The 288,358-nt window shown below is 38.6% G+C and overlaps 3 protein-coding genes across 7 annotated transcripts; 2 read left to right on the top strand and 1 right to left on the bottom strand.

Annotated features, from left to right (window-relative positions):
- Positions 1 to 111,633: 111,633 nt before the first annotated feature.
- PELI1 (pellino E3 ubiquitin protein ligase 1) lies at positions 111,634 to 188,075 on the top strand. 3 transcript variants are annotated; one of them, XM_087886541.1, is made up of 8 exons: positions 111,661 to 112,130; positions 127,834 to 127,990; positions 168,541 to 168,682; positions 169,779 to 169,908; positions 177,400 to 177,501; positions 184,604 to 184,801; positions 184,919 to 185,107; positions 186,564 to 188,075. In XM_087886541.1, the coding sequence occupies exons 3-8, from the start codon at positions 168,612 to 168,614 to the stop codon at positions 187,128 to 187,130; spliced, it is 1,257 nt and encodes a 418-aa protein (XP_087742667.1). In that variant the 5' UTR covers positions 111,661 to 112,130; positions 127,834 to 127,990; positions 168,541 to 168,611; the 3' UTR covers positions 187,131 to 188,075. The 3 variants fall into 3 exon arrangements, with proteins under 3 accessions (XP_034288346.1, XP_087742667.1, XP_034288345.2); XM_034432455.3 differs by lacking the exon at positions 127,834 to 127,990 and having other exon boundaries at positions 111,634 to 112,130; XM_034432454.3 differs by lacking the exons at positions 111,661 to 112,130; positions 127,834 to 127,990 and adding an exon at positions 154,284 to 154,304.
- A 12,692-nt stretch (positions 188,076 to 200,767) lies between these two features.
- Positions 200,768 to 252,046, top strand: VPS54 (VPS54 subunit of GARP complex). The gene is made up of 24 exons (XM_034432456.2): positions 200,768 to 201,581; positions 203,734 to 203,843; positions 212,372 to 212,533; positions 214,586 to 214,827; positions 220,729 to 220,807; positions 221,076 to 221,110; positions 225,184 to 225,315; positions 226,008 to 226,393; positions 227,193 to 227,319; positions 228,625 to 228,732; positions 229,972 to 230,027; positions 231,506 to 231,602; positions 233,770 to 234,110; positions 235,725 to 235,854; positions 236,430 to 236,611; positions 237,541 to 237,653; positions 239,915 to 239,978; positions 242,718 to 242,823; positions 243,230 to 243,317; positions 244,131 to 244,252; positions 246,964 to 247,044; positions 247,727 to 247,834; positions 248,677 to 248,771; positions 250,926 to 252,046. Exons 3-24 carry the CDS (start codon positions 212,398 to 212,400, stop codon positions 251,029 to 251,031), a joined length of 2,934 nt encoding a protein of 977 aa, XP_034288347.1. The 5' UTR covers positions 200,768 to 201,581; positions 203,734 to 203,843; positions 212,372 to 212,397; the 3' UTR covers positions 251,032 to 252,046.
- A 55-nt stretch (positions 252,047 to 252,101) lies between these two features.
- UGP2 (UDP-glucose pyrophosphorylase 2) lies at positions 252,102 to 285,426 on the bottom strand. Of its 3 annotated transcripts, none has more exons than XM_034432459.3 (10): positions 285,145 to 285,426; positions 272,073 to 272,200; positions 270,253 to 270,360; positions 269,409 to 269,594; positions 264,496 to 264,629; positions 263,372 to 263,669; positions 262,275 to 262,472; positions 259,283 to 259,525; positions 257,425 to 257,529; positions 252,102 to 252,825 (listed from the first exon to the last, which is right to left on the bottom strand). In XM_034432459.3, the coding sequence occupies exons 2-10, from the start codon at positions 272,184 to 272,186 to the stop codon at positions 252,718 to 252,720; spliced, it is 1,494 nt and encodes a 497-aa protein (XP_034288350.1). In that variant the 5' UTR covers positions 272,187 to 272,200; positions 285,145 to 285,426; the 3' UTR covers positions 252,102 to 252,717. The 3 variants fall into 3 exon arrangements, with proteins under 3 accessions (XP_034288350.1, XP_087742664.1, XP_034288348.1); XM_087886538.1 differs by having other exon boundaries at positions 285,299 to 285,397; XM_034432457.2 differs by lacking the exon at positions 285,145 to 285,426 and adding an exon at positions 282,093 to 282,604.
- Positions 285,427 to 288,358: the final 2,932 nt, after the last annotated feature.

The raw sequence follows: 288,358 nt of genomic DNA, 5'->3' as shown, positions 1-288,358 counted from the left end.
TATGCTAAATGATTTTGCAAAGGTGAAGTATTTGATCATGAGTAGTTAATCTGCTTTGATATCCCAGAAGGTTTATAACCGTTGCCTTGTTTTTTTCCCCCTTTAGTAAAGAAGTCAAAATCCCAACGTACATAGTGGAATAAAAAAGAGCCAAACTCAGTTTATAAAATATGTGTCTTTATATCTTTTCTATGATAGAAATATCAATGTTTATAAAGGTTAACATGGATAAAACATATGCTATACATGCTATGACATTGTCTGCAGAGAACATAGGCATTTCTTCCATCTAAACAAATCTTGAAGGCAGATACTCAGTTTCACGCTCTACTTGATGTTCCTCTGACTGTGCTTAGATCAGCATTTTATGTAAAAGCAGTCCAAACCTTTGATGTGAAATATTTAATTTGATGTGAAATACTTAAAGGTGCAAATGCACATAAATGATCCATACGTTTTACTGCCTTAATCTTTGGTCATGTTGGATTCAAACACACAGAAAATACACTTGCTCTTGTCTTGATAATGCATGTACAGGTAGTCTTTGACCTACAACCGCAATTGGGACAAGAACATTCATCACTGTGCAATGCAGTAGTTAAGCAAAGCACCATGTGGCTTCAACCTTCCCTGATGGCTTTCCCATTGACTTTGCCTGTTGGAAGCCAGCTGGGAAAGTCACAAATGGTGATCCCATGAACCCCGGATGCTGCAGCCATTGTAAGTTCAAGGACCAATCAAAAATTACTTCCTTCAGAGCCATTGTAACTTCTAATAGTTGCTAAAGGAAAGGTTTTTAATCAAGGACTACCTGTATATTCTCACACTGCAGACATCTCTGTATTTGTGTTTCTCATCGAAGCAAGTCAAAGTCTCATTTGAAGAATCGAGTGCAGTTGTCAGTGGATCATAAATCTTTCATATGTGCTTTTTTTCTACAGGAATCAAAAAAAGCCAGGATTTGGGGCAAAAAGTATGCAATCCTTCATGGTGGATTTTAGTTAACACAATAAATTCAATAAATTCAAACATGGAGCAGCTTTATCAGATTGTCTGATTGAGGGAACAGTCCCAAGAATTCCAGTTATTTGCTCTTGCTTTTCTCCAGATTATTTCCTGTATTCCAGAAAATAGAAGATACTCACTGTTGCCATGAGAAACAAACAAAAAAAATGCTCTTTTTGCTATTAAATAGACCAAGGCATCTTCAAGAACCTAAACTCTATAGTCTACACTTGTAAATGAACTCATTCAAATCCCAGCCCAAGCAAAACATTCATCTGTTTCTCTAAAAGCCCTCAGATTAATTCATTGCAGATTTCAGATGCCAAGTTGTCTTTAGAGAATTAGTCCATGGAATTTCCTCTAAACATAACTGTAAACTAGGTCACTGATTTCTGAGCAAGTTAAAGGAATTGGGAGCACCAAGCTACAGCAGATGCTTTTGAACCCCAGATCTGTCTGCAATAAATGTAGCCTCATTCATGATTTAATCATGGACAAGAAGGCAGACTTTGTTTTACTAAAACTGGCTTGAATGAAGAAGAAGTTCCCTCACTGAAGTCTGTTCTGCTGCATTTCAGATACTATATCACCCTGATCCCCCAGGTAGTGGAGATGAAGCACTTGTGTCCAGGAGACCTTGGCTTTTGCAACAATCTCTGTTGGGCAGGAAGTCAAATCACAAGCCATCTTTGAATGGTTGAACCAGAATGTCAAACATGGGGCTGCTATTGTGCCATTCTTATGATGCATAGCAGCTTCAATCTCATTGTAGGCATTTGTCCAGATTTTTACCTGTTTTCTCTGAAGTCAGAGATGGCTCAAGAATTCATGTTTGCCATGATAACTGTGGACTGGTTCCAAGTCACTATCTAATGCACATGGCTGGCCACACATCAGATCTGTCCTTTATCTCAAAACAGGGGAGATTCTAACTGTATTGGAGAATTTTTCCATTAGTACCTTTTCATGTACAACTCACTATTTTGGTGTGATTGGGTAGTTTATTGCACTCATTAAACTCCACTGAAAAAAAGAGTATCATTAATATGATCAGCTCAGGTGTCTGGTGAATTCAAAAGGTTTTCAAATGACATGTGAAGACTTCCCCAGGGATCTGGAGGGAAGTCCTTTTAAGGAACTTTGTTAGCCTCTGTGGATAAAATACTCCATTTAAGAGACTTTCCCTGGGCATCAATCTCAGGCAGCTCTTTGAAAAACTTCAGAAATGAAAAGTGGTGAAATGATTAGAGTGATGGAAAATAAAAGCAAATATGACCAGATGTATGTAAGAGTTCAGATTCAAGTGCACAGGTAGTCCTCAATTTACAACCACAATTGAGCCCAAAATTTATGTTGCTAAGTAAGGCATTTGTTAAGTGAGTTTTCTCCCATTTTGCAACCTTTCTTGCCACAGTTGTTAAATATTGCATTTGTTAAGTTAGTAACACGGTTGTTAAGTGAGTCTGGGTTCCCATTGACCTTGCTTGTTAGAAGATCGCAAAAGATGATCACCTGATCCCAGGACAATGCAACCATCATAAACATGAGTCAGTTGCCAAGCATCTGAATTTTGATCACATGACCATGGGGATGCTGCAACGGTCATAAGTGTGAAAAATGGTCATAAGTAACTTTTTCCTGTGATGTTGTAACTTTGAATGGTCACTAAATGAAATGCTGTACTGAAGTACTGCCTGTACTTTGAGCAATAAAGCGACATCACTTCTCAGCTTTTATTCCATCTATGTTAACCACCAGTGTCACTTTGAATGTCACCCACCCTTTTAGAGAAGGACAGGTTGAAAATTAGATTTAATGAAGAACGTGATTGGCTAGAGTCAAGCAGTTTGCTTGCATTTGTTCCAAATTAGAAGCCAAATGAACAGATATGATAAAAGAGGTGACAATGTTACCTGGGATGTATTTTAGCCTGTAGATCTTGTGAAAGTGGACAGGATTCTCTGTGTAATGATATACTCCTCTGTATTAGAAGCTGAAAGGTCAGATCCAATTAGCTGTCAACTTATGGAGTCAGACACAATCAATCACCTAAAGTAGACCAGGCAGGCAATGAGCAGGAAAGAGGTAAGGGCAGACGCAGATGAGGGTCGAGATCCTGGCAGAGTGCCTAGACTCAAGGTGCACCACAGCTTTGGAAAATAGAGCAAAGGCAAGTTGCTTGGCTATTTGAAAATCAAAGACTACAATCTTCTAAATGAGCCAAATTTGCAGCCAAAGCTACTTAGAACAAGCTGCCAGGATCTTGTTTTCATTTGGAATTACCAATATACATCGTTATTGGATCTGCGTTTCTGTATACTTGTTCTGGCCTTAGCAGGCATTTCAACTTTGGCACAATTCTGGAACTCCCTGGCATTTTCCCATTTCTTGGGCTTCTAGAGGCATATAAAAACCCATATTTTCCCATGCAAAGCCATTGGCAGCACGAGTGCTTGTATATCCTTTGAATTAATTGTATGAATCATTATTATTGCATTATCATTCTTTATTCCATAATTGGGTTCTTGCATTGCCTTGAGGCTATAAATAAATCTAAGCACTAAATAAATTTGCCTAAATTGATATCAGCAGGATGTATCAAATTTATAATGATACTATGGTCAAATTAACTAAATTTAGAGTGTAATTCTAAATCTATGATGAGAATTATGATTCTAACCCTATGTGTGTTTAGTCAGCCTAAACCCCACAGAACACAATTCTTCCAAATAAACACATAATTATCCCAGAAACAGAAATAAGGAAACTCAAGAACTGCTATGTTCAAGAAATATGTAATTCTCCCTCCTAATGTGCTCATATTGCCATCCACTGCTAAGACCTTTCTATCTGATAGCCACCACACAAGGATGTGCGGTTTTAAAAAGGAAGCAGCTGGGGAGGGGGAGTTTAGGACCCCCTCCAATAGTTATCATATTTGCACAGGAAGCCTATTTGCTTCTTCTTTATTAACCCCATTAATGTGTTATGAAACCTGAATGCTTTTATATTTTTGTTTCTTCCTTCATTTCTAATTCTTTATTGCAGACATTTCCTAATTTTGCAGATGACAAGGACTGCCTAATCCATTTGGTCACACCAGGATGGCCTTCTTGTTATCTTCTTTTTTCAAGGTGCTCTCGCTCAAGAAATTATTGTAAAAGAAAACTGGTGACATTCTAGTTTGCGGTGAAATATAGCTGCATATAGATTAAGTAACAACAATGAAAGTGTTTTTCCTCCTTATCTTTGGGTCAGAGGTGAGTTTCAGCAGGTTCTGACCAGTTCTAGAGAACTGGTAGTGGAAACTTTGAGTAGTTTGAAGAACCGGTACTAAAAATTTTGACTGGCCCCACCCCCATCTATTCTCTGCCTCCCAAGTCCCAGCTGATCAGGAGGAAATGGGGATTTTGCAGTAATCTACCTCTGGATTGGGGAGGGAATGGAGATTTTACAGTATCCTTCCCCTGGAGTGGGTGGGAATGGAGATTTTATAGTATCCTTCCCCTGCCACGCCCACCAAGCCACAGAACCGGTAGTAAAAAATTTTGAAACCCACCACTGCTTTGGGTAGACTATTCTGTCTTCTTCATCTCCTAATCATCCTTCATCAATTTCAAAATACAGATAATCACAAGGGATAATTAGAAAAAATCAATAATAAAAATAAATACATGTGTCAACATTAAAATGGCAAAATAGTCAAGAACTGTTTTAAAAAAAAAATACTACAGGAGCAATGCAATTCTATTTAGTGTAATTTAAAGTCTAAAGTCTAAATTTAAAGTCTACTGTACATTTTTAGTAAAACTGTTTTCAAGCTGCACTCCCCACCCTACCCCCTACAAAAGAAATAAATGGCAAAACAAATATATTATCTGAAAAAGAGGGACCACTGCCAAACCTGCTTTATCTTTCATGTTCACCAATAGTTCAGCTCCTGCTTGGTAGCAATCAAGCTCATTTCAAGATTATATGAGGGTCACCCCCAAGGAGAGGGTTGATCTCTTGCCAAGGGAATCATAAAATTCATGGGGAAGAAGTGTGCGTTTGTGTATGTGTGCACATCAGGGGTGAAATCCAGCAGGTTCTGACAGGTTCTGGAGAACCGGTAGCGGAAATTTTGAGTAGTTTGGAGAACCGGCAAATACCACCTCTGGCTGGCCCCCGAGTGGGGTGGGAATGGGGATTTTGAAGTATCCTTCCCCTGCCAAGCCCACCAAGCCACCCCACCAAGCCACCCCATGCCCACCAAGCCACGCCCACAGAACCGGAAGTAAAGAAAATTGAATTTCACCACTGGTGCACTTATATATGTCTGCAACTCTATCTAGAAAATTGGATGTGTAATGTTGCTTCCAAGCAGAAATGTAGCGTTACATTGAGAAAAAGACAAACATGATGTTTAAAGACTAATATTTAATATTCTATAGAAAGATAGTATCTCCTTTGGTGAGAATCTAATATTGGTTAATTGGATCTCATTTATTTCCATAACAATAGATGCTTGTACTTACATGAGAACAAAAGAGAGGGTTAGGTGTTCCTCACCTAATATCTAACAAGAATTGACAAATAATCATTTAAACAAAATTTCTTAACTGTTGTTAGCTGCTCCAACCAACCAGATTTTAATAAATATAGCCAACTAAGCCTGATGCTTCAATAAGATACAAATTGTATTAATTCTTTCACTGTGTAATTCCATGAGACATAGTTCCTAGTTTCAAAGTGCAAAATTACTCTGGCAATAGTAATTGCCAGATACATATAAAAGGCAAAAAGATACATGTAGAGGAAACTAGTCTTAAAGAAATGCTGTGACTTCTTGGAAATAGCTTGCGTCAAAATACATATTAAAAGTCCTGGAAAATATTTGCAGGGTCAAATACAAATTAGTGTGGTATAGGGAGATGGTGTGTTTCCTCTGAGATGGAAATTCTATTTCCTTTCCAAATCTCATTGATTTGTTCAGTTGTTCAGCGCAATTGTTTTTTTTTTTCCTCAGAAAGCTTTTTGAAAATAATTCTTACCCTCAACTTCTCACTATAGATACAAAAATATTCCTTAGAATAACATGTAGACCCAAAGGTTATGATCCAAATAAAACGTACTTCCTGTTCAGTGACTGAAGTCTCCTCTGAGATAAGGGTCTTTGACAGGGACGGATTTAGATGAAAAGAGGCCCTAGGCTATTCCACTTATGAGGCCCTTTCACCTATAGTGAAAGTGTAATTTTAATTTTGCTAACAATTTGAATGTAGGCCCCTCTTGATCTTGAGGCCCTAGGCTGAAGCCTAGTTAGCCTGTAGGAAAATCCGGCCCTGGTCTTTGATTTCAGCTGAGCATAAAAGGTCTTTTTATATTAAGGAATAATTTGCAACAACATAACACTACTGTTCTTTGCACTGAAATGGAAGTGAACTTTCTCGTCTTGCTTGGGTTATGTTTGACCACAGCTCAAACTGTACAAAGCACAAAATGACCATTCATTAATGGAAAAGCAGCAGGAATTAATTCTATCAGGCCATTCACAATACAGATTCCAACAGCTTAATTCATCTGATCTGATGCAGATAAATCAAGAGCAATTTTCATTCTACTTAAAATTGTCTGGGAGTTTTGGTTTCATTTAAATATGCCATGATTCCATAATCACATGACATGGATTGAGTCTGTGCCTAGATGCATATTGAGCCAGATATATGACTGAAATAGAGTAATACTGATTCTATTTATATAGGAACCCAGAGGGCAGTCAAGGTATCTTTAACAATTGATTAAAATGTTTTAAATCAATTATAAATTAGCTGAAAGTGAAGAAAAATGTCTCAGCGCCTTTCACAATAAAGAAAGAAGAAGGACTGAGCACAGTTACAGAAGGGGCAGGTCCACAATTTGGGATTAAGTTCAAAGAAGGGCCTTTCTCATGTGCTTGACAAATTGACCTCAGCAGTGAGGACATTTTTAAATAGGCTGCCCTGCTGGCCATAAAACCTAGACAGATACGTTCATATTCAGAGATAGAGCTTCTCCAGACTTTTTGAACTTTACCACCAGAGGTGGGTTTCAGCAGGTTCTGACCAGTTCTGGAGAACCGGTAGCAGAAATTTTGAGTAGTTCGGAGAATCAGTAAATACCACCTCTGACTGGCCCCGCCCCCATCTATTCTCTGCCTCCCGAGTCCCAGCTGATCAGGAGTAAATGGGGATTTTGCAATAGCCTTCCCCTGGAGTGGGGAGGAAATGGAGATTTTACAGTATTCTTCTTCTGGAGTGGGGTGAGAATGGAGATTTTACAGTATCCTTCCGCTGCCACGCCCACCAAGCCACGCCCACCAAGCCATGCCACACTCACCAACCCACACCCACAGAACCAATAGTTAAAAAATTTGAAACCCACCACTATTTACCCTACTGAAAATTTTAAAAAATCTATCAAACAAGGTCAATTTCTAAATAATGTTTAAGATTATTTAAATTAAACAGGATGTTAATTTCACAATGTTGTTTTTTAAATATCATTTGTATGAAGAATTTTAATTGCAGTAGTAGAAACTAAAGCAAACCAAAGAGAAAGAGATAAAGACTTTATTTCCAACCTTCATTATAAGATGTATAGACAAATTTAGTAACTCCTTTAACCCTCTATAAGGTTACAATCAGATTCATCCTATATCCCATCCCTTATCTATAAGTAAATCCATAAAACTATAAATTTGGGAAGAGTGGTGCTCAGGGTGCCTTAAAAGAGTGTGCAGGCTCAGTCCCAGAGTTTAGTGTGATGCCCTTCAGAAACAACCTCCAAAAGCACACACACAAAAAGCTTGATAATACTTCTGGCACAACAGCTGATTAGCCCAGCCACCCTGAAATATAAACTCCAGGTTCATGGCTTGTATATTATACTATAAAACAGGGGTGGGCAAAGGCAAATGTGGCCCTTTTACAACCTGTGGACTTCAACTCCCAGAATTCCTGAGACAGTTTGGCTATCTCAGGAATTCTGGGAGTTGAAGTCCACAGGTTGTAAAAGGTCCACAGTTGCCCACTCCTGCTATAATAGATACACATACTCTACATAGGAGCTGCTTTGAAAATTTGCTTCAGAAAGTTCCACTATTAAAGAGTTTCAGCTGCTGGAATTTGGGCTGGATTATCAGGGTGGAGCTACATTACACTAATTCTAAACTGGCTGCAAAATGGTAATCCTTGCCTTTCAAGTCCTTAAATGGCTTGGGGCCTAAATGTCTGAAAGTATACTTTTTCCCACATGATCTTCCTTGTGCTCTGAGATAATCAGAAAAGGGTCTTGCCCAGCACAGAGCAAAGGGCAGACTGTACTTACAAACAAAAGCTTTTCTGAACCAGGAAAAAAAAAATTAACTGTGTATTATTTGTACCACTCAGATATTTTAAAATAACAATCCTTCTAATTTGAATGCTTTTTTCTTCCGCTCAAGTTTTGGGTACTGAAGGAAGAAGAAAGATATTATGCTCACTTCCAAGTTAGGCGTGAGCAATGAGCATCTTGTGGTTCTCAGATGCTATTCAGTTCTACAGTACATCCCATTAGCTTGTCAAGTATGGGAGGACAGAAGGACCAGACACGGTCAGTCTCTGTTTTAAGTCCTGCCAGGAGAACTGGAAGTTTTATCTATAAAGTTTGCTCTGTGGTGTGGCTTTACATGACTTAGTGTCTTTTGATTCTTTGATTTGTTAATCCATTCAAAAGCGAATAAGTAGATGAGGTGAGATGGAAGTGAGTCAACAACCCAGACAAGATTAGAAGGCTCACCCTTTTTTTTACCCCAAGGGAATTGACTGTAGAAGCAGGGGCAGATGTTTTCTATAGAAGGTGAGGCTCACCATCTTATGGAGAAAGGCACTGAACTATGAATGTGTATCTTGTGGAATTATAACTTCAAGTGAATCAGAAAGGGTGTGTATCTCAAATACCCAATAGTCCTTGTATGAGAAAATGCCTGTCTTCACTTACATTTACCCTCCTGGACATGATTGCTATGTTGCTATTACCATTTTTGCAGGTGTGGGCTATGTGGGGCTATTCATTTTAGTGGTGTACAATATCAAAATGCAATGCAGAATAACAATATGATTTTTTTTTAAATCACCACAATGTTGAGGATCATATCCTAGTTGCTTAATAATCAAGAGAGGCCTTACAGAAAAGCCACGTCTTAACTTTTCTTTGCAAGACCAAAAGACTCTGATCCATTTTTGCCTTGGGAAGTCAACTGTTAAGCTATTGTTAAGGCTATCAGCTAGTCAGGCTCATGAGTGGTTTCCATGGGGCCAGTCAAGATGGCAATCGTAACAGCACAATCAAAGCCCCATCACTTTCATTCATCCCTATAATGTTGACACACATACAAAAGTAGCAAAGTTTCTGTTGAGATGCCCTGGCTGCCATATGAGTATTTTTGACCTCTCCATTTGGACAGTACCAGGGCTAAACCAGATCTTTGAGTTGGCCGTTACTACTTTGGGTTTTGCACTGTTGCATTATTTGATTTGTTTATCATTTTCATTTTCTCTTACTTCTGGCAAGAACCAAACCCCCTAGAGACCACAGATATCCCGATAGATGTATAGAACAAAAAATTAAAATTATATATAATTGTGGCAGGCTCCATATATCTCAGCCTTCATAATCTTTAACCAACAACAAGACCCAATACTTTTTTTCTTTGATGATTTATTAGCATAATATTTTTAAAAAGCCATAATGCAAACACAAAGTCTGTACAGTGGCCTTTAAATCATGCTTTGAGGAATTTTGGAACTTTTCTAGGAATCCTATTAAAAACATACTTTTAAATGACTCAGGATCATCCATCCCTATCCTTCTTCTCCTGTGACAGTGATGTAGGAGAAGTATTTTAGGTAGAACAGTGGCTTTCAACCTATAGTCCACAGACTCTGGAAGGGCCACAATGTCATCAAAGAGAGTCCACAAAGGCTTGAAGAAATGTTATGATTTAAATGTTGAGTCTTGGTGGTCCATGGCCATGATCCAGGGTGAAGAAAAGGTTGAGAACCACTGTCCTAGAGCATATCCTCAATTTGGCATTGAGGATGACATTTGCCAGAACCTAATCCTTCCTTCACATCTTCCTTCTAGTTTCTGTGACTGGTTGTTCCTCAGGATTTCTAATGCCTTTGAAGTTTTTCAAAGCCACAAAATAGAAGAAAGGAAAAATGAACTAGACTGAAGAGGTAAGCTTCTCTTTGCCCATAATCTGAAAGAAGAAGAATGTGCTCAAATAACCATTTCATAGTCTAAAGAGAAGTAGGTATGGAGAGCTAATGTTTATGGCAAGATAAAAAAGATAGCCATATAAATTTTAAACTCAACATTTAAGAGCTGAATGAAATAGTGATATAATTTCACAAGAGCTAATTTATTCTCTTTTCTTTTCAGTGTTAGTTATTCTTACCCACAAGAGGCTGAAAATTATAATTATGCCACTGATACTGGTCAGGTACATAATTGTGATAATGGCAAATGCAAAAGTAGTTTCAATCATGTAATAGTGAGGCTTAAAAATGTGTATGTATGTATGTATGTATGTATGTATGTATGTGTATATATATATATATATATATGTGTGTGTGTGTGTGTGTGTGTGTGTGTGTGTCTTTTTCTTTTTTCGTAGGCTTTTATGTGCATATTCTTTCTAGCCAGGTTCAAAAGAATATAGAATAGGTCACGAGTAGGTCGCTGGGCTGTAAGTTTTGTTTCTTTATGATCTCTATGAACTGGAATTAGTTTTTTACGTGTGAGGTGATGGATTCTGCATAGGGCTGTAGTTGTTTGGCGAGAAATTTGGCTAGGTTTTGTAGAGGTGAGGCTATGGAGCTGACTATGGGTCTAAGTGGGGTTCCCTCTTTGTGTATCTTGGGGAGACCTTAGAGCTTAGGGCATCTGGATGATTTCTCTCTGGGAATGATTCTTTGCTGGATCTCTTCGCTGATGGGGGAGGCTTTTATTTTGGATCTAGTGGTTTTTTTCCAGGTAGGTGGTGGGATCTGTGTTTAGGGGTTTGTTCATAACCACCGTGGTGTTTCCCTTGTCTGTTGGTGCTCTCAATCAGAGCACAGCCAAGCCTCCACCCAATCAGAACACACCTCCACCCAATCAGAACACAGCCAAGCTCCCACCCAATCAGTTCACACCCCCATTGGCAATTAAAAGGAAGAAACAGCTGCGATCACACATTGCTCCTAGAAGCACGAAACCGAAAACACCAGCCTGAAGATGACGAATGAGACTTCGTCGAAACGTTGCCAAGACACTTCCAATTTTACGCGGGAGAAAACCCGAATAACCAAAGACCTACATACAAACACCCGTGAAAACCTCAGAAAACACACACACACACACACACATACACATACATACATACATACATACATACATACATACATACATATAAGTGTTTTTCTATTGAGACACCTGGTCTACCCCAGCATGTGATGTGGGAGGGAGCATACTGCATCCCTTTCGCCTTTCAGCTCCAATCCAGGAGCCCTTAAGCAGTCGCATTCATGACAAACCATTTTATACCTTTATTTCTTATCAGTGAAATATAAAGTTAGTGGTAAAAGGTAAATCTCATAGTTGGAAAAGAAATGTAAAAAGCCACAGAGATGACCTTGGAAAAACTAGGCAAAAATAGTTGCCAATTCTCCATTCCCTTCAAAAAAAAATTTGAATTTTTGTATTGCTTTGCCTACTGATATATACTCTTCTTTCAAAAAGAGACGGGACTGCCATCTGTCAGAAATGGTGTAGGGTCTGTTTGGGCAGGGGGTTGGACTAGATGACCTACAAGGTCCCTTCCAATTCTATTAATCTGTATCTGTATCAATTTGTATATAAAGAAAGTCTAAGTGAACAAATGACCCCAAAGTTTACTGCTTGTTTACCAGCTCAAGCCAGATGTTCCCATCACTAATTTAAGCATGCATTGGATGGGAGAGTTCACCAGTGCAGGCCCAAGCAGTCCCTCTACTGTCTCTTGTAGCAGATGTGAGGAGGCTTGGAATTCACTGCTGGCTCTAGGGACTCCTATTCAAGCAGCTCTATTGTCACATCTGCCAGGGTCAGTTCTGGAGGCAGGAAAAGACTGTACTGAAAAGGAGCAAAGAGGTATTTTTTGCCCATGTTTCTGAATCTCAAGCTTCAGTCGTACTCCATAATTTCTTGGTGGAACACAGGATTTTCTTTTTGTTGGCAAGACTGAAGCAACATAGCTTTGATAGCTTTCCTTTCTCTTTTCTGTATTAGTATGTTGTCTTTTTTTGCACCAAGCAGCAGGTTTGTTTGCCTGTTTGCTTGTTATTTTCATGTAGATGTTAACATGTAGAAGAAAGTAGTGGTCAGCAGTATTAAAGACCACCAGGAAGTCTAAAATTACTGTTCTTATTTAAGTCACAACAGAGCTCATCCATAAAGGGCCAAGTCATCTTCTTCTAGGCAGGGTTTAGGCCTAGGCATAGAACAAGATGACTTGGCCCTTTGAGGATGAGTTCTGTTGTGACTTAAATAAGAACAGTAATTTTAGAACCTTCTTTTTTGGAAAATGCCACAAAGAGGACATGGATGAATCTTTTGCTCCTCTTACACAGTGTAGTTTTTCTAAAGGTTTTCTAAATCATCTACCATGCTCACCTAATAAAGAATATCTGTTCCAGACCTTAATGTCTGGAACATGAAGTATCAGCTACTATACAATATTCCAGTGTCTCATCTTTATTAACATCTCTCTTCTATATCCTTCAAAAGGAACAGAGAGGAAGAAAATTCTTCAGCTGATGGTATAATACATACAAACTTCTGGAGCTATTTAAAAAGAAAAACCTCAGTGCATCTCTATTTTTTACACACATTTGAATCTGAGGGTTTAATTACTATTAACAGCTCTCTCCTAAACAATGAAACTCTCATCAAGGAAACTTTTCTGTTTAACCCATGCTAAAATAATTAGCAAGCTTCAACCTTGTTTTTTCTAATTAAATATCTTGATCCTTGACCTATCCAATATGGGGGGAAGTTATCCACTGAAGGAAATGGAAAATGGAAGCTGAACCATAGAGCTATTTCTGATGCTTTCTGTTTAAATGCACCACACACATAGCACAAAAAACACAAAGTCGTGTCTGAGTCAGCATGGGTAGCTCAGGAATTCTGGGAATTGAAGTCCATAGGTAGTTGCCCACCCCTGAGGTAAGATTATGTGGTGTATCACTACAAAAACATTCTACAATCAGGAGGCTAGAAAAAACAAAGTAGGCAAGAAGGAGAATGGTGCCAATCAACAGATGCCAATCAATCTTTATATGATAGCTGAGGGGATGGAAAGGAAGGGATCAATAAATCTTTTTAAAAAATAATCCCAAATACCACCAGAAATCTAGTTAAACTACAATCTATAATAAGCCATTACCTGGATGCTTATATGGATCAGGGTAGGAAGAGCTTTTTTGGGCTTCCCTAATAATTTCAGAATTAATACCTATCCATTATGTTTATCCAGATTGCTTGGATTTGCTCAATATATTATACTAGATGTAAACTAGACCATAAATTTATAGTTCAGCTTGTTATGGAAAACCACTCACTGGGTTAGTATATTGTACAAATCAGATCATTTACGTTAAGCCAGAGTAGCACACTGTAATGTGTAGGCCAGTGGTAGGTTGCTACCGGTTTGCCCCGGATCGGTATGTGCAGAAGTGTTGCGTGAGCGCACAACGCCCATGAGCAAACTGATAGCGACAGGTTTTGAAACCCACCCCTAGTTTAGGCCTTGTAGACTAAAGTTTCTGGTTTAGTACATTGTAGAAATCCAGCCTTATAATTCTGTATTGGAATTCTAGCACACTTGTGGGATTATTGCTTATTAAGTTATTAAGCTTTTTAAGCATTAAAACTGTAACTACATCAAACTGCTTATCTGTTTAACCTTGCCACCCACTTCATTTATCTTCCCTTCCTCTCTTTCAGTGTTATAAGTCATACCTTCTGCAACCCTACTCAACCCCCCCTCCATTCAAATTAAATATAATTATCTCTCCCTCTCTCCACCCACCCACCCCCACTCATCATCTATCATGCCGCCCTGAGTCTCTGGAGAGGGGCGGTATATAAATTTAATAAATCATCATCATCATCATCATCATCATCTATCTACTTCTTGAAATACACCCAATCAACCGACAAGTACATTACAATTTTTTTAGCACTTTGGTATTGCCCTTTTCACTGTTGTTGTCCAGAAAGGAATCATATACTAGAGTAGATTGTTTCTTGTACATAGCAGTGCTGAAATTCCATAGAAACTTTTAAAATGATAGTCACATAATGTTGAATGCCTAGGAAAAAACATCTCTACATTTAAGTTTTGTCTTCAAAAGCTATGTCAATTGGAAATCTCTTTTTCTTCATTAAGAAATTCTCATTAAATTCTCATTGTTTCAGTAACAGAACATAAAATGTCCTTGCCATGATGATACCTTGAGTCTGCTTTTTAGGCTATTTCCCAATGGAGAAATAATTAGTGCAGAAAAAGATGTGTAGAAACTTGTTTCTGCGTTGTTTGAACCTCCTTTTGCTTTCATTTCCACCCTGCAATAATTTTGAGCCAAAGCTGCTGTTTAACAGCAGTAAAAGTAGGCAAAAGTCCCCTTTCCACAAGAGGCCAAAGACTCAAAGGAAATCCGATATCAAGATTTATAAAAATAGGACCATGTCTGGCAGAAGTCCCAATAGGGATACAGTTGGAAGAGGAAACATAAATTCTAATCTTTTCATGCCAGAAAAAACAGTACCTATTCATCTATTTCTCTCAGTACAGTACACTATATAAAATAAGCCTTTTATAGTGGCGGTGTTAGTGGTGATGATGGAGGAGAAGGAGGAGGAATAATATAACAATGTATTGTATACATAATAGATTATAAAATAAGCTACTTCTAATGGCTATTTCTGCAATTGACCCACAGGAAATAGAAGCCTGGAAATATTATACTGCTGATGATTCTGTAATACATGAGTTTATGTTACTGACAGGGTCCCATTTATCCTTTTATATTTTAATTTTGTTGCAATATTTTCAGGATCAGACTCAATAATGATAATAGAAGTTAGAGGTTTAAATATATTTCTCTTTAATCATAACAGGCATTCTATATTCACTGAATATTCACAGATAGAAGCTAAGAAAATGGTGAGGGTGGCTCCTTATATATACAAAGGGCGGAGTCAAGAATGGGAGTGGTGAATTATGAATACATTAGGAACCAAAGAATAAATTAACCCCCGATATCCCATATATACATTATTTACACATTAGGGAATAAGGCATTTACATCTGACAAATCCCCCTCTAAATGCCGGTTCGCTATACAACACCAATTACATTCAGATTCAGGACAATATAAGACATATAATTTAGAAGTTAAATATTTGTGCTGTTTAGAAGGTAAAGGCTTCGTTAATATGTCAGCTAATTGTTCAGATGTATCACAATGCACTGCTTTGATAAATCCATCTTGAGACAATTGTCTCACATGCTTAAACTTTATATCTATATGCCTGGACCTTTGTCCAATGGCATCGGATCTGGATATTTCAATGGCTGCTTTATTATCTTCATGCATAACAAAAGGCAAAGCAGGTTTTTTCCAGACATCTGAAATCAAATCATTAAACCATACAAGGTTATTTGCAGCTTTGGACAAACAAACATATTCCGCTTCTGTGGTTGAAGTGGCTACCAGTTCTTGTTTACCAGTGTACCAGTAAACTGGACAGTCATTTAACAGAAAAATATAACCAGAAGTGCTCTTTCTGCATGATATATCTCCAGCCCAATCCGCATCTGCGTAACAAGTGAGTTTTGGTTCTTTGTCATTACTAGGTTCTAATACTAGGCAAAAGTCTAATGTACTTTTTAGATATCTTAGAATTCTTTTGACAGCTTCCCAATGATACATTGTTGGTTTGCTAACATGTCTTGACAATAAATTGAGAGGTAATGCAATATCTGGCCTGGTCCAATTAGATATATAAAGAAGTGAACCTATGACTGATCTATAAAATGTATTATCTTTGAATTCAGGGGAAGACTCATCAGTGTTTCTAAGGAAATCAGTTTGCATAGGAGTGTCACATGGTTTGGCATTGTTTAAATTGCATTTGTTCAGAAGTTCAATGATCTTATCTTTTTGAGTAAGTTTGAATCCCCTCCTAGTTTTGTTAATTTGTACACCAAGGTATTTGTTTACTTTACCTAGAGATTTCAACGAAAAATGTTCGTTTAGTTTATTTACAAAGGTCTCTCTTCTTTCCTTGTGTTTTCCTATATATAAAATATCATCTACATAAATTAATACGAATTCAATGTGATCATCACTCCTTTTTACAAAGAAACAGTTATCAGCGGTGGTGGCGTTAAAATCCATGGTCTTAAGTACTTTTACCAAGCAATCGTACCATCTTTTGCCAGATTGCTTTAATCCGTATAGACTCTTGTTCAATAGCCAGATTTCATTCTTATTAGTGTATTGACTGTGTGGTGCTCTTACATATATTTCCTTATCTAGTTTTGCGTGTAAATATGCAGTCTGTATGTCATATTGAAATACATCAAGATTGAGTGCAGATGCCACTACCAGAGCTGTTTTAACACTCTCTGTTCTCACTGTGGGGGAGTATGTGTCAGTATAGTCCTCCGGATACTTTTGTGCATAACCTTGTGCAACTAATCTGGCTTTGTATAGAGTATTGCCTCCTTCTAGATTCTTAATTTTATAAATCCACCTAGTACCTATAATTGTTTTATCTTTAGGTGCAGTTGCAGGTGTGAATACATTTAATCCTTGCAAACTTTCCATCTCTTTTTTCATAGCTAGTTCCCATTTTTCTTTTTCTTCACAAGGGAGTTTTAATACTTCCTCATATGTATTAGGTGTTATTTGTTCACCATCCATATGCATTATGTAATCTCTGTATTTATCTGGTATTTGATTTCTATTGTTTCTAATAGCTCTTTCAGGTTTGCTATGGTTGTCATGCAAATATCTTGCTTCCTTTTTTGTTAATGTGTCTGTCTTTATTTTGTGCTGACTATTTGTCCAAGTTTTGGTTTTGTTTTTATTTTTGTTGATATTTTGATTTTCTATTGTTCCTTCCTCACAAGATTTTGTATCTTTGCATTTATTTGGAAATATTTCATTAAGATGTAATTTAGACCAATTGGCCTGTTCATGGAACACAGCTGTTCTGGAGACTATAAATTTGTTACTATTATCAATGAATCTGTACCCTTTGGTGCCAGTTTCATATCCCATAAATCTTAATCTTCTGGATACGTTTTCTCCCTTTCTTCTCAACTGTTTAGGTATGTGTACGTCTGCGGTGACTCCAAATATGTGCATGTGTGCTAATTTGGGTTTCCTATTATACATCACCTCATATGGTGTTTTATTCACAATACTGGACCAGGTTCTATTTTGAGTGTAATTTGAATCATGTAAGGCTTCTGACCAAAATTGTTTGCCTAAACCAGCATCCTCTAATGTGCACCTAATCATGGTTTGTAGTGTGGAATTTTTTCTCTCTGCAATCCCGTTTTGAAATGCAGAAAATGGATTAGACGTGAAATGTAGCATTCCTCTATCCTTTAACCATTGGGAGAATTCTTTAGACATGAATTCACATCCCCTATCTGTCATAATTTGTTTTATTCTGATATTATGTTGTGTTTCTATGCGTTTGTAGAATTCCTTAAATTTCTGAAAGGTTTCATCCTTGTGTTTTAACGTGTAAACAAAACCATAGCGACTGTAATCGTCTACTATTGTTAGGAAGTAACGTTTTCTATAAGTGATTGATGGAGTTAATGGACCAACTAAGTCCATATGTACTAAGTCAAAAATTTTGTTGGTTGATCTGTTGGATTTTTTTGGCCTGGGACTAGTTTTTAGTTTAGTGGATTTACATACTGAGCATTCCAAATAATTTTCACAATTTTTTATTTTGACACCTTCTGCGTGTTCAGCCATTTTTTGTACTACAGGAAAACTTGCATGTCCTAACTTCCTATGTAGGATGTGAGCACACTCATCATGAATTGGTTTACCTATTCTTGGTTTCTTCTCTTTGTGTGTATTTGCGTGATCATGAGATATTTTACATTCATCATTGTCACTGTTACTAACATTTTCATCATCTGCCTCAATACAATCTTCCATATTTGAATCAATGTTATGTAACCATCTTTCTTTTGTTATTAGATAGGGTAGGCCTCCTTTAATCATCACAGTGCCTACATTTGTTTTGTCCTTCTCTAAAGTTGCTTTCCCCTTTGAGAAAACTATATTGATGTCAGAATCTCTGCTTAGTTTTATGACACTTAGTATGTTATGAGGTATTTCAGGAATTAATAATACCCCCTCTATTTTTCCTAGACCAGGCAATGTTATATTTCCTCTGCCTAATACTTGAACCTTTTCTTGATTAGCTACCTTTATTACAGACTTATCTTCTGTAAATGAAGACAATATATTTTTGTTATTAGTGGTGTGATTGGTTGCCCCAGAATCGATAAGCCAATTATTGTTCTCATTTTGTAGTGTTTTAGTGCTGTCTTGTTTATTTAGTCCATTCAGTGAACCAGATTTTCTCTCTTTTGAATTTTCTCTACCCCCTCTACTTTCTCTGTAATTTGGTGGGCTTCTATATTTATGTCTATCTGTGGAAGACTGTCTGTAATTGTATTTGTTTCTATATTCTGACCTATGTCTCTCCTTTGAGATTTTGGGACAGTCTCTTCTATTGTGTTCCCTGGACCCACAATTGTGGCATTTAAAAGCTTCATTGTATTTTTCTTGGAAAGCTACCTTCCTAAAAGATTTGTGTTCTGTGTGATTGCTAGAACGATTTTTTCTTGAATTGTCTTCTGCTATCAATTTGTTAGATAGACTCTCTATGGATAAATATCCTAGGTTGATGGTGTCTAAGTGTGACATGAAACTATCCCATGATGAATCAAGTGAATTGATAATAACACTTTTCATTGTTTGATCTGAAATCACTTCCCCCCTCAAATGCAGCTCAGCTCTTATTTTGTTTAGAGATATCAAATGCTCACTTATGGAAACCCCTGGTTTTACTCTAGAAGAAAAGAAATCCTTAGATATTCTTGTAGTGGTAGCTACACTATCGCTGTGAAACAGGTTAAACATGCATTGAATTATTTCTGAGACAGTTAGGTTTGGTTTGATACTATGATACATTGCAGGAGACACGCTAGATATTATTAAGAAAAACGCTCTATGATGTAAACAATCTATTTTTAAAGTCCAAGGTCTTCTTGGAGGATTAGTGATAAAGAATAGTAAATTTTCTTTCATAAAGACAACCTGGAGCTGTTGATACCACTCTTGCAAATTAATGCCATCAACTCTAAGTTTTGGGAAGTCACTGGGTAAGTTTCCCACATTATTTTGTCCATTACTTACAACCTGAGGTAGTCCGTGGTCTCGCAAGTGCAGGAAATTGCAGAACGGCATGGGGATGCTCGCAACGAGTCTGCGTGGTTCTCTGGCCAGTTCAAGTCTTCCCGGAGCGTCTACGTAGTTTCGCACATGCGCGTTGCTCATTTCTTCTTTGGCGTCGTCGTGGAAGGTTCTCTCCATTTCAGCTCGCTCGCTCTGCTCCTCTTCAGACGAGTCGGTCTCTGGCTCGGTTTTAGGAGTTTTGATGGCGGCGACTGCTCTTCTCTTTCTTTTGGGTGCGTTGGCACTTGCTCCGGTCTGCGGTGTAGGGCGGAATCGGCATGGCTCTCTGGGCTCGGGCGTTGTCGCTCTCGAAGTCAGGATGGGAGCGTGCAGGTCTTGAGGTATCGGCTTGTTTTCTTGCTTCTTCGTTGGCGCTTTGGAAATTTTTAATTTTGGCCCAAATGCAGCAAAAAGCGTCTTCATTGCTGATTTTATTTGGAATTTGGTTAAATCGTCTTCACTTTCTGATTCGGGTTCTTCTGAAGAATTCGAATCTTCCTTTTCACTTTCGTTGTCTGATAACGTTTTTCGCGCCAGAAATTTTGAACTGAGCATTTTGATTGGCTCTGCTTCGCTCCCTTTGGAGGCTTGTTGAAACCAAGATGGCTGCCATTCAAAATTTCGCGCGGGATCACATCTTTTCTTTTTCATAACGACTTTCTTTGCAGTCATATCACTCACAGTTTTTTGGTCTTTGGGTTTCTCTTTAGCGATGTTTTTCTCTCTCGCTGCTCCGCTGTTCTTTAGCATTTCTTGGAGATTCGCGATGAGACTTTCATCATTCTTCTGGCTTTTTAATAGCTTCAATATTTCTGACCTGAGTTCGTTATTTTCTATTTCAATTTCCTCCTGGTCATTGTTTTCATTTATTAGTTCTTCTTCTTCAGTGGTGTATTCTTCGGATTCTCTCGAAATCGCGTTTGTGGATTCGTTGATTATTTCTTGTTCAGTTTCTATTTCTTTGCTGTAGGCCCTGGTGTTAGGCCTATCTTTCTTAGACATTTTTAAGTATTTATTGAGTCAATTAACCATCCTCTGCTACCAGCTTGTTGCAATATTTTCAGGATCAGACTCAATAATGATAATAGAAGTTAGAGGTTTAAATATATTTCTCTTTAATCATAACAGGCATTCTATATTCACTGAATATTCACAGATAGAAGCTAAGAAAATGGTGAGGGTGGCTCCTTATATATACAAAGGGCGGAGTTAAGAATGGGAGTGGTGAATTATGAATACATTAGGAACCAAAGAATAAATTAACCCCCGATATCCCATATATACATTATTTACACATTAGGGAATAAGGCATTTACATCTGACAAATTTACATATATTAAAAATGTTTGAAACAGTCCTAGTTGAACATCCAACTTGGGGTTGCTGCATCAAGAGTGGGGCATCTTCATTTTTATATCAGATGATCAAGAAGTCATCTCCTTTTCTGTGATTGTTTGGCTGTCAAACTAAAAGAGGTTTCCTCCTTAGATAAACTCACGTGGTCACACATGATCAGAATGTACGTCTCCTTGCCTTCATAAACCAGTACAGGGACTTTCTAGGTTAGATTTCTCTGTGGGCCTGCTGTGCTACAGCTGCAGATTGAAAGTATAGCACATGGAAAAGAGTGATGGAAACAGCCATCATAAAACATACTATACAATGCTTCACTGATCGAGAAACCTTGAAATAATTATGGCTGGTTGCACAAGCAGCCAGATGTTTAGATTAGACTGGATTTGGCATTTATATCCATTTATCAAGTCCTTCCCCATGGCTTGGAATGTTGTTGTTTAATAATAATAAAGGTATCATTGCAGTATTTGAGCTGTTCTAATAAAGCTGTGTTTTGCAATGGATTGATGGTGATTTTCTCAATGCTGATGATATTTAAATACTACTCCACAGTGATGAAATTCAAAATTTTTTACTACCAGTTCTGTGGGCGTGCTGGGTGGGGGTGGTGTGGCTTGATGGGCATGGCAGGGAAAGGACATTGCAAAATCTCCATTCCCACCCCACTCCAGGGAAAGGATACTGCAAAATCCCCATTCCCTCCCCACTCCTGGGGGAAGGATATTGCAAAATCTCCATTCCCACCCCACTCTGGGGACAGCCAAAGGTGGTATTTGCCAGTTCTCCGAACTACTCAAAATTTCCGCTATCGGTTCTCTGAACTACTCAAAATTTCTGCTACCGGTTCTCCAGAACCTGTCAGAACCTGCTGAATTTTACCTCTGCTACTCCAGATGTTTTGGGATTATACCCAAGGGGCCTATTACTATTGGTACTATCTTAGTTTTTTTCCCCCATAGTCTTTCTATTTCTATTTGCAGGTCTTTCTATTTTGTGATTTTCACCAGTTCTTTCTCTTCTGTTCTGCTATCTCCAGGTCCTGCAATATCCAATATCCAGGTTTATTATTATTACTATTACTATTATTATTATTAATAATAATAAAATAAACACATTATGCTTTGTAATAAACAACATTGTATAAAGTGTAGTAATAGAGCAAAAAAGTAACCTAAAGAAATAAATAGATTAAAAAATTGAAAAGGAAATATAGCTAAATTTAGTTTACATTTCCATTCATGTATCTTTCTGTATCTTTCTGTCTACGGTAGGGAAAAATATATCTTTGCAAATCATCCTTGCTTGCACAAGTTCACACATTGTCTTTTGTTCCTTAAAGTTCTTACCATTTTGCTTTTGAGGAACTCATCAACTCCATTCAACTCTGACTTTCTCAGTCTTCCCCTTCCTCTTGTCCATTTCATTTTTCCTTCATAAATTTCTTTACTTTACTTATTCTTTTTTATTCTTTTTTCATGTGTGTGTGTGTGTGTGTGTGTGTGTGTATCAATAAAAATAATTTAATACATAATAAAATGAAAATGGGAGAAAAATTATCAATGGGACTGGCAAAATTGTGGCATATTCTTGAAAAGTGTTAAATAATTAAAAGAAAAGTTTGAGGGGTTTTTTTTTTTTTTGAATGTGGGAAAAATAAATGGAAAATCAAATGGCTACCTCGTCACCTCACTTAATGATATATTAGATTTTATTATATAACCAAGCTCCATTGTGTATATTTTAGGCAGTGAGGCAAAGTGCTTATGGATCAGCCTAGAGCTCCCAGTTTCTGGGCAAGGACATCAAGCAAGGACATGCAGGTAATAATCCATCCATCACAATGGCCAGTCAAAGGCTGCACACTTCTGCTCTAGGTGTCAAGGTAGTCATCTATCAGAACATCTAACACTGAGGCCTATAACTAAAAGCACATTTGCAAATTAAAATGTTGATGAATATATAAATAGGGCGGTAGAATCAAAGGACTAGGCTTACTAGAACATGGCAGAGTCTAGTGTCATGACGTTAATATTAATAACTTATATACAACAACCTATATAGCAAGAAGAATAAAAAAGAATCTTTGTAAACGACTGAACAAACACACCCTGTTTCCTTAGTTGATATGATGAATGCTCTGCAGAGGTTTAAATGAGATTGTATCTGATCTTCCTAAACAAGAATGTCTAGTTTAACAGCATGCTTTAAGCAAACTCTCCCAGATAAGTAAGTGTAGTTGACAGTGGTGAAATGTATGGGGCAGATACAGAAGAAGAAAATTTAATTGCAGGTTTTATAATGTATATGATTGCCAACATCTTGGAAATTTCCATTCTATGGATGCTATCCTGATGAAAAGCAAGATCATCTTAGTACACTGATGACAAAGCATTTCTTTTGTGAAATTTATTGTGATTTTTTTTTTTCACAGTAGACAGGACACTCTGAATTGTCTCTATAGTTAGTTCCTGAGAGAAGGAAAATCCACTGCTAAAGATGAAGTATTAGCTAGAACCTGACGGCAGGGTTGCGCCCAGGTTAAAATATCTCCTGGTTTCATGCCTGAGTTTCATCACAATATAACATACGTAGACTGGACTTCTGCCTCAAGATAGTCCTCAACCTATGAATGTATTTGGAATTATGGTTGTACGCAGTGGTGAAATCCAAATTTTTTTACTACTGGTTCTGTGGGCATGGCTTGGTGGGCGTGGTGTGGCGTGGTGGGCATGGTGTGGCGTGGTGGGTGTGGTGTGGCTTGGTGGGCATGGCAGGGGAAGGATACTGCAAAATCTCCATTCCCTCCCCACTCCTGGGTGAAGGATATTGCAAAATCTCCATTCCCACCCCACTCTGGGGCCAGCAAGAGGTAGTATTTGCTGGTTCTCTGAACTGCTCAAAATTTCTGCTACCGGTTCTCCAGAACCAGTCAGAACCTGCTGGATTTCACCCCTGGTTGTAAGTCAGTGCAGTCATAAATTGAGGAATCACCCGACTAGACCCAATTTTTCAACATTTTTTTAATGGTTGCTAAATGAATCTGATGGTCTTTAAATGAATCCATTTTCTCCAAAGGTTGTTTTTTGCTGTAAATTAGATGTAAATTCCAGAAATCAGCAAAAAAAGTCATAAAGCTTTTTTAGGAGATGTAAAACTGAGCTGTTTGCCAGGTGCCCAAAATGCAATTATATGACTGAATGGCGGGAGGTGGGGCAAGCATTATAATTTCAAAAGCAGATTGTAAGTAGGTTTTTTGGGGGGATTCATTGTAACTTCAAATGATCGCTAAGCAATGGGCCATAAGTTGAGAATTTACTTGTTCTGTGCCTCCCATGGATGAAGCAGGAAATAATGAGCATGGATTTCTTTTTGTGATGGCTTTGCTACACTTGCAATTATGATGAAGAGAGAAATAAGAAAGGTTTCCTGAGGCTGTTCATTCTAGACCTCCAGGGATTTCCCACGCACAAAGAATCTGCTTCTACTACTGCACTGGCAGATCCAGATTTTGTATGAATTTGTAAAACAAATTCAGTTTTCCTCCATTTTTCTCTATCATTACATTTTAAATCTACCTATTATTTTTTTCCTCATAGAGGAGTACATGTTTGGGAGTATTTTAACTGATTTTCCATGTATCAAAAGATATATCATCTGAATTAAGCATACAAAGAGTGGCTTTTCTCTCCTCTACTGTACTGCAGTAAAATTGAGGAAACTGGGTAGTTGTGGTTTCTTTTTCTCCACTTTTCCTGGAATAGACCTTTTTTTCTCTTAAAAAGGCAGCACATACACCTCTGAGTACAAGTAGAAACTTTCCCTCCTGTACATGATCTAGCTAAGTCAACATACTTAGGGTCAAAATAACAGGTCCTGAAATACTTGGGTGTTTTTATAAGAACATTAAACTTTCTGGAAAACTAGATCAATTAGATTATGTCTGAAATCTAAAACAAGATTATTTATTGGACTCTGTATTCCAAATCAACCTAACAAATAGCATCATTAGTATGTTAAGGTTTTAATACAGATACCAAGTACGATAGTAGGAGACAGAAAACTATTAATATTCTCAGACTTATATTGATATATTGAAACAAACAGATCTTTATTAATTAAAAAGCATGTTCTCCCACTATGTAACCAGAATGACCTAACATAAAACCAAAACTTTTTGATTTGCTGAATTCATTTTGTCCATAATTACATTAAGCTGATCTTTCTGATTTTTTTTTCTCCTAAGCCCGTGATGGTGAACCTATGGCACATGTGCCACAGGTGGCACGCGGAGCCATATTAGTGGGCACGCCAGCTCAGCTCTGGGGTGCATGGATATGCCGGCCAGCTGATTTTCGGGCCTTCTGGGCCCACCAGAAGTAGGGAAATGGGCTGCTTCCTGCCTCTGGAGGGCCTGGAGGGAGGTGGGGAAGGCCCATTTTTCTTTCTTACCTGGCTCCAGATCCTCTCTATGCCTCTGGGAAGGGCGAAAACAGCCTTTCCCACTCCCTTGGAGGCCCTACGGAGGCTGAAAGGGCCCATTTCCCGACTCCCGGTGGGACAGGAAGTGACTTTTTTCCGTCCCCAGCCTCCGGTGACTCTTAGAGAGGCTCCTAGAGACTCCTAGAGAGGCTCCTAGAGACTCCTAGAGAGGTTCTGGAGGCTGGGGACAGCAAAAAATGTCACTTCCTGTCCCACCGGGAGTTGGGAAATGGGCCCTTTCAGCCTCCATAGGACCTCCAAGGGAGTGGGAAAGGCTGTTTTCGCCCTTCCCAGAGGCATAGAGAGGATCTGGAACCAGGTAAGAAAGAAAAACGGGTCTACCAGGCCATCATGTGCCAGAAGCGGGGGTGGGTGGGGTTGCATGCGTGTGGGCATGTGCACGCATGACCCTCCCCCACCCCCCCTCCCCTGGCATGCGATGGCAAAAAGGTTAGCCATCACTGTCCTAAACTAAAAAAATCTCAAAAGTTTTGATCTTCTATTTTAGGAGAGTTACTCTACCTCCAGTTCAACACTTTCTCCTGTTGTACAATTTTCTTTTTAGATCCAATGAGATCATAATATTCCAAGCAATAGTGCCAAAAAATATTACCTCACTGGAAAGAAAAGTCAGTGCTCTATTGTTCCTTTTCTAATGATTCCAAACATGAATCGTTAGCATGTCATCGAACTACCATGTTTCCCCAAAAATAAGACCCTGTCTTATATTTTTTTGAATCCTGAAATAAGCGCTTGACCTTATTGCCATGTGCTCAAAAGCCCGATTGGGCTTATTATCAGGGGATGTCTTATTTGGGGGCAAACAGGGTAGCAACTTGGTGGACATCCATTATACATCTTTTTCAGCTCAAACTTCATTTAGATATGTGTCTACTTTCTACACTTGGTCATATTCAAGTTTTATGCTTTGAAGCTCTATAAAGAGAGACATCCTAGATTAGGATATACAATAGGACCACTTAAGCCAGCTTTCTCTATCACATTGTGATCAAATGCATGTGGGAAGTTCATAAGTACAAACAGGAGCCAACAACAGTCAACTTCCATGGTTGATCCTTAGTCATGGAATTTCTACAACAACAAAAAAAGATCAAGCTTTTTCTGCTTTAAAACTCTTGATCATTTATGGAACATTTAATGCAGACCCTTGAAACAACTTACTCTTTATAATTAGTTATGATAAGAAATTTCCATTTAGTCCTACTCTAGTAGAAAGAGAATGGTCTGTAATTGTGCAGAAAAATAGCATTCGTCCCCTCTTTGCATCTGATGCAATGAACTATGATCTGCACAAGGTTCTCCTACATAATACCCATTTGTTTAGTGTTTCGGGTGTCTCAAACACTGCTACTTCTTTGAACAAGATAGTTACTGAAAAAAGGTGTTTTTCTACTCTTGGGTCTTATGTCAAGAAAAATTGTGTAGGATCCCCTTCATAAAGGACTCCAATAGCCCGCTAGAACTATTAAAACAGGGAAATTGGATTGCTAATGCTCAGAGCTGCAGTGGAAGCTAGAAGCTGGAGTAGAAAACAACAACTAACATTCTTATTAATAGAAGTCTCTAAAAATATACCCTGAGCCTAAACGGTCTCTATAAAAATCATAGGAGGATTTCATTTAAAGGTTAAAAGCACAATATTGTTAAAAGTCACTGCAACTCAGGTTTGAATTGACGCACTTTCTGCACATTCCTAAACATCAATGAATCAAAGGCCAGTTAAAGCAAGCATGTTTCTCAAAGATGTTCAATCCCTTCATGGAAAATATTCTGCCTCCAGCTTCCCATTTATGGCATTTTCAAACAACTGGCACAAGCATGGGAGATATCAGAGAAAAGGTGCATGGAAGGGAGTGGTGCTTTGTGACATAAATCATCTCTTTCATCCCCGCCTCGAAACAAAGGGATACTGGCACACAAGTTAGTGATGTGATAGTATTGTTTGGCTACAGAATCAGTTTCATATCCTTGTGCTTTGTGCTACCTTCTGGATGGTTTTAAAACCACAAAATACTGTTAATTCATCCCTGCATGAAAACCTCTGATTTCTGAGAAAAACTATTACTTACAGACGAGAATATTTGTAACTCAGGATTGAACTGTGAAGTTTTTGGTGCTCTTTGAGATTGGTTGTTTTCTTGTAGACCAGTAGATACCATTAGTATATAAAATGAGAGCAAACCCCACCTTCCACTAGCACTGATGATGTTACTTAGTTTGATAATGAAATACCTGCAAGATAGCAACCAAGATCAGAGAGCACTAAGAACCCCACAAACTATTAATTCCTCAATATTGGGGTGGGGTAGGGTGTGAGTTTAAAAAGCGCCAAACAATTCCTTTTCCAGATAATGGCTATATTCATCATTATCTATATCAGTCTTCCTCATCCTCCAAATCAGTGGATTTCATCTGTCAAATTCTGAAACCAGCTGTCAGATCATCTCCTACACCAGCCTGATTATTGTTTAGAATTCTGGGAGCTGAGATTTACACATCTGGAGAATTTAGGAAGGCTAAGCTATGAATTTATTCACTCATTCAAACATTGTAAATGAAGTGGGAAGCTTAATTTTCAAAATTGGGTAGACTACTATCTATAAATTTGCTTTTGTCTCTGAGAGCATATTTATCTCCATAATTTGGTGGGTCCTATTAATTCTAATATACTCTTTTTCCTCTTAGTAGCAGCTTTTTCTTCAACTTTTCATCTTGTGGATACATTCGGCTGCTCATCAAAAAAAAAAAACCTTCTCTATCCATTGAAAATATTTGTATGGCTACTCATCTTGGCACATTAATAAATAACAACAACCAATCAATGCCATGTTCTTGAGATCAGACTCAGAACTCCAATACAAATGATCCTACGGATCAGATCCCTAAATCTTATAGCCCAAAACTTGGTGGAAATACTGGTCCAGATCTGTAAAGCTTTATGGAAGGCCAACAGGATGCAGGCCATCCACATCTCAGGGGAAATATTGTTCCATTGGGCAGATGCTTCACTACAGAGAGCCCATCTCCTGGTACCATTAGATGACACTGCTTCTTCATATAGGAGACCCAGAGCATGCTCATTCTGTCAGATCTGGTGGGATGCCCAGAAATCATTGGAACAGGCAGTCCAACATGCATCATGAAGGGATTTATAGGTGATTACCAGCACCTTGAATTGTACGTGGTAGCCTTCTGGAAGTAAATGCAACAGTGATTTACAGTGGGCGCCATTGCCTTTTGGGCCAGAATTTGCTCCTTTGATTATTTTTCATATCCATGGAAATATCCATGGTAGCTACTTCTTCTCCGCCCCCGCAAAGCATTGCACTTCTCAATTTAATTTAGTTTTTCATTAACAACACTTCATAATATTTTATATTTGCTGTCAGCAATTATTATAGTCATGTGTAGATAGCTCAACAAACAAGAAACGCCACAAAATATAAAGCATAACAATGGAGGGCCATCTTCAGCTACACATACATTCTGCAGATGAAGCCTTAATACTTCTCTTCAATTCTTCAACTTTACTTTAAATTTCACCTGATGTGGCTATTTATGCTTTATTATAAAAATAAGCTCTCCTATAACCCAATTTCCATCATTCTACTCTTGAACTTCCTCCAGTTTGGCTGGATGGCTGGATGGCTTGCTTGCTTGCTTGCTTGCTTGCTTGCTTGCTTGCTTGCTTGCTTGCTTGATTGATTGATCGATCGATCGATCGATCGATCGATCGATTGCTTCAAGTCAGTATTGACTCCTGGTGACTGTAGAGGTCTTTACAGTTCTCTGTGCAAGAATTTTTTGGAAGTGATTTGAGAGAGTGACTGGCCCAAGGTCATTCAGCTGGCTTTGTGCCTTCTGGCTTCATTCCTAAAGTGGGACTAGATGTCACAATCTCTTGGTTTCTGATCTACACTTCAACTATACTAGACTTACTCTCTTTTTGCTATTATTGTTTTATTCATTTTGTACAGCCTTTCACATTCTGCTTATATTATTTAGCACGATACTAAGAAAACCATATTTAAATCAAATGATACAAGAAACTCTCACTAAATGACCACAAGTGGGACCAGCACTAAGCAATGCTGTTGCTAAGCCAAACACCATATAGATGTATGGCCTCAATTCTGCCATAGTCATTAAGTGAATCACCCATCTATGTTAAGGTTTCATGTGAGCACAGCTTGCAATAATACTGCCAACTTCTCCATTGTCAGAATTGCATTACTGAGGGACACTGATGGCTGTAAATACCAGCCAGTTACAAGGTACCGAAACTTCAATCATGTGACCTTGGAGACACTACGATGATCATAAATGCAAACGGTTATGGTACATTTTCAGTGCTGTTATAACTTTGAATGGGCACTAAACAGGATAATCATTAAGGTGGCCTACTTGTACTGGGTTGTAATTAACAGTGTCTTTTTAAAATGGACTACATACAATCTTTACTATTAACAGGATAATTAAGAAAACCATAGCTGGAAAGGATGCCAGTGAGAGCAGATTAATACAAAGCTAATCTTGTATTAATTATTTCAGACAGTGGGGAGGAAAAAAATCTGCCTTTCTGCCCTCTAACATAAATGGCTAAAATTTGCAAGTGTGAGTTATCTAAAATTGTTTTACATTTAGAAATATGAATTCCCTTTTATATGAGAGAAACCAAATTAGCAAATGAACGCGCTACTTATGTGCCTGCCTCCATGGTGTTCATCAAGACTGTTCCCATGTGTACTGCCTGCTTAGGAACCCTAGAGAGAAGGCAAGTAGGATGTTGTGAAAGCAGCAATAAGAGCTGTACTAAGCCCAAAGGCTTAATTTTTCTGTATTTCTGGTAATTTTATAGAGTATTTTTACAAGGTTTTACAAACATTTATTCATAGTATCATTACTTCAACATACAAAGAATTAATATTCCCAAATAAATAAACAACATTCTTAAAATGAATGTTATGACACTCAAGTGGAGGTATATCTGATTAAGATATTTCAGCAGAGCTGTAATTAGTATGTTGCAGATTAAAATCTCATGCACAAGAGAGCAACTTCTGGGCACAATATGCAGCTCCTTTGAGCTACTAGAAACCCGCTAGATTTTCCCAAAGGAGAGCTGATCACCGCTAAGCAGTAATTGGATCACTGGCTTCCCAACTACATCAAAAATGATCTGGTTTTTGATTGCCCTTTGATCAGGCTGATCAGGTGGCCATTAGGAAAAATCTTTCAATGTAGTTTGTTCATTATGAATATTAGTGAATATTACTACATTCTTCTTGGGGAAAATATCTCCCAAATAGATACTGTATACAAAGATGATAAATTAAATTACAAAATTGCTCTCACTGCACTGAGTACTGGTGGTAAAAAGGGGTGCAAGTATTTTAATCCAAGTTGCTCTCTAAAAAATGTATTCAGTACAGGTCTTCTTTGTTGCTCCTATTTGCATGCCTACACAGGGAACCCTTCCTAAAAATTTGATCTGAAAAGTGGGGGAAAAAATCCTTTTAAAAATGATAGGTAAGTACAGTCAAGAAAGGCCCTCCAAAGGGGTTAACAGATTTGTTTTTTAAAATTTGGCTGAAGGAATAAATTTAGTCAACTGTTTAAATTTTTGTGGCTATGCTCCTTTGTAATCTGGCTATGGAACAGGTTGTAGTTGTACCTGTACTGAGCTGGGCAAAGTTGTAGGAGCCCCACCCCTGTTGAAATGAAATAAATTATAGGTTATGTTTTTACTAATCTTTTTTTTTCTACAATTACATAGTGATGCACTACCTCACCCTATGGCTAATTGTATCTACAATACATTAGATTAAACAAAAAATGATATGAGGAAACTTTTGCTTGATCCATTAAGAATCACCCTATAAGATATATTGAAATCTTTTGATGCAAATTTTGACAGTTTCCCATAGTTTGGACAAATTGGGAATCTCCAATTCCTTATTCCATTCAGTGTTTAAAATCTGCATATTGAATTGATGCATTAGTTATAATATTTATAAAGACTAAATGTGAGCTTTTTCATTTTGTTAGGTTCAGTTATCCCTCCCAATAAAATAGGGTGTTTCTGAACCTGATAATGTTACTAGTCCAAACCAATGGTGTAATTGTAAATCTTGCCAGTGGGTGGCAATGGCTAAATAGTATTTTATCTTTTAAACTAGAAAATGCTAAAGACTCATTCAATAAATTAATCTAAAGTAAACATTCCAGCATCCATACAGATCTTCCATATAACAGATTTTTAATCAATTTTAAGGTTTGGGTTGTCCTGTAGTATACATTTGGTGCAAAAGGATTAAAAGCAATATACCACAATTATCCTATTGATATAATAGTGGCAGAAGATATAACTAATCTATTATATTTTGAACTCAGAGCAAGCCAATTAAAGATAATCTATATGTGTATTCTAAAGGGTCCATTAAGGGATGGGATCAGTGGTGGGTTGCTCCTGGTTCTGTCTGGTTCTTTAGAACCGGTAGTAAAATTGGCGGGAGGCTCCACCCACCCACCTGGATGTCATAATTGACAATCTGCGCATGCGCAGAAGCGTATGTGTGTGCTCCCATTGCGAACCGGTAGAAAAGGTAAGTAGAACCCACTCTGGGATGGGATGGGATGGGATGGGATGGGATGGGATGGGATGGGATGGGATGGAATAGAATAGAATAGAATAGAATAGAATAGAATAGAATAGAATAGAATAGAATAGAATAGAATAGAATAGAATAGAATCTTTATTGATTAAGTCATTTGACCATATCAAATATATAAATCTGATACAAAAATATAAATGGATAAATAATAAATAAATAAATAAATAAATAAATTATTTTTAGTTTTTATTTTATTATATTTTTATACCGCCCTTCTCCTGCAGGACTCAGGGCGGTGTACAGCCAGGATAAAACATAGCATATAAAATTTAAAAACATTTAAAAAAACAATTAAATAATTTTGGCCCGAATTTAAAACAACCCAATTAAAACCGAATTCGATTAAAAAACTGAGAGGATGGGATCAAGCCAGCCCAGCTAGATGGAACAAGTGTGTCTTCAGGGCCCGACGAAAAATCCGGAGGTCTGATATCGTGCGTATCTCAGGGGGCAGGTCATTCCAGAGGGCAGGTGCTGCCACAGAGAAGGCTCTCCCCCTGGGGGTCACCAGCCAGCACTCCCTGGCCGACGGCACCCTGAGAAGGCCCTCTCTGTGCGAGCGAACTGGTCGGTGGGAGGCTATTGGCGGCAGAAGGCAGTCTCGCAAATATCCTGGCCCTAAGCCATGGAGCGCTTTAAAGGTGGTCACCAACACCTTGAAGCGCACCCGGAAGACCACAGGAAGCCAGTGCAGCTCGCACAGGAGAGGTGTTATATGTAAGCGCCCCGTCGCTCCCATAATCCCCCGCGTGGCCGCATTCTGGACGAACTGCAGCCTCTGGGTGCACCCCAAGGGGAGCCCCATGTAGAGAGCATTGCAGTAGTCCAGGCGGGAAATGACGAGTGCTTGAGTAATATATGACGAGTGCTTGAGTAAATAATTTTATTTCTATAGTGCCCTTCTCCTGAAGGACTCAGGGTGGTGTACAGGCTATTAAAAGCACAAAGACAGACATCAATTAAAAATAATTAAAATTATTAAATAATTTCGGCTCAGATTTAAAACCCCCAAAATTTAAAACACCCAATTTAAAATCATTACATTGATAGCCCGGCCTGGCAGAACAGCAGGGCCTTGAGGGCACAGCGAAATACACGGAGGTCGGAGATCTTATGCATTTCCGGGGGCAGTTCATTCCACAGGGCAGGGGCTCCCACAGAGAAGGCCCTCTCCCTGGGTGTCGCCAGCCGACATAACTTGGCCAATGGCACCCTGAAGAGACGCTCTCTGTGGGAGCGGACTGGCCGGTGGGAGGCTATTGGTGGCAGAAGTCGGTCTCAAAGGTACCCAGGTCCTATGCCATGGAGCGCTTTAAAGGTGGTGACCAGCACCTTTAAATAAAAAGATAAAAAGAAAGCAATGAACTTATGAAGTTGTCATCTCTATAGTTAACCCTGATCTGATCTAAATATTCTGTCCTCTCTGAAATTACTTTTGAAATAAAAAGTGCAGACTTACTAGTGATATGACAGTTCCTCCTCAATGCCCCCCACTGTTTTATTTTTAAAGAAGAGCCAAAGTTAGCAGCCTTTTCTGCACAGTACAGTTTACAGTAAAAAAAGAATGGTCCAACGTCTTCAATGACTGGTGCTCCACAAATGCAGTCTTTCTCCCAAATGAAATTACATGAAGCTTCCCAATGTCTTACCATGGAGTCCAGTTGTTCAAAATGAGCTCTAGAAAAAAAAATCATCTGAGATGTTGAGGCATGTAGGTTGTTAATTATTTTTCTAACTGGGAAACTGATTTGTGTTGAGCCAACTACTTCAAAGGAAGGAGTTTCTCCCAGGAAGCAGAAACTAAATGAAGCAAACATCAAAAATTTGGAACTAGTCAAAAGTGAGCAAACCTTCAAAAGTGCTGATCATACTCAGCTGTATTTCATTCCCCTCAGCTCAGGGTTGGACATCTCAAAGGTCTCTAAATATCTCTGGCCTGTAAGGGATGGAATGTGAGAGGAAAAAAAACTAAAATTCAACCCAGAGAAGATGGAGTCATTAATGATTTCAAGGATTTGGACTTTAGGATTCAAGAGGCAAGATTATTTTGGATGGGGTTGCATTCCCTCTCAAGGATCAGGCTTAAAGTCTGTGGAACCTCCTGAATCTAGCACTGATAATGGATAATTATGTAACACCAGTGAGAAGAAGGGCCTCAGCTTCAGCATCAGGGGTGCTATTCAGCAGATTCTGACAGGTTCTGGAGAACCGGTAACGGAAATTTTGAGTAGTTTGGAGAACAGGCAAATACCACCTCTGGCTGGCCCCAGAGTGGGGTGAGAATAGAGATTTAGCCATATCCTTCACCCAGGAGTGGGGCGGGAATGGGGATTTTGCAGTATACTTCCCCTGCCAAGCCCACCAAGCCACGCCCACAGAACCATAGTAAAAAACTTTGAATTCCACCACTGTTCACCATCCCTACTGGATAAAAACATTTGGCTTCTGTTACTTATGTACTGGTAACCTGAAGACTGGATCATTTTAATGCATTTTAAGAGGGCAGATCCTCAGGCTGATCCAACCTTAAATCAGTCAAAGACCATAAATCAAAGACAACTGATTTAAGGACCAGTGACAGGTGCTCTAAACACATCCACACAAATGCCAAGGCACGGTCTTCCTTTTAACTGACAGCACTGCACTTACTCATAGAGGGGTATAAAATTCAACACATGTCAGGACTGTCCATGCCCACTCAGTTTGTGCTGTGATCTTAGGACACTAGTGACAGGCCTTTATTATTCGTCCTCCCCATCTATTTGATTTCTGCAGTTAATTTTCTCCTCAGTACAGACTGCCATCAGGATTGAAGGTAACCCAGAAGATAATATACAAATGTTGAAGAATCTTTATGGGTCAAGCAGCACAAAATGTAATTGTTCCACCTATTCCAAAATTTAAATTATTTTCAAATGTATTGTCTAATGATGTTGTAGTCATTCTGTTTAATTTTATGTTTGTCATTTGTTTTTCTATGAGCTGTCCTGACCCTTGGATAGGCTGTGTACAAATACAGATAGTCTTTGCTTAATAATTGGTCACTTGTCAACCGTTCAAAGTTACAACAGACACACATACCCGCAAAAAAAACTCACAACCAGGTCCAGAGTTCCTGGCAGCACCCTCTTCCCACAGTCACATGACAGCATTAGGGGCTCTTGGCAATTGGCTCATCCTTATGGCCAGTTTCAGTGTTCTGTGATCACATGACTACAATTTACATTTTTTGTTGTTTCCACACTTTTTGACCAGTTTCTGGCAAAAAATATCCATAGGAATGACTGGATTTGCTTATGATTGTCATGATTTATGATAGAAATTCCGAGCTCCGTTACGGTCATAAATCAAGGACTATCTGTACAATAAATAACATACCTACAGATACTTGAGCCATGGTGATGCAGTGGTTAGAATGTAGTACTGCAGGCTACTTCTGCTGACTGCCGGCTGCCAGCAGTTTGGCAGTTTGAATCTCACCAGGCTCAAGGTTGACTCAGACTTCAACCTTTGAGGTTGGTAAAATGAGGATCAAAATTATTGGGGGCTATATGCTGACTCTGTAAACCATTTAGAGAGGGCTGTAAAGCACTGTGAAGCAGTATATAAGTCTAAGTGCTATTGCTACTTGTAATAGCTTCATGATTTTTGTTCTCTTTTCTGCCATTTCTTTTTCTCCTTAAGTTTTCCTGGTTCAGAAACTTCCAGAAGTTTTGAAGCTAAAACAGAAAGATTCATGTTAGTTTTATATGCCAAATAAAATGAAAAGATGTCTCAGTGCAGTGTCAGATGTGGCTTCTGATGCAAATGGAAAACAAAATAAAATAAAATCTTGCTGCAGATCACTCTACTTTGTCATAGGATACTTTCCATTGTGCTGGGTCCATTTCCTGCTGCTGCTTAAAATCTCATCACTGCAGGCAATCAGTGATATTTAATGTCCATGAACACTGCCTGTTATAAAACTGGTCTCTTCCCCACCCTCTAGCTTTCTAATTTCTAAGTCTGGCAACCACGGGGCAAAATTCTGTCTGGACCTGTAAAACTACAGTACAGCTACAGATACTACCTGGTTTCTGGCAAGTTACACTGCAGTTAACCTCAGGGGTGTTTGCACTGCAACCTCTTGTGGGGATCCATTGTGGACGGTAAAGCTTCAAGCTCTCTCGACAGCTGCTTGCTTCAGAAAACAACAAGTAGCCTCCTGGCACTGTTGTGTATACTTTTTGTGAAGCAAGTATGATTTATATGATCTGAAGAGAAACCAGAGTTTGTGTGAAGCAAATACAGGTAGTCCTCGATTTATGACTACAATTGAGCCCAAACTTTCAGTTGTTAAGTGAGTTTTGCCCTATTTCTTGCCACTGTTGTTAAGTGAATCACTGCAGTTGCTGAGTTAGTAACACAGCTCTTAAGTGAATCTGGCTTCACTATTGTCTTTACTTGTCAGAAGGTCGCAAAACTGGATCGCATGACCTGGGGACACTGCAACAGTCATAAATATGAATCCGATGCAAGTGTTTGAATTCTGATCACGTGACCACGGGGATGTTGCAACGGTCATAAGTATGAAAAGCGGTCATAAGTCACTTTTTTCAGTGCTGTGTAACTTTGAACAGTCCCTAAATGAACTGTTGTAAATCAAGGACTACCTGTAGCCATCAATTTTATACCTTAACTTTCAAACAAGCTTAGGCCTCCACACACATTAATTGCCAAAATCAAACATCAGAGGGCAGCTAGACTGAATGCATTTGATATACGTACTGTAGTTTAACCCTGACACGGAATACACTATTTTCATATGCGATACTTGTCTGGGGTTAGATTAAAAAAAACTTGGGTTAATATGTAGTGTCACATGTAATCTGAAAGTAAGCATAGTGGGATTCTGAACTGTTCTAGCATCAGCATGCATTAAAGAGCAAGTAGAAACCATCCTGTTGAGTCATATGCTGTCTGAAATTTCTCTCTTTCTCTCTAGGTTCCTATTGGCACCAGTGGAAATTCCTAGAAGAGGAAGGGGAAATGCTGAGAAGGCTCTTCTTATTACTCTGTAATTCTGGTCCAGATCAGGACTTTGTGCGCATAGAACAAAACATAATGAAGCTTAGAATGATTCTATTTGGAGTTTAGACTCAAGTATAGAATCTTAGAGTTAATAAACTGGTTTAGACTCAGATTGGCTGGTTGATTAATTAGGTACTACCGTGTCAGTGTTGACTCCTAGCAACCACATTGATAGATTTTTCTTTATGATGATCCTTCCCTAACCTGGTCCTTCAGCTCTTCCAGTGGTGCAATCATCAATACTATAACTGAATCCACCCACCTTGCTTCTTCTCTTCCCTTCCACTTTTGTCAGCATGAAAGCCTTCTCCAGAGAGCTATCCTAATAAGTAGGATAATTTGAATCTGGTCATTTGTGCCACAAGAAAAAGCTCTGTGTTGACCTGATCCATCCATCCTTCCTTCCTTCCTTCCTTCCTTCCTTCCTTCCTTCCTTCCTTCCTTCCTTCCTCCCTCCCTCCCTCCCTCCCTCCCTCCCTCCCTCCCCCCCTTTCTTTCTTTCTCCCATTGTACATTCAGGAGTCTTTTCCAACCCCAAAGTTCAAAGGCATCAATGCTCTCCCTATTCTGTTTCTTTGAAATCCACTTTTTACTTCCATCAAGTATCCCAGGGAATATCATTCCTTGCACAATTCTGATCTTTGAAAACCGAGAAGCAGAAATGAGCCCTTCTTACTGTTTAACTCTGTGATGACATAATGGAATGGAGGCTAATTTGTATTAAAACAATCTGACTCAATCCTCTTTATGCTCCAATTTCCCCAGTGGGATGAGAAAATGCCTGAATTGCTTTAGGTCTGCTGACAGCTTGTTGAAGTAAGCTATTTCTAGGTTTACTCACAAAGTGAAAAAGCCACATAAAGGCCAGGAAAGGCGGAGGCTACAGGCTTAGCAAACAAACACACATGGAATACCTGGCTTTTTTTTTTGACATAGGTTCCTCAGGGTAAAGCCCTGGCTTAGAGAACAGACTCTTTCCATTCCTAGGCTATTTTTCTCTGCCTGCTTTTCAGAGTAGGGAAATGTTTTTGGAAACACCTGTAGCACCACCTTGTGGGCAATGTGATATCTGTCACAAATAGTTTATACAAAGGATACTCTCTAGTGAAACATTAACCAAATGTGAAATAGAATATTCTTATTCACATCTGTAGTTCTTTTGAACAAACTAATTGGCACTGAAGAAGATCATTTTATGTGAATGTGTGGGGAAGGTATCTGATTGCTAAATACTAAAGTTATCTACATTGCTCCCACAGAGAGTAAACCACCCAACTTGAAACATTGTCACTTGGCCTTTTTGCCACCCCCTTTTTGCAAACTTTCTCTAACCCAGGGGTTCCCAATCTTGGCAACTTTAAGACATGTGGACTTCAACTCCCAGAATTTCCCAGCCAGCCAACTCTGGGGGTTGAAGCCCACACGTCTTAAAGTTGCCAAGATTGGGAACCCCTGCTCTAATCCAAGTCAACTATGTCTCCCTGTCTCCCAGCTTCCCCATGTCCCAAAGCACAGCACAAGAAACAATGACTAATATGCAATGCATCTCATATGCAATGGGTCTCATTGGTCTTTGAGATACTAGTCATTGAGAATTCAACTGAGGTTCAACTTGATAGCAGACAATTGTTTAATTATTATATTCTGTTTCCTTATTCTCCATTGTAAGACTGAAATCTATGAACTTTTGACAACTGTATCTTACATGGCATACTTTTATATCAAATTTTCTACACATTATGTTCCATCATAATCAGTTCCATGTTTTCTGTTCACACTCTCTAGTAGTTCTCATATATTAGTGCTTTTTCAGTCATCTGTGAAACGATTCTAATGCTTTATTCTACACTGCCCAACATTTCAAAATTTTAAAAAAGGAGTTGGATATTTCAATTGTGCACAAAAAGCAGAATTTTCTTCTGTCTCATCCCCATATAAGTATTCTGCCTCTCAAGGCACAAAGGGAGAATATTTATATACAGGTTGAGTTGAACCAAAGAAGAAATTTTTAAAAAATCATGATCGTCATGATGTTACCAGGAGTAGAAAAACTTTCACATCCAATTGCAGGACAGGTTTCGAAGACCACATTCCAGTTTGGATGGAACCAAAGTCAACGTGGATGAAGAAAAAAAATGTAAAATGTACACAGGCATCAACTGCATAAAAAAAATTTTCTGAAGATTTATTCAGAAGTAAGTTTGGACATCAGTTGAAAAATATGCTGCTCTCCATCCTTTCCAGAAGTGAGACTCGTCCAGTATGACATATTCCCAGGGAAGTATATTTGAGAGTGCAGTTTTCTTACGTGGATCATGCCTTCTCTACATTCCTTTGGCCAATGCAAAAGCATCTATTTTACATGTTTGTCCATCGAATGTTTCGGATAAATTACTATTTATAAAGTGCAATCTTATGCATACCTAGTTCAATTGAGTGCAGTGATCTTTTCGCCTTGAAATTGGATAGGGCTGTTGCAACCTTCTTATATTACTTTCTGTAAAAGAGGCAGCATCTGGGCATTTTTACTTTATATCCTTCATATCTCCACATTGGTAACTTGGTTGCTGTGCTCCATTCTCCTCTGTAGCAGGTCAATGCTTTCTCCAGCTGATCAACTGGGAGAGCATTTCAAAAGGTAGTTTACCCAACTTCCCAATCCTGCCTGCATTCTTTTCTCACAGTCTTTACTTTCTGTGGCAAGGTGAAAGAAGAGGTGTAGCAAAATCATCTGTTGTGACACCTGGGAGGGAAGGAAGATAGCATGGTGGGAAGGCAGCACAATATCTTGGCTCTGTGAGGGAGGGAAGCAGATGGGACAAAGCAGCCATCTGGGGAAAAATGCTGGTTGCACAGCTCCAATGAAACCCTACAAAATGGTCTTCACAGTGTTTATTTTTCCTGGAGTAGGAGCTGAGTCAAGGCTCACACCACCCTCACGGTGTCATGGGGTACAGGTGGGCAGTGGCAGCGATCCCCATTTGGCACAGTCTTGCATTGAATATATTTGCAACAAATACAAAACAACAACAAAAAAGAGTCAGACTTTTCTCCAACCCCCTCTCTTCTGCTTCTGCATCCATCATCCATCAGATTTCTATCCAGGAAGGCATACTCCCAAATCCCTCTATTCTGCTCGACTGTTGATGTAAATGATCCACTCCTGAGGTCCTGGATGCAGAGGGAATGGCCAGCTCTGAAGTGCTGATAAAGGGCAATTTCCCTCAGGGGTGATTAAATTCCATCATCCCTAATTGGCTTTTAAAAGTTCGCTCTTCATACAATGGGAATAAGAAAAGTAAATCCTCTGCTTATATTAGAAGCATCAAATATGCATTCCTGGAAAAAGCCCAAGAAGAGGGAAGAATAAAAATAAAAACAAAATCTAGGAGGAACAATATAAAAATACTCAAACGAGAAGCTTTTCTGGCTAAATCCATTCTGTTTACACACACACACTCAGTCTTTCACTAATATTTTAAAACCAACTTTGAAAACACTTCTATGGACTCAAATCACTGAAAGCAGATAAGAAACTCCAGAACCAATCAGTTCTCCTCCAATGGAGACCAAAAGGGGAATTCAAAACAAAACAAAACAAAACAAAACAAAACAAAACAAAACAAAACAAAACAAAACAAAACAAAACAAAACAAAACAAAACAAAACAAAACAAAACAAAACAAAACAGATTCAGGCCTCTTCCTTACTAATGACTTACAGTTTCTTCATACTATCTCCCCACCACCACTGAAGTGACATAAGTAACAATTGTTTTCATTACAGTTATTTTTTATTTTTACACTAGAAGGCACTACCATGTTTTCAGTATATGTTGTATTTAGCTATTGCAAAAAGAGAAACAGCACACATTATAGGGCAGTGATGGCTAACCTTTTTGACATTGCGTGCCAAAAGTGAGGGTCGTGCATGTGTGTGCCCACACCCATAATTCAATGTGTCCCACCACCCCCGCGCATGCGCGCGCGACCCCCCTGCGCTCTCCCCACTTTTGGCACACAATGGCACAGTGGGCCCAGTAGACCCGTTTTTTGCCCTCCCCAAGCTCCAGAGGCTTTCTAGGAACCTGGGGAGGGTGAAAATGGTCTTCCCCACACCCCTGGAGGCCCTCCTGAGGCCGGAAACTGCCCGTTTCCCAACTTCCAGTGGGCCTGGAATGCCTGAAAATCAGATGGCCAGCGCGCGCATGCGCACTGGAGCTGAGCTTGAGCAACGCTCACATGCCCACAGATATGGCTCCATGTGCCACCTATGGCACGCATGCCATAGGTTCGCCATCACGGTTTTAGGGGAAGCCAGAAAATACACTATTATTCCTCTTGCTACTCAAACATCTCAATTAAGGTGAGATGCCAGAAAAATAGCATGGTAGGAGAGACAGAATAACAGAGTTGGAAGAGACATTGGAGGTCTTCTAGTCTAACTCCCTGCTCAAGCAGAAGACCCTATACCACTGATGGCTAACTTTTTGCCATCACATGCCAAAAGCGGGCGGAGTGGGGGGGGTCACGGGTGCAGGTACCCACATCCATAATTCAATGCGCCTCACCCTCCTGCGCATGTGCATGTGACCCCCCCCACGCTCCCCCCCTGCTTTTGGCACATGATGGCCCGGTGGGCCCGGTAGGCCTGTTTTTCACCCTCCCCAGGCTCCAGAGCCTTTCTGGGAGCCTGGGGAGGGCAAAAATAACCTTCCCCAACCCCCCAGAGGCCCTCCAGAGGCCAGAAACAGCCAGTTTCCCGACTTCTGGTGGGACCAGAAGGTCTGAAAATCAGTTGGCCGGTGTGCACATGCGCACTGGAGCTGAGCTAGGGCAACACTCGCGTGCCCACCAATATGGCTCTGCACAGGTGGCACGCATGCCATAGGTTCGCCATCATGGCCCTATACTATTCTGGACCAATGGCTGTCCAGTCTTTTCTTAAAAACCTCCAAGTGATGGAGCAACTACAACTTCTGAGAGCAAACTGAAAGCATCCTGCTGGTTAATTGTTCTCACTGTCAGGAAATTTCTCCTTAGTTCTAGATTGCTTCTCTCCTTGATTAGTTTCCACCCATTGCTTTTTGTCCTGCCCTCAGGTGCTTTGGAGAATAGCTTGACTCCCTCTTCTTTGTGGCAGCCCCTGAGATATTGGAACACTGCTATCATGTCTCCCCAGCCCTTCTTTTCATTAAACTAGACATACCCAGTTCCTGCAACTGTTCTTCATATGTTTTAGCCTCCAGTCCCCTAATCATCTTTGTTGCTCTTCTCTGCACTCTTTCCTGAGTCTCAATGTCTTTTTTATATTGTAGCAACCAAAACTGGATGCAATATTTCAATTGTCGTCTTCCAAGACACTATAAAGCAGTACTAATACTTCATGATCTTGATTCTATCCCTCTGTTAATGCAGCCTAGATTGTATTGGGTTTTTTTGTTGGCTACAGCATACTGCTGGCTCATATTTAACTGGTTGTCTACTAGGTCTTCCTGATCCTTCTCACAGTGAAGGCTATTGAACCAGATTCCACCTACTCTATTTCTGCGGTTTTGTTTTTTCTTGCCTAAGTGTAGAACCTTACTTTTCCACTTAGGGAAGAAAAGACATCTGCAGTACTGGAGGTTTTAATCCAAATAACCAAAGCAGCATCACACAATGTAAATACAAGTTCCACTTCTTTTGTAAGTGCATGCTAAGTCATAACACACGTAGATAAGGGGCAAACCTTGTGTCACCATGATGCCATGCTACTTTTGTTATTTCCTCACCACCACCTCAATCCATCCTACAAATGACTCTGCTGACAGCATTTTTGCAATCAAGCACTTTTTTTTACAATAGCTCTGACTTGTTGCAGGTTGCATTATAGCGCAGAGTGTGAGGGAGGACAAAGAACTGATTCCCTGAGCCCAGGAGCTGAATGGAAGGATGAGCAGCCCATGTTGCTTATAAGAAGAGACAAGAAACAAACTCAGGCAGTTTTTCCTTCCACTACAGACACTGAGAAAGTGAGTAGAAAGCAGTGGTGGGATTCAGCCGGTTCTCTCCGAATCGCGCGAACCTGTACCGGCGACTGCAGGAGGCTCCGGTCACCCGCCCTGACGAAATGTGTGACTACTGTGCATGCGCAGAAGGCTGTGTGCATGCACAGAGGTGGCGCATGCGAGCTAAGTGCACACGCGTGCTCACATTTGCGAACTGGTAGGGAAGGTAATGTTTCCTTTGCTGACATGACTGCTCTCACTCCCTGATGTTGCATTGCATGATAAAGCAACAAAGCAAAGCCAATAGAAAACCTGCCCACAAACTCCTGTGTTTCAAGGAAAGGTCCAGGACAGGTGCACTTTCAAATAAACTGAGGTGGAGCTACGGTAGTTCCTCTCTCCAGAGGAGCAGTTAGAACTAACTGGGGGTGGCACAAAAGAGAATGTGAAAGGCCTTTGGGTCCAGCTCTTGGGGCATGGGACTCTTGGAGGGCCGAATTTGTTATGGTTCCAATTTGGAAAAAAAAGTGATAGTCCCAGGAAATTCAAGAAAATTGTAAGGTGTATTCTCTTCCTCCCCTTCCCCCCTCATATGTGTGTGTTGGTCATTATGTTTACTAAGCCATTTCTCCCTGAAAACTTCCTTGAAAGCAAAGCAGTGGATCCTTTTGAGTTTATTTAAAGAAAGAAGAAAAGTTGGAGAAGGAAAAGCCATACAGTGTTCTGATTACTGACTCCTTTTTGCTACAGAAATAAGACTGCATAGAGAGGAGTACAATGAAGGGCATAACGTGGGCAGTTTATAAAGACCTGCACAGAAAGCTGCCTTGGCAAGATTTGGAGCCGCATTCTCTGGATGAGTGTGGAGTGAGTAACAGTCACAAAGAGATAATTACAAGCCTCCAGTTATTAACACAGTGTATTAAAGTTAATTATATACTACTGAAATGGGGAAAATTCTTGTGATTGGTTGCAAACATCACAATCTCTGAAACCAAGAAATAGTTATGTCATCCTTCCTCAACCTGGCTTTCTAGATGTGTTGGTGCCTGACTCTTCGGCAATTATAAGATAGGATAATTGCACTGACTGCAGTGATAAGTCATGAAGCAACACATTTGGAGTACATTGGTTTTTTTAAAAGGTTGAATTAGAGTGTGGAACTCAGAGGTTAGTTTGCTTGTATAATACTCCCCTGGCTAGTAAAAAAAGACCCCAAAAGCTGAGAATCCAAAATCTGACACAAAGCAGTTTCCTAGTTCTGCAAGCATCTCGTCTGAGGACCCTAATAATGACAATCTCAAGCTTACAGTAGTAACATATGAATCTGCCCCAAATTTAGAATCTGCATATTTTTTTTTACTTTTAAATCTTGCTACTTTGCTTCAGCCAGAACAACTGAGAACTAGAGGGATCCATTTTGTCTTTTCATCCAGATGTTAATTTTGTTTCATCTCCCATTGAAAGCAAGCAGATCATCCATCTGATGAACTCTGCATCTCCATTTGAGGATATCTAGGGAAAATAAGATGGGGGGAGGGCTTTTCCGGAGATATTCTTAGAACATGCCATTAGCAAAGTTCCAAGATGATGGAAGCTATCTTGGGCCAACCTAGATCAGGTTTCTCAGCTGACCTGTTTAGAGAAGAGCTACCCTACCAGTGGGGCAACTCACCTATTCTGTCCAATGTCCCTTCAGCAGAATGTTGGATTAGTCTGTTAAAATTCTTATATATGAGTGGAGCTTTGATCTCTGGAAATATGAGCCCTTATCCAAGGAATTTAAAATTATTAAACCATAAAGGAAAGCAGTTACATCCAAGACTAGTGGAAATCAGATAAAGCCAACATCATCAGCCAACAAGAAATTATTCCTGAATCATAGCTCTAGAGTCCTATTACAACTTCTTCTGTCTAATGCCAGAGCTCATGAACCCCAAGTAGAGAGAATAAGCTATGCAGAAAACCCAGCATTTTATGGTGGAAAATTAGGTATCTATCTCCAATGCTTCTTCTCTATTCCATAATCAAGGAAGTAGAACTTGATGGGCAACCACCACCTCTATATTTGTTGTGGGAAAATAGCTCATTAGGTGTCCACAACACTCCACATTGCCTCTGGGAGGGATAGAACTTTGCTATAACATCATTGTATTGTGTGATATTCCACATATGGTGTACTGCCGTTCATAAAATAGTAGTTATGCCAACATTTTATTCTGGAAGTTAAAAAGAAAAAATAAGGACATAGAAGGTCATCAATTTGATCACTGAATAAATTTCCAGTGATTTTTTTATATGCCAACTCTACCTTGAAAAGATTCCAAAAGTGCAGCCCTAACTAATATTTAGACGAATGTTCATAGAATTTCCCCTTCAACATGGAAATATGTTTTGTTAGCTAAAGAGATAAAAGGGATCATTTAAAGGCTTGTGTTTTCTCAGGACTTCTCAACTGACCTCATTTGGATGAGCTGCCATTCCTCCCTTGCTTTGTAGTGTTTCTTTGGTGAGCTACAGTCAAGTCACTGAAGCGACATTGTTGACCTTGTGAGCCCTGGCTGGAATGTCTGTTTATTTATTTGATGGAAGTATGTCCCACCCTTTAATAAAAATATTTCTAGGATGTTTATAAAAGCAACTGTGCTAGAAGAATAAAATCCAATACAATAGCAAAAAAGTGTTTTAAGAAAGCAGTTTAGCAAGACTAAAACATTCCCACAAAAGGTCAAAGGTTTGATAGTGGTGTTGTTTTAATGTCTATGCTTGGCATTTCCTATTAGCTGGCCAGTGATTCAGGATTAAAGTCAGAGTTTAGCTTTGATGTGAAGTTGAATAAGGAAACCTATCTTTGTGCCTAAATCCCAAAATAAACTTCATTTGGTTAACCACTTTCTTAATACATTTAATATTATCAATATAACAATGTACATCAAAACAAGGGAAAGAAAATAATGTTGATGGTCATTGTGATTTTATTGTTATCAGTTTGGATGGTATACTACATCAATCTACCGTATTTTTTGGAGTATAAGACACTTCGTACTATAAGACGCACCTACCTTTTTTTAGGCAGGAAAACAAGAAAAAAAATCTGCCTCTGCCTCCCAGCAATTTGCCTCCTTGCAGCAAACAACCTGTTTCAGTTTCAGTTTTAGCACAGCCTGATTAGCACAAGAAAAAAAATCTGCCTCTGCCTCCTAGCAATTTGCCTCTTTGCAGCAAACAGCCTGTTTCAGTTTCAGTTTCATTTTCAGCACAACCTGATTAGAAAAAAAATCTGCCTCTGCCTCCCAGCAATTTGCCTCCTTGCAATAAACAGCAAACAGCCCATTTCAGTTACAGTTTCAGCTTCAGCACAGTCTGATGAGCACAAGCAGCTGATTGTTGGTTGGATCAGCCTCCCAAGGATCAGCTGTTTCAGGCTGCGGGATTGCCATTGCCTATTGCCGCCTCCGTTTTCAACCTCCACGCACCCCATTTTCCATTCGTTCCGGGCGGCGGGGATCAGAATGGGCAATAGGCAATGGCAATCCCTGCAGCCTGAAACAGCTGATAGTCGGGAGGCCATTAGGACATTGCTGGCATCCCAAGGACACACTGAGCAGATGCCCTGGCATTGCAGACTGTTTCCCATAACAAAATGAATATGTGTGATTGGTGGATGTTTTGGACTGTGGGTGGCCCATAGGGAAAAGAGGGAATTAACTACCCTTGCTTTTGCGTGGGAAACCCCAGAGCTGGTTTCGCTTCTTCTGTGGCAATGTGGTTTAATCAGTTAAGTTTATGCTCTTGGTAAAAATAATGTCCCAGGAGTTTCTTTTTCTGGATTTGCCAACTAGACAGTTGACACTGTCCATGATGATGATGATGATGATGATATTGGATTTCAAATCAGCAACCTTTGACTTACAAAGTAAAAGTTATATTGACTGTGCTGTTGCAACAATTTAGATGATGAAGATCTAAAATATACTAGAGCTAATGGTAGACATTGGCTACATTGAGGAGGCATTCTTTTGACTTTGAAGTAGCCAAAGGAAAGGGGTCTGGTCCAGTAGTGGTATTCAGCTGGTTCTATCTGGTTTGGGTGAATCCGTAGCGGTGGCTGCAGGAGGCTCCGCCCACCCGCTTGGACATCATGTCCTGTTTTTGACGCTCTGCGCATGCGCAGAAGGCCCTGCACATGTGCGGAGGTGGCACGTGCACTCGCATTTGCAAACTGATAGCAAAGGTAAGTGAATACCACCCCCGGTCTGGTCAAAATGGGCAAGAGTACTCAGGACAACTCAAGAGGAAACAATTCCTTTTAAACCACAGTAGAAAAAACATTCAGAAGGTTGAGTTTCCAGTGAGAGGGAGGTGAGTCAAGGCTGCTATTTCTGCCTTTAAAATGGTTGCCATCCCACTCTGGGGACAGGATATCCAGACAGTGTGGATAAGCCTTGTCTCTCTTCTGGCTTCTATAGGTAGTCCTTGACTTACGACCACAATTGAACCTAAAATTTCTGTTGTTAAGTGAGACATTTGTTAAGTGAATTTTGCACCGTTTTATAATCTTTCTTGCCATAGTTGTTAAGTGAATCACTGCAGTCGATCAGTTGGTAACATGGTTGTTAAATGAACCTGGCTTCCCCATTGATCTTGCTTGTCAAACGGTTGCAAAAGGTGATGACATGACCTTGAGAAACAGAAACCGTCTGAAGTCTGAATCAGTTGCCAAGCACCTGAATTTTGATCACATGATCATGGGGGTTCTACAAAGGTTGTAAGAGTGAAAAATGGACATAAGTCACTGTTTTCAGTGCCGCTGCAACTCTGAATGGTCACTAAATGAACTGTTGTAAGTCGAGGACTACCTGTCCTGTTCTGTATTGTTCTAAAATGTGTGCCCTTTTTATAACAAAACCAATGCAGCAAAATAAAAATACTGGTCATTCATGAAATCCTGCCACATTAAAGTATTTTAGAGCAGTGATTGTTTTTCATAGCCAGGGAGAACAGTTAAGAGGGTGGTTTCTAGGGCTTTGCACACTGGAAACATGATTAAGAAGAGCTTCAGATGTTTCTACAAAGCTAGCACACTCTGGCTCTTTGTTAAAGCAGCGTCTCCTTTTGTTGGTTTCCATGTGAGACTGAAAAAAAAGGGAGGGGGACTCACACAAAAGCCACAAAAAGGAGGGGTGCTTTAACAAATGGCAGAGTTGCTGTGCTCAAGCAGGAGCTGAAGCACTTCTTCGCCTTCATTTTCAAGTACGCATAACCACAATGGTTTCACATAAAACACAATATTGGAGAACTATATCTCAATCACTCGCTTCACGATTAAAATATTTCTACATTTACTCCAAATAATATCCTTTTCATTCAGAGATCCCCGGAGTATTAATGATTACCATTATTTGTATTGCCCGAGGAATGTATTGCTGAGCACATTGTAAGCCGCCCTGAGTCTTCGGAGAAGGGCGGCATATAAACCAAATTAAAAAAAAAAAAAGAAAGTTGATTGATTAAATGCCAAAGTATTGTTCCTCATGCAGTTGGACTGGAAGCACTAAAATGGATGAAAATTTCTGACCGGAGATTTTGTTGGAAGCATGGGATATTGGGATGATCATGCATTCAATCACGCTGCATTTAATAATGACCTCATAAGTACACATCAAATGTGTTGAGCCTGTGCCAGTCTGTGTTTGAAGTTTTATTTTTGAGTGCTATTTGATTTCTTAATTATTTCCAAGAAACATACTGATGTCTTTGAGTTTATGTCTTCTAACAACAGTTCAGCATCTCTCTCACAGCAACACATTATGTGAAGATGAATAAAGCGGTTTCTCTCCTCTCCTTTGAAGATTATTTTCTGTAAGCATCTCTGTGCCACAGAGGAGACAGAATCAGTCCAGTATAGTTTTGCTTTGATTTGCAATTTAAGAATCTGTTCCTAACTACACTGTCTGCTTTTTTTAAAGTAACTCTGAACATTTCCCACCATCTTCCCATGTGTCAACCATGTGTCACAGTGCTCCGCTTTCTTCCTTGCTTTGCCAAGCCAATAACGATTTTAACCACTTGGCCAACCATTTTAATTGGAATCCATCCTAATTGTGTCATCTCTGCAGAAAATTAAGACTAATTTATGAAGCACTGCATGCCAGCTTCCTTACTCCTACCTACACCTAAAATCATCAAACTGGTCTAACCTGTCCAAAAAGAGAATGGTCAGAATAATCATTTTGAGATGTTTGAACTTCCCTCCTTATTTGTAAAACAACCTAAGCTGTTACAACATTTGTTTGTTTGTTTGTTTTAGGCCAGGTCCACAAACAAGATTTCATTCATTGTCCTATCCCTCATCTGTTTGCTCTATCCAATGCATATTTATCAGATGCTACATCTTTTCTTTTCTGTCCTGCTCTACGGAGTGGAGAGTTGGTCTCTGACAGAAAGCCACTTGAAGAGTCTAGAAGCATTTGAAATGTGGATTTATAGGCAGCTGTTATATACTGTATAAGCTGGGTTAACAAAATCAGAAATGAGGAGGTGATAAGCTGCCTGGGAAAGCCAAGGGAAATCATCAAAACCATAAAAAAGTGGAAGTTAGAATATTTTGGACATGTGATGATATGACACCCAGAAAAATATGGCATACTTCACTTAATCCTCCAAGGAAAGATTGAAGGCTAATCAGGCCCAAGAACATCATGGCTTCAAAATCTAAGGGACTGGTTTGGACAAAACTCAACAGCACTTTTTCGTGTGGTTGATGATAAAAATAGGATGGCCAACATGATCACCAACATCCAATGACAGATATGGCACAAGAAGAAGAAGAAGAATGCACACAAATGTACTGTACAAGATCAGGGCCCCCAATACTGTTTATTCTTTTTGATGAGTGACATTTTGATAAAGTTGTATCCAGCTTCTGATAGCTAACCAGTCCTCTACTACTCCACAGTTACAATCCACATAGATGCAATTATCTTACAAATATCTTAAGATGCATTTATGTAATAAATTCCTATATTCTGATGCAGCTCAACAGTGCCTCCCAGAGCATCTCCTAGGTTAACCCAAAACTTAATATTCTATGTTTTATCTCTGGATGCACATTCAAAACAAGCTCCTTTGTGCAATGATCTGCCCACCAATTATTCCACAGAACTTGTTAATTTAACCTTCCTATAAAATAAAAATGCCCTTTACTTATTTAAAAAAAAAAAGAGCAGGGAGGGATACCAAAGAATTCTAGCCATTAAATAATTGTGTATCCTTTCTGTTAATTCTTACAGCAACTGAGCACCTGCCTAAAATATGCTCAGATGTAACACATCTAAGAATAATATTATTAATTTCAATTAACAATCCCAGGACTAGAGTTACAATTACTGAGGCCATGAAATTTAAGTGTGGGAGAAGATCATCTGTACACCGCCAACAATAAATTCTGTCAGCAATTACATATAACTCTAACATGTAAGAAAACATGAATGGCAAAGAGGCAATGACCGTGATGGCGAACCTACAGCATGCGTGCCATAGGTGGTATGCGGAACCATCTCTGTGGGCATGCGAGCCATCACCCTAAGTCAGCTCCATCACGCATGTGCACATGCCTCCCGACAGCCAGCTGATTTTTGGGTCTCTGCCATGCATATGGGAGATGTGCACGCATGAGCAGGGGGGCGGGGAACCACCTCCCTGCAGCCTGTTTTTGGTTCCAGGAGGCTTCAGGGAGGCCTGCTAGGCCCAAAACGGGCGCAGGGAATTGCGTGCACATGTGCAGGGGGCGGGGGAAGCACAGGGGTCTCGTGTGCATGCACAGGGGGTGGGGCACGGGGGGGGCATTGCAGTATGGATGTGTGCATGTTGTCGCTTGCGCATGTGTGCTTTCAGCACCCGAGGAAAAAAAGATTAGTCATCAATGTAAAATGATGTAACTAAAAGGGACTATATATGTAGCAAAAAAGAGAAAAGTAAGTGAAACATGTGCAGTCCAGAACTCTAGAGGAAAGTTCATAATATATTTGTATGGTGCATATCCCATTAGGAATGCAAAACACCTTGTTTAAAACTGGGAAGCTATAGCTTTTCAACTAGAAGGTCCTTTGCTCTCTCAGAAAAGAGCAAAAGAGGCACTCTGTATCACCCCCAGTGACTTAGAATGCCAGGTACCCGATTTTCATTTTAAAAGAAAATGTCAAAGATTTTACATATTTATTCATCAAATTTTGAAACCACCTATTTCCCTCACAGAGGGAGACAATGCAATAAGTGTGGCAATGATTTGATTTCTCCTTCCTTTCCTCCTGTTTTTATCTTTCAACATATTTTGTAAATAAACAAAGGCATACTTTGACTGATGCACACTCCAAGAAAATAAGGAACTTCCCAGGTTATTTTAGCTTTTTATTCCCTTGTTTGTTTTCTTGGTAGAAAGGAATTGCTATATCCCTCAAAAACAACAATATTTGTGTATTGTAATTGTAACTGTATTGTAAAAAGAAAAGGGTGAGAGAAAGGAGTTCACAATCCTTTTAAAAGAAAATAGGCAGAAGTCAGCATTTATTGATGGAATTCATCCACCACCTCTGTTTTTGTGAACTCAAGGCAGCTTACAGAAATAATAATAATAGTAGTAGTAATACACAACTTGACATGGGCATGGCTTAAGAGAGGAACCATCAAGAAAGAAACGGAAGGTTTAATATTTGCTGCTGAAGAAAAATCACTACAAACTAATGCCATGAAAATGAAGATACAAAAATCCACTAACAATCCAAACTGCCGACTTTGCAACGATAAAGTTGAAACTGTTTCACACTTAATAAGTGAGTGCAGCAAAATCGCACAAACTGATTACAAAGCTAGACATGATCGAGTTGTTAAATTAGTCCACTGATCATTATGTAAAAAATACGACATACCTGTATCCGAAAAGTCATGGCAGCACAAAGTGGAAAAAGTTATTGAAAATGAGACAGTGAAGATCTTGTGGGACTTTTGAATACAGACAAATTGTCATTTGGAACATAACACACCAGATATCATGGTTGTTGAGGGCCAATATTGATATCGCTGTACCAGGAGACGCCAGAGTCAAAGAAAAAGAACTGGAAAAAATCATGAAATATCGCGACCTGGCCATTGAAACAACAAGGCTATGGATGAAATATGTAACAGTGATACCCATTGTCATCGGGGCACTTGGTACCATGTCCAAGAATTTTACAAAACACATCAAGAAATTGCAGCAATAACACCAGCGGAACTGCAAAAAACTGTGCTACTCAGAACATCATATATTTTAAAAAGATACTTGGTTGATACCTAGGACGTTGGTAGCAACCTGTATCAACCATTAGAACCAGTCAGTCGTATTTGTGACACATTTTTAAATGTTCACTTGACTGATTTTCATGTTTAATGAATAAAAGAGATGATGATGATGATAATAATAATAATAATAGAAGAAGAAGAAGAAGAAGAAGAAGAAGAAGAAGAAGAAGAAGAAGAAGAAGAAGAAGAAGAGGAGGAGGAGGAGGAGGAGGAGGAGGAGGAGGAGGAGGAGGAGGAGGAGGAGGAGGAGGAGGAGGAGGAGGAGGAGGAGGAGGAAGAAAAAGAAAAAGAAAAAGAAAACGAAAAAGAAAAAGAAAAAGAAAAAGAAAAAGAAAAAGAAAAAGAAGAATATGATATTTGTATTAAATTATTAAAATGAATATAGCAAATACATAACTATGAATGGCTCTACACTTCGCCCCTGAGAGTCTTCAGGAAAAGCCAGCCTTTAACCATCTTCCAGAAGACCCTAGGAGTGGTAGCCACCCTTGCCTTAGGGTGCTACTGCAGATAACAGCTGACATTTGGATCCCCTTTGTGCCTCACTTGCTGGTGGATGGGGATGGGGATTCTTGGTGGGCCCTTTCTGGCAATCTGAATTTGACAGGCAGAATCTCTGGGAAAGGCAGTCTCTTTAGGCACCCAACTTCCAAGCTCTTTGAAATCTACCAGCTATCATCTTGAATTGCATTTGGAAACACATTGGCAACCAGTGCAGCTCCCACAACAGCAGTGTGAAGTGACATGGCAATATTGAGATTGCTCAATAGGCTTATCGTCCGTTGCACTCTGGATCTTCAAAGGTTGTCCTGTGTAGAGTTAATTGTAGTAATTTATGCAAGAGATGAGAAGGGCATGAGTAATTCTCTTTAGTTTATCCTGTTCACAGTAAGATCTCAAGTGGATGTACCAGCCAAAGATTGACAGGCTCTCCTGACCATGGCTTCCACCTGCATCTGGAGCTATGAGTCCAAGACAGGAGTGGGTTCTACTTACCTTTACTATCGGTTCACAACAGGAGCACGTGCACTTTTGCACATGCGCAGATCTTCAAATTATTACGTCCAGGTGGGTGGGCGGAGCCTCCCACCGCTTTTACTACTGGTTCTAAAGAACTGGACAGAACCGGGAGCAACCTACCACTGGTCCAGGAGTACTCATGATTGCAAGCCTGTTCTCTCTGGAGAGGCACAATCTTATCAAGACTCTGGAATGATACAATCCTAATAGATGTATGGTAGATTTCTGAAATAACAACCTTTCTATTTTGCCTAGTTTGAGTCTGAACTTGTTATCCTAATAGCGCATGAGATAAAGTATGTTTTAATTCTGTGGAATGGTTCAGCATTGTTATCCAAATTAGATTCATACATCACATTAAGACATCAGGTGATTTCTTTAGTTTGGGCATAATGTATTAATCCAGGCGATTTATATCTTGGTTTATCCCTTACCATGATATGTAAAGCCAGAACAGTCTTTACTATAGTAGTAAACTAGTAGTTTACTAGTTTACTTTAACTAGATGAATTAAGGCTTGGCAGGATGTTTAACTGAGATGAATTCTTTGAAATAGTGCTTTTATATATTTAAAAGAAATTAGGGATACCAGGGGATAAAATTATTAAGTGCTAGAGCACGGGTATAATATAGGGCCTATTTCGAAGTTGGGATGAAACATTTCTACCTAGACTGGAAAAATAATGCAACTGTATCTCACTGGAGGTTTTTAGGAAAAAAGAAAGAAAGTAAGTATAGGGAAACATAGAAAACTCAGAAGAAGAAGAAAGGAATTATCACAACTACAACACCTCCAGTTTTTACTTGGGTTTAAATCAGCTACTTATTTACAAGATAAGAATTACTACTATTGTGCTAGTTTAGAAGTTATAATCTAAAGGCATTGGAAACAAACAGGGAGTAAAACAGCTTGTTGTGCCTATATGTATTTGCATTTTGATGCTTTGTCTTGTATATGTTTGTAAGTGTGTCGGAATGTCTTGCATTCCATAAAGACATAAATATACAGGGTGTTCTCACTTATGTGAATTCACTATTATGTGACTGATTATTTTTATCCAAACAATGCTGGCTAGAGGATATATGGTCCCTGAGTCACATTGACTCAAGGTACCATCTCCTGCCAATGCAAATACTTGCATTTTTAGAATAGCAATAACAATAGCACTTGAACTTATATACCGCTTCACAGTGCTTTACAGCCCTAAGTGGTTTACTGATGTTTGCATATTTCCCTCAACAATCTGGGTCCTCATTTTACTGACTTCGGAAGGATGGAAGGCTGTGTTGACCTTGAGATGGTGAAAATCAAACTCCTGGAGTGAGCAGTGAGTTAGCCTGCAGTACTGCATTCTAACCACTGCGCCACCACAGCTTTTATGGAATGATTAATGGAAAGAAGAAGGACCCCTCTAATACCAGAAACAAAATTGGACACCAAAGCTGGTCTTTTGGTCCAAAATTCTTCAGACCAAATTTTCAACCTTGGCAAGTCTACTGTGTGCAACATAACAATAACATAATTTGTAGCGCCTTAATGCATTCTACATCTTGGTCCTGTACGAGAACCATGCAAGTTAGAAATCCAGCTATAGAAAAGATAGATAAAAAAACTTTCACTTCACACAGAATATGAGACATGGAAGAAAATATGTTTGAGTAACATAGCACAACTAGACTGCACAATTTTATGAACACATGGATTCAAATTTGACTCCATATCCCACAGCCTTCTTTTTTCCTCTGGTTCAAACATCTCACTTTATTCAATTAATTTTATGGAAGGTTACATACACATACACCAGTGGCGGGATTCAAATTTTTTTACTACCGATTCTGTGGCTTGGTGGGTGTGGCATGGCTTGGTGGGCGTGGCAGGGGAAAGATACTGTATTTTCATTTCCTCCCCACTCCAGGGGAAGGTTACTGCAAAATCTCCATTTCCTCCTGATCAGCTGGGACTTGGGAGGTAGAGAATAGAAGGGGGCAGGGTCAGTCAGAGGTGGTATTTACCAGTTCTCCGAACTACTCAAAATTTCCACTACTGGTTCTCTAGAACTGGTCAGAACCTGCTGAATACCACCTCTCTGACATACACACACACACACACACACACACACACCACACACACACACACACACCAGGAAACCAGCTAGTCTATACCTCTCTGGACAAAGTGGGAGGGCACAGCTTACAGGAAAGTTGTCTATTAGAAGCCAACTATTAATAATTTGAAAGCTGTAGCCAAAGTTTTTCAGTCCAGACTGGATTTTCTTACATTGGCTTGGAGTGAAACCAGCATGAGTATAGGACCAGAGCATTTTGAACAAAAAATGCCAATATGTCTTCAATTTTATGCAGCTGCTGAATTTCAGTCAAATGAAGGAAATTGCATGCAGGAAAACAAAGCACAGAACAGATTTCAAACCCTGAATATCTGAGCAAGGACAAAAGACCTTTCGGGGGGTGGGGGGGATGGCCATGTCATCCAAAGAAATGCATTAATGCAGTTTCCCAACGGTATTCCAAGCTACATGCTTCCATACATAAATCTGGAAGTCTTCTGCAAATGTATAATAATTAAAACTATAAAAGTTCAATATATAGTATGCGTGTTTAAATGAATGAGCTTCTTTTAACTAGAAGTTTCTATTCAAATTTTTACTGTACCATTATTAATTGCTAACTAGAGTACAAGTCAATATAACTATTGTCCTGAAACTTCTAATATGATTCTCTGAATCTCATTCACTTCTTTGAAGTATAGGAGAATAATTTCTGAAGGAGATTTAAGTATCTTGAAGAATAAAGAGCAAGTTTAAGTAAAATCCTATTCACTTCAATATTTTTTGTCAGTGAATTAGTTAACTTCCTCAACATCAAAGCCGGTGAGAAACAAGCGTGACTTCACAGGATGTTCAGATATTGTAGGCTGTTCATGCAAACACGGAAGCACAAATGGCTATTTACACAAACCAAAACATCTGGTTTCCAGAAAATGTACATCCATGTCATACAATGCATTCTCTGCAGAAAGGCACAAAGCCAGTGATGTCATTACTTGGATGGTTCAGAGAACGGAAAGGAAATGGCAAAAGAGCCACAGGGCATCTTTTGTCTGCTTTGGGTTTTTTTAAAAAAATTGCATCCTTCATTTACATTCTGACATTCCAAAATCTGTGATCCCAATATAGTTATTTAAATTCTGCATGGGACGTTATCTGATAGCATAGTTTATCAGAATCTAATTTTTTTTTATTCTGTTACCGTGTTTCCCCGAAAATAAGACCCTGTCTTATTTATTTATTTTTTTGAACTAAGCACTTGACCTTATTGCCATGCACTCAAAAGCCCGATTGGGCTTATTATTAGGGGATGTCTTATTTTGGGGAAACAGGGTACATTATTGTACAATTATAACTATACAATAGGTACTATGTTACTTATCTTCATTGGAGTGGTAATTCTGTAATGGTGTTCCATACTTAAAGACAATATTTATTTGGAGTTGCATGGCAGTAAACAAAGGCACTTCCTACATATTGGAACAAATACACTGACATTTGTTCAAACCTTTTCCAGAAAAGGATTATTTCTATACATTATGCCAGTTGTTAAGCCCCCTTCCCCCTCCCCACCCTTTGCTATTGGCTGAGGCTTCTATTCTGCCATGGTTTCAGACAATGTGGAACGTGTTTACTGCTGGCAAAATTTCATCATGAGAAAACAGACAATGAAAATATTCTGAGTTGTTTCCAATAAAGGGAATTATATGATTAGCATCTTAACAGATGCAGCTCTAAAACAAAACTTACCAGCTGGCCAATTCTGGGATGTTGAACTGATTTTTATCAGATTTGTAGTACTTTACCAAATTTAAAGCTGCACTAGATTTCAGAAGTTATTGGTGTATGCAAAATCCTATGTATTGTTACATTGGTTTCTGACTTTTGTGATGACCTTGGCACCTCCCTTGGCACCTACCAAACTCTCTCAAAAGAACAAATATGATTAAAGAGCAAGAAAATGGCATGCTATTCATACAAAGCACAAGTTTCCAGCTTTACTTTTATTTCCAGGAATGCTTCTGGACATCACTTGGGAACTAAGACATTCTTAGAAAATAAATTGGCGAAAGAGAGAGATTGGCATCCCCACTTTGTTTGGAAATGTGTCCACTTTCCAGGCAAGGAAGTGGTAGGCTATTCTGGCAACTTCAGGGATTAGTGGGGAACACACACACATATACCATACTCATCACAGCAATGATTTGAAGGCTACCCACAATAAGATTCCATGTGTCCATTAGTCTCTAAAAATTGGTACCCTGTCCTATAGAACTCAGCCATTTGTAACACAAGCTATACCTCTAGCTAAGGATCATTCTTCCCCAAAACAGAGAAAATAGATTGAGCTCAATTAAGAAGATCCTGATTTTAGGAGGTAGCCCTAAAAGAGTTCCTAAGGAAACACCCTTAATGAAGTAACAGCTGTAATCTACAAATAAAAGTTGAAGCTGGGGCAACCTTTCCATAAGCCTGAGGAAGAATCATAAATCCTATGTAACTAGATATCCTTTGTTTCCTTAAGTGGCTGAAATGAATGTGTAAGAGCTACACCTTACACAGACAATGAGTAAGATTCAAATTGCAGTTTTAATAGATTGTTGGAGAGGGAAGACACTTCCACCACTTTTTTCTTCCTACTAGTTAGCTTGCATTTGGAAATCAAGGTTAGTGTATGTGGCTGCTGGTATATCCTACCCAAAATTCATTTCAGCAGAGTATGCAGGTCCCAAAATATTGAAATGCCATTATCCAGGGTATATTATAACGCATTATATTATAATGCCTTTCTAATGCATGGTGCTGCATTAATCCCTTTTATTCAAAAAAAATGAAAGAATTTGGAATTATATGGTTTGATAATATGTAACAGTAAGACACAAGTGAGGCAGAATAGACCCTGAGAAGCGCAGAATAGTAATTTTAATTCATTTAAGGAACTCAAGATGCAGATATAGAGAAAAAATGCTTCAAAGGGGACAAAAACAATCAAAATAAAAATATATTAAAAATATTTCGGGTAGGAAATTAAATATGATTCCTACCATGTACACAGGCCCAATACACGCAGAGGTTTGGATTCCTGCCAAATTGGACATTATAGCTATGTATTCAAAAAAAATATCCACAAGGCATGAACTGAAATTTAAAGATGTACTGTGCAGGATTATTGGATACAAAATTTAAATAGCAACTCTTTTAACTCTAAGACAAAATCTTTTCTTTTTCCAGTAAGTGGGATTGGGGAGGGCAATGCCTGGCTTTTGTAGCAGACTCTCCAATAGCTTTGGCAAGCATGCCCAAGGTGGCAGGATGTCCTCGTGATTCTAATAGCTGGCAAAAAAGGGATGCCTTGGTTAGTGATGTAGTGGGGACATGGCTGGGCATTGTCCAAACTGGTAGCAACCACAGAGCTAGGGTTGCTAATAAAATATTCCGATAAAGAAGAATATCCCCCCAACCCCAACCACCCAATATATTCATTAATATTAATTCAATTCAATTAATTTCCCTTTTCCCGGTGTACGATATAAGAAAATTCAAAAATAAAACAGTATGTAGCAGGGGTGAAATGCTCCCGGTTCGGACCGGATTGCCCGATCCGGTAGTGATGGCGGCGGGTGGTTCGGAGAACTGGTAACAAAAATCCCTGCACCCTCCACCATGCCCAGCTGAACCGCACGATCATCAAAGGCTTTTTTTTACTTTTAAAAGCATTTTTTCTACAACCTCTTTAAATGCTTTTAAAAGTAAAAAAAAAAGCCTCTGAAGATCATGTGGCTCAGCTGGGATCATCAGAGGCTTTGAAAAGAGCCTCTGACGATTTACAACCGAAGAGGTTGTAGGGAAAAAAAATGCTTTTAAAAGTTTTTTTTTTAAAGTTGGCCATGTCCACCCACATTATCCCCCACCAAGCCACGCCCACAGAACCGGTAATAACAAATTTTACATTTCACCACTGGTATGTAGGTATATAGGTTAGAAAGGCATATAAGTAAAGATTCAATTTTTTTCAGGCAGGGGGTTGGACTGGATGACCTGCAGGATCCCTTCCAGCTCTGCTACTCTGTTAAATTTGTTAGACATTATTCTGCTTTAAGATAGTTGGAGAAAAGACATGCTTGAAAGCATACCAATATGTAACAATGTTGTGTTAGAATAGATCTTTTGTTTGAGGCTGTTAGAAAGAAGCCTACTCTTTAATGCCAAGGCAATAGAGATAAGAAAGAGCCATGCTTGCAAAATATTGTATGGGTAGTTATGGGGAGATGTTGATAAACATGTAATTAGAGAAAGAGATGATGTTGTCTCTGAAGGTGTCACGGATTAGTGGTGATCGGTCACTGGATGCGATGTAGGAGGGGCACGGGGGGCGTCGGGATAGGGAACTATAAAATGTAATGCTTTTGAAATTTCAGGTGTGGCTTCCTGGCTCAAACTCCTTGTTGAGATCTGCTGGAATACCACCCTATTTTGCAAAACTACTAAGAGTGCTCCAAGCCCATGCCTAACCTTTGATTTGGCAATGTCGTTTAGGCAATATGTCAAGACATTGGCTATAGATCAAGAGTCTTCTTTTGTTAACCTTTTGTTTAGAGATCAAAGTGATGATTTCAGGATTTGGGGACTAAAAATGCATGAAGAGGATGGGGAAAAGGTTATGATGACAATTATGCGATAGGGAAAGGGTGGAAGGCATAATTCTATATTTCCCCTTTTTTCATTTCTGCATTCTTTTTTTTACTTTCTATCCTTTTGCTTGTTCATTTTTACTGCATTGGGAAAATTATAATAAAATTATTTTTTAAACAAGAGTGCCCACATTACACTAAGTACTGTATAACTGGCTTGAAAATTGTCTTCTGACTTTATGCCTACCTGAAAGCAATGGTGTCTATTGAAGGTGTTGTGTGGCTCATGGAGACATGCCACCTATCTGGAACTTCCTTGAAGCCTCCAGTGGTTAGAGATATGGAAGATGTGGGAGATTGGACACGTGTCACAGGAAGACTTATATTATCAGTTATTGCAAGTAAATAAATGAATATTTTTGAGCTAGAGCTCGTAATTGGCTATGTTTATTGCAACTAATAATGTGGAGCATGGGAAGGCATGGACATAACATGATCATTTACAACAAAGGATAAATTTCCAACCCCTAGGTGAAAGCAGGCAATTTAAAGTGTCAAGATTATAATTTCAGGATGTCCCTATCCATTTAACCGTGATATCCATGGGGTGAGATGGCCCATAACCCACCTCACAGGGTTTGGATTTAGAGGACATTAGATTGAACTCTGGAAGATTAGCTCTAGTAGGAGTGCAGAAAAACTGTTCCAAACAACCCCTTTCACAAACTGAAAGATACAAACAGAAAAGGGCCTAGCACTTAATTAAGTTTTAGAATGGGGGACACAAATGACAAAGGTATTAATCAGCCAGGGCAGGGATTTGCTGACCTTTGAATCCTTAACTGTCATCTACTGTCTCTGCTGTATCTCCAGTTTTAAAAGATAATGTAATTATTAAGTACTGCCAGCTCCTACTAGGTGCCAGATTAATTTAGCTGGAGGAAGAAGAAAAAAGAACACCAAAGCTCTATGAAAAACCCTGCTGCTTTCTCTAGCATTTTAACAGCACTCAAGGATGACTCACTCACAAATATATACCCCATATTATGTTTAGCAGTTATAAATGACGAAGGAATCTGGGAAATTAGCACTTTGTTTCTTCAGATGGTTAACCGAATGGTGTCCTTGCATCTCAGCATCATCCACCTCCACGTTATGTGGGCTGCCTGAAGAGAAAGTCTTTGGCCTTGAAAATTAGGCACATGCTGATTTGTTCTCCCACTTAGTCTTACATGGGAATCCTATCCTGTCCTGTATGGTTACATATACCCTGTTTCCCCGAAAATAAGACATCCCCTGATAATAAGCCCAATCTGGTTTTTGAGCGCATGCACTAAAATACCCCCCCCCCGAAAATAAGCCCTCCCTGAAAATATTTAAATGCATGCGCAGCTGGTCCCCGCTATTTTCTCTGGTTTCCTCCATGAGCCCCAAAATAATAAACCTCCCTGAAAATAAGGCCAAGGGCTTATTTCAGGATTCAAAAAATATAAGACAGGGTCTTATTTTCAGGGAAACACGGTATTTAAGTAGCATCAGAGCCAAAAGAGGGTGAATGTCCTACCTTCCTGTCCTAGTGCTCTCTAGGTATGTTGCAACACAGTTTCACGTTCAGTCTTATTGGCTGAGAATGCTGGGAATTCCAGTTTCCTAGTGCATTTTGGAAAGTACCAGGTTAGAGGCGGATGCTCCAGTGGCCCAACCCTGCATTGCAAGGGAGAAAGGAGAAGCAAAAGCCCTTACAAAATACATTATAGACCCATGGGAGTAATTGTATTTAACGTCATAGCTTTTAAAAAGGCGAAAGATTTAAAGAATGATAGAGTTTGGTTACAATCTTCATTATTTTTGGTTTTTCAAGTCATTGTCGACTTCTGGTGAATACCTGGGCAAGTCCCAGCAGACTTTTGGCAAGCAAAAAAGAAAAAGAAACAGAGATGTCACTAGCCATTGCCTTCTTCATTCTAGGGCTGAGAAAGAGTGACTGGCCCAAAGTCACCCAGCTTGCTTTGTGCCTAAGGTAGGAGTAGAACTCACAGTTTCCTCATTTGTGAAAGCTTTGTGCCTTAATTATTACTCCAAACTGATTCTCATAGCTGCTCTGTAGGGCAACCCGGGGGTCAGTAACTGAGGCGAGACCAGGTAAAGTCAAACAGGAACGTTTATTGCTAACAGAACAGCTAGAGAGAAAACAGAGCAAAGAGCTAGGCGTTTGACAGCTATTTATACCATAGCTGTCAAACCAACAACCAATAAGGATTTAGTATTCTCCCACCGGCTGGATGGTGCGTCTTAGCCAATCAGGACCACGTGTCGTAAGAGTGAGGACTCAACAATAGTTAAAATCTGAGCAGATAGAAATATGTAAAAGTACCATAGAAACTGTGATAGAACCATATATTCTATGTCGATGTCACAATGGTCTGATTCATTTCCTCATATCCCAGATTCAGACACTTCCGTATTGTCAAAATTATTTCATTTCAGATGAAGCCCCAAATTGTGTCTGAGATGTTTTTCTGACTGTGGATTGGACCCTGCAGTACCCATATGCAATTGGACTGGTGCTTAATTTCTTCTCCTAGCATTGGCAAAGGGATGGACATGATGGCTGGCAATGGGATATTTAAGGGTTTTTTTTTTATTATTTTAATTATTTCCAATTATTTATATGAGTTTCTCATTAGTCTTTAATTTGTGAGGTGCCCAGAGTCACTTAAGTGAGATGGGCATCTATATAAATTGAAATTGAAATAAATAAATCACTATGGAATCTGCAGCATAGCAACCTAAAAAAAAAAAGAGCTGGGAACAAAGCGTTCGGGATTCTCTGTCTTGTTCTTGGCTGCTGATCACTTTGCCTAATGAAAGGACCTTTTGACTTCTCTTGCACATGGAACAGTCAGGCCAGAAAAATCTTCCAATAATCGTCATTTTCAATTTCATTTCATGGTCAAGAATATCTTTTCTACAGATAACTTTCTCATAGACTTGCTGACTTCTTCAAATTGGCTTCTGTTTCCACCACTTGCTTACTTTAAGAGAAGAGCAGAAAAATGGATGGATGAATCGTCAGACAACATAATTTGATAGTGGGCTGTGGAACAAGTTTAAGCCAGGCATACACAGCATTTTGGGAATAGACAGCATACAAATACAATTAATTAACTAACCTGTATGGTAGTCTCAAAGAGCATGTTCCCCCGCCCATGCAACCTTGAGTTATAATTCCCAACACGCTTCCAAAAGGAAGATTCAGTTTATTTTTTAATAACAGAAGTGGAAAACTATGAAGTATATGGGGAATAATAATCTTAACTCTACTCACTCTGTTTAATGTTTTAAGTTGCATTAGAAGTAAGTTAAATGCATTTACTTTCCTTATTGTTTTCATGGGTAAAATACAATGCAGTAAGTGGAGAAAAAGTACTTGAGAAATTAGGCTTTGTGTTGAAAACAACACGAGCTACACCTTGTAATACTTGGAGAAACATCCTAAGTGATCTGTAGTGAATTCTCATTTTAGAAAAGGGATCAGATGCCTGGCAATCCAGAAAATTTTGAAGTCCTCTGTGTGAGAAACTGATGGACATATTTTCAATTTCTTCTTTAAAGTATATGAAAGATTGGGTAACTCAGCCTTCTCTGCCACTTTGCTTTTTCTGCCATCACTTTGTGCCACCCTAAAGTTGTTATTACAGATCGAAATCCTCCCACACAGATCCTAAAAAAAACCTCTCCTTTATGATGCTGGGTTGTGAGATTCACTCTGCATTTATTAAGGGAAAGGCAAACTTGTCATCTTAAAATTTGAAGGAAAAATGTTCTAATTAATCAAACCATAAAAAATAAGTTGAATTTCTAAGGTAATCCCCTTTTTGACAAGAAATACTAGGAGCAGGAGCAAGAATATTTCAGCAGACTTAAGTTACATAATATATTGCACCGAAAATCAATAAATGTGGTTATTGGTTTTATGGGACCTACTATCCTTTCTCTACTCCATGCCACCCATGAAAACAACAGATGCATTAAGAATCAGTTTGAAAAAACTCTGCTTCACTATTTTTGCGCCTTAACGTCTGACCAAACAAATAATTTCTGGAACAGAGCATGATGGTCGTTGTGAACTGTTGTTGAAGAAATTCATGATTGCCCCCACTTAACCTCCAGAAATCTGGGAAATCTGTGAACCTCTAGCATCCCTTATCATTGCACATAATGGTTGAGTCTATCACAATAGTAATAAAAACACGAGCAATAGAAATGATGCAACAAAAATTCAAGAAAAGTCAGGTGCCCAGTCCATCAATTGCATCATACATCTATACAATCCCACCTTTACAATTCCAGGAGCCAGGATAGAGTTCGAAAACACTATGAGTTTGTTTCATGCTACCTAGTCACCAAACTCTGATCTGAACTTTAAGGGAGGCTGGACTTAGTCTCTTATGGGGACATAGCAACTCCAACCTGATGATCAGTGGTGGGTTGCCCCCGGTTCGCACAGGTTCTATAGAACCGGTAGTTAAACCGGCGGGAGGCTCCGCCCACTGACCCTGACATCATCAAAATGCTTCTGCGCATGCCCCGTTGCGAACCGGTAGTAAAGATAAGTAGAACCCATTCCTGCTGATGATATATTTGACCCAGCTCTCAGGCTCAGCCTGGTCATATCCTATGGGTGTGGAGGAAAGCCTGCTTTGGGATGTGTGTGCCACAATGTGGGCATCTGCAAAAATCTTTTAAATAAATCAATATTGCATTGCTTAAGTTAGGGATGTTAAATCAGTGGCCCTTCAGACAATATTGAATCACAGCTCTTTGAAGCCCCAACCATTCTGGGCAAAGATAAGGGATGCTGGAGGTTCACAGCATCACTTATCAGGCCAATAAAGCAGGGGTGAAATGCAGCAGGTTCTGAGAGGTTCTGAAGAACCAGTAGCGGAAATTTTGAGCAGTTTGGAGAACCGGTAGCGGAAATTTTGAGCAGTTCAGAGAACTGGCAAATGTCACCTCTGGCTTGCCCCAGAGTGGGGTGGGAATGGAGATTTTGCAATATCCTTCCCTCAGGAGTGGGGAGGGAATGGAGATTTTGCAGTATCCTTCCCCTGCCACGCCCACCAAGCCATGCCCACAGAACCGGTAGTTTAAAAATTTGGATTTCACCACTGCAATAAAGGTATATGTATCCAAGGAGGATCAGAATTTGTTTCATTTTTTTCATTGCGTTATTAAAATATTTTGATAATCAAACAAATATACATTGCTTTGGAATACCTATTTTTCTTGAAGAATGATCAAGACAATATCAAAGCATGCAACAACATTTAAAAAAAAGAAAATCCTAAGAGGGCAAAACCATTAACATAGAAACAAAATACCCCAGAATATTGCCATAGTTATGGGAGTGTTGAGTGTTAATGAAAAACCAAAATGGAAAAAAGAAGGAAGAAAGGCTGGAGAGGTAACAAATGTAGTAGAGGACTGTAGAGGAATTTTCAGGGACTCTGAAGAACAATCCTGTTAGAAAGTGATGATTCAGCTCAACATTTTGTTGATGGCCCATTTGGTAAGAATTGGATGGAGAGGGCTTGAAATAAAATGCCAAATATTCCAGTGCCATGATGTAATAGTGCTATAAAGCAGCAGTGTCATCTGGAATACTAATAAAGTATATACTAAGGTATATACACTGCTCAAAAAAATAAAGGCAACACAAGCAGAAGACATCCGAGATCTGAATGCATGAAATAGCCTTATTAAATACTTTGTTCGTTACATACAGTAGTTTTGTGTTCCCTTTAGTTGTTTGAGCAGTGTATAAACTACTGTATGTAAAGAACAAAGTATTTAATAAGGCTATTTCATTCATTCAGATGTCGGATGTCTTCTGCTTGTGTTCCCTTTATTTTTTTGAGCAGTACACTATAAAGTATACCTCTGGTCTTTCCATTTCTAGCAGAAGTAGAAAAAATGTAATCCAAAGGATCAAGAGCATCTTTAGCAGGAAATGGTAAATCATTTTACAGCTTTTTAAATAAGTTTATAAATGAGAATATTCTCAGAGGAGTTTGCTTGTGGTTTACAAAAGTATAAACAGTGGAGTACAGAAATGTTTCTCTTCACTTACAAATTTAGAACTTTGGAACAGCCAACAAAAATAATTTTTGCAGATTCAGAACAGACAAATTAAAGAATGTCATGCGATGTATAACTGATTCATAGAATTCACTGTCACAATTTATAATTATACAACGGCCTATCTACAGATTATCTACAGTGTAATTTTGGAAACACACCATACTGGCCATTATTTTATGATTTGTCATTAAGTGGTAGAAATTTCCATTTTAACCATTAGAATTCCCCCCCCCCATTTGAACACCACTTCATTGGAATCCTGTTGCTGAACCCCCACCAAAACTGGAAGGTTTTGTATGACTCACTCCGATAATGCTGCTGTCACTTAATAGCACAGGGAATGTTCACACACAAAACAAGATTTATGGATAAATTGCAACTGTGAATATTTTGAATAATCTTATAATAATGTAGGTAACTGTCAACAGCGTTCAACATACACAAGACAAATTGCAAAAAACTTTTCATGCCATATGTATGTTTCACAATATTTTAAGAGTCATTGTGACATGCAAAAATGTAAAATCCATAAAAGGAGCCCAGAATCATGCTATATCTTTTTAAGAAATTTGAAAAAGCAAGATTTGGGACCAGCATTAGGGTTGGTACTGAGAATAATAAGGCAAAATGTCAATGTCAACTTGCAATATTTTGAAATAATGTAGCTATAGACATTAACACTCAGGAGAGTGCAATGTACATATCTCACTGTGTTACTTATTATCTGTGCATACATTAAAAGCAAACATGAAGTCTATCACCTTCTTTTATTGCTTGTTATCAGACTAATGGTTTACATGACCCAGATCTACATGACGGTACCATCAACAGACAGATGTCAAAATAATCAGATGATCACTAAGGATGAAAAAGCCATAGAAAACCTGAAACAATATTTGATCTTTGTTGTATTTTATTTTATTTTAAAAAATCAAGGTTGATTTGTTCCTTTTTTCTACAATCCTGGGTATATGCTGAAGAAAAAAACCCACAATACTGTATCTGCAGCTGCCCCCTCACATTTGATCAATTGAACTGAATTGTTGCTATATCATATTAACCTTTTCCATTCTTCCCCTTCCACTTGCTTTTGTAACATCTCCAGAAGAGAACTGACTATCAAAATCATTTGTATGTATTCATGATCCTTCATTGATGGCCACTGCATTTGGGCTACAAAAACTCGAGTCACTCTGATCTAGTAGCTGTAATTCAGTTAGCTTAACAATACTTGTCAGATATTATCCTGGCAGAACAGGTAGGCAAAGATCCGGACACAAATATTTCATTACATTTATTGGAAGAACTAGAAAAGCTTAAAGAAGAAAGCCAAGCAATTGCCAAGTATGAAATGCAAGCCTAATCATAATAGAAACAATGTTTAGCTTATGCTCTTGGGAGGAGGATAATGGCGATCACTGCCTTGTTTTGGGAGAGTTGTCTTTGAAGGAAATATTGGACTCAAGGAAATTCTTTGCATCTGTTCATTGTGTCATTCTTATTGCAACCAGACCTTATTGCTTGAAGGGCAAAGGGAAGACTTTTCCTCATTAAATGAATCAGTCAAGCAGTGTGCGTGTTTTAAAGCAGTGTTTCTCAGCCTTAACAACTATAAGAAAAATGGACTTCAACGAGGCTAGCTGGGGAATTCTGGTAGCTGAAGTTCACATATTACCAAGATTGAGAAACATTGGTCTAAGGAAAATCAAGACACACATTGCCTTGGAACCACTCTAGCTACTGATACGAGATGATAGAGCATCTTTCTTCAAGGTGGCATCCAGCAAGCACGAATCCTGAGAGTTGCAATGGCATATAGCTAGAGGATGTTACATTGGGGAAGGCTCTGACAGATAATGGAGATAGTGAGGCAAGCGAGTGGAGGATAACCACAGCAGTTTGTCTACACTTGGCGCATATATTTTCACTTTTCTAAGTTTCTAGAAAAAGGCTTGGAGAATAATTTTTAAATCATATGCACAAAGTTTTGCTGAGAATAGAAGGTGCTCAAGATACTTGAAAACAAAGTAAGAAGGCTAGGTAATACTTGGAGTCTTTTTAAGCTACCAGATCTGTTACTGCAGGAAAGAGCTAATGAAAACTCTCTTTGCTGCTAATGACTTTGAAAGTTTTGCAGCCCAAATCTGGCATGCTTAGCTATATGCTAAGGAAAGAAGCCACATAGTCCGAATGTAACAAGGGCTCCCGTAGCTACTTCTAGTTTCAGATGAATATCTTTCCTATTGTGAGCCTATATGTTCTTCCCAGAACAAACAGTTTTTAAAAAGAGAATACCACACCAGATGACATATTACAGATTGTTCCTTTTAGCAGTGCAAATTACATCAGATGGCTGTACAAGTTTTTCTCTCATTAAATATTATCTCTATTAAATTTGAGTGAGAAAAATGAAACCTTGTGCCCGGTTCTTCAGAAGGCATATTTGAAGTAAGGTGCTTTTCACCTGAACTGTCTTAAGTTTGAAAATAAGTTCAAACTTACACCCACATTAAAAGTTTATTTGGGAATAAAACAAACAAATATCTTGCCTTAGCTCCAGGGAAATAGTGCTAGGATCACTAAATTGTATCAATCCACCAACTGGGCCAAAGATGGGGATTTAGACTTGAATGCCCCCTCACTGTCAGTATGACAATCCAATGACATAAAATAATAGAACACAGAACGTTGTGGGGAAACTCAAGGACAACTCATGCTTGATGCCTGTACTTGCGGTAAAATTAGCAAACTTCCTATGAAACATTAGCTCAGAGCACTTTATTTACTCACCCACATCAACACCAACTTTACATTATGGGAATCTGTGGATAGCAGTTGTGAACATAGTTTTCAACTTACATTGCAAATCTCTAATGGGAATGTTGTGTTTCAACAGAACTTGCTATGCCTCTACTAGTTAACATGATTGCTAAACAGACACACCTGCTAAAGAAAAGCCCATATATGAATGTATCAGTACGGTTTACCACTGCTGACAGTCAGTAGTCCTCTAAAGAACATACAACATGAATGTTCGCTGACTTCAACATTTACAGTACATGGAGCTCCTTATTCTTAGAGGGTTTGAAGAGAACAGCAAGTCAGAAAGCATGTTTCAAACAAAGAAAACCTGAAGTTCCTACCTCTTTCTCTATGAACAAATGCATGTACTGTACTGTACTCTAGGTAGATTTATCTTGCAGTCATAATTTAATTTTCTTAATTTAATTTTCTTAATTTAAGAGGGAGCTCTACTAAAGATTACTAGTCACCTGATAGCTGATGGCTGCCTACCTGCCTTCATTTCTCTCCACATGCAAGGAACAATTGCAAGAGGGGTGTTTATCTCCATTTTCTGCCTATAGTGCAGGTAGCAGACCACTGTGAGAAACAAAATGCTGGATTAAGATGCTTCCACAGGTCTACTTCCACAGGTCTGTTTTCAGGATCTTTGGCAGCTGCCTAAAACCAGAAAGAATCAAGCAGAAAGAATCCTGCTTGACTATTTTAAAGCAGGATTCTTTCTCCAACAGATTCCCACAGAATGTTTTTAGCAAGATTCGTTTAGATGAATTCTATCAGCTGAACTACTATCAATTTACAGCCAATGTATTACTGTGTGCTTTAGGAAGGAGACTTTCTGATTTTCTTTCTAAAAATCTTCCAGGTTTTTGCTTTGACAACAAAGAAGCTTGCTGTGGCTGTTTACATATTTCTTCTGAAACTTTGAACTCACTCAACTCAATTGAACCCACTTTCACAGCTATGACCTAGTCTTATATTTCTGTCTTCCTGAGTCTGTTTATTACAAGATCAAGGTAACTTCGCCAGGTATCTGAAGGTTAGTTACCTTCTCCAATAAATAATGCAGTATCTGCCTGAATAGTTGTTTGCAACATAATCTCATATGATGGTATCAGAAGCATGTGAGTAAACCAAAGCTGCTAAATTCTGCTAATAAACAGCTGGCAATTGAATTTGCATGCTGAAAATAAATTCTGGTCTTGTTTACCAAGTAGACCAAATATTGCAGTATAATCTACATTAGAGCCCCTTTTACAGCTTGATGGTTATATCTTAAAGAAGGCAAATACAGTATTTGCTGTGTTTATGAGATTCAATAAAACATACCCAGTGCAAAGTGTCCTATATAGTGTGAATAAAGTCACATTGGTAAACACATGCCATAAGTTACCTGTAGCATGTATAGCATTGTAACTGTAGGGATATCTTTTTGTTTGCTATTTATGGTCTTATCTTTTATATCAGGTAACTTCATGTAAGCTTCTGCTGATTAAAAATAAAGATTGTGTATTCACAGTTGTGGCTGTACCCCACAGGAAAAAGATTCTGACAAGTATAATTTTATTTTCTGATGTTAGAGGAAAAAGAGAAATGTAAGTAGAAACTTGGTCCCTCAGAAAATGGCCCTTCCAGTCCAGGATAAGGTAGTATTCAGTTACATTCATTCTGGAAGTTCACAAATTGAACAAAGCTCTTTTCTACTGTTGCTCATTATTAGCTCATATTTAAGGTATTCTATCTGTGATTCATATAGTGCTAAACATCCTATAAGACCATTAACTATTGATAGGTCTGGTCTCCATGCATTTGTATAGTTAAAAACTATCCAATTTATTCAAACTACATTAGATGTCTGTGAATTCCACCATTTATTTGTGTTATATAAAAAAGTGCTTGCTTTTATCAGCTTTGATACTCTCCTGCAATGGATGTTTCCAAGATGTCATCTGGGAAAGCAGGTGAAAAATGAATCTTTTGGACCTACAACCATCCTATGAACCCCTCAGAATTCAAATTTAAACTGCACAGTCAACCAACAACAGCACCTACCCTCAACCAATCCACACAACCCCCCCACCCCTTCCCCAACCAGCATTTCACCTCCCAATGACACTAATGTGCCCTCCCCATTTCAAGATCCAGCACAAGACCCTCACCTGACATGACCCACACTTGACCCATCACAAGACCCTCACCTGATGTGATCTTCCCATTACAAGACTTACTGACCACACAAAGCCCTTATAAACAGAAGAACATTGACACTGACATCCCCTAAACTCGGCTGAAGATGTTACCTAGCCTGGTAATGAAACGTTCAGAAGCCAACCCACAAACTTGGAGAATGAACCTCCACCCTCATCCTACATCCAAACTACCACCATTGCAAATGTATATTTTTCTCACACATTTTTTTCAGTAACTTGCATGAAATTTGTCTTCCTTTATTCCAGACACTGTAGTATTTCCTCATAGTGCAATGGTATTAACTAATATTCCAAAACAAGTTCTGTAGCTTTAAAAGAATGAAGAATGATCATAGTCCCCCTTCCATACTAAGGCTGTCCCTATCTTACATGGACACTGCCTCCCTGTGCTGCAATATCTGTAGAGTTTGGGAAGATAACTGATTAACTACCGGCTCCGCTCCTACCCAAGAAGAAATACTGTGGGTATAAGGTTTATAGCATTTCCTATTAGGATGTAAGGTGGGCAGTTTCCCCACTGTTGAGAAGCCTCATTGTATCCTGACTTCTGGTGTTTCCCCCTTCCCTCCTATATTCAAATCAGTAAGTTTATTGTTGCAACCACAGGTTGTAATAATGTGAAATGGAATGAAATTAATAACAAAAACAAGGAAAGCAGGGAAAGAGGGGGAAAAACAAAGAAAAAGCAATGGAGGGAATTAAGATGAAACCAATATTACAATTAAGAGCTTAAGCATTTTTAAGTTTAAATGCAAACTAGCAAAGATGGAAACCTAATTGTTAACATTTGGAATCACATCCATAAGAAGGTAGTCCAGTTGTTCAGCACTCAACCCCTTGTTTGTATATCAACAATGTTGGCCCCCTGATTTCATCATGGACAGAGCATAGAGGACATAATGAATAATGTCCATCATTTAGCTAGCACTACAGGGCCGGAGATGCTGTTTCACTGGATATTTACAAAATCTCCCTTCAAGGGTTGCTGAGATCATGGTTGGTAAGCAGAGAGATGGAAAAGTATTTGCCAGTGAATTGTTAGCATTGTTAATCAGATACAGGGAGACGCTTCTGTTTTTCTTACAGTGGTGATACCAAGATTAAAACTTTGAGGACTATACTGCAATAGCATCTCTATGGGAATCTTGTTTGGAAAGTTTATCACTGATGTTGTCACTGCTCCAAGAGTTTGATGGTTTTTTATTTATGTAATTTATTTATGTAATTTTTTGCTGGTCTTAGTTCCCCTTGAGGGGGTCCCTTTGTCCTATAGCCTTTTCATCATGAAATGTGACGGGCTGCTTTGTTCTTCACACAATGTCCAACAGGGATGGACATCTCCCCATCTTTCCTGTAATTGGTAAGGAAAGCAAACCACATTGTAAACAATGGTGGTGTATTATCATAGCAACATGAATGAGAGGGATGCTGTTAATTTGTTTTGTTTTCCTTTGGTTCAGAGTAAGCATTAATTAGTTTCCATTCTTTGCACTTTCTTATTGGTCAGTGGAGGAAGCACTGATTAGCTCAGAATCAGTATATATAGAATAGGAACATGTATTTTAAAAAAACAAACAAAAACAGATATTTACATCTTCTTCTTTTCAACATCTGCAAAGGGTGGATAAAAAGAGACCACCCAAATTAAAGAGAAAGGAAAGTATAACTTTAAGGCAAAACCAAATTCTAGGTTCAATCTTTGCTAATCTATTTTATTCAGTCTACCGTTTATTCATTTTATCTTCAAAATGTAGTGCTTTCTGCATCTATTTAGTTTTCATATTAAGGAGATACAGTATATGGCAAATTAAACACACAATGTTTACTTACAGTTAAAGTAATTATCCTCCATGTTAATTAGGAAGCTCACATTATAGACTGTCATTCAAGAATAGTTGAGCATGCTGAAGTGTCATTGAAATCCAGCCCAAATGGAAATGTGTTTGTATTTATTCCATACTCTGATACTGTTACTATTAATTTCAGTGGAGATTGCATTGAGTTTCCTATGTATCACTTCTAACAATCAGCACAACCTGAATGTTTTTCTTTCTCTCTTTTAAAACATACTGTTTCTGTTGACAGCACACAGCTTCCTCACTCCTACACAAAGTGCATCAATTCTAAATAGGTTTATTGAGGCCTATTGCTCTTATAGTTTAGTGTACATTGTAACATGAAAATATTTGCTTATGGCTAATTTTTGCTTGCTCGCGCTTCTTTACAAGTTAGTCACACATTTTAAAAATCATTAGAATGAATGAATCTATAAACATGCAATCAATTCCTATAGTTATACTAAGTGTGTAATTTCCTGGAGGTTTTGTTATTTAGAAAGCAGGTTTTGAACACAGATTTAGTATCTGGGTAAAGATACCATGTTATTGAAAACTTATTTAACCTGTGTACCTTCACTGCATTCTGGGGATGTAATTTCCACAAGAGAAACATAGTATGTGCACGATGTTATATAAATGTGAATGATATATTTATGTACGACATAAATACAGTGCATTCAGAAAGTATTCAGACCCCCTTCACTTTTGTCGATTTTGTTATGCTGCAGTCTGATTCTACATTTGTTGAAATTCATTTTGTTCTCATTAATCTACACTTAGTACCCCATAATGGCAAAATGAAAACAGAATTTTAGAAATGTCCAAATCTCTCATCCCTTGCTCAGTTGATCCTAAAGTGTTGGTGACACAGATTAAAGGTCACTAATACTGGAATTACTGACCTCAACTTTCCTATTATCATGCTACCTTGTTTTTTCAGGGAGAACTAAAGAATGTTAAGGGAGAACAAAGAATCTCCACATATTTGCATTTCCAAACTTAATTCAGCTACTTTGTTTATACAGGATGTTCCCTATTAGTCATTCATAGTCAATCTGTCTTTTAACAAAAATATCAGTTCATAATTAATGCACAGAACATTATACACTTTTTAATTTTGCATTTTAAAATACATACAAATGTTTTCTTGTACAATAAATTTAATGAAAATGTAATTTAACATAAAAGTAAGATGAATTTGCCTTCCTTTCCATCTTCCTAGCTCATTAGATCATTCTCTTGACAAGCACTAAATTTGTTTACAGTTTTAAAGCCATTCCCCCCCTCCCAATTTCACAATATCTCATTCCCCCCAGATTTCTTCATGGCCTCTGTTCAGGCCCACATACTCCAGTGTGAGAACCCTTGCTTTACAGAGAATCATAGCCCTATGGTGACCCTTCCCAGGAATTTAAAAAAAGCTGTTTAAACAAGTCCATTATGAATAACTTTTAAAAAGTGGGGTTTAATTTTGTAGTAGAAACTGACCTATTAATAACAATAGTGTTTGTGTATATACAATTTTTGCATATGTCTATGCAAGTTTATTCAAAAGTAAAACCTATGTTCAATGGAGTTCTGAGTTTTTAGGACCTGTAGCCTTGGCATTGTTCAGTTTATAAATGGTAATTCTATTTTAAATTAATTCTATTTTCCTTTTCTTTTGGTAAAGTTTATATTTCCTTTCTGAAAGTTTTTATACAGTTAAAAAGATAAAGACTAATGAAAAGAAAAGATAAAAAAGAAAAATAACAAGTACAGAAAAGAAAATATAAGAAAGGGAAAGTAAGAACATAATAAAGAAAAAGAAATGTGTAAAGAAACAACTTCCCTCTTCATCACAAAAAGTATGAACAGTTTTAGCAAAATATCAGCTTCTTTTAAAACGAAACAAATGAGTTTTTCTTCCCATATCCCATCTCTTATCTATAAACAAATATTTAAAGTTCTTAGTTTCAGTACTGATCAGCAAAACTTAATGGTTACAGAGATAACATGTCTAATTTAAATTTGATCCAATAAACCAACTTTATATTCCTTCCTGCTAACAATCTTGATATTTAGTCCCTTCAAACAATGCCCTAGAACTTGATTTCTTTTTATTTTTTCTTTGTCCCTTCTCAGAAAATTCTTCAAAGCTTTAACAAATCTCTTTTATAAATTCAATATAGGAAAGTTATTCAGGTCATTCTGTTTGTTTTTCATATATCCCTTTTAATAATTAAAAAAAACCCACATAAATCAGTTTATTTTGTATGTCCAGTATAGTCTCTTTTTCCATATCATTCTTGGAGCCTGCCAACCTTGTCTAGTAAAACTTGTTCCTCTTCTATAACATCTTTTCAACATAATATCTATAGAGATAGACACTGTTAAAATTAACTTCTGGGTCCATTGTTCAAAAATGTCCTTCAGTATGTCCAATCTTAAAATATTTTGCTCCACCCTGTGTTTGCACAACAAATTTAACTGTTCTACTTCTTTAATTGTAATCTTTAGTTCCTTCTAGTTTCCTCCAACCTTCAAAATCTGATCCTATCATTTTTTTAAAGAGAGATCAAATCAAAAATATTTCCCCATGAGAAATATTCTTTTAATTAATTCCAAAATCTTATTTCAAATCCATCTAGATTCCATTTGTAACTTTCCAAAATCCAAGTTCTAACCATCATTTTGTAAATATAACTTTTTTCACTAAGGATTGACAGAAACTGACCCAGAGATGTAAAATCACCCTTTCTTTCTTTCTTTCTTTCTTTCTTTCTTTCTTTCTTTATTTATTTATTTATTTATTTATTTATTTATTTATTTATTTGTCAACAAGTACAAGGAAACAAGTAACAGTATAGACACATGAAAAAAATTGGCACAAATAAAAGGATATAAATAGGCAAAACATAGCCATAAACACATAGAATGATTTCTTCCCCAGGAATCCTCCTTTTAAGAAATTTGAGCATTCCATATAAAGTTTTAAGTAGGGTATCTTCCTGACTAATGAAAACCATATAATATATTGCTGAAGATTGTGTAACAGTTGTGAATATACTTTGGGTTAACCAAGGTCCCTATTAGAATAGCAACAGAAAAGACACATCATGTTCTTTGTTCTTCCTTTTTTTGTGTTTTGCCACCACTCATAGCAAGAGAAAGAAGTAGGCTGGTTGCTAGGGAGAACTGGGAAAATGACCCACCGTGTATCATTCAGGGTGTCTAGTATCTAAATTTAGGATTCAGCAGTGCCTGAAAATCAAATCAGGCTCAAATATTGTTAAGTAACACAAAACAATTATGGAAGAAGCTATTGCTGGGTAAATCATTCAACGTTCGATCAAGTGCATGTTAATGGCAACGCATGTGAAGTTCTGTGGGTTTTGTGAATTGTTAAAGTAGTGAATTGAAAAAGCTTCCAAGTGACCAGTTTAATAGCTTGCCCTTGAAAAACTAAACTGGAAAGTGGATTTCCCATTTATTCCTTTATTCAACCATGCCTCAATATAGACTGTCAGATGTAAATGCCTTATTCTCCAATGTGTAAATAATGTATATATGGAACATCAGAGGTTAACTTATTCTTTGGACTTTAATGTATTCATAACTTACCACTCCCATTCCTAGCTCCACCCCTTGTATATATAAGGAGCCACCCTCACCATTCTCACTGCTTCTACTTTGAATATTCAGTGAATATAGAATGCCTATCATAATTAAAAAGAAATATATTTAAAGCTCTAACTCCTATTATCTTTATTGAGTCTGATCCTGAAAATATTGCAACAAGCTGGTAGCAGAGGATGGTTAATTGACTCAATAAGTAATTAAAAATGTTCAAGAAAGATAGGCCCAACACCAGGGCCTACAGCAAAGAAATAGAAACTGATCAAGAGATGATCAACGAATCCACCAATGCGATTTCGAGAGAATCCGAAGAATACACCACTGAAGAAGAAGAACTAATGAGTGAAAATAATGACCAAGAAGAAATCGAAATAGAAAATAACGAACTCAGGTCAGAGATATTAAAGATACTAAAAAACCAAAAGAATGATGAAAGTCTCATCGCGGATCTCCAGGAGATGCTGAAGAACAGCGGAGCAGCGAGAGAGAAAAACGTCATTAAAGAAAAACTCAAAGATCAAAAAACCGTAAGTGAGATGACTACTGAGAAAATAGTTGTTAAAAAGAAAAGATGTGATCCCGCGCGAAATTTTGAATGGCAGCCATCTTGGTTTCAACGAACTTCAAAAGAGAATGGAGCAGAGCCAATCAAAACGCTCAGTTCAAAATTTCTGGCGCGAAAAACACTATCAGACGAAGAAAGTGAGAAAGAAGTCTCAAACTCTTCAGATGATCCAAAATCAGAAAGTGAAGACGATTTAACAAAATCTCAAGTAAAATCAGCAATGAAAACGCTTTTTGCTGCTTTTGGGCCAAGACTGAAAATTACCAAGACATCTATGAAGAAGCAAGAAATCAAACCGGCGACTCAAGACCTGCACGCTCCCATCCTGACTTCGAAAACGACGACGCCCGAGCCCAGAGAGCCATGCCGATTTCGCCCTACACCACAGACAAGATCGAATGCCAACGCACACAAAAGGAAGAAAAGAACCGTCGCCACCACCAGAACACCAAAAACCGAACCAGAGACCGACTCATCTGAGGAGGAGCGGATCGAGAGAGCTGAAAGGGAGAGAACCTTCCACGACGCCACCAAAGAAGAAATGAGCAACGCGCATGTGCGAAACTACGTAGACGACCCAGAAGGACTTGAACTGGCCAGAGAACCGCGCAGACTCATTGCAAGCATCCCAATGCCGTTCTGTAATTTCCTGCACTTGAGAGATCACGGACTGCCCCAGGTTGTAAGTAATGGACAGAATAATGTAGGTAACTTACCCAGTGACTTCCCAAAACTTAGAATTGATGGCATTAATTTACAAGAGTGGTATCAACAGCTTCAGGTTATTTTCATGAAAGAAAATTTACTATTCTTTATAACTAGCCCTCCAAGAAGACCTTGGACTTTAAAAATAGATTGTTTACATCATAGAGCATTTTTCATAATAATATCTAGCGTGTCTCCTGCAATGTATCATAGCATCAAACCAAACCTAACTGTATCAGAAATAATTCAATGCATGTTTAATCTATTTCACAGCGATAGCGTAGCTACAACCACAAGAATGTCTAAGGATTTCTTTTCCTCTAGAGTAAAACCAGGGGTTTCTATAAGTGAGCATTTGATAAATCTAAACAAAATAAGAGCTGAGCTACAATTGAGGGGGGAAGTGATTTCAGATCAAACAATGAAAAGTGTTATTATCAATTCACTTGATCCATCATGGGATAGCTTTATGTCACACTTAGATACCATTAATTTGGGATATTTATCCATAGAAAGTCTATCTAACAAATTGATAGCAGAAGACAATTCAAGAAAAAATCGATCCAGTAACCAAACAGACCACAAACCTTTTAGGAAAGTAGTCTTTCAAGATAAACATAATGAGGCCTTTAGATGCTACAATTGTGGATCCAGGGAACATAGTAGAAGAGACTGCCCCAAAGTCTCAAGAGAGAGGCATAGGCCAGAATATAGGAGCAAATATAATTACAGACAATCTTCCACAGATAGACACAAATATAGAAGCCCACCAAATTACAAAGAAGGTAGAGGGGGTAGAGAAAATTCAAAAGAGAGGAAATCTGGGTCACTGAATGGGCTAAATAAACAAGACAGCACCAGAACACAGCAGGATGAGAATAACAATTGGCTTATTGACTCTGGTGCAACAAATCACACCACCAACAACAAAAGTATATTATCTTCATTTATAGAAGATAAGTTTGTAATAAAGGTAGCTAATCAAGAAAAGGTTCAAGTACTAGGCAAAGGAAATGTGACCTTGCCTGGTCTAGGGAAAATAGAGGGGGTATTATTAATCCCAGAAATACCTCACAACATACTAAGTGCCATAAAATTAAGCAGAGAATCTGATATCAATATAGTTTTCTCAAAGGGGAAAGCAACTATAGAAAAGAACAAAACAAATGTAGGTACTGTAATGATAAAAGGAGGTCTACCCTATCTGATAACTAAAGAAAGATGTTTACATAACATTGATTCAAATATGGAAGATTGTATTGAAGCAGATGATGAAAATGTCAGTAACAGTGACAATGATGAGTGTAGAATAACTCATGATCACAAAAATACATACAAAGAAAAGAAACCAAAAATAGGTAAACCAATTCATGATGAGTGTGCTCACATCTTACACAGGAAGTTAGGACATGCAAGCTTTCCTGTAGTACAAAAAATGACTGAACACGCAGAAGGTGTCAAAATAAAAAATTGTGAAAATTATTTGGAATGCTCAGTATGTAAATCCACCAAACTAAAAACCAGTCCCAGACCAAAAAAATCTAACAGATCAACTAACAATATTTTTGATTTGGTACATATGGACTTAGTTGGTCCATTAAGTCCCTCAATTACCTATAGAAAACGTTACTTCCTAACAATAGTGGATGACTACAGCCGCTATGGTTTTGTTTACACATTAAAGCACAAGGATGAAACATTTCAGAAATTTAAGGAATTCTACAAACGTATAGAAACACAACATAATATCAGAATAAAGCAAATTATGACAGATAGGGGATGTGAGTTCATGTCTAAAGAATTCTCCCAATGGTTAAAGGATAGAGGAATGTTACACTTCACGTCCAATCCTTTTTCTGCATTTCAAAATGGAGTTGCAGAGAGGAAAAATTCCACACTACAAACCATGATTAGATGCACATTAGAGGATGCTGGTTTAGGCAAACAATTTTGGTCAGAGGCATTACACTATTCAAATTACACTCAAAATAGAACCTGGTCCAGTATTGTGAATAAGACACCATATGAGGTGATGTACAATAGAAAACCCAAATTATCACACATGCACATATTTGGAGTCACTGCAGACGTACACATACCTAAACAATTGAGGAGAAAGGGAGAAAACGTATCCAGGAGATTAAGATTCATGGGATACGAAACTGGAACCAAAGGGTACAGATTTATTGATAGTAATAACAAATTTATAGTATCCAGAACAGCTGTGTTCCATGAACAGGCCAATTGGTCAAAATTGCACCTTAATGAAATATTTCCTAATAAATGTAAAGATACGATATCTTGCGAGGAAGGAACAACAGAAAATCAAAATATTAACAAAAGTAAGAACAAAACCAAAACTTGGACTAATAGTCAGCATAAAATAAAGACAGACACATTAACAAAAAAGGAAGCTAGATATTTGCATGATAATTATAGCAAGCCTGAAAGAACTATTAGAAACAACAGAAACCAAATACCAAATAAATACAAAGATTACATAATGCATATGAATGGAGAACAAATAACACCTAATACATATGAAGAAGTATTGAAACTTCCACATGAGGAAAGAGAAAAATGGGAACTAGCTATGGAAAAAGAGATGGAAAGTTTACAAGGATTAAATGTATTCACACCTGCGATCGCACCTAAGGATAAAACAATTATAGGTACCAGGTGGATTTATAAAATTAAGAACTTAGAAGGAGGCAATACCTTATACAAGGCTAGACTAGTTGCACAAGGCTATGCACAAAAATATCCAGAAGACTATACTGACACATATTCACCCACAGTGAGAACAGAGAGTGTCAAAACAGCCCTTGTAGTAGCATCTGCACTCAATCTGGACGTATTCCAATATGACATACAGACCGCATACTTACATGCAAAATTAGATAAGGAAATATATGTAAGAGCACCACACAGTCAATACACTAATAAGAACGAAATTTGGTTATTAAATAAGAGTCTGTACGGATTAAAGCAATCCGGCAAAAGATGGTACGATTGCTTGGTAAAAGTACTTAAGACCATGGATTTCAACGCCACCACTGCTGATAACTGTTTCTTTGTAAAAAAGAGTAATGATCATATTGAATTTGTATTAATTTACGTGGACGATATTTTGTACATTGGAAAGCATAAAGAGAGCAGGGAAATCTTTGTAAATAAGTTAAATGAACACTTCTCACTGAAATCTCTGGGTAAAGTGAATAAATACCTTGGTGTGCAAATTAACAAAACAAAAAGGGGATTCAAACTTACACAGAAAGATAAAATCATCGAACTCCTAAACAAATGTAACTTAAATAATGCCAAAACCTGTGACACCCCTATGCAGACTGATTTTCTTAGAAACACTGATGAATCTTCCCCTGAGTTTAAAGACAACACATTTTACAGATCAGTTATAGGTTCACTCCTTTATATATCTAATTGGACTAGGCCAGATATTGCATTACCTCTCAATCTATTGTCAAGATATGTTAGTAAACCAACCTTGTATCATTGGGAAGCTGTCAAAAGAATTCTAAGATATCTGAAGGGTACATTAGATTTTTGTTTAATGTTGGAACCCAATAATGACAGAGAACCAAAAATTACTTGTTATGCTGATGCAGATTGGGCTGGTGATACATCATGCAGAAAGAGTACTTCTGGTTATGTTTTTCTATTGAATGATTGTCCAGTTTACTGGTATACTGGTAAACAAGAACTAGTAGCCACTTCTACTACAGAAGCGGAATATGTTTGTTTGTCCAAGGCTGCAAATAACCTTGTATGGTTCAATGATCTGATCACTGATGTTTGGGAGAAACCCACTTTACCATTTATTATGCATGAAGACAATAAAGCGGCCATTGAAATATCCAGATCCGATGCAATTGGACAAAGGTCCAGGCATATTGATATAAAGTTTAAGCATGTGAGACAACTGTCTCAAGACGGATTCATTAAAGCAATACATTGCGATACTTCTGAACAATTAGCTGACATATTAACAAAACCCTTACCTTCTAAACAACACAAATATTTAACTTCTAAATTATATGTATTATATTGTCCTGAATCAGAATGTAATTGGTGTTGTGTAACGAACCGGCATTTAGAGGGGGATTTGTCAGATGTAAATGCCTTATTCTCCAATGTGTAAATAATGTATATATGGAACATCAGAGGTTAACTTATTCTTTGGACTTTAATGTATTCATAACTTACCACTCCCATTCCTAGCTCCACCCCTTGTATATATAAGGAGCCACCCTCACCATTCTCACTGCTTCTACTTTGAATATTCAGTGAATATAGAATGCCTATCATAATTAAAAAGAAATATATTTAAAGCTCTAACTCCTATTATCTTTATTGAGTCTGATCCTGAAAATATTGCAACATAGACAGTTGAATCTTCCTGCCTCTCCAGACATTCAGTTACCAGAAAGCAGAGCCTTCACATGCAAGTTCCCAAATCATTTGTGACCAGCTTAGAAAGGTCCTAAAGGGAGTAGAGTTGAAAATAATATTTTAAAAAACATCAGTAACATTAAAAGCTACGAGGCTGATTGCCTTTGCCCTTGGAAGTGTTTAAAACAAGTATAAACATGACAATTTACATGGATACAGTCACCATAGCAGCATGGTAACAGTAAAAGCTTGTTCTAAACATACCCAGAAGGAAACTAAAAATAGTTTGATAGTGTCAAAGTATCTCTGAGTGAGTGTGTGTGTGTACAAGTATGTATGTATATGTGTATGTATACACACACACACACACACACACAACCACATATGCTAGCTAAAAGAGAAATAAAGCAGGTTGAGGGTATTATTTTTTTAAAATGACAGTATGTTCGATTTAGCAATTAATGGGCTCTGTGATTTTTATCAGCATAAGCAGCAATGTAGATTATTCAGTTCTTAATCAACAAGCACTAGTACATTTGCTTAGGCCACCAGAGACACACTGCCTTTTTTCCAATATAGGTAACAGTCCAAAATAATGTCACTCTGGTATGAAGAATCCCATACTTCATTAGTCTCTTTGAAGAAGAAACTCTCGACTCCTACTTCATCAACATGCAGTTGGACTTTTTCATTATGGGATTAATTGGTTAAGAAGTAATCAATTAACTGTGCTTCTGGGTTCCATAATGTTCTATTTTTTTTAAAAAAATGTTGCAAGTTGCTCAGTTTATTTAATGCAGCATATCCTTTACATGGCTACGTTTTTGACATCTGTTAATATATATGACTTCAGGGCTTTATGTATTTTATAGCTTTTCTAAGATGCTCCAATATGTGCAGTAGATGCTGTGTGGCCTATAATAGAATAAGAAGTGTAAAAGTTCATAACTGCCCATAAAACACTTACCATTACATAATCAGTTCTGGTTAAAAGCATGGTAGTACAGAATGGTTTCACAAAACACCAGGGAGAAGGAAGCCCTGTACAACTTTGGAGGCAAGAATTTCAAAAGAGATGGGGATGGGGCAGTGGTGGGATTAAAAAATTTTTACTACCAGTTCTGTGAGGGTGGCTTGGTGGGCGTGGCATGGCTTGGTGGGTGTGGCAAGAGAATGATACTGTAAAATCTCCATTCCCATCCCACTCCAGGGGAAGGTTACTGCAAAATCCCCATTTCCTCCCGATCAGCTGGGACTCGGGAGGCAGAGAATAGATGGGGGCGGGGCCAGTCAGAATTTTTACTACCGGTTCTCCAAACTACTCAAAATTTCTGCTACCGGTTCTCCAGAACTGGTCACAACCTGCTGAATACTACCTCTGGGATGGGGTCGCAACAGAAGAGGCTAGTTGAGATTCCCTGGGATTCTTAGTAGGTCATCTCACTGCATCTTTCCTGGAATGGGAAACTTTCCTGACTTATTGAAGTGGTTCTGATGTAACCTGGTGCTACATCATACAGTGCTATAGATGATGATTAGCACATTACACTGGGCTCAGAAACCTATTGGTAACTAATGCAGTGACTTTAACAGTGGTGTTGTCCTGCATTGTTGGATGTCAAGTCCTATACCAGGGCTGTCAAACTTGCAGCCCACAGGCCAGATGCGTCACGCGCTGGCCACACATGGTTTAGCCAAAGGGGGGGGGAATTGTGATATGTCACATGACACCATAGGTTTGACACCCCTGTCCCAGGGGTGAAATTCAGCAGGTTCTGGAGAACTGGTAGCAGAAATTTTGAGTAGTTCGGAGAACAGGCAAATACCACCTTTGGCTGGCCTCAGAGTGGGGTGGGAATGGAAATTTTGCCGTATCCTTCCCCTAGTGTGGGAATGGAGATTTTGCAGTATCCTTCCCCTGCCATGGCCACCAAGCCACGCCCACCACACCACACCACGCCCACCAAGCCACGCCCACAGAACCAGTAGTAAAAAAGTTTGAATTTCACCACTGCCCTGCCCTATAGCATTGGGCATGATCAAAGAAACAAGAATTATACAGTCTTCAGTAATGCTAGTCTTGAAGTAAGTACAGAATCTTGGAAACTGCAAAAGGAATGTGCAGCCTAGTTTCTAGTTTATTTCACTTCTTTCTTCCATGTCCATATTTTTGAAGATCCACTCTTTGAGACTACCCACCCCAAAGATCTGTCCCATATTCAAAACTTTTTATCAAGCTTATATCCTTCACTAATTAATTGTTTGCCATAGATAATCAAACCAATTTTAGGTTTTAAAGTTAGATTATTTCTTTTGACATGTGTAGGTATGAGTGGACCTATGGTTACATCATATATGTAAACAATCAGATCTTCTTCTAAATTGGTAAAAGAACCCTAATCAAACTACTTGATCTCATTGAATGAGATTTGCTCAAGTTATTACTAAAACATCTTTTTTTAAGTTTACAGGAAATTTGATGAAGCAGGATAATCCTTGAGCCATTTTTACCCAATGATGCCCATAACAAAGCATAGGTAAAATGTACTAATTTCACCAAATCTAGCACAATTCATAATCTAGCAGTTCTATTAGACAGTGAAACACACAATTCCAGTATTCCTTAAAACTATTTTGTAAAACCAACTTCATTATGAGAAATTTAGCAAGCCAAAATCATAATCATAAGAGTTTATTTTTATTATATGCCAACTGGATGTGTGCCATTTTAAACTTCTCTTTCCTGACAGTAACAGGAGAATCAATTTCCTATGGAGAAAAGTTCGTATTTGTTCTGAGCATATTTCCTCTGTGCTTCTTTTGTTTCTATCTATTCAACTGTTGCTGTGGTGATTTTTTTTTTTTTTGCTACTAATATTATTTCAACTGATTTTTTTTCTGAGTCACATGTAAAGGTCTCCAATATTGCTGAGAAAAAAACAGAAGGGGCCAAAACGGAGTAATTGCCGAGTTCTGTTAGAGTGTAGCAATGATTGATGAAAGAATGTCAAATTAATTTAAAATATATTGGTTGAGTCTGTGAAAGTCACAGCCAAGTCCCTTGCTTAGCTTAAATCAGAATTCCTCCACTTGAGTGCCCTGCAGATGTATACATCAGTTCTCCAAATTCTCCAACCAGCATGGTCATTATTGAAAAATACAAAAGTAGAAGTCTTTTCAAATTTTGGATGGCAGGTCTAACCATCTTGTTTTAATATTTCCTTCTTATATATCTCTTTGTATCTCTTTCTAAAAGCTCTTTAAGGGAAGGGAAGGATTCAAATACAAGAAATGGACAAATATAATGTATTACACAATGGACTAGTAAGAGCCTCAATTACACCCAAGCAATTTATTGGAAGTTTCACAGTTATTTTGAAAATACTGTCTATGCATTCCCTTGTATAACATGTTGGAAGTTTTTTCTTTGGAAAACAGAACAAATATATCTGTCCCCCAGTAGATTTCCAGGAAGTCAAGCAGCGTGTTGAGCTAGGTGAGTTCACCCAATTCCTTTTGCAAAGTCAGTTGTGCTTTTGGTTGATTTCCTGTTACTCAGCATTATTACATTAGTTGAGATCCTGGCACTGCTAGAAGAGAGGAAATCTCTTTGGTATTTCCAGATACTGGATTCAGACAGATACTGACAAATGCTGTAGCTCCCTTTGCTATCAGTCAATGTGCCCTGTCTCTTTTGCTTCTTAATTGTTCTTTTACAATAAGAAGAAAGATAGAAAGAAAACAAAAGAAACTATGTTACAGAAAATAAAATCCTTAATTGGAGGCATAACATACATATAGTTTTATAAACTTTGATCCCATCTCCCATTATGTCCTGTCGAGAGCAAAGAACATAAAGCTCTTGCTGGCCTTTTGGCAATAATGAAGCTTGATTTGATTTGAAAGTAAAACTGCAAATGTCTACTCACTTTCCCCTTGTGAAATCAAGATGAAATTATGTAGCTTTTCTGCTTGGTATGGTTTTTATGAAGGACTAATGAATGGCTCTCAACTACTGTCTATTTGCTCAATTCACAAAAGCCTGAGGCAGTTCTCAAGTCTCTGCAAGAAGTCTTGAGACTTGCATGAATACCAAAACCATTCTGGAAGAGCAGATGATATCATATGGACCTTCTTAACCAATCATTGTCCTACTTCTGAAATGCTGTATTCTTAGTGGAAACCTATCAATATGCACAGTTCCTGGAATTCTATATATGGACATTGGAGGGTGAATGTTCTTCAAGCTAAAATACATTTCTTGGAAGGATTTAGGTTATGAATACTTACCAGTAATCTAGTACAATCACAGGTTTTCTTTTTTAAAATCTTTCTGTTGGTTTCTTGCTGTTTTGATCTGGTCTTTTTGTTCGTTTTCTTGCAGCAGAAATGTTCCTTCTAGGAAAAGTCATCACAACACATCTGAATAAAGTTTGCTATCATTGCTGCTGCTGCAGCAGAAAGTAATCATGAAAACAAATGAAGGAAGAAATTTTAAAAAGGAAAAATTTCCCCCAAATAAAAATGTCTTCTGTCATAAAAAAGGAGACACAGAAACAATGACAATCAAATGAGGTTTTTTTTCTCCCTTTATTCTATTTCTTGTTATTCACATTCCTTTTTAACTCAGAGAACTGCACTGAAAAATTTACCTTGATAATATTTAATACAACCTTTACCAGAGATACATTCTTCTTCATTTCTGTGTTAAACGATATTTATACCACTTAGTTTTAAATTTCCTGCATGCCATTTTGGTGCACACTGGCAGGGTGTAGAATGCAGCCAAATTAAAACACCAAAATACACTGTGTACTGATTAAGGTATACCATCTATGAGCCAGAGTGACTTAAAGCAATCCCGCTGAATACTTTCTACACCACAACTAATGTTCTACGAACATTAAATGACTTATAGCTAAACTTAGAGAACATCTACCGCATACTCTACCAACACATGAAAAATAAAGCTGTCATAAAACAAAGGATTTTTGAACAGGAGAGCAGGGATGTAAAAAGTGTGGTCTAAGGGCTTTACAGATCTCCCTTCTGAGGCCTCCAGAGCCTCTCCAACTAGAATGAGGGGTGTCAAATTGGGGGTGTTGCAATATTTTCAGGATCAGACTCAATAATAATAATAAGAGTTAGAGGTTTAAATATATTTCTCTTTAATTATAACAGGCATTCTATATTCACTGAATATTCACAGATAGAAGCAAAGAAAATGGTGAAGGTGGCTCCTTATATATACAAAGGGTGGAGCCAAGAGTGGGAGTGGTGAATTATGAATACATTAAGAGTCAAAGAATAAGTTAACCCCTGATATCCCATATATACATTATTTACACATTAGGGAATAAGGCATTTACATCTGACAAATCCCCCTCTAAATGCCGGTTCGCTATACAACACCAATTACATTCAGATTCAGGACAATATAAGACATACAATTTAGAAGTTAAATATTTGTGCTGTTTAGAAGGTAAAGGCTTCGTCAATATGTCAGCTAATTGTTCAGATGTATCACAATGTACTGCTTTGATAAATCCATCTTGAGACAATTGTCTCACATGCTTAAATTTTATATCTATATGCCTGGATCTTTGTCCAATGGCATCGGATCTAGATATTTCAATGGCTGCTTTATTGTCTTCATGCATAACAAAAGGCAAAGTAGGTTTTTTCCAAACATCTGAAATTAAATCATTAAACCATACAAGGTTATTTGCAGCTTTGGATAAACAAACATATTCCGCTTCTGTGGTTGAAGTGGCTACCAGTTCTTGTTTACCAGTGTACCAGTAAACTGGACAGTCATTTAATAGGAAAACATAACCAGAAGTACTTTTTCTGCATGATATATCTCCAGCCCAATCCGCATCTGCGTAACATGTAAGCTTTGGTTCTTTATTATCACTAGGTTCTAATACTAGGCAAAAGTCTAATGTACTTTTCAGATATCTTAAAATTCTTTTGACGGCTTCCCAGTGATACATTGTTGGTTTGCTAACGTGCCTTGATAATAAATTGAGTGGTAATGCAATATCTGGCCTAGTCCAATTAGATATATAAAGAAGTGAACCTATGACTGATCTATAAAATGTATTATCCTTGAATTCAGGGGAAGATTCATCAGTATTTCTAAGGAAATCAGTTTGCATAGGAGTGTCACAGGGTTTGGCATTGTTTAAATTGCATTTGTTTAGAAGTTCAATGATCTTATCTTTCTGAGTAAGTTTGAATCCCCTTCTAGTTTTGTTAATTTGTACACCAAGATATTTGTTTACTTTACCTAGAGATTTCAACGAGAAATGTTCATTTAGCTTGTTTACAAAGATTTCTCTTCTCTCTTTGTGTTTTCCTATATATAAAATATCATCTACATAAATCAATACAAATTCAATATAATCATCACTCTTTTTGACAAAGAAACAGTTATCAGCAGTGGTAGCGTTGAAATCCATGGTCTTAAGTACTTTTACCAAGCAATCGTACCATCTTTTGCCAGATTGCTTTAATCCGTATAAACTCTTGTTCAATAGCCAAATTTCATTTTTATTAGTGTATTGACTGTGAGGTGCTCTTACATATATTTCCTTATCTAGTTTTGCGTGTAGATACGCAGTCTGTATGTCATATTGAAATACATCAAGATTGAGTGCAGATGCTACTACTAGAGCTGTTTTAACACTCTCTGTTCTTACTGTGGGGGAGTACGTGTCAGTATAGTCCTCCGGATATTTTTGAGCATAACCTTGTGCAACCAATCTAGCTTTGTATAGAGTATTGCCTCCTTCTAGGTTCTTAATTTTATAAATCCACCTGGTACCAATAATTGTTTTATCTTTAGGTGCAATCGCAGGTGTGAATACATTTAATCCTTGCAAACTTTCCATCTCTTTTTTCATAGCTAGTTCCCATTTTTCCTTTTCTTCACGAGGGAGTTTTAATACTTCCTCATATGTATTAGGTGTTATTTGTTCACCATCCATATGCATTATGTAATCTCTGTATTTATTTGGTATTTGATTTCTGTTGTTCCTAATAGCTCTTTCAGGTTTGCTATGGTTGTCATGCAAATATCTTGCTTCCTTTTTTGTTAATGTGTCTGTCTTTATTTTGTGTTGACTATTTGTCCATGTTTTGGTTTTGTTTTTATTTTTGTTGATATTTTGATTTTCTATTGTCCCTTCCTCACGAGATTTTGTATCTTTGCATTTATTTGGAAATATTTCATTAAGATGTAATTTAGACCAGTTGGCCTGTTCATGGAACACAGCTGTTCTGGAAACTATAAATTTGTTATTATTATCAATGAATCTGTACCCTTTGGTGCCAGTTTCATATCCCATAAATCTTAGTCTTCTGGATACGTTTTCTCCCTTTCTTCTCAACTGTTTAGGTATGTGTACGTCTGCAGTGACCCCAAATATGTGCATGTGTGCTAATTTTGGTTTCCTATTATACATCACCTCATATGGTGTCTTATTCACAATACTGGACCAGGTTCTATTTTGAGTGTAATTTGAATAATGTAAGGCTTCTGACCAAAATTGTTTGCCTAAACCAGCATCCTCTAATGTGCACCTAATCATGGTTTGTAGTGTGGAATTTTTTCTCTCTACAATCCCGTTCTGGAACGCAGAAAATGGACTAGACGTGTAATGTAGCATTCCTCTATCCTTTAACCATTGGGAGAATTCTTTAGACATGAATTCACATCCCCTATCTGTCATAATTTGTTTTATTCTGATATTATGTTGTGTTTCTATGCGTTTGTAAAATTCCTTAAATTTCTGAAAGGTTTCATCCTTGTGTTTTAATGTGTAAACAAAACCATAGCGACTGTAATCGTCTACTATTGTTAGGAAGTAACGTTTTCTATAAGTGATTGATGGAGTTAATGGGCCAACTAAGTCCATGTGTACTAAGTCAAAAATTTTGTTAGTTGATCTGGTGGATTTTTTGGGCCTGGGACTAGTTTTTAGTTTAGTAGATTTACATACTGAGCATTCCAAATAATTTTCACAATTTTTTATTTTGACACCTTCTGCGTGTTCAGTCATTTTTTGTACTACAGGAAAACTTGCGTGTCCTAACTTCCTATGTAAGATGTGAGCACACTCATCATGAATTGGTTTACCTATTTTTGGTTTCTTCTCATTGTGTGTATCTGCGTGATCATGAGATATTTTACATTCATCATTGTCACTGTTACTAATATTTTCATCATCTGCCTCAATACAATCTTCCATATTTGAATCAATGTTATGTAACCATCTTTCTTTTGTTATCAGATAGGGTAGGCCTCCTTTAATCATCACAGTGCCTACATTTGTTTTATTCTTCTCTAAAGTTGCTTTTCCCTTTGAGAAAACTATATTGATGTCAGAATCTCTGCTTAGTTTTATGGCACTTAGTATGTTATGAGGTATTTCTGGTATTAACAATACCCCCTCTATTTTTCCTAGACCAGGCAAGGTCACATTCCCTCTGCCTAATACTTGAACCTTTTCTTGATTAGCTACCTTTATTACAAACTTATCTTCTGTAAATGAAGACAATATATTTTTGTTATTAGTGGTGTGATTAGTTGCCCCAGAATCAATAAGCCAATTATTGTTCTCATTTTGTTGCGTTTTAGTGCTGTCTTGTTTATTTAGTCCATTCAGTGAACCAGATTTTCTCTCTTTTGAATTTTCTCTGCCCCCTCTACTTTCTCTGTAATTTGGTGGGCTTCTATATTTATGTCTATCTGTGGAAGACTGTTTATAATTGTATTTATTCCTATATTCTGACCTATGTCTTTCCTTTGAAATTTTGGGACAATCTCTTCTATTGTGTTCCCTGGACCCACAATTGTGGCATTTAAAAGTTTCATTATATTTTTCTTGGAAAGCTACCTTCCTAAAAGATTTGTGTTCTGTGTGATTGCTAGAACGATTTTTTCTTGAATTGTCTTCTGCTATCAATTTGTTAGATAGACTTTCTATGGTTAAATATCCTAGATTGATGGTGTCTAAGTGTGACATAAAACTATCCCATGATGAATCAAGTGAATTGATAATAACACTTTTCATTGTTTGATCTGAAATCACTTCCCCCCTCAAATGCAGCTCAGCTCTTATTTTGTTTAAAGATATTAAATGCTCACTTATGGAAACCCCTGGTTTTACTCTGGAAGAAAAGAAGTCCTTAGACATTCTTGTGGTGGTAGCTACACTATCGCTGTGAAACAAATTAAACATGCATTGAATTATTTCTGAAACAGTTAGATTTGGTTTGATGCTATGATACATTGCAGGAGACACGCTAGATATTATTAAGAAAAATGCTCTATGGTGTAAACAATCTATTTTTAAAGTCCAAGGTCTTCTTGGGGGACTAGTGATAAAAAATAGTAAATTTTCTTTCATAAAGACAACCTGAAGCTGTTGATACCATTCTTGCAAATTAATGCCATCAACCCTAAGTTTTGGAAAGTCACTGGGTAAGTTTCCCACATTATTTTGTCCATTACTTACAACCTGAGGTAGTCCGTGGTCTCGCAAGTGTAGGAAATTGCAAAACGGCATGGGGATGCTCGCAACGAGTCTGCGCGGTTCTCTGGCCAGTTCAAGTCTTTCCGGACCGTCTACGTAGTTTCGCACATGCGCGTTGTTCATTTCTTCTTTGGCGTCGTCGTGGAAGGTTCTCTCCATTGTAGCTCGCTCGCTCCGCTCCTCTTCAGACGAGTCGGTCTCTGGCTCGGTCTTAGGAGTTCTGATGGCGGCGACTGCTCTTCTCTTTCTTTTGGGTGCGTTGGTACTTGCTTCGGTCTGCGGTGTAGGGCGGAATCGACATGGCTCTCTGGGCTCGGGCGTCGTCGCTCTCGAAGTCAGGATGGGAGCGTGCAGGTCTTGAGGTATCGGCTTGTTCGCTTGCTTCTTCGTTGGCGCTTTGGAAATTTTTAATTTTGGCCCAAATGCAGCAAAAAGTGTCTTCATTGCTGACTTTACTTGAGATTTTGTTAAGTCGTCTTCACTTTCTGATTCTGGCTCTTCCGAAGAGTTTGAATCCTCCTTTTCACTTTCGTTGTCTGATAACGTCTTTCGCGCCAGAAATTTTGAACTGAGCATTTTGATTGGCTCTGTTTCGTTCACTTTGGAGGCTTGTTGAAACCAAGATGGCTGCCATTCAAAATTTCGCGCGGGATCACATTTTTTCTTTTTCATAACGGCTTTCTCTGTAGTCATATCACTCACAGTTTTTTGGTCTTTGGGTTTCTCTTTAGCGATGTTTTTCTCTCTCGCTGCTCCGCTGTTCTTCAGCATTTCTTGGAGGTTCGCGATGAGGCTTTCATCATTCTTCTGGCTTTTTAATAGCTTCAATATCTCTGACCTGAGTTCGTTATTTTCTATTTCGATTTCCTCCTGGTCATCATTTTCATTTATTAATTCTCCTTCTTCAGTGGTGTATTCTTCGGATTCTCTCGAAATCGCGTTTGTGGATTCGTTGATTATTTCTTGTTCAGTTTCTATTTCTTTGCTGTAGGCCCTGGTGTTGGGCCTATCTTTCTTAGACATTTTTAGGTATTTATTGAGTCAATTAACCATCCTCTGCTACCAGCTTGTTGCAATATTTTCAGGATCAGACTCAATAATAATAATAAGAGTTAGAGGTTTAAATATATTTCTCTTTAATTATAACAGGCATTCTATATTCACTGAATATTCACAGATAGAAGCAAAGAAAATGGTGAAGGTGGCTCCTTATATATACAAAGGGTGGAGCCAAGAGTGGGAGTGGTGAATTATGAATACATTAAGAGTCAAAGAATAAGTTAACCCCTGATATCCCATATATACATTATTTACACATTAGGGAATAAGGCATTTACATCTGACAGGGGGCTTGTGGGCTTGATGCGTCATGCACAGGCCCCGCCCATCCCAGCTTCGGGAAGGGGAAAATGTTACGAAATGTCACATGATTACAATGTGACGCCATGAGTTTGACACCCATGAACTAGATGGAACAGAAACATTATATGTTGAGAGTTGGAAGGAGACTTTAAGGGGAAAAAGATTCCTAATCCTGCAGATATTTAAAACATTTCATTTTATCCTTAAAGCACCTAACCCGTTTTTTCCAAGTGGGCCCTGATCCCACTCACTCTGGGAGATCAGTCTTCAACATGTCATTGTTTTGCCTTTAAGTGGACAGAATTGCCCAATTTTCTGTAGAGCTTTCAAACATCAATGTCATAGAGATATTTTCAATGGATAATTCTTTTTACTAGCAAAGGTTTTTGTCTTTGACAAGTTTAGTTCTGTGTCTATGTCATCCAAGTCAAGTGATAGGCAAGATGGATTCAGATCAGACCCACAGTGGTAAGGAGAACTATTTCCCCTGCCCCATCAGTATCTTGGTTATTCTGGACATTTTTGCTCTTGACTTTTAGAATACCATTCATTAATTTAAGAATATAAGAATAGGAAGCTGCTGACCCAAATCATTGCCATTCCTCGGATAGCATTTTGGTAAACAATGGCAAACAGATGCTAATGTAAAACTCATCGATCAGGACATAAAGGAGTTTTTTTTTCCCCCATAGTTCACCATGAAACTTTTCTCCTTACCCCTTCTTACCCCTTCTTTTTTCTAATTTGGTTTTTGTTTAAAGAAGGATTTAATCATGTGAACCCAGCCAAAAAAATAATAATAATTCCTGTGTACCCTAGGTAATCAGTTTGTTTTCTTAGTAAGAACTGTGCCAAAATCCTAGACTGCATACCAAATACTCTTTTGGGGATTGGCTTTTTACAGCTGACTACTAAGAGAGGGAGTTGCATTTTCTATATTTAAATTATACATTTGAATTATATTATTCTGTTCTTCAACTAGCAACTTCTTTGAGCAGATACAGGGTGAGGAAGGAAGGACGAGACCAGAGGAACTGACTGCTATGTTTTCCCTCTTTCTTCTCATAAGTTGCTCTAATATTTTTTGTTTCTTATGGTGCCTGAGGATCATATTATTCCTGCTATGACTTCCCATGACTTGCCCATGGAGCTAGAAGGTTCACCTGGGAATGCTAGCTATGGCTCATGGCACATGTTTATTCCTAGATCTGTCTTGTGGTGACCAAGTGGTCAGAGAGCTGTGATTCTGAATCACTCTTCTGCACTAGAATAAGTCTGGCATGAGATAGATGTAAAGTATGTCTGACTATATGATGAGTCAAATAAGATTAAGATATGTCTCCTGAGAATGAACACTGCCCTTAAATAAGATCCACTTATCAGAAGAGCAAAGACAAGCATTCCTAAAAAGAAAAAACAGGGGATAAGTGAGCTGTTCTTTGATCTGCTCCCTTATACTTTGAATATTTCGTGTTTTGGTAGTCATGAAACATACGGTTGTTTAACTTTTTTTGTGTGTCAGTACAACCCTATAGCAGTGAAACTAATCTCCTTGATGATTGCTAAAGGGATGTAAAAGAAATCTGCCAAAAAATATTATGGGAACGGATCTGCCAAAATGGACTCTTCTCTGGTATAAATAGCAGCCCTGAATATGGTCTGCCAAGACCCATTAAAATCACTCTGCACTGGGAAAACATTCATAACATTTCTATTCAGTTGCATTCAGTATTGCCATCTGGGTAGATGGGAGGATTATAGATAATGTAGTTCTTGTGGTTTCATATGTTCTCCTATGTATTATCCCACCCTCCCCTTTTCACCCCTTTTCACCCCTATTTATCTCTTCTTGGCTCTTTTCTTTTTCTTCCTGGTACCCATTTCCATCATTGTGCATGCTCATATCTACTCACAATATACTCCCCCAAGATTCTCCCCCAAGATTCTTCTTGTAGCCTTTTCCTCTGTACCTTCAATAGCCCCTCCACAGTTGCCTGTTGACTTCATGCCTTGTGCTGATGCGGTCATCTCTATTTCCTTGTTACTTTGAACAGCAACAGCCTCTCCCTTTTATTGGTCTTGCTCTAAACCCTTTTGCTCTAAAGCTCCATAAGTAACAGAGGATAGAAAACAAACATCAATACAAATATTTTAATATTTTTGTTAAAATCCAAATTTAAAGTAATTGTTGAAATCCTAGTTACCGTTTTCCTGGACCAGGAATGAAGAACTCCCCCCCTCACTTGTTTTTTTTAAAAAATTCTGATTATGGCATACCACAGTAATTGCAACTTCACAGAATACCACAAAGTGTGGGCTTTTCATAATTAAAATTTGCTTGCCTTGACTACTGTACACATTTGTCAAGTGGAACATCTCATCATCAACAAAATTCCATTGGAGCTTTGGACACCATTAGACCCATTATGCCCAAATAGAACAATGTAATACTTTCTTCAATTCATCCTAATGGGCTATCATTTATAACGGGAAACTATTGGATGGTATCTCCATGATAGGAGCAATAAATGTTCTGAAGCTTTAAGAAGATATTTGTAGACATTTTATAATATTGTTAATTAAGAGATTGCTCTCTTAATTAAGAGATTTTCCATGGACCAATGAGTAATCTTTATTCTGCTGCATTGAAACATATATTTATTTGATTTTTTTAATCTCAAATAAATTTCTCATTCCTGAAGCAGCTAAGAACCTATAATAATAATAAGAAAGCAATTTAAAAAATCAGTAGAAAGAAAGGATTATTATTCTCAATTCTAATTCATTCCAAAAGTATTTCATCTTGAAGTTCTGTACCAATGAGGCATGAAGTAGATGAATATCCCAAGGGAGGGAGTTGCATTTTCAGGAACCCACATCAGAGAAAGCCCTTATTTTATTTAATTATTTTTTTACAAAATATTTTGATACTGCTTCCTATCCAAAGAAACATTTGCAAATTAAGCATGGCAATTATAATTAAAAAACAGCTAAAACAATAAAAACATACAAGGCATTTTACAAACTATGCCAATAAAAGTCAACATTATTCAACATTATTCAAACACACATTGTTCAAAAAAATGAACATTAACTTGGTTAGAGAAAATAAAAACAGAAATGAAGTTTTTAAAATATCACATCATTAATCCATGATAAGAAGCCCTGGAAGAGTAAAATAATAAGGACTGAGTGTGGTCCCCAAAAGACAATAAATTTGTGCTAAGACAATGGAGAGCATTCCAAAGTTTTTTTGGGGGGGTGGGGGCTACTATTGGAAAGGCCACCTCCCAGAAAGCCATTCTCCATATTTCAGTATACAAGAGTACTTGGATAATTAACTTCTTTTCACTGAAGAGCAGAGCAGATGAGTTCACATTCAAGTTTATTTGATAGGTGGCCTAATCAATATAATTTATTAAAGAGGAATTAGACAATGTTTCAACCAATCTTATTGTACTCTAGTCATATGACTACTGAATCACAGATTGCTATATCATTTGCAGCTGACACATGACTAGCAGTTTGATGAGCTCTGGGAAAAAGCTGGCATGCTGAGTACAGGAAGTGAACAGTCTCTTCCCCAGTGTGATCATGCTCCCCTGGAGCCCATCAAGCAGCTAATTGTCAACCTACTGGGAACAAAGGGCTGTGCAAAGGGTTAGAGCACTAGCAGTTGGATTTATACTACAGGTCGTCTACAGGTTGCTCATCTGTTCTTTGAAGAAAATACTAAAATATGAAACTGTCTTTGGAAACAGGCCTCAAACTGATTAACACTGGGTTATATGCAGGGGTGGGTTCTAAATTTTTTTACTACCGGTTCTGTGGGCGTGGCTCATTTTGTGGGCATGGCTTGATGGTCATGTGACAATTATTTAGGATTTAGCAGAGGTACTGATCTACCAGGCTTTTAACTGCTTGCAGAGCTGTACCGATCTACCCATTTATTTTTTGCAGGCACTGGTCTACCCATTTATTTTTGCAGGCACTGATCTACTCATGTATTTTTGCAGACTCTGGTCTACTCATGTATTTTTGCAGGCACTGATCTACTCATGTATTTTTGCAGGCACTGGTCCACTCATTTGTTTTCTTTTAATACTGATCAGCTGTAGGGCGGCCCTTTGAAGCCCTGTGGCAAGAGTTTAAACAGTTTTTTTCCCTCTAGCCATCAGCTGGGACTCAGGAGGCAGCAATAGATTGGGGATGGGGCCAAATAAAAGGTAAGAATAACACGGGAGGTGGGTGGGTGGGGCACAGGGGGTGGGGGGCACGGGAGGGCGGGGGGGCAGAACCGGTTCGATGGCGTCATATCGTCACTGCTAGCGGCTCAGGAGAACCGGGCCAAACCGGGAGGAACCCACCACTGGTTATATGAGAGTGTGTGTTCTAATGTATAAAACTAGGTACAATTTTAGGCTGTGATATTCTGTACAAGTTTCTATTTTTTTCCCCATGGCATATTCATCTCCAGCAAATTTCAAGAATCTAACCTGGATTTGAGCAAGCAACTTGTGATAAGAAACCATAAAAGATACTGTGGGTACCTCTGACTAAACTATACAAAACTTTTCCACCTGTACCATCACCCAAAAGCAGAACCAAACCTAGGAGCACTTCAGGGATGGGTTCTACTTACCTTTACTGCTGGTTTGCAACAGGAGTGCACACATGCACTCACTTTGCTCACGCGCGCTTCTGCACATGTGCAGATCGTCCATTATGACATCCAGGTGGGTGGGCGGAGCCTCCCGCCACTTTTACTACCAGTTCGCAAGAACCAGACAGAACTGGGAGCAACCCACCACTGGAGCACTTCTGGTTCTAAAAATACCACAGAGCAGCTTTTCTACACTTATTGTGTCATTTCTGCTTTTTGCACTACCTCTCAACTGATTAGCTTACTTTTAGCTTTTCATAGATATCAGATTATTTGTTTGTTTATCACATTTGGCTGCCTATTTCTCAAAAGTGACCCTGGACAAAATACAACAATAAAATAGCAATATATAAAAACAATCATTATAAAAATATAAAAGTCATTATTAAAAACTAAAAAACACTATTAAAAAAATATTCAAACCACATGGAAAGATCAACTACAATCGAGCCATCTAAAATATCTCCACTTTCAGATATTGATGGAAAACCTCTGCTGTTTTGACCTGAAAATTCTGTTAGATTTGAGCATCATATCAGTACTGAAATGTTCAAATTCTCCCAGTAGGTTCAGGGAAATGTTTAAATATCCTCAGAGTTGTTCTGAGAGTGAGATAGGCTGTTTCTAAATTTGATAAATATGTGAAAACTGAACCAACAAAAACATATAAATATAATTTATATGGGACCTTATCAATTAGTGATCATATGCTTAGCAATATTTGACCAGACTTCCTACTGAATCCTAGGATGGCAAACCAAAACAATGGCAGTTGACATTTTCAGCCTCGTTGCAGTTCTGTGATCCAAAGGATACCATTACTGATGGAAACAAACTGAAAGATCCAGCAGCCTCAGTGTTTACCTCTTCCCCTGTTTCTGATTTAGCTTCTCCATCAGATGAACTAAAGATCTTCATCTGCAAATCAGTTTAAAAACGTAAAATAAAAAGTCTGAATAATTGATGTTGTATGAATCTGAAATTTGATTAGTGATAGACTTATATTTCTTATCCCCACCAGAAGGACAATTGAATTAGGTTATAATGCCAGATGGCATCTAAATATGGTTTATTTGATAAGGTGTCAGCTCAGTTTTCTTCACAGGTTTTAGCATATTTGCACTACTTGCATCAGTTATGAAGAATGGAAAGGATTAGGAGGAAAAAGCTGATTTCATATCTTCAAGGATCCTTTCCACATTCTAAAAGAGCAAAGGTGGTCACTTGTTGAGGCAAAGGCATATCTGTACTTGCTATTTTCTGGCTTTTTAAAGAAGTGGCAGTGTTGCCATTGGCCATGCTTTGTAAATAAGGATGGTGTGCAAAGACATCCCTCATGTTGGAAGCATACCCTCACGCATGCAGAGAATCTGGTATACTCAAGACAGCTTCCAGCAGAACAATCCATGGCTATAACCTGCTTTCATGTAAAGACTATCCTTACTAAATCAAGGCAAATGTATACATATACATTTTAATTTTTGCTGAAATATAGTAGGTTTCCCTCTCCAGTCGTGTCTGACTCTAGGGTGCTTCTGTGGCCATGTGAGCCACAGAATATATGCTGAGTTGCACAGAACGCTGTTACCTTCCCACCATAGTGGTACCTGTTTATCTACTCCCATTTGCATGCTTTCCAACTGCTAGGACATGTAATGAGTGCTCACCCATTGCATGGCGTTTGAATCTCGAACCCAGGCTTTCAGCTTTCCAGCTGACAAGCTCAGCATGAGCTGAGCCATTGCACCAGTGATGGGTTGCTCCCGGTTCTGTCCGGTTCTTTAGAACCGGTAATAAAAGTGGTGGGAGGCTCCGCCCAGACATCATAATTGGCAATCTGCACATGCGTGCACTCCCGTTTTGAACCGGTAGTAAAGGTAAGTAGAACCCACCCCTGCATCGCACCAATATGAAATATGGGAATCAAACTATAATAATAATAGTTATTATTATATAATAATAATAATAATAGTAATGCTACCAACTTGCATAACTATATAAGAAAAACAATATTGCCAATTGTAGAACAAAGGAATGTGATGTCCTGCTATATAAATAATTAGATAGGAAGTGTGAGTCTGTCTCATAATAACTGTAATTAAAGAGCTTTTCATAGTCTTTGTTAATTAAAGATCATTATAATTTACATTTATCAACATGTCCACATTAAATATTGGTTGATATAACAGTGACAAAACTTTGATAGTTTTTTATCTTTAATTTACTGAATTATATTTTAACATGATATTCCATATCATTGTAAGCCTTGTATTTAGAATATGCACAGATTGTCAGCAAGGCGATCTCTAATCTTAAAGAAAGAATGTTAAAAAACCTAACTAAAATACAAAAGAAAAGAAAAGAAAGAAGGCAAATCTATGTTATGTTTTATATTTATAAATAGTTACTGGCTTAATAATGAATTTGCTACTATAACAGTGCAAAATACTGTTATATCACAAAATATCTGCCATTGTAACATCTTTTGATTAGTAGAAAATATATACAGGTAGTCCTCAACGTATAACTGCAATTCAGCCCAAAATTTCTGTTGCTAAGTGAGACAGTTGTTAAGTGAGTTTTGCCCCATTTTACAATGTTTCCTGCCACATTTGTTAATTAGTAACACCGTTGTAAAGTGAAACTGGATTCCCCATTGACTTTGCTTGTCAAAAGGTCAGAAAAGGTGATGACATGTCCCCAGACACTGCAATCATCATAAATATGAACCAGTTGCCAAGCAGCCAAATTTTGATCACATGACCATGTGGATGCTGCAATGGTTGTTAAGTGCAAAAAATGGTCTTAAGTCACTGTTTTCAGTGCAATTGTAACTCTGAATGGTCACTATAGTTACAACCTGAGGACTATCTGTAGTTCAACATTCATTAACAACTTTAATATTTAAAGATTTCCCCATAAATCTACTTATATACTGTATATTAATACATTCTCCCCAAAATATACCAAATGACCATATCAGATGGCTCACTGAATTCTCAAATATTTTCACCTCCAGTTTAACAAAATCTGATTCTTATCCTTTCAAATATATTATTTGAGGTGTCCAATATAAGGTTGGTTCATTTTTTATGAATCAACCTTAATTTCAGATGTATTGATACCATTTTAAGATTTTTAAGAACATGAGTGCATTGATGCAACCTTATTGGAAGTTCCAGTTCTTTAATACATGTTTGAAATATCCCAGGAATGTCCACTTTAAAAATATTTTTAAGCCTTTGATCAGGATGTCCTGTAGGTTTTAATTCTGTCATGGATTCCATTAAGAAAGTAGGATGTTGTTTAATCCTATTGTGAAAGGCAACATTATGGAACCGGTCTTGCATTCACATTATTATTATTTTTATTTCCCATGAAATAATGAGGAATCTATGTCATTCTTTATGATATGTAGCATTCTACTACCTCTGGTCATTGTGTGCACTTTCTGTGTGAAAACTCTGAAGATGTATCACTAAGCATAAGCATGTAAGAACTAATCAATAACCAAGAAGTAGAGAGGTGTCCAACATTTTGTTTGTGTGCCATTAATCAGACTCTAGTGTTTTTCTTGCGACTCAGGCAATCAAAGGAAGAGCTTGGAGCCCAAACACTGTTCAGTTAAAGACGATGAAATCATTAGATTGTTTACATGTTTGGATAACTAATGAACCTCAATGAATCTGTGCATTATATAAGGATGTGCTATGGCTCCTAGGCATGTGGATGTGACAGGTCATTGCTTATTTGCTTCTATGCAATTTCTGGAGCAATGTGTGTGAGGGGGAGAAATCCATAATCCTCACCCTCCTTAAAAACATGTTGAGAAAAAAAATACGTTATCTGTAAAAAACAGCATAGACTTCCAGTAACAGGGCATTCCCCACTGCTTTCCTGGGAAGCTTCTACCACCCCATGGAAGTCCGGCAAATCCATCCCTTCAGTGGTGGGTTGCTCCCAGTTCGCCCCGGTTCGGGCGAACTGGTAGTGGTGGCAGCAGGAGGCTCCGCCCACCTGCCCAGGTATCATCAAAAGTGCTCTGCACAAAGCGCGCCCGCTCACCCGCACACTACTGATAGCGAATTGGTAGCGCCGGGATTTGAAACCCACTACTGCATCCCTTGCTCTGTGAATTGGGGAAGAGTTAGCAGCTCCCACAGCAGAGCCTCCTCCCTCAGCTCCAGCCACAGGTTAGGAAGAGTAGTGAGTAGTTGCTTTTTCTACCAGCAGATTATGATTAGTGGACAGAGAAATTCAGCCAGGAGGAACTCCCAGTTGGTAACTTGCTGGCATTAAAACTGAAAGAATAGCACCCCTTGTTGGGCTGATTACTGAGGAAGAACAGAACTGTACATCATGGCAGCAACTTTTCCACCAGTTTTTTTTTTTTTCTTGGCTCTAGGACTGATGCATTGCATGTTAATGTGGTTGTCGACTTGTACCCTAAAGTAAAGATTGTTGTACCCTAAAGATTATACTGGACAAGAGTTTAGAATTTATTCTGGATATGCTTAAAGATTTGACCCATTATTTTCATCACTATTTTTCCATAAAATTCAGTCTCTGTTTTGGATAAGCTTCTCTATTCTTCTTTGGTTTAATCTTTGAGTCCAGTCATCTTTTTCTAAACTGAATACTTATCCATGTATCTCTGTGCTGTTGCCCAGAGGAATAAAAGAAATTCTATTTAAAACATATTTTTGATGACACTTTGTGTTCTGGAGAATGTGCTCTGGTAACATATCGCAGATCTCTACAATCTCATTACCAGTTGCTGGGCTTAGATTAGTTTTTCTTTAAAAAAACGGTAAAAGTCTTCAACTTTCTGACTGCCTTCCTCTTTGCTTTGGGGAGAGTGAAGAAGGAAGGTGGCAGCACAACCAAAAGAAGAAGCTCTGACCACATTCATCCCAGTCTGTCCTGGTTAGGTGGGCAGTTCTGGTGAGTGAAACATCTTACACACCCTCTAATCATTCTTTTTATATAAATATCATTTCTATTATATGAACTTTAAGAACATTTTTGATAAAAATCATGCAGGTTGTTATCATTTAGTGGCTGCCTCCTATTTGTTGTGGTCCGCCAGCAGCCTGCGGAGCTGGCAGCGGAGTCAGACAGCGATGAGGCTGAGGAAGAACATGAGGCTGGGGAAGGCTCGGATGAGGGCTCTGTGTCAGAGGCAGAGATGGGGCCAGAGCCATCAGGGAGTGAGGTGTGGACTCCAGAGCCTCCAGAGACTGATAGAAGTGAGGCAGAGGAACAGGAGGAGCCTGTTCCTAATACACGCATGAGAAGAGCTGCCAGAAGGCAAGAGCAGCTCAAGCAAAGAGGACAACTTGGGAGTAGGGCCAAGGGATGATTGGTCACTCCCATAAGGCTTAAAACAGACCAGCAATGGCGTTTGGGCTTTGCCGGAAAACAACATTGGTAGCTTTGTCTTCTTCTTTGTCTATGTCTTGTATTTATTTTTGTATCTTTGACTTCTGAACATTTGCCAAGAAAGGCCTTTGGCAGTTTGCCTAATTGGACCAAGGTTTGCGATAGGACTGAGGAATTTGTGTTGGGAGGAATTTGCTTTAATTTAATTGAACGATGCTGGGAATGAAGTAATTCTCAGCTGTTCGAATAAAGTTTGTTTGTTTTTTCACTGACTGATTTTCCTACTATTTACTTGGGCCTGGGTCATAACACCTATAGGGACCATTTGCAGTTACAAGGATGGAATATAACTTTGCGACCAGTCCATGCTTTTACAATCTTCACAGGTCTATAAAGCAAAAGAAAATGGCTGTAAAATAGTGATGTTTCACTTAGCAACAGCTTTGCCTAATGACCAAGTTGTTAATGCCAATTGTGGTTGTTAAACAAGGACTATCTATAATAACTCTTCTCTCTCCAAACATTAGATTGGCCCTGGCTCTGCTGGTCTTTTGTAAGGCACAAGGTCATTTTGTGCCCAGGACTTGAGCCCCATGTGTATGAAAAGACCAGGTGAGTTCTACTTACCTTTACTACCAGTTCGCAATGGGAGTGCGTGCAGTTAGTCAATTATGATGTCCGGGCGGGTGGGCGGAGCCTCCTGCCACTTTTACTACCGGTTCTAAAGAACCGGACAGAACCAGGAGCAACCCGCCACTGGAAGAGACCCATCTCCTGGTTGTGTTAGTGATTTTTGTATCTCTCTTGACTATTGTGTCTCTCTTGTGTTTTAAAGTTTGTAGATGTGATTTTAAATATTGTTTGCTACCTAGAGTTGCTTGCTAACAAGAGAGACTATATAAGTTGGCCCAATAAATAAATAAATATTAGTTAATATAACTGTGATAAATAGTTTCATTTCTACTTCTTGATTTGGTAAACTGATATAACAAATGCCAAATGTGTGCCTGAAGCTTCCTCCATGGCTGTATAGACAGCAACGCTTTAGCAAAATTGGCCAAATAATCATTTCCAGCACTTGCGGGCTTACTATGCAAAAGATTCCATGTCTGTAAAAGCAGACATTTTTAAAGATCTGAATCTGCCAAATAAAAAAGTAAGTTGGACTGTCAAATGACCTGAGTCAATTTTGCTTTGCTTTTTGCTTTTTTAATTTATATGCCACCCTTCTCTGGAGACTCAGGGCGGCTTACAATGCGTTAAGCAATAGCCTTCATACTTTTGTATATTTATACAAAGTCAGCTTATTGCCCCCACAATCTGGGTTCTCATTTCACCTACCTTTGAAAGGATGGAAGGCTGAGTCAACCTTGAGCCTGGTGAGATTTGAACTTGCAGTAATTGCAAGCAGCAGATGTTAATAACAGTGCTTAGTCCACTATACTACAGGCTCTTAATAATTTTACAAGAATAATAGATTAAGGGAGGTTGGTGGGCCAGAGTGGGGGGAGGGAAAGAGGGGATGGTTTTGTGGGACAGGCAGGCATGTGTACGTCTGCGCTCACAGGGTCATAAGTGCCTGGTGGAACCGCAAATACTGGCAATGCTCACGTGAGGCCGTGAGCCCAACACTTGCGTGAGTGGGGTTGTGTATACATGCACATGTGCATGCACCAGCCAGCCACTCATGCGGCCCGGTTGCGAATAAGCCACAGACTGGTAGTGTACCCTGGCCCACAAGTTGGGGACCCCTAGATTAAAGTTAAGTCACACCTGGTGTATTTTCCATATTGAATAATTGAATAGCTCATTGAACATTTTTGGTTGTGTAAATATTTTCTTCTTTTCCATGTGAATATATTTAAATAAGAGCTGAATATTGACTGTCTGGAATGGCAGTCTACATTCAGTCACTAAATTAGTGGCAATGAGTCCACTAATGCAAAAAATACAAAATACGTCGATACTTTTAAGAATCAACCTCTGTGATTGGGACATTCATTTATTCTCCCCCTTTTTTTCTCCCCCTATGTTACACCTGTACATATTTAGATAAAAGCACTTGGAGAATTAAAGCTTTCCTTTTTTTTATTGATATTATCTTGTAAAGCATCATATATAGGGATGATAAGATATAACATCATAATTTACAACAGATTGCCTTTTAGATTCCTTGCCTGTGCATCAGACTGCAAGCCTGCATTCATTCATCAGCTCATGATCATTTCGTTTACATTCTCTTCACATGTCCTGACATGATTAGCATGTGAAAGAAGTATCACTGGATGTTACTAGAACTTAATCATGCAGCTACCTAAGGCCATGCAAATTCAGTTCAGAGGAAATTAACACACAAGGAGAGACACCTTAAAGTTTATCCACCAGTCCTTGAGCCTCCAAATGGAATAGGCTAAAAGAAGATTCTACTTCCACCCTAGGTGTAACTTGTTCTCTTCCTCTCCAACTTTGTCAATGTTAAGGTTAATTTTTCTACTAGTATTTATTATTTAAATATTGTAATGTTTTATTTTTTTGCTTTTACTTGTTGTAAGCCCCATCCTTCCTGGCAGGGATGAGCTGCATATAAATTTCATAATAAAAAAATGCCAAAATTTGCTGCCACAATCACTGAATCTTATTGTCTCACTATAATGAAGTTGGCCACATGTGCTGTTCTTTACTTTTCATGGCATCACGACCACATAATTGATGAGGTGTGCTAGATTGAATCCACAGTATAAATGGCTCAAAAGAAAAGTTTTTACTTGAAAACTGGAACAACCAAATGAAGTTGCCTCTGCTATGGACTGGAGATGAGACGAAGGAAAAGGCACTTAAAAATGGTGATCAGGGCCAGTTTTCCCACAATTTGGGAGAAATGAGGATGAGTCTACAAAGTGTTTAAGACGTTTTTCCTCTGGTTTTTTTTTAAATCAAGGCCAAACATAAAACCAAAATAGATATGATTAAACCTGATGCACTTACATATGAGCCATAGTGGCGTAGTGGTTAAAATGCAGTATTGCAGGCTAATTCTGCCGATTGCCAGCAGTTCGACTGGCTCAAGGTTGACTCAGCCTTCCATCCTTCTGTGGTCAGTAAAATGAGGACCCAGATTGCTGGGGGCAATACGCTGATTCTCTACATTGCTTAGAGAGGGCTGTAAAGCACTATGAAGCGGTTTATAAGTCAAGTATTATTGCTATTTGTATATGTTCTTAAAAACACTTCCCAATAGACAAAGCTGTATAGAAAATGGAATACAAAAACAGCATAGTAATTAACAACCACCCTAGACAATTTTCAGCCTTTTCAAGAATCATTATTTTTAATCAATATCCTAGATTTGTTGCTTAGAAATATAAGCATAAAGTTTGATGCAAGATTGTACAACTAAAAAAATAGGGATAGAATAGCTCTGTTAAAGTGATTCTTTAATAATAAGTAACATTCAGGGCAAAGGACCAATTATAAGAGAAGGTAGGAAGGGTAGGTCAACATGTAAAGAGATGTAGCTTCCACATAGCTGGCCTACATAAAACAAAACTAAGGACAAGAGTAACTTATGGTACAGCATTGCTGTATCTCAGTAAAAGTTTTCTTAATCAGAATTCTGTGTTTAAATTTTTCTTTACATTTTTTAAAGCAAAGGATAGGCACATACAATGTTATACATGTCCTGCTCTCACAGCTTGAGACTCCTAGTTGCAAAGATCTTTCTTCAGATTTGACCTGCTTAGTCTTTGAGCTTTCTCTATGTATAGACTACCTAGTTTGTCTGTGAAATTTGGACTGAATTTAGGAATTTGAAATGAGCCTGATAATTTATTATAACCATAAAACCAGGGGTGACATGCTCCCAGTTTGGACCGGATCACCCAATCCGGTAGCGATGGAGGCGGGTGGTTCGGAGAACCGGTAGCAAAAATCCCTGCTCCCTCCCCCCGCCCAGCTGAGCCATGCAATTATCAGAGGATTTTTTTTAAAATTTTTAAAAGCATTTTTTCTACAACCTCTTCGGCTAAAAAATGCTTTTAAAAGTAAAAAAAAAAGCCTCTGATGATCGCACAGCTCAGCTGGGATCGTCAGAGGCTTTTAAAAGCATTTTTAATGCTTTTTAAAAGCAAAAAATGCTTTTAAAAGCCTCTGACAATCCAAGCTGAGTTGCCTGATCGCCAGAGGCTTTTTTTCTTTTAAAAGCCTCTGACGATCCCAGCTGAGTTGTCTAATCGGCAGAGGCTTTTAAAAGAAAAAAAGCCTCTGCCGATCAGACAACTCAGCTGGGATCGTCAGAGCCTTTTGAAATGGTTTTAAAAGTAAAAAAAAAAGGCCACGCCCACCGAGTCACATTACCCCCCCCCACTAAGCCACGCCCACAGAACCGATAGAAAAAAAATTTAGATTTCACCACTGCATAAAACAAATAAACATTGCCAGTTTAAGAGTTTTGGGAGTAACTGCTTAATTGAACTAATTAACTTGTACAAATTTACAAGTCCAAAAAATAAAATATAACCATACATATCTTGAAGTTTCTTCCTGAAAAAACTAAGTTTGTAGTTTTTTCTAAGATAAATATTATCAAAATACTTATAACTTACTTATTATTTATTTCATCTGTATACCTCCTGTTTATTCAAATATTAAACACATCTTGCCCAGGGCAAGATCTGTTTAATCTGTACATATTTGAACGTATTTTAAACCTTGTATTTTATATTTTAAATTTTATGTCATATAATATGCCTTATTTTAATTGTGATGTTTCTGACATGAATAAGCAAACAATTCAATTTTTTAAGGTGGAGAACTAACATCAAAATGCAAAATATATCAATCTTCTGATTCCTATAGTAGAAAAGCGGCTATAAAGTAACAGATAAAAATAGTATTTATGTAGGATTAATGAGCTTGCTATTAACACACTTCCCAAGAAAGTCTAAACTATATAAGCAATGCAGAGCTGATGGTCTACACAATAACTTAGTCCTGAGTTGCTAGGAGTTTGAATAGCTTGAAGTTGACTTGGCAGCAATGCTACCACCAGTTCACAATATATGTGTAGCATGGCACCCAGGGGTAGGTTCTACTTACCTTTATTACCCGTTTGCAATGGGGCCGCGCACATGCGCAGAAGCGTTCTGATGACATCAGGGTCAGTGAGCGGAGCCTCCCGCCGGTTTTACTACCGGTTCTATAGAACCGATTGTCAACTTGCAAAGCTTTCAAGTTGCCATGAGCAGGAGGGAGTGAGAACTGAAGTGAATCCCATACATTCTTTCTCACCGCAATCAGAAGGAGGGTGTTAGGTTCACAGCCAGCCAAAGTGGTTAATTGGAGAATGTGATTTATGACATGGCCAGGAAGGAGGGGAGAGACGGGGTCATAGGGGAATGTAAATCTGTGCAGGATCAGTCCTAACTGCATCCAAGTATTGCCGGAATGGTGCTCCTAATAAATGGCTATATTTCCTTTGAAGTTTGGATCATGGCTCATGAATTAATTAGGGCATCTTTCAGAAACTTGACACCGATGCGAATGAGGGCAACCCACCACTGGTGGCACCCCTATTGATCTCATACCTTTGAATAAAACACACTATAGAAATCTAATCTGGTGTTTGCCAATGCCTAAAACACAGCAGCTAGTCTGTGTTTTCAAGAATATATATATTTGGTATCTAACTGTAATGAGGTCATCTAGTAATTAAATAAAATGCTGGATCCAGGAGCAATCCCAAACTGCAACTGTGTTCAGGAGTGCTAGCCAGAAAACAGAGATTCTCTTAATTTTGAAATCTGGGAACTGCTCCTATTTTCAGTTTTAACAGATTAGACTTCACCTAATAGTATCTTGGAAGCTGGTTCACTGATTTAACTATATGAACCCTCCTTTTACACCATTTCAATTAAAAATAATTGAATTATGATTAATAAATACTATCAAATAACTAAATGACATAAATCTATGATGCATATTAAATAAGATATAGAAAATACAAACAAATTTATTGAAAAATAAGTAAAAGGACAGATACGATGCACATACAGATTTATCATAGTATGGTCTTGCTATTAAAATAATACTATAAAATCCATCCAAATTTGATAGACTTATACTTCCTGGCTCAGATGTTCCCTTATGTTAATTTTGTGTTTTGTTTTGTTTTTACTGTAGCAATTGAAGAAGCCTTATTAATCTACATCACAATTGTTATATTATCTAGAGTTTTCCAGTGTTGGGCAATTATTATTTCAGCTGCTAAAATTGAGCAGATAATAAATTCTTTATTTTTAAGCCTGAATTTCAGTCCAATAAAAAAGTGCAGTAAGCCTAACTCTAGGGAGCTTACAATTATTTGTTTAGCAATAATTTGTAATTATTATTTAGTAATCTCCAAAAGTTATATGCAAAAGCTATACTGTAGCTTCACTACATGACCATTGCAAATAAAAACTTTTAATAACCTCTCCAACATTTCAAAAAATAATTCTGAGATATATGTGTGCAAATCAAAAAGGAGTCAAGTGCCAGCAACATAACAATTTTCCACTGCAGTTGTTGCGTTGAAGCTGAAGCAAATCCACCCAGTTTCCATAGTTCTTACCAATTTGTCCCCTGTATGAATTTACCAAGATTAGTATCCTAACCTTCCTTTAAAACCATGGGGTCAAACTCCTATTTCTAATTGCAATAATAGTTTATATATTTTTGAGATTGTTCCTTTTGGTTGTTCTGAGTAGTTAAGTATTAAATTCTGAATGCTGGTGTTAAGGCTGAATTACTGAAGCTCTAATATATTGCTCAAAAGAATATTGAGTTGTTACCAGAAAAACAAACTAATCATCATCGTAATTTATCATCTACTTGTTGCTCTTTCTGACCTTTGTTGATAAGTTCCTATTGCTATTAAAATATTTTAGTCTGTAACGTTTGTATCTCTCAAAAGTTTCATTTTAACCAGAGCACAGTGATTGCCCTGAACTATACAGGTAGTCCACAATTAAGACCACAATTGAATCCAAAATTTATGTTTCTAAATGAGAAATTTGTTAAGTGAATTTTGCCCCATTTTAAGACTTTTCTTGCCACATTTGTTAACTAAGTCACTGCAGTTGTTAAATTAGGGACACGGTTGTTAAATGAATCTGGTTTCCCCATTGACTTTGTCAGAAGGTCACAAAAGGCGATCACATGACCCCGGGATGTTGCAACAGTCATAAATGTGAGTTGGTTGTCAAGCATCCGAATATAAATCACATGACCATGGGGATGCTGCAAGGTTGTAAGTGTAATAAAGGGTTGTAAGCAGTGGTGAAATCTAAAATTTGTTACTACCAGTTCTGTGGGTGTGGCTTGGTGGGGGGGGTAATGTGACTGGGTGTGCGTGGCCAATTTTTTTTTTAAACCATTTTTTCTACAACCTCTTCAGCGAAGAGGTTGTTAAAAAATGTTTTCAAAAAGCTCTGACGATCCCAGGTGAGTTGCCTGATCGGCAAAGGCTTTTTTTTCTTTTAAATGCCTCTGATGATCATGCAGCTCAGCTTGGATTGTCAGAGGCATTTAAAAGAAAAAAAGCCTCTGATGATCGCACGGCTCAGCTGGGCAGGGGGTGGGCAGGGATTTTTACTACCGGTTCTCCGAACCACCCGCCTCTATCGCTACCGGATCGGGTGATCCGGTCCAAACCAGGAGCATTTCACCCCTGGTTGTAAGTCACTTTTTTCCGTGTCGCTGTAACTTTGAACGGTCACTAAATGAACTGTCATAAATCGAGGACTACCTGTACCCCAAACTCTCTTTGAACCAGCATCCCTACCAAAAAAAAAAAAAAAAAAAGTTAAGTCATGAGAGGAAGGATGCTGCGTATTCAGCATTTCGCTTCATACCTCCAAAGGTTTTGTGAGCCCTATAATTAATATTTTGCAGTTGAATCGCTTTGTGAAGCAAAATCTTCACTCCCTTTCTTCCCTTTGCTTTAGTTTATCATAGCATCTGAGGCAAGCCAGCTCGTTTTAATATAATCGCTACATTCACGTTTAAAGGCACCCGCCACGGGGTCCTTAGAACCTTTCACGCTCGGCACGTCTATCCAGCCTGAAGAACTACATTTCCCAGACTCCTTCAGAGGGCGGTGCGTTTTTATGAGGTCACTATACCACCGCCCCCTTTTATGTATATGTGTGGCGGAGCTATCGCTGACCCAGAGGGCTAGTTCTAGACTCGAGGTTGGTTGATCGGGGAATTGTCCTCCTTCCGCCTCGTTCCCAGCCACAAAGGAGGCGAGCTACTTTGTTCCCCCTGCTCCACCCCCCCCACACACACACACCATCCCCTTCCAGGGTTTGGAGGCGCGCGACGTCCGCTTTGGCGCGAGCCGCTGGCAGGATTACTTGAAAGCTCCGCTGCAGAATTGCTCTCCCGCCCTGCCTGCCTGCCTTGCCTGCCTGCCTGGCATTTGGGTGAGGGTTGTTTTTCCTGGAGGTGATTGATTTATTACAGCCTTTTTTTCCCCCTGCCGTTCTGCGAGGAGCAGCGGCGGGGGTCTCGTCTACCTGGTGTTAGCAGAGGGAGGAAGAGGAGAGCTCGGTACAGAGGAACGCCACCAGTTCATACCGGGTCACTATCCCGGCTCTCAGTCCGTACAAGGTAAGAATGTATCGGTTTGACGGGTGTGGGGGGTGGGAATAGCTGGGAGGGGGGAGGAAGAGACGGGGTGGGGGGGAAGCGAGAGGAAATTTTAAAGCAGGAAGAATTGCCTCCCCCCGCCGCCGTTTTCTCCTTCCTTGTCCAACACAACCCCCTCCCTCCCTCCACGTTTGTTTTTAGCCTCCTGTTGTGTTTCTGTGTAGGCTTTGCGTTTGCATGTTCTTTGTCCTCTTTCTGAAAAAAGGAAATTGCTCAGGCGTCTTGAGGTGAATATTTCCACATCCTGTCTTCATCTTCCTTTAGCAAAAAAACCCACAAAAACCTGGTGTATGTATGTGGTCTGGGAAGCCTTTGTCGGGGAGCTTTTCGGCTGGGAAATCTGACTTGTTTGTGTGTGTGTGTGTGTGTGTGTGTCTGCCTTAGCAGCGTGTGAAAGGTCATGAAAGATACGTGCTTCTTTGAAACTCTGAATACGTTTCCTAATTTGCCCGAGGTAAGCGAGCAGGCCGAAACGCTAACTGATGCTAAAAGGGGTAAAACAAAGGAATCCGACTCCTTTGTGCTGATGTGTAACAACAGCTTGATTCCTTCGGTATTCTGGTTATCTTTTCCACCCTCCTTTTTTCAACCATTCAAAGAAATAACATTTTTCAGATAAGGTGATCTTTGTCCTTTGTTTTATGATTTTTATTTTCACTGCCCTTTATATTCTGTAGAATATTCCTAATCCGATGTGTTGGTAAGAAATCTCTATTTTTCTAATTTAGCTGATTTCCTCAAAAGCCTTTAGCTTCAAATGGCTAAATTACTGCATTTTACTGCAATAATATTATCCATTATTCGTTTTTTCTGCCTTTTTTTCATGGAAGATGAGGTTGAGGGTCTTTTTTTTTTTTTTTTAGTTTCAGTATGAAATCATTTCAGCCTCCAAAGGGACCTCACTTTTCCTTAAGAAAGAATACCCTTGAGGTAGCCACTAAATTGTGTCTTAATTTTGTATTGTTTGGGTTTTTTAAATCTGCAGTTATTCATTGTAAAGCATAGAGTATTTCCACAAGTAGATGCATGTAATCATGTACTTTCCAATGAAGTGTATTGTTTACAGACAGGCTGTTTTGTCTTGGCTGCTGGTTAGCTGGTTACTTTTTGCAATCTTTGTGACACTGTAGTAATGTTCTCGGTTTCCTCCCAACAATTTTCTGAGTTATGCAGTAATAGGTTTAGTTTAATATTTATGTTGAATTTCTACAGGAAGGAAGAAGGAGCAAGAAATCTGTTTCTCTGACTTTAGTTTGCATCTCATAAACATAAACAATGTATTCTGTGCTGCTGCTTTAAGTCTTGCTTTGTATCTGGTATATGTTACATTTGGGCTGACTTGCTCTCTCCAAAGATCTTGTTGTAATTTATGGATACTTGAGATGTCATAATCTCATTTCATATTAATATTTCTCTGCTCACTTGAAAGCTAATGCTGAAAATATTTCTCTGAAATTTGCTTTATTTTAAAAGTAGTGGTTAAAGTAATGCAGCATGGCTTTTAAGTAGCTCCTAATATTTTAAATTAAGGAATATGAAGAAAATATTGACATTTTAAGGCTGCTTTGTTACGTCAGTTATTTTAGCAATAACTTAGGTTAAGTTATTACATAGCAGAAGTAACTTACATATTTTCTTTGGGGTGTTAAATTAACGACTTTTGAAATCAGTCTGTTAGTAAATTTGATTCTGTGATTAACTTGGCATTTCAAGGTATCTGAATACTTATCATCGTCTTAAGTGAAGACCATAAGAAAATGTATATTAAACAAGTTAGAAATTTCTGTATGTTTTTCACTATTACTGTGCACTGCTTTTCAATTGAGACTGAAAAAGGAATACTGGTATATCTTTAGTCACAGTATTTACACAGGTTTTATTAAGGGCAAGGACAGAAAATACACTGATACTGCTTAGCAGCAGGACCTACCCTTTTCTTTTAATACACCTTATCACTGAAAGCCTACAATGGATAACATAATTCTACATCTTTTCCCTTTCATGTTTTGCCTCAAGTTTAGAAGAGTTCTGATTGTGTTCATTGGTCCTAAGTACTGTAACTAGATACATGACTGGAGCCTGCTCAGGGAACCATGTTTGAATTAGAGCATTTGTTGTGAAACACTAGCATTTTAAGTTCAGTGAGGTTGAAACTGGTTGCAATATTGGTAGGCTATTTAAGAGAGAGTAGATCATATGATGCAGGATTCTCTTGTAATCCATGTACTGGATGCTAGTTATATAAATAAGGAAATGTGTTCCATTTGATTGATCAAAGCTGGGTATAACATAGGGATTATATTTCCAGGAATTTATTTCAGCAACAGAAATCTTTACTTCGGCAAAAAGAAAAATGAGCATTGGTTTTGTTTTGACTCCTGTGTTAGCTATACTGAGTTACATTTCATGAATGGGGCAGCCAAATAAATTGTATAAATAAATGTCATCAAAACAGTTGATAAAATTGACCACAAAGTTTTAAAGTGTTGTGTAAACATGGGACTTCTTGATTGTATGCCAAATCTTGCAGAAGATCCCACACACTAGATTAACAATATGCATAAGAAGATATTTATGTTATTCAAGTTGCTGTGCTAAAACAAGTATCACTTCCTGTTGTTTTCCCCCAATCTACATATAAAGCAAAGTGTGCAAGAATTATAGTATTGATTCTGTTGTAGCTTTGTAATGCATATAAAACTCTATTTTTGCAGTAAATCTGCAAAAGGACTCTTCTATATGGTTTGTGGACTATCTTGTCAAAAATATAGATCAGGTTTGTCTAAAGATGTTTCCTAAACAAAAGTATGCATATTTATCATAATATTATAATGCAAATAAATACAGCCTATGTAATTCATAACATCTGCTTATGTTGATCATATGTTTTTAGTTCACTACTTAAAAATTCTACTGTATAATAGCAATAACATACCGCTTTACTGTGCTTTACAGGCATCTCTAAGCAGGTTACAGAGTTAGCATATTGCCCCCAACAATTTGGGTCCTCATTTTACTGACCTCAGAAAGATGGAAGGCTGAGTCAATCTTGAGCCCCATCGGAACTGAACTCCCGGCAGTGGGCATACTTAGCTTGCAATACTTCATTCTAACCACTGCACCACCATGACTGTTATAAGTGTTAATAGTTACCAGTACATTTTATTAAAGATTAAGTCTATAGCCCTGTATCCACTTAAGATGCCAAAATTTTAGTGAAGTCAGTTTGATTTCGTAAATTGTCCATGTAATGCAGGATTACAAGACCCACAAAAAATGCTATAACATAGTCTAAATGGCCTTCAATATTGATTTTTTATGCAGCTTTTGGATGATTCATTCAATATCAAAAGAAAAGAAAAAAAAGAGCAACATTCAGAGGCTTTGATAAAGGAAACATTGGCGAATTTACCATTGCTTTATTTAAACCTTGTTCTTTGATAAACTATTTATCATAGTTATTCATATTGCTTGAGGAATTAAAAGGTGAATTATATTATAGAACCAGTGATGTCCCAGTCAGACAGTAGTACCTGGCTTGCTTCAAAATCAAGAGTTAAATAAGATCAGGCCTGGTTAGGGTTTAATGGGAGATCACCAGAAAGTTCAAAGGCTTTGGACTAGAATGAGAAGTTGAAAACACATCCAGAAAAAGATATGTTCATCTTGACTGGAGGGAATTCTCAATTTTCTTTAATCAGTCTTATAGGCTCACTATATAACATCAGCTTATGTCTCACCAGCAATATCTAGATTCCTGATATGTTTAATTGGTAGTCTTTATTCTACAATATTTAGCTTGCCTAGCTAATTAATTAAAAATTAATAGTATATACTGTTGCCCTTGAATTCTCTGATTTCTGCCCCTTATGTTTCACTACTGCATGTTAAAAACAAAAGCCAATCATTTTATCCTGGAAATGCATATATTCCCACATTAGATCATTTGTGTTTCCCAACACTAAAAATAGCACTAGTTGCCTGATATTTGAAGCCATAATATTTACATACATTCCTTTATTTTGGTCAATGACTAGCATAGTAATTACTCTGTTTTGAGGAACATTAGGAATTCACCTTGTTGATTTCTAACATGCTTATTCCACAGTTTCTAAATGCACAAATACCTCCCAAACCAGAAATGCTAACAAAGTATTGATGTGTCAAGTAACATTAAATGCTGACAAGTAATATCTATAAGGGAAGAAAGCTCACACACTTTCTTTTGATTCACTGTTTTATATTTAATTAGATAAGTTGACTTCTACATTCAGTCTCAATACCCATGTCACAATATATATTCTGAACTGGTGCACTGAATTTGTGAGTTACTTACAGAATAAACTTCACCTATCTTTTCTGACAGCTTGATAGATGCAAGCTAAGACTTTTCGTGTTCCATTGCCTTCTATACCTTTTCCTGGCCAGGATGATGGAACCCTAGAAATCAAAATTTTAAGACATATGGGGAGAAACAGATTGAGAAGACTGCATTAGACACGGTTCAGATATTTCGAACATTTTAAAGTAATAGCTATTGTTTGATCATTTCTATGAATTTTCTTCTTGTTTTTAGAGGATGGGAGTGGAAAAGAACACTAAATGAAAGTGTTTGTTAAGGAAATAGTAAAGTTGTGTGCTATTTTTCTAAATATGGAAATGAAACATTTGCTACTATTTTAATAAATGCATACATTAAATACACAAACACAGTTCAGAGCGATGGCTTTGATCTCAGTGATCAACATCTGGACCTCAAGATATAATTCAGTAGCATAAATATATGCTGATAAGGAACTTATAATGGTAATTGATATATAAAAAAAGACCTTGCTGTTTTTATGGATATGCAACTCATTTTGTGAATATTCTTAATGTTGATTTTATAAGATATGGTTTTTAGGATTATAGTATAAACATCAATATAAAATGTATTCAGACCAAGGCCCTTAGTCCTATACAAAGATATTTTTGAACAGGTGAATCTTTAAAATGAAATTAGCATCCATACAACTTAAGTGATCATAATTTTCTATGTTTTTTATCATTTTTTTAGAGTTTTGGAAAACGTTCATGAAATATTTTTGGAATTGAGGAGTTGGAAAACATGCAAGTTTTCTATACAGTCTAAGAGATGCATGAGGCATCTCAGTTAATATATCCAGTCAGCAAGTTTTGATTGTATGATAAAATACAAATATTCAGTTGATTTGCATATGTCGGGATGCATCTCCTTTCCTCTTTGAAGTTTTTCTTTACTGCTGACAGGTGAAGCAGGCTAGCAAGCTGGAGAGTCTGCCTTCTACACCTCCCACATTCAAACAGAATTAAAATCTGATAGTTTAATTGGGATTATGCAAATATTCTGAAGTGATTCCACTATTTCTTGTATGATCTGCAGTACTGAGAGATTATTTACATGTGTGAATGAGCTATTATTGGTCTAACAGCAGGTATAACAGTTTCAAATTATCAACTATTGTCATGAATGCAGTGTTTACAGTACAGCTGACTAAATCTTCAGTTATGGAACTAATGGAAAAAGCTGCAATTATTTCAAACTTATCAATATAAATGAAATATGAGTATTCAAATATGTTCAGTGGTAGGGGAAAGTATGTTAAAATAACACATAGCTGTACTAAACATTTGGCACGTAATTAAAGCATCCCATATGTGGGCTTACTAAAAAAAGAATCAATTTCCTTTCAAAACAAGCCATAGCTTTTGTACTTCAGTACTGTATCACTTGGGGCATGTTGTTAATTCTAAAAATGTATCTTTGATTTCCCATCATGTGCTGTAACATCGGTTCCTCCCTGCTTTTAAACTGATATGTGAAAATGAGTGTTTCCTCTAACAGATGTTGGAATGTAGGATGAAATTTTAGTAATTAAAGTGCCTGATTCAGAGTTCTGTTGTATTCTATGGATCGAGGTAAATGTTGTTAAACCTTGCCTAGTAACCTCAGAAGGATGTATACTAGTTGGCATTAAATGTGAACTGGCCTTGGTTTTCAATTCCACTTCGCTCTGCAATCCCAAATTGTGGCATTTTATTTTCCTATTGTGTTAAAGTTGAGAACACAATCAACAAAGCATCCAAATGGACACCTCTGGTCACATGAAAACAAAAGAAATTAATTGTGATAAGTCTATATCAGAAATGAGGATAACTACTTGGGAAAGAATGTACCACTCAGCCATGTTACTTGTGTGCGTTTGAAAGCTTACAACTGATATTTATAAACAAATGAACTGCATGAAAAACACAAGTAGCAATTCAGTGTAAGACTCAGTTTGATAAATCAGTTTAGAAGAACTGCTTCCTGTTAAAAATATTGTTCTTGAAACCCATCGGTTGGCCTCTATTCTGACTTAGGGGTAATGGGCATTCTAATGTTGTGCATCTCAATGACATTAGGCTACAGAAATTTACTATAGTGTCACATGGACAAGAGAGGGTATGGTGATGTTAGAGATTGTTTATGTGATTTAGGATAACAGTGAATTTGTAAATTTTAATAGCTTTTTGTAACCTCTGTGGCTATTCAGAATCACATTTATTAGCAGTTTATGTACAGCATTTCATAAAGCTTGCCAGATAGCTCTAATGTTGTAATGCATTTGGAGAATATCTTGTATTTGTGATCTTTTTTAGAAAAATACTTCATATGGAAACAATAAGTAGGCCTGCTTTGTTCTTCAAAAAATAGTTGGTATATTATTGGTTCTTGGCAGACAGTATCTGCAAGCATTTTGCACTCAGTAGTGCTGGGGCCAGATTTGTATTATACATGCTGAAAATATCCAAATCAGAACTTGTTCAGTTTTACATTCTGCATTTAGTGTTACTGAATGGCCTGCATTTCCACCGTGGGGTTCTAGGTTCCTCTGCCCCTTTACGCAATATAGGGAGAAACGAAGCCTACCTCTTTAGACAAAATCTAAAACAATGGTATAGAAAAAGGGGGTGAAGAACCTATCTCAGGGCATGTGAATTCTACTCTTGGATTGAGAAAGATGCTGTTCTAAGGATTAAAAGTCTCCTTTAGAATGGTAGAATATATAGGTAGATGGCTCTTGTAAAACATCTGGTTCAATCACCCACTTGAAGGGAGGAATCCACTAAACCAATCTTGACATGTCCTGTACTTATTTGAAAACTTCCAATGAGAGGGAGTTTAGGCAGGTTCCCCCCCCATTATTTTAACAGTCACCATACATCAAGTGTGGTGTCCAAAATTGGGCGTAATAATGAAGTATAAGAGATTTATTACTCCCGTGTTCTGAACCCAATAGTTTTGTTAACTTGCTTTTTTCATTGTTGCATCATAGTGCTTGTTCATGGTGGTGATATGTTAGAATTCCTAAATCCTTCTCATATATACTGCTTGTCAAGTCAGGTCCTTTCAATCTGTGGTTTTGGTTTTTTTTCTATTCAGATACAGGACCATTTATTTGTCACAGTTGAGCACTCTACAGTATTGCATTTTATCCAGTGAACAACCTTGTCAAGATCATTTTAAGTTGTGCTTTTATTCCTTAAAATATTATTATATGTAAGTCTGATGACCTTATCTTCTATTCCATTCTCTAGGTCATTTATAAAGATGTTAAATAGCACTGAGATGAGTATGGATCCTTGGGGGACCTCATGAATTACTGTACTGTCCTCCAAGACAATGCTAAACCATTTATGAATGACGTTTTGGTGTTACACTACTGTATTATTTAACTTATTATCATGAAAAACCTTATCACTTTAATGGGATCAAGAAACATCACATCTATATTAATCCTTTTGTCTATCAAACTAGTCACTCTACTCCCCCGCCCCCCCCCGCCCAAAAGAGAAAGTTTGTTCTTGACTTTTTGAAGTAGGATAATAAATTTGGAAGGCAATAATGTGAAATGTAGTCAAACTCCAGAACAAGAAACATATAATTTGTTTCCAGAACTCTTCTGCAGTGCATACAAAAATGAATAGTCAATAACATGGCAGAGAAATGTCACAGACTGGCTCAATGTATATAAACTGACACCATGAAAAATAAACAATTTATAAATATTGATTTTGCCTTTGGACAAACTAAAAGAAAAGCATTTGTTTAGTTTTAATAGCGACAAGATATTTTTGCTGGGAAATTATTGGAAAATGCCACTACAGTCAAAATGGATGTTAAGTTGAAAGTTGTTCAAAACACCATAATGTATTTTTTGGAAGCTGTGTTCCAGATCAATATTTCAAAAATTCCTTTTAAGTGTTTTAATATCTAAAATATGGTGAGTAAAGCTATATGTAGTAAATTTTAAATGAACCATAATTAAAAATATATGGATCTTTTTCTAACTGGTATTACATTCAGAAGACTCTTGATGCAGCTATAAAAACCTGAGTTGAAGATATAAAGAGTTTTATTCTAGAGAAATAATGTTAATTATAAGGAGATCTGTATAAAGAAGTTGAAGACAGAATTGCTGAATATAAAACACCAAATGTATGATCTTCTAAATATATCAGAATAAGGAAGCTTATTGAACAGGCAAGATAGCTGCTTATCTAAGAGAATGGGGTAGGGGAGATAATTGAAAGCAAGACTATAAATTAGTTCTGTATTGGTGAATATAAGCCTAGGTGTATTCCAGTTTACATTTTGAATTTTGTTTTGTTCCACCTCCACTTTTCATCTACCTAAGCAAGTCACAAAGAATTTTTCATGCCCTATGTGCTGTTAACGGGAACCTGCTGATCCAAGAAGAAACCATATCCAAATTACAGAGAAGGAATAGCCAGATCCAAAACAATCGGGAACAGACCAAGAAAAGACTATATATATAGATCTATCTAGCCTTCAGAGGTACATATGTTCTCCGATGGGCTGACGTGAGAATCCAAAGTATGGGTGTTGACTCTGCCTTCTTCCTTTTAGAGACTGAATCCTTTTAACTTTTTGCCATGCCTCTCCTGGCTGACCCCCAGTTTGATTCAGTCTTATATCCGAGAGAGACGTGTTTAGTAGAGCTATTCAGAGCAAAGGATTATAGTTACTTTGTTTTTACTTTGGATTCTCAGATCAGAGAGGAATTTATCAAAGTTAAGTAAGCAGTTTAACTCAGCCTTCCAGATGTCAGAGACTCAGCTGCTTTAAGGGCAGCTGAGACGAAGGGAAAGGCGGAACATTGGAAGCGGTGCTTCAGGGGTGCCTGGCTAGAAGGAAGGTCTGTTTCTGTTAGCTATTTACTGAAGTCAGCAGTAGAGCGCTGGGGAAGTACAGGGCAATCAGCTGAGAGCTGGGAATGGTTTGAATCAATGCACCGTGGAATTATGGCTGCAAGGCCAGAAGCCGAAAAACAGCTGATCAGCACAGGAAGACTTTAAGGAACACCGCAGCCATGCAGCTTAGATTTAAATGACTTTTTCGGTGCGTGAGAGAGGTCCTCGAAGGACACTGCTAGTCAGGAGGGGTAGGACACTGCCAGGAAGAACCAGCTGGCTGCCCGACAGCCGCTACAACTAATTAGCAGGCTACCCGGTCTGACCAGCACCGCTACAAAGAAAAACTGGATCTTCCAGGGCACATCCGCTGAAAGGAGAGTGCTGGCTAACCGGCTTGTCCGCCAGCCCCAAATCAAGTGGCGGGAGTTCTAAGTCACTAAGCCCAGGCGCCATTTCCGGCTCCTTCCCAGAAGAGCCAATGTTTGGCACGCTTTCCTCAGCAGACATCCTGGCGCCTCCCTGGCAGGGGTCAGGAAAATCCCCAGCATATAAAAGGATAGAGAATACTGCTACATCAGAAAGCTATGAAGTGGCTCATATGAGTGGGGGAAAAAGGGGGGTTCTCGTTGATTCTGGGTCCAGTGGTCAGGAACGGGTTAAACTCCCTCCGATATGATTGATTGCGTCTGCTAGCTGAGAAGCTCCTCCTCTTTGCTATGCTTCCCAGCTTTCTGACTCAGTCCGATTGAGAAAGACATGTTTGAGCTGAGCTCCTGGCAAAAGTATTTCTTTTGCATTTTGTTCCTACCACTGCTTCCAGAAATTTCAGGTAGAGCATTCCAGCGAGAAGGGGTTTGCACCCGAGCCCGCTGAAGGCCATCATTGGCTGAGTGGGGGCTGCAGGTTACCGGCCGGTTGAGCCTAGCCCTCACAACAGCGCGAAAGGCTAACGCCTGAAACCGCTAGCAACCTTAGGTTGCTGGAGCCGCCCACCTTGAATGCGAAGGGGCTTGGGAGTAAGCGATTAGGATGCCTAGCCGACTCTGCTGCCGCCGCCGTCTCCTTCCAGAGGTTTTTTTCACCGCAGCGATTCAAATCGCCTTCCACGTGGAATGGGGGGCTCGAATTGCAGCTGCGGTTTGTCGGGCGGCTGCCTAGCGGTGACGGAACAACAGAGCGGTTTTCGGGGCAGAGATCTCGGCTCTGTGGGTGGACCAGACTGTCTGATCATCTCCCTTAAAGACAGAAGTCTTCAGGTGACAGGTACTGGACGGGGGGAAGCTCCTTATTCACCAGTCACCATTGTTTTTCCCCCGGTGGCCATTTTGAATCGGCCATTTTGATTCTGCCTCATGGCTTTTAGAGGCCTACACAAATTCAGGCAGTTGGTCTGCCTGGTTATGCCAGATCGCCATTAGCTTGGAAGCCTTCAGTAATTGGGGCAGTTAGTGACCTAAGCCTAATTATTACATCTCCTGACTGGAAGGCTTGGAAATAGTTTATTCATTTCGTCGTTATTCCTAGAGACAAGATGGCTTCTCAGAGGCAGACCAAGGCTTCCAAGCAACACCTTCAAGATGATCTGCCCCAGTTCCGGCTAAGAAAAGCAGGAAAACCCACTATTCTTCTGGAACATCCAAGGCCTCCCAGTCGGCTGCAGCCTTGGCCAAAGAGGAGTTAAAGCTCCACAAGGCCATAGAAAAGGTCATTCAAAAGGCTGCCAAGGAGGCCTCCTTACGGGAGAAGGTCATACTTAGCCCTCAGTCAGCTGCTCCTCCTAGGGCTTCTCCTCAAACACAAAGAGGTTCCCCATTACCCCAGGCCCTTACTCCTGCATTATCCCTGAATGGGGATCCCTTATTGGCTGAGGGTCAGAAGGAGGTCAATGTTACACTATTTGGGGTTCAATCGGAGCCTCCTCCCAGCCCTGTCCATCCTCAACCCTTGGAACAACCGGCACAGTCTGATGCCCCCCTGGCCCCAGTCCCATTGGCTCCTGAGGCTCTCATCACTCCTGTCCTGGCTTCATATATCCAGGAGGCAATCCGGGAAGGGGTTAGACAGGAACTTCTCCAAAGAACCTCTTCATGGGTTTCTGACCAAGCCTGTTCTCAGGTAGAGGTTGAGGGCTCCATCATTTCTACTGACCAGGCTATCACACAGGATACTGGGATTCTAAGGTCTGGCCAGACTAGAGTGGCATCTGCCTGCTCATCTGGACAGGAATCTTTACCTGGAGCTGATCTCCTAGATCAGGAGATGTCGGAAGATGAGGATTTAGCCCCTGACCAACCAGCTTTTGTTGGTCTCTTTAAGCCTCAATTGTTTCGTTCTCTTCTCCACAAAGCCAAGGCTTTGGGGTTAGGAACCACTAGACCACCGGATGCCGGCCCGGGAGAGGGGGTGTCCACAGCGGTTCCCCTTTTTGAGGAACCAGCTATCGAAACCGAGGAAATCCCAGAGCCTAAGCTATTTAGGGACGTGTTACAACGTCAATGGTCATCCCCGGCCTTGGGCCCTAGCCCTAATGCAGTGGACAGGTGCATCTACAATTTGGCTCCTGAATTAGCTTCTATCTTGCAAGTCCCTTCGGTCGACCAACCAGTGGCTGAATTGTCGGCTACCTCTAATTTGACAGGGCCCCCGGAGGACAACCACCACCCAGAGGATGGTGCCTAGAGAATTCCTTGGTTAGATCCCATCAGGCCATGGCCTGGTCAGTTAAATAGGCCTTGGCCGCTTCCTTTTTTAATCGGGCTTCCATCCTTTGGTTACGTCAACTACAGGCCCCCCTCCCTATTTCTGATCTATGGGCCCAACAAGACATAAGCAAGGTCATTGTGGCATTAGAATATTCAGCGGACGCTACGTTAAATTCTTCACGCTTCGCTGCCAAAGCCATTGGTTGCTCTGTAGCTGCCCGTTGCCTGCTCTGGCTTCGCCAGTGGCAGGCTGATGCCAAATCTAAATGGCGCCTAGCCACTTCCCCCTTTGAGGGGTCCGAGCTTTTTGGAACCTCCCTGGATCCTCTTCTGGTGGAGTCCAAGGATAAACGCCGCATCCTCCCCAATTTGTCCCGTTGGTCGGACGCTAGGTCTCAGTCAACCTTTCGACCCTTTAGGAGCCCTGACGGAGGATTTACGGGGACCCGTAGACAAAGGTCCTTTCCCCCTAGACAATTTCGACCCCACGACAGACAAGGTTTCTCTTCTTCATCCCGGGGTCAATCTAAACGTCCCTTTTGAGGGGGCAGGGGGTGGGGTTTCTGCAGATCACGATGATGGTCCAGCCTCACTTCCCATTGGGGGCCGCCTGGCGTCCTTCGCCAGCCAATGGGAGGCTACCTTGTCGGACGTTTGGGTCAGGGAGACGGTCAGATTTGGCCTCTCTCTAGAATTCCTCTTCACTCCTCCCGACCGGTTTCTTCGCTGTCCCCTGTCCCGGGACAGGTCCTCCAGGCTCCTGGTGGCATCGGCCATTCAACATCTTCTCGAAATTCAGGCCATCGAACCGGTGCCTCAGGAGCAGCACGAACAAGGCTTCTATTCACGCCTATTCGTTATTCGGAAATCATTGGGGTGATGGAGGGCAATTCTCGACCTCAAGTCCCTGAATCGCCAGATTGCATACCAGCGATTCAAGATGCAGTCCCTCCAGTCCATCTTGGAGGGCATCAGGGTCAGGGATTACCTCACGTCTATCGTCTGACGTATCTCCATGTCCCCATCCGCCCCTCCTACCGTCGTTTCCTCAGGTTCTGTTTCGTGAACAGACGTTACCAGTACCGGGGTCTCCCATTGGGCCTTTTGTATCTCCATGTCCCCATCCGCCCCTCCTACCGTCGTTTCCTCAGGTTCTGTTTCGTGAACAGACGTTACCAGTACCGGGCTCTCCCATTGGGCCTTTCCTCGGCCCCCCGAGTGTTTACTAAATTGATGGCCGCGCTGGCAGGCCACCTCCGGACACTGCCAATAAGGATGCAGTTCTACCTGGACGACCTCCTTATCCAGTCTTTCTCGGAGCGGCTAGCACATCAAGACCTGGCCTCCACTCTACAGGTCTTGAGGAGCCACGGGTACTCTGTCAATTTGGCCAAGAGTCACCTGCTGCTGACTACTTGCTTCCAGCATCTGGGGGCCATCATAGACACGATGGAGTGCAGGGTCTATCTTTCCCAGGATCGCCTGTCCAGCTTGCGGTCTCTGGTCAGGTCAGTGACGACACGGAGGGTCTCTTCCCTGGCGTCACTTTCCCAACTCCTGGGGAAGATGGTATCATGCATCGGGATAGTTCCCTGGGCCCGTCTACACTGCAGACATCTACAGTGGTTTCTCCTTCCCTTCCAAAAACGACATCTGGGGAATTCCCACAGGGTGGTTTGTCTTCCTCCCAAAGTTCTCCTGTCCCTCAAATGGTGGAGTTTGGAGGCCCTTCTTCGGGGGAGGGAGTTCAGGGAATCCCACTGTCTTATTCTGACCATGGACACCAGCCTTCATGGCTGGGGTGCCCATCTCTCTTCGTCTCGCGCCCAGAGGCGTTGGACCCGGGTGGATTTGGAGCACAACATAAACTGGTTAGAGCTCCGGGTCATGCACCTGGCTCTCAGGGTCTTCGTTCACAAGGTGAAGGACAGACATACTGATCAGGACGGACAACGTGGCTGCCAAGGCCCATGAAACCGCCTTGGCACCTCATGGAGGAGGCCAAGAGGCTGGGAGCCTGGGTGGAGTCTCATCTGTAGTCCTTATGGGCCACTCACATTTCGGGGGTGACAAACACTCAGACGGACTGGCTCAGCCGGGCCACAGTGAATGGGCCCTGGACCCACGGCTGTACAGGGAGATCACGTCTCTCTTTGGGATTCTGGGGGTGGAACTTTTCGCCATTCGGAACAACCGTCAGACACAGAGGTTCTTCTCCGGTTCCCGGATCCAGAGGCGGAGGCTGTGGACGCTCTGCACAGCGACTGGCCTCCCGGTCTCCTGTACACCTTTTCGCCATTTCCCCTTATAAGCAAAGTCATTCGGAAGATGCTGATGGAGAGGGCGGAACTTCTTCTGATCGCGCCCCATTGGCCTCGTCGACCTTGGTTCGCGGATCTGAAGGCCCTTTCCGTCTGCCCCCCCGTGGCATCTTCCTCCGGAACAACTCATTCTTCGACAAGGATCCGTCCAACATCCGGATGCTGGCTGGCTACAGCTAACCGCCTGGAGACTGAGCGACCGGAAACTTCCTCCCAGGGTCATCGTTACCATCCAGGCAGCCCATCGCCCTTCGACGACCCGTATTTACAACTCCACATGGAGGACGTTCTCTTCCTGGTGCCAGAGGAACTCCATTGTCGCTACCTCGGCCTCTATGGAACAGATACTGGTGTACCTTCAGGATCGTCTGGACACAGGTTTGGCTCCCAACTCTCTCCGCAGGCAAGTAGCTGCCCTTTCCTCCATCCTTTGCTGTGAGACAAAGGGGTCTCTCTCCCATCGTCCCCTCATTAGACAGTTCCTCAGGGGGCACCTCTAACCTCCGTCCATCCCCTATCCATAGATATCCCACATGGGACTTGCCCAGGGTTCTGGATGCCCTCATCCGAGCTCCCTTCGAACCTCTCAGGGAGGTCGGCTTGAGGTTTCTCTCATACAAAGTAACCTTCCTCCTGGCCATCACCTTGGCCAGGCATGTTTCGGAACTGGCTGCCCTTTCCACACGGGCGGACCTTTGCATTTTCCACCCCGACAGGGTGGTTCTTAGATTGGACCCCACCTTTCTCCCTAAAGTCAACTCCCCTTTCCATCGGGCTCAGGAGCTTGTCCTTCCTGATTTCTGTCCCAACCCTTCCCACCCTTTGGAACAGGCCTGGCACACCCTAGATAGCCTTGCGTATTTACCTTAGGAGGACCTCGGCCTTCCGTCAGACGGAATCCCTCCTCGTATCGTTCCAACCTTCTTCATTGGGTGGGAAGGTTTCCTCGGCCACCCTGGGATGTTGGCTTAGGGCTAGCATTGCCAAAGCCTACGAGGTCCAGTCTCTCCCTGTCCCTCGTCACATCACAGCCCATTCCACATGCAGCGCGGCTACCTCGGTAGCTTGGACCACTCAGGCGTCCTTAGAGGAAGTCTGTCGTGCCGCTGCCTGGGCTTCGCCCACTCCTTTCATCCGGTATTACCAGCTTGATTGGTTTGCCTCAGCAGATGCGGCCTTTGGACGCAGGGTCCTCCAACAGGTCTATAGTAGGTCAGCCTCTCCGGCTCAGGCGGGTCCCTCCCAATAGGTCTCTGCTTGGGCATGTCCCATTCCTGACCACTGGACCCAGAATCAACGAGAATGGGCGTTGTCTTACCTGAATGCCCCTTCTGATTATTCGGGGTCCAGTGGTCAGCCCCACCCTGTTTAGGCCCTTGCCGGCTCGGCGGCTCTTTCGGCCTACTTTTCTCTCTTTTTCAGCTCTACGTGTCGGTCTGCTGTATCATCTTTCATCAGAAAGCTGGGAAGCATGGCAAAGAGGAGGAGCTTCTCAGCTAGCAGACTCAATCAATCATATCGGAGGGAGTTTAACCCGTTCCTGACCACTGGACCCCAAACAACCAGAAGGGGTGTTCAGGTAAGACAACGCCCATTTCAGTCAGAGATGGGTTTCAGCAAGTTCTGACCAGTTCTGGAGAACTGGTAGCGGAAACTTTGAGTAGTTCGGAGAACTGATAGTAAAAATTCTGACTGGCCCCGCCCACATCTATTCTCTTCCTCCTAAATCCCAGCTGATTGGGAGGGAATGGAGATTTTACAGTATCCTTCCCCTGCCACGCCCACCAAGCCATGCCACGCCCATTAAGCCACACCCACAGAACCAGTAGTAAAAAAATTTGAAACCCAGTTCATCTCCAGATAGAACAAAGAAGCCCTGCAACATCAAAGAGGAAAATTTTTAAAGCTGAGGAAAGGGATGCCCAGAGGAGGGAAAGAGCCCTGGAAAAAGAGATTTCAAAGGCAAAAAGACAGGCATAACAAAGATTACTAACAGAGTTCTCTGGGGCAAAAGAGAGCATCCATTCCTTAGGGCACTTGGAGACAGCCAGGGATGAGAGCCATCTAAGCCTCCCAAATTGGTTACTAGAGGGCACTATAGAGCAATCCTCACAGGCAAATAACCTGTCGCCAGAGAATGAAGGGGAATCTGACCAAAACAGGATGCATAGGGCCACAGAGGCCACTTTCACCCCCACAGCGGCGGGTACCCACCCGGGGGAGAGTCTAAGCTCAGGAATTTCTGAGCAGATGAGCCTTCTGATATCCTTAACGCAAGGACTGGTCACATCCCTGCAACAGGGGAACCAGAAGGATTGTATGAGATCAGGCTCAGCTCTGGAGCATAGCCAGTACCTGGCACCCCAGAACAGAACAGAACAGAGTTTGGATTTCAGGAGAGAAGGACCAGCGAGAATGGAGTCTCTCAGAAGATGAGGGATTGGCTCCTGAGCCCCTAGCTTTCACAGGGCAGTTCCGACCTCCCCTCTTCAAGCCTCTCCTGTTTAAAGTCAAGGCCACAGCCAACATGGGGGAGGAACCTAGTACTTCAAAGGCACCCTTGGGCCTACGAGACCCAAATGCCCTCCTATTTTCACAACCAGTGGTGCAGAATGAGGAGGTTCCCTCACCAGAATTGTTCCATGACGTGATCCGAAAACAATGGACCCAACCAGGAACATATCCCAACCCAAATGGGAACGAGAGAAGATTTTATAATATAGCCACAGACTTTGCAGAGGAACTGCAATTACCAGCAGTAGATGGGCTGGTAGCAGCTTTAACTTCATCTAACCTTGTGTCCCTGTATCGTTCCATTTTTAGTATATGTGCACCTAAGCTTATGTCCCAAGACACAGCAGAGTCTCTGAAATCAGAGGATAGGAGGACAGAGTTGGCCCTTTGCAGGATTCATCAGGCAGCAGCCTGGGCAATCAGGACATCCACGACTGCCTCACTTTTCAATAGGGCCTCATTAGTCTGGCTGTGTTAGATGCAAAGCAGGATTCCAGCTGACAACCAAGGCCTTCAGCAGGCCGTCACCAATCTGATAATGGCGACGGAATTCTCGGTGGATGCAGCCAAATTCGCTTCCAGGGCTATGGCATCAGCGGTGATGGCCTGATGCATGCTGTGGCTCTGCAACTGGCAGGCAGATGCCAAATCCAAATGGAGACTAGCCTCTGCACCCTTCACGGGTGGCAAACTATTTGGGGAGGCCATGGAGCCCATCTTGGTAGGAAAATCCTGCCATGTTTACACAGGTAAGCAGATCGACGACCCTCGCTTTATGTATGTAGTTCCTCCTTTTGACAGCAGAGACTGCCCAAACTACTTCCAAAGGAGATTTCCACAGGGAACTGATCGACAAACAGATAGAGCAGGATTCCGAGAAAGAACCAAGCAGCAGTTCCAGGCCAAGAAACCATTTTGTGGCTCTGGAAGCTGTCCCTTCCGGCGCTACAAATGACCCCAGGTCAGACCCTGCCATTGGCAGCCACATAGTGTTATTTGCGAACCAATGGGAGGCAACCACATCAGACACCTGGGTTCTAAACACATGAGACTAGGCCTCAAGCTAGAATTTCTCTCCACACCCCCGAGATTCTTTATAAGTTGCTCTGTACCGAGAGACAACACAAAGAGGGGCCTCATAGAGACCGCAGGATATTCAAGCTATCTAGCTGGTCCTGGCGGGCCAACAGGAGCAAGGTTTCTACTCGATACTATTTGTGGTTCCCAAGGCCTCGGGGATGGGTGGGTGGAGAGCAATTCTAGGCCTAAAAGGATTGAACAAGTACCTCACTTACAAGAGGTTCAAAATGCAATCTCTCCAGTCCATCTTGGAGAGCGTCCGGGAGGGTGACCTCTTAACATCCATAGACCTGATGGAGGTGTACCTCCACGTTCCCATACTACCATCACACCAACGGTTCCTCTGATTCTACTATGCGGGTCAATATTACCAATTACAATTACTATTCAGTCTGTCTTCAGCTCCCAGGGTGTTCACCAAAGCCCAGGCAGCACTCTCGGCCCACATCAGGGCACTACTGATCTGAGTCCAGTGTTACCTGGACAACATTTTAATCCGGTCCTCCTCCCACAATCGAGCGATAGAAGACCTACAGGTCACAATCTGGACTCTCCAGAATCATGGATTTTACGTCAACTACAGAAAGAGCCATCTGACTCCTACCACCTGTTTGCCTTACCTGGGGGCGATCATAGACATCTCACTATGTGAGGTCTACCTTCACAGGAGCGGCAGGACAGCATAAGGGCATTGGTAAATCAGGTTTGGGTGGACTGCAAGGTCCCACTCGCTCTTCTATCAAAACTCCTAGGCAAGATGGTATCATGCATTGCGATAGTTCCCTGGGCATGCCTACATGTAAGAACTTTACAGTGAGTTCTCTTACCTTACCAGAGGTCAGGAGAAAGCAATTCAAACACCAAGGTTCCAGTCCCACACAAAGTGCTACAGTCCTTCCGTTGGTGGACGTCCTGGGCCATGGACAGGGATTATGCCTTCAAGGAGGCCAACCACCTAACCATCACAACAGATGCCAGCCTCTTCGGCTGGGGCGCCCATTTTCAGGCACAGATGGCACAGGGACAATGGTCACAGGAGGACCTAGCAAACAATATTGACTGTCTGGAACTCAGGGCAGGTCGCCTGACCCTGAGAGGATTTCAGGACAAGATACCTGGCCATCACATCCTCATCCTGATGGACAATGTAGCCACCAAGGCCCACATCAACCATCAAGGGGGCACGCATTGCAGAGCGCTCATGCGAGAGGCAGAGTTGTTGGGCCTCTGGGCAGAGAAGCATCTTCTCTCCATCAGAGCGGAGCACATCTGGGAACAACGAATGTCCAGGCAGACTGCACGCGGAGTGGCGCCTGCATCCGGAACATAAGGAAATAACAGAATGGTTCAGGACTCCGGTCCTGGACCTGTTCGCCACACCATCAAGCAGCCAGCTGCTGATATTTTACTCCAGGTTCGTAACACCGAGGGTGGAAGGGGCCAATGCACTCCACACTCCGTGGCCAAGAGGACTCCTATACGCCTTTCCCCCTCTTCCCATGATCCCGAGGGTAATCAGGAAGGTACTGGAGGAGAAGGCAGAAGTATTATTCCTAGCCCCCACTGGCCCAGGAGGCTGTGGTTCGCAGATCTGGTCAGTCTATCCCTGGAGGATCCCGCAAGAAAAGCTATTCCTCAGCCAGGGGGCTCTAGTGCATCCAGAGCCACAATGGTTAAAACTGACCATCTGGCATTTGAGCGGAGAGCCCTGACACAGGGCAAGTTGTCTATCAGAGTAATCACAACAATCCAAGCCTCCAGGAGACCGTCAACTAACAGGATCTACAATTCGACTTGGAAAACGTTTTGTAACTGGTGCTCCAAGGGCAGCATCGATCCCATCTCAGTAACAGTGGCTTAAATCCTGGAATTCCTTCAGGATGGGCTGGACGGAGGACTATCCCCAAACACCATACGCAGGCAGGTCGCAGCACTAGCATCAGTGTTGACCTAGAATTCCTTGTGCATCATCCTATGGTGCGCAGCTTCATTAAGGGAGCAACCAATTTAAAGCCTCCGGTGGTGCACAGGTATCCCACCTGGGACCTATCCATGATCCTGCAGGCAATCAAATCCCTTTGAACTGTTACGAGAAGCTAGCCTGCGATACCTCACATGCAAGGTAGCCTTCCTCGTGGCTAGTACTTTGGCCAGACAAATTTCAGAGCTGGCAGCCCTCTCAGTAAGGGAGGACCTGTGTACATTTCATCCAGACAGGGTAGTACTGCTTCTAGACCCTTCATTTTTACCCAAGATTAATTCAAGGTTCCACAGGGTGCAGGAAATCATATTGCCAGACTTCTGTCCGAGTCCAAACCATGAACTAGAAAGAAAGTGGCACACCTCGGATGTCGGGAGGACACTTCACATTTACATAAAAAGAACAGCTCCCCTGAGAAAAACAGAGTCACTGTTTATGTCATTCCAACCTTCTATGCTAGGTAGCAAGGTTGCTGCATCAACAGTGGGACGGTGGATACAGACATGCATCGCCAAGGCCTACGAGATTCAAGCTCTTCCATTACTCCGGCGAGTGACCGCCCTTTCTACCAGAAGCACGGCCACAACAGCTGCTTGGGCAACACAGGCCTTCTGTAGAGGAAGTCTGTAGGGCAGCGACCTGGTCCTCACTGTCCTCATTCATCAGACACTATAAGCTGGATGCATTCGCCTCAGCTGAGGTGGCCTTTGGCAGAAGGGTCCTTCAGAAAGTACATACAAACCTGGGGACTTGGGACCAGAGTACAGCCCACCCTTAGAACAAGTCGGCTTTGGTATGACCCATACTTTGGATTCTCACGTCAGCCCATCGGAAAAAGGGTGTTGGTCTTACCTGACACGCTCCTTCTCGATGGGCTGACTGAGAATCCAACCCCACCCTGGCGACCACCTGGTCCAGAGTCCAGGAGCAGACAACAAGATTAATGATATGTCAAGTCATCTGCTACGTCTTCCTCAAACGGGGGGGTCAGCCAGGAGTTAAAAGGATTCAGTCTCTAAAGGAAGAAAATGGAGTCAACACCCATACTTTGGATTCTCAGTCAGCCCATTGAGCGTGTCAGGTAAGATCAGCACCCTTTCTCTCCTACCATTGAAAGCAGGATCCCTGAGAGGAGAAAAGTTCTCTAGGGATGATCAGGATTGGACTTTTTTATCATTGCTGACTGTGGAGGCAAAAAATATCTCCCTATCCAGTCACTAACCACCTCCAGCCAACAACCTTGTATAAGCAAGATTGTTGTAAAGAAAGACTCTAGGTTGTTGGTTTTTTTGAGCAGTAGTGCTTTTAAGTGACTGTTTTCCTGGTGCAGAAAACCAGGAATACTCTGGGGGAAATGTGGGAAACCTAGTGTGCATTTTTCCATTCAAAGCTCCTGTGAAAATCTTGTCTGTGATTACTGATTTTACTGTGATCTGCAGTACTGTAATTGAGCAAGTGGTAGCAGATAGCTAATGTTCACTGGTCCTGGAAGCTAAGAGGAGTCAGCTGGGTTAGTATTTGGATTGGGAAACTGGTTGGGAACCTAGTAATGTTGCTATAGTAGGAAGTAATTTTTTTTAAAAAATCCAGAAGGCAGCAATGGCAAGCCATTTTAGTAACTTTGCCAAGAAAACTCTGTAGGTACAGAGTTGGGATTGATATTTTATCTCTTTTTAAACATCAGCCTTAATTTACTAATGGTTTGTATTTATAATTAGCAGTGTTTTAACTGTCTTGATTTGAAATAGAACAAGCTTGCAGAGGAAGTTATTGAAGTCTGAGTGAAATGATTGAGCCAAGTCTAAATATTGTGGAAAGATATTCAGCTTTTGGTAGAAGTTCAAAACTAAAATATTTGTAAATATGAACTGTTGTCCCAAATATCTCCTATCATGCTTTTTCCAGATTTTCTGTGTAGGGACAATTATTATTCCATTAATAGATAAGGGTTCGAAACTGCTGTGTCAGTGCCATCTCGAGATCATAGGAATGTCCCAATAGTTGAATTTCAGGAACCAAATCTCAATTGCCAGCCATAAGCCAAAGCATATAGTGGGAAAGTATCACTGACTAATTTCTGAAAGGTTTTGGCATGGTTTTTCTGTTTTGTTAATAGACTATTACCTTGACTTTAAGAGAGGCTTTTGTCTGTGTTTGCTTTAAGCCTTTAGAATTTTCTCTTCATTTTTTTCCCTTAAAAATTTATTGGAGGTAAAAAAAAAAAACCTTGCTGCTAAATACTTTCAAATATGGCTTGGCTGAAAATGAGTGTTCCCTTCTGTTTTACTTCTCATTTTCAATGGCAAAATAGTTACCCTGAATCAGAGCAGTATGTCAATGTTTAACAGACAGTAATATCTATTGCAGAATTTTATTGAAGATGAAACTGTAAATTTCGGAAATATTTTTTAGTTTGACATTTCTTTTTGGAGAGGCAAATGCTGAAGGAATGCATTTATAAAACTGGATGAAATATGTTTATCTCTGTGTTTTTAATGTTTACATCTCATTTACTTCAGTGGTGGAATTCAAATTTGTTCTGTGGGTGTGGCTTGATGGGCATGACTTGTTGGTGTGGTGGGGAAGCTCTAGCTAGTTAGTATTTGGGTGGGAAATCACCAGAACATTCAATACTTTAAACTATACTGGGAAACTGGAAATTATTGGGAGTAAACAATGACAACCTTCTTCCTTATTGTTGCCAAGGAAACAACATAGACATGCCCATGTAGTCATCAGGAGGTGAGCTGGACTCAAGGGACACTTTACCTACCACTGTGCATGTAACTCACCTTGAAAATTCTAGAGCCTAATCTTATACCGCTTAGGCTACAATTATGAAAATGTTGGCTTTAGAAGTATTTGAAGTGCTTTTCAGAATGTTCCCATAATAGAGTTTTTATATAACTGATTAGGAACCTTTTCAATTATATTCTCTTGATATATGAATCAGCCTTTAAGATGGTAAATGATATGGTAATAGTTGTGGGATGGGAATATTTATATTATTTTAGCTGTCTGTTTTCAAGGAAAAGACGCTTTCAGTTATAGCTTTTGTTGATACCCATATTCAGTGACTGATCATTTTCTTACTAAAGTTTGTACACTTAAATACCATGTATAATAGATTTGGATATAGCAAGCTTATTTCTTGATCATGGGAGATCAAAGTGACAGGAAGAGGATTAACTCCATCTTTTCTAGTTAGAGAAACCAGGCTGCAATCTCTTCCTTTGTTTATTCAACCTATATGCTGAATATACATTAAAGGAAAGTGAATTGGAAGTAGTTTAGCATGATTTTAAAATTGGGGAATAATCATCAATAACCTGAAATATGCTGAAGCAGAATAGGAAGCTTATTGGCAAGAGTATTGGCATGTTTGAATTTTGTTTTTGGAGAAAATTCCTGGGAATATCATGAAAAACCAAGAAAACAAATAAATGGACCATGAAACAAATCAATCCAGAGTTCTCAGTGGATGCATAGCCAAGTTCAAATTATCCTACTTTAATCATATTATGTGATCCTTAATTAACCAGTTAAACACTCCTCTTAGAGTTAGATGATCACGTCCAACAGTCCAACAACCACTGTGTCTACAGAATCCCAAGGGGCAATAGGAAGCTTTTCTTACTATGATGATTATGTATCTCAGAGCTCATTTCTCATACTCCGTTTCCCAAGTAGCCAAGGGAGAGTAGAAAATGGCTTGTGACATCTTTAGTGGAAAGCAAATTGTATCTTCTACCTATGGAACTATGAAATAGCTGGTGATACCTATCCAGAAATATCCTTAACTTTCCAGAAAATTCTGGAAAGATCAGAGGTGCTTGTAGAACCCATTGAGCAGAAGAGAGCTCAAGAATGCAGCTATTTTCTCCGGACTCCCATTGGTACGTTCAAATTATTTCCTCCCAGAATTGTTGGTTGATAATTAGTTCCTAGGAGATGATATCAAGAAACATGCCAAAACAACAGAAATTGTGGTAGATATAGCTAGGAACCTCCTTCTGTTTGCTTCCAAATCTGTCACTTTGGAACTGGAACTGGTGGCATGACAGATTAATTCTTCAGAATTGGGAAGTGGACCATCATCAAAATCTAACCTCATATTCTTCTTTGGAAGAAAGAAAAAAATCAAATTGTTTTTGGTGCAAAGCAAGGATACAAAGACATTTTTAAAATTCCATTTTCACTTTGTCATTTTGGGGTATTGAGTGTAGATTAATGAGAAAAAATGAATTTCAACAATTGTAGAATCAGGCTGCAGCATAACAAAATTGACAAAAGTGAAGGGAGTTTGAATACTTCCTGAATGCCCTGTAAGTCAATGGTAGAAACTAATCCTGTTGGACAATGTTGTAGTTTCAGGGATTTGTCAGAAACCTACTTAAATACCCAATCAGAAACATGGTATTTCCCAGGTAAGCCTACAACAATAAATAATGAAATACATAAAACATACTCTCAAGTAAAAAGCTTTGAAAGTAATTAGAGATTTGATCCCAATGGAGTTCACACAGCAAATTTAATTATTCCCTCTAATCCTTTTAATACGGATTCATGTCTTCTCTGCTACACTCTGGGTGTAGTGTACACCCAAAGGGGAGGTATCAGCAATCAAAGTAACCCCAAATATCAGAATCAATAAAAAACACAGGTAGTCAACGACTTAAGACCATTTGTTTAATGACCAGAGCTACAATGGTGTTGGAAAAAGTGACTTATGACTGGTCTTCGCCCTTATGACCATTGCAGTGTTCCCTCAGTCATGTGATCAAAATCTGTGTGCTTGGCAACTGGCATGTATTTACAATAGCTGCAGCAACCTGGGTTCACATGATCGCCATTTATGAACTTTGTAGGGGGCTTCAGTGGTGGTATTCTACCAGTTCGGGCGAACCGGTAGCTCCGATGATCAGCTGGGCCTGCCTGCCCGCGTTATTTTCCTACCTTTATCTCCTCAGTTGATTCGCACGGCAGAGCCAGTTGCCAAGCAAATCAGCTGTGTTACTCCTCCAAAGAAACACGGAAGTGAAGATTTCTTCAAACTGCGCACACGGGCGCAGCAAAGTGCGTGATCACGGAACCGGTTGTTAAACCGGGAAGATCCCACCACTGGGGGGCTTCCAACAAATAAAATCAATGGGAAAAGAAAGATGGACTTAACAACCTCATGATTTACTTAACAACTACTGTAACTAACTTAACTGTAGTAAACCAGTAGTAAAATAGGGTCTGACTTACTTAACAACTGCCTCACTCAGCAGTGAAAGTTCTGGTCCCAGCAGTGGTCATAAATTGAGGATTACCAGTACCCTTGAAAAACACTGAAGACAAACCTTGCCCCTTGGGGGGGAGGGGAAACCCTCTACTTTCCCATATTTATCCAATGGCAAGGAATAGAGAGTAAAAAGAGTGTGAGAGGGGTTTTTTTGGTGGGGGGGAATCAAGCAATAAGATTGGATTGGCATTTTTTAAGCACTGCAGAAGAAGAATATTGGATTAGATAGAATTTTCGGATGATGCTCTTAACAGAAACAGATGCATAAAGGATAGAACTTACTATCTGGAATTTACTATCTTACTACAATGGAAGGCAATGGGGAAGACAAAAAAAAAAAAGAAGAAGAAGAAGCCTCTTCTTCCAGCCAAAAATCAGAAAATCAGAATCCCCTAGCTTCAAGCAAATCTTCAAGCAAATCACTATTACATTCAGGGAGGAAAGTTAATTCTATTGCAGTGTGTCCTTCAAAAAGCAATCTGAGCTGAAATCCTACCTTCACTATGACATTTTTGGTATGGAAAACTTGAGATTCTTATATCTGGAATGAGTTTGTGAAATATGTGTATGTATGTCTATGTACGTCTAAAGACTCACTGGAGAAGAGCCTAATGCTGGGAAAGATGGAGGGCAAAAGAAGAAAGGGGCGGCAGAGAATGAGGTGGCTGGATGGAGTCACTGAAGCAGTCGGCGTGAGCTTAAATAGTCTCTGGGGAATGGTAGAGGACAGGAAGGCCTGGAGGAAAGTTGTCCATAGGGTCGCGATGGGTGGGACATGACTTTGCAACTAACAACAACACCAGCAGGGGTGGGTTGCTACTGGTTCACCCTGGTTCAGGTAAACTGGTAACGGCGGCGGGAGGCTCCACCCACCCAGACATCATCAAAAATGCTCTGCGCATGCGCAGAAGGGCCGCACGCTCACAAAGCAAGCGCGTGTGCCCCACGTGCTCCCAATAGCGAACCAGTAGCTCCGGGATTTGAATCCCACTACTGGACAACACATCTATGTGACTGAGAAACTTTATGTTCCCTCCTTCCTCACAGTTGTAAGTATGCACTTCCCTCATGAGTTTTATAAGCTCCCTGCTGGTAAAGCATGATGTCTGATCTGTACTTAAATTGTAGCACATGGACAAAGTTGCTCATCCAAATAGTACAGTATTCTTGCCATATGAATGACTATGTAAAGAAACACTGCTTTTTGTCTTAAGTCTAGCTCTCCCTACTGAAGTGTGAATAGTAGCTGGACTTCTGTGATGTGTTTTCTGGTCATTGGAAGATGGAATCAATATGAAATTCCATCTCCTCAAGCTAAAAGGCAAAAACCTAACTGTCCTATGGAGGAAACCTCTATGTTCAATATACTGAGTTCCTGGAAAGCTGGACTGGAATCAATTAAACAAGAACACTGTAATCCAGAACTTTTGATAAGTGTCATTATAGAAAATGGCCACGAAGCCATTACAATAGAATTGCAGTAGCTGCTATATTTCAAACAAAAATCTTATCTATAGGGAAATCAATGTTCACATTTTTGCTCATCCTTCTCCACCCCAAGCTTTGCAATGACATTTTATTTACAGGAGGCCCAATTTCCATCTATCTCTTGTTTTGGTATCAAATAGATCTGTTACCAGATCGTGTTCTTCCAACTTGAAATTTTTTCAACCGATCTACTAATTGTGAAGCAGAAAAACTTACTTTGCCTGATCTCCTGCTTGATAGTCAGGCACTTTTTCCTTTCAGTGTATATTTGAAGTAGATGGTCAGAATCTTCCAAACCTCTGGCTTGAGCCATCTCTGACCTCTAGGGTGGATTGAGTGTAAAATAAGCTGTGAAGCACAATCTCTTGCACTCAGTGAAACTGGAATTGAACATGAACATGAAGTAGGGAAATGTTTTTAAAAGCCATTTTGTCCAGATTGACCACATGTATACTTATATCCCCGAAGGTGTCCTTAGTTTTTTAACTCTCCAAATCAAGATTAGAGCAATTAAGAAAACTGTCCTTTATTAATGGTAATGGAGATCTAATAGTTTTGAAGTGTGGAAGTCACTGAGGCTCTGACATCATGGTAAGTCCCATGTGAAGAAACAGTGAATCACTGGAGATGAAAAGAGCACACCCTTAAAGAAATGGTGCATGTAAAAATATTGCTCTTTGCCCCCCGAGGAGTACAGAGTCTGAACTGACTGCCTGTCTATGCAGCAGATATGCCTCTATCCCCTCTTCAGACTGTCAGCCCTTTGAGATAAGCCAATCACAAAACAGACAACACAATGATTATTGGAACTCCATTTTATTGTTATAGAGAATAACAGCAGCATTTTGGAAGCATTATGGAATATTCCTCTACTCCCTCTCACATCAAACAGAATGAAAGCAGAATTATCTTTTTTCTCTCATATTTTTTCTTTTCTGGAGACTGAGACAATCTGCTCAACATTTTTTGCATTCTTTCCTTGAGGTTATTTCTGTATTCCTTTATAAAGCTCTACCTTCAGGAAACCTGAAAATCAAAAGTTTTTCTTTTTGTACCCCTGTTCAAAAATGCACAGAGTTAACTGATAGAAGTAATTCCTTGGGATTAAGATAGACTGTATTACAAACATGGAAGATCTGTGTTTCAATTTGCATATAATTGTAGTTATAGTAGTTATTTGAGTCTGGATGCATTGTTGCACCCTGGGTTAGGATGTTTTGTCACTTCAGGAAGGGGCATGGATGTTCCTCCCTCATGTCCATTAGTGTGATGAATCAAGCCTTCCAAGGCCAGAATGAATCACCTATCCACTGTGCATCTTACTTGGTGTTCCACTTGGATACCACTGGAAAAAAAACCAGGAATTTACAGAGCAACCCTTTAGATCATGGTGCCTTTACAACATTGATCTTATTTGTTCTGCAGTCTTGGAATAAGGGGAAGAAATCCCTGTTAGTTGTCTGCTGTTCCAAACAGATCAACTAGAGAGGCAGTCCTTCACCTAATTAAGATCTTGGAAAAAAGAAGCTGCTAAGATTTTTCTCCCAGTTTAAAAGAGTGCTTCAGAGATAGGAAAGCCTTTTCTCTGTCAATGAAGGTTTCCTGCTATAGAATCCACTTGGTTCATGCCAGAAGTGCCCCTATGCTCTTGGCCAGGTTTCTGTCAGCAGTAAACTATTACTTTAGAATTGTTAACTGCTTTTCTGATAATAGGCAACTATACTAATAGTTCCATGCTTCCGTGATGAAAGAATTTGCCGATGACATCACCATTGCCTGGGGGACATCCAGTTTGGGGCTCCTTTTATGACTCTGTAAAGTTGCCCACCAAAGTGGTACCCATTTATCTACTCATGGTTACCCACTTTCAGATTGCTGGGTTGGGAGGAGCTGGAGTGTGTGACGGGAGCTCACCCCATCACTTATATTCTTACAGCTCACAACAACCATCATCCTCTTGATGAATATTTAGATTGTAATGGGATCTCTATGAACTGAAACTAATAATTCCTTGAGACTTTTGTTGGGTTATTCCCTGAAAATAAGACCCCGTTTTATATTTCTTTGAAGCCTGAAATAACCGCTTGGCCTTATTGCCATGTGCTCAAAAGCCTGATTGGGCTTATTATTAGGGGATGTCTTATTTTGGGGAAAACGGGGTATATTTCTTTCTGTTAAATGGGACTTTCCATAGAAAAGCCTAGTATTATAAGTGTTTGATTTTCTATATTTACCTATCTTACTACGGTATTGTGAAATATATTTAAACACACACACAAACACACACACACCTTTGGTAAAAATTGATTCCTGATGATTGTTTGAAGATGTGCTAGCAAATATCATCTAAGACAGAAGTAAGGGGTCTTTTTTCTTGTCCAAAACATTTCTTCTGCTATAATAAAATTACTTTGAAAAAGGTGGTGATGTACCCCTCCTAAAAAGGCCTTTTTTGGTTTTATGTAAGGCTAGAAAAGATTGAGAACGTGGTAGGACTGCAATTACAGAATGTTCTAGGTGAGGTGGATTATCTTGACCCTTTTCAGCAGTAAATGTTCAATTCTGATCATAGGTTAGAAATACCATTAATTGCTCTGGTTGATGATCTTTCTAGGAACTTGGTTGAGAGATTGCATCCCTCTTGGTCCTTCTAAACAGACCCTATCATCAACCAGAGCAATAAATGATGCAAAGGTTGGGAACGGGGACTATAGCAGACTGGTTGAACCCTAACCGTTATGGATTTTCACATACTCACCATTCCTCCTGCTTTGAGATAGTGGCTTGGTAGTTCCCACTGTCACCATCCTATCTTCCAAGGGACATTTTACATGGCCTCCATCCCATAACTTAGGCATAAAGGTAGGTTCTGAGCTGGAGAAATATTCCCATTTTGGGCACTTCTCTTCTTATCAGCTAAAAGAATGGCTCCTTCTCCAATTCCCATAGAGGCCATGGTTAAACGGCTGAGAACTTCCAACCTTACCATACTGGAAAATAAAATGACTTCTGAAATGTTTTAGTTGCTGAGTTTTTTGTCACCTTAATCCTTTTCTCCTTTCAGTAAGTCTGAATAAAGAAGCCTCTATGAGAACTTTATTTTTTGAGGTATACATACATTAATGAGCTATCAATAGCTTGACAACAGAAGTCTTATAATCTGTGCTGCATTTCACTTGATTCAAAGTAAACTTGCCAAAAAATAACATTTCAATAGTGTAAGCCCCTGACTGTGTAGCATAGAGGTATGTGACTAAATGATTCAACCCTTCCTTGCTTCCTTGGGCTATAGAGTAATATCACCAGAGATCAACAAATTAAATCTTATTAAACAGAAGAAAACATAATACATAAAACCCTTATTAACAGAGTATGAAAATGCAAACATTCAAAGGGAAAGAGAACAAGTTCCAGAGCTGTTCCCATTCCAGTAAAACAGTTGGTTAAAAGAAACATAGAAAAGAAAATGCAATGCTCCAGGCAGAGTACAAGATTAGACTAGTTTCCTACAAATTATTAATTACCTGCCTCAACATTTCATAAAATGATGATGGATAGAAGTTTCAAATTAATGTTAGCAAATACAGTAAAGTTCATAGAAAATTTGTCTCCATATACAGTCTGACAAATGGAAAAAAGGCTGAGGTAACATACTTAATTTCATAATTTGTTCAGAGGAATAAAAATATCAAACCAACACAGCACAGGATAAATTAAGACCCTAATGCAAGTTCCTGTCTAGACTTACCTATTTCTTCTGAAATAACAGTGCCTATACTATAACATCAGTTCCTCTGCTTCAGTTTTCCTGGATTTCCAAACTCTGGGAAATTCCAAACTTTAATTGGAAGCTGCTTTGAGATGGTAAGCTTTACTCATTTCTAGCTTCAGCTCACAGCTTTGCTTCTGATTTAAAAAAGAATAAATATTTTATGTTCAGCAGAAGGAGGGGCTGGGGTAATCTGATTTGGTATATGATTAAGAGCCAACTCTCAATTGAGAGAATGTGGATTTTTTTTTAAATTTTGATTTATATGCCGCCCTTCTCCAGAGACTCAAGCCAGTTTACAAGGCGTTAAGCAATAGCCTTCATACTTTTGTATATTTTATACTAAGTCAGCTTAATGCCCCCACAAACCGGGTCCTCATTTTACCCACCTTAGAAAGGATGGAAGGCTGAGTCAACCTTGAGCCTGGTGAGAATTGAACTCGCGGTAATTGCAGGCAGCTGGAAGCTAAATACTACCTTTAACAGTAGCATTAGTCTGCTGCGCCACTCAGGCTCCACTCAGGATTGAATATCTGAGCCTGTCTAGCAAACAAATTGCACATACAGCAGAGGCATTACAATGCTTCTGCTTTTCTTTGAGTGGGCAGTTTTAGTTGTGGGAAGGGGAGATCAAAGCAATAGTTACTGCCTTGTAATATTGTAAAAAGATGTTATGAAAGGGGAACACATTTTACTGAATAAGACTGAGATTGATCTGACAGTGGATTTTAAAATGGCAGGCTACAAGAATGATATGGAAAAAGATGTTATACTCAACATATGAAAGAAGCTGGATAATTAAAAGGGATATGCAAATAACAAACCGAAAGAGTGACCTGAATAACTTTCTTATATTCTATTTACAAAGACACTTGTTGAAACTTTGAAGAATTTTGTAAGAAGGGACAAATAAAAACATTAAAAGAAATCAAATTCTAGGACAGTAGTCACCAACTGGTGGTCCGTGGACCACTGGTGGTCCGTGAGAAAATGTTGGTGGTCTGCAGAAAAATTATTTGCATTTTTTATATTGCACTAAATCAGGGGTCCTCAAACTATGGCCCCTGGCCGGATATGTGCAATTAACGTTTGTGTTGCTGCAGAGAGTCTCCCCTTTTGGGGTCTTTTTGTGTGGGTCGGAGGGGGAGCAGAAATTCAGACTTGGGGTCTGCTTCAGCCTCCTGGTGCAGGGCTTTGGGCAAAGGCTGGAGGCAAGTGCCACTGGTGGCGAAGAGCCGAAGGATCTTGTTCCAGTGGGACTGCATCATGGCCTGGAACTGGCTGACCATTTCATCCCACTGAGCCTACAAGCGCCAGTATCTGATCTTGCACTCCCACAGGTCTTCCCTCTGCTTGGAAAGCCTATGCTCATAGTCCTCAGTGAGGTGCTTCTGCTGAGCCTTCTTCTTGGTCAGATTCAATTTGAACTGTTTTGCCAACACTTTCTCGTTGGTGGCTGCTTAGCTCCAACAACTGCTTCCTGTTGGGACCCTAAGGAGCAAGACAAGCAAGAGAGGAATGGGTGGGAGGGGCGAGTAGAGGCTGGAGAGGTGCCCCTTGATGTGAGTCACATTGAGTTGGCCACATCCACCCAGTCACACGACCACCTAGCCACGCCTACCCAGCCGGTCATTAGGCAGATCATATTAGTGGTCCGCGGAATTTAAAATTACAAATTTAGTGGTCCCTGAGGTCCGAAAGGTTGGGGACCCCTGTTCTAGGATATTATTTGGAGGAACTGAAGATCCTATTGTTCAAAGAAAAAGGAAGGTATATAAAGTTGATTCATTTGATCAAGGTTAAATACGTATGTTATCTCTGGTTACCCTTAAACAACTGTTGCTGATCAGGACTGAAATGAAGTTTTAAAGATTTGTTTATAGATAAGAGATGTCATGGCCCTGTCAGAGCCCAGTTCCGAGGATGAACCTCTCTGGCCCAGGAGGAATAACTGCAGGAGCAGGACAAGACAGATCCAGGTCTCTTGGACCTTAGAAGGGTCGCCAGAGAGAAAGGGAGGGTGCAAGATGACTGAGTGAGGTGAGAAGCCTTACTGTTACCGATGATTTGCTGCCTTGCCTTGCCTTGCCTTGCCTTGCCTTGCCTAACCTTGCCGTTGGTGAGGTCGCAGCAACACAGCTCCGCTCTGGGTTGTGCTGTGTTCCTGGCAAACTCTCTGGGCTACGAAGACTCCTGTGGCTAAGGTTCCTAGCCTAGTTTTGTTCTCAGGGCTGTGCCGCTCCCTTGGACTTCTCGCATCCCAGAAACTGCTTGAGGTGTGTGCGCGCGTTAGAGCCTTGCTTGTGGACTGAAAGTGAACAATGGGGACTTTAGGGAAAGGTTGATTCAATAAAGGGGGATAAGCCTACACATCGCCTGTCTTGCTTACGCACCCAGCCCTGGGTCATAACACGAGATGGGATATAGAAAGAAGAGATCATTGTTGTATTTTAAGAGAACGTGATAATTTACCAAAATTGTTTATATTTGTGGTGAAGGGAGAAGTCATTTATTATATATTTCTTTTCCTTTATTATTTTTCTTTCAGTTTCTTTTCTGCACTTTTTTCTTTCAACTTCTATTTTTTTTTGTTTGTAGGGTTTTTTTTTACTATTGTCATTTTTAATGAAATTGCTATTAAAAATACAAAAATGTTCATCAATCAGTTCAGTGTGAGGAATTACCAAAATATGGGTAATACTCAGATATACATCTTGACTAGGTAAGGCAGAAATGTTTAGAGGCTACATGTTTAGAGGCTGTGAAGGACTCCATAGGAAGATACAAGCTGCAGTGGAATCCCTCAAGGTAGAGGCACTGTTTGTCAACAAACCATATTTTTGAGATAATACCCTCCCTGATGGAGCAAGTCTGCCCTCCTAGATTCATGGTTGCTGGACAAGCAAATGGTTAGTTGGGATTTTGTTCAGCTTTAGCTAATATGCCTTGCCTGAAGTGGGAGATTCTGTCACTTGTTAGCCATGACTGTATGGACTTCTACTACCATATAATGCAATGCATACTACATTAAACACACACAGCTGATTTTCAGGTTGGCTCAGAATGCAGCACTCTGTCTATGGGTGAGCAAGAGCTGCCAGAATCACACATCATCCAGTGCAGTGATACTGATCTGACTTTCAGTAGGCTTCTGAATTTATGATTTAGATCTGTATTGCTTGTGGACCTGATATCTTCAGAAACCACCTCCTTTTAAACACATTTCTCCTTGAACATGTTAACATTTAGAACTATTATAAATGTATTATGGTATGGTGGGGGTTTTTTATATGTCGAAGAAATCTTGGTATTCATTCTGTATACTACCCATAGTGTAAGAATATATTTCTAATTTTATTTCATGCTCATAGTACAAACATTTGAGAATACAAATACTTGAGAAGTTTTTGGTGTGTGCATTCTCCAACGCGCAGCTTGGAGAATCCAAAGCTTCGGGTTGTTCAGTAGTTGATAGCCTACACTGAGTGTGTTCCTTTAAGAGATTTCTCTTCAGACACGCCCACTTGCTCAACAGAGTCCCAGTTTAGTTCACTCAGTTGAGCCTGTGACACTGTCTGAAAATTTCTCTGATTACTATCTGAACTGTTCCAGAAACTTTGGATTCTCCAATTCCAGTCCTCTCCTTTCTATAATTGCCGGTGGTGAGTCTGCCTGCTGCTTCAGGCAAGCTGTCAGTTTCTTCCCATCTCCCTGACACTTGCATATTGACTGCCCTCTTTAAATTGCCGCCCTCACCGTCTGGACTAAACTTCACCTTGGCGGCTGGAGATTGACGCCCTATGCTCAGTGGCGTCTCTCTCCCTTTCCCTTAATCGTCCTGAGGGCTTCCTGGCGTTTGGATCACTTCTGAGTGATCGCACGCCGTCGCCATCGCAGGGATCGCTGCAGCCTCCTCCCCCACGGACGCCTCGTCGCCGGAGCAATCCTCGAGCGCCGGAGCGCCCCACGTGCGCCCCTTCATCGCTGGAGCGCTCTCCCATCAATCTAGACAGCCGGGGAAGCGCTTCTGAGCCTTCGGCTGTTTTCTCTCTCGGCTTGCAACCTTTCTAAGGGCTCTAGGCGTCGTCGCTTGGACTGCCTTTTAAAGCGCGCGCCTTTTCCTCCTATTCACCTCAGCGCTGGGAGCTGCGATCAGCGCAGCTCGCGCCCCTTGGCCTTCCTCCTCCCCCCACAAGGACTCTTCCTGACGCTGGGTCTCCGTTCTGGGCTCAATCTTATCGCCGTTCTGCTCTTTCAAAAGGGAACAGCCCCCCCCATTCCTTCTGTCGCCCTCGCTCTGCAAGCCCTGTTTGGCGCCATTTTCTCTGCCTGACAAGAGAGGATTTCTAACGGCTGTAAAATTCTGCCTGGTGACAGCCTCACGCAGGCGCAGTGAGTTGCAGAGGCCGGTCTTCTGATTGCAAGCATAGGGGGACCTACTAGCCTGTCTCTTTGGAGCAATCGGCTAGTTGCACGGCTTCCATACCCCCCCCCCAAATTCCTCCCCCCAGCCTCTACTTCTAAAATAAAATTAGAAGAAAAGACTTACCTGCTAGCCCTGGGCTATCTTCATTTACTCAGTAGTTCTTCAACTGTTTCCTGTTATAAAAAAAAATAAATAAATAAATAAAATAAAATAAAAAATAAAAAAATAAATAAATAAATAAAAGGGCTAATAATCAACAAATTGAATACTTACTGAATCTTCATCTTCCTCCCTTCTAAACAAAAAAAAAAAAAAAAAGGAAAAGGAAACAAAGGTTACAACATGGCTGAACGTGTTCTCTCATCCGATCTGGAGGACAACAGCTCTCCCGAGCGCATTCACGACCAGGCCAAGCAACGTAAACGGTCCCGTAAACGCGCTTCACATTCATCTTCATCGGCTGCTCCACGCTCTAAAAAGACAAAGCACTCATCAGCTGCAGACAAGGACGCCTCCAGGAGATACAAGGCTCTGGAGCGCCAGTTCGAGAAAGCGCGCAACCAGTCAGCACAAGCTGTTTTCGCACACTTACCTACGCCACTCTCGCCCGTTGTCGAAGCTACGGTCCAGCCCGTCCATCAGGCTCCTCAACAACCGTTGTTTCCATCGCCAAACATGGAAGTTTTCCCTGAGGCGTTATCGACTCACTGCATAGAGCCCGTGGACCTCTCGTGCGCTGCCATTCTTCCTCGACGGTCTCAGCCGGAGGCGACCTTTACTCCCACGGCGGCAGGCTTGCGCGCCACGGAGGCAGCTCCTCCACCTTCTCAGTATGATATTCAGCGGATCATCTCTGACACGGTTTCTAGAACACTGGCAGCGACTTCTCAACGGGCTGCACCATATGGAGCCTGGCCTCAGCCACGTTTTCCTCCTCCTCCTCTGGCCCGGGACCCTCAACAGGCCCCTACCCAGTATCAGGCTATGACGCATGAGTCCGAGCTGTATCTGGACCATGGTCACCACGAGGAGTCGTCTTCGGAGGAGGGGGAGTGCGACCCGTCGGATATGGATTTATCTGATGATGCAGATATGCCACCCGAAAAGCCAGCCTTCTCTGGGCTCTTTAGACCCTCGTTATTCAAATCGCTCCTGCGCAAGGCCAAGTTGGCCACAAATATGGCTGACCCGGTCTCTCAAGTTGATCAGCCCGGTTCCTCTCAACAACATGAGGCCTTGTTTACGGCACCTAAGGCGCAAGCGGACTTTATTCCGTGTCCACAGCTTTTTTCTGAGGTGGTCCAACGATCCTGGACCACACCCTCATCCTTGCCCGCTCCTTCCGGGCTAGACAAAAAACTTTATTGTTCGGCGCCTAGTCTCCAAGATCTCCTTCAGTTACCGACTGTAGACGCGCCAGTGGCCAATCTGACGGCTTCCTCTGTAATTTCCAACGACGTCGCCGACGGTTTGCGCTCAGAGGACCGAAAAGCTGAGTTTAACTTCCGACGTACTCACAACGCGGCCGCCTGGGCGGTTAGGGCAGCCACCTCTGCTTCTTTCTTCAGCCGTGCCTGCCTAATCTGGCTCCGCCAACTTCACGAGTGCCTTCCCCCGGCGGATTCACGCCTCCGCCAAGACGTCAACAAACTGGTGGCGGCTACTGAATATACGGCGGACGCTTCGCTCAATGCCGCGAAGTTCGCTTCGCGCGCCCTGGTGTCGTCCGTCACATCTCGCCGTCTATTATGGCTTAAAAATTGGAGAGCTGATGCCAAGTCTAGGTGGCGCCTCGCTTCAACTCCATATAAGGGTTCCCGCCTTTTTGGAGAGGCCTTAGACCCCATCCTTGTCGAGGACAAGGATAAACGGAAGGTGATGCCATCCTCATATAAGAGGGCAGATCGTAGACCATCGTCCTACTTCACCAGGCAGCCCTTTCGGAACGACTCCGGCCCTTCGGGGTCCTTCTCCTCAAGGCCCTATTCTCAAGGATTCAACCGTCCCTTCGATAGACCCGCCTTCAGAGACCGTGGTCGAAAGGCCCCAGCGACCAAACGGCCATTTCGAGGTACGGGCTCCCGTACCTTTAGAAGAGGGAAGTGACTACATCCATCTTCCCATTGGCGGCCGTCTGACTCATTTTCTTCCCCAGTGGGAGATCTCGACGTCGGACGCCTGGGTGCTCCAAACAATCCGTCTTGGCCTTACCCTGGAGTTCCGCTCCAGACCTCCCTCACACTTTGTCCAATGCCCTATTTCTCCCAACCTGGACAAGCGCCAGCTAATGGAGGCAGAAATCCATCACCTGCTTCAAATCCAAGCCATCGAACCGGTTCCCCACCATCATCGCGGGACCGGCTTCTATTCAATTTTCTTCCTGGTCCCCAAATCATCCGGGGGTCACAGGGGCATCCTAGACCTCAAGAGGCTGAACGAATTTATAGTATATCATCAGTTCAAAATGGAGTCCCTCTGATCAATTCTGGCTTCCATTCGACCATCGGACTGGATGACCTCTATCGATTTGAAAGAAGCGTACCTCCACGTACCCATACGACTGTCCCATCGTCGTTTCCTACGCTTTGCCTACAACAACAGGCATTACCAATACAGAGCAATGCCCTTCGGCCTCTCCTCCGCCCCAAGGACCTTTACAAAGCTCCTGGCAGCAGTGGCGGCCCATCTACGTCAACATCCGGTCCGCCTCCACTGCTACTTGGACGATATCCTAGTGCTCTCCCCTTCTCCGGCCCGGGCATCCCGAGACCTAGAAGTGGTGTGTCGCTGCCTTCGTCATCATGGCTTCTCCCTCAACATTCCGAAGAGCCAACTGCAGCCCACTACTCGCATCCTTCACCTAGGGACAATAATAGATTCCGTAAAGGGCCAGGTGTTCCTGTCAACGGACCGGCGTTCCAGTCTCCAGTCATTAACATCACAGGTCCTCTCCTCTCGGAAGGTGACCTTGCTGCTCCTGTCCCGCCTGCTCGGCAAAATGATTTCCTGCCTGTCTGTCGTCCCTTGGGCGAGATTCCATTCGCGCCAGCTCCAGTGGTTCCTCCTCCCCTTTCAGAGAGCCAGGAGGAGCAACTCTCCCACACTAGTTTCCCTCCCGCCAGAGGTCTCAAGGTCTCTCCTCTGGTGGTCCTCCCAGAGCCTACATCAGGGCAGCTACTTCCAGAATCTACAGCGCCTGGTAGTGACAACGGACGCCAGCCTGACGGGATGGGGAGGTCATCTTTTATCCCACGTTGCCCAGGGAACGTGGTCAGCAGAGGAGAGCCTAAACGAGATCAATTGGTTGGAACTCCGTGCGATCCGCCTCTCCCTCCAACGGTTCCAGCAGATTGTGTCAGGGCACCATGTCCTGATACGCACGGACAATGTAACAGCAAAGGCGCACGTGAACCGCCAGGGGGGGACGCGCTCGGGTCCATTGATGGAGGAAACGACCCTACTGCTGATCTGGGCGGAGACGCACGTCCTGTCCCTTGTGGCGGAGCACATCGCCGGGACCACGAACATCACAGCGGACTGGCTCAGCAGGCAACACTTGGACCACGCCGAGTGGCGACTTCACCCAGATCTGTTCGCCGAGATCGTCCGCAGATTCGGCACGCCTCTGATCGATCTATTTGCCAGCCGCGACAACACTCACCTACCCAGGTTCTTCACCCGGTACCAGTGCCCTCAGGCGGAGGGAGTCGACGCCCTCGCCTCTCCCTGGCCCAGGGGTCTCCTCTATGCCTTTCCCCCTCTACCGCTCCTTCCTCATCTGATCCGCAGGATAATAGCAGAGAGGGCAGACGTCGTTCTGGTCGCACCCCACTGGCCTCGGAGGTCCTGGTTTGCGGATCTGGTGGACCTGTCGGTGGCACGGCCGTGGAGGATTCCAGGGAACAGGATCGTTCTCAGCCAGGGGGTCATTCTGCACCCAGACCCGCAGTGGTTGCAGTTGACCGCCTGGCGCTTGAACGGATCTTGCTAAGGCGAGCCAACGTGCCTAGCAATGCGATCCCCACGATTCAGGCGTCAAGACGGCCGTCAACATGCCGCATTTATAACGCAACCTGGAACTCCTTCTGCTCCTGGTGTGCTAACTCCCACCTGGATCCAACGTCTGCTTCTGTTCCCGAAGTGCTGGGATTCCTTCAGCGGGGCATGGACAAGCACCTTGCGCCTAACACTCTTCGTCGCCAAGTTGCTGCACTTAGTACGGTCCTTTCGACTTCTGCAAAGCTTCCTCTCTCCCAGGACCCGACGATTCGCGATTTTCTGCGAGGGGCATCCAACCTGCGCCCTCCTGTTATACATCGATACCCGACCTGGGATTTGACTCTGGTCCTTCAGGCCCTCATGCACCCTCCATTTGAGCCTCTCGCCTCCATCAGCCTCCGCTTTCTGTCTCTTAAGGTGGCGTTTCTGGTCGCGATTACTTCGGCTCGCCGTGTATCCGAACTAGCTGCACTGTCGGTGAGAAGCGACCTTTGTGTCTTCCATGCAAATCGCGTGGTACTAAGACTAGATCCCTCATTCCTGCCTAAAGTAAATTCCACATTCCATCGAGCCCAGGAATTAATCCTTCCGGACTTCTGCCCCGATCCTCGACATCCTCGGGAAGCAGACTGGCACCTGCTAGATGTCAGACGGGCCCTGCGCAGGTATATTAAACGAACACAGCATTTCCGGAAATCAGAATCGCTCTTCGTTTCCTTTCTGCCCTCCTCCATGGGCCGGAAGGTATCCTCCACAACCATTGGGAGGTGGATTAAGTCCTGCATCTCCAAGGCTTATTCAGCTCGGAATAGACCAATTCCGCAGAGGATTCTTCCACATTCTACCAGGAGCGCCGCCACAACGGCCGCCTGGGCCACTAATGCCTCCATCTCTGACATCTGCAGAGCGGCCACCTGGTCATCCTTGAATCCCTTCATCAGGCACTACAAGGTGGATTCCTTTGCCTCGGCGGAGGCATCCTTCGGCCGCCGGGTGCTCCAAGCTGTATGCAACTCTTCAGACGACGTACAGCAGCCAGGTTCCCTCCCTGTCTGAACTTGCTTGGGTAAATCCCGAAGCTTTGGATTCTCCAAGCTGCGCGTTGGAGAACGGACGTTGCTTACCTGAACGTCCCTTCTCGACGCGCAGCTGGAGAATCCAACCCACCCAGCTTGGCTGCTGGACATTCCTTCCTGACGCTCTACTGCTCCTTACTTCGTGAACAAAACTGGGACTCTGTTGAGCAAGTGGGCGTGTCTGAAGAGAAATCTCTTAAAGGAACACACTCAGTGTAGGCTATCAACTACTGAACAACCCGAAGCTTTGGATTCTCCAGCTGCGCGTCGAGAAGGGACGTTCAGGTAAGCAACGTCCGTTTTCTTCACTTTATAATCTGGTTTGCAATAATGTAATGTCAATGTAACATATTCATTGAGATATAGAAAGCATTTGTTTTCCTCTCTGGCAGGTACATATGGAAGAAATAAGCAGCATAGCAAAGTGTTTCTAAATTGGGATAAATAATTTATCAAAACAAACTAACCAGTGACCCAATGAACCTGATTTTTTGAGTTATTAATTAACAAGAAAACTAGTGAATTAAAAATCATAAATTTTTAATTCACTGGTTTTCTAGGATTGGATATAATGCTAGAACTATAATTTGTCAAAATATAAGTGCAAGCTTCTGATTCTGTTGTTGAAAAGAAGAGTACTGTAGACAAAATCTTGCCCAGCTTCATTTACATAGTGCTAAATCATACTTTTGCTTTATGTTTGAATAGAGCCATTGATCTGTTATGAAGATTGGGTTAAGCCATAATATTTGGTTTTGATTTAGCCCATTGTCTAAATCGATTTTTATTTATTCAATAAACCATAGTTCAACAAATCATAGCTTACTGCAATGTATGAACCCAATTATTGAGTCTTTTATCTTCTTTCTAATAGTCAGTATCTTTTTAAGAAAATTAAAACTAGAAGAAACATTTTCAAATTGCATTACAGCAGTTCTTTACAATATATCAAAGCCTAAACAAGGATGGTTTGGGCTGAATGTGTTCTTTGTTTAGAAGCTGGAACTTTGTGGAGTCTCTTACCATCTCTGGAGTGTACAAATAAATAAAATTGCTCCTAATGCCCTTTGGCAAATCTTAAGCTACATTCCTTTTGAACAGCTTGAAACCAGTGGTTACATCCAACAATGCACATGTGGGCTTTGGCTCTTGTTCTGTAATGAGCTTTTCCTGTCTTTTCCTTGCTCTGACTTGCATGTCTACAAAATCTGTTGTGGAGGTTCCTGCAGCCCAAAAAGGGGGCTGCTGAGGACTCTGGAAAGAAACTATGGAGAGAGAGAAGGAATCTGCTATGCTGGTAGATTCTATAAAGTTATATGTGTACAATACAGTCATGTGTTATCTAAATTTTTGCTTTTATATTTGTGGTGAGGAAGCCTTTTCCAGCAGACTTTGGGAATTCAGTATATATATATATATATATATATATATATATATATATATATATATATATATATATATACTGTATATTATATATATATACACAGTGGCTCAGTGGCTAAGACGCTGAACTTGTCGATCGAAAGGTCGGCAGTTCAGTGGTTCGAATCCCTAGTGCCGCATAACGGGGTGACCTCCCATTACTTGTCTCAACTTCTGCCAACCTAGCAGTTCGAAAGCACGTAGAAAAATTGGGACCACCTTTGGTGGGAAAATAACAGCGTTCCGTGTGCCTTTGGTGTTTAGTCATGCCAGCCACATGACCACGGAGACATCTTTGGACAGAGCTGGCTCTTTGGCTTTGAAACGGAGATGAGCACTGCCCCCTAGAGTTGGGAACGACTAGCACATATGTGCGAGGGGAACCTTTACCTTTATTATATAACATTAACCCTGGAAGCTGTCTATTGATTTGGGATACTATTACACATTGATATCAGAATTTTGTCTTCATGTTAAAAGCTGTGCTACCTTTCTTCATCTTGCTCCAAAGGATGCTTTGCAAGCTAGTAGCAAAAGGAACCAGAGGCACAAGCCTCCAGGCTTCAGGAATGAGTGGGAGTTCATACCAATGAACAGTCTTGAAGCAGGTGGTGTGTAGGCCTTTCCTTCTGTGCAGTTGCTGGGGAACTTTTCTGTTGAGATACTGAAGAAGTGGGTGGAGAGAACTGGTGGAAATAGAATTGTGGGGAATGATTAGCCTATGCAGTGCACAATCAGGGATCATTTGTGCTCTTTTGGTCTTGTGAATTGTTTGGATTTCTCATAAGGCTGAATGCATAGAGCGGGCCATGTTAAGGATGCAAGCCAGATACCAATGGATTTTCCTACAGGTAGGGCTGTTACCTTTTGTTTTTAATTCTAAGTTTGCACCTGGGGAGAAGGGGATTGAAAAGAGTTTATTTCTGGCTGTATGTCACCCACGGATTATTAAGGTTGGCTGTGGAAAAGATTGGCTTGAAATGATTTTTCTTCTCAAACTATCGGTTTCCAGCAATGTTGTGTAAGCATATCTGTGCTGAAATACCTTAAATTGCTAATCATATTCATTTCAGCTGCTGATTTAATTTTCATTGTTTAGGATAACTCTTGATCCAAGCAATCTAAAAGTATGGGGGAAGGGTGACAAATGTTCCTTTTTTAAGGGATGGGTATCAGTTTTGGGGAAGGGGGGAAATGGGGAAATAAATGTTGTTTGACACTTGGGAAACAAATAAGTACCAGTAGATCCTCAAATCAATCCAGAGTTCTCACTCGAGACACAAATGACCGAGTTTAAATAATCCTAATTCTGATACTTTATATAAAGGCTTATCTCTTTGGAGAAGGCTCTTATGCTGGGAAAGGTAGAAGAAAAGAGAATAAGCAGCAGCCAAGTGGATGGACTCAGTACACAGTAGCAATGAGTGAACTATTGGAAGATCGGGAAGATAGATAGATTGTCATGGCAAAAATCTTATCTACAGGTAGTCCTTGGCTTACAACCATTAATTTAGTGACTATTCAAAGTTACAACAGCACTGAAAAAAAGTGACTAAACTGGTTCTCATACTTAAAGCCAATGTAGCATCTCACAATCACATGATCAGAATTCAGGTGCAATGGCAACCGGCATGTATTTACAACAGTTGCAGCATCCTGCAATGATGTGAATCATCATCTTCAATCTTCCCAACCTAATTCTGACAAGCAGTCAATAGGAGAAATTGGATTCGCTAATGTCTGCATGATTCGCTACACAATTGCAGGGATTTGCTTAACAGCTGTGGCAGAAAAAAAAAAGTAATAAAATTGGGCGTGATTCACTTAACAGCCATCTCGCTTAACAACAGAAATTCTGGTCTCGATTGTCATAAATCAAGGACATTGATTTGATAGCACACAGTTATATTGCTGATATACTGTTGTGCTAAAAAAAAGGTGCATGGATCAAGTCCAAATGAGAATATACGTTACTCTGCTACATTGTTCCAGGATCCATCCTGTTGTTGCAAACAAACTGTCCACCTGTTTCTGAGAAGCCTCTGACAGGTCATAAAACCTGCTACTCATTCCTGAAATTTTTCCTTTTCTATAAACTAATATTCAGAAGAATGCTATCTCAGATCCTGATGATTTTTATAGATAATGTCCATAATTAGCCATAATTAAAGGGGAAAGCTAATACAAGCAGTCTGTGCTTAATGACCACTCATTCAATGGCTGAATTTATGATGCTGCTGAAGAAATAGTAGTTATAACTCGACTATGGGAAGCTTCCCCTTAGTCATGTGGAAGAGTCCAATGGTCACACATAATAGTCTTCCAATACTTATGTCAGAGGGAAGAGACTGTGGATTTATTCTCCATAGTTTTGGACAAAAGGCGGTGCCAAGAACTGATGGTTCTGGACAGTGTTTGTCCCACCAGACCCAACAGGATAGACTTGCTCTACATCTCTTCTGTTAAACAGTGTGTTGTCTGTGTCTTCCTTGTTGTGTGGTGCCTTCTCTATGGAACAGCCCCTGAAATCTAGAAGGCCCCACCTCTCATGGCTTTCAAGAAGGCCATGAAGAACTGGCTTTTCTCCAATTTATACCAGAATGTTAGTTGAGCCCATCTGAGGTGCACGTCTGTTGTAAATTTGTTACAGTGCACAGTATTGCTTATTGTTCTACAGTTACTTTTTTCTGCCCTTTGTGATTAAAAGTTTTATTACAGCTTATGTATGAAAGATGGTTAGCTACATAACTTATTTAAATTAAGTACACAAAGTATGGGCAGCTATTTATCTGGGATGGTCAAATTCCTTGACTAGGAATATATCCTTGGGAGCAAGTTTGGCATTTGTTCTGAATAGCAGACATTATTTTAGACATTAAGTATCAGGTAATAAGAAAGCTTGCAGAGTTACGTACTTGCCTCCTATTATTATTATTTTTTCTTTACTTCACTTCAACTGAATTTGATTATTCTCATTTTCCTACGGTGCCATGAAGTTGGTAAGAATGAGAAAATTATGTGCCTGTCTTTTTATATGAAGAAGACAAAAGTAATTTTGAATCCTAAAATTTCCTAGTGTTTACTTAAATACTGGATGTTCTAATTGATATTCTAATGATTAAATGGTGGGGGGGGGAAGGGAAGGCTAATGTTTAGTAAAAAAAAGAATGTAGAATTTCTAAGATACACAAAACTGTCATGTATCATCCAATTCATTTTGAATGGAATCTCTTATCCTGGGCAATGTACGCTCAGCATACTGAGATCTAGTTTGGATGACAATAAGCCTTAATTCCACTCTTGGAGACATACACTAGGCAGCAAAAGGGAGCCAGCCAACTGGCAATATAGGGGCTCTTATGACAAAGGATAAGCTATGCTGTGCTGTTATTCATAAGTATCTTGTGTGTTCCAAGTGCTATGTTAATACAAGGGGATTTGTGCTGCACAAGGTAGATTGGCTTGCCTGGCGCTCCCTGGTGAGGTTCACAGGAGAACCTTTATTTTCCACTACCCTGAAGCCACAGCATTTGTACTGGAACTTCACTTTGCTCATATAATGGTACATTTATTGACTAACATTGAAACAGAAAACATGTCAGACTGGTACTTGATATGTATCTGCAAATGAAGTAAGTTAGTTTTCTGGAAATGCTGGTTAAACTAGTTTAGTGGTGGGCCATTAACTGCAAGGTCTGTTGGAACTGAAGGCACTAATGGAAATTAACCCAAACCGATTTTTGCTATATACTAAACCATAATGACTCTAGCCTGAAGAAGTTTTCAAGCTGCTCTAACAAGAAAGTAAATGCTTCTAGATATCTAATTTCATAATTGTACGGCACATAAAACGGTGATAGCTAGTAAGTACATGCAGAGAATTCAAAGCAAAAAGACCTGGATGATGGCCAGTAAGCCCTCTATGGAATTTGGTGAAGCTTCAGAATAATTTGGAAGACTTCTCCTTTCATTACAGGAAAAAAAAAGTTTGGGGTTGAGGGGGGAGGAATTAAAAGTTTTGAAAGGGAAAATCAGAGTAGCTTTGATTTTAACTTTTTGATTTTGCTTCTAAATGTCAAAGAATCAGTCATCATAACTCTATGATGATATCACTACTAATAGTTGCGTGTCCACTTGCTGTAAGTGTTCGCAATTTGTCTCCTTTCATATATTCAGAGTCAGCACTAGACATATTGGTGCTTAGGCAAAATCATATTCTGGCACATATCCCCCCCCCCCAGTGGTTTGATTCATCATCCAGTTTTGCTAGAATTTCAAAAATGTGCCCCTTTGCTTCTTTTTTTCTTTGAGTTTTGAAGCTTTACACTTAAGATTTTTATCCCATACATTTTCTTTCTTTCTTTGCACATTTTACCCTATTTTCATAGTAATTAATTTTAATTACCTCAGCATCCATTTTTGTCATATGGCAACAATTCCGAAAATTGTATTTAACTTTAGAGCAGGCGCATTAGCTTACAGAGTATGCTGTGATTGCTTTTCACTTTTTTATGTGTATTTTTCTGAAGTCTTTTCCATTTTGGGAAACCTGTCCCCCCAAATTTACCACCCCTCAGATATTATTTACTTAAATAATTTCCAATGTTCTTACAGTCTTTGCAGTCCTGCAAACATTACAAAATATTACAAAAGTAAGTTAATGAACAGTGGCTTACATTCTCCTGATAAATTCATAGTGTGATCTTAGGTTCTGTCAATAAAAATAGTCCTTCAAGTTTTTTTCTTTACTGCATATTAAAAATGAGGCATGCTCGATTCAGTTTTCTGGCAGTGGGATCACAGATTTGTCTGTTTGGAAAACTTCACTAATTCCTGCTTCTGATGACAGCTGAACAGCATGCCATTCAGTTGCTATGTGAACATAATAGTGTGATGATGGCATGTAAAAACTTCCTGTAGATTTAAGCAGTGTATTTGGAGCATACAGGGCAATAGAACTGACCTTCATGAAATTAGTCGGGTCTATTGTGCTCCTCTGAAATATTTTCTGTGTTCATAAGACATTCCGTGTCACAAGCTCAACTTTTGTAACATTCAAGAACATTGGAATTGTTTTTTTTTAAACCTGCAATAGTAGGATCTCATACTTTCAAAGTACAAGACTCAATCTTTTGAAATTGTTTGATTTGGAAATTTGCATGAATTTTAGAGGGAATGGTAAAAATAAATCAGTCCATGTTTTGTTTTGCAATGAACAATGTTTCTATATAAAACATTTTCTTAAAAACAGGCAGAGAGAAAGTTTTGTACCAGCAGTTTTAATCACTGCTGTTTCTGTTTTAATTCCTTGGCTTTTGAATTGTTGTAAAATGTCTTAACATTATTTCTAAAATGGAATATATTCAGCTCTTCAGTTGCTACACTGGTGAGTGCAAACTTTCTAAGTCTCCAAACGGTTCATTCTGAAAGCATTATTTTATTGTCTGTGGGTGTCCTATCTGGATCAAATACATCAAGTCATATATCTATTTTAATCTGTTTCTCTACTGTTTTGATCAACTACGGTACATCAATTGCCTGTAGTTACTTCCATTGTGAATTAGACAGATCATTTAGTTCTACTGCTTAGGAAAGTATTGAGGATTTTGAGAAGGATGATAAGGCTTTTGACTACTGAATTAGTGATAACTAATTAGTGGAATTCTTATTCTTACTACATTTATACTTAAAATTAGCACCATTTTTTCTGCCCTCACTATATATTTATGTAGCTGGTCAGATATAGTAGTTAAACCTGGCAGAACCAGACTTGGAGACCAAGGCTAAAGCTTATTGAATGGTTCTAATATATTCTTTAAATTTAATGGGATGGAACTGGAACAAAAGGCAAGAAGAAAAATAAAGGACATGGAGTTCAGAATTATTCTAGATAAAAACACAATGATTCCTCAAGGCTTCAAAAGGAATCAGCAATAAATTTCTAAGGTTACTGAAGTAGCAACAATTCTACTCCCCTGATACTTGATTCAATGCCAAGTAATGATTTTGATGCATAACACTTTAAAGTGTACTGTAAGATTGAGCCTCATATACTTTCAAAATATCTCCTCTACATTCTGCTTTGAATCCTCTGAATTTGGAGACCACTGTTTAGCGCTGGAATTACCTGAAACCCAGTCATACAGAATAACAGAGTTGGAAGGGACCTTGAAGGTCTTCTAGTCCAACCCCCTGCCCATACAGGAGAGCCTATACCATTCCAGACAAATGGCTGTCCAATTTCTTCTTAAAAACTTCCAGTGATGGAGCACCCACAACTTTAGAAGGCAAGGTGTTCCTCTGATTAATTGTTCTCACTGTCAGGAAATTTCTACTTAGTTCTAGGTTGGATCTCTCTTTGATAAAAGTTTCCATCCATTACTTCTTATTTTACCCTCAGGTACTTTGGAAAATAGGTTGTCCTCTCTTCTTTGTGACAGCCTCTCAAAGATTGGAAGATTGCTATCATGCCATGCTTAGTCCTTCTCCTCGTTAGACTAGACGTACAATTCCTGCAGCTGTTTATCATATCTTAGCCTCCAGACCTCTAATCATCTTTGTTGCTCTTCTCTGTACTTTGTTGCTCTTCTGTACTCTACTCTTCTCCGATGTACTGCCTTGAGAATCCAAAATGTTGTTCACTAAGAGACTCCTAGATTCCTCTCACAGTTACTGCTGTTGAGCCAGGTACCACTTTTTCCATCCCTCTGCATTTGATTTTCCTTGCATTTCCAGTAAAACCTTACTGAATTGAATTTTGTTGGCTATGTGTTCAAGTGTGACAAGATTCTTCTGTATCTTTATCAATCTTCTAAAGTGTTGGCTATTCCCCCTTAGCTTGAGCTGGTCAAACTAGTACATCTCTTTTTAGAACTATAGTTCACTGAACAACTCTGCATTCTCCACACATTAACTACCTCTGTGTGCAGAATCATATGTATAGAAACTGAACATTCAGCCCACAAAACAGGGAACAGTCAGGATAGTTTCTTAAAGTCAAGTGTTTTTCAGTAATGAAGTGTGGATTACACATAGCTTCTGATCAGTAGGTGTGTGTATATTTATTGAAATGGATGAATCTTACATTTCTTTGATTCAAATTGCCAGAGGTGCTTCTGCCTTTCAAAAAATATCTACTGCATAAGAGAGTCACTGATGATGTGGGAAGTGAAGAAAGCTCGTTTATCTAATAAACGCTAAATCATGTAGTGTGTATTGGTACAATTACATAACACAAACTGACAAGGAAATAGAAGAGTCTCTCCAATCCTGACAAGCTACTATGTCGTTAGAAAACTTGTATTCTACACCCTCTGCTTCCTCCTTTTCGTTTTTGGAGTCTGAGATTAATTTTAAGGAAGGGAAGCAAGATGCTACCTTTGATCCAGATAAGTGAAATTTTCTAACATCCAAGTGTTTATCCAGCTTGCATAAATCAGACCGGTCTTCTTTTCAAGTCATCATGTATAAGCCAAGTGGTTAAAGTAAAAAAGACACAAAGAAAGACTGACTGGAGCTGCCTGGAACATACCTGAGGATTGTGTAAATTTTTTCTGTCCTTTTTATTATTTTTAAATGTTTGACTTCCCCTTCCACTCCATTTTTTCACTGGCACAATATGAATACTTTATATATGGGATAAGCAGGAATATAATAGGAAGGGCCAAAGAAGTCAGCACAAGAAATTTTCCTGTAATTTGCTCAATGATCCTGAACAAATTAAGAGCATTACTGATTGTAAAAGATATATGAACACAGGAGCAGATTTTATCTTTCTAATTTGTATTCTAAATCAGCAGTCACCTTTCTGGCTCCATGAACCAGCAGAAATGGCGATGGGAGAGGGGATGGTTTCACATGTGCACACACCTCTTCACAAATGGAGCGTTTCACCGTCTGCTTGTGAGGCCTCGTTCCCAACGAGTTTGGGGAACCACAAACTGAATAGTGGTGGCAAGTAAACCCCATTAAAATTATTATGAATTTTAAATAATTTCTAGAATTACAGCTGTATCCTTTTTTTAGGGGGGGGGGGACTTCTGAGAACTGCCAAAGAACTTGGAATTGATTTCTTTGAGTTGAGTTCAGAAAATAGGAGTTGAGAAAATGTTTGAAATGTATTTCCTCATTGATTTCTGAAATATGAGTTGCGTTAATATCTTAAATGAGATTGAGATATGTGATTAATAATTGTGCCTTTAGGGTAATGGGAGCAAAAGGACCATTATTTTTGAATAATTGTGTAATCATATTTGCTTATGTATGTGCAGAAGTTGGAAAACTATTGTAGCAAAAAACAAAAATCTCACAGTATCAATTATTTTGTGTATACATTATAAAGTACTGTATATTAAGGCATAGCTTATGTAATAGCAATAGCACTTAGAGTTATATATCACCCCATAGTACTATTACAGCATTCCTTGGGAGGTTTACAATGACAGCATATTGTCCTTAACAATCTAGGTCCTCATTTTTACTGACCACAGAAGGATGGAAGTCTGAGGCAACCTCAAGCTTCATCAGGATCAAATTCAGGCTGTGGGCATAGTTTGCCTGCCCACAGCCTGAATTTGCCTACATTCTAACCACTGCACCATAAAGAAAAAGTATAATGTGTAAAACACCTTTCTTAAATTACAAATTAAATTAGAATTGATTAAAATATTGTGGAACTGTCCTTGAACCTACAGTTTAGGCAGATAAGGTCTTACATAGATTCTAATATGCATAGCATTATCATGAAAGAAAGCAGAGAAATTAGAAATAATTTAGTGCATAAAAATGACCTGGATACATACCTTCACTACCCTTTCTAAAAACAAATAACTGAAATGCATTTTGAAGTACTTCCAGTTTTGAGAAAATCTGGATTCAGCCTAAATAAGTAAAATTAAACTGAAGCCAGTTATTGTCTACAATACTGGTATATTGCTAAGTTGAATACTTAGAATTTTTCATGATTGTTTTAAATGAACAGTTCAAATGCATTCTTAAACATTCTTTAGGACTATATTACTTAAAGAAATGTATGATTCTTCTTGTAATGTTGGTAAAAATCGTATCACACCAAATCCATATTGTTAGATCTGTTAGAAAATACATATAATTTATGAAGAAAAAAGACATGAAAATTGGCAACTTCCTGACTTTTCTTTTATCCCAAAACTAAAATGCAGCTCTGTTTTCAGTTTCTCTCCACTGTAACATCTAACTTTCTCAAATCCAATCATCACAATATGTCTTGCTCCCCCACCCCATCCACTATTATTTCTCAGAGGTAGTATGTTTTTAATCAAATTTTAATTCAATTATTTCAGTTTCGTGACCACCCAACTCCAGTGATGCTGGATGACTCACAGTTAAAAAAGAATTTAAAAGAAAACTATATATATCAAAGAAAAGGGAATACAGCTGGCAAGAAGACCAACCCTATAATCAAAAAGACCAAAAGGATACCAAAAGGAAGGGGGTTTGCTTCCTATCCTTAACCATGGCTTGGAAAAACAATGGAAAATAATAGAAAAATATAGTTGTGCCTACTCTTTCTATCATGTTGTTGATGTATGATGTTTTCATTATATTTTGAAGGAGATTGTTCGGAAACCTAAATGAATTATTTCAAATAAATTATTTCAAATTTGAACCATCATTTTCAAGGGGCAAATTAAAACCCTTGTTTTAGTAAAATTGATTCCCAAATAGAAATGCATGTGGCTAAATTTAGTGATGCATAAGATCAAATACACATTTGATAGCACATCAGGGAAAGAATGGTGCTTTTTGAATGGTAACTCCATAAATTAACCAATATGGATGTCATTCACATGATACAGATAGTTCTAGATGTATGACCATTCATTTAACAACTGTTCAGAGCTATGCCAGCGCTGAAAAAAATGACTTACGAACACACCACCATTGCAGCATCTTCACAGTCATAAAATCAGAATTTGGGCACTTTGCAATCAATATGCATTTATGATAGTTGCAGCATCACAGAGTCAGATGAACATTATTTATGACCTTCCCGGCGGGTTTCTGACAAATCAGTGGGGGAAGCTGGAGTTATTTAACAACCACGTCCTGACTATGGCAAAAAAGCGATAAAATCAAACTAAGCCATCACTTAGTGATGGAGGTTCCAGTCCCAATTATTTATATATTTTGAAAAAGAGGATTATTCTGTAGAATTATAAAGAACTCACATTTATTCAAGAAAATAAGTTGAAGGATAATATCAAGATGCAACATGCAGCTTTAATGAGTCAGCTGGTCAAAGGATTAGACTAACTCATTATTATTGTCACATGCTCAGATACTGGGAAAATACAATAAAGGAAAAGTGCTTTCTTTCAAGACACATCTAGCTATATTTGATAGACTCAGGAACCAAAAGAACGTCTACGTTTCTTTGAGAAAGCTGTACAGATAGCCTTATGTAATTTGCTCTCATTTGGTAATAATTGTTATTTGTTAAAGCTCTGAAGTGGCTTGAATATGTATGACTGTTCAAAGACATTGTTACTCTGGGAATGGGGTCTGGGGTGGAATTGAAGCATAGTACCTAGCCATACTATTCTGACACAAAAATAAATTTTACTGGTAGATGATAATATCATGCTAACAAATTTAAAATAGCCTTTCTGTGCAAAAAATATGTGCAATTCTGAAAATCTGTGTGTGGGAAGTTGAGAACATCACATATAATATATATGATGATGTGTGGTTTCCTCAGAAGAGGATCAGCTGTTGCTCTTTCATAATTGGAAAGTGTTCTATGGCTTTTCTTAAAACACAGTTTTTGTCCTAGTCACTTGCCTATTTTCCTGAAGTTAAGGCCAATTTTAATATGTATTTAGAACAAGTTTTATTATAACTAATATGGTTGTAAGCTCCCTGAACCATTGCCTTAGCATAAGGCTCTTATACTGATTACTTTGAAATAGCAAGGTATAACTTATGGAAATTAGGTTCTATTGCTTGCACACTTTTGTCCCTTTCTTAATGGCCATAAGGAATAGATCAGAGTAGTTTATGTACAGGTAGAAAAAAGATGTCTGAAACCCAGGTAAACTTTTTAACAAGGGAATTTGCATAAATGAGAAAAGCAATGCTGCTTGCTGTCTTACCAACTGAGTATATTGTATACTATTTGTGTTCTTGGTAGTTCTGTTTTTGTAGAAGTGGCTGACACCCTTAAGAATGCTGAGACCACACTGATTGAAAATGATGGGATTTGAAACTCAGCATACCTAGAGGGACCCTAGATTGGGGAAATTTATAATAGATTCCTTCCCAGCCTCTCATTCATGTTGCCTGAAGTCTACTGAATTCAGAAACCAAGCTCTTTGTTCCTGCTTGATTTTAATGAGTACTACCATTTTTTCAAAACTATGTAATGTTCAGCATCTTTGCATGTAGTTAGTAAGCAAAATAAGCCATGGGACATTTTTTAAATATTTGCATACCTACCTTTTGGGTTCTCAAAGCAAAGAAAGCCTTAATTGCAAAACTATCGGCAAACCATTTTGAGGGAAATCAACCAGTCCTTAAAGTTTCAGTAGCATGCAACATATTATTAAAATGTTTGGATTAATTTAGAATCTAAATTTATCTAAATTTAAAATAATAATTGAAAGTGCTTCCAGAGAGATTAACACATGATCTGGTGAGTAGTATTTCTCTTGTAGCCTCAAGAAAAAACTTTAACTGATCTGGCAAATTATATAATCCTAATTTTTTTTACTCTACAGGTAGCCCTTGTCTTACAACCATTTGTTCATCAACCATTTGAAGTTACAATAGTGTTAAACAACCATAACTGGTTGTGAAGGGCGAGGTTGGGCCTGCCTTGTCAGCTGGAGCAGCAGAGTGTAGGGTGGCAGGGGGCTCAGAGTTCAGAATGTCAAGGGTGAATGTATCAGGGACTGAGCTGGGATTCCCAAGTGACCCATGTTGCTGGACCGAGCTGAGGCTGAGCTTCATACTGCAATGCAGTGCAAATTCCTTTGCACCCAAAATCCAGCCCCAGCCTGGCCCAGCAGCACAGGGTAAAAAGTAGTTGTTGGCGTGTTGCAGCTCTGGAGTGGCAAAAATTCCTTTTGTGCAGCTGGGCTGGGCTTCATGCTCTGCTGTGCTGTGGCTTGGACTTCTTGGAACCACGGTGCACCAAGAATCCGCTGAGCTGCAGCTTATTTTTCTCCCAGCTCCCTGCACTCACATGCATGCACACACCCCACCCCCTCTTTTCCTGGTTTCCCTGAACTTGCACTGCACTGCAACAACCCCCCTTCCCTATCTGCACCAGGCCTCCCAGGACCTCCCCCATGGCACCTCCATACTCCTTACTCTGGGACTTGCTTCACTTTCCACTTAATGAATCATGTGGCTGGAGTAATGATGGCAACCGAGATGCAGTCACTTAATGTTATGTTTTACAACTGCATTGATTAGCAACACAAATTCTGGTCCCAATTACGGTTGTAAGTCGCCGACTAGTTTTATTAAGTTTTAGAACATCTTTTTAGCAGTCTTTCATCATTTCACTAAGAAGGTATTCTGATTCAGTCTAGTCTTAGTTAATGGAATCTTTAAGGCATAGATCTAATAGTACTAAATATACAAATGCAGATATTATAATAAAGATTTTAATTTGGTACATGCACTTCTAAGCAAGGTGTCTAGAGACATTTTTCTTGGTATGGTATTAATGTGAGTTGACTTCCCCATTCCACTGTGAAATTGGGTGGCACTTTTGTAACAATTTTGACATAGCCATTTTGACAGTAGTCATCCTCTCAATCCTAAATTGTTGACTTTACCTTACTTACTTTACTTTAAGGGCACACCACTTTGAGGGTATGTAGCAGTAAGACTGTAAAGCTCTGTCTTTAACCCACTGTTCTAATGGTTAAATGGTTACGATCTGATTTTAAAACATTGGGGGGGGGTGTCTGATTCTTCATGGACATAGAAAGTCATATACAATACAATTTACAGGTGGCTGAAATGTTCCTCTTTGAACCACCAGTAAAATAGATTGTAATAATTCAAGCTTGGACTGACTTTTGAGTTATAAAACTTTCGGAGGAAAAGTGGAGTGTAAATCTGTGACCGCACATGTGAATCCGATGGTATGCATTTATGTCAAAAGACTGCCTTCCTCTTGCCAGGCTTTCATTGTGCACAGATTTTAGTTTCAGAGCAAAAGAGTAAAAATGCTTATTCAAACTTAATGTTGTGATTTAAAGAACTACTTCTAAATACATGAGAGCAGAAAAATGCATACTGAATAAATGCTTGTTTATTATATGTTCTATCCTGCACAGTCGAGTTAATGCTGGTAGACAGTAAATACAAAAGAAAAACTATGTTGTAGTATTTGAGAAGAAGTAAAAACTGTTTTTGCTTTTAAATTGGCATATTTTCCGGGTTTTTTTAAAACTTATTCATTGAAATACAGGCGGTTCTCCACTTACAACCACAGTTGAGATCAGAATTTTGGTGGCTAAGCAGTCACAAAGCAAGGCATTGTGTGATCATATCACTTTTTTTTTTTTTTTTGCACCACAAGGCCAGCCAGCCTAGTTCAGGAGCTCTTTGCAAAGAGGCAATGCAGGAAGTGGTTTCACCCAATGGGAAAGTGCCAGGATTGGCTCAGGTTCTCTTACATGTGGCTCCCTGAGCCAACCCGCAGGTATTTCCCATTGGGCATAACCACTTCCTGTCTTTCCCATCGACTGACACTCTTATTTTCACTGCACTACTGGGCAGTAATGGTAATTGTTAGCTATGGAGACCATGAGGAAAAAGAACAAATGAACAAGAGGCACCTGAGGTGAAAGCAGAGCAGGTACATTATGGAAGTGGCATGGCCAGCCAATGAAAAGGAGAGGAGGAAGAACACAGTGAAGGTCAGCTGGATGCAGCAGAGTCTGTGGAGCGTGTGGCAGGGGGCTTTGCACTGTGGCACTGGACTGGCTGGCTGTGGTCCATAGCTTGAGGCTGGGACTGGGACTAAAGTAGAGATGGTCATAAGTATAGGTGGGCTACCAAATGCCCAAATTCTGACACAGGACCACAGGGGCGCTGCAACAGCCTGTATGTTTAGATGCACTACATTCCTAGGCCATATGGGGCTGATTTTACACTGAGAAAATGGGGGGGGGGAACTAAAAGCAGGTTTCCACCCCTCTTTTTTTTTTTTTTTTTTGCACCACAAGGCCAGCCAGCCTAGTTCAGGGGCTCTTTGCAAAGAGGCAATGCAGGAAGTGGTTTCACCCAATGGGAAAGTGCCAGGATTGGCCAGCTTCTCTTACATGTGGCTCCCTGAGCCAACCCGCAGGCATTTCCCATTGGGCATAACCACTTCCTATCTTTCCCATCAATTGACACTCTTATTTGTACATCCTTTCACTCAGCACCATCATAACTTTGAAAGTTGCTGAATGAATAGACTCCCAGTGTACTAATTCAAACCATCCCCTGCCACTTGAAGCAAATTAAGAAGGGTTGTCATTTCAGCTTTATATAGCTATATAGTGTGATCTCTGTATCTAGCAAGTGATAACAAAATACTTTAGGAATCTCTGCTGATTACAGAATGTGCAGAATTGGATAAGCTCACAAAAGAAATACAAGAGAAAGATGATACTGATTACTATTTAGTATGGCAAAGATGGTACAGCTGGCTGGAGGCAAAAATAGGAATATAAAGATGATTTTCGAATATTCAATAGAAATGCATAGAAGTAAATAAGGAGTCAACTATATATGTACATATATAACTAAGTAAATAGGTGACTGTAGATATTGATACAAATAGAAATATGAAAAATAACCCACCGTTGTAATATCTTCTAAGAGTCAGTCATTGGACTGAATTGATGTGTGTTTGTTTTGTATGTTGTTTCAATGTATTTATGTTGGTTTTGTTTTTTCTTTTTATTATTAATAAAAACTATTTAAAAAAAAAAAGGAATCTGCTGAAATTTGTATTGGTCATATTAGCTTGTGGATTTTGTTCGCGTAATACCAGATTCTAAGATGTGACATTCTCCATCATATTTCTTTCTTTTTGTTTAGGAAATGACAAAAGTGTGCCAAGATTCTTGATTAGAGAAGTGGAATTTGAGAAAAAGGATCTAACTAGGCTCATGTTTTCGCCTGATCAAGAAAATCATCCATCAAAAGCACCAGTGAAGTATGGTGAACTGATTGTGTTGGGGTAAGTATCTGGCACTGACATCTGAACTTCTAAAAGAGCAGTTTTAGTTAATCCTGCAAACCAAAGTGTTTTTTTCTAGTTTTCCTTGTTGCCTTGCAATGTGATTCTCTGAAACATGGCAGTTCCTTGCAGTGCAGCTTGTTTTAGCATCCTGATTTCAGATTGACATTACCATCAGTCTGAAATGTTCCAACATTAGCATCAATGGCATCAAGGTTAGATCATATCCACCTAGTCTTTTGAGTTGGATGTGATGCAGCCAAACATTTCTAAGCTTCATCAAATTTCACTAAGAAAAATTTGAGTGCAGGTTTTTTTCTCCCATGAAATCCTTAAGGCTTAACTTTAGAATGGCATTCATAGCATTTGTATATTAGTATTACAATAGATTGTAGCTAAACTACTTGTCAGCACAGGAGATGGTTTATTCTTAAAATAAAGTTAAAATAAAACAGTGGCTTAATTTTCTCCATGCTACAAATTATACCGGATATCTAATGAATGAAAACTAATTGAAAATGGTATGGCATTCCTATTACATTAGGCAAATATCTGATTTCTGCATTCATATACCTGAACCTGTTTGTGATAAGTCTTAGGAATGCATAAAACTTTATATTTAATAGATTTAACAAAATACTCATGTAAAGTATAAAAGTTTTGATTGGTCCAGGGTTTTTTACAGTAACATCACTGGATGTGCATCAAAAACAATCTATTTCTGACAAAGTTTTTAGCAAATATTTTATAATTTGGTTGCTAAATAGGAAAAAATATATAGTTGCAATCCTGCAATACAAAGTGCTGTATCATTTTCCTACTTGGCTCTTAAATGCATCTGAAGTAACCTCTGACATTCTGTAGCTTGTTGTTTGCCTGATTTTTTTCTTTAGAGGTACGTGTTCTTACAATCTTTGTGTTCTTTTATGGGCATTAAAAAGTATCATGTGTACTGCAATAATATATTAAATATTTAGAAAGTTATTTCTAAAATATTTAGTTCTGCAACATTATGGAAATGTACAAATTAATTCAGAGCCTTTATCACCTAATAATCCTCCCATCTCTTCAATTCTTCCTGCATTGTTTTCCACAGATATAATGGCTCCCTGCCAAATGGAGATAGAGGAAGAAGAAAAAGTAGGTTTGCTTTATTTAAAAGACCTAAAGCAAATGGGGTGAAACCTAGTACAGTGCATATTGCCTGTACACCTCAGGCAGCCAAGGTAAGCTTGATTAATGAGGTAGCAGACTTATATTTCTTGATCTACCACACTAAATTAACAGCAATTTCTATCAATGAAATTGTGTGTGTGTGAAATTATATGTGTTTTTTTAAGATGGCATCAGGCAGGCATTATGTTGAAGCTGACAGTAGATGGTTGTTTGGTCAGATGATGATGGATAAATTGATATATACTTGGTAAGTGCAGTGAGTTAATAGAAATTCATGTTTAATTGCTTATTCTGCCTCATATTATAGAACAAGCAGAGTTTACTCTTAGGAAAAGAGTACTCTTTGGAAAATTGTAGAGACCAGAACTAGGTCATCTAGTGCCTCACAGTCATCTTAACCAGAGGTGGGTTTCAGCAGGTTCTGACCAGTTCTGGAGAACCGGTAGCAGAAATTTTGAGTAGTTTGGAGAACCAGTAGTAAAAATTCTGACTGGTCCCACCCCCATTTATTTTCTGCCTCCCAATTCCCAGTTTATTGGGAGGAAATGGGGATTTTGCAGTAACCTTCCCCTGGAGTGGAATGGGAATGGAGATTTTACATTATCCTTCCCCTGGAGTGGGGTGGGAATGGAGATTTTACAGTATCCTTCCCCTGCCACGCCCACCAAGCCATGCCACACCCACCAAGCCACACCCATAGAACTGGTAGTAAATTTTTTTGAAACCCACCACTGATCTTAACCCAGTGTTTCTCTACTTTAGCAACTTTAAGATGTCTCCCAGAAATCCACACCTCTTAAAGTTGCTAAGGTTAAGAAATACTGTCTTAAACAGTTCTCTCAGTCCTTTCTGATGCTGGGGTTGATAGGCAAACCGTGAACTTCTGGAATGCTGATAGCAAATAAGCCCATTTTTAACTGTTGAGCGAGTATATATTGCATTTGAATTTCACTGTACCTTTCTGTTTATTGTGATTAAATTATGCCTAATTCTCTTTGCTTCCTTTTCTTCATGAGGAACAATTTAACTTTTGTTGAGTGTGGTTTATCATACTGTTCAACCTCAAAAGCAGTGGTTAAACAGGTTAAGCCATGGTTAAACCATGGTTTATTAAGATAGCTTCTTGTAATAAAGCATACATTAATGAGCCATAGTAGTGTAGTGGTTAGAGTGCAGTACTCAGTGATGGGATTCAAATAATTTAACAACAGGTTCTATGCCCTAATGACTGGCTGGGTAGGCGTGGCTGGGTGGTCATGTGACTGGGTGGGCATGGCCAACTCACCATCATTCATATCAAGGGGCACCTCGTCCAGCCCCTCCCCTCCCAGCCCCTCCTTGTCACACCTGGCCTCAACATATCTATAATTCTGTAAGAATGTTGTTCACCTTTTTTCAACTTTATTACCTGCATCTGCATACTATAGATGTACTTTCATGAAAGGAGGAAATGGCTCACGTGCTTTGCCCAAGAGTGTGATAGGCAGGTCACAAAACAGGCTTTTGAGGGGCTGCCATAAAGAAATGGGGGAGATGTATTTTCCAAAGCAGCAGAAGGCAAAACAAGAAACAATGGATGGAAACTGAACAAAGAAAGAAGCAACCTAAAATTAAGGAGAAACTTCCTGACAAGTGAGAACAATTAATCAGTGGAACTGCTTGTCTCCAGAAGTTCTGGGTGCTCGATCACTCAAGGTTTTTAAGACTAGACAGCCATTTCTCTGAAATGGTATAGGGACCCCCCAGGTCCCTTCTAAGTGTTATTCTGACACCTTTCCCAGGCCCTCCTCAGATTTTGGCATCCTTAGTTTTCCTGCCTGAGCAGGGCGTTGGACTAGAAGACCTCCAAAGTCCCTTTCAACTCTGTTATTCTGTTATGCCTGAGCTAAATAGCTAAGACCCTCATTGGGACCCTATCTCTTTTGCTCCCTCTGGACTAATGAGTTAAAGAGCTGCCTTTAAACATTCATTTTTAGAAACCTGCAGCTGAAAGTTCTTCATGTCTCCTTACCCTGAAGACCCAATTTCATTTGGAATTTAATCTCAAACTGATTGCCCTTTTAGCATTTCTCTTGACACTTCTCCAAAACCCCTAAGAATCAACATCTCTCTCTTACACTCACACTCACAGAGGATGGATCGGATATCTTTCTACCACCCTCCCTCCCTGCTTTCGGCTTAGAAAGTCTGCCAGTACTGTTCCTCATTTGGCAATGCTTAAGGAGAATTAGGGGCTAGAGACAGTTGATGTTCTTATCTCTGCTACAGGTGAGGCTGCCAGAAAGACTTTTTGGCAGACATGCAATGCCTTCTCAGCCTCTCTGGCACTAATGAGAGATGCAGCTCTCCTGCCCAGGGGCTGCAAAGCCTCTCATTTTGTACACACCATCCACTGCCAGAGGATATGCCCTTATGGGTGGCGTGGGCATGGAAGTTCTGCCACCAGCCTGGCAGCCCAGCCCAAGCCACAGGGTTTTTTTAAAAAAATTATTTTCCCTACGGGAAATAGGAAGCGCATCTCTGCCTGCGTAACAAGGGGGAGACTCTCTGCCCCACAAAAACCAGTGGGTTGAAAGTGCCCATTGCAAATGTGGCATGTCATTTGGGTGGGAAATACCTGGAAAACAATAAAGCCCACCCACTCACCTCCCACTGGCTGGCTGGCTAATGGGGTGAGAGGAGAGGCGGAGAAGCCAGAGGGGAGCCAATCGAAGCCCTCCGAAAGAAGGGGGCTGAGGGAAAGTGCATGTGCTATGGCATGCTCCAGATGCCCCTCACTCACCCCTTTGCCTGGCTTCCCTCCACCCATGGTTTCCTCGGTGCTCGCTCATACTCTCCCGCTCCCAGTCTAGCTTGATGCAGGCAGAGCCAAATTGCCCTTTGCAAGTCTACTGTCGGAGATGCTGAGCACCGGTGAGGGCTGGCTTTTTGCCTAGGTTTTTTCGGCTATCAGGGTAAAACAGCTTCCTCCCCAGGCTTCCTCCTGCCGAAGGACTGCCTCGGGGGCAAATGGCAAAGCTTGGCCTTCTTTCGGGCCCAGCTCTTGGCTGCTGCCCACTCACCCTCCCCTCCACCTCAGGTCCCGCATCCAACCCGCGACAGGGTAGCGGGCGAGTAACTCTTGGGGGAGAGTGCACGCTGGGCCACTGTGTGCCCAGACCAGATGTTTTCTCTTGTGCCTCCCTCCCGGAGCTGGGCCCGAAACACGTCCGAGCCTTTTCATGTTTCCCCCCCCCTGCAGCCCTTTGGCTGAGCGTGGCGGGACCCCTCCCCCAGTGTCGGCCTTACCTTCTCAGGCCAGGTGAAGAGTGGCCACATGAGAGGCAGCTGGGTGAGGAGCGGAGATCGGCGAAGGAAGGCTCACCAGGCAGAAATCAGCTGGGCTGCGTGGTTGAGGCTAATGAGGGAATCAGAGAGCAGCAAGAGCTGTGCCACAGGTGTGACTCTAGGCATCGCCGAAGGCAGGCAAGGCGCAATAAGGAGTGAGTGGGAGGGGAGGGGAAGAGAGGGGCCAGCCAGTGGTGCTCTTTGCTGATTCTCTGAACTGTGCAAAAATTTAACAACCGGTTTGCCTAAACCAATCCAAACCAGCTGAATCCCACTTCTGGCAGTAGTGCAAACTACTTCTGCTGACTGCTGGCTGCCTGCAATTTGTCAGTTCAAATCTCACCAGGCTCAAGGTCGACTCAGTCTTCCATCCTTCTGAACTGGGTAAAATGAGCCAAATTGTTGGGGGCAATATTCTGACTCTGTAAATCGCTTAGAGAGGGCTGTAAAGCACTGTGAAAGCGATATGTAAGTCTAAGTGCTATTGTTATTTAAGCAGTTTAGATTTTGCATGCCATGTTTAAATATCACATGAGGGATGCCGGATTGTACGTGAATAGAGAAGGGAGAAGTGTGTAAGTTTTGAAGGCCAGAGTTGGTAATAAATAATAAATATAATCATGCCTGCAAACCAGAAAAGTTCAGTAATTAGAATTGTTTCATATATAAATAAATTATTATGAAAAATATTCATATACATTAATACAATGTGTACATGTTGTATTAGTTGTATTCAGAAGTAATCTTAGCATATAGAAGCATATACTGGAAGAGCCTGTAGTACAGTGGACTAAAGCACTGTTATTAACAACTGCTGCTTGCAATTACTGCAAGTTCAAATCTCACCAGGCTCAAGGTTGACTCAGCCTTCCATCCTTTCAAAGGTAGGTAAAATGAGGATCCAGATTGTGAGGGCAATAAGATGACTTTGTATAAATATACAAAAGGATGAAGGCTATTGCTTAACGCATTGTAAGCCGCCCTGAGTCTCTGGAGAAGGGCAGCATATAAATTAAAGCAAAAAAAAAAAAAAAGAGCTAATTTTTATTAGCTTTGGTTGCTAAAATGAGATTATTATTTTGGATAGTGACGCTTAAACTAAGTAAAGATTTGTTTTGTATTTCCTATATAACTTTATTCCTTTATTTTAAGATTTGTTTATTTATTTATCCTAAGTGTTTATGCCTTCCTATAATCATAAAAGAGGCATGGATACTAATATATGGTATACAATATGAATACAGTATTAGTGGTAAGAGGAGAAGACATTTTGGATGGAGCAACTCTTCAAAGAAAAGCTCAGTGCCATTTGCTGAAGGAGAAGTCTTTACTGGCAAAAGACCCCATCTTCATACTGCATCTTTCAGACTATAAACTTGAGCTCATAGTGGCAGTGACCACTATTCATAGATGAATCTGTGGTGGCATCTGGCCAGCTATAGATGAATCACAATATCTCTCATAGCCCAAGTCGTACAGCTTTTAGCTGTCAGATAGCTAAATCTGCTATAATAGCTCTTTCCCCGCTTTGAGGGATTTCCATTGTCTTTCTTTTATAATAGCACCTTTTTTGTCTAATTAATGTATCGATCACCACATTTTTAAAAAGCTGTTTAACTTTAAAACCTTCTCTTTACCCTAGTGTACTGAAGGGAAGGGATGGAGGCAATGTTGACCCGTCATGTTCAGGGCCTCATCTTTTTGTGCCTCACATTTGTGACATTTGAATGCCCTGAGGATCTTAATCATTCAGTGTGTCTAGGCCAACATATGGCTAACAGTAGCCGTGACTAATAGGCTTATCTCATAGCAACATATGTTCTGTTGTGAAAGATTAAATGGGACCAGTTGGGACTGTTTTCTTGAATACATCAGTCATGCATTAAAAAGAAGTTTCTCTACAGTTCATTGTTTTGAAGCGACACACCTGCACATAATTAGCATCAGTACGTTCAGAGTTTCAGTAAGCTCAACAGGAGGCCAGGAATACTAATTTCAAATGCAAGCTTTGTATATGGCTCTGGACTGGGAAATAATGAAGGGTCTTTAGAGCAGCTTCTGAAAGAACTGGACTCAAAGCACAAGAGTACATGTAAATTGTATGCAACATGTTTGTGATTTTTTCCTCTTTGTTTATGTCACAGAGTTGTATTTGGAAATGGTATGGCCATAGCATTTCCTCCATTGTTAAATAAAATATGCTCATTGTAATTTATTTCAATATCCTACTAAAAGGACTGTTTTACTTAGAGTCTGAATCCTGATACCCTTCATTGGTTTTCCTCAATCTGGTGCCTTCCAGCTATTGACATAAACTACCAATAGCAATAGCACTTACACTTATATACTGTTTCACAGTGTTTTACAGCCCTCTCTAAGCAGTTTTATAGAGTCAGCATATTGCCGTCAACAATTTTCGGTCCTCATTTTACCCACCTCGGAAGGATGGAAGGATGAGTCAACCTTGAGCCTGGTGGGATTTGAACTGCCAAATTGCAGGCAGCCGGCAATCAGCAGAAGTAGCTGCAGTACTGCACTCTAACCACTGTGCCACCGAGGCTCAAAGATATCAACTAGTACTGTATATATAGGTTGTTTGAACTATATAAGGAATTTGATACATGAGAATTGCACCCATTGTAAATTCCTCTGTGATTTGCAAATATGAATCTTCCTTGAATGGTTTGCATATTACGCTAAGTTTAAACCACAGCTCTGGTGTGATGTATGGATTAGGATGGGCTTCTCAGAATACCATAGTGATTCAAAATCAGCAAAATGAAGGCTTATAATACAAAAGTCTGAACTCAGTGTGCTTTGGGCTGTCAATACTATGAACTTCAAAATAACCAATATGTGCTTGACTTGCCAGAAGTGGATGGGAATAAAAAACTAGCAGCAATTTGGATAGATAGCAAACCTGTCTATTTGAAATCCTATAGCATGCCAATCATGGGATAGATGTAAAGCATGCAAGCAACCTAAACTAAAGAACTATGACCTTCCCAGCCATTGTATGAGCCTTTGTCATTTATATGTTGTTTCCTTCTCATACATAGTTACAAATAGAACATATCTAATAAAGTGGCATCAAATCAATGTAATCATGCATTAAATTCCCTGGAAAATCTCAGATGATTTCTGTAACACATCAGGCATTTGAGTCTTATCTATGTTCTTGGCCTGAAATAGGTGTAGTGTTCCTATTTACCATAAAAACAAGTTACTCAGATACACTGATTCAACAAGATCAAGCAATACAATATGCACAGTAAGGAATAAATGAGTGAACTTATAGTCCAAGACCAGAAAATAAAAGTTAAGAGAACCATATACAATCTGAGAATACAACAAAATAACATTAAGTCAGTTACTTCAGTTGTTGGGTCTGAACACAGTGAAAAATATAGCTATTGGCATTGTTTCAGGACACTTATCGTTTAGGAAAAATTGTAAATGCCATGGCTCTGAAGAGCCAGGTGTCTTTCTATTAAGGGTTGGAATTTCTTGTAAAATCTACAACTCGGAAAGATATCTTCTAAAGTTTCAATTTCACAAAGGCACAGGGAATAGAGTAAGGGAGGAAATGAGTAGGTAAAATATATTACTTAAGTCTCCTTTGTAATGAATAATGTCACAGCTAGTGGCCACGTGGCGGGAGTGAGAGTGATGTTAGGCATATTGCAGGGCATCAATTTGTGAGTGACTGGTTCACAGCATGAGAATGGGGAGGGACCAACATATTTAGATTAGATGGCATTAGTAACAACCATAACATGCTTAGTTAGCAGAATTGCTCAGAAGAACTGCTGCCTTTATGATGGAAAAGTGGGGGAGAGAGTCATGCAAAGAATTACTGATTTTGTTGCATTACAAAGGAACAGCCACAAAAAGCTGAGGGTTAGCTATGAAGATGCTCTTTAAAAGTTTTCTTCCAAGAAACTGCCACAACTCCCTGATTGTGCATGTTCTTAAATATCACAGTTGGGGATATATATCATAGGATTTTTATAGTAATTATTTTATTTTATTGACTAAAATAACATGTTCTTTTTACTTAACTAGGGAAAGTAGATCAGATGGGACTAAATTTTCCATATTGAATCATGAATTATTTCACCTAATAGGATTGAACTCTGGTGTAATGTTTTACTAATCAATATATTTTATGGTTTTATATTGCTGAAATAGCCCCTCTTTTCCTTTTTTACTAGGCAATAAGCAACAAGGACCAGCACAGCATTTCTTATACCCTGTCTCGAGTGCAAACAGTGGTGGTTGAGTATACCCATGACAGCAACACTGATATGTTTCAGGTATTATATGTAAAGTATTCATATGTTGCGAATTGCATGAATTAATGATGAATAATATGGATGAAATTATATAAATGTTGTATTAAGACTGTGTTTCCCCAAAAATAAGACCTGCTCTTATATATTTTTTGCCACCAAAAAAGATACCAGGTCTTATTTTCGGGGGATGTCTACTCACCTGACTCACCTCATCGCAGCGGCACCAACAGCCCCAACCAGAAAGAGCCCATTGCTGGCCCATTTCTTCTGTGGCCACTTGCCACCGCTCATGCACATCGCCCCTGGCTTCCATTTCATGTCAGAGGGCTTCTGGAAAGGCCTCTGTAGCTGAGAAACAGGCTCCAGATTGATGCGCATGGTGCCCCCTGGCTTCCATTTTGTGATCAGAGGCCTTCTGGAAAGTCCTCTGCGGCCAATAACAGAGATCCAGAGCTCTGACATTGAAACAGAGGCAGGGAGCAACGCGTGTGAGCAATGGCAAGCGGCCGCAGAAGTGGGCTGGTGAGGCAGGTGTTGGGGTGTGTGAGGCCTGGTAAGTAGGGCAGCTCGACCCCCCCCATCCCCACTCTAACTTTTACCCGTGCACCTCGCCCCACCCCATGCATCCTGAAGTGGTCGGGGTCTTAACTAGGGCTTATTTTGGGTACATGTGTAAAAATCAAAGTAGGACTTGCTTTTGGGGTAGGTCGTATTTTCGGGGAAACACAGTAGAAAGTAAAGAGTTTTGCTTCATTGTTCAGGCCACCAACACTGTACACTGGTAAAACTTCCACAATTCTATTTCCTGAACTAGAGTAAAAAGATCTGGGAATTTAAGGTTAGGGGTGGCTAGTAGAAACAGGAAGGAAGTGCTTCCTGTTAATTTTTATTACAAACATGCATCTAGTAAACATTTTCTGAGAACTCTGTTTTGAACTTGTTTGTCTACAGTCTATGTCTGCTGTTAAGATACTCAATTCACAGTAAACTTTAACCCTGCAACAAGTAGCAACTTGTTGCCTAGATATATATTGGTCGTCTATTTAAAAAAAATACTAGATTTTAAATGATAAGACTCCAATTTTGTTCTAGTTGGATAAAACATTTGATCAAAATTTGATTAATATTTTTCACATAATATATTCACATAATACACTCCTCATGCATATTATTTCTTTTGGATTCTTTGTTACATGCTTTCTGGGAATTCTGTTTCGTGTGTGTGTGTGTGTGGTGTGTGTGTAATACTTTCCCACATGTTGCAATTTACATTTAAGCAAACAGTCTTTTAAAATCAGTTTCCAGAAAAATAGCTGTGTTTTAGTAAACTATAGTAAACTAACAAGAGCCTGTAGTACAGTGGACTAAAGCACTGTAATTAAGATCTGCTGCTTGCAATTACTGCAAGTTCAAATCTCACCAGGCTCAAGATTGACTCAGCCTTCCATCCTTTCAAAGGTAGGTAAAATGAGGACCCAGATTGTGGGGGCAATAAGCTGACTTTGTATAAATATACAAAAGTATGAAGGCTATTGCTTAACGCATTGTAAGCCGCCCTGAGTCTCCGGAGAAGGGCGGCATATAAATTAAAGCAAAAAAAACAAAACTATAGTCACCTTAGATTGTACTATCCTGCCAAGAATCTGCAGATGTTGCTAATTTTGTCAGCTGTGAAGACCTTAAATTAAGGATAAGTTATTTACGAATTAGCTACTTACTAACTCCATCTAACTATTTAATGTTATAAACACATTTTCTTGTGGTCAGTGTTTTAGTTTTGAAGAATACTGCTGCATTTGAAACTTAAGAGAATATACCCATGATGGCAAACCTATGGCACACGTGCCGGAAGTGGCATGCAGAGCCATCTCTCCAGGAACGCGAGCCCATTGCTCTTCCGGCGTGCCAGCCAGCTGGTTTTCACATGCTCAGGACTGCCGGAAACCGGAAGAGCATCCGGCTGGTGCCAATTGGTTTTCTGGTTTCTGGCATGCATGCGCGTGCGAAGACCAGCTGGCCGGTGTGCATGCATGTGCAGAAACCGGAAGATCATCTTCCCAGCTCGTGCATGCATGCTGGGCAGCTGCTCTTCCTGTTTCTGGCACTCCTGCGCACGTCAAGACCAGCTGACCGGTGCACTGGAACCCGGAAGAGCAACGGGCGATGGCTTGTTGATGCGGAGAGGGGATCCCGGTGGTCACTTCCTAGGGGAGCAGAGTGTCGGCCAGCATAGGTGGGCCGGGGCTTCCCTCCCTCCCTGCCCGAGGGGGCTTCTTGCACGGCATCCTTGGTCCGGAGTGCCTGGCCAGCTCAGGTGCCCCAGAAAAGCAGCAGTGGCAGCCGCAGGGCGAAGGGCAGGAGCTGAGTCCATGCGGGAGGAACATCTGGTGCCAGGGTAAGAGGTGTGTCAGCTGGGAAGCGGTTGCACTCCCTTGGCAGAAATGGCGGGGGGGCCTGCATTGGTTTGTTCTCGGTGGCAGGCTGAGGGGGCACTTCATTGACACTCTTGCGGTTTTTGCATGCGTATTGGCCAGCTGATCTTCATGCATGCATGCGTGCCAGAAAGCAGAAGATCCGTGCGCTGGGTGGCTGTTCTTGCGGTTTCTGGCACGGGGGCGCGCACACATGTGCTCCTATTTCAGCATTTGGTGCCGAAAAGGTTTGCCAACCATGTAAAGTATAAACTGGTAAACATTTTCCTGAAATCAATCACTTCACCCTTCAAAATATTCATGTATTCCCATGACTTTTTAAAAAAACGCTTTCATATAGAGTAGTACCATATCAAAAAGAGGCCTTTACTTAGTAGCTTTACTTTACTTAGCATAGTCATTTCTTAAGTGTAAGGAACTTGAACAATATAAGAAAGTCATGTAACATAACCCAAAGCAGGGGTGGGTTCTAAAAATTTTTACTACCGGTTCTGTGGGCCTGGCTTATTTTGTGGGCATGGCTTGGTGGGGGGTAATGTGACTGGGTGGGCGTGGTCAACTTTTTTTTTTTTACTTTTAAAAGCATTTTTTCTACAATCTTAAGAAGTTGCAGAAAAAAAATGCTTTTAGAAGCCTCTGACGATTCCAGCTGAGCTGCGCAACCATCAGAGGCTTTTTTTTTTTTTTTTACTTTTAAAAGCATTTTTTCGGCCGAAGAGGTTGTAGAAAAAATGCTTTTAAAAGTTTTTTTTTAAAAGCCTCTGATGAGGTGGGCGCGGTAAGCGAGTGGCGACTGGGACGGGGCTGGTTCGGGGGCGTGGCCAGCCAATGTTATTACCAGTTCTCTGAACTACAAATTTTTACTACCGGTTCTTCTGAACCGGTGCGAACCAGGAGCAACCCACCACTGACCCAAAGCAATATATTTATTAAAAACAAATCCCCCCTTTGGATCTTTTTGAGTGCATTGCTGAGGCTATGCAAATATGAGCTGAATTTTATAGCAGAGAACTTAACCAAAACTTCATCTTCGAAGAGGCATGTGAGAGAAGTGTACAAATGAAACATTTTGGTCTTGATTCTTCCAAACCAGATCAAGCTCTTAAGTCTTTTAATGCTTTTTAATAGGGCAGGTATAAGTACCATCTTAAATGCTTTGGAATGGAAATGAAGAGAAAGATGCTGCAATTCCAGTGAGAATTGTAAAAGCAATTCTTAGAAAGTTTTGGTTCTAACAGCTAAATAGTTCATTTGAATATTTCCAACTTCTTGGTGATTGTGAAAATGAAAAGCAACAGTTTACAAAGAGTATAGCTATAATTGTGAATTATAAAAAAGTTCCCCTGTTCCTTTCAAGTTATTAAGTAATTAAGTTAGACTACTTAAGACAACTTACAGATAGTCCTCGACTTACAACAGTTCATTTAGTGTCCATTCAAAGTTACGGCACTGAAATAAGTGACATGACGTTTTTTCAGTTACAGCCTTTCCAAATTCAGATGCTTGGCAAGTGGTTCATACCATTGCTGTATCCCAAGGTCATGTGATCACCTTTTGCAACCTTTGGACAAGCAAAGTCAATGGGGAAGCCAGATTTCACTTAACAACTGGGTTACTAACTTACCAATTGCAGTTATTCACTTAACAACTGTGGCAAGAAAGGTCATAAAATGGTCACTTTGATGTTTCATTTAACAACAGAAATTTTGGGCTCAATTGTGATTGTAAGTTGAGGACTACCTGTATTGGCAACAACACTAAGAATGGAATAAGGACACAAATAACTTTGTAACACACAAGAACTGAATCAGCTGCACTGAAATAAGTTCTGCTTTGCTTCATTCTTGTGATGTCTCTTTGAAGGCAATGATTTGGTATTGGTGTGAAAAGTGCCAGTTCCCTTATCACACAGAGTTTTTCTGAGTTTAGCCAAAAAAAATAAGTTTTTGTTGGGCTATTATTTTCAGTCAGAAAGGCTGCATTTACCTTGCATTATATAGTCTACATATGTTCTGTCTATATACTATTCAAAGAATAGTGGTGCTACTAGGTAATTTTAATTTTAAATTCCAAATATATTGAATTTGACAAACACAGATTCAAAGGCCACATGTAGTTCACAACTCTTCTGAGTAGAGTATTTAACAAACATTTCCCTTCTACTTGCAAAAAAAAAAACAAAAACAAAGCATAGTTAATACTACATTTTAAAACTAAATAATAATAAATTTAGTCACCAACCACCATAAAGCTTTTTTATAAAGTTTACTTAGAGTTCTGTACAAGTTTGTTGGCTCAGCTTAGCTGGAGTAGTGAGGATTGCTTACTGCTGCCATAGCACAGATGACCCAGAGCTCCATGGGATCAGAGTTCCCTCTCAGTTTCGCTGCAGCAGTGCTACTGAAGTTAAACTAGGCTGTGAGTTTGTGCTTGTTCCCCCAGGACAGCAGGCAGGAAGTCCTCACCTGCTCTGGACCTGCCTCTCCAAAACAGGTTGAATTCTGTGGGGTCCTTGATGCTCTCTGAACTTATATTCCTGCAGACATTTCATTTCCCGCCTTCTTGTAAAACAAAACAAATCACATCCTTCCAAAACAGGTAAAGTGTCCTTCTGAGTGCAATTCAAGGTGTTCAACCTTTATGGGACCAGGTTACTTACTGGACAGTCTCTCTCTCAGGTTGTTTCTACCCATCCCACTGGTCCAGCAAGAGGGGCAAGAGTGTCAGCTGACATGGCCCAGGAGGAGGGCTTTTTTTGCGGTGACACCAGAAACCTGAGATTAGGTTAGCCCTGACCCTCCCATCCTTTCATAAGGCCCTAAAAACTTGGCACAGCCTCTTGGATTTGCTGATGGTTATTTATAAAGCTTGGCTACTATGTTTTTTATTTTTGTTTTACCTTATGTTTGTTATTGTTTTTATCTACTTGATTGCAAACTTCCCAAGTCTGCAATCTGTGAGATAGGCATCTATAGAAAACAAATAAATAATAAACCCGGTTGAATTCATTTCCCTCCTCTGTCCTGTCCAGAAAAAAAATAAGATTTTCCCTACTGCCTCCAAAACAGATTGAATTTTATTTTTCTCCAGCTTCCAATAAAGGCTTAATTAATATCTAGTGAGCTTCAGTCTGTGTATGACCACAATTGTTATCCACTTTATAAAAAAAAATAATAATTAAAGTTTATATAATTTCAGAATACATGCAGAGAAGAACGAGGGAAATGAAAGAGGGGGGGTGATCTAAACGCTTTTTATGTAATGCCTTGCTTTCTTTTTTTCTAATTTTTTCTTGTCTTGTGCCACATTCAAGGGAAGAAAGAAATTTAAATGTTTACAAAATACCGATTGCAGCTATAAAGTGACTAGTGAGTTTATAGTATAATCTTTAAAGATGTATGTGTGGAGCCAGTTAGCGTAGTGGTTAAGATGTCAGACTAGAAACCAGAAGATGGTGAATTTAGTCCTGCCTTGGGCACAAAGCCAGCTGGGTGACCTTGGGGCAATCAATTCTCTTACCAGTAGAGGAAAAACAAAACCTGCCAAGTCATTTCTGAAAAGTGCTGCCAAGAAAAGTGGAGAGAACAGTTGCCAGGAGTCCAAAATTACTTGAAGACACACCTTCCAAGTGTCTATGTGACATGCTACTTCTAGTTTCTATACTTTAAGAAATACATAAATATCTTAATATATCACTTTTGCATGTGTTTGCTTAATTATATATGTGGTTATGTATGTAATTATATATGTAATTAATTAATAACATTCTCATATTATGGTGCACAAATTTGTACTTAGTTTGAGAAAAGTTGCAAAAAAGCATTATTTTCCATGCACAGCATATCAGAAATTAAAGGGATAAGTAGAAGGTATGGAGATGGTTTTTGTTATAGTTTGGCAATAGGAAGCTTGGAGGAAGCTCAGAGTTGGGCGGTGGAGATACACACACGTTAAAAAAACAGCAAACTTGTATTATTTCCTTTTTACATATTAACTATATGTGTGAGTGTGTGATATTTTCTAAGTCAGCATATGGTCTGCAGGGATCCTTATGTAATGGGATTTAATGGCCCCTATTTATATTTGAGCTTGATGCCATTGTGTTAGAGTACAACCCACACAATCGTCACCCATGATGATCTTCAGCCTATGCAGACTGAAATTGTAGTTCAACACATCTGGAGGGCACCATGTTCATTTATTTTATCCATCATATATTGAAAATTGAGGTTTGCAACTGAAATTAAATATTGTGGCTTAGTCTTGGATCACATTAAGATATTTTAAAAAGTAACAAAAAAGTTTTCAGACAAAGAGCAAACGTCTCTATAAATTCTATCTAGAATCCTTTTAGGAATGGAGATGAATATAAAATCTATAAACAAATGCAAAAATGATGAGATATTTTATGAACACAATCATGTTGCCCAGTCTTGCTGCAAAAGAAAAGTCCTATCAAATTTACTTTTTTACTCAGAGGCAAGCAAGAAGTTTCCAATGAATACTGGATGAAAAAATAAAATTCTGCATTCTTTTAACTGGTTCTTATTGCTGAAATAACAGATGGGTAATTTTCAGAACATTGAATGTTTGCAATATATGTGTATAAATCAAAGATTACATTTTGGCTTGATACAAATATTTTATAATTACTTTAATAACCAAATCTAAATTCATTTTATTTTTGCTAGATTGGGAGATCAACAGAAAGTCCTATAGATTTTGTAGTGACAGATACTGTTCCTGGAAGCCAGAGCAATTCAGAGACTCAGTCTGTCCAAAGCACCATCTCAAGGTTTGCCTGCAGGATAATATGTGAACGAAATCCACCTTTCACAGCAAGAATATATGCTGCCGGCTTTGACTCCTCCAAAAATATCTTCTTAGGGGTAAGGAGCTTGTCTTCCTCTATTGCTCAAGGCAAATGTAACATTTCGGTTTGTTTTCCAAACTTCAAATATTAATAACTACAAAATGATTTTTAGTCATTTGTTATCTCCCTGTAGGAAAAAGCTGCCAAGTGGAAAACACCTGATGGACAAATGGATGGATTAACCACAAACGGAGTCCTTGTAATGCATCCACGGAATGGGTTCACTGAAGACTCAAAGCCAGGGGTGTGGAGAGAGATATCTGTATGTGGGAATGTGTTCAGTCTTCGCGAAACAAGATCTGCTCAGCAGAGGGGCAAAATGGTAAGTGTGAGGAGGACAGAGGTTCTCAAGCAGGCCTTGGTGACTCCCTGGGAGATTGTGAGCAAATTGGTGTACCAGGGGAGGCTTTTTCAACCTGACCACACAAAGTTGGATTATTTTAAGTACTTGGTTCCAGATGTGATGAGAAGCCTTGGTTCAGTGTAGGAGTTGCAAGCTACACTGAAGGGAGTGGTTAGCTAGGTTGGGAAGGGTTGTTTTGCCTTTTCCCTGTTGGCTCAGTGAGATTTGCACATATCGGAGGTGCATTGTGTTCTTGCTGGTTGTGTGGAGAAATGCCTTCCTTGGACTGTGCAGGGGCTAGCTGTAGCAGGCTTTCCCACTGTTTTTGGTGGTGGCAAGGAAGTAAAGGGCATAGGTGCATCCAGAAAAATGGTGATGAAGGAAAGTGGTGTCTCCAGGGAAAAGAATGATCAATGAAGACAGCGGAATGCTTACTTGCAGAGAATCTCCAGAAGCCCTTACCTTTTGCTGACCCACTCCCTTCCAAGATCCCAGGAGCACAGTTACAAGAAGGGTGTTGCTGTCTTGCATGGAGTGTCAGGATTCCAGGCAAAGTTTGGGTAAGGGTGGGGGTTGGTAAGAAATGCATTGGGGGATTAGAATTGCACCTTTGGCTCTTTGTGGCTTCTCTTCCCCTTCTCGTTTCTTCCTTGTGTACTGAAAGGCTGCCTGAATCAAGAAGCATAATTTAGAATTTTATTTCATCTTTTAGCATGCTTTTGTTTTACCACAACCTCAAGTTTTAAGCAGTGCCATCATCCCAAACTAGATTATTGGTCACGGGAGTTTCTACTGCTCCTTGTGATGCTCCCTATGGCAGACTGGCTTTGCATGCATTGAACCAGAGCCTTGTATTGATTGGCACTATTCTGTCTTGACAGGCCATGTGGTCTCATTTTAACAGTGATGTGGAGCCCTGGGAGAATGATGACTTGAGTATGAGAAGCTGGGTTGCTGACAGATGTCCCATTTTGTCTGTTCAAGCCAGCAATCACAAGGTTCCACTTTTCATGCCTAAAGAGGAACTACTTATTTATCAATGTTATATTGATAAATGTAATCACCTACTACTGTAGAATTCTGACAAATAAGGAATGGGGTAAGGAACCCATTGAGAACTAAACTGATAGTTGGAGAATTCACTACTATGAAATGAAGCTTATTAATTTCATTCATGGAGGGTCACTCCTGCAATTATTCCCTTACTCTCTTAAGTACAGATCTCTGCAGGGAAATTTGTAGTTATTTCACTGGTTTCAGTGCCATTACCTGGTTTCTCCTATTAGAAACCATTAATATTAGACATGATACTTAAACATCCACTATTCATTTCTTAGGTAAAAGGCACATAAGAACAAAATAACTGGATTTTTGAAATAAGATTAATTTGATTTAGAACTCTGCATATTTCATGAATTCTGTATTAATCTTCCAGGTTGAAAATGAAACCAACCAACTCCAGGATGGGTCACTGATTGATCTCTGTGGAGCCACACTTTTGTGGCGTACAGCAGAAGGACTTTCACGCACTCCAACAGTGAAGCACCTGGAAGCTCTCAGGCAGGAAATCAATGCAGCCCGGCCTCAGTGCCCTGTGGGCTTTAACACATTAGCCTTTCCCAGCATGAAGAGGAAAGATGTTGTCGATGAAAAACAACCCTGGGTTTATCTGAACTGTGGCCATGTGCATGGATACCATAACTGGGGGAATAAAGAAGAAAGAGATGGCAAGGATCGGGAATGTCCAATGTGCCGGTCTGTTGGTCCATATGTGCCTCTATGGCTTGGATGTGAAGCTGGATTTTATGTGGATGCAGGGCCTCCAACTCATGCATTCAGCCCATGTGGACATGTGTGCTCAGAAAAGACAACAGCCTACTGGTCTCAAATCCCTCTTCCTCATGGTACCCACACTTTTCATGCAGCATGTCCATTCTGTGCACATCAGCTTTCTGGTGAACAAGGCTACATAAGACTTATTTTCCAAGGACCTCTTGATTAATGTACACGTGTTATTCAAGGACTGCATCTAAATGCATAAGCTAAGGAATTCTGATTTCAAATGAACTGTTGTCTTAAAATCAACTATATTTCTTCTCTGGGCTTTGACAGTTTACTTTGAGATGAAGAATACTTTTATTAATATTATTATCATTATTTCAGTGGTTTAAGTTCCTCTGTAGATAATGAAAGAAGTTGCTATGTAGAAAAGACTGGTGATGGGTAAGTAGGATAGATGGAAGGTAGTTCCAGGCTCATCTTTTTTTCCTTTTTTCGAGATGGAATTGATAAAATTATTTGCCTTCATTGTAATGTTTTGAATAATATGCCTTTAATATCTAAAAGATATCTCTTTTTTTGTAAGTACATATCTGAGGGTAAAAGTGATCAGATCAGAAGGACATATGTTTACAGCTTGGATGCAAACATGTAAAATAGAGCAATCTGTATATTAACTCCTTTTTCTATTTATCTTTACTATGAGTAATTATCCTAGATGATTTGGATAGAGTAGCAGGGTAGTGTTGTTACATCCATTGATGGGATGTGTAGATTAGTTCTTGATGGGAAAAGTTAGAAGGGGAAATGGTAAAGGAGCTTTATTTTGTAAAAGTCTAGAACACTATTGAGTTGATGGCTAAGCAGGAAGTTATAGAACCCAATCAAAGCATATTGCTTTTATATGCTTTTTAAAAATCCTTAATTATTCATCAGATAATACAGATAAACACTTTGGTGTTTCTTTTTTTCTGTCTGATGGAAATGTAATACCTGGTCACATAACATTTACCTGATACTTGGAATATGCAATTTACCCTCAATGAAGTTATTTTCTTCCTCTGTGTTAAATATTCTGTGTTTGTTTTGCTTTTAGTTTTTGTTTTGCCTTTTTTCCAACTCAGAAGGGTTTATGTTTATTTAAATAATAAAAAAAATAACCAAGGCATCTGAGGTTGGTTTTTTTTCCCCTTCAATATTAGGAAAAGGGATATATATATATAATCAGCTTCTGTACATTATACTGTATAGGTAGCTGACCAATGTAATATGTTCTGATGATATATTGCAAACTTCCTAAAGTCTTGGGATTAGAATGATAATAAAATATAAATTGATATAAAGGTAAGTACATCTTAGGGTAGACTTAACAGACAAAAATACATGTTTTCATTGAAAACATTAATGAATTTTATGTTTTTATATATATTGGCAGCTCTGAAAGACTTTTCTAGCAATATTCATAGAACAAAAAAATAGACACTGGGATGATAACAGCCTTCATTTTCTTCCAAATGTAACAGTGAAATACAGAGATAGGTCCTCATTGCTGATTCCCCTCCTATCCCCCCATGCAATCTTGCTGAAAACAGGTTGAGAAAAATTTAAGTGTACAGGTAACAAAGTTCTTTGGGACCCTCCAGAGACACTTCTGACCATCTGTATCCAGTTTAACAACTGATGGACTCTTACTGTCAAACACATTGGCAAAGCAAGGTTAGCACAATTGTATCCAAGCTGATTCAGAAGCAAGTTGTATTCTGTTCAGTAGGTCTGATTCCAGGTGAGGAAGTGAAATTTTATAAAAGAAGATGCATTCAGTTTATGACATTTTCCTTCACAGGTTATACAGGCAAGTCCAACCCGCAGGCTTCCTGCAACCCTACAAGACAGTAAACATTTAACATGTGACTTTAGCAATATTTGCATATGTTAACTATATTGTATATTTTATATGTGGCCCAAGACAATTTTTCTTCCCTCAATATAGACCAGGCAAGCCAAAAGGTTGGACAACCATGTTACAATATATACATTTTAAGCCAATGCATCACCAGTAAGGTATCGGGAGCTGTTAAAACCCATCACCTTTTTGCTGTCTCTTAGTTAAATAATCCCAATATTCACATAATTAAAGAAACGTAAGCCATTAATGTTTTACATAAATGATTGATAGCAGTGAAACTGTAACAGAATATTTTATTATTTTTCATTCTATTATTCGTTAATTCTATGGTTGCAGCCTACAAACAGAAAATAAGAGCAGGCAACAACGGCAAATCAAATAAAACTGTATTCCCTGGCTATGGTAACCAACTATATGTGGATTTCAAGTTTCAAAATCTTCAGGAACTGCTGTGCTTGTGGAGAAATCCATACATCTGGAAGTATCTGAGTTGGGAAGAACAACAGCAACTGTATAAGGCAGATGCTAGGTGAATTCCTGTAAATAGGGAAGACTCAGGGGCACAGATAAATAAGGTTCGGATGAACAAGTATATGAGATTTCTTGAATTTTTCTTTTCACAAGACTGGCTATTATGCCAGCAGAAAAAAAATTATAAGGTTATTTGCTAGATGTCTGTCCCATTTAAATAATTGGAAAGCAATATTAACACCAAAATTATGGAATACTTTGGGACACATGGATATGCCTGCTGAAGAATAAACCGCATTGCTTCTGTAAAAGGAAGCAAAATCCTTTTTCATACCTGAATTCCAAACCCTATAATGAAGTTAAATAGAAAGCTGAACATAACAGAACATAATGAAAAATATCCCATGTGAGGAGTGGGACTTCTTAGTTCCTGTTCTGGAGTTTTACAGCTTATCTACTGTACTTTAACCCTCACTCAAACCTAGTAATACTGGTAGCTTTGAACTCTTGAACTGATCTTCAATTTTCTTTGAACAATTCTGCCTATGCAATCAAAACTAGTCAAATTATTGTTTTTCAGTAGCCCACGTTCTAGCTTCTAGCACAAGCTTTTTGTTTCAGTCCTAATAATAATTTCGAAAAATCAAGGGTTTGAGTCATAATGCATGACTAGCATTTAAGGTGTGGTTAGAAACTTCTGTCAAGCAGATTTGCAAGCAGATTAGCAAAAATCCGCCTGCATTTTTTTAAAAAAAATTCTGAGGTACTTAAAATAGTTTTTCATAAGAACACTTCAGAATATAGGTCAAAAGTTCAGTTATTTTAGCACACGTTTATTTTTTAAGTGAATATTTCATGTTTCATCAGGGTATTACATATGAAAGCACACAGGACACATAAAATCATAGCTATTCTGGTACAGTTGCATTTCATTTTTGTATTTTCATTTATTCTAGTAGTTCAATCAGAATTTTCAAGAAAACTAGGCAAGATTTGCCTAGTTTTGACATGGCTACTGATAAGAATTAGAAATAAGAGCTCCTCACAAAGGACAGCCCAGACAATTTAGGTACTGAATTGTTTTTCTCATAACTTTAACACTGTAAGAAAAGATACAAATGGAGAGCATTTTCCAAAAATAAAACTGGAAGCTTCTGGCCAAAAGTACTGAGTAATCAATATAAAACCAAGATGAATATTTCTGGAGGTTTTTCTTTCCCCTGTAAAAGATCAGCCATATTGAAAATGTACAGCAAATAAGAGACAGAATCTTGATATGTTGCACATCTATATGAATAATTGACTAGAAAGGAGAAATTCTCTTTCGCCACCACCCCAACATTGGAAAAAGTAAAAAGGGCAATGCCATTGCTGACATTCTGGAAATTACTGAAAATCCCCAGTATTAGACATATATCCTATATGAAGATGTTTAACAAGGAAGTCAAGGAAAACATAGGAAGCAATAAGAATGCAATGAGCATAAGAATATGAAAAGCTGGCCCAAATCAGGACAACAAGAAAGGAGGCCAAACCTGCAATCAAAATATATATTTCTTTTTTGTACTTCACTCAAATAATTTAAACCAACATTTTTAAAAAATTTACAACAGAAGTTAGTGAACTAATTAAGGGTATCTTGACTATCATGACAACACGTGTAAGGAAAGGATACTGCAGAACAGTACAATTTTGTCTCTGTGTGTGGTCTTCAGTGAAGAAACCACAGGGCAAGGCAAAAATACCTTTGCTTGAACTGAATTTCAGGGGGAAAAAATCTAAAGAATGAAGGTTCCCAACTACTGTTTTGCAGTCCCTGAAGGCCCATCTGATTGCACCACCAAAATTCAGCAGTGTGGATCAGTGTAATGTTTATAAACTACTATTTCTGTGCTGAATTTTTCTGAATACTTTAATGAAAAAAAAGTTCTGTTTACAATTATTTTTCTTCCAGTTGCCCTTAATTATTTGAATTTTTTTCTCCATACTGTTCCTATTTAATATCAAGGTTCTGCTTATTGATGACTTTGACCAGAGTAGAAAAAAATAAAATGTGGCCCAACACTATTGAAAATTGTACCTCCCTGTTCTAAGTCTTTGGGTTAAAATCATCATCATCATCTACTTGGCTTGAATAATATCTACCAAAAAATCCTTAACTTTTATGTGAAGAGCCTTGGTAGTACAGTGGTCTAAAGCACCCTGTTATTAAGACCAGCTGCCTGCAATTACTGCAGGTTCGAATCTCGCCAGGCTCAAGGTTGACTCAGCCTTCCATCCTTTCTAAGGTAGGTAAATTGAGGACCCAGTTATGGGGGCAATAAGCTGACTTTGTATAAATATACAAAAGGATGAAGGCTATTGCTTAGCACACTGTAAGCCGCCCTGAGTCTCCGGAGAAGGGCGGCATATAAATCAAATTTAAAAAAATATTACTGTGTTCAACAACAGCAAAAATAAATTAGTCTAAATTTTTGTCTTGAACTACAGAAGAGTTTTATTATTTATTATTTTGATGTTGAGTGGTTACTTATACCTGAGCATTTCTAGTCTTGACTGCAAGATAAACCAGTCAAGTGTTTAATGAATGTAGAATGTATTCCATTCTTATAACTGATAATTAAGGAAAAGGTTCCATGTGTTTTAAAATACAGTATTGGACTGCCATCTGCTGACTTATATGAAGGTTGCTAGAGACCAAAAATTTTGTCTTTCAATCAAGTATTATGTTTAAAATAAAATACCGAACTTTGACATAGATATCCTTTATTGGAATATAAAAATGATATGTGCAAGAGGTTGACACACATTATGAACCAGTTTTGGTTTTGATCTGGTAACCCTTGAGAGTTCTATATAATTCCTGCTGTTGAAATCAAATGGTCTAATTTGACATAATTTTGACACAGGAAACACAAACTAGAGTGAAAATGTTTCATTCATTTATTATGAATGAAATAACATACCTACATGTTAAAAAGTTTGACATGATGTCATCTAGGTTATTATGGGTGTGACTGACAGTATAAAATCCTTAAGTTGGTGTTAGTTGCAGGTTGTGTTCTAGCAAATGGTAAGACTGGAAGAACCAGTGATGACTTCTGAGGAAAATGATGATTAAACATTCCAAATGAATGCAATCCAGGGAGAAAATGTTATATTACTAGATGACACAAATGAATGGAAGGGTAGGAACAAGATGAGGCAGTGTAGTAAATGTAATCAGGCATTTTTGAGACCCCCAAAATTAAGAGAATGATGACTGTTGATGTAGAGATCTAGGTGATCTTTGGAAAGCTAGACATGGGGAGCAATGGCAACATAAACAAAAGCATACTTTAAGCCTGGCAATATTGAAAGTGTAAGAAAGAAGCTTAGATTGACTCCTTCCTAATTCACTATAGTATAAGGCAGTGATGGTTAACCTAAACTGGAGCACATGCATAAGCGCTGGAACCCAGAAGAGAGTAGCTGGCCAGTGCACATGTGCATGGTGGCCAGCTGCTCTTCCAGCTTCCATCACATGCATGCACGCCAGCCAGCTGGTCTTCATGTGAAGACCAGCTGGCCGGCACGTATGTGCGCTATGAACCCAGAAGAGCAACTGGCAACAGCGCGCATGCCCACAGAGTGGGCTCTGCGTGCCACTTCTGGCCATAGGTTCGCCATCATGGGTATAAGGTGAAGGGAGAGGACAATTCAGTCAGGCTTTCAAGTTCCTTTTTACTATAGTCTATATCAACAAAGTGTGATTCCAGGCAGATTTATGGAGTCTGTTTCTTGACCAGAACTAATTCATAAATTAGTATGAAGCAAGGAGAGTTATACTAAATGGGATATAGAATAAAAGGTGCTTAGTGGAATGATGAAGTGAAATAGCATGTTGATAGGGAAAAAAGCATGTCGCGGAATGCTATCACAATGATAAATAAAGCTATATTGTGGAAAATGTATGAAGAGAAAAAAATTATTGCGAAGAATATGATCAAGAAGAACAAGGAGTTATTGTTCTAATTGATTTTGATGGAAATAAAGGATTGTTTTGAAAGTCAGTATAAATGAGCCTCCTGTAGACTGAATGAAATTAAAAACAAAAGTGATGACATTCTTTTCAATGATATTTATGTAATAATAAAAAGATGCCAAAGAAAGGACTGAATAAAGGAATTTAAATTAATCAAAATGAATGTTAGAAATTCAGTGTTTAAAAAAAATGGATGACGAAGTATGAAAATGTTTTTTAAAATATTAGGAAAATTATAAATAATATAACTGAATAATTACTAAAATAAGAATGCAGTTCTTTTAGAGTGACTGTGATATTCAATATATTTATATGTGTACTGATTGGAGAATACTGTTATTGTTCCCTTATGCAAAAGAAAAGGAAACAAGTCTGAATACAAAAGCTACAGAATTAAGTATGCTTGTGTAGATAATTGGCAGAAATATGACTGAAGAGATATAAGAGATATGACACATGAACAATATTTGTGAAATGCAGCATGTAGATTAGATTTTGCGCTATTATCTTTCATTGAGAAAATTTTGAAGGGAAAAAAGAGTGTTTATTTTACATTTGTTGATTCAGAAGACGCACATGATCAAGTGAACAGGCTTGAATTATGAAATGTTTTACACAAATATGGAGTTGAAATTTGATTGCTAAATCTGGTAAGAGTAGTATATTATTAAACTAAAGCATGCATGAGAATAAATGGAACACTTAGAAATGGTTTAACAATGAGGCAGAAATAAAAATAAAAATGTATGATGTCCTCTTGTTTGCATAAGATATTTATGGATAAATGTGTAGAGAACATTTGTGATGATGATAGAAGTGTATTGCTTGGGGCATGAATGAATGTCTACATTTGTGTGCAGATGATGCCATGTTGTTGGCTAAGAACCCAAATGATTTGAAGGGAACATTTGAAAGACTATAAGATGTAATTGAAAATTACCTAAATGAATGTATTGAATACCAAGATAGCTGTATTAAGCAGGGAAAATTGAATGAATAATTACAATGTAGACAGAGGGTTAAAAAAGAGAGAAAGTACCCTAGCAGAATGTTCTTTCTGGGGAATTAAATGAAGAATATTTAAGATGTCCAAATGGTGGAAACACAGGGTAGTATGAAGAATCTTGCAAGGAAGAATATTTTTTTAAAAAAGCAAAAATATATGTGTATAAAAGAATGCTTCTGCTCACCTTGTTTTATGAAAGTAATACATAGATAGGTACATCAGAGAAACTTAAACATAACTTGAATGCTACAGGAATGGGTTACTTAAGAATTATGGATGTGAAAGGAGAAGATATACGGTTAAAATGTAGGTGTGCTGAATAACATGAACTGAATACAAAAGTGAATGACCAGTAGGAAAGGTGAGGTGGCTTGATGATATAACGAGAGATGAATGGGTTGAGGGGAAGAAAAAATAAGTCATGGCTGGATGGAATTGATGATATCTTGAAAAAGAGAAAAGAGGTTGTATTAAGAACAAAGGAAATGAACACACATGGATGTGATGGAAGCACAACAAGCTTGCCCTTGTGCTTCCATCATATCCATGAGTGTACATAATGATACAATCCATTATTCATTTCTCAAAGACAGCCCTATACAATATCATCCTCTACTCATCTCTAGACCTTTTTCTGCTATGTGTCAAAAGTAATGTTTTCTGATTTGTGATTGCTAAAGTGGTGCTCTTCTCTTTGCCTATAGTGCCTCATTTTATTGTAGGAACTCCCAACTTCAGCAATTAATGTATGCTATGGCAAAAATTATTTTTCTCTTCTGGTTATGGGTTACCATTCAGGGCATGTCAAATTTTTCAACTTTCAATTTCCAAACATTAGGGTGCTCAAAAGTTGTGACATGCATTGGGGATTGTAAAGATATTTTGGTTACTTTAATATAATTTAGATGTGCTTGGTAAGTAACTACATAAATATAACTTTTTAACATTTTCTTTGCTTCATCCTATATGGTCATTTCATCCAGGTTAAACTAGTAAATCATCTAGAACAATGAAAAATTGGGAGTTTGAATTGTTTACAAGTACATTAATGAAGGGAATTAATCTGGTGAAATTGACTAATGTTCTGCCATTTTCCCCTTCTTGCCTAAGTGAAATGATAAAAAATGAGGTGTTTTCATTTTCATTTTCATTTTCTGGTCCATTGGTGGAGCATCAGATAGGAAGGCATAAAATACAAGGAGGAGTCAACAAAAATGAGATCAGACAAAAGATCTATCAGTGAAACCACATGTCCCCAAAGACTCACCAATAGGAAAGTTTACACACAGAATTCAAGCAACTTAAGGCTGCAATGCAGAGAAACCCATAGCAAATGATCTTGGGCTAAATTAATTTTAGCTATGTTTCCTTTTCCTCATTTCATGCCTTTAATATCTTTGGCTTATTATTTCTTACTCGTTTTCTATACTCTGCACAGCTTTGATTACACTGAAAGGAAATAGTATGATGGATACACGTGTATGTAATTATTGTAAAAGGAATAGCATTGAGACATAGACATTACCTCTCCTCTTAATGGAGCAGGGTTCAGTTACCTCACACAAAGGGGAAAAATAAGTCAATTTAAAAACTAGAACAAAAAAACCCCATGAAGATAAAATAGATTACTCTGAAATACACATAGGAAATACAATATTACCGTATGCACATTGATTCAATTGAAATCAGTGGATTATACTTTCTCATAACTGTATTTAAAAATTAGTTTAATTCTACAAATCTGCTATTTTAAACAAATAATTTAAATGAAAACTGTTGAGAATTTATTAATCCACTGTAAGGTACGCAAACTGTAATTAATTCTGTTGGTGTATTTCACAGCCATAGTCAGAAAATGTAAAAACAAGTTGTCTTGCAAAAGCTTAAATAAAAGTAAATCTATAAGTATTTATTTTCTACCAAATTGCTCTCAAACCAATAAGTACAAAATATTTATCACAATTCTCAAACTAAAAGCTTACTAGCAATAGCGCTTAAGACTTACATACCGCTTCATAGTGCTTTACAGTTCTCCAAGTATTTTACAGAGTCAGTTTACACATCAGTTTATCCTTTAAATGGGACATTAATATCTATCCTATTGAACAGTACAAGTTGTATTCAACTTGCCATTTATGATCAACTGGAATATCATTAATGCTTTACTTGACAAGAAATTCTCCTTTTATGCCATTAACAGTAGAACAGCACACTTTCTCTTGAGCCTAAGCAATATCAGCTGTTTTTCTGTTCCATTCACTGTTCACAATACCAGAGTGCACAATTATTATATTCATATTAAACTAATAAATTGCATGTGTTTTCTGATGACTCTGAAACCCATTAAATGTGTTTAAAAAATGTAAATATACAGAAAAACAGAAAATAACTATTTGGACTTTAAACTATTGTTTCTGAAAACATTATTACAAGTAGTCTTCAGTTAATGATTCAACAACTGTTCAAACTTGTAATAGGGCTGAGCGAGTGGCATCAACAAGCAGTCATCAGAATTCTGGCCATCAGTGCCCTGTGATCACAAAATCCCACAAAGATACAGTGGTTCAGCGTTAGCCTTAGTAAACCAAATCATTCATCAAAAACAACTCTTTCTAATCACATCTAGTTACATCACTGCTGCACCACAATTTTCTAATAAATACAGGAAAAAAAAGAGTAGTCGCCTACTATCACAAAATTACCTAACTTGAAGGTAATCCTCCTCTAGTCCCTTATTTATAAATTGGTTCAATATATTTGGTTGAAAATAAATCTAATGTATTTCATTGAAATTTCTTTTACATATGCAGCACTGCAATCCTTGAGTAACAGATATTTCTAATAATCTTTGATTATACCTCTAAGATATTGACTTTGAAATTGCAACATAAAATCTGATTTAAAGTTCAACCAGGGAAATATGAGTAGAAGCCAACTACCCATTTTTGCAAACCAATATTCTGATTTCCACTCCACAGTACTCAAATGAGTTCTGTGCTGATTAGGTCTTGATGCATTTTGGTTGCCATCTGGTTAATCAAAGAATTTGTTTGCAGCATGCCAGATGGTAAGTGAGAACATAACCAACGTAGTCAATCTAAGCACATTAACAATTCACAACATTAACCAATATTTCATAATCAGTGGAGGATGGAGCCAAGCTTGCAAAACTAAGCATGTGAAGTCTTGGTATTTACTTTGTTAGGAAAGTATGAACTTATATATTTTACTGCACAGTTTATTATTTGGTCACATGTAATATTTGTGGCAGGGGATGCAGTGGCTCAGTGGCTAAGACACTGAGCTTGTCGATCGAAAGGTCAGCAGTTCAGCGGTTCGAATCCCTAATGCTGCGTAATAGGGTGAGCTCCCATTACTTGTCCCAGCTTCTGCCAACCTAGCAGTTCAATTGCATGTAAAAAATGCAAGTAGAAAAATAGGGACCACCTTTGGTGAGAAGGTAACAGCGTTCCGTGCACCTTTTGTGTTTAGTCATGCCGGCCACATGACCATGGAGACGTCTTCGGACAGTGCTGGCTCTTCGGCTTTGAAATGGAGATGAGCACCGCCCCCTAGACTCGGGAACAACTAGCACATGTGTGTGAAGGGAACCTTTACCTTTACGTTAATATTTGTGAGACTTTATCATTTCAGAATTCTAATTCAAACAATCTTAAAACAATTTTATATTGCTTGTTTATCTTGTAAAAACAGTGCTTTCCAAACCTGGGTAAATTACTCAAAATTGGATAAAAGTGGTTTTTCTTTGGGTAATAACATACAAATCCATTACCCAATCACAACATTTAAATTGACTTAAAAGTATTTTACCCTTTGGAGTAAAAAGGACTTTCTGGTATGTGGTTTGGAATAATAAAAGAAAAAAGAATAGAACACCATTCTAAAACACAGCCCCAAATATTTTTGTTAATTGCAGAAGATGGCATTTTAGTAGAATGAAATCACTGCTTGGTGGTAAACAGACCTTTTTAACCTCCTTTGTTTTGTTTTGTGTCTGAAAAGAATTGAAAGATGGCAACACTAATTTTAGTATTTTGTCTATACTGTTGTTTCTGGAATCTTAAATGCTTTATTTTATTACTATTTTATACCTCTACACATACAGATATAATGCAGAACCACAATTTTATATTTATTGTATATTTAATAAAAAATGTTTTTACAAATACATTTCTGAGCTACATAAGTAGTAGTTAATTATGTTTTCATTTTAAAGTATTTTAATTCATTTGGAACTATTTGAAATTATGCCCAAGCACAAATGGAGTGTAACTATATTTTGAGAGTGATTCTGTGGAATTGATAAAGGAGGAAGGGTGAAATACAAGGAGGAAGCAGAGTGGGGAGTAGAAATAAACAACCCAACCTACTCATTTTTTTCCCCAAACAAGATTGATTTGAATAGAATTTTTGCTTGTCAGGTCACAGAAGGAGATCACATGACTCTGGGACACTGCAACTGTCATACAGAAAGTATTCAGACACCATCACCTCTTCACTTTTGTCAATTTTGTTATGCTGCAGCCTGATTCTACAGTTGTCGAAATTCATTTTTTTCTCATTAGTCTACTCTCAGTACCTCATAATGACAAAGTGAAAACAGAATTTTAGAAATGTCTGTAAATTGATTGAAAAAATATCACATTGGCCTAAGTATTCAGACCCTTTGCAACACCACTTGGAATTTAGCTCAGGTGCCTCCCATTTCTTGTTGCTGACATGTTTCTACACCTTGATTGGTCGACCTGTGGTAAATTAAATTGATTGGACATGATTTAGAAAGCACACATCTCCCTATAGAAGGCCTCACAGCTAATAATGTATACTATGCCACAGCAAAAGCCATTAGGTCCACGGAACTCTGCAGAGCTCAGAGACAGGATTATTGCAAGGCACAGATCTGGGGAAGGCTACACTAAAATTCCTGCTGCACTGAAGGTTCCTACCAGTAAGAGCACAATGGAAGAAGTTTGGCACACTCAGGACTCTTCCAAGAGCTGGTCACCTGGTCAAACTGAGCAATCAGAGGAAAAGGGCCTTAGTAAAAGAGATGACCAAGAACCCAATGGTCACATGACTGAGCTCCAGTCACTGCAGCCCTCCACTGATTTGGGCTTTATGGCAGCTTGATGAAAGCCTCCCCTCATTGCAAAACACATGACAGCCCACTTGGAGTTTGCAATAAAGCACCTGAAGGACTCTCAGACTGTGAGGAACAACATACTCTGGTCTGATGAAACCAAGATTGAACTATTTGGCCTCAATTCTAAACATTATATCTGGAGGAAACCAAATATTACTCATCACCTGCCCACTATCATCCCAACAGTGAATCATGGTAGTGGCAGCATCATGCTATGGTGGTGGTTTTTCAGCAGCAGAGACTGGCCAGATTGAGGGAAAGCTGAATGGAGCAAAGTACAGGGATACCCTCAATAAAAACCTGTTCCATAATGCTCAGGACCTCAGACTGGGCTGAAGGTTCACTTTCCAACATGACAACAATCCTAAGCACACAGGCGAGACAACATCAGAGTGGTTTAAGGACAACTCTGTGTATGTCCTAGAGTGGCCCAGCCACAGCCCTGACCTGAATCCTATTGAACATCTCTGAAAATGGACCTGAAAATGGCTGTTCACTGAAGGTCACCATCCAACCTGACTTCAGCTTGAGGATTTGCAAGGAAGAATGGCAGCAAATTCCCCCATCCAGGTGTGCAAAGCTTGTGTCACACCCAAAAAAACAAGCTGTAACTGCTGTCTTCAAAGATACTTTTCAGATACTTCAAAGTACTGAGTGAAGGCTTTGAATACTTACGCCAATGTGACATTTCAGTTTTTTCTTTTTAATGTATTCACAGACACTTCTAAAATTCTGTTTTGTTTGTCATTATGGGGAATGTAGATTAATAAGGAAAAAAAATGAATTTCAACAACTGTAGAATCAGGCTGCAGCATAACAAAATTGACAAAAGTGAAGGGGTGTGTGTGTCTGAATACTTTCTGAATGCACTGTAAATATCCCAAGTGTCCAAAGTTTGATCACATGACCATGGGGAAGGTTGTTAAGTGTGAAAAACGGTCATAAGTCACTTCTTTCAGTGCTGTTTTAACTTCGAACAAATAGTTGTAAGCAGTGGTGGGATTCAGCCAGTTCGCACCACTTCGGGAGAACCAGTTATAACTTTCTCAGCAGTTTGGAAAACTGATTGTTGGAAGAAATCATTACGGCAGAGAACTGGTTGTTAAATTACTTGAATCCCACAACTGGTTGTAAATCGAGGATTACCTGTACTGTTGCCTTTGAAAGATAGTCCACACGGCAGCCCCTGGTTACATTACAGATAGGCACAGGGAGCATGTTCCTTTAAATCTTGAGTTATTTATATTGCCAATAGAAACCAATATGTTTTGGGCCCAATTCAACTCGGAGGTTAGAAAAATCTGTGATTTGGATAGAAAGGCTTCCCCTCGCAAACCGAAGTAGACTAAGATGGCTCTAAGAGGAGGGTGTGTGACGCCAGCCTTTCCCTAGCCTAGAGAGAAAACAAGGCTCTTCCACTTAAGGGAGGGAGGGAGGACATGATTTCTTCAGGCCGAACCCCGAAGTAGCTGCGCCAAGCGAGTTCAAGTAAAATCAGACTAAACCGTGGCGGGCTCATTACTCGCTCAGGGGAAGAAAAGAGCCTCGGATGTGCCAGGAAGGGCAGCGCGGCTGGGGCCGGCCTTGGAGAGCTTCCCATCTCTGACCGCCGCACCTTCGCCTCCTCCGTGGCTACGGCGGATCTCCACCGAAGAGTGGTGGGTGGTGGGGCGGGGAGAGAAAAGAAAAGGATGCGGAGCCGCAGGCAGAGCTCGTCGGCGGCACGGGAGAGCAGCACGGCTCCTCCTCCTCCTTCCCAGTCACGGCTGCGACGAGAGGCGGCGCTTGCTTGCGGCCGGTGAAGTCGCTGCGCTGCCGCCGGCCGAGTGGCTCGGCCCAGAGTCGCCCATGGTCGCGACGTGTCGCTTTGGAGGCGCCGGGAATGCGCTAGGCCGCGTCGCTGCCTCGGTCTTTTTTCGCCGCTCCGACCGCCACAGCTGTAAACCCCGCGCTCTGCTGCGGGGCGAAAACCCCGCCGGTCCCCCGGGGAATTCCAGGCCGAGAAGGGCGAAAAGCGCCGGCGGCTGCCACTTCTCCGTGCTGATCCCCCAGCCCCTAATACCGGGGAGAGGCGAAGAAGGAGAGTAGCAAAACCGCGCTAAGGTAGGCCGGGTTCGGACGCCCCCCTTACAGGCAGAGGATGGCAAATTGCAGGCACCCCCCCGCCCCGCCGGTTTTCCCGCATTTCCTCGGTGCAGTTTGCAGAGGAGAAGGCGGCTTTCCTTCCCAGGTATCAGGCTGAGTCCACTGGAGCCCTCCCGTCACTGGGAGAAACAGATTTAATAACCCTCCCTCACCTCTCCTTGAGTTTTTTCAGTTAAGTGTCTTCTCAAGTCCCAACGGTGATGGGGTGGGGGGGGGAAGCATTAGGTATCTTTTTCCGTCTCCATCTCTTTATCCCACGATGGTTAGGAGCCCCACTTGCCCCAGTTTATCTCCCTTCCCCTCTCAATTGAAGGCTATGCCCTGCCAATTTCAGGAAAATGGTTTTACTGGAGCAAAAAAAAATTTGTGTGCTCCTGTTCTTAATCTCGAGGAAACAATTGCTAATCCCACATAAGGGTCTTCTGTCTAAAAAGATAGAAGTTACTCTGAGGCCAGAGAAAGGCAAGTCTGTGCTGTATCTTCTTTGCCCCATCAGAGTCACCCCTTTGCCCAGCTAATTTTTTTTTAAAGGAAAAGTAACACATTTTCACTTGAGTATTGTAGAGAATGGTTTCTTTTTAGAATATAACAAAGTTCGCTTAGTGAACACACTTGTAAAAATGGCTTCACTCCACATTACCCCTTTAGCCCACCCAGGACTACCTATTCAGAATCCCTGTTTAATTCAAGATACTTATCTCAGGATTACTTAATCTTCATGTTCTAAAATGTTTTCCTTTTGGGTGTAAACCTGGCAGTATATTTAAAGGAGATGTATGTTTATAAAATTAATTAACACAATTTAGGGCGCGTAAGCATTTGCCTTACCTATAGTCCACTTACTGGTAGTTGGATGTATGGATTGCTATTCTACATTGGCAAGAATGTAAAAGGGTGTCCTTTACTGTACAGAGAGTGGTTGGAAGAAAAAATGCAAAATAGAAAGACCAATAATTATATTAGTTTAAATAGGTGGGAATTATTAGAGTTATATTACATACACGACTAATTCATAAAATAATACTGATAGATACATTGACTTTCCTAATTTCGATTAACTTTTTAAAATGCTTTTAGTGTTGCTTCTGAATCAGTGGCAAAATTAAGTCATACTTACATGCAGAATTTTTCTTAGTTGTCAAATAGCATCACAGGTCTTTTCTAATGGACTTATTTTCTGATATATGTCAAAGTCATGGGGATTGGAACAGTAATATTTGTAGATTGACTTGAAAAGGAACCTGACATTCTTTAGTAATATCCTAGATGTAAACGTACACTATGTTCCTGCATTGTGCTTTAAATGCAAGTTATGTGACAGGTGCCCATGTTTCATTTATTGATTGGTTGGTTGGTTCGATTTATATGCCGCCCTTCTCTAGAGACTCAGGGCAGCTTACGATGCGTTAAGCAATAGCCTTCATACTTTTGTATATACCTCCTTAGTAGGGCTTTCGGCCTCCCCCAAGCAGTGTTCTTTTTTATACAAAGTCAGCTTATTGCCCCCACAAACCAGGTCCTCATCCCTCTTATGAGAAGTACTGTAAAAACTGCCATGGAGAAATCATTTAAATTAAAATGATTTATTTTCAGGATTTTTCAGTATTAAATACTTTGGGTTCCTTGTTTGAAAAACAGTCAAATGTTGCAAGGGAAATGTTTAAGACAGGTTTTCAACATATGATTTATTTTGCTCCTTTGCTTTTTGTTTTACTCTCTATGTATGGTTAATATATTATTTGTTCCTGCTAGTTTTTTTGTAAAATGCTGTCTTTTCAATGGCAGTATCAAACTTATTACTTCTGATACTTTTAAAAAAATAATTAAATGCTTGCATCCATTATGATATGTATCATGTATGCATGGTTTTACAATAAAACTATTAATTATATTTTAGGAATCAGTGAAATTCCTATAGGTACAATGGAGCTGAATATATTACACAGACCTTGAAGTAATCATTCTGCCTTATCAAAAGGGAGAAGTTTAATTTAACAAGTTACAAGAAACTATATTATATGCAGTCTTTAACTTATACTTTTGCTTTTAAATTAATATTTTAATTAATTTAAGTTAATTGATACGTTTTTATATCTATGCTTTTATTTAGAACTTGAAAAATGGTCATGAATGTTATAATCTCATGATTTTTTAACAAATGAAACTGGAAGAGATATGAGGTCTGCCTTACTGGAATCTTCTTGGAATACTATTGTTAAGGTATGCAAATTAAGTGGTTGTTATACTTTTTCATTTGTCAAGTACTTGCAGATTGCGGTCAGTATTTTCTCACAGCCAGTAGTTATTAATAACATGCTGGTGCTAAAAGTGTGTATATTTAAAATAAAATGTACAAACACAAATATAAATAACTTCCTGACATAATCTTTATTTTTGACTTTGAGAGTAATTTCCTGCGTCATCATAAATGAGCATCTCTTGAAGTAAACAGCCATAAATGACACAAATTTCAAAGTATCCCATACAGTTAGATATAAATTTTTAGAATTTACTTTTTTTAGTAACTTATTATTTTTAATAAATTAAAATATACGTACATGAGAAACACAGTGACTTAAGCCTAATTGTTATGATAAATTCTCAGAAACCAAGCTTTGTTTTACAAAATAAATTCAGACCCTAATAGATATATAGTTAAAATGAATTACACTTATTGATTTTTTTTTTAAAAAAAATGCAACCATATACCTTAAAATTACTCCCAGGGGTTGAAAATGAAATGAAAACAGTTAAATTGTTTCTTTATCGCATAGAACCATAGGGAAAGTACGTAACATTTAAAATTAATTTAAATTTAAAGCATTGTAAATTACATAATAACAAATACGTAAATATAATCTAAAACAGGGGTTTCCAACCTCTGGGCCACGACCCACTACCAGGCCATCAGCTATTTGCAACCGGGTGGTGTGAGCAATGGGCTGGGCCACTCATGCGCAGGCAGCTTCACTCATACAAGCGGTGGGCTGGTACACATGCGTGTGCAGCTCAACTTGCACAAAAAAACTGTTGGGTCCAGCAATTAATGTTAATTAATTAATGAAGCTGCAGAAATGACAAGTCTTTATTCAACAGACTTATGTTTAGACTACTAGAAGAAAGTGCAGAGCTCTCTATATAGCAAACTTAATGTTATCCTATATTAACTTGTAAAAGAGGCATACATGCAGTGGACATCTTCAGGGAGTTAGTAGTCAAGAATATATAGATAAAGAGAGACAGGAATGAGAGATACAGATTTATTAGCATCTGGCTGGCTATCCAACAGTCAAAATAAAATTGTAATACATCTGGGAAATGATCAAGTAAAACTCTTTAGAAAGAATTAAACAAATACACACTGTCAGCACTTTTCATTGCGCATTATAGTTTTTGCATTATCAGAAGAACACTAAAAATGCACTGCAGCAAAAACATTAGATCTTTCCAAAGTGAAAAAGAGGTTTGTAACAGGAAAGAGAGGATTAGTTGCCGTTGTCATTTACATACTAGGTTGGGAGGTGCATCATATAGGCACAGGACCAAAAAGTGGGAGGAAATAGCCAAATATCAGAACTGAATAATTTAGAATTGATAAAATCCTGTTGCCTCAATACAGATAGTCCTCGACTTATGACCACAATTGAGCCCAGAATTTATGTTGCTAAGTGAGAAATTTGTTAAGTGAGTTTTGCCCCATTTTACAGCTTTTCTTGCCACATTTGTTAAGTGAATCATTGCAGTTGTTAAAATAGTAACCTGGTTGTTATGTGAATCTGGCTTCCTCCTTGACTTTGTTTGCCAGAAGTGTTCAAAAAATGATCACATGATTCTGGGACACTGCAACCATCATAAATGAACCACTTGTCAAGCATCTGAATGTAAATCACATGCCCATGGGGATGTTGCAATGATCAGAAGTGTGAAAAATGGTTATATATCACTTTTTTCAGTACCGTTGTAACTTCAAGTGGTCATTAAATGAACTGTTGTAAGTGGAGGACTACCTGTATATGTGAACTAAATGAATTGGAGGGAAGTTAGTTAAGGTAGGATGACCAACGTTTTCAGTCTAGGAAGCAAACTCTTCCTCCATTTCATCTGCAGAGTGTTAAGAGACAGAGGGATTCAAATTCATATGATTCCTAAAGAAAGATGTTTTGATTAATGGTACAGAAAGTTATCTCGTAAATATGGGCCAGTTGCCAAGCACTCAAATTGCAATCATGTGGCCATGGGTGTGTTGCGATAATTGTAATTTTGAGGATGGGTCATAATCACTTTTTCTGAGACCACTGTAACTTTGAACCATCGTTAAATGAACAATCGTAAGTCAAAGGCTACCTGTTTACCCTATGTAATAGGTTGGGTTAAGAGATGATTACTGGCTCAAAGTAACCCATCCTCAAAGTGCACAAAATACTGAAATATTTTCAGATATTGTTAGATTTCTAATAATTGGTTTATTATTAAACATAGAGCCTATCTTTATATTATAATAATATTCAAGGTCAGTATATTAAAATACAAACTGAAATTATGACTGAACATAAAAAATAAAATAAATAGGAAGCAAGTATCCACCATTTAAAATCTCTTCATGAATACTTTAAAAGCCAAATTCCTGTTTGAATTGTTTTTTTCTTTTGCTTGCTAGTAGATAGACAGTACAGATCCCCCAAAAAGGGATAAGAAAGAAGTGTATCTATTAAGGATTTTAAACATTCCACAGGGTCATAGGAAAATAAATAGTTTTTCAGTAGCCTATGTCAAAGTATCAGATTTTATAAATCAGAAATAGCACTTTGAATTGCCTGAAAAAGGACCAAATGCCAGTGAAATTGTTGTAACCAAAGACCAATAGTTTGCTACCTGCCCTGTAATCTGCCCTTTGGCTGATCGATGATAGCTTTGCTTTCTCTAGATCAGCATAGCTCTTGTTTGCTTTTATCTAACCCAGTGGTTCTCAACCTTCCTAATGCCGCGACCCTTTAATACAGTTCCTCATGTTGTGGTGACCCCCCAACCAGGGGTGGGTTCTAATTTTTTTTACTACCGGTTCTGTGGGCGTGGCTTACTTTGTGGGCGTGGCTTGGAGGTCATGTGACTGGGTGGGTGTGGCTAGCTGGTCATGTGACCGGGTGGCCATGGCTATGTGTATAGGGACTACTCAGAGGGCTGAAAAAGTTATTTTTGACTGGTCCTCGCACTTTTGACCAGTCCTCGAACTTACGACTGTCCTCACATTTTACGTTTTTGCCCTATCTTGTCACCTTGGTGAAGAGAAGCAGTTGTGAAATGAGTGACACGGTTGTTAAGAATGCTACAATGGGCATAAATAACTTTTTCAGCCCTCTGAGTAGTCCATGTGCACAAAAGGACTACCCAGAGGGCTGAAAAAAGTCATTTCTGACAGGTCCTCGCACTTTTGACCAGTCTTCGCACTTATGACTGGTCATCATTTATGCCCATTGTAGCATTCTTAACAACCGTGTCACTCATTTCACAACTGCTTCTCTTCACCATGGTGACAAGATAGGGCAAAAACGTAAAATGTGAGGACAGTGAGGACTTTTTCAGCCCTCTGAGTAGTCCATATGCATAAAAGGATACAGCAATAGAGAGGGATGAAGGAAGGAAGGGAAATTAAGAGTAGGAGTGAGGGTAAGAGAGGGAGGAAGAGAGAAGGAGAAGGAGAAAGGAAGAGGAAGTAGGGAGGAGAAGACGAGGGGGAGGAAGAGAAAGTAAGAAGGAAAGAAAAGAGAGAGGTGGTAGATTTGAGGAGAAAGATTGCTGTACAATAAAAAGATGAAAGGGAAGAAAGCCAACCCCAAACAAATATAAAGATATTAAGATAAAGAATGAATTGTTAAACTTTAAAGAATAAAAGAGAACAAATATGAATAAATAACAATAATTAGAAACACACATACAAACATACAATGTATTTTCTTTGAACAGAGTATTTAGCTGATTCACAAATTTAAAGTGTTTAGTCATTTCAATTAAATTTACAATTTCTATATTTCCTTTTTGCCATATTTATTCCTCATCTATTTTTGTAAAAAAACAATATTACCCTTCATCCTCATCTCTAATCTTAATCAAATTCAATTTTTCCCTTCTATTCTATATTATACCCCCTCGCATTGTCATCTATTTTTATATCCATCCTCACATTGGTTAATTAGGTAATATTACAGTTGTTTAATATAAATTCAACATTTTAATATAAATCAATTAGTTATATAACTACCTTTTTTGTATATTAATCAATATGAACATGAATATTCCAATTATTTCCATGCAATCCAATTTCTTACAAATCAATTAATTATATTTACCAATCATAATTTTGTATTGTATGTGTTTTTATTGTTTGGCTGAGTCCTTCGGGAGTAGGGCAGTATAGAAATCTAATAAAATAAATAAATAAATAAATAAATAAATAATAAACCAAATAATTTCTCCCATATATTCCTCCAAACCACAACTTAACTATTTCTGCTTTCAACACAATATACAATTAATAATATCTCAATTATTACAATTCCCTAGTTAAATAGAGCGTTTTTTCTTTTGTGTTTTAAAATCTTGAAGTCTCCTCTTTTGCCCTAAATTTCCCATTGTTTGCAGTTTTGCACCTACCTTTTTTGGTGAGGAAAAAGAAAAAGAAAAAGAAATCTCTCTCTGCCTCATTTTGCCACGTTGCAGCAACAGCAAAGCCAACAGCCTGCTTTACTTTCATTTTCGTTTTTCAGCATAGCTAGGGGGAAAAAAATCTGCTCCAGGACTCTTTGCAAGGAAGAAGCAGAGCCCTGAGCAAAACAGCTGAGAGCAAATCAGCTGAGAGTTGGGAGCCGATCTAATCAAGGGCTAATTAGCCTATGCTGAAGCTCTGCGGGCCAATAAAATTACAAAAAAACACCGAACCATTTGTTAAATTGCTGGCTCACCCGCCCCTCGCCCACCACTATTTATTGGCAATAAATAGTGGTGCGGAGGGGCGGGGCAAGCCAGCAATTTAACAAATGGTTTGGCTCCTAGAACCGGCAGAATCCCACCACTGGCTATAGGGCGGCCCTTTGAAGCCCCGCGGCAAGAATTTAAACAGTTTTTTTTCCTCTAGCCATCCTCCTGGGACTCAGGAGGCAGCAATAGATTGGGAGTGGGCGGGGTAAGCGAACGGCCTCCTCTAGCCATCCTCCTGGGACTCAGGAGGCAGCAATAGATTGGGAGTGGGCGGGGTAAGCGAACGGCCGGCGATCCAACAGAGCAGAGAGTGAGAGTGAGTGAAGGCGTGGGGGGGGCGAGAGAGGGCATTGGCGACCCCTGTGAAATGGCCGTTCGACCCCCAAAGGGGTCGCAACCCCCAGGTTGAGAACCGCTGATCTAACCCATTATCAGCCTATGATAATTGAAGTTAGAACTTTATTTAGTTTAGACTGCAAGGAACAGTAAAATTAGTTATCATTAACAATTGATTTTGAGAAATCCAGATGGAAAATGCTTGCCTTATATATGGCCTAGGCTTTGCTGTGAGTTGTTTGGGACATAATTAAAAGTTTGGGTTGTGAGCTGTTTAACTTTTGATCAAAGTTATTTAAAAGTCTGTTTATTCCTACTAAATCTGCCTGGCCCTTAAAGAAAGCTATGGTTATTAAACTAATTCAGTAATTACCTGCAAGCAGTATGCATGCATGTATTTCTGAAATGCTTATCAATATATGCTACTATATGCTACTCAATTCCAGAAAGGCCCTGAACTGATTGCAAAAAATAAACTTAAAATAATTAAGTAGAGGAAAAAAATAAAAGTAAACATTCAATACAAATTTACTTCCTAGTCCACACTGAAGAAAATTGTCCTAGCAGCAGACCTTAGATAGGTTTTGATAGCTTTCCTCTGTGCCAGCAAGAGTGATGCTAACTTGAAATGACACTTCCAAAGAAGCAGAAGAGCAGCAAAAAGGACACAGCGTATGTCTATATTGTAAAATTATTCTGTCCCTTAAAGTGCATATGATTCTGAAGCTAGTTCTTTTCTGGTAAAGAGTAAAGAAATACAGGTAGTTCTCGACTTAACCATTTGTTTAATGACCATTCAAAGTTACAGTGGCACTGAAATACATGACTTATGACCGTTTTTCATGCTTACAACTGTTGCAGCATCCTCATAGTCATGTGATCAAAATTCAGACATTTATCAAATGGCATGTGTTTATGACAGTTGCAGTGTCCTGAGGTCATGTGATCATCTTCTGACAAGCAGAGTCAATAGAGAAGCCAGATTCACTTAAGCAACCAGATCAGTATAGATTAACTCCCAGGTTAACTTCAGACCAATAATCAAGTAAACAATACCCCAATCAAGAAACTGCCAAAGAGCCATCAGTAAACAGCCCAACCAAAGAATCTCTGAGACCACCCCCACCCACAAAGACAAGCAAATCACCAGAATATAAACTGACAGCAAACAGCATTCCTTACTGGCACTAATGATATTACCTACTTAGGGTAATGAAATGCTTATTAAAACTGTGGCAAGAAAGGTTGTAAAATGGGCAAAACTCACTTAATTGTATTGCTTAGCTACAGAAATATTGCATTCAGTTGTGGTCGTAAATCAAGGACTACCAGTGCAAGGGGTTTTTTCCTATTAATTTAACATGACAGATTTGGGATTTTTCTGGCTTTCAGGCCCAGTTTTTAGAAAATGTGGATATTGCATCTCTTGATGTAATTTTATTTTTTAAAACTGGTGCTTTTGAAAGAATAGCGGGATAAATTTTATTTTTTAACATTTAATATCTGTCCAGAAATAATATTGTGGTCCAAAGAACTGAGATATTGCAAATGATTATGGTAGATTGTATAAGTAGCAGAGGGCATAATATATCAGGATGCTTCTCACTACTTAATGACATCTGAAAAACATAACATACACTGATATTATCCTGTTACATATTTCCTAAATAACTGATACATTTATACATAATCAATTTTTGCATTTTTGGGGGGTGATTGTTTTTCTAATATGTGAACCAGTCATTATCTTGACAGATGCAGTGCCTTATTGAAATTAATTATCCATAAGATTCTAAATTATGGCTGCACACAAATAGCTGTTAGCAATGAATAATTTAGTGTAGCTTCATATCGCAGTTCATTTTGGAGGACCTTTTCTCTTGAAGGCAGTAAGATGATCTCCAAAGATTTATATTTATTCTTCCATTTTGTATCTCCCTTGTTGTTGGACTTTTGATAAGAAAAAAAAATGAGGAAAGAGAATTAAAAAGTTGCAGTAAAAGTATTTTATTTTACCAAAATTCCTTCTGAGGCTGTATTCTACCTGTTTTTTTCCCCTGTATTTTGATTTGCATCAAACAGAGCCATATCTGCTTGCATTATTGGTTGGCTGGCAGAACTAGAGGCTGACTAAAGGCAGTCTTCATCAGAATATCTGTTCAAGGGCAATGTCCAAAGAAAGTTCACAGTTCAGAGCATGTAGACTATGTGACAGACAGGATAGTTTTGAGATTAGTCTGGCCACAATCAGAAATTACCCAAGCTCAGATTCAGGTAATTAGAGAGGCTCTTGAAAAACTCCTATTTAGGAGGAAGATATTAGTCATGAGTATAACTTTACATGTGAGGAAGCCTTTGATTCTTTATACTACTACTTCTGCTGCTAATGGTTGATTCAGCCTGCACTTTGATTGTGAGCCTTATGGTTATCTTCAGATTTCTTAAAAGGAGCTTCTCAGAGAAGTTCCACATTTCCTAAAGAGGAATAGTTACAAGTGGGAGCTCTTCCCGTCAGATCTGTTCTGCCTCAAACTGAAGGGAAAGAAAGGTAACTAAAATGCAAGAGAAGGGAATATAACTTGTGATAAGCAAGGATATGAAATGATGGACCGAATTACATTAGCAAAACAAAAAGATACAAAAGATGAAGTTCATTAAAAAAATAGGACTGAGGCTAGGAATAGAGTTTGAAGATAACTTTCAAATAACTTGGAGAAAAAGATATTATTGGGAATTAGGAAATGTGTATTACCATGCTCTATAAGATTAATTCATCCAAACTATTCATTGTCATTCCTTTTCTCCATTTCCTACAGTCACTTATAGAGCACCAGAGTACAGGTAGTCCTCGACTTATGACCATAATTGAGCCCAAAATTTCTGTTGCTAAGTGAGAGATTTGTTAAGTGAGTTTTGCCCCATTTTACAACCTTTCTTGCCACAGGTATTAAGTGAATCGTCGTTCAATTAGTAACACGGTTGTTAAATGAACCTGGCTTTCCTATTGACTTGGCTTCTCAGAAGATTGCAAAAGGGGATCACATGACCCCAGGAAACTGCAGTTGTCATAAATTCATTCCAGTTGCCAAATGTCCAAATTTTGATCACATGACCATGGGGATATTGCGATGGTCATAAGTGTGGAAGACAGTCCTAAGTCACTTTTTTCAGTCTTTAAATAAATGGTTGTAAATCAAGGACTACCTGCATATATTCGTTAGCAGTTTGGTTGAAGTAATCATTTGTTAATTAAGATTTGGTTTAATTTTGTGTGAGGTATCAATAAAATAATCTTAACTTTTCATGTAGTCATTGGTAACACAGAATTATTTTTAGTTACTCTTGCTGTAAATGTTTTCCCCTTATAACTGCTATATATTTCATTATTCTCCTATGGTGTTTGGACATGTCTAAATAAATATGCATATATTTTAATCCAGTATTTATCCAGTAGTGATTTTATGCAATGGCCTCAAGCCACCGGTCTTCACCAGTGCCTCAGTCAAAGAACAATGATGCTTTCTTTAAAAAGGAAATGGATTCTTCCAAATGTTTTCGACCAGTATGCACGCTACCAGATGTGTGCCCCAAGGAACCCACAGGTAAAAACATAAGTTTTGATGTTTAAACTGGGTTGTTTTGTTTGTTCGTTCCTTTGTTTGTCTTTCAAAGGGATAGTTGGATTATTTTTTCATTTATCAAATCAAGTGGTAGTATTAAGGACTAGCATATTACAGATAGATAGATAGATAGATAGATAGATAGATAGATAGATAGATAGATAGATGGATGGATGGATGGATGGATGGATGGATGGATGGATGGATGGATGGATAGATAGGATAGATAGGATAGATTAGATAGATAGGATAGATAGGATAGATAGGAAAAATATATTCTTAAGAATTGGAGAACAGTCAAGTTATCCAGATAATTGTCAGTGATAAAATTAAAAATCAAACAAAGATGTGTTGAAAAGTAAGTTTTCAGAGCAATGCTACTAAAATGTTATGAATTAACATTCAAGAATAGATTTTGCCTGACAATAGCTCTGAGTGGAATGGAGTTTACAGAGTTAATACAAGTTATTCATTATCAAAGGCTTTTGATAATATCAATTTTGGAGAATTTACAAATAACCTGAAAAGAAATATTAGAATGCATAATAGTTCAAATTGAATGCTTGGTATCCAGTTCTGCATTCAGCCAAAAGGGATCCTTGTTTAGAAACTGAGATAGGATATCTGGCATAGCAAGAGAGATTACAAAAATACAGAATACACTAACTTGAAGGTTAAAACTCAAATCCAGATTGGACAACTGAGTCAGTGTATTTGTATTCAATATCTGGTGAGTGATGAGAATAATTTTTCTTCTTTGTATAAAATAAATTATAGCTTTAGAAATATTTGATATAGATTAAATGACAGAAGTTTCCAAATTATCCAAGAACTGGAAGAATGCAAATAATAGTGAAATATTGAAAATGTATGGCTTGCTTAGTATTTCACAATAATTTACTCAAAGAATTATATATAAATATAACTGCTTTATTGACATAATGGTAAATCACTTGTATATAATACTAAGAATATTCTAGATTCAGCCAGTTTGAAATGAATGAAAATTGGAAGACAACTAGGTCACAAGTAGTTTAAATATGAATTAAACAATCTGAGAATGTGTACAACCCTACCAGTCATTTTTATTGGCAAGAAATGGAGAGTAGACAAATCGCTGTCCTATCTACATATAATTTGGCCTGATTGAGGGGTAATTAACAACAGTTTTTACCATTTGCTAATCCTTAACTATTGAAATTAAAATGGAGGCAGTTTTCAAATGTATATGACAATATATAGTTCATTTTCAAAATACTCTGTTATTTCATGAGTAAATTAATAAAGAGTATTTGAAAGAGTAAATTAATAAAAACCTGACCTTTCTAAATCTTGCTTATTTATTTCTTACTTTTTGGCTTTAGTCCCAAATTCTTAGAAACATTAATGTTATTAGAAAAATAAGTTTCCAAAGTATTGGCAGAAATACAACTTGCAATTGAGCCAGTAAATCAGGACTTAGAAATTAATGAACATAATGTTTTTCTGTTCTTATTTAAACAAGGTTTTGGCAGGAATAGGTCCAACTTAATTCTGTGCTATCTGGGTAATGAATGGGGCACAAATATTTCTTTCTTCCCTGCCAATGAACTCTACTATCATTTGGTATGGGAAATCAGCAAACTATAATGGCTTTGCTGTTGTAAAATATTATAATGGGTGCAGTTTTCTATTCTTAGGATTCACAAAGTATGTTTTTAATGATATCTCAGGTTACCTTCTGGATACAAATTTATTTGCTGCATCATGGAGAGTATTGAAGTGTTCACAATTTTCTATTCTTCTATGAATACTAATAGCATTCATAAAACCAAGAAGAATCTGCTTATTCTTCTTGTTTCAAGAATGTAGTGAACTAAATTCAAATACCTATAAATCCAGCTAATACATTATCTTGCTCTACAATAATTATTTAAATATTGGTTTGTATGGTTTAACTATACAATCAGCCTTTTGATTAATTATAAATTTATGCAAAATATTGTTTTGCTAGATCGTATTCCATGACTAGGTGTTTTTTTTTTTGTCTTGCAGGTGATCCTAGTAGCTTATGTGACAGCCCATCATTAGTTGTTGATCAACATCGATGGACTATTTATCATTCCAAAGTAAATCTCCCAGCAGCACTAAACGATCCTCGATTAACAAAAAGGGAATCTGATTTCTTTACAAAGACATGGGGACAGGATTTTGTGGACATTGAAATCGTGCCTTCACTCTACCTCCCACAAATCAACAAGGAACATTTTGTAACATACCAACAAGAAGTTGTTCAGGTAAAAATAAATTGTATGTATGTATACTAAACTCATCTATATTTGCTATTTAAATTTAATCATTACTAAACTTCAAATGGACTTCCTTGTATCTTTAAATTATTTAGTCCAAATAGTGTAGAATCATGAAGGAACCAACTTGCAAAGATGAATCCTTCTGATGATAATAAATTTATAATATTATAATATTATATATATAAAGTATCAATAACTGCTGACACAGGAATGTGTGCAACTGGCACACATTGTGGCTGTGCAACATCTGGGGTAGTGCACCCCCATCCAGAGCAGGAGATGGGACTTCCCCCAAACCACTTTTTTTTACTTTTACTTTATTTTATTTTGGATTTATATACACCCTATTCCCGAAGGACTCAGGGCGGTGAACAGCCAGGATAAAACACACATAATACAAAATTTAAAAAAGCAACATAAAAACACATTAGATAATTTGGCCCAAACAGATTAAAACACCCATATTTTTTTAAAACAAATTTAAAATTAACAATTAAAAGGAAGTTAGGCCAGGCCAGCCTGTTGAAATAAAAAGGTCTTGAGGGCACAGCGGAAAGTGCGTAAATCCGGGATCCTCTGTATCTCCGGGGGGAGCTCGTTCCAAATGGCAGGTGCCCGCACAGAGAAGGCTCTCCTCCTGAGTGCCGCCAGTCGACACTGTTTGACCGATGGCACCCTGAGGAGCCCCTCTCTATGGGAGCATACTGGCCGGTGAGAGGCTACTGGTGGCAGAAGGCGGTCTCGTAAGTACCCAGGTCCTAAGCCATGGAGCGCTCTAAAGGTGGTGACCAAGACCTTGAAGCGCACCCAGAAGACCACCGGGAGCCAATGCAGCTCGCGCAAGAGAGGTGTTATATGGGAACGCCACGTCAGTCCCATAACCACCCGCGTGGCCGCATTCTGGACCAGTTGGAGCCTCCGGGTGCTCAAGGGGAGCCCCATGTAGAGAGCATTACAGTAGTCCAGGCGGGAGGTGAGGGCATGAATGACCATGCGTAAGGAGCCCCGATCCAGAAAGGGACGCAACCTGATAGAAAGTCCTCCCGGCAGCTTCCGGTTTGGCTTCCGTCGTCGCTAGACGGTCTTTTGGGACCGCCACCCCCGCCGCCCATAAAGAGCCACCTTTACAGCTGAGAGGCGGCTCGAAAAACTCCGTTTCCTTAAGGAAATGTGAGGAGAGCTGGCGAGAGCAGGTAGAGCCCTCTGCGAAGTCCCCAGAGTTTTTTTTTTACTCTTGGGGAGGAAGCAGGATGAGGCTCCCTATCCAGCTTGCCGCTGCTCCGGGCTTCAGGAGAACTCTGCGCTTTGCAGACCAACCTAACTAGCGAAAACTAACAGATTGCTTGAATAAGCAGGATGAAATCCGGATTTGGGACTCTAAATCACAAGTATTTTAAGAATGAAGAAAGAGTGAAAAGAGGAAAAAAAAAAGTTTAAAATGGCGGCTGGCTGAGGCTTGAGAAGAAAGCTGAAAGTAAAAGTCTTTCCGTTTGAATGGTTTAATATGTTACAAAGTATCTGAAGCAATAGCGCTGGCTACAAGAGAAGAGAAAAATTTCTGTTTCATGCTTCTTCCTTTCTTAGAGACTTGATATTGATATTGTGTGGAGAGAAGACTTTTTCTTTAAAAAGAGTCTGTTTGTGTGGCAGGATGGCGTTAAAACTGACAAAGCCAGACAACCAAGCTGTGGGGGGGGGCTCCCCCATTTATAAATCACAAGAGCAATTTTTGAGCTCGCAGATGCAGAAGAATGGTTTTAAAGATTTAAAGGAATTTGTTGTGGAGGAGTTGGCAAGACATGATGAGATTATGAACCAGAATCTTGAAAAATTTAGATAGGAAATTAAAGAGTTGGTTCAACAAAAGTATGATAACCTGAAGCGATATATTGTAACAGCTTTGAAAAGCTTCTCAGAAATAATTCTAAAGATGGATAAAGATATCAATTTAGAAATAGAGTCTAAAATGAAGGAAGCTGATTATAAGATTCATAATCTGGATAATAAAATACAAAGAATTGAAAATGATCTGACAATGATTCAAGAAAATAGCTCAGAAGTAGAGTCTAAAATGAAGGAAGCTGATCACAAGACTTACAATGCAGATAATATAAAGCAAAGGATTGAAAATGAAGTTACAATGATACAATTTAGATCCATGGAATTTGCGATCAGAATGAGAGGAATACAGGAAAATAGCAGAGAGGACTTGAGAAAGATGTCTGCTGAAGTTCTGGCCGTGATCTTAAAGGTTAGCTCTGAAGAAGTATTCTGTAAGATTGATAAAGCCTACAGAGCAAATTCTTGGGTGGCAAAGCAAAGACAATTGCCTAGAGATGTGGTGATTTATTTTACTGATAAAGGAATAAGAAATGATATTGTGCAAAAGTCTTTTAACTCCACTCTAGAAATGAATGGAATGAAGATCTGGATATATAAAGAGCTGCCATCCAAAAGATAGAAAGGACTTTGGATTTTTGGTGACTGAGCTGAAGAAACAAAACATCCCATTTAGGTGGGATGCTCCAGTTGGTATAATATTGAAATATCAAGGAGAAAGATATCAATTAAATACTATTGAAAAAGCGGAAGAATTTTATTACAAAGTTTTTAAAATGGGCCCAACATCTCCACGTATGTCATCAGTGTTAGGAATACAGGAGGGGGATAAAGAAAAGCAAAATGAACAAGAGATTGAAACTGAAGAAAATTGTCCTAGCAGCAGACCTTAGATAGGTTTTGATAGCTTTCCTCTGTGCCAGCAAGAGTGATGCTAACTTGAAATGAACACTTCCAAAGAAGCAGAAGAGCAGCAAAAAGGACACAGCGTATGTCTATATTGTAAAATTATTCTGTCCCTTAAAGTGCATATGATTCTGAAGCTAGTTCTTTTCTGGTAAAGAGTAAAGAAATACAGGTAGTTCTCGACTTAACCATTTGTTTAATGACCATTCAAAGTTACAGTGGCACTGAAATACATGACTTATGACCGTTTTTCATGCTTACAACTGTTGCAGCATCCTCATAGTCATGTGATCAAAATTCAGACATTTATCAAATGGCATGTGTTTATGACAGTTGCAGTGTCCTGAGGTCATGTGATCATCTTCTGACAAGCAGAGTCAATAGAGAAGCCAGATTCACTTAAGCAACCAGATCAGTATAGATTAACTCCCAGGTTAACTTCAGACCAATAATCAAGTAAACAATACCCCAATCAAGAAACTGCCAAAGAGCCATCAGTAAACAGCCCAACCAAAGAATCTCTGAGACCACCCCCACCCACAAAGACAAGCAAATCACCAGAATATAAACTGACAGCAAACAGCATTCCTTACTGGCACTAATGATATTACCTACTTAGGGTAATGAAATGCTTAAAACTGTGGCAAGAAAGGTTGTAAAATGGGCAAAACTCACTTAATGGATTATGTATATGTTGAGCTATAAGGCAAGAGAACTATGGAATTGGGGCATGCAGATGATCTGGCTGTTACCCTAACGTGGTTGTCGGAATTAATAATCTAGACAAAAGACATTACAGAAGATACCATATGAAATATAAATATAAAGTCACTCAGGTTTTTTTTTTCATATACAGAAATACTTATTAATGATGGGGGCAGATGGTAATTGAAGATACTGAATATACTCTTGGAAGCAGGATTTGATCTTACCCTAACATGGTTGATGGAATTAACAATCTAGTTGAAAGACATTACAGAAGATACTATATGGAATACGAATTTAAAGTCATTTGAGGGTTTTATTTATATATGGAAATATTCTTTAGTGATATGGGCAGAAGAATAAAGATATTAAATATATTATGTATGGTAGACCTGTAGGAAAGTGGGTGAAATAAAATTGATATGCTACAAGGTGATAGGTAACATTACTGATTGCTTAGTTTAGGAAAAGGGATGTTATGTTTCGATATTAATATACTTAAAAGATTTGAATGAAGAGATATACGTATGGGGGTGGAGGAAATGGGTAGATTATGAGTAGAATAAATGCTAAATTAGGATTTATTATATAGTTTCATAGCCAAATGTTGTTTTGAAACGTATAGTATACGGGGGACATAATGTTAGAAAGAAATGTTTAGCACATAGGGGGTGGTGTAAAAGGGTGGTAAAATATTAAATAATGTGATATTAATTTGGATTTCATCTTGTAGAAGCCATGGAGGGAGGGGAGGGGGAGGGGGGTTAGGGAGCGGGGGGGGGGAAGGGGGAAAAATTTGTATTTGAAAAACTTTTTCAATAAAAAAAAAAGAAAGAAAGAAAGTCCTCCCGGCCACAGCCATCAAATGCTCTTCTAAAGACAGCTGTGAATCCAGGAGGACACCCAGGTTGTGAACCCTCTCCATGGGGGCCAACGACTCACCCCCAATAGTTAGTGATGGCATCAACTGACTATATCAGGACGCCGGAAACCACAGCCACTCGGTCTTGGATGGGTTGAGCCTGAGTCTGTTTCTCCCCATCCAGATCCGCACAGCCTCCAGACACCGGGACATCACTTCAAGGGCATCATTGGGGTGGTCCGGGATGGAGATGTACAACTGAGTATCATCAGTGTACTGATGGTACTTCACCCCGAAACCATGGATGATCTCACCCAGTGGCTTCACATAAATGTTGAACAGAAGGGGCGAGAGGACCGACCCCTGAGGCACCCCACATACAAGGCGCCATGGGGTCGACCTCTGCCCCCTGCCAACACAGACTGCGACCAGTCGGAGAGGAAGGAGAACAACCACAACACGGTGCCCCCCACCCCCAACTCTTCCAACTGGTGCAGCATGATACCATGGTCGATGGTATCAAAAGCCACTGAGAGGTCTAATAGGACCAGGACAGAGGAACAGCCCCTGTCCCAAGCCTTCCAGAGATCATCAACCAACGTGACCAGTGCCGTTTCTGTGCTATACCCAGGCCTGAAGCCTGACTGGAACGGATCTAGATAAACCACAGATTTTAAAAGCCAGAGCCACTTAATCTGGCTAGAATTAAATTGAAGCTGGACCTCTCCCACTGTATCAGCACTGATTAGAACCAGCTGCAGAAGATAGGACAGGATACAGTGTCACCCACCCCAACTTCTCAAGTAGTTCAAAAAGATTACCATGATTAATACTCTTGAAGGCTGCTGAAAGATCAAAAAGAGCAATGATGCATGCATTGCCTCCATCCTACTCCCACCAGAGATCATCTAAAAGTGTTATCAGTGCTATCTTAGTCCCATCCCAAGTCTGAATCCTGATTGAAAGGGGTTCGGATAATATTCTAAAGTTCACTAGAGTTCCTGTGCTACCACCTTCTCTACAATTGTCTCCAAAATGAGAAGGTTAGACATTGGAAGAAATTGTCTGAGGAAGGAGTGACCATTGCTTCCTTGGGAACCAGTAGCACCACCCCCTTTCTCAAAGAGAAATTTTCCAGTGCCAAACCCAATCATACATTGCCTCTAGATAGGCCTTAGCTAACCAGAAGAATATGTATCTAAAACAGTGATGGCAAACCAACAGTCGCAAGCACCCTGCCCACTACCTTTGGACCAATAGGCTCCTCCCAGATAGCCAAGCCAGATTGAATTGCACCTAATTCATTGAATGAATTGGCTCTACTGCTTTGTAAATGATAAAATTAGAATGAGTAATTCTCTAGTATCTAGAGAACTTTAAAATTGTTCTATAGTAATTAATACAATATTTTTAATTATACTGTAGATACCATACCATTATGTCACTTACAGTCCATTTTACCAGTTAGTTTTTGACAAAGGTTTCTCCCTGGGTAAGGAAATTAATATATTAGAAAAATGTTCTTCATCAACTTTTTCAAACCAAACATTTTCTTTATCTGATTTCCTTTACAGAAAGAGAAGATTCATGAGAAATGTAAGAGTATTTGTCCTCCTAAAGATACTTTTGACAGGACATTGTTACATACTCATGGTAGGGTTCTGTTTTTATTTATTTATCTAATTTTTAATTGGTATCTGTCATATGCCAGGTTTACTTAGAATAATATTTAATACATTCTAAGTTAAATTGTAAAAATTAATAAATTCTAAAAACTAATAAAGCCTGTTATTGCTTGTTTATTATTTTGTAACAGAAAATCAGTGAATGAACAGAATTTCTTGAGGGTGTATATAATTCAAATATCTTTTTCTGTCATGTAAATTAATTTTCATTTTGTTTAATTTTATTTTATTCCTAGATAAATCCAGGACAGATCTGGAACAAGTACCTAAGGTATGATTAAAATATTTTATAGGCAAAATACAGGTAGTCCTTGACTTACAACAGTTCACTTATTGATCACTCAAAGATGAACGGCAGTGAAAAAAGTGACTTATGACCATTTTTCACACCTATGACCATGCAGCATCCCTATGGTCACCTGATTTACATTCAAATGTTTGTAAATTGATTCACATTTATGACGGTTGCAGTATTCTGGGATCACATGATCTCCTTTTGCAACCTTCTGAGGAGCAAAGTCAATGGGGAAGTCAGATTCACTTAACAATCATGGGACTAATTTTACAACTGCAGGGCTTCACTTAACAAATGGGACAAGAAAAGTCATAAAATAGGGCAAAACACTCTTAACAAATTTCTCACTTAGGAACAGAAATTTTGGGCTCAATTGTGGTCGTAGGTTGAGGACTACCTGTACTAAGAAAAAAGTGCATTATTCAAATATTTGGCCTAATAATTTACTGTGTGTGTATGGTAATACATTCTTTAATGTTTGGGGGGGGGAGGGGAGAGGGTGTAGTAGTTAAGGCATTAGGTTAAAAACTGGTAGATGATAAGTTTTAGCCTTGTCTTAGACATGAAGAGTTATGTAGGCCAATCAGCCTTAGGTCTTTTAGGGCAAATCATTTCTGAAAACATTGCCAAGAAAACTTCAGGGACTTGTCCAGGCAGTCAGCAGGAGTCAAAAATATCCTGAAGACAAAGAGACATGCTCTTTTATACAAAGAAGTATGCAATTTAGAAAGCTTAGCACAGTTGTGCTGTCTCCATATTTTTCTTTCTTTCTTTTTCTTTTTTTGTAAGATTTTATTTTATTTACCTGTGTTGGACTAACATTTAGAATATGGCAAAAGAAATTTCAGACTTGTCTTCTTTTCCCTTCTTTCATTGTCTGCTCATAAGCTGTGGCATTAAAATTTAAAATTTCCCGATTTAGTTTACAACAAATTTACATCAAAATTTTAACAATATTGTGCATTTTAACCTTTATTTATTGCAAATTTCAAGGAAATGTTTACTTTAAAAATGGGCAAAACAATAAGAGCAAATTTAGAACAATTGGTGTGACATGCTTAGGAATAAAGGTAGTAGATACTATTTTGGAGTTGGATTGAGATAACTGGGTATGAATCTGAACTCAGTCTTCTTTTTTTTTGCATCATGACCCATTTCTCAGGCAATGCCATTTTGTATCCTGATTCCTGTCATCATATCCATTCTCTAGGTAGGATGTCCATGGATGTCCACCTGTATTGAACTACGTGGATTAGTTCATGATGTATGTTTGTTTCCCTGTTTAGATAATATTTTATCTTTTTTCCTGGGTAAATGTAATGTAATTTTGTGAGGCACCCTGAGTTGCTGACTGAGGATATTATTCAGTGCCTGTGCGTGCATTGAAAAGAAATATTATTTATAGGACAAGATTAATAAAAATATTAAAGATAAAAAGATAAGAATGATAAGGATGATGTGCCATCAAGTGGTTTTTGACTAGTGATCACAAAGATAGATTTTCTCCATGACAATCTATCCTGACCTGTTATTTCAAGTCTCCCAATGGTGCACCCATCACCCCTGTAAATGAGTCTATCTGCCTCACTGCTGGTCATCTTCTTTTCTTTCTCACCTCTATCAAGTTCACTGAACTTGTAATTGAATATTTCACCCCCTCTCTATTTTAAAGGACCATCTCTGTTGGTTGCTCAAGCATTCCCCCAATACTCGTGTGTGTGGTGGCTATGAAAAAAAACCCAGTGTTTTGCTAGGGATTTTTAGGAAATGAATTGGAAATAAAACTGTCAGTATTGGAAAACTATATATAAATCTTTGGTCCATGCAGCCATATTTGCAATTACAAGTACAGCTGTATTTCTTACACCATGCATAAGATATTTAGATTATGGACTCCTAAATTTAGTATAGGTAGTCCTCGACTTACACCATAATTGAGCTCCAAATTTCTGTTGCTAAGTGAGACAGTTGTTAAGTGAGCTTTGCCCCATGTTAATGACTTTTCTCATCACCATTGTTAAGCAAATCACTGCAGTTGTTAAGTTAGTAACCCGGTTGTTAAGTGAATCTGGCCTTGCCATTAACTTTGCTTGTCAGAAGGACACAAAAGGTGATCACATGACCCCAGGACATTGCACCTGTCATAAATATGAACCAGTTGCCAAGTATCTGAATTTTAATCACATGATTACGGATATGCTACAATAGTCGTAAGTATGAAAAATTGTTATAAATCGCCTTTTTTCAGTGTCGTTGCAACTTCAACCATTCACTAAACAAATGGTTGTAAGTCAAGGACTACCTGTAGAATAGTTAAGACTTACCCTATTTGTCATCTTTATATTTGAAAAGAGGAAAGCAGGTAGTGATCAGCAACAAAAGTTATATTGCTTGCTTTATGAGCTACATGCATTTTTCTCAGAAATATTAATGTTAATTACTCATATGTGCAGCAACTTTAACATTGGTAAATTCATTGCTTTGCTCACATAACAGGATTTTATTTCCCCTCCACTATCCTGATCTTCTGATAAAGAATTTGCAACAATAGTTTATAATATGCTAATTCATTTCTGAATCATATTTGCAATTTTTAAAAACTGCTTTAAAAGGACAGGTGTCAGAGTTATATCTGGTGGCAAAATACTCAGCCATTAAATATTGCTGGATCAAAAAGAGCAAAATGAAAAGAACTATCGTGTGCACAGCAGCAGAAGGAAGGAAAAAGAAAAACATCAATGGAAAGAAAAGTAAAAAGAGTTTTTAAAGTGTCAATAAAAAGAACAGTAAGAAAAACAATCTTGTGAAAACAAGAATGGCAGTTAAAAGGAATCTGAAACAGCCATAAAATGGCTTAAAAGGATGCAGGTGTCCTTCCTCAGATGCTATAGTTGATAGGAACAAAGAAGCAGCATTAAGACAAAACTGGAAGGATATTGCAACCTGATGAACAACCAAGTGGGATTGGAGATAGCATTGGAAATGTCCTAGTTGCAAGGATTTTCATGTGGTTTGGAGACTGATATAATCTGGAAAACAGGTGTTTTGAGAGTAACTGTGTTGTGTTACTGAACCTTGGGTAAGAAGTGAGTTGGGTCACAGGTTAAGTGCAAGGTTTCAACCCTGAGACATTAGTGGGAATGTATTGGGAAGAATGATTCTCAGTTGATTTATTGGTGATTTAATATGTATGAAAATTTGAGTGAGTTCCTAGGACTTGTGATCAGCTGTGTGATTATTTCCAAATAGACTTGTTGCTGAATTGTTTCCCATCTTGTTGGGAAATAAGGGCATTTAAATGGATGGAAAGGAGAAGGGAGACTAGTGAGAGCCAACAGAGTGGATTGGGGTGGTGGTGGTTATATCTCTGTACTGTTTGGTTCAGGAAGATATGAGTATACTGTTCTAGAAGAGAGGCATCTAATTTAATGGAATTTTCTATTTCTAACTCAACAAGCTCATGCTGGGGGCCAGATGATCAGACTGCTGGAGTAGTGGCCTCAGGGTGTTGGTAGTAAAAGCCACATCTGTCTGTAATAAAACCTCTTTCATTCACAGTTTGGTGGTGGACAAACAGGCAGATCTGACATATTTTATAGGCAAAGGTGACAATGTAACTCTCTCTGAAATCAGACTTGCCAGATTTTAGGTCATTCAGCCTTGTTGCTACAACCAGGGAATTGGAAAGAGGTAGGGTTATTCTTTCTGTGATTATGGAAACTGTTCTTGAGATATTTTTAATTCTTATTTTACCATTAAGAATTTTTTTACAAACAAAACCAAAATAATATTTAGGTCACCTTGGATGTTTTAAATTGGTTTTCTAAAGTATGCACCATCAAGAATCAGATGATTGTAGCAGAATAGAAATAAATACATTATGTTATAATTGATTGGTTGGTTTAAATTCTAAATATTTTATGCCCAGCATGAACTATGATACTCCTGTAGGAAACTGATAAGTAAATAATATAAATATAATGTCCAAATTATAGTATGCAGTGAATCCATCAATTATATTTATGTGAGGTGTGGGTTTCCCCCTCCAGATTTTTATGAAACCAGATTTTGCCTTGGATGATTCCTTAACATTTAATGCAGTATTACCTTGGTCTCATTTTAATACTGCTTCTGGGAAAGGAAACCGTGATGCAGCTTCCTCCAAGCTACTCCAAGAAAAGGTAAACAATATGCATATTTTTCACCACAGTGATTAAAAATAATTGAAGTGTTTTCTTGAAATGTCATGTTTTGTTTTCTTTAAAAACAAATGAAGGGTAAGATATAGATACCATGTTTGGCCATCTCATTTTCCAGCTAGCCTTCATTCTAATAGCAGCCCTCAAGAAAAACTTCCTATGCAAATTCTAAATATGTTTTGGAAGAACTCAGTCAGAAATAGTGTCAGGTTGTGTGCTTGCAATTAACTACCACTCTGCCAGTTTCTACATTGTTCTAGTATTTTTCCAGCCTTTAAACTAGATTAGAGGGACACAGGATTTGTGGGTCAGAAATTTTGGGGGAAATGCATTTCTCTGGTACATTCACAGAGTAACTTCAACTAGATCACAGAGACTTCCAAAAAGGGAACAGTGAAAATTTTCTCTGAAGAATGGCAGAAATTCAGAAATACTGAACTGTTTCTCAGTTTTCTCCTGGAAACCTTTTGGTTTTGGCCATATACTTGTTTTTGCTAAAATGTAATACTAAATAAGGGGTCTGTTTTACAGGTCATAATTTGTAAAAAATACTTATATGAAGTATTTTAGAATGCAATTTCATGAATGAAACACACTGTATGAATTTGCTGGCATTTTAATAATGACTTTTGTAGATAGATCAAATCCAACATGATTTCTTTTTATTTCTTAAGCTTAGTCACTATCTGGATATTGTGGAAGTAAATATTGCTCATCAGATCTCTCTCCGATCAGAAGCTTTTTTTCATGCAATGACCTCTCAGCATGAACTGCAAGACTACCTCAAGAAAACTTCCCAGGCTGTAAAAATGCTTCGAGATAAGATAGGCCAAATAGACAAAGTCATGTGTGAAGGATCTCTTAAAGTATTAAGTTTATCACTGAGTAGAAATAACTGTATAAAAGCTTATAATAAGCTGAAATTGATGGCAACTGTACACCAAACACAGCCTACAGTACAGTTATTGTTGTCCACTTCTGAATTTGTTGGAGCATTAGACTTAATTGCAACAACGCAGGAAGTGCTACAACAGGAACTTCAGGGCATACACAGTTTCCGGTAGGTAATGTTTGAAATTTCATTAGATATGCATAATCATATAATCGTTAACTTATTTTGTATGTAGATAGCTAAGTTATTTTTATACTTAATCATTTAACTCTTTTTGAAGATAGAGGGAAATGTATCTATCAAATTTATATAGCCATTCATCTTACCTGGGCAGTGACACTGGACAGCATATGACAATCGGATAAAACTTACTTAACATTCAGTTGTGAATTTGCCATATGCAGAGCAATGGCTTACACTTTTCAATGCTGCAGAAGCCAAAAAGGGGGTTTTGTTCATGAGAAATATAAAAAAAGATGAGTTTTAAATGAGTTTTAAGGGTTTTTTTGTTTTAATGCTTTTAAATTATTTTGTTGCTATGTTTTTTGTTATTTTGTTGTATTGTTTTGTGTTTTTAACTTTATATGCTGCTGAGAGTCACATATATGAGATGGGCAGCTATATAAATTTACCAAACAAATAAATAAAATAAAAAGAGTATGTTTCATAAAATATAAGAATATTGATAGAGCAGACTGCCTTCCTGATTAGAACAATAGTTATTCAGATACTTTCAGGAAGTTGTAAACAAGACAATGGAAGCAAATCATTTCTTATCGGTTTGTTCTCACTTTAATTTAAATTTCTTTTCAGTTAATGTCAAAGTAGAATGTCTTTGTTTAAGTGGAACTGTAATATACTGTGAACAGAAATTATTAATATGATAGTTATACACCCCCATGTTTCTCAAAATGAACTTTATTTCTTCTAAACCTTTTTTCTTGATTTTTAAAAAAATCCTAAACAGGCATCTTGGATCACAGCTTTGTGAATTAGAAAAACTGATAGATAAAATGATGATTGCAGAGTTCTCGTCTTATTCTCACAACGATTTAAGTCGACCTTTGGAGGAAGAATGTCAAATTCTAGAAGAGGTACAATGTTCAATATTGAATAAATTTACAATTGCCTTCAGGACACAATTTGAAATCCATAGTCAGAAATGCTGTTTATTTTTTCCTTTCATTAAAGTAATCCACACCAATATAACTTGAATTATATCAAGTGATTTATAAGCATTAATTCTGATCCCAATTTGCATTTGTACATCTTTTCTTTTCTGTATTTCATTTGGGAAGGACATGAGCATGGTCAAGTTGAACATGAGCCAGCAATATGAGCTAATACTCTTCTGGGCTACATCAGAAAAAGCATTGTATGAAAGATGCATGAATTCCTTATTCCATCCTCCTCTGCACTTACTGATACTATCCAGTGAGGAAGTTTTACTAAGTTATAATTTATAAATCTAACATTTTATTTATAGAGAGATAGATATAGATTAGATAATCTGTATAAATATTAAGACAAAGATAGCAGAATCAAAAGCAGCTTTTCATTTATTTATTTTAAATGTGGAATGCTCTTGTATTAGAATAATTCATTTTCTGCTAATTAGATATATTGGGTAGTAGTGCCTCAATCTAGAAATGAAAAACTTTAATAATCTCCAAAAATATTTTCTTCATTACATCAAAATATGTTTGTCCTTTCTTCGGTTTGTGTTCATAGTCATAGTAACTGTGTCTTAACTTTCTCCAGTATATACACAATTACAGTGCATTCAGAAAATATTCAGACCCCCTTCATTTTTGTCAATTTTGTTATGCTGCAGTCTGATTCTGCAGTTGTTGAAATTTATTTTTTTCCTCATTAATCTACACTCAGTACTCCATAGTGACAAACTGAACACAGAATTTTATGACTGTCTGTACATTTATTAAAAAGAAAAACCTGAAATATCACATTGGCATAACTATTCAAACCCTTTGCAACAACGTATGAAATTTAGCTCAGGTGCCTCCCCTTTTTCTTGATCATTGCTGACATGTTTCTACACCTTGATTGGAGTCGACCTGTGGCAAATTAAATTGATTGGACAAGTTTTGAAAAGGCACATATCTATTTATAGAAGGCCTCACAGCTGACAATATATAATGTAGCAGACCAAAAGCCACGAGGTCAAAGGAACTGGAGCATAACAAATTAGGCAAAAGTGAAGGGGGTCTGAATACTTTATGCACAGTATATATTCACATCAGGATCTCGTAACTTCTGCACCTAAAACCTAAAGCCATATTACAGGGGCAGTTTCCATTGAATTTACTATTTAGTGTTTTAGTATAGTAAGTTTTAATTTTTTTATAGTGTATTGTGTTTTGTTTTTTTCCTTTACCTAGGAAAGGCTTATATCATTAGTGTTTGGACTTCTAAAGCAAAGAAAGCTGAATTTTTTTGAAATATATGGAGATGAAATTATTATCACAGCGAAGAATATAATAAAGCAGGTGATATTTTTACCTATCTTATATATTGAAAGTATGTATTCTGCAGGCAATTTTATATTTCAAAGTAACTTAATAGCTTTCTCTTTTCTAATAATTGAGTTACAAAAATGTGCCAAAACCTATGTATTGTTGATGTATCACACTGCTTTGAACAAACTACATATTTCTATTTGGAGAAATAAACTAATTAGATTTTAAAATATGGGCTGTTGGGAAGTTTTATAATTCCTCACTAAATGTTGTAGAAAACAAGTAACTCTGTGTTTCATAATCTATTGCTTTAAATTTATTTAAAAGTATATCTTGGTTCTCACAAGTGATGTCTGATAATAGCATTTAGCAGCAGCTAGAATTTAGAGAAAGGGTAGGGAATTGCAACTTTTTAAAATTATGAATTTCAAAGTATCACTCAGCTTCTGCTGTAAAAGACTATGACCATGGTCTATATTTTGCCAGCCTTTATTACAAAACGGTACAATATATTTTGAGGGTAATTGATATGGTGACTTGCCCTTGTGTGGGTAGATTAGCTTGTGTGATAGTGAGAGCACCCAGTTAGTTATTCATATGGTAGGGCTTGATAAAACAAACTTTCTTTCTTGTATATTTGGGCTTATAAAGCTGCATTCAAGCTCCTGATGACTTTAATCCATGTAACTTCCTTTGCAATAATATTGAAGTGGTTTGCCATTGGCTTCTCCTGGAACTTTTTTCTGGCTTCCCAGTCTAGCTGTCAGCCCCAGAATTCACTGATAATATCCCATCCAAGTGCCAGTCAAGTCTGGCCTTACTTAAACATTTGCAGACAGCTCCTACCCCATTCATTACGTGGGCTCAATTTAAACTTATCTATTAATTTTTTAAAAAATAAATACCACATAATTTTTACACATGATGGCTGGGATTTGTGTGGTGCCTTGCTGAGGATAATTTTTGCAATTAAGATATATTACCACTACCACAACATGCATTGAAAAACCAGAAGTAGGACCTAATTAACATTGTCAGGAACCTGAGATTGTGCCTTCAGCCTCACAATAATTAGAAGGTGGAAAATAATATTAAATAAGTAAATTTTACTTATTTATACAATTAAAGCAGAATCCAATTTTTTTCAACCTTTTCTGTGTTTGATTTTATCTGAGCCTAGCATTAGGCAAATAAATATTTCTAATTGGTTAAGGTTGGGAAGCATTAAATCTGTGGGGAAAACTAAGACTTTTGTTTTGTACTATGCAGTGTATTGTTAACGTAGTATCACAACAAGAAGAAATTGACACAGACATTGTTGTAAAGTAAGTATAAAATTAAATTGCTTTAAGAACTTTTCTATATCTGTGAATAATTTACACTTTTATGCATATATCTTTTCTTCTTAGCAATTGTGCTTTTGCATCATTTTGTCAAGTGAGTTATTTAATGTTGGGAATATTCTGATACTAGATAAAAATGATAATGCTGGAAATGATCTCAATAATTCAAATTTAAATTAAATTAAGATCCAAATTTATTTATAACCCTAGTATATTCTGTGCCTTTTGTTCAGAAATAATGTTAAATTATAGATAAGAATAATAAATGAAGCAACTGACCATTTTCACACAGAATAATAAACTAAATCAATAAAGAAAAATGAGAATTCTGAGTTTTAGAACATCTGGCACAAATCAGAAGCAAAGTATGCATGGCTTTATCAGCAAATATATTGATTATAGGAAACTGCTGTGCTTCAGTTCATAAACTAGAAAGGGACATTCAAGTGTATGAATATATGTGCCAGAGCTGTTAACATCTCCTTAAGGAGATTTTTTAGCTTCTTGATTCTAGGAAAAATAGGTTTTGAGCTTAGAAAGTACCTAAGTGCTACATGATGCTTTAGAGCTGGGTCCCCAACTCCTAGGTCATGGCCCACTACTGCTTTGCAGTCTATTCGAAACCAGGCTGTGGGAGAGTTGGGCAAGCACGAGAGTGTGAAGGTCCACTTGCATAATCCAAGGGTATTTGCACCTACGCGCAAAGTTCTATTTGCACGAATGAGCACCCTCCAATTGCATAAGTGGAGCTTTGCACACGAGCATAAGTACGCTTTGTTCACGCATGAAGCTCCATTTGTATGAATGGAGCTTTGCATATGGGCACAAGCACTTTCCAGTTGCGCAAGTGGAGCTTTGTGCATGAGCACAAGCGCCCTCCACTTGTGCAAGTGGAGCTTCACACGCGAGTGCCAAGTGCCTACCATTCATCCAAGTGCCTGCCTCTCGCAAGAATGGAGCTTTGCACATGAGTGTAAGTGTCCTCTGTTTGAGCGAGTGGCGCTTCATGCACGAGCACAAGTACCTTCTCCTTGTGCAAGTGTAGTTTCATACATAACCTCAAGTGCCAACTGCTTGTGCGAGTGGTGCTTCGCAGGCAAGCACAAGCAGCCTTTGCTGATGTGCGAAGCTCCATTTGTGCGAGTTGAGGGCGTGGGCACCTGCTGCTTGCACAGGTGAGCTGTGTGTGCACAGGTGTGCCTGCCACTCACATGTCATCCCCCCCACTGCACTGTCCTGGACTGCCAAATATAAAGGTTTGCAGCCGCTGCTTTAAAGCAGACAGATATGCTGTCAAGTGTGCTTTAACTCCAGTTAGATTACTCAACTATTCTGTGGACCAAGAAAAAGATGCAGCTTTATTAATCATCAAAACAACATTGTAATGACCTTATTGTTTCCATTGTAAACCAGAGAGCTAAATTAAAGTTTAAATGATAGTATTTTGTTATTGTTTATAGACTTGCAGATCAAATGAGAATGTTAAATTTTCCGCAGTGGTTTGAACTTCTGAAAAGTATTTTTTCTAATTTCATTGTCTTTCTCAAGAGAATTAAGGTAAGGTACTGTATTTTCAATAAAGATTTTACAATGTATCTTGCATAATACATAATACAAAATTTTTCTAGTTCTATGATATAGTGTAGTTTATAATAGAATACTGGACTTTTGTCTGCCGTTATTATCAAACAAGGTTGTACAGCTGCAAATTAAGGAAGTATTGGGAAATTGATTGTCAACAATAATTATTTAAGATAATAAAATTCTAAATACATTGGTGGTCAAAATTCAAATATAGGTGGCCATGGTTATTTGGAGGGGTGCCATTCCAGACTTGACAGCTGTGAATAATGAAACTGTGGATAGTGAAACTTTGAAAAGATATAGTTTACACATACATAAACCCCACTTATTTTGTACATGATTAAAATACACACAATATGCTGCAAAAGTCCACTTTCAAAAAGAATCATGTACCGAAACTCACAAATACAAGAAACCCTTTCCTATGGATAACAAAATATGGTCTATATTTACTAAACATAGATCCATAAAACAATGGATATTAGAACTCCATATAACAAGGGCCACTTTTATATAGTAATCTGGGATTTTTACACTTAGTTCTCCCCATATTTAGTTATGACAGTGGTCTATAGTAAATCTAGGAGAGGCTGAATTTTACTCTCCTCCAATGACTTACCTAGAAATTAGAAACTATATATTTAATTTAATTTGGTCTATAATAACAAGTCAACTTTAAAACTGAAATGAAATTGATTGGTTAAATATTTGCTCAGGCTGAAACATAAATTTTAATCCACTGGATTAGAGGAGAAACAAAACATGTCTAAGATTTTGGTGTGTAAAAAACTGACAAGTTTAACCATAGAGCTTAATTTAACCTGCAAATTAGAACATACCTGGAATTAAATATCTACAGGCAGTATTTGCCTTTATGATTAACATGATCTTGTTTGCAAGAAAATTCCAGTCTTTATGAATGGATTGGGCATGAGGGTTGAATGTTATTCCTAATCACTTCCTGTTTGGTACTTTGTTTCTCGTTTGTATGAATCAGCATTTTCCATCCTGTCTGAATTAAGAAAGTCTTCCTTTAATATCGGTTAACAAGCTCACATTTTAAAGTAAAACTAATTCTGCCCATTTCACATAAAATAGATGAAATGAAATGATAAGAAAAAGATACATATTATTAATATCCAGTCCTAAGAACAAGCAGCAGAAAAGATAGTCCTGTTTTGCTAGGAATCTGACTTCTTAGACTAAATATTGTTGGGAATTGTTGTTATTAGTCCTCTCACTTGGGCAGTTTAGTAAAAATACATTTACAATTCTTAATGATAACAATCCCGATTTACCTCCACCTATGCTATAGAAAAGGGCACAGTGGCCAAACAATTAAGACACTGGACTTGTCGACCAGAGGGTTGGTAGTTCGAGATCGAAAATACTGCATGACAAAGTAAGCTTCCATTATTTGCCCCAGTTTCTGCCAACCTAGCAATCTGAAAGCACATAAATGCAAGTAGATAAATAGGTACTACTTTCCATGCACCTTTAGCAAATAGTCATGCGGGCCACATGACCACAGAAGTGTCTTTGGACAATGCTGGTTCTTCAGCTGTAAATAGGAGATGAGCACCGCCCCCTAGAGTCAAACATAACTGGCAGGGGAAAACTTTTTTTTATGATATAGAAACATGGTTAGGAAAGAAAAGATAGAGATACGTTCCAGCACTTACACCAACATTCTATCCAATGTTGAGTATAAAAGTTTATAAACAGCAGCATGAAAAGAAATGTTTGTGTAATTAGAGTTGTGAGGAGGCATTTCTCTTTTTGCTCAGATTCACAGAAACAGAAAATCTTCCATGACCTCTCATTCAGATTTAAAAGATTTGAGACACTGGAGTCCAGTTGAAATTTTTAAGACCATTGGGGGTGGGGGAGGAAACTATTGTTATTTGCCAAAATGTTGACACTTGTTTTTAGTGCAGTTCATATATATAAAACCATAAATGTTCCATACAGTACCATAACTTTTGAAACAGAATATATGTTAGATAATTGTAAATTTTGAATACTTTTAATGATTTTATTGTTTGAGTAGAATTTAATGTGTTATCAAGCTAGCATATTTTGCTAAAGGATGTATTTTTCAAGGAATACAGCATTTTAACAAGTACTATATTTTCTTTAGGGAACACTAAATGTCATCAGAAGCGTGGTTCTCTTGGTTCTTGACAAGAACCAAAGGAGCAAGGAAGTGGGCGATATTTCTGTGCAGACCAATTCTGCAAAAGAGAGTTCCATAGACACAGAAGTGGCCTATCTGACTCATGAAGGCATGTTCATAAGTGATGCCTTCAGTGAAGGAGACCTTCCATCCACAGTAGCTGATTCTGTCTCCCAGAGAAATCTTTACCCAGACAGTCAGCCCAGCAGTAGCGATTCTGTGTCTGAAGCTGAATGTACCACTGATTCCTCATCTAGCAAGGAACAGACTTCATCCAGTGTAACACTAGGTGGAATTGAGATCATGTATGTAGCAAAAATCTTTAACTTAGAACCTGATCCAAATGGCAGGCATGATTGCTTCCAGCTATACAAATGTGAACATTCATAAAAGTTCTAAAAAGTGGAACTTAGAAAACATAATTTCCAAAACTCAAATGTCAGGTTTGACTCTATTTTATGCATTCTCTGAAGAAAGAAACAACTTGAGAATTCCTAGCCCTGGTTTTTAACACCAATTGTTAGTTTCAGAAAATTTTAAGTTTTTAACTTGGTAACTCTGCATAAAATAATAGCAAATTGTCACATTTTCCAGTATTATTTTCAAATGTGTGTAGAATTGTCTAAAATGAACAGCTTGCCCATCCTGTCTGTGTTTGTGCATTAAAAATTTAGAATTCTGTGACTTTTGCTGCTTCTGTTGCTTTATTGTCTGTGGATGAAAGAACAAATATTGCTTCCACATTTTTTAATTGCAATGGAAGAGTCTTATTGATATTTTTAAATCTGTTTATGTGTTTTTATATAAATTGAGAAGCTTTGCTTTGATATATTTATTCCATGCCCATCCTCCAGTCCATCTATGAGATTTCTAGTTTTCCTTTCTATTCCATCTTCATTGGTGCCTATAATATGCTAATGAAGTTATCTTTACTTGAGAATAACTACAGTATAAGTATTGTATTTTTCGGACTATAAGGTACACCAGAGCATAAGACACACCTTAATTTTTGGGGAGGAAAATAAGAAAAAAGCTGATTGGTGGGTGGATCGGCCTACCGGAATACCCCCAATCAGCTGTTCCCAGAGGTGAATTTTAGCAACAGGTTTGTTGGTTGTGAGCTCTGTGCCTTGCTTTTTTTTCTGCCTCTGAAACCTCCATTTCAGAGGCTTTTTTTCTGAAGCTCCGTTTTAGAGACTTTTTTTCTGAAACACTGTTTCAGAGGCTTTTTTTCTGAAGCTCCATTTCAGAGGCTTTTTTTCTGAAACTCTGTTTCAGGGGCTTTTTTCAGCCTCTGAAACCTCCTTTCAGAGGCTGGGCAGGGCTACATTCAGAGTATAAGACGCACCCAGATTTTTACCCTCTTTTTGGGGGGGGGAAAGGTACAACGTATACTCTGAAAAATATCGTATTTACTCAAAAACAGATTATTCCTGTCATGTTATGTAATAACTTCTTGCACTGAATTATTTTTGTTGCTTTTGGAGAACTGATGTGGTAAACACTTCTAGAGACAATTCTTCTATTATACTGTTTCTCCCTAGTGTAACAAGTTCTTAGTTCTGATTATAGTAAAATAAATGCAAATACAAGTTAAACATTCCAATGAGCAGAAATGTACCATTAAATTCCTCTCTAGTTCAAAGACCTTGATCTCAAAATGCAGTGTAGTTAGCATATACCCTGTTTCCCCCAAAATAAGACATCCCCTGATAATAAGCCCAATCGGGCTTTTGAGCGCATGGCAATAAGGCCAAGCGCTTATTTCAGGGTTCAAAAAAATATAAGACACAGTCTTATTTTTGGGGAAACACGGTATGCAGCAGTAGGTGGGTCCATTTTTTTCTAAACAAAACAGTAGCCACTGGATTATATAAACTACATATTTTTGTAAACAATTTTTTTCTTATTACTTTCAGGATTGGTGAAGATATAAAATTGTCAGAACTGGAACTGGGCAGATTAGCAAATAACATCCAGGAGCTACTTTACAGTGCCTCTGATATTTGCCATGATCGCTCTGTCAAGTTTCTTATGGCTAGAGCAAAAGTAAGTTTGATGCAAGTACCTGTATGTAACCAGGAAGAAATTTTCAAATATGGTTGAAACCAGGAAGAAATTTTCAAATACAGTTGTTTTTTCCTGCTTGCAGTTTTAACCAGATCACTTTGGGATAATTCCCCAATAGAAATACAGGTAATCCTCAATTTATAACAGTTCATTTAGTGACCGTTCAAAGTTACAATGGCACTGGAAAAAAGTGACCGTTCAAAGTTGCAACGGCACTGAAAAAAGTGACTTATGACCATTTTTCACACTTATGACCTTTGTAGCATCCCCATGATCATGTGATCAAAATTCAGATGTTTGGCAACTGGTTCAAACTTATGACCATTGCTGTGTCCCAAGGTCATGTGATCGCCCTTTGCAACCTTCTGACACATGACCATGGGGATGCTGCAATGGTCAAAAAGTGTGAAAAATGGTTTATAAGTCATTTTTTTCAGCATCATCATTAAATGAACTGTTATAAGTCGAAGACTACCTGTATAGGGTTGGAAAAATGAAAATAAGTAGATGAAGATAAGTAAAAGCTATTGCATCAGCTTTTCTTCTCCCTTTAGGATGGATTCCTGGAGAAACTGAATTCTACAGAGTTTGTTGCTCTTTCACGATTAATGGAAACGTTCATCTTGGATACAGAACAGATATGTGGTAGAAAGAGTATGTCATTGCGGGGCGCACTTCAAAGCCAAGCTAATAGATTTGTAAATAGATTCCATGAGGAAAGAAAGACTAAGCTGAGGTATTTGTATGTTTGTTACATAGCCCTTATTGCACTCTAAACAGTAAAAAGTGGAGTTGAAATCCACTGCATTCCACCTGAATTATTAACCAATAAGCCTAAGAAGCAATATTGAATCCATATTAAATCAATAAAATGATAGTTAATTTTAAGTCACTTTTTAGATTTCTGTAAGTAGAGCACTGCCGTGGATTTCAGAAGGAATATGATAGACCAAAAATGATCAAAAATATTTTTCTCCCTTCCACATCTTCACAATTCATTATTCCTCCCCTTCTAATTCTCTTATACACACTTAGCCTCTATTACCCTTTTACCGTAGCCTCCTTAATCATCTCTCTCCATTTTCCTGACACATATTTCTCATGGCCAAACACTTGTAAACAAAGTGGACAAAATATTCCACCGTACATCTAGAGATTTTGAGATAAGACAACATCTTAGCATCAGATGCCATGAGAAAACTGATAAATGGGAGAATGAAGCCTGCAATGGATGAACTTCAGTGGTAGAAAAAGCTTGACTTGAGCCAACAAAGGAGTAAATGGCTTCCATTTCTCAACAGCTCATCTCTGGATCACTGTTTCATATGAGGTTCTCATGATTATTTATCCAAACTTTGGCTTCAAAGTCAATAGAGGGACAATAAATTAAAAGAAAAATATAAAACTGGTAAACTCATTTTCCAAATGGTATATTCATTTTTACACACCATGTGGTCACCATTATAATATTAAGTATCAATACTTAATATTATAAACACCAAAAGGGATTTTTTTAAAAAATAAAAATAAAAATCTACAGAAATAGATGCTTCAGCTTGCCCCTTAGAACATTCCTAATGTTGAATTTCAAATTAAAATGGGTGCAAGAGACAAGAAACAGTTTTTTCCCCTTTAAACCCCCATTTTCTTTTTGCATGTAAATAGTCTTCTACTAGATAATGAACGCTGGAAGCAAGCTGATGTTCCTGCAGAGTTTCAGGATCTTGTTGATTCTATATCAGATGGCAAAATTGCTTTACCAGAGAAAAAAGCAGGAGGTGAGTCTTCTCTCAATAGACTCTAGATTATTCTACTGTTGCGTGTGAATGTACTTTGGCAAACCGTTGACAGGCAAAATCATTATGAATTATAACCAAGCTTTTTAGTTCCTAAAGAGAAAGACCAATTTGATAAGGATAATACTTATCTCTGGGACTCATTAAAGCTTAGAAGCAAACATAGCTGTTTTAATGAGTCACAGACGGGTTAAATTTGCACATCCACTGGTTCAGAAATGCCTCTTCTGAAGTCAATCTAAAACAGTGCACACTTACTGAGAAATGAAATTAAAAGTAAATCCGAAATGTCTTCATGTAACCTGCAAACTGTACTCCTTGGATGTGGCTTGCTCCTAATCCAAAGTGAGAAAGGTTTTTAAAAATTAAATGTAATTCTTTATATTTCCTTGGATGAGTAAAATTAAGTCTTTTTGTATTTAAGATTCTGCCAAAAAGATGCATTTTCTTAGAATACCCAAGTTACCTACATAGTAACACCAGAACATAAGTAAACAGATCATTTACGGTACTTGTAATTTGTACTTCAATTATTTGTAAACTACCCTTTACTGTTGCTGGTATAAAGAATGGGGCTAACAATATGTCCATTATCATGATTTGTGAGGTAAATGACATTGGGAAGATACCATGAGACTCTGCCCTTCTGTCAGAGTATCCCTCAAGAAACACTTTATTTCTATTTTATCTTTATGGATACATTTTGGAGTTTGGGGGGGGTGCTTTTTGAGCAAATGGCAATTCCAGCCTCCTTTCAGTTATTGAAGATGTGGGCCATTTATATTTTCTGATAAAATAATGGGGTCATTTTTGAATCTCAAAACGTAAGCACTGATTAAGGGTTTTGTTTCTTGACGTGATGGACTTTAGAAAATTCAGTTAAATTAGATAACTGAAGTCATAGTTACTTCTCTTTTACAACTGATTAATATTTCAATTTCCAGATACATGAAGAACCATCTGTTACTTTCATCTGCACAGTCATTCCACTATTCTCAGTTTCTATTCATTGTAAATCTTAGTAGGTTTCAAAAATGGCGGAAAAAATATAATAGTTATGGGCTCTGAGGTTGTAGACAAATCTGCTTTTTATGAAGCAAGTGTCTTATAATTTACAATTCACGAATGACATGTGATAAAAGCAAATGAAAACTAAGTGATAGTATTACTAAGGAAAGGTGGAACTAGAATAATTTTAAGTCCAAACCATTTTCTTTGTAACCTTTTACCAATTACTATTCTGTAAAATATTTGTGTCTGTGAGGCTTGAGCAGTCAGTTGCATGCTATGCTGGAACAAGCTTTCCTTCTGTACTGGCTGGGGAGGAAACCTGGTTTGTTTCATTCCTCTCTAGCAATCTCTTCACTCATTGGCATACAATTCCAAATAGTTTCCTGGATTTCTTTGCTGCCTGTGGCATAGATGATACTTAGAATCTCCCTGGAGGGCAGGTTGCGATCTAATTCCCCAAATTAATCCACTAGGGGGATGAACAACATCAGGTGTTGAACCCTACTCAAGGCCTCACCTTTTGACATCATGTGGGTTCTGAGGAGTTTTCATTTCAGGAAATTGAGAGTGCCTTGTTTCCAATTGCCTTATTCACTAAACATATCCTTTTTATGACCAGAATAAAGTGAAATCTAAGATGTGCTGCTTCAAGATGCTCTAAACACTATAATGTAGCAGCTTGCTTTATGTCTCTTATTGCATAGATAAAGAAAAGTAGTTGTGCCTATGGAGTTAGGCAGCTACTGGGCTACTGCTTAAATAGACGAGAATGTACAAGAATGTATTATAGGTAGCCCTCGACTTACAACTGTTCAGCAACTGTTTGAAATTAAATGGTGCTGAATGAAGGGACATAACCCTACCTGAAGTTCTGACTGCTGGGGTGCCCCAATGGTCACATAATCAAAATTCTGGTGCTTGGCAGCACTCCCACTCTTAAAACTGTAGGATTGCTGCAATTCCACTTCCTTCCATTGTGGGTCACAAGGTCTCAGCCAGCTAGGCCCACCACCACATAGGCCCTCTTCCTCCCTTCCCCAACCCTAGAAGCCAGCAACAGAGAGAACTGGCAATGTGGTTGTTGAGAGAAGTGGTCACATGGGTGTATCACTTAACAACCATGATGATTTATGACTAAAATTCCAGGTTCAGTTGTGGTCATAAACTGAGGACTATCTGTAACTTAATGAGGTCAATTTAACATTTAGGGTTTTTTTTCTTTTTTTTTATAGCACCCGAAGAAAGAAAGGCCACTGATTTTCTTATTGTTGATGGACAAAAATATGCTGTAGTTGGGTAAGAAAAACTTTCCCTTTCCTTCATAACTTCATTATTTTGAATAATTTTGATTCAAAATATCTAAATATGTTCTGTTTTTAATATAAAGTAATATAAAAATATTAAAAATTTAATAGGTATAGCACAGATTCATATAGTCTGCCATAGGCACCTAATTAGTGAAGTTTAATTCCAAAAGATGTTCGAAAATTTTATAGCTCTCTGATGGGTTTTTCTGCTCAATGGCTGGTAAGCTTCTACTAACTGAACCTTGGATGTTATTTGCCTTGAATAGCCTCTTTGATCTTTTGTGGCATATTTGTTTATGGAGACCGCTTTGGAGATGTAGTACAACAATGCCTACATGATGCTGGTGGAGAAAATCTAGAAGGATGGATAGGTACCATGTTCAGGCCTACACTGTGACAATAAGAGAGGCAAAGTATTCTCCTCTATCTTATAGCTTGGATGGCTGTCATCCAGTGGCTTTGTACAGGATGGTGAATTCTATTCTGGGCAAGAGATGTTTTTTGTGATCCTTTTCTGGGCCACTGTCACTGGTTTATGCAGCATTCTGCCAATAAAGTTCCTTGGATTTGCTATAGTCTTGGCTGCTATTGGACAGAGTCTTCAGTAGTAACTGGTACATGGAACTTATTTTGATGTCTGTTCTCCAATAAAATAGAAGGGTGCTGTCTCAGTTATCTTCTGCCACTTGTTATCTTCAATAACAATTCTGTCTCTGTCTCTGTTTTGTTCTGGTTGGAAATCTATATCTTCTGGCTTGTATAGAAAGTGGTAGGTGTGTGAAGACTTTTATCCAGCTAATTGTCAATTCCTCATTCCCAGAGAGGGAGTTTCCATCAGCTTTGAAAGAGGCAGTGGTGCATTCAGTTCAGAAAACACCATTTCTGAATCCAGAAGTTTGGGGGGGGGGGATATGAATGCCTGGACTCCAGTCTCCACTTCTTGGGGAAAGTTGTAGAGATGGTAGTAGATAAACTGTGCAGCAAAAGAAATGAATTATCTGGATCATTTTCAGTCAGGTTATGGGATAGAAAGAACATTGCTCACTTGGACGATCTTTGTCATGAACTGGATGGGTGAAAGTGGAAACTTAAAATAACAAAGCTAAAACATGAAAGATCTTAAACAAAACTTTAAAATGTTTTTATTTATTTTGGAAAATAAACAATTTCTCACTTGGTGTTAACAATTTCTATAGAAGGGAATTATTACCCAATTGAGACACCATTGGTTGAAAAGCTTTTCTCTCTTAGCATCTATTATGAATAGAATAGAATAGAATAGAATAGAATAGAATAGAACAGAACAGAACAGAACAGAACAGAACAGAACAGAACAGAACAGAACAGAACAGAGTTGGAAGGGACCTTGGAGGTCTTCTAGTTAATCCCCTGCCCAGGCAGGAAACCCTACACCACTTCAGACAAATCCAACATCTTCCTAAAAATTTCCAGTAGCATTCACAACTTCTGCAGGCAAGTTGTTTCACTTATTAATTGTTCTAACTGTCAGGAAATTTCTCCTTAGTTCTAAATTGCTTCTCTCCTTGATTAGTTTTCACTCATTGCTTCTTGTCCTACGTTCAGGTGCTTTGGAGAATAGCTTGACTCCCTCTTCTTTGTGGCAGCCCCTGAGATATTGGAAAACTGCTATCATGTCTCCCCTAATCCTTCCTTTCATTAAACTAGACATACCCAGTTCCTGCAACCGTTCTTCATATGTTTTAGCCTCCAGTCCCCTAATCATCTTTATTGCTGTTCTCTGTACTCTTTCTAGAGTCTCAGAGTCTAGAGTCTCAACTTAATTTGACAGGGCACATTTAAAATGGCTTCTGAAGTAAATTTCATCTTTCTCTTAGATAAATATGAGAGGAGGTAAATCTTTAAGTAAATAATTATCTAATACCTGTGAGTATTAAAATGAATAATAAGCAATTTTATGCTTTTACTAAATATGTTACTCTTTTTACATATTTGCTAATTGATACACACAATCTTCATAGAGTGATGCAGCATGTACTTTAGTGATTACAACAATATGGTTTATTGAATCTGCCTTCCTCTGTAAATATGTATTTGGCATTTCTGAAGCAGAAAATCACAACTTTCTATGTTATTAAAATAATTAGTATTTCCAATGATCACTGAACCGTACTTCTCCATCAGTGATGAATAAATTGTTTCCAGTGGCACTTCAAATTTGAAAGTGGCAAAGTAAAATTTGTTTACTTATTCGTTGATCTATGTTTATTAAAAACAAATTCAATTTTTTCCAATAGTGAAATATTAAAAAATTGCATTGGGAGGGAGGATAATTAGTGACTATACAGTTTTTAAAAGGCCCTAGATATATAATGAGGATTAAAATAAACTAAATATGACAAAAAAGAGAAGAAACAGGCTGATTAGCAGAAAAAGTATCCACATTACATTAATTGGTAGTGATATAAAATCCTTTAAGGATCCTTCATAATGGAAAGGTAAACTAGCAAAACATCCCTACTCGTAGCATTAAAGTAGCTGCATTAAAGCTGACTGTCTTTGAAGCAGTTGTGTAAGCCTTCCAAAATGTGCAGTTGCTTTAATTCCTTAATTCTTTGTCTATGTTAACACTCTTTACAACGTGCTGTTTTTGTCAACTGATTTTTTCACTGACAAAGTTATTAAATGTTCATATGATTCCAGTATGTACTATGATTTGTAATGACATCTTCAATTCTTTACCTTGCAGGACAGTGTTGCTATTAATTAAAATCATCCTTGAATACTGCCAGTGTGTGGATAATATTCCCTCCATAGTGACTGATATGCTCACTCGTTTGTCTGATTTACTGAAGGTACAACTGCTTCCAGTCTGTTTTCAATGCATGGACTGTACTTGCAGGGTTATTTTTAACATTGCTTTTGCACAGTTGTTTAATCTAAATGGTAAAATTAAAAAAACAGGAAGAAACAGTATTTCATTGTGTAATAAGCTTTCCCCTTGGTAACAGAAAGTCAGAAGGAGCCTGGTAGTGTCTTTTTCTGAGTAATTTTATTGAAAAACATAAACTTTCATGTGCTGCAGCTTATACTTTAAATAAAAGAGTGTTACTGGGCATCTGATAAGATGAACTGCAGTTCATGAAAGTCTGTGCCTTTTAACAACATATGTTAGTGAAAAGAGGTGCTATCAGATTCCTGAATTTTAAGTACATTGCATGTAATTCTTTAATAGTTTATTCCTCTCTCTTTCTCATACAGTATTTCAACTCAAGAAGTTGTCAGTTAGTACTTGGAGCAGGTGCTTTACAAGTGGTTGGCTTGAAAACAATAACTACAAAGAATTTAGGTATGGCTGTGGTTTTAAACGTTCTGTGGTTCTGTAAATTCTCCTTAAGATTGTTTGTTTGTTTGTTTGAAGAAAAAGAGCTGCAGTTTAAATTTTGACTTAATATAATGTTTTCTTATGAATTTGTTTCTGGCAAATTGCTTGCCATAAGTGTTTGAATATTATAATTTGGCCTTAGAAAAGTAATTGTAAGATTCAGTCCATAAAATGTGGTTCCTTCTCTCTAAATCTTTTTCTTCAATGCTGTTCTCTAATTGAAATGATACTCTTTAATGCAGACAGTGGACAAGCCTACAGGTAGTCCTTACAATGATAATTGAGACCAGAATTTCTATCACTAAGTGGTCATAAAGTGAGACATGATGTGGCCATGCTGCTTAGCGATAGCAATTCTGACAGTCCTTGGTTAATGTCATTAAGCAAATCAGCACAGGTTGTTGAGTCAGGATGTCACATGAACATGATTTCCGACTTCCCCATTGACTTGGCTTGTTGGAAGCTAGCAGGGAAGGTTGCAAATCACGATCCCATGACTGCAGGATACTTTGATGGTTGAAAATCCAGGTCAGCTGCTGAGTGCTTGGATCATGATGAGTGCTTGGATCATGATCATGTGACCACGGGGGTGCCATGAGGGCCAGAACTTGGAAGACCAGTTGAAGTACTACTTGTTCAGCACTGGTTAAGTTTGAACAGTTGCTGAATGAGTGGTTGTTAACCAAGACCACTGGTACAGCTGGCATTGAAAAACGTCCATTAGTATAAAGCAAAACTCTTCTCTTGTGATTTTCCTTTTGTTTCTTCAATGTTTAGCTCTTTCATCACGCTGCCTACAGCTTATAGTATACTACATTCCTGTTATCAGGGCTCACTTTGAAGCTCGCCTGCAGCCCAAACAGTTCAGCATGCTTAGGCATTTTGACCATATTACCAAGGTATTTTTCTAATTACTTTCTGACTTAAATGTTCTAAAAACCAACAAAAAAGGAGCATTTGGCTCCTCAAAGTATGCTATATGCTTCCTAAAGAAAAATAAACAGCAGCATCTCTGACCTCTTCCAGGTCAGAGATGTTCTTTTGAACACCGAAAACTTACAGTTCGTAATACTCATTTATACAGTCATGCCGTAAATGTTGGCACCCCTGAAATTTTTCCAGAAAATGAAGTATTTCTCTCAGAAAAGTATTGCAGAAACACATGTTTTGCTATACACATGTTTATTCCCTCTGTGTATATTGGAACAAAACCAAAAAAGGGAGGGAAAAAAGCAAATTGGACATAATGTCACACAAAACTCCAAAAATCGGCTGGACAAAATCATTGGCACCCTTTCAAAATTGTGGATAAATAAGATTGTTTCAAGCATGTGATGCTCCTTTAAACTCACCTCGGGCAAGTAACAGATGTGGGCAATATAAAACTCACACCTGAAAGCAGATAAAAAGGAGAGAAGTTCACTTAGTCTTTGCATTGTGTGTCTGTGTATGTCACACTAAGCATGGACAACAGAAAGAGAAGAAGAGAACTGTCTGAGGACTTGAGAACCAAAATTGTGGAAAAATATTATCAATCTCAAGGTTACAAGTCCATCTCCAGAGATCTAGATTTGCCTTTGTCCACAGTGCGCAACATTATCAAGAAGTTTGCAACCCTGGCACTGGCACTGTAGCTAATCTCCCTGGGCGTGGACGGAAGAGAAAAATTGATGAAAGGTGCCAACGCAGGATAGTCCGGATGGTGGATAAGCAGCCCCAAACAAGTTCCAAAGCAATTCAAGCTGTCCTGCAGGCTCAGGGAGCATCAATGTCAGCGCGAACTATCCGTCGACATTTAAATGAAATGAAACGCTATGGCAGGAGACCCAGGAGGACCCCACTGCTGACACAGAGACATAAAAAAGCAAGACTACAGTTTGCCAACATGTACTTGAGTAAGCCAAAATCCTTCTGGGCAAACGTCTTGTGGACAGATGAGACCAAGATAGAACTTTTTGGTAAAGCCCATCATTCTACTGTTTACCGCAAACGGAATGAGGCCTTCAAAGAAAAGAACACAGTACCTACAGTGAAATATGGTTGAGGTTCACTGATGTTTTGGGGTTGTTTTGCTGCCTCTAGCACTGGGTGCCTTGAATGTGTGCAAGGCATCATGAAATCTGAGGATTACCAACGGATTTTGGGTCACACTGTAGAGCCCAGTGTCAGAAAGCTGGGTTTGCATCGGAGATCTTGGGTCTTCCAGCAGGACAATGACCCCAAACATACATCAAAAATCACCCAGAAATGGATGGCAACAAAGTGCTGGAGAGTTCTGAAGTGGCCAGCAATGAGTCCAGATCTCAATCCCATTGAACACCTGTGGAGAGATCTTAAAATTGCTTTTGGGAAGAGGCGCCCTTCCAATAAGAGAGACCTGGAGCAGTTTGCAAAGGAAGAGTGGTCCAAAATTCCGGGTGAGAGGTGTAAGAAGCTTATTAATGGTTATCGGAAGCGACTGATTTCAGTTATTTATTCCAAAGGGTGTGCAACCAAATATTAAGTAAAGGGTGCCAATGATTTTGTCCAGCCCATTTTTGGAGTTTTGTGTGACCTTATGTCCAGTTTGCTTTTTTTCCTCCCTTTTTTGGTTTTGTTCCAATACACACAAAGGGAATAAGCATGTGTATAGCAAAACATGTGTTACTGCAATACTTTTCTGTGAGAAATACTTCATTTTCTGGAAAAATTTCAGGGGTGCCAACATTTACGGCCATGACTGTAAGTGAGACAATATGCTGTCCTCCTTGGATGGATTTCTATATCCATTCAAGGATTTAATAAGGAACAGGTTTGTTCAGTTTCATCCAGATTTCTTAGGAAGTGAGAAAAGATTCCCAGATGTTACAATCCTCTATCAAAAGTAGAATGCTTGGAAGAGAGCAATCATTTACCGTATTTTTACCGAGTATATGATGTACCTTTTCCCCCCCAAAAAGAGGGTTAAAATCTGGGTGTGTCTTATACTCCGAATGTAGCCCCGCCCAGCCTCTCAAAGAGAGGTTTCAGAGGCTGAAAAAAGCCTCAGAAACCAAGCTTCAGAAAAAAAGCCTCTAAACAGAGCTTCAGGAAAAAAAGCCTCTGAAAAGAAGCTTCAGAAAAAAAGCCTCCAAACAGAGCTTCAGAAAAAGAAGCTCTGAAGCAGAATTTTTTTTTTTCTTCCTGAAACGGAGGTTCACAAGTTTCAGAGGCTGGAAAAAAAGTAAGGCACAGAGTTCATAACCAACGAACCTGTTGCTAAAATTCACCTCTGGGAACAGTTGATTGAGGGTCCACCCCAATCAGATTTTTTATTTTTCTCCCCCAAAACTAAGATGTGTCTTATTCTCCGGTGCGTCTTATACTCCGAAAAATACAGTATCTCATTTGTTTAAAATGTGAAAAAGAAACAGCCAAACATTTGAGGAAAAGGCAGTTTCGTATACCTTCTATAACAGCTTAAGAACCGTTTTCTGCTTTTTCCAAACTGCAGTTCAAATGAATAAAAAAACTGGTGTAAATAAATAAGGGGGGCACAAAGAAACCGTCTTTAGTTTTACTTTGTGTTTTACAGATATTTATCACAACAAAGTCTGACATAATATGAATAATAATCATGTTTTTATTCCAGGATTACCATGACCATATATCAGAAATTTCCACTAAACTTGTAGCCATAATGGATACCTTGTTTGACAAATTGCTTTCCAAGGTAATAATCTGAGGGTGGAATGATACTGCTTAATTTGTATTAAGTTCCTCATTTTGTTTAGAACTTAAACTGATACTTGAGTTGTATTTTTCCTCCTCTTTTCTTTTAGCATTCTCAATAACATGTGCCAAGAGCTATAAAAATTATCTTAATACTATCTTAAAAATTAATTATCCTTGTACTATTGCTTTATGCTAATAAAATAGTTACTCTACTTATAGACATAACCTATATATTTCCCACCTAAAACAGAAAACATAAACCAGTTCTTTCAATATTTGTGGAATAATGGTAGCCACAATACCAGCTTCCCTGGAGCATCGCTCACACCTACGACTCACAGGCTATTCTGACTGCAATGTTCTCATGCAAGACACATGTAGGATGTAGTGCTCTGATGCCATCCTTTAGGATTATAATCTGTGCTTTTGTCCCTCATAGAGTAATGGCACAGTAACTCTAACTCATAGTAAGAGTTCAAATGGCCCAAACCTCAGAGAACAATGTAGCAATGTAGCACTATTTTTGCATAAGAGCCTGCACAAAGGAAAACAGATTCACAGAGTGAGGTGAATGGAGAAATTACTACAATGACTCTATTCCCATCTTTTCCTCTCACAAATAAATTGCTAGTCAAAATCCAGAAGACAAATTCAGTGACCGCCACTGTTTGTATTTTCAGTATGAAGTGAAAGCTCCGGTACCTTCTATATGCTTCAGGAATATTTGTAAGCAGATGGCAAAGATGCATGAAGCAATATATGACCTGCTTCCTGAGGAGCAAACACAGGTGAGTCCTTTGGGATGGTTGATCAGTTGCTGCTGAGGAACTGTCATAAATGTTCTCCCAAATGTTTAAGAGATGTAAAATAGGGCCATAGTACACAATATTAATGGCATTTTAAATACTGTATTTGACTGTTGGATGATACATAATTCATGTCACAGTAAAAGAGGAAATCAAAATGGGAAGTGCTTTGTCTAATCTGAACCAAGCAAGAAAATCTTCAGTTATGAAACTATATGATAGGAAGAAAAAAGAGGTTGATCTCTTTTTTTCTGCTTTTTCCAAATATAGTCTGTTGGGGTTCCCTTATATAAGATTAATCCCTTACTTTAAAACATCTATTTTATTACTCTCTGTATGTTGGTAGATGATTCATTCATATCATAAAAGAAGTAAATTAATCATTAGTTTTAATTAAGTTGATTGCTGTGGTGGTGCAGTGGTTAGAATGCAGTACTGCAGGCTATTTCTGCTGACTCAAAAATAATCCTAAAAGGCAAACTGAAATTCAATAAAAGCTTCACATTTTTTCTATATTAAATACAGATAATATAGACCAAAAAAAGCTTTTTATCAAATTACATGTTTTAATCACTTATTCAGTGTCAGAATATTTGCACATCTGATTATTGCTCTGTAATTTCAGCAGTCATATTTCCTAATCTATTTCCTTTCCCTTTCCTAAGAACATAAATCTGCTTCTTTTTCACACTGTTTCCATTGCAGTAGACTTTCCTCTAGGAACAAGAATGTTTGCTGCTTAAACTGCAAATTGATGTAGCGGCTTAGTTATGGATTTTTCAGAAGAATATTTTCTTACTGTTAACTTTTGTATTATCTTTTAGATGTTATTTTTAAGAATTAATGCAAGTTACAAATTTCACTTAAAGAGACAGTTGGCCCACTTAAATGTAGTCAATGATGGAGGACCTCAAAATGGGTATGTTACAATAAAATTATTTCTTAGTTTGGGGGTACGTATTTTGTTCCAGCATAAAAAGTTAATATCCTAATTGTATTTCTCCCCCTCCTCCACTTTTGCACTAGATTTAATTTACTTAACCACAGAACCATCTGCCCCGTGAGACCCCATTTGCAATATTATGTCCAACTTTGGTTCAATAGTTTAAGAAATTCAGTGTTCAAGAAGTTCATAGTTCAAGAAGAACAGTGACAAACGGCCACAAGTTCAGAAGACAGTTGCTGAGATGATGAATTAAACCCCTATGAGGAATGGTTATCCGGCTAATCTGGCTATGTTTTTATCTTAAAGAAAATATATGAAATAGCTAAAAAGTTGTCACACAAAAGAACAGGTGGACTTATTTTTCATTGTCACAAGGGACAGGACCAGACCTGTGGTTAAACTTTAAGGAAGGACGTTATTGAATCAGGACCTTCCTGATTGTGTCAGCCAGAGAATAAGTTGCCACATGATCTAGTGAATTATCCCTCGCTAGAGATCTTCAAACCATGACTGTCCATCTCCAAGTGCAGGGCTTTTTAAGTGGATGTGTAGATGTTCAGAGTTCTGGGAGGACTTGAATGCTTTCTCAGGGAGTAAAGGAAAAAAAACTCTCTACAAAGGACCAAGTCCATTATGCAAAAGGATTTTACCAACACCATCCCATTTTAAGGGAATAAAGGGGCAGGAGGGACTCAGATACACTCAAAATATTTGCTCCCACATTAAAGTGACTCTTCTCCCTCACATGCTATGAAACCAACATTTCCAAGCACTCTGTTAAGAGGAAATTGCCTCCATTTCCCTTGCTACCACTCATATCATGTAGGTACAAAAACACAGTTCCTATGCTGTTGGGTTGCAATGCATAATCTGTATTAAGCTATGTGAGAACTAATAAATTTAGGATTGCACCACTGATTGAGTTACAACCCTGGTTTTATTGCTCTCTCCCTTCTCCCCTCCCTAGTGAGGGGAAGGAAGCTGAAAATAAATTTGGATATCATGTCTTAAAATTACAAAAGTCTTATAACAATTAGTTGGAATACAGCAGTGGTGGGATTCAGCCAGTTCGCATCACTTCGGGAGAACCGGTTGTTAACTTTCTGAGCAGTTGGTGAGCTGGTTGTTGGAAGAAATCATTAGGGCAGAGAACCGGTTGTTAAATTATTCCAATTCCACCACTGGAATACAGTATAGGGAGAGGGGGAAATCAAAGTAGGTCATCAGCTCTGCTGTCATCAGCTCTACTGATAGAGTAAGTCTATGTGCCATTTCTCAGTCTATTGCAGCCTGCCAGAGTTTTAAACACAGCTATGCTATCTGGAATAACCTATTTATTCTTTGTGGTAAATAAAAAGTCTGTATTCTTTGGACTAGAATGTGGGGCCTTGCTGACTTTCAGCTGTATCTCCCATATTCTGTTATGCAGTCTGAAGATGCTGGAGATTGGAAGCATCCATCATCTACAGCGGGCGTTTTATACTGTGCTTGATGGGGTTTTGTGAGAGACTGGTGTGGTGGTGGGGAGTTCACTCATGCAAATCCAAATTTCTATCAGAGATTTGCCTCTTAAGGATTCCAAGATTAATTTTTTTAAGTAACAGGTTTCACATCTATGTTCATTTTCAACACTGATTATATATTGCTTTATATATTTTACTGGTATTGTTTCTTCCATAGTTATATTTCAATAGATATAATTTTGTAGTTAAATATTTTCAAAAAAAAAATGTTTGAATGCACAAATGTATACTTTCAAAAAAATGCTAAAACTCATCATTCCATTTTCTTTTTCTGGAGAGTTCCCCCATCTTGAAACCACATGTGTAAATGAATGAGTTGAGGTTGGGATCATTTTGCAGTTGATAAAAATTGGATTTGGGTAGAAAAATTAGCCAAGTAATAGAATGGACTCACAACTCTTAATATTTTCCTTAAAAACTTTCTGCTAAGATGTCCAACAGAAGGTGATGCTGTTTACTAAGTGCTTTATATTCTAATAGTTGCCAGCATAAAACACAAGATATTAGAACAAATGGATTAGCTCTCAACATATATTTTAAATGGCATCAGTGTCTACATGGTTTGAAAATGTATTTTCTGAATGTTTATTTCTGTTCTGCATAGATTGGTTACAGCTGATGTAGCTTTTTACACTGGAAACCTCCAAGCACTGAAAGGGCTTCAGACTCTAGATTTAAACATGGCTGAAATCTGGGAACAGAAGAGGTGACCAACAACTTGCCACTTCACATTGGAATGATTTCTTCTTTGCAAAAGAAGAATGGATTCTTGCAAACTGAAGAAGAAACTCTCTTGAAAAGTGTTAGAACGTAGCTGTAGGAATGATTTGGGGAGAACCCTTTTTGCAAGAAAAGCAACAGCAGTTCTTTGCGCAGTTTCTTCATTCTATCTGGAACCAGACTCAGGTTTCTTTGGACCAAATCCAAAAGAATTCATAGCTGTAACACAGCTGTTGTCTAGAGAGTGCTCTGTAAGTCTTTATATTAAAAAGATGCTTTGCATTTCCTCTAGTGCAATGAAATTTATGTGGTGTCTCACCTTATTTAATGATGGTACAGTTTGAAAATTCTTGCTGTTGAAATCTTGAAAATGTTTTCACTATAAAAGTATACTGTTAAAATTATTTTTTTACAGATGTTTCTATAAATTCTTGATTACCTACAAAACTTTGGATTTAAGGTGTATTCACGTTCCAAAGTATTTTTTTCAATTGAATTACGTACTCTCATCAGGAAACAATATTTGAAATATTTCCTGTATCTTAAAATGAAGTTGTAAAACTTGCCCAGTTCTTATAAGGGCAAACTGGAAACGCAGTTCAAGTGTATTTGTTATTTATTTAAGGAGAGTGATTACAACAGTGTAAATTGGCCAGTATCCATGTAACATTTACCTCCAAGTCTTTCCCACCCACATCCCAATTAAAATATTTCAAGGTGCATAGAAATAAATATACCCATAAAAGCAACAGTATAAGGGGTATTAATTTATAACATTTTTAATGCTTTCAGGCTGGTACCTGCCTGTTATGAAGTAATAAAGTGCCTGTGTATTTCACCTCACAGCATTTTTATCTAAATCCAGTGAGTGCCTACTCTTGTGATGATTATGTACAACAATAGTCTACCATGTTTTGTGTGCCTATGGCTTTTTTCAAACAGGCATGCCTATCTGTTAACATTAGCAGAAATCACTGTCAATCAAAATAAAACTCTTAAAATGAATTGTTTAACTTATTTCCTAACATTATTACCAACAAAAACCAATATCCAGACGGGGGACTTGATATTCTTTATTTCAGTACCTGTACAGATGTAGAATTCATTTCCTCCTTTGTCTCAACACATTTTATTCTGTTAATGAGTATAATGAAGAAGGCAATCTGTTCCGTATTTAAAAGTAAACTAATGTTTTAAGTAGTAACAGTATAGATGCGGGGTGAGAAACGATTATTCCAATGTTTCAGGTACCTTTTCTTTGGGTAAACAGGAGAAAACAGTCCAAGTGAGGTACTGAACCATCCTGTGAAGGGGTGAGGTTGCTGTGAATAGCACAGTTTGAAGTACAGAAAGGCAAATAACATTCTAGACATACCTGCTATAGTAGCAAAAAGTACTTCATAATGTAGTTGTATTTAATAGTTAACAGCATATTGTTTCACAGCTTTTTCTGTTACAAGCAGTTCAAAAGTCATTGAATATCAGCAATATTGCACTTTAGATTACATTAATTGAATTACTGAGTTAATTAAATGTTTGCCTGCATTAGTTTTTTCAGTTAAAAGGGATTACAGAAATAATACTGTAAGAACAGAAGAGTGATTGATTGTATACAAATCTTAATGCCTATACATTCTTCCATTCATGAAACTATATTATATGAAGTTCATAGCAGCTCAGTGGTCTAGGATCCGAAGATTGCCCGAGACTATTTTGTTCTCCAGAACCGCTCCAGGGGGGATGTCAATCCTGTCACCATGGTTTGCAATAATTATGACAGTTCCCTGTGTATATAAAAAATAGGAAAGTTCCAGTGAGCTGCCTAAAGATAAAATTCTAAATTTAAGTTTACATTTCATTAATTCTGAAGCAATCACATTTCATAAAGTACTGATATTGAACTCCTTACATTTATCCTATAACATCTAACAAAAACACATGCTGTTTCATTACAGAAAATTCAACCATATGTATTAATGTCCTGGTTTCACAGAACTGTCAGTTATTTTTGAGAAATGTATATTTAATTGCAGTCTCAAGATGTTTTCTAAAATTAGCAGAATTAGAATAGCTTTGAACGCATATATCTGAACCCAAGATTGAGGTTCACTAAAGAGACAATCATTATTATAGCAGGAAAGATTTTATGTCCCCCAACCAAACTGCACAAGGAAATATTCTTGGCTATTATTTGCCAGCCAGTTTTCTCTCGCTGAGGGATGGCTCTGTTCCAGAGGGATGGATTTATACATCTTCAACAGATCAACCACCTGCTCTGAAGCAACTTACAGCAGGCATATCTGATGAGAATCACCAATGCAGAACTCACAGGTTTTAATCTTGTTTTTTTCTTATTATATCTTCCTCATGTTTTCTGAATTTCTGAACTGTTTCTTTCTGAACCCCCACTGAAATATCTCTGATTGGGATTTATTACTTTTTTCTATATCCAAGAGGACTGTTTATATAATTGCTCAATGTTTCACTCTTCCAGTAAAATTCAAAACTGCAAAATTTATTTACAACAGCTAATTTGAAAAAGACATTCCATACAGCAAGTGCCTTTTTTATCCTTTCTTCAAAAGGCAAATAGAACATCGCTTTAATTTAAAACTATAAACAATACCATTATAAGACACTGGCAAGTCTTAACAGAACTGGTCCATTACCTTCTAACTAAGAAATAAAGATCATATGTTTTGTAAGAGGTCTATAAAAGCTATAAAAAGAGGTCTATAACAATTCACCACAGCCAACTCACTGCAGGACAACTTGCTGTGGGACAAAATTTATACTAATATCAAAGAAATAGTGGAATACAATCATTTTAAAAAGCATGCAAAAGGAGGTACAGAATGAAATGTGAATTGCAAAAAAGTTAATTATTTATTTGAAATAATTAAACAGAATTGTTAAATTGTCCTGCAGCAAATTGTCCCACAGTGAGATGTCCACGGCGAGTTGTTCTGCAGCAAGTTGGCCATGGTGAGTTGGCCGCAGCGTGTTGGCTATGGCAAGTTGTCCCATTCCATATAAAAAGTTCCACTGAACCCTAAAAGGCACATACTTGAATGAGTACCTGGGATATATGCTATATTATTCAGGGAAATGAGATGCTCTTATTTCTCTGATTGCTCTGAATACTCAGACGGGTTCAGGACAGATGTGGGTTTCAGCAGGTTCTGACCAGTTCTGGAGAACTGTTAGTAGAAATTTTGAGTAGTTCGGGGAACCGGTAAATACCACCTCTGACTGACCCCGCCCCCGTCTATTCTCTGCCTCCTGAGTCCCAGCTGATTGGGAGGAAATGTAACCTTCCCCTGCCACACCCACCAAGCCACGCCACACCCACCAAGCCACGCCCACAGAGCCGGTAGTAAAAAATTTTGAAACCCACCACTGGTTCAGCAACAAGTTCTACAAGGCACAGGCCAGATTATTTGAGGTAGGTCCTCTCCCCAGCTACATCTACTTGTCCTATCACAGTTGGCAGGAGAGGCATGTTATGAGTCCATTTACAAAGGAATGTCATCTGAAGGACACGGGAGGAGAGCCTTTTCTGCCATAACATCCATTCTCATTACCCCTGAGGTTAGAGTGGCTCTGATGCTGCTGGCCTTTCAGAAGCCTATCAAGACATGGCTTTGTCATCATGCTTGAGAATCCAGTATTGGGAATCAAATAATTGGGGATCGAATTGTATTGTTAATCATTGTATGGATTGCACTCTCCCACAAATTAAATTTTAACTTTTTCTTTGTTTTCTGTTTTTAAGTATGTGAGCTGCCCAGGCTCACCTACGTGAAGTGAGCTGTTGTTTACACTGAATAAATAAACAAGCCTCTCTTTTTCTCTAGAGTGAACCAGTATGTACTAGCTACTTTGAAACTTTCTGAGCACAAGTCCTCTATGAAGCAGTTAAATCTACTGTAGGTGTCAATTACAAGCAACAGGAGAGAGTAGAAAGTAGCTTCCTACTTTTGCTATTTTCAGGTAGCAAAATATGTTCCTAATGCTGCTCTCTTTAAATGCAAAATTTACAAAAATCAAAATAGAAATTTGGCTATGTGCTCTCAAATTGTGGCTAAAAGCTTGCATTCAGAGCCCCAATAATTATCCAATCAGATAATTATTAGTCTTCTTGGAATATTATATAAATCTCACTCAATCGAATGAGATGCTGATGCACTTGGAACAGTTCATGATATAGAATTTTAAAAAGGATTATACCAAGATGACTTTTAGAGCTAAACTGGGGCAGAGCTAATTCTATTTTAAGTCACCATTGTATTTGGCCCAATTTACAAATGACAAATTTTTGGAAGCCCTATAAACTATTTCATTTAAGATCTTACCATCAGCAATGATGGAGGGTAAGAACTCCAAAATTCCCTTTGTGGAAAAACTCTGTCCCTGAAAAGATGGGAACACTGAATCACAGGATCGTAAACTGCTATGTTGCAATTTTTACCTAGATTCATACAATGAGTTATTAACACCTCTTCTTAGTCCATTTCATACAGAAGAATTCTATGTGCAGCTTCTTTTGACCATTTGCTGTTGGAAGTGTTTTATTTAGCCTGTAGACTCTGCATTGTGGACAGCAAGGTACAGAGGCTACAGGCTGTTTTAGCATATGAGCAACACTGTAATTTGTATTATATGTTTAACAGAACAGAATAACAGAATTGGAAGGGACCTTGGCAGTCTTCTAGTCCAACCCCCTGCTTAGGCAGGAAACCCTACACCACTTCAGACAAATGGTTATGCAGCATTTTTTTTAAAAGTTCCAGTGTTTTAAAAAAACATTCACAACTTCTGGAGGCAAGTTGATTAATTGTTCTAACTGTCAGGAAATTTCTCCTTAGTTCTAGGTTGCTTCTCTCCTTGATTAGTTTTCACTCATTGCTTCTTGTCCTGCCTTCAGGTACTTGAGAGAATAGTTTGACTCCTTTTCTTTGTGGCAGCCCCTGAGATATTGGAACACTGCTATCATGTCTCCCCTAGTCCTTCTTTTCATTAAACTAAACTTACGCAGTTCCTGCAACCGTTCTTCATATGTTTTAGTCTTCAGGCCCCTAATCATCTTTGTTGCTCTTCTCTGCACTCTTTCTAGAGTTTCCACATCTTTTTTACATTGTGGCGACCAAAACTGGATGTTGTATTTTTTAATTACGTCTGATCCATAATAAAGTTTAAAAGAAACTTTTAAAACTATTCTAGTGCAATTATTTAGTTAAGAATGTTATTAATTTGGACATACCTGCTTTCAGATCATTATTTTGTTTGCTTCAACCAGATACATGCTACTCAACTTGACTGAACTAATTTGATCTGATTCCATTTTTACATTCTTCAACTCCTTTAATTTTTTTCTTTTAACAACAAGAATAAGGAATGTTTATTTTAAGAAATAAAATAGTTGAAATGGTATGAACGTAATGAATGGAATTCAGTTCTTAATTTGTGAATCCACCGTTTAGTATCTGTATAGTTTGATATGTTTAAAAGCTTTATGTCCATTTCCTTCATATTGTATTATCTGTTTATATATCTGTTATTAAGTATATTGAGTTTTCTTTTTTATTATTTCTTACTTTTAATGTTTTAATTAGCTGGTTGATTTTAATGAAAAATTCTAGCATAAAGTATTTTACATTTTTCAGAATATATAATAGAGAACAATCCAAACCGGGAGAAGCCCAGTCTCATTCCTCTGCTGCATACAATGGAAGATAATTGTTCTTAATTAACTCAATAAGATTTGAAAACAAAAATTTATTCCATCAAGTCTGACATTAATGACAGATACGATAACAACCTAAGTAGATAATAGGAATAAAGAAATTAAAGAAGACATCTGCAACTGAGTTTAGAAGTCTTCAGGCACCTAAACAAATTGAATACTAAATGGGGACAAGCAGAAATAGATTTACATAAAAAGCAGCTTAAAATTTCAGAGGTAATATAGTGAGATCTAGAAATGGAAAATCTATTTAAATCTTATTTCAACCAGCCCATAAATGAAATTATTTCTTTGCTTGCCTACAAATGCAGATAAGAGCACAAAACAGCCTTTGAATCAGCTGTGCAAACTTGCAAACCATGTAACTACTTTAATAACAGATGAAGTGTTCATCTGTACTTGCCATTCTGCACAAAAGTGCTTCTGACTGTTTTGTGCAACTTTAAGTAAATGAAAATATATGATTAACTAATTTTAAGTAATCTACTGGATCTCCAATATCAAATGGATATTGCAAGAATGCACATGACTTCTAAAGATAGTGGCAGATTTTGTCAAATAGCGTGGCTTGAGAATGCAGCATTTCAAGTATATAAAAGTTTGGGATTGTTCTAAAATTTTAATCATATTGACCAACCTTTAATGCAACATGTTTCCCAAAAGTGACATCGCCTGAAACAGTTAGATGATCCAGTTCGAGCATATCTGGGATACTTTCAAACCTCCTTAAAAAATCTTGAACCTTAAAAAAAAAAAAGAGAATGCAAAGCCTCGGGTTCAATATTTATGAAACTCACAATATGTAGTCAAAGAATTGTGCTGCAAACCATAGTGCAAAGTTCTTAATTTGGAAAACACAAGCCCTAAGGAAGTGTCTGGAACACAGCTTGATCTGCAGTTCATTGAAGGCCATATAGTGTTCACTACTATATCTGTAACTAAGTTAATTTTTTATTATTTCATATAGCTCTCTTTAATTGTCCTTGTTCTGATCCACATCTGATTACATTATGGTTATATTTTATTCACCTTAGCTGAATTTTATTTGTATCTCACGTTCATTATTTTTACAAATAACTCAAATATATATCCTCTTATTTTATCCACAGTAACAATCCTACGACGTGGCTTGGGATGAGAGAATGACTGGCCCAAAGTCATCCACCTGGCTTTCGTGGCTAAGGCAGGACTAGAACTCACCATCTCCCAGTTTCAAGTCTGGTGCCTTAATCACTAGACCAATTTGGCTTTTGTCTGAATGAGAAAGTTGAGTGATTTAAGGAAGGCAAATCTTTATAATCTTTACGAATTTATTAGAATGATAACCCTAATTTTAAAAACTTCAGAAAAAACCCTATTAGAATGAGTGTGGGAAGGCACAAATGTTACACTTCAGCCCCTAAAAACAAACTTTTAAAAGCTTTAGAATGCCAGGATAACTGTGGAGAATCAGTGGCCTCAACTTGGCCTTACAATTTTCTGGAAGCTTGCAAGATGCTACTCACTAGAAGGACCAGGGATGCTTGTTTTGGTTTTGGGAGAGGAACAATGAAGTGGCATGGGAAGGGGAAGCTTCTGGGAGGAAACTGCTACTACATTCTTAACATTTTCTAAATCAGGCCCAAATCTAATATATTCTGGGGTTGCTGGGGATGGCCATGTGTTGCCCATCCATTTTTAAAGTGTGCTTAAAGTACTTAAAATCTGTCTATAAAATTGACTGCAGTAAACTGGTCTGGAGGTTATCACAGAACAGCTAACTCAAATGTAGGCAAATAATTTTCACAAAAGGCCACCAGTGAGAAACTCGGACTGTTGGAGAAGGCCACTGCCGCTTCCTCCCCCCACTGTTACCGCAGACCAGACAGAGACAGTCAAAAGGCCAGATGTGGCCTGAAGGCTGTAAAATGCCCAGGTCTAGGTTAACTAAATTTTGTGAAGCCATCAAAGTCATCTGAGTAGTCTAGAAATTAACTAATTAAATAACAATTCACACATAAAAACAAGCAACAAAATTGTTATGAATAGTAATGTTACTAGATTATAAAGATGCAAACTGGCCTATTGCACTAATCAATATCTGTAGATTGCAGAATTAGTTCTTTATGATAATTACATTGTCACAAAACTTTTCCAATCAAATTAATCACAATCTTTAATCTTATTGTATTTTAATCTACTCAATTAGAGAACTGTTAGCCACTCAAGAGTCTCAGCATATATCCAAATAAAGAATTAAACATGTTACATGCAATAATTTAGATGATGCTTCAGTAACTAACTTCGAACACCAATTTTGTACTGCTAGTACCAGAATGACTTGATAAAAATAGGTAGCAACTGCTGGATGATCACATGTATAGAACATTTTAGGATACTATCAGTCTTACTCCTATTCTCTTAAGAGTAATTAGCAAGAGCTGTTTTTTCTAGCGTATAGATTGAATGTCTGTTTCCACGTATATTTTTTAAAAAAATACAATAATTATGTGTACCTTGGTGAAAGAGCTCCCCAGCTTGACCAGCGGCACAGAAGGAAATTCCCGTTTCTCACTCATTGTTAGAGACCCAGCATTAAGGCTGTATAGGTTAGACATCACAAGTAGAAGATCAGATGTGGTCTTGACCGGCAAGAAACGGCTACGGGGAACATTTATTCCCAAAGAGTTCTCAAAACTTTTAATAGCAGCACCAACCGCAGTCTCCAGTTGAATAACATTTAGACCACCATCTAAAGTCTGGAAGAGAAAGTGTTCAAGATCATGGGATATGCTAGCTAGCTGAGTTTTACAGATTCAATTTAATTCAATTCAAGTGAGTTTAGAAACATTAGGTTTGATAAGCCTGAAATCAAAATGTCTCCGAAAAACTGTTATTCTAGTCACAGAGGATTTAATCAGTGCATACACAAGGGATTTTCTTCAGCCACCATGTATTTGGGAAATGGGAAGCCAAGTTTTATCTTACATGTCACTACCTGCCAGTTCTCCAAACAAATAAAGAACGTAAGTTAGACGTTATTGTTTCATAATTAAGTGTTGACAGGAACATGAAAATGAGCATAATTTCCCCTTATGTTATCCTAGAGAGATGAAAATATTCCCTAAGGATCATTTTGTAATCTATCAAATGAAAATGGAACATTTTAAAGATAAGGTTTATCTGAAAAATGTTAAATGTGAATTTTAAGTAAAAGATAATAAGCATTCCTCCAAGAATAATATAGACTAAAATTACAGAAACACTAAAGATTATTAATGTGCTCTTGAAATACTTTTCCAGATTGATCTGATATACTTATAAATTCCTACAAATATTATTTTGAAGACAGGAGAGCCATAAATGTAAATAGAGTTTGAACTATCTCTAGTTAAGACTTACCTAGTGGCAATAAAAGCGGCAAAATGTAACTATTTTTCCGCTCTTATCGCATCAGCAGATAATCGCCCAGCCGCCCTGTTTAGGGTGACCCACTCCCTCCTCCATCTGGGAGCGCGGGAGGATCCCTTGCAGGGTCGTGCTGAGGATTTTGTCCAGTATCTGCACGATAAAATCACTCAGATTCGGGAAGGCTTGGTCTCTGACTGGGTAGGTACAGACGGGATGATGGGTGCTGGTCTTGAGACTGCCATTTGGGAGGAGTTCGACCCTGTTGCTCCCGAGGACATGGAAGGATACTGAGGCGGCTAAATGCGACGTTTATTGGACCCGTGTCCCTCCTGGTTGGTGCTGGCCTCCCGGAAGGTTACGCAAGGCTGGCTCCAGGGGATTATCAACGCTTCCTTGAGTGAGGGTGTCTTGCCATCCGCCTTGAAAGAGGCGGTGGTGAGGCCCCTCCTCAAGAAGCCTGCTCTGGATCCGGTTGTTTTGGCTAACTACTGTCTGGTCTCCAACCTTCCCTTCTTGGCGAAGGTTGTTGAGAGTGTGGTGGCGTGACAGCTTCCTGGGTACCTGGATGAAGCTGTCTATCTCAATCCGTTCCAGTCCGGCTTCAGGCCTGGGCACAGCACGGAAATGGCATTGGTCGCGTTGGTGGATGATCTCGGGATAGGGTTGGGATAGGGGTTGCTCCTCTATCCTGGTCCTGTTAGATCTCTCAGGGGCTTTTGATACCATCAACCATGGTATCCTGCTGCGCCGGTTGGAGGGGTTGGGAGTGGGGGGCACCGTTCTGCGGTGGTTCTATCTCTACGACCGGTCGCAGTAGGTGTTGGCAGGGGGGCAGAGGTCGACCCCGAGGCGCCTTGTTTGTGGGGTGCCTCAGGGGTCGGTCCTCTCGCCCCTTCTGTTCAACATTTATGTGAAGCCGCTGGGTGAGATCATCCGTGGCTTTGGGGTGGAGTTCCATCAGTACGCTGATGATACGCAGTTGTACATCTCCACCCCAGGCCATCCCAACGATGCCCTTGAAGTGATGTCCCAGTGCCTGGAGGCCGTGTGGATCTGGATGGCTTCGACTCAACCCTTCCTAGACCGAGTGGCTGTGGCTTCCGGCGTCCCGATATAGCCAGCTCATGCCATCGCTGGCTATTGGGGCGAGTTATTGGCCCCCACGGATAGGGCTCGCAACTTGGGCATCCTCCTGGATGCACTGCTGTCTTTAGAAGAGCATATGACGGCCGTGGCCAGGGGGGTTTTTATCAGGTCTGCCTGATTCGCCAGTTGCATCCCTTTCTGGATTGGGACTCCTTACGAACAGTCACTCAGGCACTCGTCACTTCCCGCCTGGACTACTGCAATGCTCTCTACCTGGGGCTCCCCTTGAGGAGTACCCGGAGGCTCCAACTGGTGCAGAATGCGGCCGTGCGGGGGATTATGGGAGCGAGGGGGCGCTCCCATGTGACACCTCTCCTGCGTGAGCTGCATTAGCTTCCAGTGGTCTTCCAGGTGTGCTTCAAAGTGTTGGTTACCACCTTTAAAGCGCTCCATGGCATAGGACCTGGGTATTTGCAGGACCGCCTTCTGCCGCCGATAGCCTCCCACCGACCAGTATGCTCCCACAGAGAGGGACTCCTCAGGGTGCCGTCAGCCAGGCAATGTCGGCTGGCGACCCCCAGGGGTAGGGCCTTCTCTGTGGCAGCTCCTGCCCTCTGGAACGATTTGCCCCCGGAGATAAGAAGGATATTGGATCTCCGGGTCTTTCGCCGTGCCCTGAAAACTTTCCATCAAGCAGGGCTGGCGTGAACCCCCCCTCCTTTTTTAGTGTTTTTTTTTTTTTTTTTAGTTTTTTAGTTTTTAATCTGTCAATGGGTTTTAATTCGAATTGTTTTAAATTTGGGCCAAAGTATGTAATTCTTTTAATAATTTTAAATTTTGTATTGGTATGTGTTTTAGTTCTGGCTGTGCACCGCCCTGAGTCCACTAGGAGAAGGGTGGTATACAAATTGAATTAAATAAATAAATAAATAAATAGTTGATCAGCTCAAGAGGATTCATAATGTTATTCTCACCACCGCAATTCCGGTCTTCAATTATTTACAGGCTTACCTTTGGATTTACAATAATTTCCATATCAATAGCATTCTGTTCCTGAAGCCTTTTAATTGCAGATAGTGAAATCCACAGGTTGTTTGTGTTGAATATTTTGAATTTTGAAACAGACTTGAATTCATCAACATGTGCTTTTGGCACCTGAGCTATTTCAACTAGCCTCAGTTTGTTTTCATACTGTGTAAGCGTACCACCCTGCAAAAGTAAAGGTGGCCTTTATTAAATAGAAATCTGTCACAGTGCCTAAACAAATGTCTAAAGAAATGTATGGCTTTGGTCACAACAATTATTTGGTACCACTAGCTTCAGTGAGATCTAATTGCAATTACTTTAGCTTTAAAAACCCACATATATTTTGCCATGGCATAATTTAGTCCACTGTTGTAATAAATTTAATATTGGACAAAACGTTCTTTTATTTTATTTTTCTCACAGCAATATAATGTAAATTTTATATATCTTTTTGGAACTATATTGTATTAAGTCCAATGGGATTCATTTCCCACACTGTTTTCCTTTATGCACTGTATTATGCAGGATACTACATCTTAAGAGGCACTGTAACTGCATGCATGCATACTTTTGTTTTTAAAAAATAACACTTTTTAGAAAACCATATCTATTTTGGAAGCGATCTGAAAAGCAATTTAAAAAATTAAACATTTTTATTAGGTATTTTCTCAGTTACCATCCTCTCAAATTATGTCTTATGTGATAAATACTTAGGAGAACCTCAATGAAATGCAAAATAAAAGGCAAAAATAATTGATTTCATAGCTATGGAACATGCAATATAAAACTCTAAATGCATAATGTACAGAAACACTGTCAGCAGTGGAAGAAGGTAGAAAAAGAATTAGCATTTCCAGAGTGGGAATGTGTAACTAATGAATCTCTGTCAATAAGAATGGGTCTTACTTCCTGCCATTGGACGTGGTCTGCAGATCTGGTTCACAGACCAAGAATGGGGTGGGAGAAATACATTTCTAGAGGATCAGTGTGTTGCAAATGGGGAATATAATAATTTAGCAATCCTTTTCATTAAACTGAAGTATACAGATTTTACATTCAATGAAATCAACTGAATTAAATACCTTCACATCTGCCCTTGTCTTATTGGTGACTTCCATAACAAATTCACATCTTTTTCCATTTGGCGAATTCATGAGATGATTGAGAATATACAGATCAACAGTAGCCCCAAGATTATCTATGTTGGACACAAAAATATATTCCTTCCCATCTTCAATAAAAATATCTAGCAATCCAGAATTATAGAAACTTGCATAGATGTCTCCATGGCCAGGGGGATACCAAGCCTCTGTGTTCTCTCCTGAGTAAGACACATCTTTTGCTACTGGAAGTAAAGACTCCTTATTAATTCGAGGATACCTGGGGGGGAAAAAAAAGCCCTCAGGGTAGCAGCTGAAACATTAGGTGAGGCACCACTGGATCAATTCAATGTCTGGAGGAAATATCAATCATTAATTACTTATTATAGCATGTTTATGAAACCAAAAGCTCATATGTAGTTTATAATTGAGAACTGTAATTTTAAAAAGAAATTTAATATACATACAACCCTATCTGGGAAAAGCTGGTTTTCCATGGGACAACTGTAACCAAGCTCTTCAAATATCACAGAAAGCTAAGGGAAACGTATGTGAGAGAAAAAAATGCAGCTTTTCACATGAGGAGACAGTATTAGAAAACAGAATCCATAAACATAAAGAAAAAAATTATCTCAAAACACTCATTCTCTCATCTACATCTCATTTACAATTTTATTCATTATAGTTATGTAACAGTCTTTTTTGTAATTTAAAAAATTAATGCTTAAAGCCTATATAACAGATTGAAGATTTTTATTGCTACTATTTACATAACAATTGACTGGGCTCCTTAAATGCTATTTCTTCTGCAACTACATAACTTTTATTATAAGAGCTGCCGTGGTGCAGTGGTTAGAATGCAATATTGCAAGCTACTTCTGCTGACTGCCGGCTGCCTGCAATTTGGCAGTTTGAATCTCATCAGGCTCAAGGTTGACTCAACCTTTTATCCTTCTGAGGTCAGTAAAATGAGGACCCAGATTGTTGGGGGCAATATGCTGACTCTGTAAACTGTTTAGAGAGGGGTGTAAAGCACTGTGAAGCAGTATATAAGTCTAAAAGCTATTGCTAAGCTATTGATATTATTAAAATTAAACTATAAATACCTGCTTTGATTAAAAGTGTGGATTTTCACACCACTGTGGCTGTATTTCTGCAAGATTTTTTTTGTATCTTCATCAGTGTTGAAGGAATTCATCAGAACTAGAGGAACATCTGTATTGTAAGTCTTATTTAGATGCTACAAGAATAAAATATTATTTTAAACATTTCGCTAACATTAAAGATATCTAATGTTCAAGAGCTATTAAACATGCATATTTACAAGACAACAGTTAATCAACGGGAAAAACAAACACACGGGCTTCTAATTCAAACAACAGCTAAAATGTTAAAACAATTGCTATAAAATATCTGCTAAATATAACCTCCATATTCCAGCTTTATATTTGTATCAAAGCAAAGTTAAAATACAGTCACAAAATTTAATCATCTAATTCAATCAATCAAGGGCTTTGAATAATTTTACAGGGTTAAGCGATGCTTAACCCTGTAAAAATAAGTGATCCCTTATGCCAAAAATTCAGTTTGAATCATCACTAAATATATTTCTTACTAAATATACTAACTGCAAGGTTCTTTGAAAAATCTGTCTCATGAAAATGAACATCTTGCAAGAGACAAATGATTTAAATTAGCACTTAGTGTGTTATCATTTTTATATGATAAGTGCTTTTCACATTACCAATGTAGGGAATATACAACTTCATCACCACATAAATCAGAGATGGAGTTATTTTGTGATGCAGTTCGATTGTTAGGTAGTAAATAAGCTAGAAGTCTTTATTCAGTAGCAATTTTTCTTTTGAAGATCTGCAACCATTTAAACATTTGTGATATGGGAAGATGGATTATTAGCTACAGATTCACATTCTCAGACATATATGCGCACACACCAGCTTAACTGGAATTGATTGGTATGGAGAGCATCACCACTTGTCTGAAGACTGCATCAGGCAGTAATGATGGAAAATATTACGTTTATCTGGCCCACTAAGAAGGCAAGACAGGGTATGTATACAGATTCCATTGATTAGATTCTCATCTGGTGGGACCACAAAAAAGGGCCTTCTTGGTGGTGGCCCCTTCTTTACCGAACTTCTTTCCCCCTGAGGTATGGTTGGCTCCCCACACTGTTGCTTTTCATGGGCCTAGTCAAGGAGTCTGATCAGTGGGCCTGGTGACCACAAATGGATCAAGTGGCTGATTTAATTGTACTGTTGCTGTCTTGGGGAGGGAGGGGAGTTGAAGTGGGTTTTTTATTTATAATGGAATTTTAAAATTTTATAATCCATTCAAAGTCACTATGTATCAGTCAGGTGGTTATGTAAATTTGTTAGATAGATAGATAGATAGATAGATAGATAGATAGATAGATAGATAGATAGACAGACAGACAGACAGACAGACAGACAGTTTCCCCAAAAATAAGACATCCCCTGATGGGCTTTTGAGCACATGCACTAAAATAAGCCTCCCCCCGAAAATAAGCCCTCCCCGAAAATATTTAAACGCAGAGCTGGAAATCAGTAAGATGGCAAGAGGAGCCCCGTCTTACTCCAAAATAATAAGACCTCTCTGAAAATAAGGCCAAGCACTTATTTTGGGGTTCACAAAAATATAAGTCAGGGTTCTTATTTTTGGGGAAACACGATAGATAGACAGACAGACAGACAGACAGACAAATGCCACTTAATTGCCATTAGCCGCTTACGAGGAAAATGATGTACTCCATCATTTTCATCAGCTGCAAAGAATTGTTGGGTTTGGTCATGCAAAAATGTAATATGGGGAACAGCTCTCCTCGTGAGGTGGTACAAACTGGTAGTGTTGGAATATAGTTTTGAAAATGGACAAGGAAGAACATGAACTGCTCAGAATTGCTCAATTGTGAGATGGGCAGCCTATAAATTTAACAAATAAAAAATAATAAGTTGTATCTTTACTGCCTCATCCATTTTTGTCAACAGAGAGAATGAAACCCTGCTGTTCATTAGGCCTACTTTCTCTTGGACAGCTAATTAGTGGCATTGTCTAGAATAGCTTTTTACCAAGTTTGTCTTCACCAATTTGTCTTTACCAATTCTGTCTTCAATGTCCATAATAAACATTAAACTGCCTGGTTTCATTCATATTTTAGTCATATCCAAATTCCACTACAATACTGCAAAAATGTGTTCATCGGAACCTGCTATTGAACCTACAAAGATTAATTGGTCCAAAATATATCAATCAGGCTAGAAGATGTGGCTTTTTCTATGGTAGCTTCCTGATTCAGAAATGTTCTCAATCATCTACCATTTATAAGCACCACCTCCTATTACTTCTTGTGTTCCGCTCAAGAAACTTTCCCTCAGAAAATAAGAGGAACACATACCTGAAGTATTTCACCCCACAGCTTATAAATTATTTTCAAACTAATGATAATGCAAAAAACAAAGGAACTGGGGATGGGGAGTAGTAGAATGAAAAACCAAGTCCGTGTTCTTAGTTATAAAATTAGAATTATTTATTGAGTAAAACCTTTCAATGCATAAATAGCTATCCCTAATTAGGAAGAATGACAAATATAAGCCAAGTGTTTATGGAAACTGCAGAGAGCAACTACCGTATCTGAAGAGGAATTTCCTTTCTTCCTTGTAAAGAATATCTTTCCTAACTTGATGCATGCAACAATATATGTACATTATCTAAAGTTATGTTTCCTGTTTTGAAAATACTTTTATCTGTATGAAAACTGAAATATTTCCAACCTACAAATGTTTTTCAACATAGTTGCAGCACCATAGTTGTCGTCTATTCCTCTATTATTTATTTGTAAGCTGGCTCAAATATTCTTCAGTACAGAGGGCAGGACATACATTCAGTCTAGTGTGGTGGTTAAGTCTGGAAACTCAGAGACTGTGCCAATTGGATGACCTTGGACAGTCACTCTGTCTCAGCCAAGGAAAGAGGCAAGGGCCAACCACTTCTGAAACTTGCCAAGAAAACAGCAGGGACTGACTCGAAGGCACGACACGCATACAAAAGCAACATTTATGCATTAAAAATTTAAACAACAAGTTCAATAAGAAAATGTTTAATAAACCCTAGTTTCTGTTTAAATGTTTTACAGCATTTACTTAACACTTAAAAACTACTGAAGATACAAAGAAAGCAAAGGAAATCGGAAATATACAGTGATTGAAGCTTTAACTAAGTCTTTGCCATCAACCTGATTACTCAAGGAGGGCATTTTTAATATTAAAAAAACCCCTTTATTTACCATAATTCTAGAGGGGCCAGGAGGATTGAAGGCTTTCATAAAAATGCCAAAGATGCTGTCACAATGCAAGCTGTGCCACTTTCTAATGTGTATGCAATATGATGATGTATATACAAAAGAGATAAATCGTGCTGCAAAAGTGTAAATCATCATTTACCCCTCCCCCATCACAAACAAGATTTTTTTTTAGCTCAACACATTGAAGTTAACTGAAAACTGACAAGATGGCTCAACTACTAGTATTGGTGCCAGTAACTGTCATGCTTTGGTTTTTTGAACTAATTCACCTTTATTATTGCAGCCTCGTAACAACCAAGCCTGGACAGCATACTTTCCTCACAAGCCACTCTTTTTTTTCTTTCTTTATCCTGCCATTTGGAACACTACACTCTTGAAAAGCTTACACTGTATTTGAAACAATGTAGTCAGCAATAACTGCCTTTCAAATAATAATTACAGACTTGGAACAAGTGAAACTAACATATGAATTGAACCCCAGCACTTTTTACATATTCCTTAAAAAAAAAGGCTCCATGTGACTACAAGGTCCTTTCACTGATACTTCCCCCTTCTTGCTCCCTGCTCCACCCAACTCTATACAATGAATGGAGTTCAGAAAAGTAATGCTCAAAGCTATTGCTCAATATGATTACTCTGTCTGAGTGAAAGAATATCCAAAAATACAATCTACTGTCAATCTATTTCATTTTCAAACTTCTCATTGGTCCTTGTCTATACAGAGTACTCGAATTACCACTCAATCCACAATCCATTTTAAAATGCAATAATTGGAATGTGATTCTGCAAGTTAGTTTGTGCTTTGAAGATCCAATCTGCAAAATTTCATATAACTGCTGACTGCAGGCAACAAAACAGAAAATTTCATTCAATCAAATTGGACATAGCATGGAATGGACAGCAGGATCAACAATATTTTCAAGTTCTAAATTTTTTTTTACACAACCTGAGAAACAACAGCCAAAACATAAATGTTTTCCAAAAACTCTTGGACCAATGCTATCCTTGACATAAGCAACACCATTTCAAATTCATTATGTCATGAACAGTCATCTAGTGTCTACAATAAACTTATTGAAGGAAGCTTATGGTATTGCTGTTTTAATAACTTTCTACCAAATGGATTAATAAGCACTAGTGTAAAACATTACTACTTGCCTCTAACACCAATTAATGTTTCATGGGGACATGTGGGGATCAATGACTATTGGTATTGATAGCAGAGTGACTGCCTCTGAAAGCCATCTGCTGAGAGATTAGTGGGCTTCCTTGTGCAGTTGGTTGGCCATTTTGAGAACAGACTGCTGCATCAGATGAGCCAGGGGTCCAATTCAAGAGAACACTGCTTATATTCTTATGTTCATATAGCTTTTGGAATGGTAATGACAAAAAACCCCCCACCTTTTTCAGTACTCTTAATATTTTATTCCAATTTGCTCTCAGGTGCTCTTTTACAAGTAGTTATATGCTAAAAAGTAATGATACATCAATATGAGGTAGCTGGAGTGATTGTAAGATTCTTGAAATAGACCCCCCCCAAAAGAAAATAGATTTCAGCATAATGCAAGTCGACTTTCCCACTGGGGTTTTAGTGTTTTGCATGGGCTCTCTGTGAATCATAGCCAGAGATTTTATGACAATTATTTAACAAGGAGAACTCACATATATGCTACCCACCTCAATCTGTTGAACTGTTAAATCCAGGAATGTATTCTCATTCCGTACACCAATGAGACTTTTGGGACCTTTACATCCCATACTGGTGCCCAAGCCACCGTTAAGTTTCACCACAACTAACTTATTTAAAACTGAAGCAATGCTATCAGGTAATCCTCTTGCTTTTATCTTCTCATATGGCTGTATCTGAAAGGAAAGCAATGGTGATAAGCATGTTAGAATAACTATACTATTTATAGTATTTTATTGTAAAAAAGAATTGCAAAATAAAATATGCAGTAAAGATTTAAATTTTGGTTTTAGCTACATAAGACAAAATTTTCATCCAGACAGCATTGCAGAATTGTCTATATTGGTGAAAGCAATCCAAAGACTGATTGCTCTTCTTCCCAACCACTGTGTTTGGTTACTATCTTGAAATACTCTGTTCCTGTTTGCAAGCAACAAGTTTAGATTAAGTACTGAGTGGCTGCAGAAGTAAAACTAGGTAACCAAAACTGATTCAATAAATCTTACTGCAAACATTGAATGCCAGCAAAGATGATGCTTTAGGGAACCTTATATATTTGTTACTCCAATTCCTGGACTTATTTTTTTAGAAGCCCCCTTTAATGACTCAAAGATAAGTGACAGATATTGTTGAGGATAGTAACATTTTATCTTTAGGCAAACTGATATCCTGATACATCATGGCTGTTGGCTTTTATTCCTTCAAATCAAAACCCAATTCCTTCGTATAGCTTAGTGTAAACTTCTTCAAAATCCATGGGTAAGTCAGAATATGATATTTAAAAAACAATGAGATCCACAAGAAATTGGTAATTCACATCATGCTGTAACTTACAGAATCCTCTGGAGGTCTTTGAATCTTTCCCCAGTCTACTGATGGTCCTTTTTCTTGTAAGAATCTGTGAAAGAGCTTTTGAAATCCTTCCAGGTCCTTTTTAGTGTGCTGAAAAAGGAAATTGAAGCACATTATTTTTAACTTCTGCTAAGACTTATGCAAAACAGAGATATAAAATTATTGTAAAATGTGAGGCAACAGAAATAGAGCCATTTCTCTTTCATTTTTGAGAGGAAAAATTGGAAATGTTGCATAAAGTTAAAATATATCAGTACTTATTTTAGCACACTGTTGTTTATGTTATACAGTGTAACATATATCATAACTTACTTGACTTGGTCAGGGAAATATATTTATTGTTTATTAAATTTATATGCCTCCTATCTCACTATCTGAAGTGAATAAAGCTGAAAAGTATAGTTTATTCAGGCAATAATTATAAATTTCTTGTTTAGCAACTACAAGTGGATCTGTCAACTTGATCATTAAGCGAACCAATCACTAAGTGAAACTATGACTCTAGTTATGATCTTACTCTAGCTTTGCTTTACTTTACAGAGCTGTGAAAGCTGTAAAATACAGTCATAAGGTTACTTTTTTATCATTGTTGTAACTGCAAATGGTCTCTAAACAAGGACTACCTGTAGTTATAGAATTATTTTTAATTTTTAATTTCAAATGGAGCAAGGCTAGATGTTACTAGATTCTAAAAAATGTAGCCATCTTTTTATATCCTTAGAAGCAGCAGGCAAACAAAACACAGAAAAGGAATTATCAAAGATATATTAGTGCAAAGAAATCAATGTGTTAGAATTCTATGTTTCACTGCCTCAAACAATGTAGAAGGCAGTAATTTTTAAAAAGCTAAGAAAAAGGAAAGCATCCAAGGCTCAAAATATACTTTTGCATATGTATGCCTGCATCTATGTAATCTGTTTCTTTTTCTGAACTGGAATACAATATCATCAATATCAGCAGTTTCTATTTCTATGTCTTTGTTTTCAACATTTGCAAGTATTATTGGAAACTGAGGATATCACTGTAATGAGGAAAGCTATCCTTTCTTATGCTAATTTATTTCTGGGTTAGATATGAATACTTTCAAATATGTAACGATTACTTGCATACCTAAACAATTTGTATACCATTTTTTTAAAAAAATAAAAACATTGTTTCCTCTTTTTTCTATTTCTTCCTCCCATTGCTACGCAAGATAAAGTGAATGCATAAGAATTTTCTTACCAATGATTATTGCACTAACCATCATAACCTTTTAGCATTTCACACATACACATGCTAAATGCTTATGATATGCACGTATACACACATGCACTCCTTAAAATTCACTTGATATAACTTTATTTATAAATAGTTTTTATGTATCTATTACTTCTTGCCCCTCTACCCTATTGTTAGAGTTGTCATGCTTGCCAACTGCTTAGGATGTTTCACTGTGTGAAATCAAGAAGTGTCAACAAAAGATAATAAAGTTGCTGAAGGCAAAACAGATAAGCACAAAAAATATAGAAAAAAAATCATATTTTATTGTGCATCAGTTAATCTATCCCAAAATGGAAAGAATGCATAGAAAACTGCTTTCTAACTTACATTGTTTAATATTATTACATGTAATCCTAAAGGAGATGTTTAAGAACAACAAAGCTCTTGAAGTGGCTGCACTTAAAATTCCTTTGTTTCTCTGACAAATTCCAGAACATTTGCCTAGATACTGTACTTATCCCATATATATCCCAAAATTCTGAACATTACAAAAACAGGATCTACTCAAGAACATACTGTAATTTTGTTTTAATCCTAACCTGTAGTTCATTCTGTGGTGCAGTTCCAAGTATTTTATCCAGTTCCATTTTCATAGTATATTCCAGTTCTTGCCTAATAGCTTCCTGGAATGGGGAGGTACCAGCCTGAGACATCGCTTTGCTAAAATCTTTAAAAAAAAGAGAGACAATTTTAATAGGCATCATAGAGAGAACAAAATGCTTAACAATGAAACATAGTTAAACTGTACTGTAGCATGTATTATATAGATTTATTTTGTACAATATTTTTACAGATGCAACATATTCTTGCATTTCGCTAGTCAACCAATGGGCCAAATGAGGGTGCATTCCACTTTTATGCTTGTTATTAATTAACTAGTTATGGGGGAAAAAATCCCCAAATAATAGCTATTCTTTTTCTAAATCGTCAGGCTGTTCTGCAGTTGAACAGCTGAGCATTACTGATTTGCCAAGCAACACAATCTTCCTTTCACAAAATTATATCATACAAAAAATGTAGAAACTTGGTGATAAACTCTAATAATTTTTCTGTATTCCTCAGCTCTCTCCCTTAGTGTTTTCTGGTTCAAGAGTTCAATTATTACTAAGCAACATGAAGTGAATTGCTGCATATTTCTTACCTGCATTTACAGAACTTTAGTTTTAAGGCATTTATTTTACACATGCAAAAATAACAGGAAGTATCCATTATTAGGAAGTTATACTTTTAAGTACAAGTTTCTAGATGGGGGGGGGAATCTGATAATCCTTCACCATTAAACAGAAAATTAGTCAAAACCAGCTGTCATACAATACAGAAACAATCCAAGATATCAATCATCATAAATCAGCAGTAGCATTTTCTTTAATTTTTTTAAAAAATGTATGTTAAAGAAACAACATAGTGATTTGCTTTTCCCTAATGTACTGTAACATATCAACTCAAAAATTACATTACAAACTTTTAAGTAACTAACTCTTCATTGGGGGGTGGGGGAATAAATCAATAAATCTTCCAGAACTATTCAGTTTCAACCCATTCAATTGAAGTTATCTGTCTCGCTGTTCACCTCCATCCAATCACATGGAAAAATGACTTTCAAATGCAGATGGCTCTGTCTGGTTAAATGGTTATATAAAAGAAACTGTACAATCCACAATGAATATCCCAATCAAATTCTAAGATGACTCTAAAAACATTGCCAATTATTGTGAGAATTAAGAAATGGTGTCTCAAAGCTAACAGGACAACAAGCAGGTATCAACCTAAAGCAACTATATAAAATCACAGTAGCTATGTATCTTATTATTTTTCCTATTCAAATCAGACTGTTGAAAAAATGAACATATTGTAATTCAAAATTTACAAAACTGCTCAGAAACACAATACAATATTAAATTAACTTATTATATTTGTCAGGTCCCAAACTGTTGCTATTGGTTCAAGAATATACATTTTTCAGGACTGTATAATAACATTACTTATTTTTCCAAATCTGGGAAGTTCTCAATGTACATATTACTTTTTCTTTCTTCCTATGCTTATTTTTTTAATGAAGCACTATATTTTGCTTTTCTAGTTTTTTTTATAACAGATTGAGTCAGACTGAATCAGCAGATTACTTTAAAATCATTTAAATCATTGATAGCATCAGAAAAAACATGGTTATTTTTGCATTAAAACTGTATAAAATAGTGTTGGATATAGATGTCATTTTAACTCACCCAACATTATTTGTACTAAAAAGAAACTCACAGAGAAGTTCAGTACATTATTATTCACAGAGAACTGATTTTTCTATACACAAGTTCTGCTTTTCTTAAGACTATTTTTTAAAGACTATTCCAGTTAAGTATAAAAGCATTTCCAGGTTTTGCGATAATGGCCTAAAGCATTTTTAAGTTATTTGTAAATAGTTTTAACTTGCTTAACAAGGTTCCTTATATTAGAACACATATAATATTTTCCTATTTCAATTCTGTCATACAGCTCGTACTAGCCATTTTCCTATTAAAAGATTTAGTTCTCTCTTGCAGGATACTCTCTCTCTCTCTCTCTCTATATATATATGTATATGTATATGTATGTATGTATGTATGTATGTATGTATGTATGTGTCTTCTCAAGTTTTCGCGGGTGTATATAAAAAATTAAAATCTCGAGTGTTTTCCCGCATCATTAAAAGTCTGTTAGTTGAAATGCTTAAAATCCTGGCTAAAATCCCAGTTTAAGATCCTCCAAAATCCCAACAAAACACTTTGTAACTCTTGTCTAAAATCCTAACCAACACTTTAAAAGTTTTCTTTTTGGCAACGTTTCGACAAGCTCTCTAACTTGTCATCATCAGGTCCCTACTTTCAGTTTGGAAGCTGTGGGTATGCTGCGAGATCGGAGTTGTCGCTTTTCTATGTTCGCTGCTGCTGACGTATGTTGGTTAGCCTGCGACTCTGTGTCCTGATTGGAGGGCAGCAGTTTTTTCTCCTACTTCATTATCCTATCTGCAACCTGACTGCGTGTTAAAGGCTCAGATTTCTCTAGTTCCCTATTACTAACTGTCAATTGCAGAGAAGGAAGGATTCTGGTAGGCATCATAACACCGTGGATTGCTTGTTGAGATCTCAGCCTATCTTCTGGCTCGGTTCTCTCTCTCTCCCTATTGCTAGCTATCATCTGCAAAGAGGGAAGGACTCTGGCAGGCGTTACACCACCACTGGTTGCCTGTTGGAATCTCTGCCTATCCTCTGATGTTAAAGCTCGAGTTTCCCTCAGTGCAGGTCTCCAAATGCTTGATAACCTAGAAGCGTCATCTTGTCTATTCATATTCTGCGGCCTCTTTTTAATTTCGATAGCCTCCCTAATTATTCTCTTATTAAGATGTTCCTCTTTCACCACTGTTCTAGTATTGTTGAAGTCGATATTATGTATCGTGGCCTTCATGTGTTGTACCAAGGAAGAAGTTCGCTCTTCTTTTTTCAATGCGTTTTTGTGTTCTTCTAAACGCACATCTATTCGTCTATTCGTCTGTCCAATGTAAGATGACTGACAGGAGGCACATGGCACTTCGTATACCCCTTGATTTTCCAGTTCAATTCTATCCTTGGGGTTTCTTAACATCATCGATATTTTTCTATCTGTGCGGAACACTGTTTTTATTTTGTGTTTCTGTAATATCTTACTAATTTTATCGGTGGTCCCTTTTATATAGCACAGAAATGGCATTATTGAGAAATGAACTCCATAACAAAAGGTTCTTATTAGATCAAACAAACAAGGATTTACTAACTCTGCATCTGAAAATAAATAACACAGTTCACCCTATTCTGTGGGACAAAATAAAACTACTGGCCATTTGGAGGGCTGAAACTGAGACCTTTTACAAAAGTAATAGATATCAAAAGAAATTAGAAAATCAAGGGAGACCCCCTAAAGTAGTACAGCACCATTTGAAACAGGTAGTTCACAATGTTTCTAACAGAGAGCTGACTACAGCAGAAACAAGTGTCTTAACAAAGGGCTTTAATTTTGCAGTAGCGCCCAAAAGAATTCCCATAGAAACAATGACATGTGAAGTGGAAGCCAGCTTGACAAAACTTAACGTTGAGGATGCTGATAAAATTAGACATGAGGTTACTAACATTATCTGCACTAGTAAACCCCCTAAAAGTAATCTGTCCAGAGAAGAATACAGAGCATTGTAGGAACTAAGAAAGGATGATAGCATAATCATATTGCCCGCAGACAAAGGCAATGCTACGGTGATAATGAATACAGTGGATTACGATAAAAAGTTGCTCGAGCTCCTCCAAGACGTTACGTATAAACCCCTAAGTACTGACCCAACCACATATTTGGAAAAAACTACCAAAACCAAGATAAAGGCCAGCCTCATAGATAAAGAAAGTTCAACAAACAATCATCCCTAGAGAGAAGTCATCGAGATGTCCAAAACTATATGGCCTCCCAAAAATACATTAAGAGGGCATACCTCTCAGACATAGTTAGCTCCATAGGCTCTCCGATGCAAAACTTGGCTAGATATTTAGTCAAACAACTACAACCGTTTGCGGAATCGATTGCTTCTTATGTGCAGAACGCATATCATCTCATAGAAATTCTGAGAAACCAATGCATAGAGCAGGGTGACCTACTTGTAAGCTTTGATGTGGTCCATTATTCACCCAAGTACCCATTATAGAAGCTCTAGCAATGATCAAAAAGAAATATCAACCACCAAACCACATCATAGAATTGGCAGAGCATTGCCTATTTAAGACCTATTTCATGTATAAAGGACAAAGATACAAACAAACGCAAGGGGCACCAATGGGATCACCGCTCTCCCCAGTTATTGCCAATCTGTTCATGGAGGGATTAGAAATTAGGGCGATGGAACAAACTACTTATAAACCAAAATTATGGCTCAGATATGTAGATGATATGTTTGTCATCTGGCCCCATGTAAAAGACAAGCTAGACAATTTTCTAGTACACTAGTACGTTTTCCTCGCAGAAGCACGAAGCCGAAGACATCAGCCTGAAGATGACGAGTGGGATCTTGTCAAAACGTCATGAAGATACTCTCAATCTTACACGGGAAAAGACCCGAATACACCAAAATGTGCATACCTCTACCCGTGAAAATCTACAAAAACATAGAAGTTTTTCCCTCAATAATCAATTCCCAGTTTGTTTGCATATTGTCTAATTCTGTTATTTTTCTTTTACTATGTTTTAGACCCAAGCATACACCTAACACAATCAGCATTATAACCATGTTTTGTAATCTTAAACTGAATCTACTACTGGTGGTAGGAAAGAAGAGAATTGACATTAGAAAAAAAAATTCAAAGTAACATGAGTGGACTCCCATTTACAAACAAACTTCAAACTTGGTATGTGGGTAACAGAAAACTAGACATGAATCTATGGATTTTGAATAGATGTTAAGAACAGTGATTTTCTATTGTATCTGACCAAAGTGAGAATAATTTGTTGCAAGAAGTGGCTGTTATATTATAGCTAAATACTTAATATTAAACACTGTAGGAAAAAAACGTTAGTCTACAGTATCCCAAAATTAGGAATCTGATGACACCTTTTCAGACCAATAAATTTAATTAAGACAATAAAATTAATTAAGACATTTCAAGACCTGCAGCTTATTTCATCATACTCCAATACATTTGACAGTTGTATCTGAAGACACTAAAATTTATTAGGCTAAAAAGGAGTGATCGGACTTCTATAATATAGTACTAATAACAACCTGTTGTGGCTTTGTTAGAAAGACTAAAAAATAGTAGTATCTCAAAAGTTCTGTACCTAAAGTTCTATATTAAAAATCCTCTGTTCCTTCACACAATTATGAATTCTTAAGTTTCTTCAACTAACACATATCCAAGTTAAACATTCTTGGAAACTGATTGATAATTATAATATAAACAACACCATGGCTTATAGTCAATGGTTCTTGTCTGCTGAGAAAGAAGTTACGGAGTATGGTGATACAAGTCATGGTTGTCCCAAAGGGGCTTTTTCAAAAGACAACAGGACTTTGTTTTTCCTTGAAGATGTTTTGCTTCTCATCCAAGAAGCTTCTTCAGTTCTTACACTATCTTTGAAATCTGCTCCAGAGGTTTGATGGACCATCAAGAGCAGATGAAAAGTAATAAAAAATACAGAAAGAGCCGATCAAGAAGTACCTTTCACAAAAGTGCCACTCATGTAACAATAGAGGTAGAGCACCTTGTTATCAAAGTAGCCCTTTCGTTCAATAAGTAAATCTTCACAAACAAAAGGCATTCTATTAGTTCTCTATATGTAACTCTGTACGTGCCATAGTTAACACTAAAAGTACATCAGCTAGGAATAATAAATGCAAGATCTCTACCTACAACATTTTGCCACTTAAACCAGTTATTAAAACTAATCATAATTGCAACTATTGAAACTTAATAATAAATATCAGGGCTGGAATGATCAGATTTTCAGATTGCAGAAACACAATTGTTTAATATTTTAACTGCACTGAGTGCATGTGTCACATACTAATGAATCACGCTCCTCATTATAAAGATGAGATTTCTTTCCTAAAATGATGCCTTCCAGATTTGTTGGATTTCCGGCTCTCAAGATAGCTAGACATGATGAGGGGTGAATATCCTTTCCTGCTTCTGGGTTGCAAAAGGCTGATAAGGTTTAAAAAGGGTACGTTCATTAGGTTTGAAAGCAGGTTTGCTATATTCATACTTGAAAATTGTTAGGGGAAACACCTATAAAATATATTATCCCAATTTAGAGAAGAAACATTTAAATTCAACTGTAGATGTCAAGTGAAGACGTTTAGTTTTGTTTTGGGTAATGAAATGTATTTTAATTTCATTGTAAGTAGAACCAGCTTTCTTTCTTAGTAGCTATACAACATATTTATGCCCCAGTCTCACAAAAATAACCCTGGAAGTTACAACCGCCTGATAAAACGATCTTAGAACATCGGTTTGGTTTGTTTCAACTGTTTGCCTTCCCTACTGCTTTTGTCAACTGCATGTCTCATTTCCAATGTAGCAATAAAACGATGACACCCTCATTGCCCGATAGGATTAGCAAATATAGTGATGCAGGCAAGCAAAAAAGTTTGAACAAATCTGAACAAAAATTGAACAGACTTGCTTCATCACAGCTATTGCAAAAGTTAACATTGTACTCAAGAAAATATAGCTTTTAAAAAAAAAATACACCCAGACAGTGGAGCTCGGGTACAAACAAACAAGGTAAGAACTTTCCAACCGTCCTACATTTAGTTAACAAACTCTTGAGAATAAAACAAAAAGGAAAAGGACCATATTGAAGAACTATTTTTGAAATAAATAATAAAATTGTGAAACACAGAAAGATAAAGATTTCTGTCTCTTTTAGAGATCCCACATTCAGTCTGCTTTATCTATTTCCAGATCGTAAGGAAAGAATTGGCACAGCCCCCACTGCAACTAAAATTCTGAAGGTATTTCTAATGGAGACAACTGGATAGCAAAGCAGTATGGCTCCAATCAAACGTTCAAGATATTTTCGTGCTTTTAGTGCCATTCTTTACCCTTAGTGAAAGGAGGCATACAATACCGGTATCAAATTGGACAAGAGAGACTTATGCTACCGTGACTTTTTAGTTAAAACAAAGTAATATGACTCCTTTCTACTGCTTTCAAATACAACTAAATTGTGAACAAAGAAACTACTTATTATAAAACTCTGCCTTTCTCAAAGTCTATTTTGAACCTTGTTTTCCCCACTAAACAAAACTGCACTTTGATAAATGCTGCATGAGACAAGATTTTGTTTACATGCACACCTGTAAGATAAGGAAATGAAACAAGTACAATATATGAAAATACTACAAGTACTGCAGTACTATGCTAATCAGCCTTTATAGTCCTAGCTTGTTTTTTAAAAAAGCACAGCACAGGATGATATTTCTGACTCTATGGTGATTTTAAGTGGACCTCAAAGAAAGGGTATTGAATTACAAGACACGAAATGGGGGTGGATGTGGGGTGGTATGAGGGTGTAGAAGGAAAACAATGGTGAGGCTAGAGAAAGGAAAGCATACAGCTAGTTACACTCTAGAATTGTTTGGTCAGACTAAGGACAGATAACCCAAAATTGGATTAAATATATATGATGGGCTTCAATTATCAAAATCTTTTGCCATGATTCATGCTAATTGGGACAGATGGGAGCTGAAATCTGGTCACATCAAATTCTGAATCACTGCTTGTAGATTTTATTCAAATGTATTAAGTAAGTAAGATAGAAGAACACATCTTGCCATATTAAAAGTACAGAATGTATCTGGGACAGAGGGATACCCAAAGATGAGAAAAGAAAAGTATGTATCTAGAAGAGATATAAGGAACATGACAAGGATCATTTCTGTATTTACAGTATATCTCATGGTACAGAATCTGAAACTGGGATCCAGTAAGCTACTTTACATATAATTAAGTAGGTAGTACTATCCTTTCCCCTTTTTGTTTTTACTTAGACAGCATGTGAAATATTGCTCTAGAAAGACAGAATCCAAGTATTCTTGGACAGGTAGGTAGTGTCAACAATATACTCTATTCCATTTTAATTTAATTCCATTTTAAACAGCTTTATTTAATCCATTTTAAATATATAGTTATAATCTACAGTATATGGATTTAGAAAATCTACCATGTACCTACATAATTTGCTTTAGAAATTTATAAGAAATTATGACTGGATTATATATTGCTGAAAGATGTTCAATATTATTTCTGTGCAGCACAACCTCTTCAATTCTGCCACTTTCCTGTTAATAATAGAAATACATGGACCATAGACTTTCAGACCCATTACCTAAACATTTAAACATCAACCCTGTGCAAATGCATTCATCTGGGGAAACATCCAGCATATGTACTGGCTTTAAGTATTTTAGATTTATCTTTTTATTCAGTGTATATAAACAAATAAAATTATTTCGCATAGACAACACTTTTTAGTTTTAACCTAATTAGAGTGGCCTAGATCTGCTAAGTGATAATGTGATTTTCTGGCAAAGCTTATCTTTGATAATGTGAAAAGCTTAGCAAAAGGACAGAAAGCTGTAGTGTGCTAAATCCCTTTCCAGGATCCCAATTCATCCTAAAATTGTATGCCAAAATTGGGGGGGGGGAGGGAGCGCAAAAGAAAAGCACCATTTTATTTCACAATAACAAAATGAAAAAAAGCATGTAAGATATTGCATACATTTAAATGCATTAAAAAGAAAAGTAAGATCTACTGACCTTCCATTAAAAATGCTAGATAGTACAGAAAAGTGCTTTGTTACATTCTGACCATGAAAGTTTAAGCTTATATTAGCAATTACTAATACTTAATCTCTGTTTACAACAACATAATCTATGAATGTAGGAGATACATAAAAATAGAATCTACAACCAAGACTATCTTTTAAGTGAGGAATGTTGTATTATAAAACAGACACATTTAGAAAACATAATGAAATCCATTTTTATACAAAATGGCCTCCTCCAGTATTGGACTTAAAAAATAGCAACAACAAATGTTAAAATAACATTTATTGGTGTGGGTTGATTTTGTTTTGCTGTGTAGAGTTCATTAGATCACTTTCAAGGAGTCTATTTTAAGAGTCAGTCATGTCAGTAGTGCTCAGCTTCTCACTCAGTCGTTACAAAGATTATTCTGTATCTATAATCCACCAGGTATATTCACACTCCATTGGCATAGATAGTAGTACTCAGAACTGAACTGCTACCTGGTTTTCTATGTATTGCCTATTTGAAATAATCTATACACTTTCCTAATACTGAAGGCTTCATATATTCAGTTTGTGGCATAAAACAGAAATGAGATTATTTCCGTGAAACAAGCACACTATTCAATTATTTCCTTGTCACAGAAATGCATCAGTCATCAAGCTAAAATGTTTGCTTGTGGGCAATTTCACAATACAGGGTTTTCAAACCACGTATACAGACATGCACGGCCATAAAATACCTAGGAGAAATGAAGCTTTAATAACTACTTATGTCACCAGAATGTTAATGGAAGGCCAGCTGATAAACTATTCAGTACAGACCGTTTTTTAATTTACCAGACTGAGGACAAGCAGCTCCAACTGCCTCAGTCTAGTTTTAGTCTCTTTTTTTTAACATTTGGAGAAAGAAAAGGAATCCTACTCACATATTCCCCTTCCCACACATATACACACACATTCTCTCTCTCTCTCTCTCTCTCTCACTCACTCACACACACACACAAACATACAAGATGATAGAGACTGGCAGTGCTTTGCTATCACCTAAGCAACCCTCAAAAAGAGAATTGCTGACTTAATCCAATTGATACCCCTTTTAAACAGCTTCTGATCATTACCATCCTATCTCAGTAGCTGCCTGTTAGCCACAGCACAGCTCTTTAAAAAAAAAAAAAACCACACACACACACACACACACACACAGCCACGAACATCATACAGATTCTGGCACTGCAAAACTTAACATGCTTACACTTACCTTTTGCAAATGATGACATTTTGTATCTTTATGAAAATAAATACTCTTCTTGTATAAATATAGAAAAATTAAGACACTACCTCCTTCAGAATATGCCAGAAAAGCTCAGAAAAATAAGAGCTTTCTTTTAAGTGACTTCTCCCCCGATGTAGCAGATAGTTCCCTCACTGTTATTCAAAATTTACATACCGTCAACAGAATACTCTTTTAGAAAAAAATAAAAGTCCTAATCATAATCGTCTTAGCCACCCACGCTGTAAAAAAAATGATTTTCATCAGGATTTTATCTCCGATTGTTCCCTGCTCTCTGCCTATACCTATCTTCAGAAATAAATGACTCAGAGAAACTGTCTTCAAGGTAAAAACCTAAGGATTTAAATTTCATCAATGAAAGAGGAGGGTCAAAAACTGTGCCTCACCACCACCCTTTTCTCCTCCCCCTTCACCACCACGGAAACGCCTGGCTGCTGCAGAGATGAGAGTGGCTCACACCATTTCCCTCCCTCCACCCAGTTCCTCCTTTCCTGGGAATTGACTGGTTTCCTTTAAAAGGCAGGATTCCTTAGGACCACCTACAATAAATACTGGTCCTGCTTTCTCTCCCTCTCCCAGAGCTCCTGGCTGCTTTCCTCAAGCCATCTCTTTCTATATGAGAAGAGGCTCTTTTGATTTTACAACTTCAGTTCTCATCCCCAACTGGGAGAGAGTGGGGGAGAGAGAGGGAGGGAGGGAGGGAGGGAGGGTCAGAATTGAACCCCTTTTCTTCTTTCTTGTTCTTAGCTTTAAAGAAATGTTGGAATGTTGCTCTGTAAGGTATACCGGCAATTTCTACATTTTTTTGTTTTGTTCTTTTCTTTTCTGCCACGCTTCAGCTGCTTTGCATGTTAGGGCTGCAATGCTATTCCTCATTATTGCTTCCTTGGATTTAGTGGGTATAATTTCTGATAGATAAGCTTAACAATGTGCTGTGCAAAACCCAGGTAAGATCATCTGAATTTGTAAAAACATTTAAGCATTTATTTTGTTGCAGTACTTAAGGATTTCTTTCAAAGTTTTCAATGAGATGGTCACTATCAGGAGACAGATCTGGGGTACTCTACAGAATACCTATTTTTATTATAAGCTTTTATGGCTCAAATGTATTTTCATTTGATTGATCCACAAATGCACAGTATTGTATATTAGTCTAAAAAACTATCAAATCCTTTTTATTTCAAGAAATAACATCAGAAAACTTAAAATGTTTTCAATATGATGACCAATAACTGGAACTGTGGGAACATGTTTATAGATGATCTTGCAAAATGACAGAGTATTACAAAATAGCCGCTGTAGAGAACATAAGCATTTACTGGATGGTTTTCTTCTATTCCCACTCAGCTCTGGGGATCTGGGGGGTGGGGGAAGATAACATACTTATAAACAATGAACTGCAGCCCCAATCAAATACATGGGTTTTGTCTGGGCTGATAATTAGTGCTTTGCAGCATAAATTTTCTTTTTTGGACTTTTTTAAAAATTCAAAAAAAATCAAGGGCTCTGGAAAAATAAGTAAATAGGTAAAAATTAGAGGGACAGAAGAAAAGATGCATTTTGAAAGATAATTCTACAGGAATGGAATGAGAGCAAATCATAAGGGATCACTTGGGAAAATCTGTGGAGCTGCATATTGATTTTCTCCATGGCCTACAGTTCCTGTGGGATCTATAAAACAGACTCAAGTAATTCAAGACTCAACACACAGTAATCCACTTGTGTGTTGTGTAAAATCAACACACAAGTGGATTACTGGGATAAAAGTAAATGTATTAGCTTCCATGATATAAAAGTATAATTTTATTTTTTCAACGTAGGCACCACCAGACTCCAGACTGATGTGTGTGTGATTCATCCCACAGAAATAACAGTCTAATGTTCCTGCAATTATTCTTTCACAATTTTTATGAATGCATAATAAACATTTCATTTTCTCTGTTATAACAGGAGATATCCATGTAACACTAAGTTTGCAGGATCTACTAACCCCTGCAAACTCAACCCTGTTCTCAGGGTTTGTGAGATATATAGAACCATGAACTAACTACCTTGGCTCCATTTCTACACCATGCTAGGCTAAAATACATTTGACAACTTTATAGATCAATCTACCTTGCAAGCACACTATTATGCCTTCTTCAACTCCCAGAACAAAAGGGACCTTCCTAAAACAATGGCAGTGAGCAAAAGGGGCCCTTCAAGTGAAATTCCACTTCCAATGTCTTCAAAAACAGTAGTTTTCCAATGCATCTTCTAAAATGTAACCTCAACTCAGATTAGTCTAAAACTAATCCTAATTTCCTGAAGGTCTCCAGTTCAAGTACCAATTAGAACTGGCCTGCTTATTTCTTTGGCTCAGAGTCCCTTTAGAGTTGCAATGCTTTCAGAATAAGAGAAAGAGACAAGTCCTGTAAAGCCTTTGGTAGGTAGGGCTTCAGCTACTCCTTCCATGAGCTGAAAGGAATTGGAGGGGGGGCGTATGCTTCCCCCCCCTTTTTTTTAGCACTTTTGCATACTCAATGCCTCTATCAGCAGAATTTCCGATTTTCTATTTTCCTCTCCCCAGGAAGCACTAACAAGGTCCGGATGGGGAAAGAAACCGGAGGGAGGTTGGGTGCGTTGAAAAAGCAACAAGAGGCCGGGACCTAAATACGGCCTTCATTCAAGCAAAAGCAGTAAATGAAAAACGGAAGCGGAAAAAGCGGAACAGCAGCGTTTCAGAGAAGAACGTGACTAACATCATGTCACCGCAGCATATTTTTCCCCTCGGGCCGCTTTCCACTTTCATCACCATCACCACCCCGCACCAGCTGCTTTCAAAACACTGGCGCGCGCCCGCGAGCGCGTCTTCGCGCGCCCCATTCCCAGTTCCCGGCAAAAAAAAAAAACCCCAAGCAGAGGCCTCCTCGAGGCAATCCCTATTTTAGGAGACAAAGCCAGGCAAGAGGGCGGCGGTAGAGCAGGAGCAGCTACTCTCCCACCCCCTTCCTTTTCCAAGCCAGCAGAGATTACCCACCTATTTCCTCGGGCGGTGGGGTTGGGCCGGGGAGTGGGGAAGGGTTTGGGAGCTCAATTCTGGCAGTAAATGGTGGGATTTTTTTTTAAAAAAAAAAAGGAAAAAAAAGTGGTGTATTTCACAAGAGCCTGCTCTGGTCTCTCCTCCCACTCACGTCAGGGCTCCAGCAGTGGGCCTCGAGGAGGGAGGAGGAGCAGGAAGATCGGCGGCGGCTGCAGCAAGTTAAACGACTCCCTTTTAACCTGCCAGCGTCAAGGCGGAGGGAACTCACACGGAAGTGCCGCATGAAACACAGGCGTCGTTGTTTTGCCCTTAAAAGCGCAGCCGCAAACCGCACGGCCAGGAAGATGCCAGAGGAAGGCTGCTTGGTAATTGGTTGCTTTTGGCCCAGGCTTTTGGTTTACCAAAAACGGAGATCTTTTCGCTGCAGCCGCGCGCTCGCAAAATAATGGGGACACGGTTGTCTTCCAAGCTACCAAGTGTGCGCTGCGCATTTATTTCCTGGAGCAGCGCCGATCTCCCGTGGAAGTGACTCAGGGACGAGAATTTGTGGGAAACACCCGAAAAGCCACACACTACGAATGCGGGGGTCTCGTTGTTTTGGACCGCTTTGGTCTTGACTCTGACCCGGAGACTCTGATACGTGCACAATGAATGCAATAAGGGTTCGCGTGTCCCCTTGTGAGCATTTATTTTTATATATCGTTGTTACATTGGCCGTTTTCACCCAATATGCTAAACTGTAACATAATTGTGGATTAGGACTAAGCCCTGTCTTAAACTATGATTTCTTGACTGAGGCAGATACTAAATTATATTGCGGTTTGGCAAGCTTTGATATTATGATTGATATTATGGTTGTAAAATAATGAGTAAAATACAAAATATGTGATCGAGTTACATTCGATCTCTGTTCAGGAATTCATGGCACTCACCCTTTTTTCCCATGAAATAAGGTAGCTGAGAGAGTGGCTGGCCCAAACTTTTTTTTAACAAAAAGTCTTCTCCCTTACATGAAAAAATATGTGAATACAGCATGGAACTCAAGAGTTCCTTACTTTAAAAAGAATAACACCCTTCCCTGATAATTAACCATCATATCTCAGGTGCCAACAAAGATATGAAGGCTCTCAGTTGAGGATCTATGTGACAAGGTTTGCAATCATTTGCGCATTTTATTTGTTTATTAAATTTCTATGTCACCCATCTCCCCTACAAGGTAACTGGTTGGCTTTGCGCCAAATTGATAAAGAACTTTTGAAAGTCAAGAGTCACTACAAATCATGACTGTTTAAAAGTCAAGATTTTGAATAGGATCCAAGAGTTATCAGTACAGCAATCTTTTCTGATGTAGAAAGTTGACCTCTTTTAAAGGTCAGTAAGCATTTCCCCCCAGCAGTATTTTGAGAATGTAATCGCCTAATATTCATCTGTGCCATCAAAGAAACTAGGTACTGATTTCAAATGTAATAACCAAAACAATACAAAGCACCTAGCAATAATTTTATCTGTATGTCTTACAGAATCAACAGAAAAATGTCTGTACATCAAATATTCAAAGTATACAAGAAATATTTAAGGTATCAAACAATTTGAAAAGTATGAATTGTGGATCTGAAAAGGAAATAGTTAATATGAAAAAATAGCTTTTCCAGAACGTCTAATGAAACAAATATGAAAGTTTAAAAGCAAAATACTTTGGCCTTCTTTTGTTGGACTAATGTGAATCAAAAAGAATCGGGGGTCAATGTGGGAATTACAAAACAGCAGAGATGGAATATTCCTAGAGGGGCATTTGTTGGTAGAGAAAAGCTGTCGGATATGATCATCCAGGTTGAGGCGTATTGAAGTAGTAGTAGCAATAGTAGTTTATTGATTAATCTTATAACCATATCAAAAAAAGAATAAAAATAAAATACAGGATCTAATTCCAGAGTAAAATAGATAAAATAAATGGAAGAAGATGGAAATCAAATAAAGCAAATCAAAAATAAAAATCATATTTTTAAAGCAAATATTTTGCTTTAAAATTTTTATGCTTCTCTTTGTTGTTTCCTATAAACAAACACATTCAGAAATATGTAAATGGATAGGTAATGGGGGAAAAGCCAAAAAGAAGTGTGTAAAAACACCTCCTTTATAAACCACCTGAATTTTATAACCTATTCCATGACTTATTTGATAAAAGTGGCCCTCCAGCTACAATATGAAAAAGGAAGGGAGAATTTGAAGACTAGATTCTGCCTATTTATGCATCAATAATTATTTCCCTGCACTTTGGCAGTATATCCTACATTGCTCTCCACAATATTTTAATAGAATTATAAATAAATAATGAAGTCTAAAAACCATAAATACTCTCAAACAAGATTTCTATAACTGCAGTAGTATTTTTATGGAACAGCAACAACCACTTTTATTATAGACAGTAAGAAACACAGTATTTTGAGATTAGCAATGGCAATATCAAGATTCTAAATCTTTTCTGATACTGCTCCTTAAAAGAGGTCTTTATTTCTGGTGCTGTCTGAGACAGGCCATGGACTGTCACCAGTCTGGAAACCCCTGAGTTAAGCATTAGAAGAGTGGAGCTGTGTATAGGGGCCTTAATCTGGCCCAGCCGGCATTCTTGAGGTCGTCTGAGTATTTTCCCTTTTCCCCCTTTTTTCAGTGAAGTCTTTTCCTATTATTGAAAACATTTTTTAGCAAAGGCATTGGACTCACAACAGTAGCATCAATAAAATTACCAAAGAAAAAAATCAGCATAAATTATAGGCCTACATAGTCACCTCCAAAGACTCAGGGAAATTTAATCAATAATGGTAAATTAGCAATTAGGTTACCTGCATTTAAGCTTAGCAATTCCTTAACTTTCTCATGGAATTCATTATTCATTTCAGTAAAACAGATGCATCAGTGTCTTTAGCCATCTTTGATAAAGGTACGGTAATTTTCCTGATCATATTTTATTTATAGATTAAAAATCAGTAGAAGAGAATGATAGATGTTTAATCCAAATGTTTTACCTATTCTTAAAGCTGCTATTCCTAAAATTGCGCTACTTTAAAATGTATGGTGTCCATTTCACTTATGGTAACACTATTATCATTAGTCCATTAGTCCATTTATTTAAGCTTTAAGCTGTGCTTTATTTGGAAACCCATATTGTCCACATAGGCATGTGGATCAGTGCCAACAGTACATGCACAGTTCT

The sequence above is a fragment of the Pantherophis guttatus genome, chromosome 1, assembly GCF_059756535.1.
Source record: "Pantherophis guttatus breed Tessera chromosome 1, ASM5975653v1, whole genome shotgun sequence".
Classification (NCBI taxonomy): Eukaryota; Metazoa; Chordata; class Lepidosauria; order Squamata; family Colubridae; genus Pantherophis; species Pantherophis guttatus.
The sequence above is the reverse complement of the archived record's forward strand: the minus strand, read 5'-3'. Positions and strand labels throughout refer to the sequence as shown.

Excerpts from the sequence above, each read along its gene's own strand:
- VPS54 (XM_034432456.2), top strand. The coding sequence starts at position 212,398 with ATGGCCTCAAGCCACCGGTCTTCACCAGTGCCTCAGTCAAAGAACAAT. Across the intron at positions 214,828-220,728 it reads ACCAACAAGAAGTTGTTCAG|AAAGAGAAGATTCATGAGAA; the intron begins GTAAAAATAAAT and ends TTTCCTTTACAG. Across the intron at positions 228,733-229,971 it reads CGAAGAATATAATAAAGCAG|TGTATTGTTAACGTAGTATC; the intron begins GTGATATTTTTA and ends TGTACTATGCAG.
- UGP2 (XM_034432457.2), bottom strand. Across the intron at positions 264,630-269,408 it reads TAACAGTTCAACAGATTGAG|CATCTAAATAAGACTTACAA; the intron begins GTGGGTAGCATA and ends TTATTCTTGTAG. Across the intron at positions 252,826-257,424 it reads GGAAACATGTTGCATTAAAG|GGAACTGTCATAATTATTGC; the intron begins GTTGGTCAATAT and ends TTATATACACAG.
- PELI1 (XM_034432454.3), top strand. Across the intron at positions 168,683-169,778 it reads GGTGAACTGATTGTGTTGGG|ATATAATGGCTCCCTGCCAA; the intron begins GTAAGTATCTGG and ends TGTTTTCCACAG. Across the intron at positions 169,909-177,399 it reads GTACACCTCAGGCAGCCAAG|GCAATAAGCAACAAGGACCA; the intron begins GTAAGCTTGATT and ends CTTTTTTACTAG.